Here is a 248517-nt window from a genome sequence, read left to right on the forward strand (position 1 = left end):
CCCATCACCCATTCACCCCGGAGGCTGGATGCCCAGGGTAGCTGGGGGCTTCTCCCTCCCTAAGAGAAGGTATTTGCCAAGCACTCAGCCCCGCCCGGCACGTTGGGGGCGCTTCAGGAACCGTCACGCAGCCATGGATCAACACCACGTGCACCGACCACCACAAGGCAGAGGGAACTAGCTCTGGGAAGACGGGCGGCGCGCGCACGCGCATCTAGGAGCGAGCTACGGTGGGGGGGGGGGGGGTGTAGTGCGTGTGACGAGACGCGCACGCTCATCTAGGAGCGCGCCACGCGGGGGGGAATTTCAGGAGCCTCTTCGATCAGACTCGCGCACGCGCACGCCCGTCCCCAGGGCGCGAGATGGGCGGAAGCCTGCGTCCAGGGACTCTGGATTCGGCTCCTGCTGATGACGCAGAGGACTTGTCCCGCCCCCTCCCCGCCCCGCCCCGCCCCCTCCGGGAGCCTGCGCTTTCTCCTGTCAGTCTGCCGGATCGGTCAGCTCGGTGGGGTCAGGCATCCTGCGCCCTCCTGCGCCCTCCTGCGCCCTCCTGCGCCCTCCTGCGCCCTCCTGCGCCCTCCTGCGCCCTCCTGCGCCCTCCTGCCATGGCCTCCAACCTCCCGATGCTGAGAGCCTCCCTGCCGCGCGTGTTCGTGGTGGGCGTGGGGATGACCAAGGTAACGGCCTGGGCTTGCGGATACGAGGCCGGCTCTGCCCGCGAGGAGCTCACCCACTCCCGGGAGACGCGGCTACGTCCGCGATAAACTGGGGCTAATTAGGGGGAAGGAAGGCTCCCGAATAAGAGGCATGGGCGAAGGCTTCCTGCAGGAGGTGGGAGTTTCCCCTGAAGGAAGCAGGAGGACGGAGGGCACTCCAGGCATGGGGCACAGCTGGGGAAAATGCTTGGAGTCTGGAGAGGGAGTGTTCCACGGAGGGAGTGAGGTGTAAGAAACCTGGTCAGACAGGAGGGACTTTGATTGCCGAGTAGAGATGCTGTGTCTGCCCCTGAGGACCATAGGGAGCCCCTAGAGTTTATTGGGGAGAAGGGGGAGGGGGCATGATCAGACGTGTGTGTAGGAGGGTGGATTGGTGGGGGGAGAGACCCTCCAGGAGTTATTGCCATAGAGAGGGCAACGTCAGAGGCGAAAAGGGGACATATTCTAGGCAACGAATTGGAAATGTTGGATGAGTAGGAGGAGTCAAGGGCAGGCATTTGTTGAGCACAAAGTCCGACAAAAACAATCTCCCTCTGTGTGAGTCTTCAGATCTGTTGGAGCCTGGTGTCAGCACAGGGTTGGTGCTCAAAAGATCCTTGTTAAGGAGAAAGTGGGAAACGTTATAAGGCCATAGGATTTAGATCTGAGACACTTTAGGATTATAGATTTAGAACCAGGGAGGTCCTTAGAGGGCATCTCATCCACCTCCCTTATTTTATAGATGAGGAGAAATGACGCGCTCAGGTCATACACACTGTAAGTAACACACACAGCCAGGCTTAAATTTGTAAGAAGAGAAAATGGAAACCACAACAAGCCAGACAAGCTCCAGCTGAGATTGGAATTCGGCTGTCACATCTCAGGACACTTTCCAATTTTATCCAAGTGACAGAGCTAGAGTTTCAACGCAGGTCTCCTGACATCAAACTCAGTGTCTTTCCTCTGTCCCCTTAAAAGGTGACATTTGGGGCCCAGAAGCCCTTGGGGGAGCAAGGTGGAATCCCAGAGCAAAAGGAATCCACCCTGTCAATGTAGTCTTGTGAAGTGAGCAAGTCGGCTAGCTCTGTTAGCTTTTCTGAGGGCAGTGGGAACTATGACAGAGCATTTTGTCAAATATTTCCCAATTACAATCTAATTGTTTTTGAGCTTGGGCTAACACTTAGGCCAGGGGATAGGAGCAGATGGCTTCCGGAGGCCCTTCCAGCTTGGAGATTGAGTGGCCTCTCAGGCCCCTTCCACCCCAAACGTTGTGCGATACTCATAAGATGTTCAATATTCAGGTGATTTCTCCACTGGGTTTCACTGTTGCATAAACGTCTAGTCCATTCCTGATGTGCCAGCTGTTTGTCACCTTCTGAATATAGTTCACAGAATCACAAGACTTGAAAGGGAGCCCAGTGCCCATCCAAGCTAGACCGGTCTGGTCCATCCTTGCAGAATTCCATTGAGGAAGGAACCCAAGACCCCAGAGCTGTCCCGTGCCACTTTTGGTTGGCTCTTATCTTTAGGAAGTTTTTCCTTCCTTCAAACCTAAATTTGTCTCATTGCTGTTTCTCATTCTCTCTGGGGCCATGCAGAATGGGGAGGGTCTCTCTTCCAGGTGACAGTCCTTGTGGTTCTTGAAAAAGCTGTTCTGTCTTCCTTGAAGCTCTTTTCTGGGTGGGCAGACTACTGTAACCTGCAGAGCTTTTATGGAAAACCATTTCCCCCCCACCCCCCATCTCCTACTTTGAATTTGTGAGGTTGATTTTTAGAGTCTGTGTGTGAGAGACTTCATATTTTTCTCATCTCAGTAGGCCTGGCCCAGTGTTCTGGCTTGTCACATCTCTGTGGATTCTGTCCTATACCTTATTAGTTATTCCTCCCAGCTTTTTTCATCTCCAGATTTGATACTTGATTTAAGGTGTTGCTAAAAATGTTAAACAGTTCAGGGACAAATGATTGACGTTGCCACTTAATAGCATAATGTAGTTCTCTTGTTTATCCCTTTATGTTTTTTCGAATGTTTCATTTTGCTTTGTCTGACAACTTGATTATAACTCTTACTTTTTTGGATTCACTTGATACATTGTAAATTTTTTTCCTGCATCCTCAGTTTTGTTTTGTGTAAGTCTGTTTTTAAATTTTATATCTTTTAAGCAACAGATTGTAAGGTTTTCTAATCCAACATGTTACTCTTTTTCTTTTACTGGATTGTTGAATCCATTCACATTTAAAGCTGTAAGAGTTGGGTTTATATTTTCTTCCATCTGTCTCTAATATTGAGGGGGTTTTTTTGAGTTATGATTTTTTCCTTCTGCTATAAACACATTATTATGTTTCTTTAGTTACTTTAATCTTTTTCTTAAAAGCCTTGTTCCCTTCCCTCCCCACCCCCCCACCTTTTTTGACTTTTTTCCCCCTCACTGCTGTACTCCAGATTGGGGAGCAGGGACCTTCCACTGCATGTCACCCCGCTCTGTGAAAGCAGGTTTTCCAGTTCTTCCAGGTGAGCTGGAGCTCGCATTGGTCAGGTCTCTTGTTACAAAACTTTTACTGATGCCCTTTGGTTTTACATCAGTCATTTCTAATTTGAAGCATCCCTTGTAACAAAGAAAACCACTCAGATAAAACCACTTGATACTGTGACTCCATCTAAACCTGTCTGTAGCATTCTGCCCTAGGAGTTCCTGTCTCCTCCATCTGAGGAGGGGGGTCTTTTATGATCTATTCTTTAGGACCAGTGTTGGTCTTCAATGACCTTTTATGCCCTTCAACTTACACTGATGTAGGCTTTGTGTGTTCTTTTGGCCCTTCATCCGTTTATACCCATAATCCTCTTTCTATCGCTGATCTTGCTTCTCCATTTCTTGCTGCACAGTCGTATTCCCTTGGGTTCATACGCCCGTTTTTTCAGCTACTTCTTCTTTAATGGACACTCCTTTGTTTCCATTTCTTTGCGACCAGAGGGAGCTCTGGATGAACACTTTGCATGTGTTTGACTTGTTTCTGTCTACCTTTTTTGGGGCATGTGCCTAACAGTGGGTTCACTTTCTCAGAGGACATGAACAGTTCAGTCACTTTTCTTTCATGGTTCCAAATTGAGGTCCTGACAAGCTGGGCCAATTCAGAGCTTTATGAACAGCAGAGTCACATTACTGGCTTTCCATCTTTGGCAGTTTTAGGGTGTGAGGTGAAGCCTCAGGTATAGAACTTCTCTACCATTAGTGATTTGGGGCATTTTTTCCTGTCTTCCTTTGTCTTGTGCTTTTTTTGAAAATGCTTTGTTCCTATCTTTCACCCACTTATCTGTTGAGGAATGGCACTGTGTATTTTTTGTACAAGCATGGTATAAGATGTTAAATATTAAATATTAAGTAAATTCTCTGTGCCCCATGGCCCTGCTCCACCAGTTTAGTGACACTCCAGAAAAAAGACATTGGGTTAGCCTGGCATGACCTGGTTTTGATGGAGCCCAGCTAGTGCTTTGTGATCGCTGCTTCCGGTTCTAGACAGACACCATCCTTTAGGGACCCATTAGAAAATTCTGCCAAGAATCAAAGTCAGTGCCACTGGCTTGTCATTTGCAACTGTTCTTTTTACTTTTTTGCAAAGTCAGCTTTTTCCCCTTCTCTAGTCCTTTGTCGCCTTCCTGGCTCCTGGCTCCTGGCTCCTTTCACCCCATGAGGGGTTTGGCCATCTCATCATCCGGGACTTTCAGCTTATAGCTCATCTTGGCCAGGTGGCTTGAATTCACTAAGGACAGCTAGGTCTGCCCTTCGTATCCCCTTATTTATATCCAGTCAGTCAGTTAACTGACTCGCATTTATTAATCACCTAGTGCCAACTCCCCATTAGCCATCTTTGTTATTGGTCGTGTTTGTCTTAGCTCAGCTCTGCACCTGTGCCCTTTGCCCCAGCAGCCATTATCTTCTGCCCAGTTAATGCATCCAACCCTGCAGCTGACCCCTGATACATACATATTGTCTCCTCCCATTACAAGGGGAGTGCCTTAAAAGCAGCCACCCTCCCACTTTCCTTAACACTTAATGCATGTTTTTTTATTTATTAATTTTGTTCTTTCCAGCCCAAAGGGTGGTAAATCATTCCAAGGCTAGTTCTTTATGGAACCAGGAATTAAGAAATCTGACCATCGGGCCTAACATGAATGTCTAACATGTGTCCACACATTTATTAAGTGCTCATCGTGTGACCAACATTGTACTGGGTGATGCAGGAAATACAGGGAATTGAGGGAATTGAGGAAGGACATGATACCTGCTCTTGAGCCTGCTGAGAGTCTCTTTGGGAGATAAGGTTATAGGCACATGAAGTCATGAAATAACTAGAAGAGGGTTCCACATGCTTTGGCAAGGGGTCCTCGAATTCCCAACCCAGGCCTTCTTCAGCAGCTTCACTTGGATGAGCCACTTGTGACCTATTATTTCTTTTTGCTCTAAAAGCACTTGATCATGCAGAGCTGGCTTTTCAGGGGCTGTGCCAGACATACTAGCATCATTCATTCATTCATTCATTCATTCATTCATTTGTTTATTCATTCAGTGAGCATTTATTAAGCACTTACTATGTGCTAGGCACTGCTTAAGGATACAAGAAGTAAAACCTGAAATAGTTCCTCGTTTCAAGGAGAAATACATTCTGTGAGGGGGCAACAAACAGTATGTATACAGCTAAATAAATACAATATATATCAAGTAATTTCAGAGGTAGGAAAGGGGCATTAATGCCAGGGGGAAATTGGGAAAAGGTTTGTGGAGGAACTAAGGCCTGAGCTGGCTTGGAAGGAGACAGTAGATTCTGAGCTTTGGAGGTGAGCAAGTGCACTTCAGGTCTGGAGGCCACAGAGAGGGGCTGACTTTGCTGGGCATGCCTATTTAACTAGAAAGAACTGCGTAGCTGCAGGTATGTAGTGTACGATCATCACAGTGAAATACTGTTTGTGAATCATTATTCACAAATCTTTTTAAAAATAAATTAAAATTTTCTCAATTAACAAGCATTTCTTTCTCCCCTTCACTCCCTTTCACCCCACTTTCAACATGTTAGTCTTTTGTGTATCCTCATACTACCTCCATGAACCAGGAGAAGGCAGGAGATGTCAGTTTTTTACTGTCACCCTTGGCAAAGCACTCCACTTGCCTGAGGTTGCATTTCCCCTTCTGTAATATAACTAGAAGTGGACTAAATGATTTCCTGAGGTTCCTTTCAACTCCAGATTCTGATTTTGTTTTGTTAATAGCTGACTACTATAAATAATCTTTAATCCATTGTAAAGATAAACAGATTGATGACCTTTCAGCCTGCCCCATCATCGGGCAGAGTCTCTCTTTCTGGAGGTGCCCTGTGGCCAAGGCTACCTGGTCTCATTTTCCACTTTGAAGATTTCTCTATCGGAACATGGGGTCTTTTTTTTCTCTTTTTTGAGGGAAGGTTTCTTTCTATTCCCCTGCAACCCCAACTTTGCACATTCTTATTTATTTTTCCTGCATTTAAAAACATTCTGAATTTTATAAATATCAACTAAAATGGACACTTTTGTATATGCAGTAGAACAGAAAATGGGGGTTGTATATGAAACTGCAAATCTCCAGCGTGTACTGTGGTTTTTTCTTTTTAAGTGTATAATAAGCAGATTACTTTTAAAATAATAACGTGGTTGGTATTTTTTGTTTTCACATTAACAGAATGTCTCCTAGTACCCTTTCTCTCTTCTGCAAGAGCTATCCCATATAGCAAACGGTATTTTTTTAAAAAGAGAGGAAAGGGAAGAAAAATTCACAAAACTAACCAAGACATCAACAAGACCTGAAAATATATGGGATAGTCTATCTCCATCTGTGGACCTTCTACCTCTACAAAGAAGCAGAGTCAGGGTGTCTTCCTAAATCACTTTTTTGGGGCCATGTTTGTGCTTTATAATTTTGTGGCATTACTTGTGCTGATCATTTTCCTCTTGTTTTTTCCAGTTTCAGAAGCCTGGGCTTCAGGACTCAGTGGACTACCCTGACCTGGCAAAAGAAGCAGGTAACCACCCGATAGAGAAATTGCCTCTCATCCTTCCTCATTTCTCGAGCAGACAATCCCGATTCACTGGGGCTGACGTGGCCTTGCAGTTGGCCCAGTGCGGCAGCACCACCAGGAGACAGCGTCTGGGACTCTGGGGAACAGGAGAGGTTGTTTCACTTGGGCTCAGGCTGTGCTTCCTACATTTTCTATAGCTGCACGATCATTACTTCACTGCCTGTGATCTCTGTTGTCTGCAGCTGGGTGGCCTAGTGTAGTGAATTGAAAATGGCACCTAATTTGTAACAGGAAATCAAGACTGACTGCCTGGTTTAATGAAGGCAATACTTGTGCTTTGCAGACAAGATTGGAAAACTGAGTTATGCTTAATAAACAGGAGCATTTTCAAATTCTAGAGAAGAATACCTTTTACATTGAGCTGTGCTTAATCTTTCTTGCTGTTGTGGACTGACTGACAGTGTGTCAGTGAGGGGAGACCCCAAAATATGACTGTTTATGGACTGAAGAAGCCCGAGTAGGAGTCAGGAAGGTTAGGCCAGGATCGGGGTACCCAGGACTTAGGAAACAGAAACTGGATAAGAAAAAAAGAATTAAGAAGAAGGTTAAGAAATGAAAATTTGAGAGCATCAGTGCAGTTCAGTAGGCTGGTTGTAGTGATGCTGGCAACCAAAGTGGAGGCTTAGCATTTCACTGCCCCATTGGGCATCTCTGTACGCCCATCTTTGGGCTCATCCGCAACCCAGGCAGGGAAGGCCAGACAGACTGTTCTCAGGACCCTCATGCAGAAAAGTCTTTCAGAACAAGTCCTGTGTACTGTGTTGTCTAGCTGGAAGAGCAGACCTTGGCTCCGGTTGCTTGGTGAGGTTAGCCCTCGGGGGTCCAAATGGGTGTTGCCCTTTTGTATCTAGGGCAGGGTCATTTTCCCTGGAGATTTTGTAGCTTTGCCTAATAGATGTCCCATTCCCTCCCTTGAGGATGCCCTGCTCTGGGGAGGGATTTACTGATTTTAGCTTCAGTCTTTCCTTCCTGGGTATGCGTGGCACTGCTCTCATTCCCCTTTCCCCCACTTCCCTCAAGATGTCACAGGGGTAAGGGCAGGTAGGTAGCAAAGTAGATTGAACACTGACCCTGGAGTAAGGAGGACCTGAGTTCAAATCTGATTTCAGACACTTAGTAGCTGTGTAACCCTGGGCAAATCAATTAACCCCAATTGCCTCAAAAAAAAAAAGAAAAAGAAAAAGGAAAAAGAAAGACTTCGGGAAGATTCAAATGCTTTCTCACCAAAAGGGGTACAGTTCACCCATTTGCCTGATTGAGGCTTCCAGACTTTGACCTGTGTCAAGGTCAGCCAGCTGCTGGTTTTCTCCTTCCCTGACTTAATTTAATTCCTTAATTATTTTATTTGATTGAAAACACATGTATGAAACCTGACTCTAAGAGACTGTGTGAGGGTATAGTTGCTGTTTAAACTTTGGAGAATGCTAGAACTTAATTCTTGACTCATCTAAAAAATGTTACATGTCAGTTGACAAAAGTTCTTTTGTTAAAATCCATTTTTTCCTTTCTGTAGGGCTGAAGGCCCTGGCTGATGCCCAGATCTCTTATTCGGAAGTGGAGCAGGCATGTGTTGGCTACGTGTATGGTGAGTTAGTGGAGCTGCACGCCCTTGTGGGGAGGGTCCAGAAGGCTTGTGTTCAGTTCCTGCTCAGGGCACTCACTGTAGCTTCGTGACCCTGGTTTGCAGAATTCCTCACCTTTGAACCACAATCACCTCATCTGTCAAATGGGAACAATAATGTTATCATCAAAAAATGAGCTGGAGCAGGAAATGTCACATCACTGCCGTGTCCACCAAAGAAACCCCAAATGGGGTCACGAAGACTCAGACACAACTGAGCAACAGGAACCTTGAGAAGAGCCTTTTGCAAACCCTAAAGTGCCGTATAAATGTCAGTTACTACTATTGTTGATATAACTATCTCTTATTACAAAGAAATAAGAGTTTTGGAAAATTCACCAATACATCACAAAAGTGTCCCACCTCCGTGCACTTCCATCCCTGCAGAGAAGCTGCAAATGAGTATTTCCTTTTCTCTTGCCTTGGTTAGAAGTCCTCATCTTTCTTGGTCTCTGGGGAATCTGTCCCTGTTGACTGCTCTCTCCCCCTGGGCTTTCTGCCTACTCTGTCTCCTGGTCCTCCTCTTACCTGTCTGACTCCTCCTCCTTAGCTATCAATGCCATGCCTCCTAACTGCGGATGTTCCTCAAGGCTCTAGTCTGGACCCTCTTCTCTTCCATGCGTTTAGTTCCCATCTCTATGCAGATAACTCCCACATCTCTTTATCCAGCCTTAGACTCTCTCCTGAGCTCCAGTCCAACATCACCAAATGCCTGTTGGACATTTCAAAGTAGATGCCTCATGTTGTTCAGTTGTTTCAGTTGTGAGTGACTCTTTCTGACCCCATTTTGGGTTTTTCTGGCAGAGATACTGAAGGAGTTTGCCATTTCCTTCTCTAGCTCATTTTACAAATGAGGAAACTGAGGCAAACAGAGTTCAGTGACTCGCTCAGGGTTACCCAGCTAGGAAATGTCTGAGGCTGGATTTGAACTCAGGAAGATGAGCCTTCCTGACTCCAGGACCAGTGCTCTTTTCACTATGGTTCCCCTAGATGCCTCATAGACATCTCATAATTCAACATGTCCCAAAAAGAACCATCTTTCCACTCCACTCCCCTTCTAAGCTTTCCTCCTGTTCTTGAGGATATCTCTGTCCTTCCAGTCTCCTGTAGTCCTTCCTCACGTCCAATCCGCTGTCATCTCTTGTGTCTGTCTTCTAGTATCACTCACCTCTGACCCTTATCTCTCAGCTGAGTTCAGGCCCTCATGAACGTCTTCCTAGACCAGAGTTGGCTGACTTTGGCCCAAGGGCCCCTGGCCTAGCCTGTTGTCATCCTCTGCTCCTTGGTTTCTCTGCCTCACAGCCTTCTCCTCTCCAGTCTCTCCTCCAAGTCAAGTCAACAAGTGTGTGTTAAATTCTGAGTATCAGTTGCCTAACCTTTTCCCTCTCCTAAATGCCAGTGGCTCCCTCTTGACTCTAGGATCAGAAATAAACTCCTTGCTTTGGGTTTTAAAGACCTTTGTGGCTTGGGCCCCACCTGCCTTGGAAGCCTCTCGCATCTTTCTTTCTTTCCTCTACTCTCTAGTCCAGCCAGCCTGACCTTGCTATCCCTCCCCCTCAGTGCTCCATCTCCATCTCCAGCCTCTGGCCCTTGGCCCCGTCTGGCCTCCAAGTCTGGGATGCATTCCTTCCCGGCTTCGACCTCCCACTTTCTACTCAAAGCTTTTCTTAATCACCTTGGCTCCCAGGTGAGCTACCTTGTGTATATTTTGTATTTGTTTGTTACCTGTGTACCCACTGTCTCCTCTAGCACAGTAGAAGCTCCTTGAGGGCAGGGACTGTTGCATTTTTATCCTTATATCCCTAGTAGTGCCTGGCTTACAGTAGGTATTTAATAAGTGCTTGTTGATTGATTGATTGGTGTCTGAGCTTAGCTAAGTGTGGAGAAATCTCATCACCAGCAAGTTGGCCAGTAGGTTATGAGTGCTCTGGCTGAGCCTTCCATGGATAATACAGAATTGCCCTCAGTCCTACGTGGACTCTTATGTATCTGCAGTGATGGTGGCAGTTCCAGAAAGTGGAGAGGATTCTAAGAATCACCTCAGTGCTGGATCATTTGATTAATGTCACCTTAACACATCTTGAGTGGGCGCCATGTGAGGAGATCTCAGTCGTGTCCATGTTGGCATCTTCAATATAAATGAAACCAGAAAATAGTAAGAATCTACAGTTAAATGGATGGAAGGCTTAAAAGTTCTCCTGAGACATGATTAATAGAGTTGGTGGAATTGATTTCCTCTCAAGTCAAAAGACAGAACCATTTCACAGGATATTTGACCATCTCACCTTACTGTGCTTGGGATGAAAAAGTCTGTTGTGAAGATGGAGGCAGCTCAGGGTCCAGCATCTGTGGCCGGAGCTGAAGAGATTAGAGAAATCCTACAAAGAGCTGGCTCAAACTGGCCTTTTTATTGTGAAGATGTGTGCACAAAGGTAGGGCAGGGAGAAAACTTGTTAGAAAATATTGTTTGAGATTAAGAAATGAAAGAGGCCAGAGATGGCTCAGAAGCCTCAGGCCCAAGTATCATTAAGCAGTTTCGTAAAGAGATTTGAAAGGCCTTAAACGTGGTAGGCACCAAATATCACAGAAAGTGAAAATGATTATTTCTGAACTGATGATCAGTTGAGTTTTTGTGTTGGCCCACTTCGGAATTAATCATGTGCTGTCAGACCACTGACTAGTCAAAGCAGAGATCACATTACATTAGAAAATTAAGGTAAGCGGAGAGATAATGGTCCAAGCATCAGCAGTTTTTAATTAGTCTATTAGTAACCAATAAGTTGGGTCTTTGGCCTCTCAACAACCAAAGATCCCGAGAGAGGGCTTCCTAACCTTCATATTGGTTTGGGATGTGCAGAGGTGGGAGGACAATCGGATTGGTTATGGGGTAGACAGCATTGTGGGGTTGGGGACAACATGATTGGTTACATCAAAGAAACAGGGCTAGTAACCACCACTCTCTGACAATTAAGGAATATTCATTGTTTCAAGGGACCCATCCTCATCTTATAGTCTTTGTGAGGGCATTAGAAGTACCAGACTTACTGTCTCCTTGGAAGAGACAAAAACTCCCCTAACTGAACAAGGACAGGAAAGGACAGACAGTAGATCTTGTAGAAGTATACCAGGTTGGCTTGTAGGCCTTCAAAGGTCAATAAACAGATGTCCTGGAATTTTGCAGGAGCAGAAGGTATGAGGGAAAACAAGTTTTCTCTTAATTATAACTTTAAACTAACTAAGGGAAAGTTAAATTCCTGAGTTTAACTCTAGGACAGAAACATGGCTTTAGGTAGTTACAGCATAAAGTCAGTATTGCAGAATCAATACAATAGAAATCAGTACGAATAGACACTTGATCTTTTCGGTCAAAATCAATACCAAATTAGAGGAAAAAATGAAAATGAGATCACCCTGCATGTAATAATAGTGCTAACCCAATTTGTTGATTCTAAATAATCTGTTTACTGGGAAACATGGACAACCAAGGGAAGGCTGTTGACTTAGATTATCATCAATTCCTAGAGAAGCTCAGCTGATGGAGAGCCGCTATCACAAACCCTGACCAAGTGGGGAGAGATGGCAGCCAGGGCAGCCCCAGTTTTAGAGCAAAAACTCATAGGGAAAACCTCGTGTCAGAGGATCATGTAGTTAATTTACCTTATAAAGACCCCATCCTTATCCCTGTTACCATCTAAAACAACCAAAAGTAGTGAATGGGAAAATGAGTGTGTGGCAAGGATGATGTGAGGCCTGAGGTCCTCCTCACAAGACATGCATTGGAGCTGGGAACAGCAGTGGACAGATGCTGAATGGAGCAGTTGTGCCGATATATTTGTAGACTTCCTGTTTCACTCACTGATGACAGAACCAGCACAGTTGGGCTCAGGACACGTTTGTTATACAAAGATGATGTGTGAATTTAATTTGGAAAGAGCAGCCAGACCTGACCCAGTGGATACAGGAGGGATTTGCATTGAGTAGCATACTTTGACAGCATTGAGGATTCAAACTATCTCAAACAGGGAAAGATACCAAAAAAAATGAGTGTGTCATTGTCAAAAAAGGCTAAGAAGAATATTTCCTGACCCATATACTGGTGAGAATGGTCTGTAGAGGAAAAGGGGATGGGTGTGCTTTCCAGAGAGTTTTCTGGGGTAGATTACAGCCGTGTGGTCACATGTGACTGGAAGGTGCAGAGACGTCAGCAGCATTTATGAAGTAGCCACTATGTTCCAGGCCTGGCTGCTCAGAGAGGCAGAAGACAGTCCCTGCCTTCATGGAGCTTACAGCCTGTGAGGCAAACAGCTAGGTACAAGTAAGGTCTATACAAGATAGGGTGGATATTGGGCTCAGAGGGAAGGCACTGAGGCTAAGGAGAACCGGAAAAATACCAGCTCCCACCCTGTTTATAAAAAAGAATTTAATTGAATAAACAAGGCACTTCCTAGACAGAGGCCAAGATCATATCAGATTCTTTGTTAAATGAGAACAGAGTGAGCCTCACATTCTGAGTGATAGGCAGGGCATAAAATAAGGCCACATCTACTCATCTATCTGTGCATGTCGTGGAGAACGTTCCTTAAAGAATCTAGAAGATGGATTCTCTATGCGTGATTCTGTTATGTCCAAGCTTCTCTTTCTGAGATGTTGCATTGATGGCATCCAGCTCAAGAACACTGCAGTGTCTCCTTGTGTTGATCCACATCCACTCAAAAAATAGAGGCTTTATCTGATGCATGTAGGAAAAACCAAATGATCGGCAGATTCCTATGGCCTAGATGGTGACATGGAGTTACAGGGGAAACCTGCTGAGTCAGCTCATTGGTACATGTATATTAAAGAGGTGCTTTAGAGGATTTAAATAAGTACAAGATAAAGGAAATATCTCTGTGCATTTAATCTATAGCTGTATTGTTTAAATTTTGATTTATAGCTCTTTAGTTATAGACAGCAAATGCCTTTGGTGAGTATAGGTGGCCCTATTTTACTCCTTGCTTAGTACTAAGAATCAGAAGGTGGCTCTGTTCTCCTTCATCAGACACTCAGTCTAGCCACATTTGCTTCTCTGAGCTTCAGCTTCTCTGTCTGTAAAAGAAGAGGAATGCATTCCCTGTCTCATAGGATTGTCAGGAAGAAAGTGAACTGCACAGTGTGTTTTACATGTGAGCTGTTCACCACCACTACTCTGACGATATATTCTAGTTTTGTTTTTGTACCCGTCTTGGTTTAGAGGGGAGCTGAGTTAAGGAAAGTGTTGCTCGGGAGGCATTTGGTTTGCCCTTGTGCACCTCCTGGTTCCTGTGGGATGCTGTTGCTTTTTAACCATTCCTTTCTGTCTACTCTCTTCCACACAGGGGAATCCACCTCTGGCCAGAGGGCCATCTACCATAGCTTGGGATTGACTGGAATTCCAATCTTCAATGTGAATAACAATTGTTCCACTGGCTCCACGGCTTTGTACATGGCAAGGCAGCTGATCCAGGGCGGTAAGATTCCCTGGGATTGGTGTTGGGCCTTCTCGGCATAGGGACTGCGAGCCCCTCCTGGGCCCAGGTGTGCTTTCTTGGTGTAATGCCTGTTGATCACTATGTATGTAAGTGCTGAGTTGGTCATTCTGTGATATGTATGAAGCAAAATTGCTAGAATCTCTTGTTGACAGAGAGAACTGAGTCCACAGCCCTCTGCAGAGAACCCATCCCGGTAGTGACAGCATTGACCAGCCCATTTCCCATAGTGACTGCAGGGGCTAAGGCCCGTTTGTGCGATACTGCAGAGGCTTTCCGGGAGCCCCTGCTTGGGGATGAGGCCCACCCACAGCTGTTCATCCAGCCTTTTCTCTAATACTTTACCTACAAAGAGCTCACTACCTTAGAAGAGGAAAATGAATAATGCAGCCTGTACTGGCTCTGGGCCCACCTGGTATCCTTTTCTCTCCCTTACCCTGAGGTTCCACCTGAGGACCACCTCCTCCAAGAAGCCTTTCTCCATGCTTTGTGGTCAGTCATGGCCTTCTCTTGGGCTCCACTTAGCACTTTGTGGGGCAGCTGTCTAATAAGCCACTTCATCATTGTATGTCCCTCCCCTCCCTTGGTGCAGATCACAATCCAACCATCCCATGTGGTCCTGAGCCCTTCTGTAAACCTTATACACACACGCACACACAGACACACACACACAGACATACACACACACCCTCACACACTCACACCCACCCACCCTCACACACCTACACATGCGCCGCCACTCCCCCCCCCCCCCAAGATGCTCCTCTAGCTAGGAACATTTTGTTGGTATTTCCTGGGCATGAAGGCAGCCCTTGCTCTTGCCCCTGACCAGCCAGCCTCCTTTTCTGCTCGTCCATTTCCTTGATGGTGCTGTATGTGTTATCTTCTCAGGCAGGTCGTTTTAGGTGCTCTGTGGGGGTAGTTTTGTACAGTGGATAAATGGCTGGACTTGAGCCAGGGAGATCTGGGCTCATATCTCAGCAGACACTTCTTGGCTCTGTGACCATGGACAGATCAGTTCACTTCTCTGACCCTCAGTTTCCTCATCTGTAGAAGTATGCTAGCCTGCCTCCTAGTGTTCTTGTGGTGATGTCTGGCAGGTGTTTGGAGCCCTTCTGAGTGCTGTGTCGTGCCAGTGAATGATGTGCTCACACCTCCAGGTCACCATTTGGGGCGTCTCCTGAGGGCCCTTTAGGCTGCCTGCAGTTTTGCACGGTTAGAGATCATTGTATCACTAAGTAATATCCGGTGTATGTGTTGTGTGTCTCATGATCCTTGCTACAATTTTGGGAGGTCAGGGCTTTTATCCCAGTTTTACAGATGAGGAAACTGAGGCTGAGAGGGTCAAAGTGACCCAGGGTCACTCAGATGGAAAGTGTCTGAGGCTGGTTTGGAACTCAGAGTATTTCTGATTCCTGGCCCAGCACTGTGTGCAATTTAATATCTGATTTCTTATCTCAGTGGGAGAATATTGGTATTAAAATGAAAACGTTGATGGCCTGGTAGTAGCCTGCTAGGTATACTCTGTACTTTATACAAGGTTTGTTTTCCTCCCATGATTAATGAACTTGAATTTTTTTAAAAAATATACTTCTGAGTATTTGGAGATGTTGCTCTAATAAATCCCTAACTTTTATTTTCAGGTTTGGCAAACTGTGTCTTGGCACTTGGCTTTGAGAAGATGGAAAAGGGCTCTCTTGGATCAAAAGTGAGTATCATGTGTTTTTCAGGTCTTTAAGGTATAAAGACTTACACACAACTTTATATATATCAAATATAATCTTTATAAGAAGAATGGTTAGCACTTTACTAGCATTTTATATGTTATCACCTTGTATATTTTATGATGTGAGGATTTACATAAGATTATAACAAAGGCTTGCCTATCAGCCAAAACACTATTTTGGTCCGTCAGAAAAATTCTGTGTGCCCAGGTTTCCTCACACACACACACACACACACACACACACACACACACACACACACACACACACACACACACACACTTTCTCTCTTATTAAGCACCTAAGCTGTCCAAGGAACTTTGATAGGACACAAAGACATGTGAAATAGCACCCTTCCAAAGGGCCTTACATTCTGCTGGGAGAATTCACCAGGCACACCAGTAAGGAGACACAAAGTATGTACATATTAATTCAAAGTAATTTCAAGAAGGGGAAAGGGGTAGAATGAGCTCCTTGTATGTTGGGATGATTTGAGCTGCCTGGTCTGTATCCTGAGTGTAGCACTTGGCCACCTGCAAGAGGCCCTGAAGGAGCACAGGCTGGGTGGCCTGCCTTTCAGATCAGCAAGGGACAGCTATGATCAGCTAACATGCCTGAGCACAGCATTCTAAGGACCCAAACAGGCTGCAGTTTGTTTTGTGTGGCCCATGAGTTAAGAACGGCTGGCAGTGGGCCAGAGCCAGCGCCTGGCCTGTAGTCTGCTGACCCCTGAGCTGGACTCTGGGCTGAGCCTAATGAGATGAGAGATGAAGGAGGGTTAGTGGCCTCTCCCAGGTTCTATGACATGTGCTCAGGGTTGTCTGGTGACCCCTCCCCCACCTGTCCTTGTGCACTTGGTTTTCTGGACTCAGAGATGGTAAGTTCTCTATTCTTATCCCAAATCTGATCCTTGTTAACCTGGCCACAACACTGTAGCTTGTGTGGCAGCCATGGCATGTCTTCATTGAGTTAGTTTTACAGTCTTCATCGCATTAGTTGTGCAGTCTGAAAATTATCTGTTGATGAGCAAATCATCTGGGCCTTCATCAAAGTCATTGAGAAAAATGATGAAGAAAGCAGGGTCAAGGGTCAAGGGTAGGCATTGTGTCAGAAGTCTCCTGCCAGGTTGGTTGGCATTGATTTTCTAATTACTATTCCTTAAATTCATTTGTGTGGACCTTTAAAAATCTACCTGTTATCACTTAGCCCACATCTCTCCGTCTTGTCTATTATAGTAACCTAAGAGATACTAAGATGCAGGTACAGCACTGTATGTCCATGGTATGCCCTGGGTCACCAGCCCAGGGACCCTGTTAGAAAGTAAATGAGTTGCCCCCCAAAGTCACGTTACTACTTCAGACATCGAAGTGTCTCTTCCTAATGGTTCACACATTATTTCTTTAATTTTCAGCCTAGAATTTTTTGAGGAATTGAAGTCCAGCACTTGTTTTGTTCAGTCCCATTTTCTAAGTGGGCCCGCCATTGCATCCGCTGTTTGCTTGGGTCCTCCAGGGCCTCCTTCTGGGTCTGGAGCTTGTCATCCCTTCCCACTTCCTGGAGGCTTGGCCCTTTTTGTGCCCCCACCCTAGTATTGCTTCTGTTTCTGGAGTTCCAGGATCAGTAGAGTGGATTCCAGCGATCATATATGCTTGTAATGTGTACAATCGCTTCATTTCCCTTTAAACAATTCCTTTTGAATAAGATTGGTAATAATAAAAGGAACGATCACTTGCAAACTGATATTTCTATAATTCTTGATAGCTCACCTTGCCCTCTGCCTTTGGTGTCTCAGCTGAACCTCACCCACGGCCTCCCTCTGAGCTGGGTCCTATAGGTATAGTTATCCCATCTTATAGGTGAGGGAATGGAGGCTGGGAAAGCTTAAGTGACTCACTCCTCCTTACCATATTCCATCAATTGATCACACGGCACAAGGTCCCAGTGGGATTTACTGCTTTGATTTCAGATTTCTAGTTTACCTTGTTTGTTCTGTCCATTGTTCATGGATGTTTAAGGCAATGAATGGGCTTGAACCTCTGTTCATCTCCTGAGAATTATTATTATCCACCACTAATCTACTCCCTATCAATACTTGTTATTTTTTGTGTTACCAATGGGCAGCCATCTTCCTCCTCCTCCTCATGCTTCTGCTTTAAGGTTTGCAAAGTGACTTAGAGAAATCATTTCACTTGACCTTCACAACAACCTTGAAAGGCTGGCGCTATTATTTATTATTAATAAGTTTAATATTAGCACCTTCCTCCTAGAGTTGTTGTGTAAGTATCGAATGAGATAGTAAATGTAAAATGCTTAGCATAGTGCCTAGCACATAGCAAATATTAGCTATTATTATTATTTTACAGATTAAGAAACTGAGGCAGGAAGAGGTGAAGTGTCTTGCCCAGGGTCACACCACTAGTACGTGTCTAAGACTGGATTTGAACTCAGGTCTTCCTGACTCCAGGCCCAGTTACTCTGTGTCTTGTGACATCCCCCAGCTGCCCCTCCTCAATTTAAAGGCCTCTCAATTGGATCTGCAGCTCACTAGGCTCCCTGCTCCAATGCATTCTACGCCTGCCCCAGGAGCCCACATGCCAGGACACCCGAAGTCTCTGCTATGTTAATTCAGAGTCATCTTTCAGGACCCAGCTTATGTATCCACCGAGAGTCTCCTACAGCTTCTCCCAGGGGGCTTCCTGGTTCATGGTGACCACTGCCTCTTCATGCCCTCCACATTTTTATATACAGCTCTGTGCTAACACTGTTGTCCATCTGCTTTTATCCTCTAGTCATTTCACATTTGTGATTCAGTTAATTCATTTCTTGAGCCCCTCGAGCCGGGGTGTCCTAGGGGAGATGGGCTGTCTACACACAGAGCGAGGTCTGTTGGTGTCAGATATTGGTCAGACTCTGGTCATGTTTGTCGTAGCTCCCCAACGAAGTCACGAGCTCCCTCAGGTTTGGGGTTTCTTCTGATTTGCTTATTACTGCCCTGGGAGTAATAAGCCCTGGAGAATGATCAGCTTCTGGCAAATGTGTAAACCACACCTGGGAAGCCTCTGGAGCGTTATTCTGCCCCAAGGCTGTAGCACAAAGGAATAATTTTTTAGAAAGTTGTATTCATGCTCCCCCTTCCAGCCTAGCCACTTACCTCCTGTGCCCAGAGAAAAATAATCAAAACTCAGCGGTCATGTCTGGCTACCCCCATAGCCTTCCTCCTCCAGTCTCTCACTCCTGGGCCAAGAAAAGCGTTTCATCTGTTCTCTAGGACCAAGAATGGTCATTGTTTGTAAATTGGGTCAGCTTCCATGGAGTGTTGTTTTCCTTTACATCGTTGTAAAAGGTGTGTGTCTGTTATACTCCTGGTCCTGCTTCCTTCACTTGTCACCAGTTTATACAAATTTTCTCAAGGAAATAATGTCTACCCTGTTAACTTGTTATGCCTGTCCCATTCATTTTGGTGCCTCTCAAGGTCTGAAGGATCAGAGCAGCTGAAAAATGGTGTGTGCAGTGACCAGTATGAGCTACTAGAGTTTCAGAAGGGCCCAATGGGTCTGAGAAGGACTTTACCTTAATGAAGATTCATCCTAGAACCCTGTAAGGCTTTGCCTTCTTTCCTGGAGACTCTCTCTTCATGGAGCTCCTCTCCTTTTGCTCTCACTTGTTCTGCGTGCCTCCCCCTTTCTCCCTCTTGGCCTTTGTCTGTCCTCTTTTCCTTCTGTTTCTGTTCTTTCTAAAGTTTCTTTCCTGACTGCATTCTTTCATTTGTTGGCCATGATGTGAGAAAAAATTATTGAATACAGCTTTATATTTTTTGTTTCTCTTTTTAAAAGCTGGTTATTCGAATGTTTGTGGTTGTGTCAGTGTAAGACCTTTTTTACTTCAGTGTGGAACTTGATATGGGTCATTATTAGTCTTTGATAGAAAAAAAGATTACCCCCCTTGGACTAAGCTGCCTTATCCTTATCTGTGTATTCTTCTCATGGCCAATTACGGAGATTTCATAAACTCTCTTAACACTTCCTAATTAGTGTTTATCATCTTTTTTGTTAATCTCTTCCTTGTATTCAGTTAGAATCTCTTCTACTGTAATTTCTTTTTGTTTCTACCATGCGGAATGATTATGATAAACATTTCCCATCAAGCTCCCTACCATATTTGAAGGGAATGAACTCATCTGCCTGAGCATTTCCTCAGCGTTCCCCATGGGCTGCTCTCCCTGGCACACAGTAGGCTCTTAGATTGATTGTCTGACTCACATTCGCTTGGGTACATCTCAAATTCATCACAGAGAAAACCGAACTCAGTTTTTCCCTTTGATCCTATCTTTCCTTTCTTTATCGAGGGAGCCAACGTCCTGTAGTCTTGAAGTCATCCCGGATCCTTCCCTCACTCTCACTCCTGTATCCAATCAGTTGCCTAGTGTTGCTTTTTTTCTTTTTCAAAAAATTTTTCTTTTCAGAACTTAAACATGAAAAGAGCATTTCCATAAAAGCAGAACAAGAAAGGGTCTACAATGAAACTCTTGCTTTTGTACTCTTTGCTTTTTAAAAAAAATATATCATTTGTACCATATATTTCTTTCAAAACTGTTCTGCCTACCCATGCTTCTTTCTGAATCTTGTTTTGTACTCTTTTGTACTCTTGTGACTTTCCCTGAAGACCCTCAATGACCCCTGTCTTTTAGCATCCCTATTGCCACCTGCCCTGCGATGGAAAACAAACAAACCCACACCAAAATCTCTCATAACAAGCAAAACAGATCCCCCAGGGCTGTGTCCCCAGACGCCTGCTTTCCATCCATCTAGAGCTTGTCTCCTCTGTGGCAGAAGGTGGAGAATACTTTCATCCTTGATGATCTCTACCCAAGATCAGAATTCTGTTGTTTCCTTCACAAGGTTTGTAATCTTCATGTCAGTTGTTCTGGCTCTGTTTACTTGACTGTGCATCACTTCACATTTCCCAGGATTCTCTGAATTTGTCTTGCGTTATTTCTTCTATTGCATTCAGATACCATCTTTGTTTGGCTGTTCCTTAGTGGGTGGTCCTTGGATTCGAGAGCTCTGCTTTTCTCTTTCTTTTTACTCCCCACCTCAGGATCAGGGCATTGTCCCTGGCATTTGCTCCCACCTTGTTTCCCTGTTGAGTTTGTTGTATTCCTGTACCACACTGTGTGTGTGTGTGTGTGTGTGTGTGTGTGTGTGTGTGTGTGTACACGTGTGTGTGTTTGTACATCTTTCTGGTACCTCCAGTTCTGAGAAATAGCAGATCGGGCTTCTTTGTTTCCGAGCTACTGTATTCCTTTCATCTTCCTTTTCTTTTCCTCTCTTGAAACCCTTAGAATAGAAGAGGACAGATCATATGCCTTGCACAGTTATGGGTAAGAGATAAATTCTTTACCAAAGAAGGAATACAGGCAATTACAAAAGATAGAATACATAATTTTGATTACATAAAATTGTGAAAAACTTTTGCATAAGCAAAACGAATGCCTCTAGGATGAGAAGAAACATGGACAAAGGGGAAAAAAGTCTTTGTATAAGATTTCTCACACAAAGTTTGATAGCCAAGGTCCATGATCTACCATCAGCAATAGATAAGGCCAAAAACTACTTACTCCCTAGCAGATAAGTGATCTAAGGAGATGTGCAACCCTGTTAGAAATGCAAAAGAAGCATTGCATGTGATTAACAGTGACAGTGCCCCAACTTGCTAATAATGGGTGTGCCAATCAAAACAGCCCAGAGTTTTCACAAACTCACACCCAACAGATTGACAAAGATGACAGAAGGTGGGACTAGTGGAGGTTGGGGTTGTGGGTGATGTGCATTCATGAAAATGCGTTAATGCCGGTACAGGGCTTAGCACAGTGCCAGACACTTAGTCAGTGTTTAATAAATGCTAGTTCCATTAATGAACTGGTAGAACTTTGAATTAGTGTGGTCATTCTGGAAAGCAGTTTAGAATTATGCCAATAAAATGGCTACAACAGCCATGCCATTTGACCTGAAGATGTCACTCTTCCATGTACTTTGCAGAGATCTCTGAGAAAGAGAAAGTCTCCATAGGCATCAAAGCATTTGCTGAACACTTCTTTTGTGGCCAAAAAGAACTAGAAACAAAGAAGATGTTTGTCCATCAATTGAGGATTGGCTAACCAAATTGTGTCACGTAAATATAATGGAATATTATTGGGTTGTTAGAAATGACAGATAGGATGAGTAGGAGGAAACATGGAAAGGTGTACATGAATCAACGAAAAAGAAAGAAAGCAGAGCCAAGAAAACAACATAGACAATGATGACAACAATGTGAAGGCAACTGAGGATAGATGCTGCCAAACTGCAAAGATCAGGCTTAGCTCCAGGGAAGAGATACAGGGAAGAATCTTTGACCCCTTTGGAAGGGGTGTGTGTGTGTCAGTGGGTATAGAGCACTGGAAATACTGTCACCTTATTTTGATATGTTGATCAATTTTGCTATTGTTTTCTCTTTTTGTTGTAAGGGATGGGTTTCCAGGAGAGGTGAAAGGGGGGAGGAAACGAAGATATGCAGGGATAATGCAGGGTAATTTGTAAGAAAAACAAACCCTCAGAACAGAGCCAATGCACTCCGAGGCCCTGTTTTTCTTATTTGATTCCCACGATACCCTTTGAAGACGTTGGGGTTTTCGGGAACACTTGATTCTTTCCCTCCCATTAAAGTGTAGATGATGTAGTGGGTACAGTGCCAGGCCTGAAGCCAGAAAGATTCATCTTCCTGAGTTCGAATTTGATCTCAGATACTTATTGGCTGGGTGACCCTGGGTGTCACTTGACTCTGTTTGCCTCAGTTTCCTCATCTGTAAAGTGAGCTGGAGAAGGAAATGGCAAACCCCTCCTGTATCTTTGCCAAAAAACCCCCAAAGGGGGTCGCAGAGAGTCGAGCATGACTGAGGTGACTGAACACCACTGGCACCGGGACATCATCATATAGTCCCTTCCAACTGCTCAAATCAATTTCTCTTTCTTGGTTACTCGTCTCCTGGATTTGCATGGCAAAGTTCCCACTTAGTTTCCTTACATCAGAAATGCTTGAAAGTTCTCTCTTCCCTTAAAGGTCCATTCCTCCATACTCCCCACCCTCCAGGAAGACGATGATGAGCTTTTCATGTTAAGGGTTTTGTTTTTTTTAAAGGTTAGGTCGACACCCTGTAGAGCACTTATTTGTATTTTCCCCCCAATGACATGTAAAAAAAATTTTCAACATTCATTTTTCAAATTGAGTTCCAGATTCTTTCCCTCCCTCCCCAACCCCCTTCATTGAGAAGGCAAGCAACTTGATATGGGTTATATATGTGTAGACATGCAAAACCTATTTCCATATTAGTCATGTTGTAAAAGAAAACAGACCAAAATAAAAACCCAAGAAAAATAAAATTAAAAAAGTATGCTTTGATCTATATTCAGACTCTATCAGTTCTTTCTCTGGGAATACATAACATTTGTCATCATAAGTCCTTCAGAGTTGTCTTGGATCATTCATTGTATTGCTGAGAATAGCCACATCATTCACAGTGATCATCTTACAGTATTGATGGTTCTCCTATTCCTACTCATTTCACTTTGCATCAGTTCATATAAGACTTTCCAGGTTTTTCTGAGAGCATCTAGCTCACAATAGTATTCTATCAAAAACTCGTATACCACAAATTGTTCAGCCATTCCCCAACTGACGGGCATCCCCTCAATGTCCAGTTCTTTGCCATCAGAAAAGAGCTTCTATACATATTTGGGAATAGTTCCAAATTGCTCTACATAATGGTTGAATTAGATCACAATTCCACCAACAGTGTATTAGTGTCTCAGTTTTTGCACATCTCCTCCAATATTTGTCATTCTCTTTTTCAGTCCTCTTAGCTAGTCTGATAGATGTGAGGTAGTACCTCAGAATTGTTGTAATTTACTTCTCTTCAATCAGTAGTGATTTGGAGCATTTTTTTCTTATGGCTATAGATAGCTTTGATTACTTCATCTGAAAACTTTATATTTTTGATCATGTATCAATTGGTGAATGGCTCGTATTTTTATAAATTCGACTCATTTCTCTATTTATTTGAGAGATGAGACCTTTATATCAGAGATACTTGCTTCAAAAAATTTTTGCAGTTATGATTGCTAACTGTATTTCCCACCATTCCATTTCCCTCATTTATTCTATTCTCTCTGTCTTCACCCTCTCCCTCTTCAAAAGTGGTTTGCTTCTGACTACTGCCTCTCCCAATCCACCCTCCCTTCTGTGAGCATCGCCCCTCCCTGCCCTGTCTTAATCTCTTCCCCTCCTACTTTCCTGTAGGGTAAGACAGATTTTTATGACCAATTGAGTATGTATGATATTCTCTCTTTGAGCCAATTCTGATGAGAGTAAGGTTCCAGTGTTCCCAGCTACCTCCCCCATCTTCCCATCCAGTGTAATAGCGCTTTTTTGCCTCTTTTATGTAAGATAAAATTTACCCCATTCTACCTCTCCCTTTCCCTTTCTCCCAATGCATTTCTCTTCCACCCCTTAATTTTATTTTTTAGATATCATCCCATCATATTCAACTCACACCTGTGCTTCTGTCTACATATACTCCTTCTAATTACCCTAATTATTAGAAAGTTCTTATGAGTTACAAGTATCATCTTCCCATGTAGGAATATAAACAGTTTGACCATGTTAAGCCCCTTATGATTTCTCTTTCCTGATTCCTTTTTATGATTCTTTTGAGTTTTGTATTTGGAAGATTTTCTATTCAGCCCTGGTCTTTTCATCAGGAATGCTTGAAAGTCCTCGATTTCATTGAATATCCATTTTCCCCCAGATTAATTATACTCAGTTTTACTGGGTAGGTGATTCTTATTTGTAATCCTAACTCCTTTGCCTTCTGGAAGATCATATTTCAAGCCCTCCTATCCTTTAACGTAGAAGCTGCTAAATCTTCTGTTGTCCTGACTGTGATTCCACAGTACTTGAATTGTTTCCTTCTGGCTGCTTGCAGTATTTTCTCGTTGACCTGGGAGCGCTGGAATTTGACTATAACATTTGTGGGAGTTTTCATTTTGGGATTGCTTTCAATAGGTGATCTGTGAATTCTTTCATTTTCTATTTTACCCTCTACTTCTAGAATATCAGGGCAATTTTCTTGGATTGTTTCTTGAAAGATGATGTCTAGACTCTTTTTTATCATGGCTTTTAGAAAGTCCCATAATTTTAAAATTATCTCTCCTGAATCTATTTTCCAGGTCAGTTGTTTTTCTAATGAGATACTTCACATTGTCTTCTGTTTTCTCATTCTTTTGGTTTTATTGTTTCTTGATGTCTCATAGAGTCATTAACTCCTACTTACTCAGTTCTAATTTTTAGTGAATTCTTTTCTTCAGTGAATTTTTGTGCCTCTTTATCCATTTGACCAGCTCTGCTTTTCAAGGCATTCTTTCCCTCAGTTTATTTGTGTACGTCTTTTACCATTTGGCCTATTTTGTTTTTTAAGGTATTACTTTCTTCAGTATTTTTTTTTGTGCCTCCTGTACCTTTTTTCATGATTTTCTTGTATCACTCTTATTTTTCTTTCCAGTTTTTCCCTTTCTCTCTGACTTGATTTTTAAAATCCTTTTTCAGTTCTCCCATGACCTGAGACCAATTCATATTTTTCTTTGAGATGTGGGAGTTTTGACTTTGCTGTTTTCTTCTGAGTGTGTGTTTTGATTTTCTTTATCACCATACTAACTTTCTATAGTCAGAATTTTTTTCTGTATGCTCATTTTTCCAGCCTCTTTCTTGATTTTTAGCTCTCTGCTGAAGTGGGGCTCTGCTTGTAGGGTGGTGGGCCCGCTGTCCCAGGCTTCAGGGGTTTTATGCAGCTATTTTCAGAGATAATTTTAGAGACCTATAACTTCTTAGTTCTCCCAAGGTATTTTGATCTAAGGAGAGGTGTTTCTTTCTGGGCCTGTGCTTTGGTCTCCCGGTGACCACAAGCACTCTTTTCTGATGAGGGGCCCCTTTCCACTGTAGCCACAAGCTCTGCTGTGCTGGTGCTCTTCCTTGCCCTGGGGCTGCCACCCAGGACTGTGGGCGAAGCAACACAGTTCTGCCTCAGTGCTAGCAAACAGACTGCTGTCATCTCCTTCCGACCAGTTGTTTGACCCTCTTACTGCCTGTGGACTGAGACTCCAGAAGCAGCCACTGCTGCTGCTGATTCAGTCACAACCAGGCCTGCTCCTGGTGTTCTGGGGCTGCGTCTGTCACTGCACAGCCTGCACTGGACTGTGTTCTCCTCTCACCCCAATCCTGTGGAGCTACCTTGGGCTGGAAAATTGTTTCACTGTGTGCTTTTGTGAGTCCTGCTCCTCCAGGATTTGTTTTAGAGCTTTATTGAAAGGTCTTTGGAGGGGTTTGGGGGAGAGCTCAGGCAAGTCACTGCCTTCTCTCCGCCATCTTGGCAGAGATTAAGGTTAAGTTTTTCTGGGTTGTAAGAATGTATCTTTTGCTTTTTGGGAATATTATATTCTAAGCTTTCCTCTCCTTTATAATAGGAGAAGGGAAGGGAATGAGCTTTTATTAAGTTCCTACTGTGGGCCCATCCCTGTGCTAAGGGCTTTACAATTCTTATTTGACCTGAGGCAGACAGCAGATAAGTGACTTGCCCAGGGTCACATATAATATATAGACTCTATCAGGTCAAATTTGAACTCAGGTCTTCCTGACTCAAGGCCCAGCGCTCTGTGCTCTGTGGAGTCCTCTACCATCCTTGCTAGTAGAAGCTACCAGGTCTTGTGTGATCCTTACTATAGTTCTGTGGCATATGAGCTCTTTTCTGACTGCTTGTTCAACCTCTCCTCAGGCATGAGAGCCCTGTATTTTGGCTGGGGCGTTACTGCGACTTTTCCTTTGGGTATTCTCTCAGAAGATGATCAGTGGATTCTTTCCAGCTTCACTTCGCTCTCTGGTTCTAATGGATGTGGGCAGTTTAAATCTGTGGTTCCTTGAAATCTAGCGTCCAAGCTTTCTTTTGTTTAATGATGGTCTAGGACGTCTAGCGACTCTTAAGTTATCTTTCCTAGAACTGCTTTCTAGGCCGGTTGTCTCTGAGAGCAGGTAGCCTCCATTCTCTTCTGTGTTTTCGATCTTTGGATTTTGCTCTTCTCTTTCATTTATTTATTTATTTATTTAACTTTTAACATTTATTTTCACAAAATTTTGGGTTCCAAATTTTCTCCCCTTTTCTCCCCTCCCCCCCCAAACACCAAGCATTCTAGTTGCCCCTGTGACCAATCTGCTCTCTCCTCTATCCTCCCTCTCTGCCCTTGTCTCCATCTTCTCTTTTGTCCTGTAGGGCCAGATAGCTTTCTATACCCCTTGACCTGTATTTCTTATTTCCCAGTGCTCTTCTCTTTCTTGCTGCTTCATGGAGGATTGGTTTCTGTTTGGTCTGTTCTCATTTCCGGGGAGTCTGGGTAATGTTTACATTTTCTCTTACAAGCTATTTCTTCTCCTTCCAGTTCTTTCCTCTGGTACTTGTTTTTAGTTTTGTCCCCTCTTGTTGAGTTTCTCATAGGGGTTCATGTAGGCCTCTTGTAAGGTCCATTTTTCCTCTGAGTCAGTCTCTACTTGCAGTTGTTGGGGCCTAATTTGCTCCTTCTCGATTGAACGTGGAGGCGTCCCTGGATCAAAAAGTATTCTTCAGAGTAGTTGATGGTCTCTGCAGCCTTAGTGCCTGTCCTGGGGCTTTGTACCAGGGCCAGGTTCTGGTCCCTGCTGCATTTGCCGGTGATATTTTCATCCTGCTCATGAGCCTTCCAGGATCTCTGATGTTTGGAGCCCTCCATCTTCTTTGCCTGTTTTTGGCATCTCAGGACAGAGTGTTAAGAACTTGGAAGTCATTGAGCTGAGGGTATTGCCACTGTTGTTCCCTGGGGGCTTCTGACAGCCCTGGGCCTTTCTTCCAGGGAGACCTTTACTTGTGCTTCCTCTGGTGATGGAGGCTTGCAGGCTCCCTGAGGCTCTGACTGGTCTGTGCTGGTGCTGGGAGGATGCTGGCTTGCTTGTCTGGGATGGTGCTATTACATTCCCCTCTCCTGTTGCCTGGGGGTTTCTGGCTGACTTTAGTGCAGTTTTGGGGTAGAAAAAGTCCAACGACTTGATCTGTTTCTGTCCCTTACTTACTTCCTTCTTTACTGTAGTTTCTCATTGAATTTTGTGATAATTGAGTCTGGAGAAAGCCTCTGGGGCTCTGCAGCCTTCATTCATTCAGGTGAGCGGCTTGGCTGCCCAAGGCCGGTGATTATTCTTTCACAAAGTCTTTCCCATCCATCTCCTTTTTACTCCCATAGCCACCCCCTGGTTCAGACCCTCATTCCTTCTTGCCCTGCTTTCAGGCCTCCCTCCTTTGTCCTTTAAGACCCTCCAGAGCCTGGCTTCCATGTGCCATTCCAGACTTTGCCCATAATCCTTCCTCCTGCCATGTCCTGCTGCACTGGCTCCCCTGTTGCTCTCCACCTGCCCAGACAGTCACTCCTTCCTGGAATGCCCTGCCCTCTCCTTCTCCTCCAGCCTGGGAACCCTTCACTTTCTTGTCTATCTTCCCTCCATGCCCCCAGTGACCTTGGATTTTCTTTATATTTCCTAGCAGTGTGTACAGGATTATAAATGTGGAACTCATGAGGGCCAGTCTCCTTGTTTTCTGGGTTAGGACACTGAAGTCATGAAGCTTAAGTGACTTGCCTGAGGTCATGTCCTCCTGACTCCAAATCCAGTGCTGTCTCCACTCTGCCATACCTTAGAATGTAAGGGCTTGGAAGTCATGAACTGCTTGGGTTTGTATCCTTAGCACCCAGCCTAGTGCCTTCCTCTTAGCAGCTGATCAATCACTGCTTATCAAATTGGACTGAATTTCTAGAGTGCATCTGCTGACTGAACTTAATTCTTCTCTTCCGGGACACTGGAGAGCAGGGGCATTTCTGCTGTCTCTGGTCCTCATTCCCTCATGGGCCATTTACTCATCACTGTCATTTCCCTATGCCCACAAGTCTGTACTCAACCATAACATGTTTTCCTTTCATACTCCATCATGAAGGAACCCTTTGGTCAGCTTCTTGAATTTTTGTTTCTCCCTCAGTACTTAGATCGGACCAATCCAATCGACAAACACATGGAGGTGCTGGTGAACAAGTATGGCCTGTCCTCATCTCCGGTAACAGCTCAGTTGTTTGGATGTGCCGGCAAAGAACACATGGAGAAATATGGTATCTTCCAAAGTGTTGTGTCAGCCTGATTGGGCAAGGCAGACTTGTGGGAGAACCCAGCCATTCAGGTCACTGCTATGCAGAACACAAAGGGGCTGGAGGAGGGCCAAGTGAAGCCTGAGCTATGGCCCCTGCTCTCAGAAAGTTCATAGGTTGTTGATCAGGTACTATGGGCAGGAAGGTGCACACAGGCCCCTTAGGACACTCTGTTAGTTCCCATGTGACTTGGAAGACCTCTTGTTCCAGCTTTCATGTTGTCCAGCTGGATGGGATTTACTTATATTATGTGGGGAGGCCACGTTAATCTAAAATGATATTAGAGTCTCAGCCCATGGAAGTTCCTATTGCCTTGTCTTTCTCCACTGGCCTTCTGTGTCTCTGTAGCAGCATTGTGGTGGCATTGGCCTGGGTTCTCACGGCAGAAGACAGGCCCTGGCATGTCCCCAACAGGCTGAACTGTTTCCAAGGGTTGTGTGTCTGTTATCTGATGAACAACCCAATTCAGCCTGGAGAGGCTTTGCTTTGGGGTGCCTCTCAAATGGTGAATGCCATAGCTGCAGCAGCTTTCCAAGGGGTGGAGGGTCTCTTGCTCCCTGTTGGCAGAGGGAATCATGGCTCTCTGAAAAATTGATGTTTACATACTGATGTCTAATTTAAGAAGTGTGGTATTATGTCTGCTGCAGTCCTCACATCCTTCCCTAATGACTTGAGAATGGTGGTGGCTCTAGATTCTTAAGGGCCAGTTTCCTGGAGAGCAGGCAAGCTCTAGCAAGTTCCTGAGCAGAGAGGACCTGACCACAGAGGGCATGAAGGTCCAGCCTTGTCCCCATTACCTGGGCTCAGCACCAGCAGCTCAGCCACTTGCAAAGGTTGTCTTCTAATTTGTGGAGGGTGGAGAGATCTTTGGCACATGGAAAGTCTTCTCTCTGGACAATCTACTTCCTTGTTTTTACTGTAAATATTTGGAGAGCATCTATTTTTGTTCAGCATTCGGAACAACTAAGTGGTGTAGATGTTGGAAAATCGATTTTTTTTTGGATTTTCAACTGTAGCTTGGTTGGTTAATCCTACCTAGTTTATTTTCTAGGATGTTTTATGAAGTTAAAAGAAAAAAAAGCTGAATCATTTATTGCCCTCCTTCCTTGTTGCCAATCTTATGCCCACTATCCAGATGAGGAAACTGAGACTCAGACAGTTGCAGTGATTTACTTGTTTTCATGTGGCTCATAGACTTAGGAGCCAGGACTTGAAGGAACTCTGGCATGCTGCTTCTCAGGGTGGCATTGTGGGGCAGAGTGTGATTTTAATATGAGACTGGAAAACATCTGGAAAGCAGAATGGGGCATGTCTCCATTGTTAGTACTGTTAAGTACTAACCTATTTGGGACACACACCCTATTTGGGAATGTTTTTGTTATTTCAGATTTTATGATATTTAAAACAAATGTCAAGAAAATGCTAAGATTGGAAACAAATTTTAGTTGGGATACTATTTCTCATTCCCATGAACTTTCACTGAGCCAGAGACTTTATCAGAATTTGTGGGTGTTATTTTAGAATCACCAAGAGCTCTTCATATGCCTAGCCAGTATATACAGAAGATTATTAATGTTTTTTAAACATTTTGAAAATGAGAAGATTGATAACAATTTCAAAGTTGAAGTACTGCACCCTCAATCACTTGACCTCTAAGAGTGGGATGTTCATGTCTTCTAGAGACAGATAATCATCCTGTTTCAGTTTGGGGAAGGTTCTTCCTTTCATTTAGCTGGTGAAATCTGTATCCTTAGAGTTTCCACCAATTGGGCCTAGTCCAATGTGTCCAGACTATGGCGTGGGGAGTCAGCAATTGTGTTCCCTCTTAGGCTTCCATTCTCTATACTAATTGTGTTTTTAGATCATTTAGGTATTTAGATCACTTTGGTCCAGGCAGACCCCTCAGTAGGCTGAATCTGAGTGCTGCCAATGAATGAGACTTGCATTGCTTTTTTCACTTGGTGTCCTAGTAGAAGTTGGAGCACCCTAGCGAGTGCTTTGTCCAGCTGCTGCTGCTGAGGGCTGTAACCAATCTTGTATAAGTGTCTTGAGTAAGAGAAAGAGGCAGGATATTCAGCAGGCCTTAAAGAATGATTGTAAATTAAGGAAGGCCAGAGGAGTATAGAAATTATTCCAGCCTCTCTGGAGGGTTTCTCGCAGCTCTTTACTGCCAGTGGACTCCTCTGCATTTTTGCCAGCTTATTAGTGAACCCAGGGAACCAGCTGAAATTAGCCCTTGGTTCAGATGAATAGACTGGTTTTTAGGTATCTTCACAGTTTTTCTGCTTACTAGTTGACTCAAGTTGGTAACTAGATTCCTGTTTAATTGCAAATAGATTTTTATGTGGTCGTCCAGTTCAATATGCCTTCCACGTAGGAAAGGAAATGTGGCATGATTGAATTCAGTAGAAGTTACCATTACCTTTTATTAATATTATGTAAATAAAGTGGTGGGAGACATTTATATACGTTTAACAGACATTTACTTTTTCCACAGGCACAAAAGTTGAACATTTTGCAAAAATTGCTTGGAAGAATCACAACCATTCAGTCAATAACCCGTAAGTACCCCAGAGATATGGCCGAATGAAAAATCCAAGAGTTCCTGCGATAGTGTACAAAGCTTTATTGCTCATAAGAAAGTGGACACCAGGGATCCAACTCATGTCCTCTGACTCTGAACCCAGGCCTCTTCTCACTCTACTCCACTGCCTCCCTTAGTCTTATCTGCTGAAGAAGACTAGCTGCCAGTAAGGTGGTTGCATCAGTGCTAGAGGGATCAGATGAAAGAGACCTGGGTTCAAGTCAAGTCAGCTAGCATTTATTAAGCACCTACTTCATGCCAGGCACTGAGCTAACCACTGCAGGTACAAAGAGAGGCAAAAGCCAGTCCCAGCACTTAAGGATCACACGGTCTGAAGAGGGAGACAACATCAGAACAAACAGGTGCTAACAAGACACATGCAGGGTGAATTGGAGATAATCAACAGAGAGAAGGCCCTAGTACACAGGGAACACAATGGAACCAACTGTTTGAATTGGACGCTCATTGAGGGAGACCCCATGGGCACCCTGGGCTGGGCAAAGTGTGGATGATGGAGCAAGTAGAGGCCACGGTGTGGTTCTCTGGGAGCTTGTAGGTTAGTTGGGAAGATAAGATTAACATCTTAAGTGATAAGATAACAATAAGACATTATAATTCACTATGAAGTCATACAGTGTCATGTTTAAAGAGAGACTGATGGGTTGGAGAGCCATAGGATGGACTGGAATTCATGTCATGTGAAGTCATGCTTGAAGGAAGTGCAACTATTGAGACTGGAAAAGGTGTGGCATGGTAGTTGTCTCCAGGCATTTGAACAGCTGTCTTGCAGTAGGAGTGGTCACACTGATTCTGTATAACTTCAGTGGTCAGAAATGGACTGATTGGTGTGAAGCCTCTCCCAGGCTCATTGGACATCATCTGTTCTCCTTCACGCACGCTCGATGCCAACTGAACAGGACGCCTTGTCGTTCCGAGCTCCCAGCCTTCTGTCTCACATTGCTCGGAATGCCCTTCACCATGCTAGCTCATGGACTCCCCAGCTTCCTTCAAGCCTCAGATCAGCTGATCCCCTTAGGTGCTTCTCCCTAGAATTTCTTTGTATATTTTTGTTTAATTGGCTGTGTGTGTACTTCTTGTGGAATGTAAGTTTGTGTCTTTGTATGGACAATGCTCAGCACGGTTCCTGGCACAGAGTTAGTTGGAAGCTGAATGTTGAATGAATGAATGGGTTAATGTGGGGAGAAGTCTGAGGCAGGAAACCCAAGGAGGCCACAACATAGAGAGGTGATGAGGATGGGCTCCATCTGGGTGGAGAGATGGGCAGTGGGGCAGAAGCTCAGATGCTCATCCTATAGCTCAGTGGCTCTTCATGCTGGTCATTTAACTGCTCTGCTGAGCCCAGCTGTGTGTGCAGTCTCGAGGGGCCATGGGGCACTCAGAAGGAGATGAGGCAGCGCTTCTGCACAGGTCGTTCCCTGCCCTTGGCCTGCCTCCTTCCCCTTTATGTTGACTGAATTCCTAACCGTCCTTTAAAGACCAACTCAAAGACCACCTCTTCCATGAAGGCTTCCTCACTTCCCATCAGTAAACTACGCTCCCCAGGACCTCCTCCAGAACTTTTACACCTTCCTGAGGTGCATTACAGTTATCTTCCTTGGGATCTTATCACCTTCCTGGCTTTCTGTGGACAAAAGCCCTATTATATTTGAATTTGGCCATCCCCTTTGGCCACACAACATTCAGAAGGCACGTAGTCAAATCAACAAGGAGCATTTATTAAGTGCTTGCTACATACAAAATGCCTAGGATATAAATAAAAACAAAAAGAATCCCTGCCCTCTGAGAGCTTACATTCTGTGTGAGGAAGACCACCCAGAAAGGGGAGTTGAAAAAGGAAGGAGAAGCTACTAATGAGGGGCATGCTCTCAAAGTCTGAGTCAGCCTGGAGCCAGGAGAGCAGCAAAGCCTGGCCTTCCTTAAGATGGAGGTTTTGGCAGGAACTCGGCTACAGGAAGAAGGAAGATGCCTCTGAGGCAGAGGGCTCCTCCAACCTGAGGAGGCAGTGGAGGCCTGGTGTTGGCATCCGCTGAGTCAGAAGTAGCACTTGGAGAGGTGCTTGTGACTGTGTTTGTCTCTCATTTCCAAAGAGGACCATGATGTCAGGAGATGATGACGTGACTTGCAGTTGACTTTTATTTGAGTGAGGGAGAGGAGGAGGAGGGAAGAGAAAGGAGGAGGGGAGGGGAGAGGAGGAGAAGAGGAGAGGAGGAGGAGGCCTTTTGCTTCATCTTCATCAGAGGTGACTCCTCCACACAGGCACAGAATCTGGTCCAAAGGGAACCCATTCATCCGGACTGGCTTTGGCGTTTGTTATCGCATTATTCTTTGAGAGGAAAATAAAGTATTTAAGAGCAACGATTTGTTTTTATTTCTGTTTTTCTTACTTTGAACAGTAACTTTGAGTAGTAAATCCTTTGCATCCAGGAAGATGCTCTGCTGAACTCTGGAGCTGTTTCCCAAAGACCTTTGTTCTTGTTGTAGTTGCTCCCTCCCTCCCTCCATTTCTCCCTCTTTCCCTCCCTCTCTCTGTCCCTCCCTCTCTTCCTCCCTCCCCTTTCCTACTTGGTAGTCCCCATCTCTCATGCTCCAGTAACTGGCCATTTTGTACCTAGGTATTCCCAGTTCCAGCAGAAGTACAACTTGGATGAAGTGATGAATTCTCGAAAAATCTTTGATTTTTTGACTGTCTTGCAGTGTTGGTAAGAACGATCATTCTGACGTTGTGTAGAATCTGTAACAGACTCTGTCCTGAGGACAGGCACCTCCTCCCCTCAGAGTACGCTCTGCTGAGGATCCCCCTGCCAGGAGCAGAAGGAAGCCTTCCTCTACTATCCTGCCATTGCTGCCTTTTCCTCCTTCTTCCCTGCAAACTATTAAGACACCTTGCTCTCCAAGTTTGCTTTCCTTTTTCTTAGTGCTCTGTTGAGTTTTCATGGCTTATGTCTAGCTGTGTAGCATTGGATTTTCTGTCTTTTAAAAGTTTTATCAATTCCTTCTGTTTTTACATCACAGTCATTTCTTGATATAACCCTCCCCATCCCAGCGCATCTAAGCAGGTCATCAGCCAAACCCTATCCTCTGCTGGGAGGAAGATGTTTCTTCATGTCTTCTCAGTGGCCAAGATTGGTTGTCAGAACCACAGCATTATTGGCTTTAATTTTTATGCCCTATATATGTTACTGTTAAATGTTCTCCCTCCCCTTGAACCTTCCCTTAGAACCACGGCCTCATTTACACAAAACTCAGAGACCAGCAGCCACACCTGCCTTCCTCTGACCTCATTCTCAACTGTGGTTCCCCTTCCCCCTATACAGAGAGGAGGGAGCTGTGTTTCAGCCTCAGCTCTCCTGGACTAGCTCAGGCTTCACCCTTAGTCAGAGCTCACCTGCTTTTCAGGGTACATTGTTCTGGGTCTACCCACTTCCTTGTTTGAAACTCCTTTGAGAGGAAACTGCAGTGTGGCTATCTGGTCTCTCACAATTGGGCTCTGGTGAATCCCCCCAGCTGCAGTCTATTCCAAGATTCTATGCCAGGGACAGGGAACCTGTGGCCTTGAGGCCACATATGGCCTTCTAGGTCCACAAATGTGGCCCTTTGACTGAATCTAGACGTCACAGAACAAATCCTGGCTCTCTAGGTCCTTGAGTGCAGCATTTTGGTTGCTTGTTCATAGAGCAAACCTATTGTGTGAAATTTAGATTCAGTCAAAGGGCTACACATGAGGGTCTTGAGGGCCACATGTGGCCTTGAGGCCACAGGTCCCCCTCCCTTGTCTAGGCTGTCCCTAGTGAGGTTCCTGGGAGGGGCTGGTGGTGATAGATGTAGGCCCTTCACAGCTCCAGGTGTGAATGTGTAACAGTCCTTGGCGGCTGCTCTTGGCCCCAAGGCAGTCACAGATACCTCCAGGACCTTTGTGGGGTGCTCATACCCCTCTATCAAAGGGACCTTTCTGGTGGAAGGTGCCTTCTCCATAGTTATCCCATGTAATGGGCAATAGGAACAGGATGGAGAAGTGAGGCTCACACCTCATAGTTGCTTCACAGAGGTTTCAGTTTCTGACATTTTACTAGAAATGTGAGTAACAGTATATCTGATTCAGGGCTCTCTTCTTTATTTTTCTCTGGGGCCCATCAGAAGTAGGAATAGGATAAGGGAGAGGAGGTGAGAGCTGGGACCTGCATTCTCTAGTCTGTAGATCCCACTTGGGAGGCACCAGGAATTGACTGGACCAGAGTAGGAATGGGCATTATTCCCTCTGTCCTAGGGTGAAACCCAAGGTCTAATCATGGTCTGTGAGGGAATGACGGATCTTTGCTTTTTCTCAGTCCCACTTCTGATGGTGCTGCTGCCGCGATTCTAGCGAGTGAGTCATTTGTAATCAAGCATAACCTGCAATCCCGAGCCGTGGAGATTGTGGCCCAAGAGATGGTGACAGACTTTACAAGCACCTTTGAAGAGGGCAGCATGATTAAAGTGGTACGTCTGACATTCTGCCTTTTCCTTTAATTCAATTTACAAATCACAGAGACTCTTTGGGTGGGAGGACCTTGGAGATCATCCTGCACCAACCACAATCTCTACCAGCTTTGGCTTGGAGGCCTCCAGGGAGGGTGGAACCCATTTCCCTCTCAGGCACCTCTGATGGTTGGGAAGTTGACATCCGTTCTGTCCAGTCTGACTTTTTCTGTCTGTTGTCTCTCTCCTACTCCTGTCGGCCCCCACCACCCATGGTTTTGATCTCTTTCCTCTGGGGCCAGGCAGAACAAGTGGGGCCTTCTGTCCCTTCACATTGTCACCCTTCAAATATTTGAAGGCAGCTTTTCTGTTCCCCCTTCGAGCTTCTTCTGGAGAAATACTCAGTGTTTCTTTTGTATTTACACATTTTGCATGTGTACACATTCTTTGTATCATCTGTCATTACACTCTTATTTTCTCTTATTATTCTGGTTATTAATTTAACATGCAGATCAGAAATGCTTGGTGGGCAGAGCGCTGGCCGTGGGCTTAGGGACCCTTCCTCTGGCATGTGCTGACTTTGTGACTCTGAGAAAGCCTCTGGCCTTCTCAAGGTCCAAGACAGCTCTGGAATATTGTCAGATCTAGGTGAATGACTAAAGTCCTTTGATGGAGAGGGTTTTAATACCAGGAGTTCCTTACACCAGCAGAATTGTAGACCTGGCCAGAAAAAAAATCCCCAATTAACCTACATGGTTATCCGCTTATTAGCCAAGCCCAGGGCTCCTGGGCAGTTAATGGGCAAATGCCCAGTTAAACAAGGATATTCTTCACTGAACTGGTTCGCTAGAGAAGATGCTGCTTAGATCTGGGCAGAAGTTAATTCAAGCATGTCCCCTGTGAGTTGTCCTTACCAACATGGTTTCATAATCACATTGTTAATCTTTTATAACCAAACACTGCCATAGAGGTGTAGAACTTGGCTGTGGCATCACTGGCCTCTGTGATATTTGGTTTAGGATCCTAATCTCTGGTGGTCACCAGTGAAGGGCAGGAGATGCCTGTATGTGGAAGGCAGAGATGATCAATTATTGGTTATTAGTGTATTATTCAGGAGCCCCAAGCTGTGTTTTAGAAGCTGTTTTCTAGTAGAGGCTTCCTAAAGGCTTGTCAGAGTCTAAAGAATAGTGCTGGGGCCTCTGCCTACAGACAGCTGTCTGTCTGTGGTGGGTGGGTGGGGGATGCCTCCCTGAAATCTGCCAGGACTTTAAGACTGCATGTGATGTGTTTGCCCAGCCTTAGGTGTGCAGGTTAACCAAGGGCCATATTTCTATAAATTTGTGCTGGAGCGACCTCATTTGGATGTTATTCATTTGTCTCCTTTTTGGCCTCAGGTCGGCTTTGACTTGACTAAAGAAGCAGCCAGAAAGTGCTATGAGAAGTCCGGTCTGGAGCCAAAGGATGTCAATGTAATCGAACTTCACGACTGTTTCTCTGTGAACGAGCTCATCACTTACGAAGCTTTGGGATTATGTGCTGAAGGTGCGAGCAGTGCCCACTGCCTCTGGGGGCTGTGTGCCCAGGGAAGGGAGGATGGGGAGAGCTTGTGCTTACGTAGTGCTGTGAAGTTTGCAGAGGGCAAAACAGATACCATCTCTTTTAAACTTCACAACAGCCCTGGGGGATCCGTGTTATTATTAACCATTTTACAGATGAGGAAACTGAGGTGGGTGGAAGTTAAGTGACTTGCCTAGGGTCACACAACTAGTAAGTGTCTTCTGTCTCTTTGGAGTAGTAGACAGGAAGCCCAGGACCTGCTGGGCCAGTTTGTAACAGGACCCTGGATTGGTGGCCGAGGGAGGGCTCTTCACCCTCCCTGAGGGCTGCTTCCTCTTCTGGAGTGAGGCTGCGTTTGTCTGGTTGCAGGCTGGGCTCGGATCTAGGCAGTGAATGGGTAATGCATTCCTAAGGCCTGTTTGAGCAGTAGGCCTTACATCCTGGGAGGAAAATGGGAAATCCAACAAATAAAGGAATCAAAATTATCCCCATCCCCTTTCTTTAGCAGGCAAGATTTTTTCCTGTTTTCCCCCTGAAGATCATTTGAAGGAACAGGAGATGCTTAGCTTGGAGAAGACTTGGGCTGGGGGAGGAGACATCATAACTGTCCTCATATACTTGAAGGACTGTGGGTATTCCACTGTCAGCTGTTGAGGAAGGAAGAAAGGAAGGAAGAAAGGAGGGAGGGAGGGAGAAAGGAAGGAAGGAAGTAAAGAAGGAAGGAAGGAAGGACGGATCACTGAATGTAGTAGGAAGAGGCAGATGTGCTCTGGGCCCCAAGGATGGAATTAGCTATCATTATTAAGCCCAAATACAGCCCTGAATTTCCTGGACCCCGGGGCCCAAAGGACAAGATATTGTTGGGTGATACCTTTATCCTCTCTGGGAAAGGCAAACATCATCATTTGCATGGAGGGGCAAGTTTTTGGGGGGAGAATTTATCCTGTGCTTGTATAACTAAAGGATATATAAGGGACAAATAATGACACTGTTACAGTTATGGTTTGGTGGAAAATAGAGAAGTCTCTCATATGATTCCTTTTTGTGTAACTGTTTATGTAGAATACAGAAAATAGTTGGAGATAAATAATGTGAGCTTAGATTTTGTCATTGTTATCTCTGCACCTTTGCCATTTCCTTCTGACTTCAAGGTAAACTCTTTCCTTGCTTCTGGCCTCCTAAGTTCCCTGTGCCCAGGGCACTGGTAGAAGTTACAGGTGCTGGGAGGGAGTGCTGGGAGCCCTCCCGGTGCCTGGAAGCAGTCCCACGGCATCAGCTTCTCCTCCTCCAGCTCCGAACACAAGTCTCAGAAGTCTCTGCACAAGGGCTTTCTTCCCCCTTCCAAATAATTTTTTTTTTGTTGCCTAGATTTCTTTCCCCTGTATCCCTCACTCTCCTTTCTCCTGGGGAGCCATCTTATTACAGAGAATTAGAAAAGAAAAGCAGAAGAGGAAAAACCATGAGTAAAACCAAAGGCCACTTTGAAACAGCTTGCCGTGAGCGGCAGCATTCTGCACCCGCAGGCCCTGCCCTTCTGCGAACAGCAAGGGCACTTTCTTCTCTTTCTTTCTCTTCATGGGTCTCAAGTTTGTTCTTGCCATTTTCACAGCATCTGATTTGGATTGTCTCATTGTGGTAGTGGTTCTTTCCACCTATATCGTTGCACCAGTTCATGCAATTCTTTCTGTCCCCCTGTCAGAATTGTTTTTAATTTGTATCGATATGAAATGTTTGCTTAAATAAATTTCCAACTGTGACAGCCATAACAGAGAAGCATCTCTGGTGTCAGCTTCAATTTGATTTTTGACCTTTATTTTTTAGGAAAGGCAGGGGAGCTGATTGATAGAGGAGACAATACTTACGGAGGGAAGTGGGTCATAAACCCCAGCGGCGGATTGATTTCCAAGGGCCATCCCCTTGGGGCTACAGGTAACTCCAATACAAATTTTATACTTATCAGTCTTGGGTTGTGCATTAAACGTGGTGGTTCTGGGCTTGGTCTGAAGGGAAATGTGTCTTCTCTGGGCTTGGATGGTGCTTCCAGAGCGAGGACTCCTCCCCTTCTTTGTGTTGTGGATCCTGAGCAGTCAGTCTGGGGGAGCCTGTGACCCCTTTTCAGAATAGCATTTGTAAATGCATCAGATAAAATCTGTAGGACTGCAAAGGAAACTAGTTATGTTGAAATACTGTTTTCCAGGTGCCCAGAGGCTCGCATCTGTGGGCCCCTGCGGTGGTCCTACCTAGCCCAGATGAAGACCCTGCCCTAGAATGGGTGCTCTCCTTCCCCCTCATTTCCCTCTGCCTGGTGTCGCCCCTTCCAGGCTACAGAAGAGGCTCTTTGCAGAGTCACAGACTGCATCCTTCTCTCTGAATCCAGTGGTTTCACCCACATCCTCCTGCCCCCCTTCTTTGTCTCCTGGACTCCTCTGCACTGTTTAGCCTCGTTGCCCCCTGGGCCTCCTCAATAGCCTCTCATTTCTTGGCTTCCATGGCACTGCACCCTCATGGTTCTTCTCCTGCCCTTCTAAGCACTCTTCTCCTATCCTGGGCTTTCAGTTTCTTCCTGGACTTTAAACATGGATTTCCACCAAGATTCTGGCCTCACTCCTTTTCTGTCAGTGCCTCTTTGCTTTGGGCCCTGTTAACCACTCCTCTAACTTCAGTGGCTGTCTCTATGCGGCAGACTCCCAGACTTTTCCATCCAGGGCTTCTGGTCCCACCCACCTGTTCTGACATGTCTTTCTTGGATTGTCCACTTGTGCCTCAAAGTCAGTGTAAGGAAGACAATCTGTAATATTTACCCCCAAATCACCCTGGGAACTTATGTGCCACCATACTTTGCAGAACCTGGACTCTTCTTACCGATCACCCCCAGAAGGTAAAGTACAGAAGTGATTAGGTGATTAGATCAACAAACATTGATTAAACCCTTACAGGTTTTGGTTAATTGTGCTGGGCACTGGTGATCCAAAGAAGCAATGAGGGGCATCTTCTGAACTTGGTTAGAGGAGTACATGGGAATCTCTGATTCATTTATGTTGTGATGAGTGTCTAGGAGAGGCTAAAACACTGTAGGAGCTTGAGGAAGAGGTTAATCACTTAAAGCTGCAGTCAAGGAAAGCTTCATAGGGGAGGTGGCATCAGAGTTGGGCCATGAGATTAGGGGAGAATTGGAACAGGTACAGGTGAGAAGAGAGACTGTGCCAGACTTAATCTGCATTCCTGGCTGGAAACAGGACTAGATAGAAATCATTTTTGCTAGATGAGAGCCTACTCTTTTATCAAGAGATAAGAAAGAGAATTCCCTTCATTCCTTGGTGTGGCTCATTCCAGTGCTTGAATCTTCACTGAGGGCTGTTTCTTCTGGGGTCTTTGGGTGAGTGTCTGGTGATGGTGGTGCTCGTTGAGGGAGACCATGGAGACCCTGATGGATTGAGCTGTCATCTGGAAGGGGACGACAGTTATTGGAAAGTCAATGTTTATTTGCCTTACGTTGGCAATTTGATCACATTTCAAGAACATCTGACCTGTGGCCGATGGTTGGAGTGCCATCCAAAACAGAATTTAGATTCCTGGAAGATGTCCTGGGCTGAAGACCTCCAAGGTGCTGTTCCACTGGCTGTTTGAATACCAAAGGGTAGTAGGATTCTGAGAGAATCGGAAAATGAAGCTCCTCAGGGCTTCCCAGCATGCTTCAGGAAGATAGGATGGTTGGGGGGAGTGGGGCCGAGGGTGGGCTCAGTGTAGGAACGAGGTCAGACCAGTTTGGTAGGAGCTAAACATTTCCATAGAATTAGCTTGCAAAATGTGCTGCTTGGATCCATGAGCTGTCCCTAGCTGCTGTAATACTGTCCATTTAGGGCAAATGGGCTTAAGCGCTTAAATTACGTATTTGCTGCTTAATGTCCAGTTTAAAACATGAATTTGGTTGTGTTTTTTGAATAAATGTTTGTTGAATTAAACTGGCCCATTTTACTTCTTTAGCTTAGAGAGAGTCAACAAACATTTATTAAATGTTTACTATTTGCCAGACCCTTTGTATGCAAAGAAAGGCAGAAACAATCTTTGCACCAAGGAGCTTACAGTAGAATGGAGGAGATCATTTGTAGGTGTCTCATCCATGCAGGATATGGCCTGAATTGATGGAAAGCTGTCTGAGTAGAATGGGACCAGGAAAAGAAATAGATATTTTTCTTTGAGTGAGAATTTTCTTCAATTTTGACCCCAGAAATGGAGAAGTCACAGTAAATCTGCTGATCTTTACGAATGTTCATGGAGTGGTTTTGGAATTGTTACTGACTTGGGGGTCTTTTCAAGGTTACTTAAAATCTTACTGTTTTTCAGTCCTTTCTGGCTATAAAGTGTTGTGGTCTCTGAGTTAGGATCAGGCTGCTATTTTTTGCCCCTGCTAGCTTAGTTTGTGACTTGTATTCTTTTGTTAACACCATTGAATTGTTGGTCTTTTTTTCTTGGGCCATACTTCTAAACTATCCAAGGCCAGATTCACTTTTAACCATTTGCCTCACTGTTATGTTTAATTCAACAGGCATTTGTAAAGCACCAAACAAGAGGGAGTGAGGGTATAACAGACCCTGGAAATTAGGCTTGCCATGGACACATACTGTCTATGTGACCCTTGGCAAGTCACTTAACTTCTCAGGGCACTGAGCAACTCGCTAAAAGTGGAGAGAGTTTCTACATCAGGAATCCACTATATGGGTAAAGTCATAGATGAATGGACAAGACACTGTCCATTGGACTGGGGATACTGAGTTTGAGAAAAGGTAGATCCTTCCCACTAGAGCTTCTAATGATGGTTCAGGTAATAAAGGAGGAGAGAAGAATCACAGACCCCCTTAGGAGCTGGGGGTGGTGGTGTGCAGTGAATCAGTGAGTGTAGGGAAAGGAAGATGTCATGACTCAGGTGGCCTTTGGGATAGGCCTTGAAGGAAGAGGAAGAAATGAAAAGAGATTGGTGACATTACCAAACCATTGAGGCAAGAGGGAGCAAGAAAGGAACGAACATGGAGAGTGGAGTAAAACTCCATCTGACTTGGGTGAAAAGGGCTAGAAAAAGATGATGGAGGGTGTTAAGTCTAGGCGAAGAAGTTTGTACCTTCTCCACTGGGCATTGGGGAGAGGTGTTTGATTAGAGGCAGGATGTGATTTTAGAAATATATTAGAAAGATTACCTGGGATCTGTTATAGAAGGGAGAGGTCAGAGGCAGCAAAACCAGTTAGGTAAGTAGGCTGGTGGATTTTAATTAGGGTGATTGCTGTAAGGGAGGATACAGAGAGAAGAGATGTGGAGATTCTGTGCTTAGCAGGACTAGATATCTGACTGAATGATGATGGCAGAGGGAGCAGTCAGAAGTGACTTCAGAGTTACCATTTTGGGTACTGGGAGGATGGTTTCACCATCAACAAAAATGCAGAATTTTAGGGCAGGAACTGGTGAGGGTTTTCTTTTCGGTGGGGGTGGGGTATAAAGTTAGTTTTAGTCATATTGAGTTTTAGGTACTGGGGAAGCTAGGGAGATATCTAGCCAATGGTAAGAAACAAGGTAGCCGAGCTTGTGTTGGAGATGAACTTCTAGGACAATTAAAACCTGTGAAGTCACAGGATAAGTCTGTGTTGGACTCTGGGCTAAGTGCTAGGGATACAAAGATAGAATCGCATGGGACGTCAGGGGTGGATATACTTGAGAGGTGTCATCCAGCCATTGAAATGGCTATGTTCAGTTGTGCCTCCTTGAATCCCTAGCTTTCTTCAAGACTCAAGTCACACTTGTTAGCTGTGTGACCCTGGGCAAGTCACTTCACCCTCTTTGCCTCAGTTTCATCATCTGTAAAATGAGCAGGAAATGGCAAACTATTCCAGTATCTCTGCCAAGAAAACCCCAGATGGGGTTATGAAAAGTCAGACAGAACTGAAAGGACTGAACAACAAAATGTTTCTTCTAGGTACTGGTAAATGTACATGTTACTGAATTCCAATGAAAGTTCCTTGAGGGCAGACATGGTTTCAGTTTGGCCTTTGGGTCCCTAATGGTCAGCACAGAGCGAGAGCTCAGGCAGGTCTTATTGGACTGATTTATTAAAGGAGAGTGAATAATTGTACCTGGATACAATCTTTTTTTAGGGATTTAGGATTAGATTTCGGGGAAGGGTGATAGATTTGGATTCGCCAAAGAATTATTTGATCGGAAAATCTTTAGGCTTGAGGCAATTCATTATTCAAACTCTTTGGATTATCCAGCAGTCTGCTAACATTTCTAAGGAATTCAACAGAAAGTCAATATTAATCCTGCTTATCTTTCTCGCAGAGAGTTACAGGCCTCACTCCTGAGTGTTGGGGTTTGTTGTCCACATTGGCTCCTGTCTCTTATCACACCTGGTTTTTCAGTTCCCCAATGCACTTTCGATGTAGTCTATGTTGTCCATATTTGAGTCTGATTGCCTCACTGGCCTGTTTGGTGTAGAACATAGAGTCCTTAGGGCTAGGGCAGTGTGCATTCTCCTGAGATACAACATTAACAAAAATAATAACTTGGATTTATATAGAGCTTCAAAACTTTCATGCTGCTTTCCTAGGAATGACTCTTTGAGGGAAGCAGTGTGTTATTGTCTCTTTTTACAAAGGAGGAAACGGAGGCAGAGAGTTGACTTCTTCACATATTAAGGGTCTGGTCACCTGACTGCAGCCCCAGAGTTTGGTGCCATGCTGCTGCTCATGTCCACAGATAGAGAAGTGTTCCATAGGAGTAAAGGAGAGACCAAAGATCTGCAGAAAAGTTTCAGGAAAGGTAGCACATAGAGGGTCAGGGAAGGCTTTTCAGAGGAGGCAGTATCTAAGCTAGCTTAGAAGGAAGGTAAGAATTCAGAAAGGCCAGGATGAGGAGGGGGAAATCCATTCCAGGAATGGAGGAAGCACCGGGGACCGCATGAAGTGAGGTTTGAGGAGCAGGCAGCATTGCCCAGTGCCAATGAGAGTACTGTGAACTGTGCCAGGGGCACAGTGGATCCTGTCCCTTTCTTGTTGTCTGGTTCCTCTTCTGTAAAATGGGATAATAAGAGCACCTGCCTCCCAAGGTTGTCACGAGGACCAAATGAAATCATATTTGTGAAGCATTTGCATAGTGTCTGGGCACACAGCAATGATGTGTAAATATTATGGTTAATTATATAGTATTAATGATTAACATTAATTTTTGCTATTAATATTTGCTATTATATTAATTTTAGCTATTATTATTATTTATAATATGTTCTTGTCCCTCCCATCAGCTCATTTCCTTTAGGAATTCTTCATTTTTGGTACTTGTATCCCCAGTGCCTACCACATAGGTGCTTAATAAATGCTTATGAATTGGTTGATTGATGTGAGAACTTGTGTTGACTTTTACCTTTGATCTGAAGAAGCCCCCTTAAGAGTTTTGGGGCTTGGCCTCCATGCCATGTCTGACTGCTGCTTTAAACTGGAAACAGGCTTCCTTATTTGACCCCCTTGAACAGAAAAGTTTCAAGAAGTAATTGAATAAAAGGGTTGGTTTCCCTGAAAGAGGGAACATGTTCCAGATGAAAGGTTCAGAGTGCACAGCTAAATGTTCAAGTTGAGCAACAGATGGATTACATTCAATTGAATGCCCTTAAAATACTTAGCACAATGTGGTTTGATCTCCTTAATGTGTCATGAAGCTTGGGAGTTAGCTTTTTCTTACACAATATATATTCAAGGTAGATGATTTTGGAATGGTGCCTTCGTGACCTTTGCATCTGATTTGATATCTTAAATAAATGGAAAGAAAAACACTTAAATGTGGTTAAAAATTGAGATTGGCCTTCAACTTATTTCTGTGGCTACCTTTAATATACTTTTGGGGTAAGGAAGATCAGATTTGGCCGAATTGGGGATATCTTTGTTAATGGAATAATAACTTTGCAGAATAAAAAAGTATTTTGGGTTAAAGTATTTTGGGGGCTAAATTAAAGTTGTGCATCTGCTTGAAATTAATTAATGTAATTGTAAACATAAATTCCTCTTGGAAATATCTGGGAGATCATTTTTTCTAGGTCTGGCCAGTCAAGTTACTTAGAAATAAATGTACAGGAGTAATATTACTGCTAAAAAGTTGACCCCTAAGTTACATAACACTTTTTACTCGGCTAAAAGCTAAGAGCAGGTGCTGATTAAGTCTGTAGAAATAGAAAACTGGCTAACTTGAAATCTAGTGAGCTTTCAGCATGTGACTTTTTGCAATGAATTTTCAATGAAAGGCTTTTTCTCATCAGCATCCTTGCAGTGAATTCCTGGGGAAGCAAGCTGAGTTTTGGTATTCGATCTCATTTTAATGTAAATGTTTGAAACAGATTTATTTCCTTTTGATGATATCACAGCATGTGGGTTGGAGGAGCTTTTCTCTCGAGGCCATCAAGGCCATTTGGTAGATGAACAAAAATCCCCTTTCAGAAATAGCCCAGAGCTCACCCGCCTTTGCTGGAGCCCTGGGTGGGAGGCAGGCTGTTTCACTCTGGGTCGTTTCCTGGTTAGGATGTCTTTCCTTGAATCTTTCTCCCCACTGTTCTTGCTTTGCCCACTGGTGCCAGGCAGAACAAGGGTCATCCTCTTTGCCTGTGATAGCCCTGCAAATGCCTGACAATACTCATCCTGTCCCCTGGTCTGCTCTTCAGGTAAATCAAACATCCTCAGCTACTTCTGTTGCTCCTTCTCTCCTGACCTTGGAGCCCTTCCATAGCTTCCTCACCATTCACTGGGTGTTGTCCATTATATTAATGTGTTTCCTAAAATATGTTGCCCAGAATGGAACCCAATGTTAGAATGATATGTTTGGGTCATAGATTTAGAGCTAGTAGAGACTTTAGAGGCAATATAACCCAATTCCTTACTTTTCTGGTACGGAAACAGCCAGAGAGATGATGTGCTGAGAGGTACCTAGGCTGTGTGTGGCAGAGCAGCCCTCCTAATTTGTTCTGATCAGTGCTACCTTCCTAAGCCTGCACCAGGTGTTTTCCATGCTTTAATAAAAATGTGTTTTGGCTGCCATGTCAGTGCTTACTCATACTGAGCTCATAGTCTTAGCCAGTCTCTCCAAGGCTCCCCTTTCTTATCTTTGTACCTCAGACTTTAAATCGATCCCTGTTGAATTTTGTCTTTTTAGATTCAGCCAGGGTACTTTGGCCTGTTGAGATCTTTTTAGACATAGACTCTGTTGTCTGTAAACTCCATCGGCTTTTCTTCTGTCTTCATCCAAGTTGTTGATGAAAAGTTAGATAGCACAGGGCCAAAAATAAGGTTGTGGGGCATTCAGTAGAGACTGACCTTAATGACGTCTCTTGGAATCTCGAATTTTAGCTAGTTTTGAGCCCACCATCATCTAGCCCCCACATTTTTCTCTTTGACTTTGTCAGGGGCTTTGCTCAAGTCTGGGTAAGCTGTATAAGGAGCATAACTCAGATCTCCAAGCCTAGTAACCCTGTCATAAAAGATGAGGGTAAATTGGCTTATCTTTGGTTGATTAAACTATATTAGCTCTTAGTGGTTATTACTGCCTTTTCTCCATGTTTACCAACCACATTTTAAATAATGCATTTTAGAGTGTTGTCATGAGGTGAAGTCAAGCTCCTTGGCCTGTAGTTAATATTTTAAAAAATAAACTCAGGAATGCACAAGGAAAGTTGATCTGCCAAAAAATTATGTTGTCCATTCCCAAACCAAATTTGGCTGCTATAGTGATTAACGTGTTGGACAACTGATGATCTGCTTGGATTTTCTGTGCCATCTAAAGGTTAAATCCCCTTCTACTCAGCCCCAAGCTATCTTGGTGAAGGACTGAACAGTAGAATGTTGGTAGAACCAAGGAGTCTGACTTTATGTTTTTATTACCCTAGTCCAGTCTTTCTTTGCCTTGTCAGGAATATTGCAGTCACTTCTGCACCTGTGAAGGCTGCTCTTTCCTCAAATACACCAGATGAAGCTTCCTAATTCACAGTTGTGGTCACATCACTGCCCTACTCCCAGATTTCTTCTTGTTCCTCCCTCCCTAAGAGCTGAATTCCCCAACTTGGGTATTCTAGATCTGAGGTTCTTAGCTCTAAGGTCTGTGGGTAACCTAAGAAGGGCTTCCCCAAACTGACTGCCCAAAGGGCTCAGGACACAAAAAAGCTAAAGGAACCCTACTCTAGATACAGCCTGGCTTTCCAGTCCTAATTCATAGTTCCTTCTTTCACCTCCTCTGCGTTCCAGCCAAACACACACCAACTTGTCTGTTCCCATATATGTCCCCCTCTCTCACCTTCCTCTGTGTCTTTGCCCATACCTACAGCATTCTTCACTTCAGCACCTGTGGATGAAGAAGCACTTACTAAGTAAGCACTTACTATGTGCTACGCCCTACCCCGAGCAACACTGTTCCTCTCTTTCAGGGCTTACATTCTAATGGGGAAGAGAGGAGGGAGGTGTGCATGGTTTGGGCATGGTTGGGAAAAAGCCTGGGCAGATCGGGTGAAATCTCACCTCTCAGAACCCGTGGTCCCAGGGCTGGGGGCTGACCTATCTCCCTCTGCTGAATTTCTGCCGTGGGTCAAATACTTTGTCCAGGAACCTTCCCAGACCTCCCTAGTCAGGAATGATTGTTCTTTGAACTCTTCTAGCGCTGTTCATGCTCTCTTATGAGCCTATCCCATTCTGCCTTGATTTATGTTTTGGGGCATTTTTTTCCTACTCCAGTATGTCCTAGTCATTTTCATATCCCCCATAACACCCTTGCACAGGCCTTTGAAGAGAGGTAGGTAGGTGCTCAGTAAATGTTTTTTTGAGTGAGTAAGTTTTTTTTTTGGACTGGCCCTGTGGTTTTCCTCAGTGTAGGGAGCCTCAGCTGAGGAACTTCCCCTACTAAGTCAGGGTGTTGTCTTCACCCCCGCTTTGCCCAGGGGCATGTGACCAGTTGGTATGAGGTCTGACTTGAACTCAAGTCTTTGGACTGTGAGGTTAACGCTTTATCCACTGTGCCATGCTTTGGAATGGATGTTGATAATAAGAAGGAAACTGAGCAGCGGAGTATAACGTTTTACAGTTTACCCTTTCTTTTCCATGAATTAGAGAATGGGATTCGATTGAGTCAAATGAAGGATCTTCTTCATTTCTAAGGATATCATCAGCATGTTTTGACAGCATTTCTCCTGCTCCCTTCCTCCCCCAAGCTTAGAGGAGAAAAGCTATTTCATGAGGGTGATTCTATAAGGAAATAAAAACAAAAGGCAACTTGTTATAAAAATGTTTTGTGATTTAGTAACTGGCTGTGGATTTCTTGGTAAGTGGATTTCTAAGGTCAGTTTTTGATTTCTGCTGTTCCCAGAGGGCAGAGCTTTGAAGGAAACTCTTGTTTACCCAGAAATCCTCTTGGAGAGCAGAGCCTGGGAAAGGTGGGAGGGAATAAGCAATAAAAAAGCTGAAGGAACTAGATTTCCCACCTGCTGTCAGCTTCTGTAAGAGTGAGAAAAATGACAAGTAAATAAAGGATTTATTGTTTAAATAAAAACAGCGTCCCAGATATAGCACAGGGTCCCTATGGACTTGGACTAATCTGCCTAGTCTGTGTTAAGAGCACTCTTTGATAATCTTCCACTGATAACTGATGAGATTGAGAGTGCATTATGATAATAACTGCATTATCAGGGACTGTATGTGTGCTGTGTTAGGCAATGAATCACTGCCACATCATCTGCCTTTGAGGAGTTCGACCATTGGAGCAGAGGTTAAGGTCATCACGAAGAGAAAAGGAAGGATAAAGACAGGAAGAAAACTGTGCAGTTACCGTAGTTCCAGTCTGACTTATTCAAATGAGCCATATTGGCAGAGAAATTGGGAGATAAGTAAAGGAAAGAGGATTCTGATCCTCACCATTTTCTGCATATTTCATAGGATCCTGGAGCCTTCCATAGACCTTGAAAGAAATTTAGAGCTCACCTAGGCCTTGTTTTAGAAATGAGGGAACTGAGGTCCAAAGAGGTGAATTAAGTCCTCCTCCTACTGAGTACTTGGTCCCTCAGTCTCAAGTCTCCTTGCTTTCAAACTGATCCTCCCAAATAGCCAAATGGAAAGTCCTAGGGCATGGATCTGACCACATCACTCCTCCACTTAGAGAGTAAGTGCTCCTACCTTCCTTCTCCAGTGGCTCTTAGCTTTCTCTGGGATAAGCTACAGGATCCTCTGGTTGGCATTTCAAGCCCTTCCTGTTCTGGCACCAGCCTATTTGCAGACTGATTTTTGTAGGAGGTGGCACTTGAACTGAGTTTTGAGGGCAGCTAAGGATTCTAAGAAGAAGAGGTGAAGAGGGAGTGCATTATAGGCATGGACACATCCAGTGCAAAGGCATGAGTCAGGTCAGGGAAAATATGCATGGGCACCAGTAAGCTGGCCAAATTTGGGCATCATGTTGATTCCACACTGTAGAGAGCAGAGGAGGAGTAATCTGGAATCCGTTTGGAAATAGGTTGGTTACCACTGCGTGGAGACTGGCCTGTAGTGGGGTAAGACTGGAGGCAGGCAGAATTGCCCCTCCTCCCCCCACTCCCTGCCCCCAGCAGCTAGTCCAGTTGGGAGGTGATGAAGCCCAACCCAGGGCACGGGGACAGTGCCAGGAAAGGAGGCAGAATGGAGAGATGCTGCAGGGGTGAAACTGACAAGAGATGGGGCAGGTGGAGGGAGGATGGTGAAATAGTTGGGGGTGGGGGTGAAAGTGACAAGAGGTGCTGTGGGGGGGAGGGGGGGAGGTGTGAAAGAGATGCAGCAGAGGTGAAACTGACGAGAGATGCGGCAGGTGGAGGGAGGATAGTGAAATAGTTGGGGGTGGGGGTGAAAGTGACAAGAGGTGCTGTGGGGGGGAGGGGGGAGGGGGAGGAGGTGTGAAATAGATGCTGCAGAGGCGAAATGGGCAGGCCTTGGCAACAGCTTGGTGGGGTGGTAACTGCTAGGTTGTGAGCCTGGGCTGGGCGGTAGATGGACAGTGATGCCCGGGGCCCTGGTGGCGACCCGAGGTTGCGCTGCCCCACGCCCCAGACCCAGACTAGAGCTCCTCTCGCTCTGAGAGTCGGCCTTCAAATAGGGTTGCCAGCATCTGCTCTCGCGCACGCGCTCCTCGATCGCGCCAGGCATGGCTAGTCGGGTCTGGCTGACGGCGCGCTCGGTCGCGCGTGCGCGCTCTGTGTCTCTGTGCTTGACTCGGCAGGCCTGGCGCAGTGCGCGGAGCTCTGCTGGCAGCTGCGCGGGGAGGCGGGCCCGCGGCAGGTTCCGGGGGCGAAGGTCGCGCTGCAGCACAACCTGGGCCTTGGCGGAGCCGTGGTCGTGACGCTCTACAGGATGGGCTTCCCCGACGACGCTTCGGTGGCCGGCAGGTGAGGCGGGGGGATGGGACGGGGCGGGGCGGGCCCCGCGGAGCGCCCCGCTCGGACTGAGGGGTCATCCCGGCCCCCAGACTCGTCTCGTGGGGCCGCCTCCTGCCGGCGTGCAGCCATGAAGCGCCTGCTGTGTACGAGGCCAGGTGGCCCGAGCGGAGCAGGCCCGGGACGCCAGGGCTTGGGAAGCGGTGGACCGGCCCGGCCGGCCTTAGAGCCGCGCTCGGTGAGGTCGCTGAAGGCCTGGGCCGGGTGTGGAGGCCGGGAGGGGGGCTGGCCGCTCCCCGATGGACGAGCGGGTCAAGGGCAGGAACGGCCGTTTTCAGACGCTCCTGGTGCCGATAGTTAGACAAATACGGATGAAAACGAACCCCCTCACGTGGGCCAAGGTGACGTGAAAGGAAGGGGACAGTGTTGTGAGATCGGGCATTAATTCGCGGCCGCCCCCTACCCCCTGTTGGGGAGAGCGGTTTGGAATGGTGCCCCCAAAGCCCAGTAATGCCATTGTTAAGTCTTGTTCCAAGGAGGTAAGGAAAGGACCAGAGGGATCTATGGCAGCTGTCTTGGGGAGGGCAAAGAACCGGAAATTGAGGGGCTGCTCAGCAGCTGGGGGATGGCCGAACAGGTTGTGTGTGGTGGTGATGGAATATCCTAGTGTCTAAGACTCGATGGAGACGTTTGTCCTTGGGCTTCCTTGGCAGAGATGCTGGGGCGGCTTGCCATTTCCTTCTCCAGCTCATTTTACAGATGAGGAAACTGAGGCAAACAGGGTCACACAGCTAGGAAGTGTCTGAGGCCGGATTACCTGGACTCTCCTCGGCTGGGTGCTCTGCCCACTGCACCCCTTAGCTGTTGGAGAAAGACTGATTTCAGAGACAGGCAGTGAGACTTGTGTGAACTGATGCCCAAGGAAGTGAGCAGAGCCAGGAGGACTGGTGTAGGATGGGGTTCAGAGACAGACCAGCTCTGAAAGGTTTAGGATGAAGCAGACTGCCTGCCTCCAGACCGAGGGGATTGTACTCAGACGGTTTTCTGGACAGGGCCTGTGCAGGGATTTGTTTGTGTTCCTTCCATCCTTAGTGGGGGAGGGGAGAGAGGTGAGGAGAGAAGGGGGATCTTCCTAAAAGAAAAGTCCTACTTGACAACCAGTTGGATACATGGCAGGTGAGAGGAAGTGAACGGTGGCAGAATGATACCAACGTTACCAACCTGGGTGATTGAAATATGATAGCATCTTCAAAAATGGGAGAGTGAGGAAGAGGAGGGGAGTGTTTGGAGGAAAGATGAGGGGTCCTGTTTTGTACCTGGGACTGTAGGATGTTAAGTTTGATATGCCTATGAGGCATTCATTTGGGAATGTCCAATAGGTACTTGGTGTTGTGTGTCTGGAGACAAGGAGACTGACTTGGACTAGATACCCAAATCTGGGAGGCATCTGTGTAGAGATTTTAATTGAACCCATGGGGACTGAGGAGATCACTAGGTATAATGAGGGAAGAGGAGAGTGCCCAGGACAAAGCCTTGGGGGATACTCACAGTTCGGGGCAGCTTGCTGGGGATATCCCAGTAAAGAAGGAATGGCAGACAGGCCAGAGGAGAGCAAGGAGAGAGTGCTCAGGAGGAAGGATGTGGTCAGCAGGGTCAGGAAGGATGAGAAAAGAATTTTTTTTTTAAAAGATCATTAATAAACTAAGGTCTTGTGGGAGTTATTGAAGGAGCCAGGGCTGGAACCCAGCTCTTCAACACGATGTTACTGCTTTCACCAGGCCATTGGCCTCATTTAGGTTCATTGTCCTCATTTAGGACCTCAACTTCTGTGTTAAACAAATACATTCTTACTGACTTTTTTTCTGATCTTACATCACCTAGATTTTCCTTCAGATCCAGTGAGCCATCTTTTATAACAAAGAATAACCTCAGCCTCTTAATACTAAAAGTGCTAGCACTTTTAGTTATTTGTCTGAAGGATCTTTTTTCCTAAAGGACATCCTGGCATTTTTACTTACAGGTAGCCCTGGTATTTGTAGCTCTTGTCTTCTTTTCAAGTCTAGGTGGAGTTACTTGGTTAGAAGTTGTTAGTCCAGAAGTTCTGCCTGTATAGCCTCATTAAGCAACACTGATTTTATCTGGTTGGAGTTATCTTTTAGAAGGTCTATGAGGCAGTTGCTTAGGATGTTGGCACATAGGAATGTTTAATGAAAGCTTGTTGATTTGAGTGTTAAGTAAACTGACTGAGATTCTGAGCTCACAGCTTGCTTCTCTCCAGGTCTCAGTTTTCTCCTCTGTGAAAGGGTGGAGGAGGAGCTTTGCCTAAAATGGCTTGAGGTCTCTTCCACCTCTAGGCCTTAGACCCTTAGCATCCTAAATCACTTTATCAGTAGATAAATGAGAACATTTTTTTCTTCCAGAAAAGCTTTCCTATGTAATGATGGGCAGGTAGACACACATGCAGAATACAGATGTCTTGTCCTAAGCTAACTAGTGTTTCATCCCATGTTGGTTGACCTAGTTTGAAGGGCAGTTTTCTTCTTTTCAATCCTGGCTATGTTCTCACTTGCCAGGTCAGACTGATTCCATCTTCTGCTAAAGCTTTCTTCCGTCCCTTACTGGCTGTGTGACCCATCCCAAGATATGCTAGTAGTCCTTCTGGCCTGACTTGCCCCTGAATGCCCCTCTTCCCATTGCCGTAGTTCATCCACTGCCTCTTCCTCCTCAAAGGCTTTCTTGATCACTTCCAGGTATCACATTTGCTCCCTTCTCTGAACCCCAAGTAATGCCTTGACCTATTTTTTGTCACTTATTTTAACCACTAAATTATGTGTTTTTATATCTTCAAATCCCCTAGAATACCTATGATAAGGCCTTCTTTAAAACATTCTCTGACTCCTTTATCCATTGCTTAGTCTGAATTAGTAAAGTTTTACTGTGATTAACTTCCAGTGGTGGTCTATTCTAAGTCAAAATTAAAAAGGCATAGGAGGTTAATAGGTTAATGTTCAGATCTGTTATGCATTCAGTAAAGTGCATAAAATATACATGCAAGATAGCCTGTTCTAACTCCTGCCCAGAACCTAGAAAATTTGGTTTAGACAAATTAACTGCCAATCTTAATGTACCAAGTTTTAGTTCATCCATTTCTATCAAGAGGGTTTTTTGTTGTTTGTGTATTTTTTTAGCTTTTTGTGTTTGTCGCTTTTCTAACTGCATTTTTCCAAGAGCAAGAACTAAGTGTTCTTCTTTGCATCCCACCATCCTGCCCAATAAATATTTTCTTCTCTTTCAGCAAATATTTATTGATTTGGCTTCTTATGAAACACGTTGGGCTAATTAGACCCAAGAGCTCTGACTGGAAATATTGGAAGGTTGACTGTCTGTCTAGTTTTCTGTGGCATGCTTCTTAGATTTGTTGCTTATCGTTTACAAATACAGATGTGATATGTAGGTGCTTGTTAAGGAGTGCCGCTAGACCACAAGCATGCATTATCATGGAGTGGAAAGTGCTGTACTTTTACAACTATAGAAAGAAGAATCCACTCATTAATACTTGAGTGGATTCATGATCTCACTGACAGATTGTCAATACCTCATCCATACCTGCTCATGCTGTATGATTCTTGTTCCATCATTGTGCTGTTGGCCTTCCTCCAGGTCTTTGACTGGACCACTCCCTTTCCCTAGTGTCCATTTCATTGATCACATCCCTTATTTTTAACTTGGCATCATTCTAGAGAGCTAGATTTTGAGGCAGGAAGACCTGGATTCAGACTCTGCTTCCAGTCTTGGGCAAGCCTCAGGCAACTACTAACTCCCAACTGTTGTACTCATGATAACTACTGACTTAGAGAAGCCCAAGGATCTGGGTTGTTGGAGCAAGTTCCTCCACATGTGAAAAAGTAGACCTTTGCTGAGATCATGGGTCCTTGAAATGAATTCCTTTCCCTACTTCTTGCTCACCATGTTGAATGTGAGTAGGTGATGATGTGTGGTGGCTTCTTTGCAAGAAGGTATAGTACAAACAATGCCATTAAAGAATTGGCAAGCCAGACCAAAGCAGCTGGGCCAGTCTCGTAGTGGGGCACTGATCGGCAGCCCAAGGGTCCACTAGTGTCCACCAAAATGGCACAGGATGAGAAGGACCTGGATAGGCCTGTGACCTGCACTAGTAGCAGTCCACAAGGATCATCTGAAGCCTTAAGGAGTTCAAAGTTCTCTGAGTATGAGAGAAATAATAGTTACTGTTTCAAAGTGAGTCTCTTAGCATGTTAAAGTGAGCCTTTCTAGTACTTGTCATTAGGCACATGCAAGCCTGATCATCACATCACTCCCTGCTCAGACCTTCAGTGGTTTCCCATTTCTCCTCATTCTGGAAGTGAGGTCCTTCTCTCCTCTGTCTCCAGGGTACTTTTCCAGCCTTATTTCATACCAGTCCTTTTCCTGGGGGCTGTATGTTATCCAGACTGAATTAGTAGCTGTTTGATTTTTTTTCCTGTCCTTGTAGGTTCTCTTTGCTTATGACATTTCCCATTCCTAGAATGACCTTTGTGTCCATCTCTGCCTCCTGACATCCTTCTCGTCCTTGAAGATCTTGTTTAAGTGCCACTGCCTCATAAATTTGTTTTCTTATTCCTGGAAGGTAGAAGTGATCCCCCCAGTCTCTCGTTCCACTTTGACCTGCTCTATACACTTTGCACATTATAATTTAATAGTTATTTATGTGCATGTCTTAGCCTCCTACTAGGTTATAAGTTCTTCAAGGTCAGGGTCTGATTATTTTTCACCTTTGTGTCCCCACTACCACAAAAATTCTACTTTGTAGCCTCCATGTGGTATGAAAGTGACTCTAGGTTCCTGAAAACTAATTAAAAACCTTGTCTTTTAAACTGGGAAGGCTTTGAATGTAAGTCTGGTGACAAGACTGTATCTACTGCTGGCCAAGGGAGTCACCCAGCTGGGTGGGAAAGGCTTGTCCACAGGTTGCATGTTGGGAGGTGAAGCTCTCAGCTACAGTATCCCTAGAAGGCCACCTGCTAAACTGAAAGTGACTGTAGTTTGAGTTGGTGGAGGCTGGAACTGGACTAATAAAGGAGATCCTGGAAATATTGGCTTGTGGTCCCTGAATTGACAAGGACACACTTGATTGACTGGTAATTTTAAGGTCAAATCGATACTTTCTGTTTGTGTATGACACACTATTCTGGGTCCCCTGTCACCTGAGAGGTGTAGAGAATTAGAGATCCCACTTGTAGAGAATTAGAGGTCGCACTCTGTTTATTGTTTGTTGTCTACAAAAAACCTTTTGATTTAATATAACAAAATGCAGCCTTCAAGGCAATCCATGTCTCTCATGTTGAGGACCTATAGTCTTCAGGAGCAGATGCTGCAACAGAGAAAACCTGGATGAACTTCTGCTTATATCAGATGAGGCAACACAGACTCCCCGAAGGCGAGGGTATTTGTGCCTGTCTTGGATTGAGCATGTCCAGCCCAGACTCCAGATGGGAGTGGGACTCCTCATCAGTGGTGAGGTCCTCCAGGCGCTGTGCTGCTGGAAGAGCTTTCCACTCGAGGCAGCCAGACAGTGACATACAGGTGAAACAGGGTGAGAATGGGCCAGGTTGTATGCAGGAGATTCCAGGGTGCTTTCAGTGACCCCAGACTTCTTCTTGAAACATCACCTCACTCCTTCCCCCCAAAAGAAGAAGATCCTTCCTTTGGAGCAGCCATGGGAGCCCTTTCTAGCCCTGGCAGGTAGCGGTTGCAGACCCAGGAAGGCCTCGCTCAAGTCTTCTCTCTGTCTTGACTCTGGGAAGGTCCCCAGGTAGCTCTCGGAGGCTGAGTTGTTGGAAAGGTGCCTGTCTGCACTGGCTGAAGGGATTCCTGACGAAGTACTCTCTTATGCTGATGAAGCCACAGGTCTGGTGAGAAAAAAATGACTTTGGATTTAGGAATATTGCCATCTCCAAAGAAGCCCCATGATGGGTGCAGACAGGCAGCAGTATGTTGGCATTTTTCATGGAAGAAGTAACCTAAGTTGATAACTAAGATGTGCCTAACTTGGAAAGGAGCTGCCCTGATTAGATAGTGATATGGAGGCATTAGAATAATAATTGCTAACATTTATATAGCATCTACTGTGTGCCAAGTGCTTTACAAATATTACCTCATTAGTCCTTACAATAACCCTGGGAGGCAGGAGCTGTGGTCCTCCTTTTACAGAGGAGGGAACTGAGGCAAACAACTCCTGGATTGTGACAGGACCTTGAGCAAGGTCCTTTAGGAATGTTGGGTGAACCTCCATATGGAGGCTTTCTTTGAGACTGTGGACAAGAGTCATATTGGATGAGCAAGAATCCCCCTGACCCCCAGTTGTGATGGGGGTGTGTGTGATAATTAAATTGGAAATCTTGGTGGCTGCTCTGTGTGCGGGGAGCCCAGCTTCTTTGTAGACTGTATGTGTCAGGGCTGGGTGTCTGATTAAGATACACCATTCTTCCGGTTCTCAGAAGCAAAGGAAGAATTCACACTCAGTGAATTGGATTAACTGGGGAATGATTTTTGGGTTGGCCTTTGGCAACCACTTAGTCATAGTCGGGGCACTGGTCACAGTGGAAAGGAATCTGTCTTTTATTTTCATTTGTCTCTTGTCTTGCACTTCTCTGGGTTTCTGTTGTTTGTGAGCGTATGACTTCGGTGGTGACTGCCACCAACCTCAGTGTAGAACCTTGCCCTCCGTAGATTGATCCTGGAGCAGCATAGATCAGAGGAAACTGGGAACAGGTGGAGTACTGTGAGCAGGGAGAGGATTAGATAAAAGTGCACCTTTAGTGCCCTCCTCCCTCTCACCCCAAAGAGAACAGTGTAGACTTGGTGGGCAGAACTGGAAGCCTTCAGCTTGTGCAAGCTTTAAGAATTGGATCCAATCATAAAGGCAGTAGAGTGATCTACTGTCTAAGGGAACCCTGAGGCAAATTATTTTATGTGAATGATTATATTCCATAGCTTAGCTTTTTAAAACACCGTAAAAATTGATACATTGATTTTACTTGTAAGTGGACCACATTTGAAATATGTGTCAGTAATACATAGGGTTAGGAATGCCATGATCAAGGCCTTTAAATATTGGAAAGGCTGTCATGGAAGTGAGATCAGCTTTATTCTGCCTGTCTCCAGAGTCAGGTACTGAGATAGGTACAGTGGGTGAAAGTTGCCCTATTCAACAGCTACTACCTAACAGTGGGTGGAATGGATGTGAGTTCCCAGCTGCTGAAAGTGTTCAGAGTTTGACTGTCAGCAGGATCTTGGGAGGGGTTGAACTGAATGACCTCTGACTTTCCATCTTTCCTACCTAGAGAGAGAGAATTTTCAAGTTATGATAAAGCCTTCGTAGGTTTGGACCTTTGACTTTTTTTTATCAGTGATAGAGATGATAGAACAGAAAGCCAGCTTATCAGATTCATAAATCATTCACATGGAAGCCATCTTAAGCAATATAAATTGAGCTTACTGAATAACTGAGGCCATGATACTGATGTGAGCTGCTGAGGACATGCAGAATCAGTTCACTGGTGTTGGTTTAGGAAGTGTTTCTTATGGGAGAGAACAAGGTTGCTGCAGTGAGCCAGCTTGCATTACCTTGGGAAAGTCACATCTTTCTCTGCCTCCACTTCCCCATCTCTACAAATGATCCTTAAGGTTCTTTCCAGCTGGAACATTCTGTAATTCTTGGTGGTCTTGGAGAAGAGGCAAAGTGGATCAGGATCATTGCCTTACTGGAAGGGACCTTGGAGGCACTTTCGTCCAACCTTGGCTTTTTAAAGATAAGGAAACAGGCCTGGAATGGGAGAGGAGTGTTGCAGCTCAGTCTTTGCCTCCAAATCCAGAAAAGGTCACAGGAAGGAGTAAAAGTTGAGAAGAGACTTAATTGTGGTTTTTAAACATTTCACATCATGACTGAAAGTTTTGGGGTTTTTTATTCTATTGAAGGAAATGAGCAGGGCTGAGCCGCTTGGGAGGCCTGCTGAGCAGCGTTCTTGCTTCTCAGAGGCGCTCAGCACTGCTCCTGCTGAATGGGAGGCCTGGGTGTCATGGAAGGAAACCAAAGCTACCAGCCAGTACTGCCTTAAGGCAGAAGGGGCTGCTTTGGTAGGGGCTTGAAGTCTGTGTAGATTCTGGCTTTGGAGCTCCCTTCTAGCCCTGAGAGTCTGGGGTCTGTGGGAGTTCCGCATAGCAAGATGATGCTGCCCCGGCATTTCTTCTGCTGGGTAGCCTGCAAGCGTCTCAAATTCAACATGGCCAGAATAGACCTTGGTCTGTTTCCCCCACCAACCCTCCTCTCTTCTGAGTTTTCCTGTTACTGAGGACATCAGCATCCATAGAGGCCCCCAGGTCCGCAGTGATGCCCAATCCAAACTCCACTTCACCCCATGTATCCAGTTGCCAACCCTTGCTCCTCCTCTCATGACATCTCTTTGATTCCTTCTCTCCACTCCTACCTCACTATCCCCGTTCAGATGGGAAGGGATGAAGGCCACCTGTTTGGGCTCTCTGCCTGACCTCTTTCCACTCCACTTTGTCCTATACTCAATTGATAAAGTGATTTTATTTTTTGCAATGCAATCGAGGTTAGTTGACTTGCTTAGGGTCACTTTCCCAAGTAAGTGTCAAGTGTCTGAGGCTGGATTTGAACTCAGGTACTACTGACTCCAGGGCCAGTCCTTTATTTGTCTACTGTACCACCTAGCAGCACCCCCAAAGTGCTTTTCTTAAAGTACAAATCAGACCGTCTATTGTGATCATAACTATAGAACTTCCATCTTTTACAGATGAGGCATGTAATGATAAGGGTCTGAGGCAGATATGTAGCTTTTGTTTTCCTTCACTTAGGATTCTAGTTCCAGGGTCCTCTGCATCCCATGATGCTCCCTCATGTGCCTTCAGTGGCTCCCCAAGCTTTTTTCCTGAAGTTAGCTTTTGCCCCCCAGTTATACTGCATGCAGATAGCACTCAAGTGCCCCTGGGAACACAAAGCCTTGCCTGGCCCCTGTCCTGATTGCTACTCTGCCTTCCCAACTGCCTCAGATCTCTTTATTTTGTGTTTTTCTGTGTGTACCTAGATGTGTACGCGTCTCCCTTGAAACCAGGGATTGTTTTGTTTTGGGGTCCCCATTGCCTAGCCCAATGGAGGAAGCCACTGGACAAACCTGGGACTTGTCAAAGCAGGATACTCTGGGGAGGAGAGAAATGAAAGCCCTCAATTTTTCTCCTTCCTGTGACCTTTTCTGGATTTGGAGGCAAAGACCCTGAGCTGCAACACTCCACTCCCACTCCAGGCCTGTTTCCTTATCTTTAAAAAGCCAAAGTTGGACGAAAGTGCCTCCAAGGTCCCTTCCAGTAAGGCAGTGATCCTGATCCACTTTTCCTCTTCTCCAAGACCACCAAGAATTACAGAATGTTCCAGCTGGAAGAAACTTAAGGATCATTTGTAGAGATGGGGAAGTGGAGGCAGAGAAAGATGTGACTTTCCCAAGGTAATGCAAGCTGGCTCACTGCAGCAACCTTGTTCTCTCCCATAAGAAATACTTCCTAAACCAACACCAGTGAACTGATTCTGCATGTCCTCAGCAGCTCACATCAGTATCATGGCCTCAGTTATTTAGTAAGGTCGGTTTATGTTGCTTAGGATGTTGGTACATAGGAATGTTTAATGAATGCTTGTCGATTTGAGTGTTAAATGAACTGACTGGTTTCTTTTCACTCTTCTAGAAGTTTTCAGATTGAAGCTTTTCCTACCAGTTCGGCATTTGATGGATTTAAGGCAAATCTTGTCTTTAAAGAGATTGAGAAGAAGCTTGAAGAGGTCAGTAATCTTTTTCTTCCTTTTCTAGAAGGATGTGTGGGTTAAGGGATAGGACCCAAGGCAAAAGAAAAGAGATCCATGATTCAGAAACGGTCATGAGATGGTTTGGATTGAAAATGATGGGAAGAGCCTTAGATATGGAGTTGGAGACCCTTGGGTCCAGTCCTCCTTTTGCTGCTTGTGTGATCAGGCTCTCAGTCACTCCTACCATCTCAGGGATTGCAGATGCTTTCCGTTTCTCAGTCTCTGGTTAATGAATGATTTTGGCAAAAGATATCTGATAAATGTCCAGGTATCTGGGTCTGTGTTCTGTAATGAAATCCAGTGGAATATGGCCAGTCATTCAGCAAGTATGAGTGCACTGCGTGGAATGGGGAGGGGCTAGCAAGCCCTGGGCCTTCTTCATTCTCTTTGCTTGTAAGAAATGACCAGGGTGTCATGCTAGCTGGTGGGGAACAGAGTTTGTTTTTTTTAAGAGCATAAATCAGTGCTGTGGAACAAGTTTTATATACATGGGTTTTATTGCCATTTTGGCTGAATGTATTAGTGTCTGAGGCCTATAGGCTATGTATAGAGCTTATTTTGGAAATATTCAAAATGTCAGTTCTTTCAGAACACACCCTTTTTTCCTAATGTGCATTTTAGTCTTGAATAAAATGTATCTGTTTTGCTTGTTTTTCTTCCATTACCACCTCTAAAGAAGCTTGAGTCCATTCTTTTTCTGTTACTTAGACAGCTGTCTGGCTGATTTATTTAACTTGACCTTTGGATGTATGTGGGAAAGCTTTTAGGCAAAAGAATCAGGGAACTCTGTCCCTTCTCTTCTTTTTTTCTCAGTTTGTGATATTTTTTAGTAGGATCATCCTCGGCCACACTGAAGATATCTGAAATACAGAGATTAGCCAGTCTGGTCACCCTCATTCTCTAGGGGAGGAGCCCAGGGGCTGAAAGAACTTCCCCAAGGCCAGAGTTATTTTAAATTCCTGTAATTAAAAATAAAAAAAGTTTTTGTAACTCAATTTGTAAGTGAATTGAAACAAAATTGGAAAAAGATTTTAAAAATTTAGAACATGAGAAATGTTGTGCTGTGACTATAGTGAAAATGTATTTAATAGGAATGCATGTGTAGGTCCTATATAGAATCATATGCCATCTTGGGGAGGGAGCAGGGAGGTGTGGAGTAGGTAGGGGAAAAAAATATATAAGTTTTATGGTAGTGATTGTAGAACACTAAAAATAAATAAAATTTTAAAAAAACTAAAAAAAAAAGAAATGCCATACTGAATCAGTCCAGGGGGCCTTTAAGCCCAGTATCGTGGGTTCTCCTGCTGTTGTTTTTACGGGAGAATTATGTTTTTCACGGAATCACAAGTTCCCAGGGCCTGTAGATGCCAGCTGGTCTAAGCTGTCATTCCCCTTCCTGACAGTTGGTCATCAGCCTCCTGGTGAAGATGTCCTTCAGTCATGAGGACCCTGCTGTCTCTCAAGGCAACCTATCGCACTTTGAGGTGGTTTTCTGATTGTTAGGAAGTCTTTGCTTCTGGTTTTCCCTTCTCTTTTGCCTAGTTTTTACCAAGGGACCAAGCAGAACTATCTAGCCCTTTGTTCACCTTACAGGTTTTCAGAGACTTTGAGGATGACTCTCCCCTCCTCACTCATGCTTCTCTTCCCCAAGCTGAAGGGCCCCTTTCCCTCAGCTACTTCTCATGTGGCTTGGGCTCTGAGCCTTCCATGAAGCTTTAAACTGAACTTCCTTAATTTCCTCAAGAAAATTGAGGTTCATTCAAGAGCCTCTGTTTGGAGGCAAAATCAAGTTACTCTAAAATTCTCGTGTTCTGCTTTCTTTCTGTCGTGACTGAGGAGTGAATCCTATCCGGAGAGACATCAGATGGGAGGTTTTGTGAGACTGTCCTCAGTGCCAACTGGGAGGTACAGGGAGCTCTGTTGTGACTTGACCATCCCCCTGGTGCCCGCCTGGTGCTTTCAAGGGCTCTGGAGTTGGAGGGCAGGAGAGCAACGCTGCCTCCTTCAAGGGCTCTCTGGAGGAAAGAACTTTAAGGTGCCTTGGCAATTTAACTTGTTAATAATAAGCATAGTGTCCCTAATGCTTATCTGGGAGTTGTAGAGATAGCACAGTGTGGCAGAGAGATGGTGCCTTTGATGCTTGCTGGCCTTGTGAGCCAGGATGAGTGACGTCCTGTCTCTTGCTCAGACTGTTCTGCTCTCCGGGGGGCGTTATTTGAAGAGTAGGGGAGGGCTTGCGTTTCTCCCCTCCCCAGAATATCCCATTTTGACAGGTCCCAGGTCTGTCCAGTGGCTTTCTCCATTGCGCTTTTGCCTTGCAGTAGACTCCTCTCGAGGTGCTGGGTCTTTGCTTTGCTCCTGTAGTTCTTGGGCTCAAGTCTCAGCCCATAGACCTTTCCCACTTGTATTTTCTTCTTTCCACAATTGTCAGTTTTTTGAATAATTCCCTGATCCTCCTGTTAGCAGGAGAAAGTGAAAATCCTGGGACCTTTTGTAAATGAACACTTATTGTGAAATAGCACAGAAAACTCTAGAAGAGATTTTCTTTCCCCTTTTGTCCTTGTTGGCACAACCCTCTATAACTCTGCTTGGAATTTGGTCTTGCATCTTTTTACTGATTCAGTGTGTGGGGCAATCCATTGGTGTGGGAGCCTGGCTGCTCTTTGGCATGTGGGAGGAGGCCTCGAGATGGGACTGGGGGTTTTCTTTCTGCTCCCCACGCTTTCTTTTCTCTGTTCTCCTTTTCTTCCTACTCAGCCACCCTCCAGTGTAATGCTGTTCAGTCATCCAGGGCTGTGGTGTTGGGAGAGGCCTGACCAACAGTTAGGACATGTCTTGTAGGTCCACCTTGAGCAAGAGGCAATCTGGAATGTGTCCCCTGGAATTTCTGCCCGTTGGTTCTGGTTCTATCTGTGGGGTCTAAGCACAAGAGTGAGAATGTGAACTGTGCTTTAAGGCAGACTTATGTCCCAGTTGGCTCACTGGGATGGGTGGGACAGTTTATGAGTGTGAGAGGATCCTGGCCGTGCCTGGAAGGGGCCTTAGAGGAGGCCTGTGCCTTGGTGCATGAGGAGGAGGCACAGGCTGGGCTTCCTTGGGCCAAGACAGCTTCAGGTGCAGCCTAGGTAGTGCCTTGTTGGCAGTGGTTCGAGTCCCACCTGAAGTATTTTCTCCAGGTTTTCCCAGTTACTGAGCCCTTTGAGGCCCAAGGGGCTGGACTTGTTTGAGCTTTGTTTTCTTGGTACTCCCCCCACACACACCCCCAGGGCTTGTTGAGCTGGTGCTCATTGGGAGCTTTGCCACAGCTTGCCCTGCCCCCCCTCCAGACCTTATCATCTGGCAGAGGGGGCTGGGTTCAGCTCATTCCAGTGTGGAGGCCAGTCCACCCTTTGTTTGGTTTTTATTATTGATACAAAACTCTGTTCAGTCAGAAAGGTCTCCTTTTGGCCCAAATACTTCCCTCACTGGCTTCCTGTGGCTTTGGCAGCAGCTGCTCCGTGAGCTCCCCTGGGGAACGGTCCCCAAAGAGCCTGTGGGACTTATGAAAAACCATCCATCAAAATAAATGACCCTTGACTCTGATCTTTCTTCCTCACTTACAGGAAGGAGAACAGTATGTGAAGAAAATTGGTGGTGTTTTTGCCTTCAAGGTGAAAGACGGCCCTGGCGGGAAAGAAGCCACCTGGGTAGTAGACGTGAAAAATGGCAAAGGCTCGGTAGCCATTAATTCAGGTGGGTCACGCTGCAGCTGCGCTCCCACTATGTGCTGGGGTGAGCTTGGGAGGGCAGGGCCAGCCCTCATTCATCCATTTGGAACATCAGGCTCCAGAGTCTCGCCCAGAAAGATGCTTACACACAGTCACGGAGAACACTGATGAATGAGCAGAATTCACTGTCTCTTCACTGTGGCCCTGGAGGGTGAGGCCAGGATGCAAGGATCAGACCAAGGCCTAGACCTGAATTCTCCTCCCATCTCTGCCACCTTTGGGGCAGGGCCACCCTTCCCCTCTGCTTCCTTCTCTGTTGTGCAAGGGGCATGGTAAGCTCTGCCATTGTTGTCCTCTGGACCCCTAGGAAGATTCATTTGGCAAGCTTTGATGTTCCTGACTCCGAGCTTAGACCCTGTAGGTGGAAGTCAAGACAAGATGATGTATTTGAAAGGACCTTAGAGTCTCTTGGGGAAACAGCTTGTAAAAAAGCAAGTTCCAGGTAGAGGCACTTGGAACTTGGGGGAATAAGGAAAGCCCTTGGTAAGGGAGGTGGCCCTTGAGCTGAGACTGGAAGGGTATGGAAGGTTCTCTCAAGGAGGGCTAAGGAGGAGAGGGCATCCCAGCTAATGCAAAGTCTGGGAGATGGGAGTCATCTGTGCAGAACAGCAAGTACACCAACATGGTGGGAATTTAGAAGGCATGGAGGACAGGTGCAGTGAGCCTCAAGAAGTAGGAACAGAAGAATTTACTCCTGAACACAGCAGGGGGCCCTGGGAGCTGGTAAGGTCAAGAATTGTGCTCCTAGGATGTGCTGTTGGCAGCTCTGTGGAAGATGGGGGGGAGGGCAGCTCTTGTGGCAGGCCAGGTGAGAGGAAAGGAGGCTTACATAGCCAGAGACCCAGAGAAGCCGTGCAGGTAAGAGTTGACAGTGACGGTGCCAGGCCTGATTCCTGGTCATGGTCACCAGCATGCCAGAGTGGGCCTCTACTTTCCCTTTTCCCTAAAACACTTCAATCTTCTGCTGGCTGTTGCTGCCTGAGGGATCTTAGGAAGGAATAATTCTGAGTGTCGGGCATCAGGGGAAGGCTAATGAAGATGGGGAAGGTAATGTCCATTTATGCACTGTAGAGCAGATGACTGACACAATAGTGCCCTCCCTGTCTGTCTGTCTCTCACAGCACACACTCACATGTTGAGTCATTTTGGTCATGTTTGACTTTTCATGACCCCACTTGGGTTTTCTTGGCAAAGATACTGGAGGGGTTTGCCTTTTCTTTCTTCAGATCATTTTACAAATGAAGAAGCTGAGGCAAACAGTGTTCAGTGTCTTTTCCAGGGTCACCCAGCTCTAAGTGTCTAGAGCTGGGAATCTTCCTGATTCCACACCTGGCGCTCTGTGCACTGTGGCACCACCTAGCTCCCAACAAACTCACGTACATTTTTAGCATCTAAAGGCTTACAAAACAATTCCCTCACCACAGCCCTGAGTTAAGCGTAATCATCTTCCTTTTACAAGTTTAAAAATTAAGGTCTGAAGGTGTTAAGTAAGCTTCTCATGATCCTTTGATCAGTAAGTGTCCAAGCAAGAGACTGACTCTGGGTCTCCTGGGGTTCAATACTTATTATGTGCAGAGAACACCGCCTGGTCTTTCAAAATGTTGGCATCTAACTGGAACAAACACTTGAGGACTCACCCAACTGTATAAGTGTGATACAGTTTCTTTTTTTTAGGCCTTTTTTCCCTGAGTTCCAGGAAAGATGTCTCCTCAGGTTTTTCCTTCTTACTTCCTGTTCATGCAGCTATTTACCTAGAGTGCCTACCATGTGGAACTATGATGGGTATGATATAGGGGGTAGGAGAGAGTTCAAACAGCAATAGTCCACTACAAGAACTTATTATCTAATAAGGGAGGTGATGCCTAAATGGATGTGCCCAGGGGTAACCATAGCTAACTCTACTACAATGGCAAGGTGTGATGTGTGATAGGAGAACCAGAATGCTCTGGGAATTCAGGGGAGGGAAGAGACCAGTTCTGCTTGTAGGGAGCCAGGGCAGGGAGAATGGGGAAGACCTATTTGAATTGGATCTTGAAAAAGAGGAAGGCTTTCACCTGGAGATGGGAGATGGTACAGGTATGGCAGGGGGGATGTTCCAACTGAGAGGACCTGATGAGTAAAAGACATAGAATTGTCTGAGTACTGGGCACATTCTGGGAATTATGAGTTCTCAGCCTGATTGGAATATAGAGTACATTGAGGCTAATATAGTTGGATATGAAACTAGAAAGTTAGGTTCAGCCTGGTTTACAGACAGCCTCAAATACTGGGCCAAAGAGTTCAGACTTGGTTCGCCCATCTTTAGGGATTGATTTAGTCACTGATGGTGTCTGAGCAGGGTTGTGCTTCGGGAGATTCGTGTTGGGTAAGACAGACTGGAATGAAAAGAGAAACCAGGAGAAGTTGGGAACGCTAGTGGAGGTAAGAAGCAGCAATGGCAGCACTAGGGTGTGTACAGTAGGAAGGAAGATGGGAGGTGATGCAGAGATTGAATAATATTTAAAAGAATATTTTTGTATGAGTTCAAATTCATGGAGCCCTAGAATCTGAGTTGAAAGGAACTACAGAGGTCTAAACCACACCTGAACAAGACACTTTTGTTTGTGGTTGATACTGTACTGATTGTTTCAGTCCCCAGAACATAATAAGGCCTTCTTAATAAGGTCCATGATGATTCCAAAAAGATTGCCCTGACAGTTCACATAGGAAAAACTAAATGGATGAAAAATGCCCATTCTCTAGAGTAGTGTTGTCAAAATGAAATGGAAAAGGGGCCGCTAAACTGCATGAAGATCCCTGCAGCCAAATGGTGACTTAGATATTAACATCTGTGTTTTAGTGTGTTTTTATTCATTTTGTTCAATATTTCCCAGTTACATTTTAATGTGGTTCTGGGGCACTTGGAAGTGTCATCCCACTGGGGTGATACATTAGGATGTTTTGGGATGGAGACTACAGGTAGACAGTGAACTGGACCCAGAATCAGAGAAGAGGAAAGGTTGCTGGGGTGCACATTGCTTTTAATATCCCCAAGAGATTTTCTGGTGCAAAGGCCCATCTTTTTAACACAAATCGTCTCTGAGTGGTGCTCTGTGGTTGTGAGGTAATGATTGAACCCTTGAGAGCCTCACAGGAGTGAGTATGGAGGGAGCTGAGGAAGGAGATGGAAGGAGAGTGGTCACAGGAGCAGCAGAGGAGCAGGCTGGGGCAGGTGCTTTGGCTAAGAAGGAGTCATTGATAGAGGAGGAGATGAGAAGATCACTCTCATAAGAGCATCTTGATCAGGGTCTGGTCTGAATGTAGAGCCTCAGGGATGGAGGCTTTGGAGGGGGGCCAGGGGGAAGGGGGCGGATTCGAGGCCTTTGACAGAGCTGGTGTAGAAAGCACTAATGGCTGCTGCAGGGTGGTCTGGCCTTCCACATCTCTTGTGTTTCTCCAGGACAGTGGAGTTGGGGGAATGTGTTTTTTAGGGGATGTATTTCCAGGCAGATGGGAAGGAATCACTAGAAAAGGAGAGAATAAAAAAGCCAGAAATGGAGGCGATGAGTGGTGACTGGCGAAGATGGGAGGGGAGAGAGAGCAGAGGGGACAAGGCAGACAAGCATTTCAGTGTAGAGGAGAGGGAGCTGGCATCTTCTCAGTGAACCAGGAGGTGGTACCGCCTGAGAGGGAGCAAGGCAGGGGGCACAGAGTATGCTTACAGCAGCGGCAGTAACTGGCAGTTCAGTGAACGTCCTGCCTGGCGCTCTGAATTGGATGCAGTATGTGCATCCCCTTCTCTTACACATGAGTGGACGGAAACTGATCAGGCTTTGCATGTCACTGAGCCCCATCTCTGGGAAGAGGAGAGGGAGAGGGAGAGGGGGAAGGGGAAAGAGAGGCACACTACCCCTGTGGGTAACCGAGTTAAGTTATGCCAGATACAAATGGGAAACAACAGAAGTTTCTGTTTTTGTGGCGCCTTGCCTTTTTAAAGCACTTTGGCCTGTGATATTTCATTTCATTCTCTAAAGGCTTTGGTAATAGTTGGAAGGGCCAATGTTACTCCCTTTTGACAGATGAAGAAACTAAGTCTCAAATCTCTGAGATGCCTCAGGGGTGCCCAGAGCTCCACCCTCCTCCTACTTAAGAAAAAATTAACCATGAGAATTTTTGCTTGTGGAAAGATATGGAAGTGCTTTAATGTTGCCCGGGCCACTGGTATTGGTTTCAGGCCTTCTTGTCAGGGTGCCCCCTCCAGGACAAAGTTTTCTCCCCGCTAGGGAAAGATAATCTGCTGAAACCAACACTTGCTGGCCCTGGGATCACACTAGAAATCTCCATGTGTGCGTGAGGAGCTCGGGGGCATGCCCACTCCTTTTACATGGCCAACAAGTGGCCATTTGTTAGAGAGCTGCAGCATTGTTAGCATGTCCTAACTTGAACTGATACTGGAGAGGTGGTTTCTGTTCTAAACCTTTTGAGTGGTATTAAGGGATTATTTATTCATGGCTTTCTACTTCTCAGACTCTGCGCTGTGGGGCAGGGGATTTGTTAGCATAACTTAGATGTCTTTCACTCTGTCAGACAGGCCTTCCATCCCTTCTCTCCATCTTCCGAGAATCCCTGTCTCACTTTCCCATCCAGTCTGCACCGATGGCCCATCCATCCCCAGAAAGCCTTTCACAATGACACATGTAGAATTCCTAAATGAGTTTTTGAGTGGCCCTGAGTGTCCCGGGAGGTCTTTCAGGGATCAGCCACTGTGTGCACTCTAGCTCAGGGGCAGGGATGTCATGGGCCAGGGTGACTCCAGGAGCTTTCCCCCTTTAGTTGGCCAGGAGGCCCTGTGCCCTGCCTCCTTCTGGACCAGGGCTGGCCATGCCAGCCAGAGGGCAGCTCCCTGTCTCATGTTGCCCCTGTTGTGGTCAGCATTGTGGGCCACTCTCCCCACATGAGCGCATATCGGTCTTGCTGTATCTCTGTCACTGCTGATGGGTCATCACAGTCTCACGTCTGCAGCTGCTCCCCAGTTTTTGGACACCCACTTTATTAACAGTTTTTTGCTACTACAGAAAATGCTGCTGTGAATACTTTGATATGTGTGGGACTTTCCTCTCTCCCTTGTCATGAGATCACTCTGTCAGAAGGGCATGAACAGGAGTTCCACCTCACCGAGGGCTTGGCCAGTAGTGCCTGGGGCTGCTTGAACCCCTCCGGCGTACCGTGTTTCTCTTCCTTGCCGATTTTCAGGATAGGGCATAATGGAAGCTCAGGGAACATTTCTCTTCTTTGTGACTTGGAGCACTTTTTCCTGTAGGTGTTTGTAGAGTGTTTGTTCTGATGCTTTGACCACTTCTATTGGGAATGGACTCTGAGCTAGCTGTGTTCGTGTCCTTCCCTGTTGGCCTGGACTGTCAGGCTTCTGTGGGACAGAGAAGTCGAAAAGGATTTTCTCTCCCCACTTCCTCTTCTAGCTACGTTGATGTTGTTTGGGCTGGTGACTTGGTGAGAGCTCTGGCTCCCAAACCTGCGATAGAACTTGTCCAAGAAACCCGTGCTGACTTTCCTCCTTTCTTCCCACTCCTGTGTCTATTTCAGACAAGAAGGCCGACTGCACGTTTACCATGGCTGACACTGACTTACTGGATTTAATGACTGGCAAGATGAATCCTCAGTCGGTAAGCGCTGTAGACAAAGCGATTAAAAATGCAGGCCTCCCTGACTCCTCAACAACTGCCCTCACATTGGCACACCTCACTTACCCCTCCATTTCACAGATGAGGAAACTGAGGGCCCAGGAAGGGAAATAATTCTTATGGAAGGTGACAAGGCCTGAGAGTTGGAAGTTGGGATGTGAGCCCATGTCCTTGACTCTTCTGCTCTGTGTGTGAAGATGTAAAAACTTATCAGAGCTTTCTCTTACTTGTGAGTTTCATGGACTCAATGTCACTTGATGTAAATAATGGCAGTGGCCATAGTAGTGACCGACATGGCAGTAAAGCTCTAAAGTTTGCTGAGTGACTCGCACAGATTACCTCCTTTGGTCCTCCCAGCAACCCTGGGGAAAGTAGGTCCTCTCCTTATTATCTGTGTTTTACAGGTGAGGAAACTGGGGCACAGAGAAACTGAGTGACTTGCCCAGGATCACACAGCTAGGAAGTGTCAGAGGCTGGATTTGAACTCATGAAGAAGAGTCTTCCTGATTCCAAATCAAGTGTTCTACTCACTGCACCACCAAGTTGCCTCCACTATATTACTGCTTTATTAGAGCTTTGAGACATCTTTCAGTTTAAACTAAAATGTTCACATTCCCACAGCCTGATTTGTTTTAGGCCTTGGACCAGTGTGCCATAGGGGGTGCGGGGGGTGATGACTGAAAGAGTATTGGACTTGGAATTTGGAGACCTGGGTCCAGCACTTAGTAGCTATGTCAGTGTGGGCAAATAACTATCTCCCAGAAACCTCGGTTTTATCATCTGTAGAATGGGCATAATATTCTTTTCATTGCCAGCTCAGAGGGTTGAGTGGCAGAGAAAACATGGAGCTCTCTGCTGGTGGCCTGAGACAGATCTTCAGGGGGAGAAGGGGTCACCTGTCTCTCCTCCCAAAGCAGCCGAGAGTGAGGGGGCAGCTCCAATCATTGTGGGCATTCTCCTGGCTTGAGCCCACGTCATCCTTTGTCACCTTCTTCCCACGGGTGCTCTCCTTGCCCATGCCTGGCGGCGGCTGTCCAATCCCTTTGATCTTTGACGGGCAGAATGTACCCATTTTCTTCATCTGTTGCCATCCTCATTTCCCTTCTCTTAGTTTCCTCTTTTTGTCTCTTTCTGTTCAAGCAGCTGGTGAGTTTTTGGCGTCATGACCAAATGATTGCGCATCAGTGCCAGCGACAGATTCCTCTTTGGTGCTTTGCAACTGAGAGTCCCCCAAAGTCACATTCCCACAACCCAGCCACACCTTAGCCATGGCGGGGAGGGGGTCAGGGTCCACCAGTGCAAGCCCTGCGGGGTACCTCAGGGCCTGACCTATACCCAGCCTTGCAGCCGGAATATCCTCCCTCCATCTGGCTGCATGGGCAGCAATTGTGGGGGCGCTGCTCCTTTCCTTTGACTGCTTAGTATTAAGTTCACATCGGGCCCTAGACGTTTACTGGCTATGAAAGTGATCTAACTTCTGCCTGCCTCAGTTTCTTCATCTGCAAAATAGAGGTAATAATGGCACCTGTCTCTCAAGCAAGGTGGTTATAAGGCCCCAAGGATACAACGTATGTGAAGTGCTCTGCAAACCTTAAGGTTCTATAGAAATGCAGATGGTTGTTATTATAGATGGAAAAGGCAGGTGCCTCTGTTACGTGTTCGTGGATTTCCACTGGCACAGCGGAAAACACAAAATGCGGTGGAAAATTAATTGGTTGGAATTATTTAACTCTTTGGTTCCAGTTCAAACAAGGGAATGTTTTTCTGCTGCCAACAGAAAACTCCCATAAAGAATCCCTGGAACTAGACTTGTGACATGCAGCATTTGGAGCCAGGGTGTCAGGGGTCAGATCCTGGCCCTGGCATGCACTAACTGTGTGACTTTGATCAAGTCATTTGACTTCTGAGAGGGTTAGACTAAATGATTATCAAGGACTTTTGGATTCCTGCTGCAGAGCAGTTTGGCCTGGTCAGGGGAGGGCCAGTTACAGACTCAGAGAGACCACAGTTTGAGTCTTGCTCAAATCTTGACCTGTGTGCTGATTCTGTGGCACTGGGCGGGTCTCTCAGGTACCAGGCAGAACTGGGCTGCCTCCATGGAGGGCCTCTAGCCATGCAGCTGAAAGACTGTCTAGAAAAAACCAGCCCCTGATTTTGCAGCTATGGGGAAATCTTAGAGAGGTTCTTGGTCATGCCAGCCTAATATCCAGCTTTCATACAGTTCAGCCTAATTTGGGAAGCATTGTTCTAAGCGCAGACTTGTTCATGAGGGAGGTGGTTTCAATGTGTGTCCCATCAGTGTGCTATTTTTAAGAAGACATATTAAATAAATTGTACTCTGAAGCCCCTAACCTTTAAATCTTTGAGCAGGAGGCTGTGTTCCATATAGAAAGGAAACATTTACTTTGTCCAGACAGAGGAAAAAAGGAATTAGTCATCCTTCCCAGGCAGCCCAGAGAAAGCCAGAGTTCTTTACATTCTCAAGTATGATGCATACAGAGGCTGTACCTTTTTTATTTCCTTGCTGAAAAAGTGGAGACTGCCTGGCACTTTTCATCCAAACATTTCTGAGTTTAAGAGAATCAAAGCATCAAAAACATCTAACGTGTTGTGTTCCCAGTTCTGCCATTTCTCCTGAGTTTTCCTGGGATTTTATTACATGATAAATTTAGTAGTTGTTAAAATGGCTTCCCAGTACAGATTGGGTTGACTTTTCCTCACAGAGCCAAGCAGTAACAGGAGTGCCCCTGAATTGGCAGGCCGCCCTCTGTGGGGAGAAGTCCTTTGTCAGGCAGCCCCAGAGTTGGGTGATATTTAATACACTCTGTGCTGCCTTCCAGGGCTTATGAATATATTCTGGTTGGCACTTTCTAAAAAGAAAAACTATAGTAAACTTAATGCTATACACCAAGCCCCTGTGCAGTAATTTAAAGAAAATTTAAGGCCAAGGTGCTCTGCCAAATATTGCAGTTTTGAGTCCTCTTTGTGGGGCATCCAGCAGGAACTGGTTTCCAAGAAAAGGGTGGTGGGGAAAAGTTGTCTTGCCTGCTTGTCAGGACAAGAGGAGAACAGACACGCTGCATCACAGAGTTTGGAGGACCCAACCAGAGCATATGAGCACTGGCTTGGAGAAGGCCTGGCTGACCTTGGCCAAGGATCTTTCAGACCTCCCTTTTCTCATCTGTGAAGTGAGGGTTTTAGTTAGGCTACTTTGAACTCTTTTTAAAGCCTCTTGTTCTGTGTTTGTCCAATACCTGCCAGTGATGGTTAGTGGAAGCACTCTTTGGAGTTAGAAGACTCAAGTCCAACCCAGGCCTTCTTATTTACTCTTTGTGCATGTGTGTGCATGTGTGTGCGTGTGTGTGTGTGTGTGTGTGTGTGTGTGTGTGACACAGACAGAGACAGACTTTGGGTAAGTCCCATCATCTCCTGGCCTTCAGTTTCCTCATCTGTATATGTAGACCTTATGTCTATGAAACCTGCTTTTTGAGTTTTAAATTATATAGGAATACCTGACATTTATATAGTTTTTAAGGTTTGCAAAGCCCTTCACATGTGTTCTCCCTTTTACTTCTTAGATCAGTTGTAAGCACTGCAGATATTATTTCTGTTAGAGATGAGAAAACTGTCTCCAAGCGGGGTGAGGTGGCTTGCCCTGGCTCATTCCTACAACTGCTGCCTAAGTTCATTGTGCTAACCACTAGGCCTGACTTCTCCTCAGTACATGGAAAGTCTGTTTGCATGTTCATCAATGTCCTCCTTGTACTCAACCCTGGGCTCAAAGGTCATACTGATGGAACCCAAGCTCTGAAAAGCCTTTGAGTTTGGACCCGATGGTGGACAAGGTGCCTCTTAGCCAGGCTCTGTCCAGCATAGCTTAATGTAGAGAAGCCCCTCATCTTGGGGGCTGCCTGGGAAAGCATTCTTCAGCCCCCATAGCTCCTGAAGACTGTCTAAGAAGATAGAAAAGGATGGCGCTCTGCATTGGTAGAGATTGTGCTCTCCCAAGGAAATGAGAATCCTCCTCCAGGTCTTGAAGCATGCTGCTGCCCACAAGGCAGAGTGGCCCTTGTTTTTTATGTTGAGCTGAGTCTGCCCCTTGCTCCTGCTTCTGTCCTGAGACCCAGACAGAGAGGCTCAACCTCCTCTTCACACAGTCCTCCATGTCCTGAAGACACACTTATCCTGCTCTCTCTCCATCTTTCTCCCCTAGGCTAACTACCCATAGGCCTTTCAGAGGAGTCTTGTGTCATATAACTTTCCTTGTCACCCTTTGGACACACCCCAGGAGTCTTATGGTTGCTCGGAAAGTCTGTGGCTTTTGAGGATTTTGGTTCCCCTTGAAGTTTTGTAAATGAAAGAAATTGAGCGTGCTCCCCATTAGCTGAGCCCAGGGTTTGAAAGCTTTCAGATGGCCTGAGAACAACGCAAAGTAACACTTTTTTCCTCTGCTCTTGCAGGCTTTCTTTCAAGGCAAATTGAAGATTACTGGTAATATGGGTCTGGCCATGAAGTTACAGAGCCTCCAACTTCAGCCTGGCAAAGCGAAACTCTGAACACCTTGGAGTCGACTTCTGCAGAATATCAAAATTCTGTGTACATACGTGGATATAGTGCGGGGTGTGTGCATGTGCATGCACGCATGCACAGACATGCGTACATGCACACATGTGCCCACACACATACATGTGTGTCTGTGTCCTTCCCACCTGAAGCTAGCCAGAAATGGCTTGGCAGGGCATCATTGGCCTTGGCTTTCTGAAGCTCTGCATTAACAGAGCTCGACAATACTTCTGTGGCCTTGCTGAATCACATAAAACTGCATTGAAAAGTTAATGGGGTAATTATAGTCTGGGTTAGATTGGGCAAAATCCAAGGACTCAGTAAACAAAAGATCTCATGTTGCTTATAAAATGCATTTAAGGATCATTCTGCTGAGATTTCAATTTTAGTTTTCCTTGGGAGAACTGGATGAAGCAAAATACCACCAGCCGGGCGGCGACCGGTGTTGTGCACTTGAATGTCTCATCTATTTTCCCTAATATTTTTAAGAACGCTGCAAATGAACTTGAAATTTTAAAAAAGAACTTAATTCTTTGTTTTCGTGTAACTGAAAGAGCAGCAAGAGGTGACACTTGCGTCACCTCTCTTAAAATCAAACCCTTTCATGAGGAGGGAGGTTTTCTTTTTGAAAATCAGTGCGTTCGATTCTTGAACTGACCATTATTTACAATTAGGCGGGCAACCAAAGCGCTTTGAGAGGCGCAGTATTTATCGGATTGACTTCATTCAGCAGACTTTTCATTTATTCCTTCCTCAACTTTACTATTTCACGTATGTTTCATTACTTAACCTGGTTTCATTTTTCTGCTGTGTGAATGTTAATTATGCAACATTTCTTTTTAACTTTCTTGTAATTTACTAAAATGGGATAAATAATGACTGATCAAAGATTTAATAGAAAATAAATTTGCTTTTTTCCTGTTTTCCTTTGTTTTTATTCTTCTTGTGTGCTTGAGATTCTTTTGGACACTGCGAAAGGAAACAGCTGTGACAAAGGCAGAGTTTGAGTGTAGTGTGTTTTGTGTGTTACTCCAGTCCACTGAGGCTTTGCATGTCACTGTAATGTGTCCTTGGGGCAGCACAGTGGTGCAGCAGACAGAGTGCAAGGCCTGGATTCAGGAAGGCTCCTCTTTGTGAGTTCAAATCTGGCCTCAAACACTTCCTGGTTGTGTGAGCCTGGGCAAGTCACTTCACTCTGCCTCAGTTTCTTCACCTGTAAAATGAACCAGAGAAGGAAATGGCAAACCACTTCAGTATCATTGCCAAGAAAATTGTGAATGGGGTCATGAAGAGTTGGACAGGACTGAAACGACTGAAAAACAGAAATTCAACTTAACATCTTAAAAAAAAACCCATGGGCTGTGGAGAGCAGAATTTTTCAGCATGAAAAGGAAGTCTTAAATGGTGCTCATACTGCTGTGTGTTGTGCCCTACCTGGCTGCCAACTCACCTCTCCCTTCAGCTCTGAAGGGTCCAGCTCTCCTCCAACTTGGAGCCAAGTGCTCTGGAAGTGGCCACTCAGAGGATGGGTCTGAGGCCTCTGCTGTTTTTTGGGGGGAGGGGCTTTTCTCCTCTCCATTGTTCCAGGTTGGCATATTTTAGCTGCTCCAGCCTCCCCTTAGGTGTGCTTTCTCCCTGTTGAGGTCATTGATATGTCCCATTTCACTTTAGGTATCTCCTCCACTTGTAGTAGCTTCCCAGCAAGCTTCTGAGCCACCTTGTATTTCTTTCACATACATCCAACCACCTCCAGACTATACATTTAAGGAATGCTGGGTAAAGGATTCCTTCTGTTTCCCTGATGCTGTTCTACCTCCTCACAGCTGGGGACTCGGGGACATCAGAATCCACTGTAAGAGTGGGGAGAAGCAATAAAATTAAAAAAAAAAAAAAGAGTACACCAGAAAAATAAAAGTGCAAAGAACCAAGATGGAAGGGAGATGGAATGTTTTATATATGGAGAAGCAAGTAAACCAAGCATAAAGTAAATTTTATGGCTACACCAAAAAAAAAAAAAAAAGAGTGGGGAGAAGCCCCTTTGAATAAGAATAAAACAGGGGGCTGCCCCTCTGCTGGGGATCAGGGTGTGTGTGTTCATCCTTCATTTACCTCCAGAGGTTGCTGTGAGGATCAAATGAGATATTTGTAAAAGCCTTTAACACAGTGCATGGTACACAGGTGTTTAATAAATGCATGTTTTCTTCTCTCCTTTTTACTTGCAGAAGACTGTGCCAGGGCCCAGAAGAGATACTATTGTTAAAAAAAGACACAGTCTCATTTGATCCTCACAGCAACCTCTGGAGGTAAATTCCATTATTATTATCCCCATTTTACAGATGCAGAAACTAAGGCAGGATGAAGTTAAAAGACTTGCCCAAGGTCAGTGTCTGAGAGCAGATTTGAACTCAGGTCTTTCTGACTCCAGATCCAGAACTCTGTCCACTGTACCCCTGAGCTGCTGCTAATTACCTGTTGGAAATAGGGTACACATTTGAATTAGACACAGCCTACACTCTTTTAAGTAGTTATGGATCTCAGTTAAGACCTCTGCACCAGACTGGCCCTTGCCATCAGCACAGTGTGACCCTAAAAGCCCCTGGAGAATAGCCCCATCCACAGAGAATCCCTTACAAAAGATGTTTTTGATGGGGACAGAGACTTTCAGAGAGCACATTCCCATTTCTGCCTCTTTTGAAAGTAGAAACAGTCGTTGGACAAAGCAATCTCCCAGTATTTTGGATGGTTTCATTAAATGCCAGGGGAAACCCCTTGCTGGAAGACAGCTATGGGGGACAGGCTTTGCTTTCCTGAGGCAAAGGCTTCATTAGGGTTAACAGACAACATTGTGGGAGCTTGGATTCTCTGCACCTCTTAGATGTGTCTCAATAAAAATGTGATCTTCAATAGAAAATGACCAGAGCTTGTCTGTTCTCGTCTGTTTTGACAGATTCCCTCAAGTGCACGTTTAAGTGATTTCTTATCAAAATTGGGTAGAGAAAGGAAAGTGAGCAGCTGAATGGGCCAGCCATTTATGGGATTCTTTCCACTGTCCTCTTTGGATGAGCACGTGTTTGGTCCCCCTACTTGCAGGTACTTTGGGCATCTGTCCTTCATGGCATCCTCCTCCTCTCTGTGGGCTTGGTCTAGACTAGCTGCTGACCTCAAGTGGGTTTTCTTCATGGCTGTTTCCCCTCCCTCATTTATAGCACATCAAGGCTTCTAATTGTAAAGTCAAATGGGATCACACCACTATCCTCGATGATAAAGAGGTGGTTGCCCTTTTGGATGGAAGGGTGGTAATGAATAATAAATATACATGGAAAGACAGATTGAAGCCAGGTTGTGAAGGACTTTAAATGCCAAAGAGAAGAATTTGTATTTGATCCCAATGGTAAAAGGAAGGCACTGGAGCTCACTCAGGAGTGAAGTGATTATCAGACCTGCTTCTGCGGAGTATGGTTTTGGAAGCTCTGTGATCTCATCAGATTCAGGTGATTCTCAGATCTGCTTACCCAGCCCTAAACTCTTCCTTGGCCTACAGTTTCACAGCTGAATGTCCAGTAGACACCTTAAACTCACCGTGTCCAAAACTGCAGTTATTCTGTTGAAGGCACCACTGTATCATCCGGTCGTGTAGGCTTACAACCTAGATATATCATCCTCCATTTTTCACTTGCACCCTCTCTAGCAATTCAATTGACAAATCTTGTTTCTATCAACATGACATCCCTCTTATGTGCCCCCTTCTTTCCTCTGACAGCACCCCACCAACCCCCCTCCACAGGCCCCCATCCTCTCACACCTGGACTATTGCAGCAGCTGCTGGTGGTTTTGCCTGCCTCAGTCTCTCCCCTCCACTCTAGCCTCTGTTCAACTGCCAGACTAACCATCCTAACGTACATCCCTCCTGTTCAATAAAAACCTTAAAGCTTTTGACGCTTTGGCCTCTTCCTGCTTTTCCAACCGTTAATCTTGTCCCTTAATCCCCACCATGCACTCTGACCCCCTTGGCTTGGAACACCTAGAACCCAGCACTCAGTCTCCTAACTTGACACGTACAAGGTGAATTAAAGAGGGAGGAATTTGGAGGCAAGGAGCCTGGTCTTCGGCCTATTATAATATTCCAGACAAAAGTGGTTGGAGTCAAGTAAGTACAGTAAAGGGGGGACCTAGATGAGAGATGTTGTGAAGGTGGAATTGCTAAGACTTGGCAAATGATTGGATGTGAGGAGGTGACAGAGTGAAGGACTGAGGACCCCAGGGCTTCAGAGAAGCTGGTGAGGAGGACGGTCATGTCCTTAACAGAAAAAAGGTCCCCAGGGAAAGGAATGGGTGTGGGCAAAAAGGGAACGGGTTCTGTTCTAGACGTGCCATGTTATTGAAGATGAGCATTTATTGTTAATCCTTTTAAGTTCCAATCACAGCTAGTTTCAGAGTGAAGGTCAGTTCAAATTTGTGTTGACTGCCTTGTTTCTTATAGATTACACCTGACCGAATAGATTTTAATAGTTTTGACAAGCCTGTGTGACCTTGGGGAAGTTATTCAGATGTCTGGGCCTCTGTATTCTTATCCCTCTAAGGGGGAGGGAAGGGTTCTGTGGTACCTGTCATGTGCCAGACACCGTGTACTATGCACTTTACCCATTTTATTTCATTTGATTCTTACAGTACCCTGGGAGGTCAGAGGTGTTATAGAAAATCGAGGCAAACAGAGGCCACATGACTTGCCCAGGATCACAGCTGGCTAGTTGTCTGAGGCTGGATGGGAACTCATGTCTTCTTGACTCTGGACCCAATATTCCATCCACAGGGCAACAGCTATCTCTATCTCTAATGAACCTTTTGGCTCTAAATCCCACGATCATCCATCCTGTAAAAGGAGATGTCAGTTTGACTTCTGAAAAGTTTGAGTTTCAAAGATCTCCCAGATAGCAAAGGCATTATTTGAAAATAATGCTAGCTTCCTTGAGGGGCATGCTTTCTTTTCATAAATATTAATAAAAGTCATGAAATCATTAAAGAAAAGAAAAGAAGATCAACCTGGTGGAACCATTGCATGAGTAACATGGCAGGTTGATTCTCTGAGGCACCTCTGGTCACATTTGGGAAAAGTGAGCTATAATGCACTTGACATTAACTAGAGCTGAAAGACTTATGTGCTATCAGGAAGCAAATTTTTTACTAGCAGGATCTGGCCAAATATTAGGGATTCTTCTTAATAGTAAGTTCAGTTCTTATAGGGCTTCTCAGAGTCCACTGAGCATGCCCATCATTTATCTCTGTCTTAATATGACAGCATATAAAATAGATCCTTGGTTCACTGTAAATACAGAAAATCTTGGTCCAGCATTATATATGGAATGTGATTCCATTTGGCAGTAAAGTTGTTCTGAACCACAGTCTTATTTAGCAGGACTTTTTGGAGCAGTTTGTTGATTTGAGAAGGACTGAGATTGATAGGAATCTTAGCAGGACTGAATATGCAGTCCCTTTGCTCCTGATGCCTCACGAGGGTTTAGATTCCAGGTAGGAGAGGGTCACTGCCTGGAGCCAGGCTCAGTTAAGCTCTACCATTCAGAGCCTGAGTCTTTTATTGATTCACATTTTTATGCAAAGTAGGGGGAGAATGAGCTCCTGCAATAACATCTGATCTTAGGACGTTAGTATCTTTCCCTGTATACCATACTCCTTTTCAAGCCTTTGCTTTATTGCCAGTGGACAAAGGCATACACATTGAACTGACCGGATTTCTCTGAACTGTTGTTTCTGGATTCTTTTGCTGATGCTTGAAGGCTAGTGTTTTTACATGACTGTTAGAAGGAGGAGCCTTCCTCAGGACGGACGGACCCCTTCTTTGCTGAGTTACGGCCACCTCTGTTCGTGCACAGATTGATAGAAGATCATACAAGGAAGCGATAATCAAAGAGATGAGTTAACTTGAGGAAGCAGAAACCTTCTGCTTGGCAAAGTGATAACTAAGGGCAGGGCATGATATCAGTTCACAAATATTTGAGAGCTGGAAACACCAAAAAGGGAGAGGAATTATTTTGCCTGGTTACTAGGAGGAATGGGAGGAAATACAGGAAAAAGAAACTTGAGCCTAAACATCAGAGGGAACTTCCCAAGAGTGAGAACTAGTGAGCTGTGGGTCAGGTCCAGAGTTGTGCTCACTAGGAGACTCAGACCCAGGTGGGTTTGGGGGCGGCAAAAATGGAATGTGATTTATTCACAGGGAGACATTGATCCCTGGCAGAGGTGACCTCAGGGTCCTATTTATGAAAATTCTTATAATAGTTCAGCATAGAGTAGTAGAAAAAAAACCTGGATTGTAGAGTCTGCGTACTTGGGTCCAAGTCCAGACATTTAGTAGCCTTGTGACCTTAAGCAAGTCACTCTACCCCACCCCTGTCTCAATCTCACTTTGTTCATTAGTACAGCGGGGATAGGCAGCTAGGTGGCACAGTGGAGAAAGAGCCAAACCTCACACTTATTTAGCTGTGTGATCCTGGGCAAGTCACTTAACCCTGTTTGCCTCAGTTTGCCCATCTGTAAAATGAGCTAGAGAAGGAAATGGCAAACGACCCCAGTATCTTTGTCAAGAAAACTCCAAATGGGTTCACAGAGAGTTGGACAAGACTGAACAACAGTGGGGAGAATGATGCTTGTACTCCCTACCTCAGGTGAATTGTGAAGAAAATATGTTCAAAGTCATAAAGCCTTCAGTTCGGTCTCCACACTGCTGCCAGACTGCCTGATGGTATCACTCCCTGCTTGGCAAAACTCACTGGTTCCCTAATGCCATTAAGATCAATTACAGATGCCTCAGTTTCTCATTTAAAATTCTTCACAACCTGATTCCAAACTCTTATTATACATCCGCCCCTCCCCCCCCCATGAAGACTTTGGTGTGGCCAAACTGAGCTAGCTATTACTCAAAATGACCATCAGCAAGCATTGATTTAGTGCCTTCTGGATACCAGGCCCAGTGCTAAGCCATGGAGATACAAGGAAAGGCAAAAACATTGTCCCTGCCTCAAGGAGCTCACATTTGAATGGCCCTGAACAGCATTCCAACAGCTCTACACATTCAAGACCTAGTGTAAATGGGAGAGAAGGCTCTCGATAGGGGGCTAGGGGCAGGGATGAGGAGCAGAGGGGCCTCAAAAGACCTTTGGCCAAAGGTAGGCTTAGAAGCCAGGAGCTCCGGCCTCTTACTTCCCTCCAAGCCTTCAGCTGGAAGTGCTTCCCCTTCCCTCATACCAAACCGCCCCGTATTTATTCTAGTGTGCTTTGCATGGAGTTGTTTCTGTGCCGGTTACTTCCCCTGATAGAATGTGAGTTTCCAGGAGTATGGGCAGTGACTTTTTCAGTTTTGTTTTTTATTCCCAGATCAGCCCTGGACCCACAGGAGGAGCATTTAATAGACTTGGTAACTGCTCCGTAGAAACATAAGCTGCTGCTAATGTTTGGGTGCTTTTTATCTAAGCCTTTGGTCCTTGGAAGATGCACCTTCTCTGCCGTGAATTCACTGTTCCCCAGGAACGCGAGGTTCATCCTAACAATGGCCTCTGGAAAGCCCAGACATACCACAGGAAAGCAAGTTACCCTGCCATGTCTGGGCATGGGACGTTTTCGTGGAGGACCCAGGCCCACAGTTGACACAAAAGGCTGCCTGCAGTTGGCCCCTAGACCTTGCACTGTCCAGAGGGGACAATCTATGCGCATAAGCAGATAAGGACTAAAGTTTTGACGTCGCTGGTCAGCTCAGCACCTTCTTGGGTCACCTAACTAGTAGATGTCTTAGTTGGGGCTTGAGTCCGGCTTCCTGACCGAAAGGGCAGGACTCTGAAAAGAAATTTGGGAGTTGGGGAAAGCACTAACAACTGGGGGGAGAAGAGGAAGCATCAGAATTGGTGCTTGAGTTGAACCTTGGAGGGAGCTAGGGATCCCTAAAGGTAGAGGGGGGTGAGGAGGGAGAGCATTCTCTAGGTAAAGGGGGCTGGAACAAGATTGAGAGAGACTCTTAAACATAAGCCCATTTCTCTCTTTAGGTTTGGGGAGATGGGATTGGGAGGGAGGTGAAATCTCTCGAGATGATTGTTCTCTATTTCTTGACTGTGAATAATTTGTTTTGATGACTGCCCATGTTGGGGATTTCCCGCTTTTTGAAATAGATCACTTTTCCTTCTTAGGAGAGAAAACCAAAAGAAGGAGAGGAAATGAAGGGACAAAGACTTCTTCATATCGATGAGGGTACAGCACCACCAATGACTTAGTGCCAGAGAGATGATTTAGCTTAAGATGGATTTCACAAGTGACTTTTGTCTTAAATTTGCAAAAGCCATGCAACCTTTCAGATGGTTGTTTTGTATTTAATTACTTCAAAAGATTTGTGATTCCAGCGATGCGAGTATATCCCCTTCACCAGTACAGATGGCTACCCCTCCAAAATCTTAGTAGGCTGGGACATGACTTGCTGTGGTTTAAAAAAAAATGCCAGTCTCTTGAACCTCTGGGGCTAAGCCTTTTTGAGTTTGTCTGCTCTACCACCAAGGAAAGCAAATTGTTCGCAGAGCCAAGTACTTTTACAACCTGAACTCTGGAATAGATAGATGAGAGATACTCAACCAGAATTGATTTCTCCCTTACCTGATTTTAATATTTTAGAAGTTACCTAAGACCCGTATGGTCTAATTTGTTAAGTGTTTACTGAGTATGTCTTAACATGCACTTGTTATAAGTGACTTGTGGACAGGGAGTGTTACTGATGTTTATGACTGTGTCTTAGGACTTGATGAAAGTTTGTGAAACTAAATGACAATCTTTTTACCCTTTATGATTAACTTATGATTTATTAAGAATTGACAGTGTGGATCACTTCACTATTGTCATCAACACGCATTAATGAGTGTCTCTTATGTCCTTATCCCTCCTTCCATTCCCCGACAGAATCTTGGACCAACCTTCAATGGAGCAGACCTGGCAGCTCGATGTTCTCTGGCCCTCACCCGAACCCTTTTCAGCCACTACCCCAACCCTTCCTCACTAGGAAGACACTTGATCTGGGCCTCCAAAGGCACATGGGCCCTCTCCTGATGCCTGGCTGAGTGCCATTGTTGAGGGGAGAGCAAAATCTCTCTGCCTCTCCTCGGGGCCTCAGCAGAGGGGATCACTTCCTTTTTGTAGGTGAAGAAAGAGCAACTTCTCTGAGATCCCATAGGTTTAGTGGCGAGCTGGGATCATACTGTGGTTCTTTAACCCAGAGTATCCCAGCTCAGGAGCTGGAAGGAACCTACTAGGCTGTTTGCTCCAACTCGTTCCCATGGATGAGAAAAGGGAGGCCCAGAGAAGGGAGAAGTTTGCTTGGTTCCAGAGCTAGTAAGTGTTGGAGATGGGAATGGATCCTGGGTCCTGGGACTGAGGCAGTGCCCTTTCCAGGATTGCCCCTTCCTGCCCCTACTGTCTCTTAGGATTGTCCCACGCTGCCACAAAGGCCAGGGGAGTCCCAATTAGTCAGTGGCATATTGGCATCACTAAGTCACCAGACATTTGCCCTGGCTGTGCCTCATGCCTGGAATTCTCTTCCTCCTGGCTTCCTTCAAGTCTCAGTTGAAATTCACTTTCTGCAAGGAATCTTTCCAAGTCCTTCTTAATCTTAGTGCCTCCCCTCTGAGAGAATCCCCAGTTTATCCTGTTTATAGCTTGTCTGTATCTGGTGTTTTGCATAGACTAGGAATTCCTTGAGGGCAGACACTGTTTGTCCATCTTACCTTTCTTTGTATCTCCTGAGCTTAGCACAGTGCTTGGCACATAGTAGGTGCTTAATAAAAGTCAGTTGACTGACTGACTCATCTGCCCCCCACCATCCTCTCCAGCACAGCCTCTTTGGCCAAGGGCATTACAGCCTGTGGAATCATGCTCTCCAAGGCTCAGATACCCCTCAGGAGACAGCCCAGATGTTGTTATGTTACCTGCAGAGGTGGGTGGGATGCACAGGAGGGGTCTCCAGATAGCATCTAGCCCTTCCCACACTGGGACACTTCTGGCTCTTACCTGGCCCCTGTCGAAAGACCTGTGAGCCTAGCCCTCTGCTCCAGATCAGCTTAGCAAGGAGGAACATGGATGCAGTAGCCACCTCTCCCCCACTCCTGTTCCCCCTCCCCCTCCAGGAGCAGTGAGTTTGGTGCATTGTCTCGGTTTGTCCTGATGATGAAGCCTGAACCACCTCTGTGTTCATCATACATGTGTAACTCAGGCCAAAACGCAAAATGTTGCTTCAGCTGTTAGCAGTTAATACTAGTTTGCTTGGAAATATTCTTGGCTCATGGACTCAATATGGCACTGTTCAGAGAGAGGATTTACTTCTCCTCTGTCTTGTGATTGGGGTAAGCAGGCACTTCCCCCCATTCCCTGCCCAATTTACTGTCCTCCAAAGGGCTGGGGGACTAGGCGGGCAGGGAGAAGAGGAAAGGGGGCATGATGGGGTGGGGTAAAAGGTAGTTTCCAGGAAAATTCAGTCTTGGCCCCATTCTGTAAGCAAGGTCTCCAGATCTTCCTCAGGCTGGGGATAAATGGAAGGAGGCTAAGGGGATGACCTAGTGTTCCTTTGCCCCCTGACTTTTCACTGGGACTGCTTTGGTAAAATTCTCAAAGGACTGAAACAAGTAATATTTGTATTGGTAAATGGGGCAGAAGTTCCTTCTGTGGGAGGTTGCGAGGCTGCCCGTTTCTGAGGGGTGCAGGAGCAGTCAGTTGTGGGTTGGAATGGAAGGGCCTCTTCCAGTTGGAAAGGCTGGGATTCTGGTTTCTTTCAAAGAACTCGCTTTCATTCTTGGAGTATATTTTTTCTCAGCCGGGGCATGCTCTCCTGAATAAAATGCTTATTACTTAAATACTTGTAGAATTTTAACTTAAGGGAGAGGGGGCTTCGGGGGCACAGCAGGGAAGCCCCTATCGCCAGTCCTCTGGGGATGAGGGAGGGGGCCAGAACCAGAGCGTCCCATCCCTGCCTCTCTCCTGCCCCCCCCCCCCCCCCCCTACTCCAGGATTTCCTGCGGTTTGCTGTGGGGCCAAGCCAGGCAGCAGGGGGACAGAGAGGGGTCGGTCCTACGGTTCTGAATCACCAGGAAAGGGAACGGGCCAAAGAGGAGGAGGAGGAGGCGGGAGAAAAACCCAATCACTTCGCACACTGGCTTTTAGGAACCTGCGCCTGTGTCCAGAGGAGGAAGCCGTCCAGCAGCTGCATGCCTAGGCGGCCGGGGGGGAGGGGGGTGAGGAGAACCCGACAACAAAACTTGTGTTGACGAAGCTCGAGCCTTGAGTTGAATGGAAGGAGACAGTGTCCAAGGAGCCCAGCGCAGAGCCCCGGGAGACTCGTAGCGAGCGGCCGACGCCGCAGGTAGGTACGAGCCGGCGATCCTGGAGGGGGGATCGGAGATCGGGAAGGGGGCGGCGGCGGGGGATCTCCCTCCAGCCCCGCCAGCTGCGGCTGGGAGAAGGGGGGAGAAGGGGGAAAGCCAGGCTGCTTCCTCTCCCACCTTGTCTCGGATTGGGCTGGGGCAGGGGAGTGGGGTGCAGCTCCACGGCACACTCGATCAGCCCCACTCCGCCTCACCCTACCCTGTCCGGATAGGGCTGGGGTCCCCGCCTCAGGCTCTTGGGCTCCGCTCCCTCCCCACCCCACCCCACCCCACCCCCCCAGACTCAGACTAGGCTTGGAAAATTCCCGTCGCGGCTTCCCTGCAGCAAAGGGGCAGAGGGGCTGGCTCCTCCGCCCGGAGGGAGGCAAGTCCCTCACCCCTGTCCGCCAGCTCCCTGCCCCTCCTCCCTTGGTGCACATCTGGAAAGGATCGGCTCAGAGGGAGGATTGGGGCTGAGAGCTGCTCAAGGGACCTGGCGGGCCAGACAGACACCTTTGCGGGGGGCCCGGGGGCGGTTGAGGCTCGCTTCGCTCCTTCTCCAACCTTGTCCTCGTAGCCCGACCCCGGCCCCGGGCGCGCACTGACATTCGAGGGCGCAGCCACTAGCAACCTCTAAGGAAGGGCTCTTGCTCCAGCCTGCCGTCCCAAGGCAGCCGGGCTCTCCCGCTGCCCGTGGGCAGACAGATGTTGGCGGAGAGGAGATAGAGAGAAGGGGGCAGGGGGTTAATGAGGCTGATTGGATTGGACCGTAAACCCCGTGTGCAGTCTGTTTGGAGTGTGTCAGAGATGAAATCGGGTGGAAAGAGCTCGAAGACTGACGGCTAGCCCTGGCACACTCGCTCTTTCTAGTGTGTGTGTGTGTGTGTGTGTGTGTGTGTGTGTGTGTGTGTGTGTGTGTGTGTGTGTGTGTGTGTGTGTGTAACTGTGGGCAAATCAGAGGGTCACAGGATACTAGGTCTAGAGCCGGAAGGAACCTCAGAGGAAACTGAGGTCCGAGAGAAAACATCTGTCTTTCCCAGAGTCCCGCAGCTAGTAAGTGGAAGAACTGAGATTTGAACCTGGCATTCTCCAACGATCCATTGATCTTTCTACTACATGTACTACACTGCCTATTCACTTCTCCTGGCCTCACTTTCCTCATCTGTAAAATGGGTCCTTCTAAGACTTGTAAGTCTTACTGTGCTCTAGAAATGTGCATTATTTTATTCTCTCCCCCAAGGTCCCCCCCACCCCCGACTTTTGTCTTTGTCTTACCGCCTATTTCTGAGTCATAGCATCTCATCTAGGTGACTCCTTACCTGAGCAGAAATCCATTCTGCAACATCCCCAAAAGTTCATCCAGTCTCCCCTTGAATACCTGTGGGGATGAGGAGCTCACTGCCTTTGGAGGCATCCCATTCCCCTTTTGGACAGCCTCTATAACATATAAGTTTATTTCACTCTGGCAAAATCTGCTTCTCAGTAACTTCCTTCCCCATCTCTGCCAGAAGTGGAGGTGAGTGAGCTCATTCCTGTACCTCCCACCTCCCTCAGTTACTTTGTATTCACTTGAATATATTTTGTATTTATTGATATGCTGTACAGAGCTCTCCTGATGGGATGAAAGCTCCTGTCTTTGTATGCCTAGAACCTGCACACTCCTGACCCTTGCTTGTTGTTTAGCCATGTCTGACCCTGTGATCCCATTTGGGGTTTTCTTGACAAAGATACTGGAGTGGTTTGTCATTTCCTTCATCAGCTCATTTTGCAGATGAGGAAACTGAGGCAAACAGGGTGAAGTGACTTGCCCAGGGTCACATGACTAGTTAGTGTCTGAGGCCAGATTTGAACTTAGGAAGATGAGACAGTCCGACTCCAGGCCTGGTACCCTGTCCACAAGCCACCTACCTGCACTGTCTGACCCTTGTGTGGTAGGCATTTAAAAATGCTTATGGTTGACGACCCCTGTGAGGCAGACCATATCTGTTCCTTTCTAGAAGAAGGGGAGGCTCTTTTTCTGGCTCAGCTGATATCTGAGCTCCATTAGAAGCAAATGACTGGTGAAAACCTCTCTTTTGGCCACTTACCCAGAGTCACAGAATTGGGGAGTTATCAAGGTCAGCCACCCCTTAGAGAGTGTGACTTTCAACAATTGGATTTAATTTTACAAATGAGGAAACTGAGTCTCAGAATGGGTTCCAGTCACCCACAGCCTCCCAGATGTTCACTTGCCATGTCTGTGTGTGTCCCATGGGAATGCTTGATGTAACAGATGGCTCCCTCAGGTTGTCCTCCCAGATCCTGTGCAAGCTGAGGCGGGTCCCAGAGAAGTCCGGCTACTTTAGCTCGGCTTAGGTGCCCCGGAGCCCTCCTCAGCCTTTCCCCAAGCGTTAACTCTGCCTTTTGCTCTCATACTCCAAGTCCTAAGGACCCTCAGAGACCAAGAGGTCAGAAAGCTAAAAGTAACCATTAATAGGTAGCATTTATTTATACAGCACTTTCAGGTTTTCAGAATGCTTTCACAAATATGTCCTTTGATCCTCCCAGTTATCCCAGAAGGTAGACGCTATTATTATCCCCATCTTCCTAAGGCAGATAGAAGGTGTCTAGGCTCGAATAGTAGTTAAGTGCCCAAGGCAGGGTTTGCACTCATGTCTTCCTGACTGGAGCCCTACCATTCTATCTGCTGCACCACCTAGCTGCCTCTTTTCTGTTAAAAGAACATGTACATTTTCACAGGAACCTTTTGGAGACAATGCTCCAGCCTTTGCTATGGGAGGATTGTTGAGCCTTCATGGAACCCTCAAGAGTTCCACGAGCCAGCCCATTGCACTTCCCCTCACCCCCACTTAAGCAGATTTTATTTTTTCTAATTACATGCTGCAATTGTTAGGAAGTTTTTCCTTCCGTCAAGCCTGAATTTGCCTGTCTGAAGTATCTAAGCTGATAGAGCTTGGGACTGTGAGTCAGAAAGAAAGGAGTTCAAATCTGCCTCAGATACTTCCTAGCTGTGTGACCTTGGGCAAGTCATTTAGGTGCTGTTTGCCTCAGTTTTCCCATCTGTAAAATGGGGTTAATAATAACAACACCTACCTTCTATTGTTGTGAGGATCAAATGAGGCCATATTTGTCAAGAGTTTGACAAACCTTAAAGTGTGACATAAATGCAAACTATTATTATCACCCTCCTTGTGCTCTGGGCCAAGTCCAGTCTTCTGCTTCATGGCCTTTCAGACAATTGAGGACCAGCATCAGTCTTGTAACAGGAAGGGAAGGGCATTGTAAGAGCAGTGTATGCGACGACCCCTGATGTTCACAGAAGGATCCCTGAGGGCCCATTGACTTAGGGTTAAAATGAAATGGGATTTCTGTTTTACTGTCTTTTTATTTATTTTGTTCAATATTTCCCAGGTGTTGGAGTGTGGGTGTCTTTGAGACCCCAGATGTAAATGATAGGGACTGTCATGAAGGGACACAAGAACATCAGAGCCCATTGGAGATGGAAGGACCTTGGAAATGGCCTGAAGACAGTGTGGCCTAGTGCAAAGGATTCTGGACCTTAGGGCAGGGACCTGGGTTCATATCTCAGCATTGTCACTTGCTGACCTTGTGATCTTGGGCAACCTTCCTGTGACTAGTCAATGAAGACCTTGACTTTGGATGGTCCCTTCAAGCTCTTTTTAGCTTCAAAGCCTGTGATTTTTATGGACCCCTTTATTTTATAGGAGATAAAGCTATATATAGGTATATACAAAGGGAGGCATTGTGGTAAAGAGCCTGGAAAGGATGCTGTGCTTGGGGCCAGGGTGTTTGGCATTGGAGCCTGGCTTGTGATCTTCAGGTGGTCCCTCAGTTTTTCAGTGTTTCAGTTTCCTCATTTGTGTAGGGCAGGAGTTGGACAGGACCAGATGATCTCTAAGGGTCCCCTGGCTCTGAACCTGTGAGGAATGTTTGCTGCCACTACGGACTTATTAGTCCTTTCTGTTCCCAAGTTAAGCAGAGGGCTTTTCATCAAACATGATCATGGCCAAAAGCAGGCTCCCTTAAATTCCACGTGTTGGATCAGATGCAGGCAATGAATATCCACCAAGGTTCTGTTTCCTCCACCAGTAAGAAATGCATCTGGATGTTCAATAAGGACTGGGCCCCCAAGACAAATGAATGAAATGAATGAATGAATGAAAGTCTAGAGGACAGTGGAGTAGAAGCAGAATGACTGAGGAAGGGACGTTTGAATAGAATGACAGAGGCAGTGAGCTGGTCTGTGAGTGGGTGATTAACATGCCCTTCCCAGAAGCAATGGCTGTTTTCCAGTCCTATGCCCAGAGCAGGAGGTAAAAAGTGGGATCCTGGGTAGCAGGACAGATGGCCATATGACCTCACATCCCTCTGTACCATCCATTCTTGACACTCACTAGAGTTATTTTCACTCCCTGACTCAGTGGCTTCCAGTGGTTCCCTATCATCTCTGAGATCAAATAGAAATTCTTCTGTTTAGCTCTTTAAGTCTTTCAGAACCTGGTCCTGACTTTTCCCCAGCCTCCCTGGACATTCATTACTCCTCTAGCTCACTGCTGTCCAGCTCAATTGGTCTGCTCCATGCCTGGGACTCCCCACATGCAAGGCTTCATCTCCTGCATGGACCTTTGGGTCAAGCACACTTGAATTGCCTGGAATGCCCTTCCTTCTTCCCTCTACCTCATAGAACCCCTATTTCTCCAAGAACTACCATCTACAAGGACTACCTCCTTCATGAAGGCTTTCCCAATCCCCTCAGCTCCTAACTCCCTCTGAAGTATGTGTAATTATTTTCTATTCTGTATTTACTTATATCAGGGTGGTAGTTTATTTTTCCTTTCTTAATCACTTTCTTAATCTGACAGCTGGATCAAATCAACCAAGGATATAAATGAGGTACAAGCAATCAATTTGAGAGGAGTGACAGCACACAAGAAATGGCTTGTCATTGGCTGTCATTGGCCCCGCTCCTCTGTAGGACCCAGAAAGCTGATGGAGCGGCCTGGACTCCAGTAGCCCTGGCTGAGGTCAGTGGTGAATGGATTCCTGCGAGAGCAATGCCCTGGGGGGAGGGACAAAGGAGTTTCTGAGCCTCTGAAGGGGAGTTCCCATCAACCTCAGCAGCTGCAGGGGGCCAGGATTGCCTGGCCTAGAAACAGAGACACTGAGGTCCGACTCGACACACTAAGGAAAATGCAGTAGCTTCCAGACTCTATGAGATTCTGCCTTTGGAGAACAGTTCTTAGCTGGACTCGCTGGTCTGGGAGCATTGTTATTATCACAACTTCCCTTACGTAAATATCCACTCTTTCCTCCCTCCTTCCCCCAGCCCTGACATCCCCTGTTCTAAGGCCCCTCTCAGCTCTGACATTCCCTTTTCTAAGCTCCTTCTCAGCTCTGACATTCCCTCTTCTAAGCTCCTTCTCAGCTCTGACATCCCCTGTTCTAAGCTCCCACCCCAGCTCCAAAGACACTTTCTATTCTGAGGTTCCTGACCTTCTCACCCTCTCATCTCCTCTGACCCCAGAATCACGGTTCACATCACATACAAGTCTATTGTTCACAGATGCCACATGGTCCTTGTTATTCTCTATTATTTGCTTCATCTGTTGTTGTTTCTTTAGTTGGAGGTGGGTGGGCCACCCAGGAGACTTAGGGCTGGTGTAAAAACTGGGGATCAGAAACTGGACCTGTAAGGACACTGGGCAATACTGGAATCAAATGGTCTGAGCAAGGAGAGAAGCTCTTGAGGAAACCCCCCAACGTCTGGAATGTCAGAGCTGGCAGGTAGCTTAGAGGTCATTGAGTCCTAACTCCTTATCCTATAGATGGAGAAAATGCAGCCCCCGTAGGAGAGATGATTTTCTAGGAGCCTCTGTGGTCCCTGGCAGGCAGGACCCAAGCCTCAGGCTGGATCTAGAATCTCAAGCTGGAGGGAGAATCTCAGGCTGGAGCCAGAACCTCAGACTGGATCCAGAACCTCAGGCTGGATCTTGTGTAAGGCCCTCTCAGCCCAGGCGAATCCTGTTCTTTGCACTGAGGGTCTCCCAGGGAGCAGGGCCTACTGTTGATGCTCCGGATTAATAACAGAGCCTAGGCCTGGAATGAAGAACACATGGAACCTTAGATTGGAAGCTTCTTGAGGGCAGGGACTGTTTCGTTTGTTGGTCTTGTCCTGGCATCTCTAAGCCTTGCAGGGTGCATTGCACAAAGCTGGACCCTAGGTTCATTGAAGTGACTTAATTGGGGAAGACCCCAAAGCTGTTTAGGAGCACTGGCCTCAAGAAAGAGTTGAGGAGCTCTGGGTTTTGGGGAGCCCTCATTGCCTGCACATGGTTGGGGCATGGCACTTTTTGGGCTTCCATTTTCCCATTTGTAAAATGGGGTCAGTAAGACCTGTCGCCTTGTTTCTGCCTCCCTGGGTGACTGAGGCAGGTGGGGATCCTGTGTGCCTTTGCTCCCCACCCCCAGCCCCTGAGCACTACTGATATAGGGAAGAGGGCTGGGACTCCCCAAGAATAGACCGAGACAGACATTCCTCACTTCCTTTGACCAGGGTGGGAGGAATGTTGCATAAAGAGTTTTTTCTTAATGTTAGCCAAGTATTTTACAAAATCTTTTGCTATATAATAGCAGCCTGGGGGCACGATACCTGCTTAATCCTTGGTTTTATGCACAGATAATATTGATGGAGTCGCAAGTAGAAGGGCACTGGGGTCACAGGGCCTGGATTCAAATCTCACTCCAGAGGCTTTTTACTTGAGTGACTTTGGGCAAATCCCTTTCCCAAGGCAAATCCCATTTCCTTCTATGTAAAATGACAGATTTAGACTAAACAGCCTTTGAGGTCCCTTTCAGTTCCACATCTGTGACCTGGGATGGGAATCATTATATTTCTGTGGACAAGATAAAATGATGAGAGGCAGGCAGGCAGGCAGACAGACAGACAGACAGTTGTGTGTATTCAGACCTGACTGGAGGAAGGACTCCAGGGTAGCTTGTCATGGTCCATGCCATCCAGGGAGGACGTTGTTGAGGCAGAACCTCAGGCATCTGGGCTTGGCCTGGAGCTGGTAAACATTTTTATCAACGCCTTAGATCGATGCAGACATACTGGGCAGGCCCATCCAGTTTGCAGATGATGCAGAGATAGGAGGGGGGGAGCCACCATGCTTGGTGACAGAATGCAGAAAGATTTTTACAGGCTATAACAAGGATGGAATTTAATAGGAAGAAATGTAAACTCTCTGACACTAGCGTTCAAAGCTGTCTCACAGATACAAGCTGGAAGGGGCTAGCCTGAATGGCGGCCTGCAAGCTTGGTGTGAGTCAACAGTATGGTTTGGCAGCACAGAGAAGCCAGAGAGATCTCGAGCTGCTTGGGGAGAGGAAAGAAAGGAGCTGTGGCCCCTCTGTCCTCTGCCCTGCTCTGCCCTAGCCTGGCTGGAGATTCCGCTCCATGCTGGGACCCCCATCTGAAGGAGGTTGTCAAAGATGCTCGAGATGGAGACCTCTCTGTCCTCATCCAGTCACCCCATGAGCTCTTTGTACCTACACTGCATTTTGTCTCAAGCCAGTGGGTCTTTGCTCATGTCTCAAATGTACTGCTTCCTTCCAGGTGTCCCCTTCCTTCTACTCATGGACCTTCCTGACCTCCCCCCTACGCTGCCCCACCCCATTGTCTAGTGTGCTCTCTTCCTCTGGATGCCACTTTGTGTGTGGATGTATGGGGTACCACAGTGAGTATGTGTCTTGGTATGCCCAACGTCTTTTGCATAGGGACAGGGATGGGAGGACCAGTGATTTCATTAGTATGGAGTCACAGGTCCCCCAACTTTTTGGTCTCAGGATCCCTTTCCATTCTTAAAAATTGAATACCCCCAAAGAATTTTTATGTGGATTATGTTTGCTAATGTTGAACATATTAGAAATTAAGATGTCAGCATTATTATGGAAATAGTTTTTACCTCAAAGACCTGAAAGGGACCCCCAGGGGCTCCTGGACTACATTTTTAGAAGCCTTGGTGGTGAGTAAACCACCAACAAAGGCCAGTGCTTTCTCTGCCCGAGCACTGGGAAGTGAGGCCAGGATGTGTCAGAGGCAGGTAGGTCTGACATCTGCCTGGTGGAGTAAAGTACCACCACAGGCAGGCACCAAAGGATTTGCAGGGCTATCTTGCCTGTCTTGCAGAAGAATGTTCAAGCTTATTCTGCTTGGTCCCCAAGGGCAGAACCAGGAGTAGGGGGAGGGGGAGCTTTAAAGAGGGTGTCACTTTAGGCTAGATGCCAGAAGAAACCTCCTAACAAATGGAGCTGGGCACAGGTAAAATGACTGCGCAGGCATGAGGAATGGGTTTGCCCTCACTAGGGGTTTTTAAGACCAGACTGGATGCTGTCCAATTGGGTGTGTAGTAGGAGGGCTGTGCAGACACCTCCCAGTGCCTCGCTGAAGGGCTGATGTCTTGTGATTCTGGGGTGAGGGGCTCACCACTGGGATGGCCTTTCTGTTCTCTGTGGGGGGGAGCTTTGTTAAGCTGCTCTCAGTTATTCCTGGGTCTTGCTGGGGCAATGGATGCTGTCTTCAAAGAGCTTATCAAGGTGAAATTCCAGACTTGCATTTGGCCGGGGAATGGAACCAGGATCAGTGCAGGACAGGTATGTGGAGGTGGGTCACCCAACTCATGCCAGGGAAGGGGCCATGTCTCCTGCATGCCTCCCCTGGGCCTGGGAGCCATCCTAGCAGGTTTGACCCCATGAGAAAGGACTTTAGTACAGAGTTGCTAGCAGACTATATGCTTCTGAGGACCAGCCTAGCCCAGCATGGAGGACACCCCATAGATTGGCTCCTTCCTTCAGGATGGATCATTTGGGCTGCTGGGTGGTGCAGTGAATAGACTACTGCGGTCGGAAACCGAAGTTTCAATCCTGCCTCAGACACTGACTCACTGCATAAGTCTGGCCATAGCTTGTATGCACATCATTGGTTGTGTGTTGGCTTTTCCATCCAAACGTGAACTCCTGGGGGGAAGGCCTGTGTTTTTGCCTTTCCTTGTATTCCCAGGGCAATTCCTGGCACATGGTAAGCCTTTAATAAATGCTTGTTGACGTATACTCTCAGCCTCAGTTTTTTTATCTGTAAAATGGGAGTAACAATGGCGCCTCCTTCAAAGACTCCTGAAGACCCAACGAGATAAAAGATGCAACATGTTCTGCCAGCCTTAAAATGATATATAAATGCGAGTTCTTCGTATTGCTAGGACAGCTAGGAGTGCTCTGCCTGGAGTCAGGACTCATCTTCCTGAGTTTGAATCCCACCTCAGACACTTACTTGACCTTGGGCAAATCATTTAACCCTGTTTGCCTCAGTTTACTCATCTGTAAAATGAGCTAGAGAAGAAAATGGCAAATAACTCTAGTATCTTTTCCAAGAAGACCCCTGAATGGGGTCATGACTGAAACAGCTGAACATTATTATTACAATGTGACTGGCATGTAGTGACTAATAAAAGTTTATTGACCATTGTTATGGGAACCCATGGCTGGAATGGATTACCTTGGGAGGTGATAAGGGCACCATTACTTGAAGTGTTAGCAGAAACTAAAGAACCCCCTTATCTTGGATGTTGTAGAAGGAAATTCCTATCTAGGAAGAAAGCTGGACTCCCCTGCATGGTCTGTTGGGGATAGCTCCAGGCCCAGCATCAAAGCCTCTGGACTTGAATTCTAGCTCTGTTATTTGCTAGCTGGATGTCTTTGAGTGGGTTATTGCCCCTCTTGGGATGAAGGAATTCCTTGTATATCTCCCTGTAGGAAGAGGGGCTTAAGCTAGATGTTAAAGTCTATATAGTATGATCCAATTTCCCTGAAAACTTGGTTAACAATCAATCAATATGCATTTATTAAGCACCTACGATGTGCCATAAAATAAGAAAAAGTTAAATTCTACTCCCATGATTTCACATTCTAATGAAGAAGACAACATTATGTATGTACAAATATGTGTATATATATATATATATATATATATATATACACATATATAAAATAAAAAGAAGAAAAAATAACAGGTGCTTAGAATCTTAATTCCCCCCTCCACCTTTGAGTCTCAGGTTCCTCATCTGTAAAATGAGGATAGTTATTTCACCTACCTAGCTTATGGTGGCCTATCTTCCACACATTATGGGAAAAGTGCCTTGCAGACCTTCTAGTGCTGTGGAAAGATGAGTTTGCTCCAGTAAGCAGAGTGTTCTGAGACCCCAAGGAATGAGAGCCAAACCCTGAGAAGCTGGAATTATTTTTTTCATTTTTTAAAACTGTCAGCTTAATAGTTAAGGAAATAAGTGGTCAGATCCTAACTTGATCCTTAGCCTTTAACCAGGCAGAATCAACCAACATCAGAAACGCAAAGAACAATGTTGGGAGAACCACGAATTGGTCTAGAACTTGGATCTGCTAGGTGCTGTTGCCCTAGGTATTGTAAGCAGATCTTATGCCAATTTTATAGGCAACTGAAGCTCTGAATGGTTAAATGACTTGCTCCCAGTTATAAGGTTGAGTGAACAACAAGAACTTGCTGATTATGTACTTTCTGTGTGCTAAGTGTTGGGCTATAAATATGTAAAAAAGGAGAGATGATACCCTCAAGGGGCTAACATTCTGAGAGGGGATGACAGGGCATCTGGAGGAGGGAGGACCAGGGAAGCAAATTTTGCTCTGGTGATGGGGAAAGGCAGGGTAAGTGGTCAGTGGCAGGCAGATGGTGAGCTGGTTTGAGTGACAGGGGGATGGATGGACTGTAGCTAGAGAGGGCTGAGATGTCCAAGAGTGCATACACTCGGTCAGTACCCAGCTGGGTTGGGCCCTAGGGGGAGAACTCCAAGGAAGAACAGACAAACTTCTCTGAGACTTGGATCCTGGAATGCCTGTGTATGGAGGCCGGGGCCTCAGATCCAGCAGGGAGGGAGAGAGGGAGGTCAGGGAGAGAGAGGGTGCTAGCTGTATGGTGAGATGGTTTCAGTGGATAGGGGCATGGGATAGGAAACTGAAGCTAGTGCCTGAGGCAGGAAAATGCTTCTGTCTCTCTCTAGGCTGCCTTTGTTGGAAGCTGGACATTTTGATGGAGAAGGTGGAGGGAGGTCACTTGGGATTATGGGGCACAGGTGAGCGAGCAGCAGTCCAAGGAGCCTGGGAGGGCACCTAGGAAGGTAGAGGGGGCACAGAAGAGGGAGTGGGAGAATGCCAAAGGGAGAAGTCTCCAACTCTGGTTTTCCAAGGGCTGGTATCATCAAAGTGAAATGTGAAAGCACAGACCTAGGGATGAGAATGCGGGGGTAGGTGAGTGTGTGTGTAGGGGGCTGAGGCCTTCCCAGAATCGGAGTGGGTGAAAACTAAAAGGCGTCAGTGGTCCCCTCGCCTCTCTGAATCCATCCTTTCCTCTGGGCTTCAGTCTACTCCCATAATCCGCCATTTTGGTATTCCCTAAGCCCAGATCTGGTGATATGAGTGTGGTCATAGCTTGTATGCTGCTCAGGAAACTCCATCTCCTGTGGGTTCAAACCTAAACTTCTCTGCTTAGCATGGGGAAGCCAGTCATAGCTTGGCTTCAGCCATCTTTCCAGCCTCATTATACATTCATCTCCTTCACACACTTACAATGAAATCTAGTCAAAGTGTCTTTAACAGGCTGTCTTCTGTACCTGAAATGCTTTGCTCCCTTGCCTCCTTGTATCCCTTCAAGACCCAACTCAGATCCCACCTGCAACTGGGGGCCTTTCCCTTGCTTCCCCTTTGAAAATGGTCTCTTCTCTCTTCTGTACATATCTTCTATGTTCCTGTTCCTTTAAGTGTCTCCCCCGTAGACTGGTGGGGACTGTTTTTGCCTTTCGTTGTATCCCCAGTGGTTGCCTGGTACACAATAGGTGCTTAATAAATGCTTGGTGACTGACTGGGCCAGAGGGGGCTTGCTTCTCTGCCTCCCCCCCCCCCCCCCCGCCCCCGCCCCGCCCCACTGGAGGGATTATTCTGCCTGCTGCCAGTAGCTGACAGAGAGGAATGACAACCCTTGGTTGTCTGAGTTCTGAAATGTTTGGAAAAGGAGATCATGGCCTCCGTGGGAAACTTTGTCACCCCTCCCCCAAATATTGCCTTTATAAGGAGAAAAAAAGATCTGCATCCTCTTTGGGAGAATGTGTGGCCCAGCTCCCAACCCCAAAGCTTTCTATAGACCCAGCGTAGCTCAAGCTGGTCCCTTGGGACTCCCAGCCATTGCGCGCCAGCGTGTGGTTACACCCTTTGTTCTCCCTAGGAGAGCCAAGAGCAGGACCCCACAGGGAGGGGGGCTCTCACGGAAGCTGAAGAGGGAGTTGGTAGAGGGCTCAAGTTCCTTGAACTCACCCCTCAAGGCCTATTTGTCCCGGCAGCTGCCCAGTCTGTCTTGACCCCCAGTTTTTCTCCTTAGCCACAGGCTTCACCATCTTCATCTCCACACCTTCTGCCCATCCATATTAACTATATGTTCACATAGACACATCTAGATGATACCTGGAGAGTGAGGCATAGGCAGAAATAGACTCCTATACCCAGACTTACCCTCCGCTTCCTCACCAATCCTCCCCCCACTCATGTAAAATTCCATTCAGTTCCACAGAGAACCTGACGGGTGCAGACTCAGACACCATTGACGAGAGTTTTTATGCCCCTTTTACAAATAAGGAAACTGAGACTGAAAGAGAGGACCCTGGGGTCACAAGTGTCAGAAGCAGGGTTTGAACACAGACCTTTCTGATGACATATCCAGCACGGTGACTCCAGAGAAGCCTTGGGGGAAAGTTGCCAAGAGGCGAGTTTATAGTGGTCTTCTTTAGAATGGGTGACACCTAGGAATGTCAGGGGCTGTTTCAGGTGGTGATGGACTCTCGATTGGTGGGGTGGGGATGGGGGAAGAGGGGTTGGATTGGGTGGCTTCTGAGATCCCCCCAGCTCTGCGGACTGGGTCTGGAGTCGGAGGCCAGGGACCAGCACCTTTTCCAGCCCTCGCACCTCTCCCTTAGTCGTCCTCATGGAGCCTTTCCTTCCTTTTCAGAGGCAATGGTCCCAAGCAGGACATTCCTGCTGGTGCTCTGGGCATGGACCTGGGGGCCCCACGGCACTCATGGTCAGACCGACGAAGACAACGAATTTCTGGAGGATCCCATTCTTTTTCTGAGGCCAGAGCCGGGGCAGGGGAGCCTGGACTGCCCCCGAGAATGTGTGTGCACACAAGAGGGTGTGGTGGACTGTGGAGGCATTGACCTTCGGGAGTTCCCAGGGGACCTCCCTGAGTACACCAATCACCTGTCCTTGCAGGTAAGAGCCAGGCGCCTCAGTCACACAACTCTCCAGGTCTCCAGGAGAGATCTTGAACTGTAGCAAGCTTTTAAAATCCTGAAGCACCTTGCAAATGTCACTTATTCTATTCCTTTGGACTTAGTCCAAATCGGAGAATTTGTCAATGTAGGGAATTTCTAGTGTGGAAAGCCCCTTCACAGCTGCTAATCATCAATTCACCTACAATGAATATTCAGAGTTTGACCTGGGGAGAGACAAGGTGATTTTCCAGGGGTCACACAGCTAACATGTCTGAGGTAGGGCTTCAAGCCAGTTCTTACTGACTCCAGGATTGATCCTCTGTCTGTTCTCACTCTCCTTATCAGAGACCAAATGGGAAATGAAGACAGAGTGTTGCATTTGCAGGCAGCTTAGGTAGGTTCAAAACCCACCCTTTTCTACCTGTATAATCTTGATCAAGTCAACAGACATTTATTAAGCACCTACTATGTGCCAAGCACCTACTATGTGCCAAGAACTGTGCTAAGTGCTGGGCATACAGAGACAGACAAGAGGACAGTCTCTGTTCTCAAGGAGCTCACATTCTAAGGAGGGAGACGACATGTAAACAACTACATCTTCTTAACCTCCTTGGACCTCAGTCTTTTCTGTAAGAATAGGGATCTAGTCTAGATAATCTATAAGGCAAGAGCTTTCTGGTGCCATGGACCCTTTTGGCAGTTTGGGGAAGCTTTGTCAGAGCCCTGTTTTTAAAGGTATAAAATACCTAAGTTACAAAGGAAACCTATTATATTGAAATATTTTTTTTTTTACCATCCAAATTAATTGACCCCCTGAAATCTATCCCTAAGATTAAGGGTGCCCTCTAAGAGACTTCCCAGCTTTACATTTATGAACTGAAGATCATATATGATATATATATATATAATATATAGTTAGAGATATTATGTAAGAATGGCTGACAGTCGTAAGATGCTTTAAAAACAAGTTTTCAAAGAGTACTCCTGGCTGTTGTGCATGTACTCTGCTCTCCCCATAAGCTGCATGTTCTCCATTCCCTAACTTCGTCAGCCCCATGCCATCCTGTCCTGGTTTCTTTGCTAAAGCACTTGACTATATCTGGACTTCCCTGTATCTGGTCTCCCTGCCCCCCTTCACCTGAAGAAATATGCCCCATCCTTCCATGTCCTCCCCTCTAAGAAACGTTCCTGGTCCCACTTCTTGCCCATCATCCTTTTTCTCCTAGGACCTCTCTGAAACTCTCTTCCTGATGACATGCAATGTCAGGTAACTGCCTGTTCTCCTGCCAGACTCTGCTGTTTTGTCTCCTCCTTCCTTGGTTGCCCCAGCTGGATGCAATCTTCCCCTTGTTGTGATTTGCAGTTGACTCCACTCTGCCTATCCCACGACACTTTAATTAGTCAGCCAGTGGTCTAGATAAACACCTCCCATCTATAAAGAGCTTGCTTTGCCACCAGCTCTAGGTGGCAAGTCCAGGTGGCTGGGGGATATTGGTACCCTCACCAATAATAAAGACACGGAGGAGATAATTGAGAGGATTTGAGAGAAAGATAATAAGTTCAATTTTGGACATGGTGAATTTGAGGTGCCTATGGAATATTCAGTTAGAAAAGTCCAAGAGATAGTTGGTGATATGAGACTGGTACTTAGGAGAGAGATTAGGGCTAGATAAATGTAGATCTGGGAGTTGATGACCTGTTTAGACATAATCACTGAACCCATGGAAGCTGAGGAGATCACTGGATGAGAGAATATGGAGGGAGAAGGAAAAAGCACTCAGGGTGGAGACTTTGGGGGATGCTTGTGGTTAGTGGGTGTGACTTAGAGGAAGGAGCAGCAAAGGACATTGAGAAGGAGCAGTCAAACAGAGACAAGGCAGTGTCAGGAAAACAGAGAGAGGAGAAAGTGTGGAGAAGAGAGCGAGCACCAGTGTCAGAGGCTACAGAGAGGTCAAGAAAGATGAGGATGGAGGGAAGGCCATTAGATTTAACAATTGAGAGATCACTGGTGATTTGTAAACCTTAAAGTGCCATAGAAACGCTAGCTATTCCTTTGGGTTTCAGTTTCCCCATCTGTAAAATGATGGACGTGGACGAGGTGCTCTCCAAGGTCTGGCTCGAAGTCCTGTGATTCCACGAATGTAAAATGTTAGGTCACAGAATTTTGAAGCTTCAAAGGTTCTTAAGAATTTCCCAAATTGCATGTGAATCATAATTCTGTTAGAAAATGCCAATTCTGAGGACAAATATATGGTCCTATATGGATGCATAGGAATGTATATGTCTAAGTATATGTATGTATAAGTGTATGTATATAGGGGTATATGTAGGTATACATGTATATATATTTGTGTGTATATGTCTATGTATGCATGTAAGTATATATATATGTGTGTGTGTTTGTACATATCTATATAAAATACATATGTCTATATATAAATATACCCCACCATAGCGAGGCAGGGAGGAAGGTGGAAAAAGAACAGCAGAAAACAAAAGAAAACTTACAAGAAAGTGTAAAAAAAAAAAAGATGAACAGCTCTCAACACAATGTACAGTATGTATTATATAGGTATTCTTGAAATGGAAATTTATTGCTTATATTTTGAATCCTCTCTTACATTCTGTTGTGTGCATGGCAATGCCTTTTTTTCTTTTCTTATTTTGTATTTAAGTCTCAATATTTAAGTTTATATGTTTCTTTTTTCTCATTGTGTGTTTAAGTTTTAGTACTTAAGTCTAAAATTTTAAAAAAAAGAAAATGCCAGTCCCAGTGCTATTTTCCCTTCTAAAATATTAAATGTAATATTTCTATTCTTCTGTCTGGCACATAGTAGGTGTTTAATAAATGCTAAATGATTGATTCCTATCGAAAATACTTATTCAGTGTAACATTTTGGGGTGTTTAAATTATAATTTATAATTCATATATCATTTCTTGTTATTTCTAATTTCTATTTTTCTGTTTTGACATTTGCTTAACCTCTATCCCTTTATGTGGGAGAAGTAGGTAGAAGATTCATAGTCCAGAGGAGTTGGAAGGCATCTCCTTCCCTGAAAGATCCCCCAGCCTCCCAACCATGAACCCGGCAAGTGGTCACATGACCTCTGCTTGACAGTCTGGGGGGTGGGGCGGAGGGAAACAGCCCTTTCCGTTTTGCGACAGCTCAAATTCTTAGGAGGTTTTTCTGATAAACCTAAGTTCCTCTATATTTTCAATGTCTCCCTTTGCTCTCAGTTTGCCTTTTGAGGCTAAACAGAACAGATCTTACCCCTCTCTATAAAAAACCCATGAGACAGTTAGAGCTGGGCATCACCTGCCCCTTGAGTCTTCTCCAGGCTCACCAGGCCCAGGTCCTTGAAGTGATTCTCCTGCATCAAGGACTTAAGACCCCTCTTCGTTCTGTTCACCTTCCTCTGGACATTCTCCAGCTTATACTGGGCACCCAAAGCTTGGCACTAAAAACTCAATGCCATCCTCTAGAAGCACTCTGGCCAAAGAGGAGTTCAGAGGGACCATCCTCTTCTTCTTCCTGGAAGCATGGACCCCCCTCTCCCTTAATGCTGCTGCCTCAGAGCCTATTAGAACTTATCAGCTTTTCTGACTGTCCTATCACATGACTGACTCATAACAAGCTTGTAGTTTAGTAAAACCCAATATCTTTTCCAGACAAACTGTTGCCTAACTCTGCTTCCCCTATCTTGTACTTGTGAAATTGGTCATTTGAATCCAAGTGTAAAACTATATTTATCCCTACTGAATTTCTTTTGAAAAATTCAACCCAATGTTCTAGACTATTTTGGCATTTGATAAGCCTTCTATCTCTGTCTCATTGATAAAAATATGAAACAGTCCAGCGCCAAGCACAGAGCCCTGGGGCCTCTCCACTGACACATTGACATTGTAGCATTGATGACCTCTCTTTGACTGAGGTCATCCATCTGGGTCTAAATCCCTCTAACCATATTATTGCCTAGGCCACACAGCTCCATCTTTTATACAAGAAGAGTATGAGCTGCTTTATCAAATGCTTCACTCAAATCTAGGTAAACCAAATCCATAGCATTCCCTTCGTCTGCTAGTCCTGTCCAAAAAGGAAGTGAGGTTAGTCTGGCGTGACCTGTTCTTGATGAAACTAGGCTGGCCCTTGGTCACCCCTGTTTCCTTTTCTAGATGCTCACTAATCATCACTTTAATAATTCATTCTAGCATTTTCCAGGGACTTAAGTCAAACTCAGTGGACTACAGTTTGACTTGATCAACTGGAGAGGGGCAAATGTCCCAATTATCATGAAAGGGAAAGCCATTTCATCCTCCAGTTCTTTGAGACCCTGTTGATAATGTGCATCTGGGCCACATGACCTTTGAATTCATCAGAGGCCACTCGCTGCTTCCCACTCTCTCCTAACTTATTTTGGGCATCAACTCCTGGTTTGTCATTTTGGTTCTGTCATTTTCCATGTAGAGGACCTTCTGTCTGGCAGAGGAAAAAATAAGAAATTAGGAGTTGAGGGGCATTGCAGTTTCTTTGGGGTCAGTTGTCATTATCCCATATATCCCAAGCATTGGCAGTCCATTCCCAGAGCCTCTTCTTTCCTTCAGGAGCATTTTAGATCCCCATTTTGGGTTGTAGTTAGCTTTCCTTGACATCTTCCACTCATTCTGAGCTTTATCACACCTGACTGTTCTTATAGTAATAAAAATGCTGGTGTGTTCATCTTCATCTACATATCCCATCAGTTGTCAAGGTTTTTTTTAAAATAATTTTTATTTCAGGGTCACATTCTCACCCTCCTCTTTCCCTCCACCTCCCCCCCAGCCATTGAGAAAGCACGAAAAAGAGAACCCCTGTTACAAACATGTACAGCGAGGTTCCAATTAGTGCAGGCATTGAGTCCCATGAAGTGGTGGCATGTATTCAAATTCATACTATTCAAAATTATAATTAGGTAAAATTGGTAATTATTCTAGCCTAATGGAAATATGCCATGCAGATTCAAATAATGTGACCACTTCAGCGGATTCTTTATTTGCACTCATCATAAACTGTTTAGTCAAGCAGAACAAATTCCCACATTGGCCATGCCTCCCCCCACCCCTACCCCCAGGGCTTTGCACTTGGAAACTATCAGGAGGGAGGACAGTGTGGTTCATCTTTAGTCTTCTAGAACTGTAGTTGGTCATTGTGTATACACTGGAGCAGAGAAGAAGCTCCCTGAGTGCAGGGCAGGGGTTGCTTTACTTTACCTTGGTATCCTCAGCTCCTCACACAAAACCAGTACACAGTAAGTGCTTCTTCAGTGCTTGCTGCCTTATTGCACCTCAGTTATCTGCCCTTGGTTCTATCTTCTGTATGTGTCTTTTTAAGTAGAAATTGGTTGCTGAGTTCTGTGGACATCCACGTCACCTTAGACAACCCCTGACTTTCCTTTCTCTTCTGAATCATTACCCTTTGTGCTTCTGGAATCTCCTTCTTGGGTGTCTGTGGTCCATGGCATCCTGCCTTTCCTTCCTCCAGACTCTGCCCCCAGGGTGGAGCAGTCCTTGGGGGTTTGTCAGACTATGCCTAAAGTGCTGGGAGGGGGTGATTCTAATCTGCCATTGCCACACAGCAACCAGTGCCTACTTGTTATCTAGAATTCAACCCAGAAGGGAATTTCTTCTGTCGGTTCTGCCACCTTTGAAGGACAAAATAATCATTAATGCAGAAGTTCTGGGCTGCTGTGCTTTTTTTGGGATGGGGGGTGAGGAGGGGAAGACAGACACAGAAAGAAGAAGGAAGTGGAAGGGAGACGACAGAAAAAGAAACAAAGGGAAAAAGAAAGATGGGGAAGGAGGAGGGGGGAGAGAAAGAAAGAAGGAAGGAAGGAAGGAAGGAAGGAAGGAAGGAAGGAAGGGAGGGAGGGAGGGAGGGAAGGAGAGAGTGAGTGAAAGAGAAGAGAAAAGAGAAGAGAAGCAGAGAGGAGAGGAGAGAAAAAGTGAGAAGAGGCTGGGTAGCTGGGTCCCCACCATTGTTGTACGATGCCTCTACCTGAGCCAGGCTGCTGATCTGTTTCCTCAGCATCTCCTCTGTTTGGTCTCTGTGTCCAGGGTACTCTCTGGGATGCCCTGATGATTACAGCATCTGTTTCTCTGCCAGCTCCCCCCCACCCCCACCCCGGGCACTTCAATACCACCAATGGTTCCTGTCAATGTATTTCAAGCCCCCAAATCCCGTTATTGAGTTGGTGTAGGGAAATACTGGCCTAGTCTAGCTCTGTCATTTTACTGAGGAGAGAAATTGAGGCTCAGAGAGGGGAAAGCCTTGGAGATCTTCATTCCATTGTAGTCTAATCTTACCCATTTCCCCTCCTACAGAATAACCAGTTGGAGAAAATCTATCCTGATGAGCTTTCACGACTCCACAGGCTAGAGACCCTCAACCTTCAGAATAACCGTCTGACGTCCCGAGGTGAGGTAGCCCTGGGCAGGGTGAGGATGAGGGAGACCTACAGGAAGTGTGGGATGGGGGACATTGAAGGAATCAGGGTGTGAGCCTTGGTTGGGGGGGAGGTCCTTGCCTGTGGCTAGCCCTGGGTGTTTGGGAATGTCTACATCAGCCCAGAGCAAGGGAGGGCTGGTCCTCCAGGGTTAAGAGGATGCTAGTCACTCAGCAGGTGTGAGTATGAAATCTCCTTTGGAGATTCCTAATGTGCATCTTCTCCCTCCAGCCCTGAGAAGGGTAGGGCCAGAGGACAAAGGAAGAGGTAGAGTTCTGAATGTCAGAATGAGAGGCTCCTCGGAATCATCCAAGCTGGGCTGGAATCTCTCTAGTGAGGGGGAGCTTACTACCTCCCAGGGCACACTATCCTGCTCTTAGATAGTTCTCGCATGGACTTGAACTCTGCCCCTTCTTCTTTTCTGCCCCCCTACCTCCTCTCCCCAAGCTAAACATGCCCAGGCCACTATGATGAAGACTTCCTCCCTACTCCAGGATCTACTAGCTGTGTGACTCCGAGCAGATCTTTTTGCCTCTATGGGCCCATTTTCTCATCTGTAAAACTGGTAGAATAATATTTGCAGTACTTTACCTCAGAGGGCATTGTAGACAGAGATTCTGGAAATGCTTCAAGTACTTTAGGAATGTGAATTGTTGTTATTATACAAGTGGTCAGAAAGAAACTCAACTGGTCTTGGAGAGGAAAGAAAGATGATGGGGTGGGGGGTTGTGTGCTAGATTGGAGAGCTGCCTGGGAGCTTTCTGTGCTCTGGGACTAAGGAACAGCTGGGGAGTCATGAGGAGTCAGGACATTTAGGGGGACTCAGATGCAGGGAGCAGAACTGGTGTACCATCAATCAGGCTGGCCTCATATGTTATGGGTGAAGAGAGTGGAGGGAGAGAGGCCAGGAAACCTGGGGACTTTGGGTCCTCGCCTTGTCCTGTGTGTAGGGCTTTCCCTCAGTATCCTTGGGGGTGCTTGGGGGAGCTGGGACTTATCCAAGGTTATAGCCAGTGACTTAATGGCTGAGCCAGGCTAGCTAGCTAGCTAGCTAGAGCATTTATTAAGTTCTTATGGTTGCATGGCACTGGGCCAAATGCTGGTGACAGAAACGTAAGAAGTGAGGCAATCTTTGCACTTAAGGATTTTACTTTGTTAAAAATACCTTGAATTAACAAGAATTTATTTCTCTGTCTTTTCACTAGAAAAAAAGATAAACAAAACCTTGGAAACAAATATTTCTAGTCGAGCAGAACAGATGCCTACTTTGCCCAAGTCCAGGGATGTGGTAGCAATCCCCTAAGATTGCTTATGGTAGCAATCTTAAAGGCATCAGTTCCATCTGCATCTCCTATCATCACCCTGGTCCTCAGGGTTGGTCACTGTGTCAACCAGAACTTCGAAGGCTTTCACAGTGTTGTTGTTATAGTATAACTTGTTCTCTGGTTCTGCTCCTTTCACCCTGTAAGAGCTCACATAAGTCTTCTCAGGTTTCTCTGAAACCATCCTCCAATTGATGGGCACTCCCTCAGTGTCCAGGTCTTTGGCCCTCCAAAAAGGAGCTTCTATAGATATTTTTGTACAGATGGGTCCTTTTCCTCTTTCTTTGGGGTGTGGGCCTAGCAGTGGGATTGATGGGCAAAGGGAGTTCCAAGTTGTTTTTTAGAATGTCTGGGTCAGTTCACGGAGCTTAGATGCTAATGGGGAGACAAAAGCGGGTCAACTAGCATGGTGATCAGAGAGCAGGAATCTTGATGTGGAGATGGCCTGAAAGCTGGAAGCTTGGACCATGGCAAGACAATGGAGAAAATTCACCTATCAGAGGCTTGGGTGGTTCATGGGATAGAGTCAGGTGGGGATGATAGGTCTAGTGGAGGTGCCATGGTTCAGAGATGGTTTGACAGTGATTTGAACCCAGATCTTGTGATCCCTAGATCAGAACTCTCACCAGGCTGCCTCTGGTTCTAATCCTTCTAAGAGTTGGTGAGACTGAAAATAGCAGGAGATAACCATACTGGAAAGCTTGAGTGGGATCGGAGTGGAGGGCCCTAAATGCTTGGCTAACACCCTAGGGGGCATTGTGTTTGACTCTCTGGCCCTGAGCATTCTCCTCTGTCCAAGGTACTGACCTGCTTTCATTGATTCATTTGAAGGGCTCCCAGAGGAAGCTTTTAAGCAGCTGACAAACCTGAATTACCTGTATCTGGCTAACAATAAGGTAGGTTGGGGATGTGATCTGGGTGAGGGGGGCGGCAGGAGTGAGGAGAAGCTGCCTGGCTCGTGCAGATTCTCAGACTACCTGATTTCGTTCCAGGCCAGAAGGCTTGGAGAGAGGGCCCACAGAGTGTGTGTCCAAGAGCTCCTCCCTGAGCAGACAGCAGAAAGAACCGTCAAGATATCTGAGTTAGAATCTAGTCCTTCATTAACCTGAAGGTGCTGGGAGGGGCTGCCAGAGCTCACCTTTCCCCAGCTGGTTGGAAAAAATAGTTTCTTCCCTCAAGGTTAAGGTTGGAAGAGGTGACCTCCGAGCTCCTTTAAAATCTGAGTCTATTTTGGAGGGAATTCTGTGAAGGACCCTTACCAGCGGCATGATGCACCCATCATGGGAGCCTTCCCTCTGTCACTTTTTAGTAGAGGGGGTAGAAAAGCATAAATGGCCTATGTCCCTGGGGCTCTACCCAAAGTGTGACATCTTGAATGGATCTTCATGGAGAGTGGGGGATGAGGGGGGACAAGTCCTAGTCACTTTCTGGGCCTCAGTTCTTCCTCTGTAAAATGGGAAGGACCTGGGATCTTGAAGGTCCCCTCTCCCTCTGACAGACTGTGTTCTGTGCTCCTTCCATATTTGCGAGGAACCATCTCTCTGCAGATTTCTGGCCCAGCACTGTCCCTGAAGGCCCTTCTTTGGCCTTTTGGGATCTCAGGGACACAGGTGTAGCCTCCCTTCTCCCTGAATCATGGTCCTTCTTTCTTTTCTGGTCATACCTGCCTCTGAGGCCATCAAATCACACTCATATATGTGCGTATTTACACACACATCCCATTAGACTGTGAACTTGAGGGCAGAGATCACCTTTTGCCTTTCATTGTGTCCCCAGCCCTGACACCGAACAGGCACTAAATAGATATTTATTAATTGATTGAGAATTCTGGAAGCAAAAGAACCTTAAAGAAAATTATGTAAAGTCACATGGTTCAGGTTAATGGTGGAAGGGGGTGGGGCCAATGAAGGCTGGAGTCCACAGGGGAGGTCCAAGGACAAGGCAGGGGTTGGGAGCAGTGGGGGCAATGAACCTGGATGTGTGGGGATGGTTTGAGAGAGGATCTGTCTTCCCTAGAGCCTGATACAAAACTCAGGAACTCAAGGGTCATGAAGTTGTTTCATTGAGAAGTGAAGGTCAAATCAATCCACTCCTCAGAAGGGAAGCCAAGAACTTTCAAAGGAGTAGGCTTAGAAATCAATTCCTCCCTGTCCAGCCCTGGGAAGGCATTTCAGAGTCAACTAGCATCCACATCCTTCTCTGATGCTAAGTGGGAAGTTGTCCAGCTAATGTCCTGTTGCCAGCGTGATTGGGAGAAGGCTGGGTGCCACTGTTGGCCTGTCTGTTTTTGACCCATCCATCTTCTCATCCATCTAGTTGTCTGTCCTTTCATCTACATGTCCACTTAATTGGCCTGTTTCATTGTCTTTCTATTTGTCTGCTTATCAACTTGTTTCTGTGTCTCTTAGACACCACCATCTGTCCATCCATCATCACTCATCTCTGTCTTTGTCTGATCTTCTCCCCACACCCCACCCCAATCTGGCTCCCTTTCCAGCTAACTCTGGCTCCAAGGTTCCTGCCGAGTGCCTTGGTCAGTGCTGACTTTGCTGCCAACTTCCTCACCAAGATCTACGGGCTCACCTTCGGCCAGAAGCCAAACTTGAGGTCAGAGGTCAGAGTGAAGCAGGGTTGTGGCAGTGATGGTGGGTGCAGTGGGTTGATTGGATTGGTAAGCACCTTATGTATAGCATGATGGGGCAATGGTGGGTAGGGGTGTAACTCATAGGAGTCCTGGGCTGGATCCACCTCTATTTTATGGAAGTGTGTGGCTTAGCGTGGCATTTGGCACATAATAAGTGCTTAGTAATGCTTGTTGAATGACTGACCAATTGACCAATTGTTTTTCAGCCTGATGGGTCAGGGGAGGGAGAGAGGGAAGGGGGTGAAGTATGCTTGTTGTTTTTTCCCTTGGGGAAAATATGAAACAGTAGAGAGCTAGCATGACAAGTTAAGAGAGTTAATTCTCTCCCCTGCCTCACTGTGTGACCCTAGACCAATCACTTCCACTTTTTGTGCCTCAGTTTTACTCATAAGATCTTAGATTTAAAACTAGAAATCAAGGCTCAGGGAGGTCCGACAATTCATCCAAGGTCACCCATGAGTCAGTGGCAGAGCCTGACAGATAGTCTTTCCACTAACCTATTGCCTCTTCCAAGATGGCGGATTGGGGGAGATGTTGGCTCTCTTTTGGAGGTGAGCCAAGTCTCCAAGAGGCCAGTCCTGAGCAGGGGTTCTGTGGGGGTCAGGCCCCTGCTGTCCTCTTCCTTTCTCCCTCTGGGAAAGCACAAATAGAATGTTCCATCCTTAATATGACTATGCTGGATGCTTGTTGGCTGAGCGCTGCTCCCCCAGGGTCCCTGATCCATCCCTGCTCAGTACCAGAGGGGTGAAGAGCCCTTGGGTTCCAATTCCTATACTCTTAGCTTGGGCCTTGGATACATCCCTTTCCTGCCTCTGCTGTGGGCCTCCCTGAGGATGATCTTCAATAATTCCCATGTCTGCCGTCATGATGCCCCTAGGAAGGAGGTGCTGCTGCAAGGGGGCCAAGGAGGGGAGGTCAACAGCTTGAGAACCGGAGGGACTAACCCTATGGAATTTCCTGTACCTCCTTCATATCTCAGCTCACAAAGCTGATCCTGAGGCACCTGGCAGGGCCCAGAGGCAGAAGGGGATCAGCCTGTCTGCAGATGGGACTGTCTGAGGGCAGAGCACAGCTTCTGGGATTCTGGACTTAACGACTATGTGAATTTAACTGCCTGCCCACCTCTGGCCCTTCTAGTATTGACAGGTAGCCCAAGAGCATGGACCTGAAGCAGAGGTCCAAACCCCCAGCTTCTCTTCACTGAATTCAAAAGCCAAGGAGACTGGCTTCTTAGCTTGCCCACTTTTGCACTCAATAAAAATGCTTTGGTTTTTTAAAGGAATTTCCTAAATCATTTTGACTGTTCATATTCAGTTTTGGAAGAAGGCCTTTTTCTGTGTATGTCTCTGTTTCTGTCTGTGTCTCTGTTTTTCCTACACACTTGTGCTCTCACCTATTCATACCCATTTACTCACCCTCACCCTCAGTCATTTTCAGACTTACTTCCCACCAACTTTGACCTTTATCCTCACACCTTGACATTTGTCCACTCACACTCAAATTCACATGCAGTCAGACATAATTTGGACTCACACACACTTACACACACATACACACATGCATGCATACATAGTCACCCTGCCCAAACCTAAAGTGATAAATCAGCAGTCACTCTGCATAGACTCATTCTCTATCAGCTTCTGTGCCTGGTTATCAGTGCGGCATAGCAGGGAGAGCCTTCAACTGGGAGACAGACAGCCTGGGTCTTAGGGAAGCCACCATGCCCTTCTGGGCCTCAGTTTCCTCATCTGTAAAACAAGGGAGTTGGCCCCTCCCAGCTGTAACACTTAGTGATCTTGGGCCTTTCCTATTCAGCCTAACCTTTAGGTAACAGAGAATTGAAGAGTATTACGGCTTGGCACCTTGGGCCTAGGCTATGGGTGGTGTGCCCAAGACAACATTTATAAAGTGCTTTGCATATAGTAGGCCCTTCATAAATGCTTGTTCCTTATACCCATCTCTCCTGCCAAGGATCGTTTAAGCCTAGTTAAGTATGGAGAAGCTTATGTCTGGAAGCTGGGAGGGTGGCATCGGTGCTGGGAGAGGGAGAGAAAAGGAAAGGGGAGGAGCACCCCACCCCACCCACACTGAAGGGACTCCAGCTCTCTTAAAGAAGCAAAGCCTAAATGTCCACACACACACATGCATGCACACATGGATGTACATATTTTATATGTGTATTTGGATTTGTGTGGCTGTGTGAGTCAATGGACTTGGCTTCTCCCTGTGACAATACTTCAGGGTTCTGACCTTTCAGTAGGGTGGGGATCCCATCCTACCCAAAGAAGGTAGAATGATGGCATGTCAGAGATGTCAGGGACCTTGGGGCATCTCATCATGTCTTAACTGAGCAGCAATTCCCAAAATCCATCCTTGATGAGTGGGCCTCACCCTCCAGGAAGGGAGAACCTTCCTCTCCCCTCCCCTATAGTCCATTCTATTTAGGAAGAGCTCAGACTGACTGAAAAAACATATCATTAACATATGTATCATTGAGCCACACCTACACACACGCCTCCCCTCCTTTTCCCTCCACACACAATAGTCTTTGGACATTCATTCAGTACATTTATCTATTCATTGTGTTCAGTCCATTCATTCATTCATTCATTCATTCATTCATTCATTCATTCACACATACAACCCTTTGGTTAATAAAGGCCATGAATCCAAATCTGTACTCATTTATACTGCAGGGGAGATAGGGAAAGGACATGGTCCACCCTAGATGACCTCCCAGCTGCCCCAGATGAGCAGAGTCATGCAAGATGGAGAGCCCACCCTAACACATAGAGTAGGGCTGACCTGGTGGGAGCAGAAGGAGGAGGAGGGCTGGGATCTTTAGAGTTGTGTTATTGGGTGAGAGGGCCATGGGTGGGCTGGGAATAAATTCTGTGTTTGGGGGAGTCAGAGCTGTTGGCCAGGCCCTCCCTCAGTGCATGGTCCCTCACTCCCCCAGGTCGGTCTACCTTCACAATAACAAGCTAGCTGATGCTGGACTCCCAGACAACATGTTCAATGGCTCCCACAATGTGGAGATCCTCATCATGTCCAGCAACTTCCTGAAATATGTGCCCAAGAACCTGCCCCGGGCCTTGTACAAGCTGCACCTGAAGGTGAGGGAGCCTGGGAGTGGCCCAGCTCTGGGGAGAGGGTTGCACCTGCTTACTGTGAAGGGCAAAGGGTGGTAGAGAGCTCTGGGAGGCCTTCCTGGAGGAGATGGTGGCAGAAGGCTTCTGAGGGATGGGAGAGGAGGAGGAGAGGGTTAGAGAGGGGAGAGCTCTCTGTGGGTAGCTTCAGCTTTTTAGTGAAATATGAGACAAGGTCAGATGGGAGAAGGGGAGACCTGGGAGATTGGAGAGGGGATGGAAAGGTGCTGAAGGGCTGCTTTAGTGAATGGAATAGAAAGTTAATTAGGGAGGTGTAAAAGTATTGGGTCAATACAGGCCCAGTTAATTAAGGGGCCTTGTGGGCCATTACCACCTTCACTCAGTGGCATGTGAGTAGGAGTGAAGGCAGTAGATGGTAGGAGTGACCCAAGGCTGAGTCTCAGTAGGCCACAGAGAAGAGGATAGTGTCCATTAAGACTGGTTCTTCAAGGGTTCAAGAGGAGATGGATAAAGGAGGGGAAAGTAAGCCAGTGCAGGTCTGATGGCCTAGGAAGGATCTGAAGTGTCAGAGGATTAGAGTGCGTGGTGTGGATGGAGAACAGGGTCTGGGGTTATAGGGTGGAGGGAGAGGTACAATGACAACAGATTGCAGAGTTCATGAACATTGAGGCTCTGCCTTTGGGGGTGATGATAAGACTCAGAGCATGATGCATGTCTGCATAACTGACTGGGGATGAAGAGAGGGTCATGGCAAATGATCAGGCTGAGGAACTGTGAGATCAGAGTGATTGAGAGGGTGTCATTGTGTAGGCTGAAGTCCCCCAGGATGAGGGCAGGACTGTAAGCCAGGCACTGAGCTCATTGAGGAAAGAAAGGCAGTGTCCTGGAGGTCTAGAGACAAGGACTACCGGCATCTGGATTGGGTGGTCAATGTGGATTGAGTGAACCTGGAAGGAGGAGAGACTACTGAGGGATGGAAGTGGCCTCATCCTCATCCCATTTGTTGAGGAAGGAGGAAGGAGAGATAGGGAAGCCAGTGCTGGAAATGGAGGCCAGGATGCTGCATGGTTGGAAAGGAGCCAGGTCTCAGTGAGAACCAGAAGATAAAAGAATGTACTTTTTTCTCGAAGAGGACTATCAAGATGATGACATGACTTGCATTTGACTTTGATTTGAGTGAGGGAGGGCTGTGCAAGGTCACCAACCTCACTTTCTTCTCCTGAGTCATCTGGGTCCAGCGGCCTGATATTGCAATGTGAGATCCTGGCCTTATCAGGCTAAGGTCTTATCACACCCTCAGTTTGAGTGAGATACACCCATTCAATGAATAGGTTTCTTTAAGTAGTTACTCAAGGGATGGCCCCTTTAATTAAAAAAAAAAAACAAACAAACTGGGAGGGAGGAAGACCCTCAGGGTTCCTGGGCAAAAGAGAAACAATTACTAGTTAGTATCAAGAAAAGGAAAGGGTTAAGATGAAGGGAAGTGGTTAATCTTGGAACAGGCAGTCTAGAATTCCCCAATGTTGGGTGACAGAAAGCCTGACCCTCTTGCCCCTTTCCTTCCCATCCCCAAGGCTCCTGGGGTTCTTGAGGTCCCCCAGAACCAAGCCTTCCCCTCATGCTGCCTTCCTGCCCTCTCTCCTCCTCAGAATAACAAATTGGAGAAGATCCCCCCGGGAGCCTTCAGCGAACTCACCAGCCTTCGGGAGCTCTACCTACAGAATAATTACCTGACCAACGAAGGAATGGACAACGAGACCTTCTGGTGAGACTCCTACTTGGGTCACAGGGTCAGAGTTTTAGAACTGGGAGGGTCCTGAGGAGCCCTGGAGGTCAAACCTCTGCTTTTACAGATGAGGAAACTGAGGTCTAGAGCTAGGAAGGCATTTTCCCAGAGTTAGAAGGGTAGTAAGTGACTGAGCTGGGATTTGAACCCAGGTTTTTCCAACTCTAGTTCATCTTTCTATCTACTACACCACCCTCAGTGTCTCATCCACCTCCAACTCCAAGATTGGCCAGGCTCGTTCTCTCGACCCCCAAGCCTGGCTTCTTTTCTCCCCTCCAGGCCTGATGAGCCCCCTTTCTTGGGAATGCCCATGGTTAAGGAAAGAGCCGTGAGCTTGAAAGCTGAAGAGTAGGGTCCTTAGGAAGCTGCTGTCCCTCTCCAGGCACATTCCCATCACCCTCCACGCTTTACAAATGGGGCTGCCCATCAGGTGAGCTAATGTCTGGGCACCACTTGGCAAGGGTTTCAGCCCTATAGGAAAGTGAGCTGCTATGGTGAGTGTTGTTTACCAAACACTTTCTGCATAATCCATGTGGGAGGTAGGTAGGGTAAATATTATTATCTGAGGCTCAGAGGTGGCCTGACTTACCCGGCTCACACAGCTCATGGGTATCTCTTCCAAGCCCCCATTTGTCAGGGACTCTCATTTCTCTGGCCTGCCCTGCATGCCAGAGTCACCATAGAGTCAGCTGGATGTGAGTCAAGGGCAAGAGAGGTGTTTGCCAGGCCAGCTGACCAGTCTGCTTGCCACCCTCAGATGTCAGGTCAGGTCTGAATCACAGACATGTGGTGGTTTCTACCAAGATTAACAAAAGTACAGTTAGCAGGAATTTATTAAGCACCTTCTAAAGTTGGGGAATCCAAGGACAAAAGTAAAACGGACCTTTCCCTCAAGGAGTTTCTATTCCACTGGGAGGGATGGCATTGCACATGGATAGGTGTATGCCAGACCCATGTAGAACAGCTGTGAGGGAACCCTGGAGAGGAAGGTGAGCAGCCGGGGGACCAGACAAAGTCTCCTGCAGAAAGGTGGTTTTGAGCTGAGTTGGGAAGGAAATCAGGGATTCTAAGAGATGGAGATGAGGAGGGCAAACTTTCCAGGCGTAGCACAGAGGTAGAAGATAGTGGGTGAGATCCAGGGGAGAGCAGGGTGCACATTGAGTCTGTGTGTGGGATGAGCAGCTGTCAGGGGAATGGCAGAGAACAGGGGGCATTAGCAGCATCACTGAGGTTAGGCTTGGTGAGCGGCTGCCTCTTATGCAGGTCTGGGTAAAGGCCCAGGCTGGACAGCAGCCACCCTACATGCTCTCCAGAACACCCTTTAAAGATCTGATAAGGGCTGGGACCAACAAATGCTAACTTACCGCATCCAGAAGAAGCCATGGGGGTGAGTGTTGCAGCCCTGAAACCAAAGGAAACATTTAAATGTGAAAAACCTAACAAGTACATAGGCAAACTCAGAGTTGGGGAGAAGAAAGGGGTTTTTTTGACCCACCTCCTCATCATGGCTTTAGACTGGATCAAGATGTTGATCTGGAGACCTGGGTTCTAGTCCTGGCTCTGTGAGCCTAGGCAAGGGACTTAATCTTTTTGAAACTCAATTCATCCACCTGTAAAATGGGGAGAGTAATTTTGGCACTCCACACCTCCTAGAGCTCTTGGAGGAAGGTGCTTGTTAAACTTTAAGCTGCTGTCGGAGATAATGCATTCTCTTGTTCTCTCCCTTTATGATCTGGAAGAAACCTATAGAAGGCCTAGCCCATCACATAAGGAGCTCTGGTCCAGCTGGGTACACAAGTTTCTCCCCAAGATGCTATTTCCAGCCAGTCCTCCAAGGCCCAGAGTCAGGTGTGAGCTGTGGTGATACAGATTCAGCCCTTGGAATGGGGATTCAAGGCCTGGCTGTCCTATGCCACATGTGACCCTGGGCAACATCTTTTCCTTATTTATAAAATGGAAACCATGGTCTAATCCTCAGACTCTTGTACAATATATGATGCTGTAGAAGTGTGAGCTATTGTGATGATGATACTGGAGGAAAAGGAGAAATCTGCCATCCCCAGCCTCATGCCCCTTGCCCCAGCTGGAGGGAGTGTAGTCAGTATTTTTCTGAAGGCCTGGGGCAGGTGCCAAGTCCTTGGCCTGCTGCTGACCTCTGGTTCTTGTGCTGGAGAACTGGGGCCAGACCTTGTCAGGCCACGATGGGGCTCCCAGCCAAAAGACTCCCAGACGTTTCCAGTAACTCCCCTGTCCTCAGAGAAGTTGGCTGCAGGCAGGGCTTGGTTTCTTGAACTTAGGAGAATTCTGGACTCTGTTGGCCCCTGGGGTGAGGAGGGGAGGAGGAGGCACGTGGACTGAACACAATCTTTTTGGAGGAAAGAGGGACGAGGTGGAAGATTGGGGTAGTGATGAGAGTTGAGAGGTGGAGTAAGGATAGCCGGCCTGCAGTGGCAGAGCAGAGGGAGATGTTAGGGGGCCCTTGGAAGACCTGGGATGGAGTCCTATCGCTGACACTTCCTGGCTGTGGGACTGGGGGCTTGAGTTCATCTCCTCTTCTATAAAGCAGGGATGATAATTCTGAGACCACTTTCCTCCTGGGGTTTAGTTTTATTCAACAAACATTAAAGGTGCAGAGATGAGACATGGCCTGTGGAGACCAATCTGATAGTAACCTAGCATATATTAAGGGAGGATATGAAGGAAACATGGAAACTTAGGCTGGAGCTAGATGGTGGATGCCTTTAAATGCCAGGCCAAAGAGCTGGTATTTTAACCCATAGGCAGTAGGGAGCTATTCAGGATTTTTGAGCTGGGGAGTGACGTGGCCAAGCCTGGACTTCAGATATACCACTTTGTCAGCTTCGTGGAAGATGGATCAGATGGGAAAGACGGGAGGCAGAAGGACCAATTAAGGCCAATTATTTCAGTAGGCTAGGTGTGAGGTGAGAAGAGCTTTGAAATGGGGTGGAGACTGAGTGAGTAAAGAGGAGTAGGGAGAAATGGAGAGAGATTGTGGAAGTGAATGGACAAAACTTGTCTAGACCCGAGAAGTGAGGGTCAGTGACATGGATACTTGCCTTGTCTTGAGGGAGAGAAAGAAGCCGGAGATTAGCGTTTGTGACTCCTGAAAAGATAGTGATGCCCTACAGAAGAATAGGAGAGTTTGAGTAAGGGGTGGGTTTGGGGGGAGGAGAACAATTTGGTTTTGGCCACTTTGATTCAGTCCTGGATGCCAGTCGCAGCACATCGGGCTAGAGCTGTCCAGCAGGCAGCTGGTGAAACTGGGCTTCAGCTCAGGACAGAAGACAGGGGCTGGAGGTCATCTCGGGTCATCTGTGCAGAGATCATTGAACCCATTTGAGATGACGAGTTAAATAGCTAACCTTGGTAACAGAAGTGTAAGGATAAGGGTAGGGACTGCGCTTATGGTTTCACTGATACTCAGAAGGTTTCTTTACCAATGAAAGTCACCTTCTTTGCAATGTAGAGAGTTACCTAGAGTACTGAGAGATGAAGGATCTTGCCCAGTGAAGTCAGAAGAGCCAGACCTTCCTGGCTCTTTATCCATAGACTGTATAGGAGTTAATGTTGCTGCTTTATTAGAATTTGGGTTTCAGCTACGATGATGGGCCTCAGTCTTGCCCTTCCCTTCCCTCTCCAGGAAACTTTCCAGCCTCGAGTACCTCGATCTGTCCAGCAACAACCTGTCTGAGATCCCTGCAGGCCTGCCGCGTAATATTGTGCTACTGCACCTGGAGAAGAATGCCATCCGTACGGTGGGCCCTGATGTGCTGACCCAGATCCGGAATCTGGAGTACCTGCTGCTTCACAGCAATAAACTGAAGGCCAAAGGCATCCACCCCCTGGCCTTCCAGGGCCTGAAGAAGCTTCACACGGTGCACCTGTACAACAATGTCCTGGAGCGAGTGCCCAGTGGGCTCCCCCGCCGGGTCAAGACCCTCATGATTCTCCACAACCAGATCTCCGGGATCGGTCGCAATGACTTCGCCACCACCTACTTCCTGGAGGAGCTCAATCTTAGCTACAACAAGATCACAAGCCCCCAGATCCATCGGGATGCCTTCCGAAAGCTTCGGTTGCTCAAGTCGCTGGAGCTGTCGGGAAACCTCCTGCAGACGCTGCCCCTGGGCCTCCCCAAGAACGTGCAGGTGCTCAAGCTGAAGAGCAATTACCTGGGAGCCATCGCCCGAGGGGCCCTGGCAGGCATGGTCCAACTACGAGAGCTGTACCTCACCAACAATAGACTCAGGAGCCGGGCTGTGACCCCACGCACCTGGGCTGACCTCAGCAGCCTCCAGGTAGGGCCTGGTGTCAGCTGCCCGCCAACCCTGCAGCCTGGGCACTGCCGAGGGCTGGGCAGGGGCCTGTGGGTGCTCAGGGGATGGGTGGAGGAGCCCAGGACATCATCTGACCAACCAGTCTCTTCCAGGTCGGAAGAGTGAGGCCCAGAGATCTGTGACTTTCCAAGAGCACACAGATAATAATTGACCAAACTGAGATCAGAAACCTTTGGACTCCAGTTTATAACCTGGGGTTTATTAGAATACATGAGGGGATGGGGAGGTCTGGGCCATGTCCCCTCAACCAGCACCATCTAATTACCCACCTCCTTCACTTGCAACTTCCTAACATGTGCTTATCCTGTAAAATCCAGCCTACACACTTTAATTATGAAGAGATTAGGTACATTAGGCACACCATGTGCACGATATTATACAGATATGGGGAATGGGGTTAGCAGGGTTAGCAGACAGGAAGCTCTGGGTTCAAGTGCCACCTGTGATACATACTAACATACCCACATGTGGGGGTGGGGGGGCAAGTCACCTGACCTCCATGCCCAAGGCAGCTCTCTGAGGTTACCCATTAAAGAGGATCTTCTGAGCTGCTTTGGTGGAGGGAATTTGCACATATTAGTAAAGAAGGAAAGAGACAGACACGAGTTCAAATCCTGCCTCAGACTCCAGTGAGATGTGTGACCTCACTCAGCCTCAGTACCATCATCAGTAAAATGGGGATAATAGCACGCTCAGAATGGGGGGGATAAAGTGAGATAACATAGAAATGGCTTTGCAAACCTTGAAGTGCTGTAGAAATATTAGCCATTATTGTGTTGTCATCACAACTTGCCATCGACCTGGCCATGTCTGTCTGTGACCTGGGAAGGACTTTTAGAAAGGCAGGGCCCCGGGATGGGCTTGGAGGCACTGCCCTCATCAATGAGGTCCCAGGCCCCCTGGCATAGTGGAAGAGATAGGCAGGCTGAGAGGGCCAGTCCTCATCTCCTCTGATGCTCTGCGTTGGCCTCCCTAAGGTCAGTGTGAATGGAGCATGGGTTCTTCTGAGTCTGACAAAGCTGGAAAATCATTTGTGTATGGTGCTAGTGATAGCCTGCCCTCAGAAGGTGCACAGGATACCTGCTAAGCCATCAGTTACTAACACTTTGGTGTAGATTCATCAGAAGCTTTCTAGCTGGGTGACCTCAGGTAAGTCACTTCCCTTGTCTGGGCTTCCCTTGCCCCCTCTGTGAAATGAGGGCCTCATGCCAGGAGTTCAGCTCTGTGGTATGACTTGTATTGTTTGCCTGGACAACAGAAGGCCCAAGAAGGTCTTGATCCCTGAGCTTAAGGATCAGCTCAGAGGAAATGGGGCCCAGGGCAGGAAGGAGACCAGCCGAGCCTGCCCACCAGGGGCTTCCTTTCTCTTTACCTCGGAAAAATCATTGGGGTGCACGTTTCTAGAGCATTTCCCCATCGACAAAGCTCTTTGTTTTACAACGAGCCCAGGAGACATGCAGTAGGAGGGTGACAGGTCCCCAAGTTGTACATGAGAATGCAGAAACCCACAGGGTTTGCCCTCATCCACAGTGTCCCAGGATAGGGCAGCACCACATCAGAATCCAGATTTTCTGACTCCCAAGTCATCATGGTTCCTCTTAACCACGCAGCTTCTGCTCAACCTGGAGAGTGGGGGGAGTTCTTGGATCCTGTCCACATTCTGTCCCTGTGACCTCAGGTGACAGGCTCATTGAGAGCTCAGCCTCGGGATTTGATTTCCCTGGTGTCCATCTGAGAAGCAGGCTGGTACAGTAAGTAGGGAATGGACCCTGAAATAAATTCTTGGTTCTGCTGCTCAGGTGACTCAGGGTGACTTTTCCTCCTCTCTGGGACTCAGTTTCCAAATCTGTGAAACAAGACCATTGGACAGGTTGATGTATCTGTAAGATTCCCACCGCCTCCAAAACCAGGATTCCTATGGGACGGGCCTGAGCTTTCATCAGTGTTTTCATGCCACTGCTGGATCATGATGCTTCCTCTCCCAAGGCAGGTCAGCATTTGCCTGGCACCTTAAAGGTTTAGAGAGATGTCCAGAGCATGGAGAGGTTGACCTTTTGGCTAGGGTCATATGGCTAGGATGGGTCAGAGGACTAGAGCCCAGATCTTCCTGGCTTTGAGAACACCACACTGCCTTTAGCCTTCCAGTCCTCTGACCACTTGGAAACAAGCATGGCCCCATTTCTCAGCTAAGTCTTTGGGCCGCTGGCGGGGAGAGTCCATGGGCCAGAGAAGAGGGGCTATCTCAGAGGCAGACCACCAGGAATGAGACCTGTCCCCTCAGTGAGACCAGTCCCAAAGGGGCCCTTGGGAGGGTCCGGGCTTGCCCTCCAGGCAGAGGCTGGGCAGCCACTTGGTGGGATTGTGGCAATGGGGCTTCCTTTGGGCTCTGGGATAGACTAGGTGGATGGCTGCTCTGATGAGTCTATGAACCAGACAGGTTTTTGAATGGTGAGAGCTGGCATCTATGTAGCCCTTTAAGGTTTGCAAAATACTTTACAGACGTTTGTGTTTGATCCTTACAACAACCTTGGCAGGTAGGTGCTGTTATAATCCTCATTTTACAGATGGGGAAACTGAGGCACAAAGAGGTTTTTTTTGGTTTTGTTTGTTTATTTATTTTTTTTTGGCTTTTTTACATAACTACTAAGTGTCTGTGCTGGGATTTGAACTCAGGTCGTCCTGACTCCAGGCCACTAGAGCACCACCTGACTTCCTCATTTGGGACATCAGTCTTCCCGTTTGACAGTTCTTATAGAAAGCTGGGGTCCCCTTGGAAGGGTCACCCTGACCGCCATCTAATGGAATTTGAACCAGGACCTTCCTTCTTTCTTTTCTCCATCTTCCATTGCTTCTGTTTCCTCCAACTCAAGTGCAGGGGGGATTCACTGTGTCCTCCAGAGCCCCTGTGCCTCACTCCACTCCTGCGATTCTGCTGTCCTTAGATTTCCTTGGGTCCTTCCCTGTACTGAGTTTGAGAGATACAAAGAAAAGCCAAAACACAGCCCGTGCCCCCGAGGAGTGGGCACTGGGGAACCTGAGGGGGAGGCAGTAAGTTAGAGACAAGAGATGATGAAGAGCACCCCCAGGGGGGAAGGCACCCGAGGTCACAGGGACACAGTGTGGACAGGACCCAAGAGCTCCCACTCTTGCCAGGCTGAGCAGAAGCTGAGTGGTCAAGAAGAACCATGCTGGCTTGGGAGACAGAAAAGTTGGATTCTGGTGTGGTGCTGCCCTATCCTGGAGCATGTTGGAGTGAATTGAATTCATTCACCCAATAAGCATCAATGAGGAAGAGCCCTTAGAGGTTGCTTGGTCCAAGTCAATTGTTTGTTACTGATGGGAAAAAGGAGGGAAATGTCCAGGGTCTCTAAGTCTCCTGCATCCAGGGCTCTTCCCATGACTGTATCTGCCAAGAGTCAGCCCCCTGCCCTGAATGCTGCTGAATTGTCCTCTCCCCTCTGGCCAGGGGTGGGAGGCAGAGATATGGCTGCCTCCTGGAATACCTGATAAGGATCGGGAGGTTGGAGGCCATCAGCAGTTCCATCATCTGGCTGGAGGGATTGGGCTCCAGAGCACAATCTCTAGTGTGCTTGCCAGAGCAGCTGAGGGGGACCCAGGCCAGGGAAGGATTTAGTAATCCAGCTGGCCCCAGCTTTTCCTTCCTCTCCCAATTTCCACTCTTGGGGGTGAGGGGACAGGCAAGGCTGACCCTTGAGCACCTTGGTGCAGGCTGGAGTAGTCACTGTTCTGCGGCCACCTCCTGACCACTTCTGCTAGCTTGCCCTGAGCTACATGGGAAGCAGGGGAAGGGGGAAAGGGGAGTCTCCTTTTGGAATCTAAGCTTCTTGAGGTCAGAGTGCCTGATTTTTATTTTCATTTCTGAACCCCCAGTGCCTCTCCCTGTACGTGGCATAGAATAGGAACTTCATAAATGCTTGTTGATTGATTGGTTGGTGGACAACCTGTAGTGTATACAGCGTCCAGAGAAGGTGGACAGGGTAAGGTCAGACTAGAGACCCCATCAGCATTGTGCAGTGGAAAGAATGTTGGTTCTCAAGTTAAAAAACCTGAGTTAAAATCTTGTCTGCTGATACTACCTATGTGGCCTTAGACACAGGGCCTCAGTTTCCTCCTCTGTAAAATGAAAGGATTGGAATATGAGCCCACACAGAGCTTTACCACAATCCTTTGAGGGAAACAGTATAAATGCTATTTCCATTTTACAACTGACAAAACTGTCTCAGAGAGATGCTCAAGGTCATACACTGAGTGAGTCTCAGTCCGGATTTGAATCCAGGCCTTTCCAGACCCCAGGTTCAGCACTCACTGGGCTCCCCAACAGCCTCTTGGTAAAGGTAAGGGGGGTGTGTTAGAAAGAGTTTATTGAGGTTTTAGCAAAGCACTTGACAAATTCTCTCCTGCTCCTCTAGTGGAAAAGGTAAGGAGACGCAGGCCAGGTCCCAAAGTGTATTCCTTCATGGCTCAATGTCAGCTTGCAAAGAAGTCTCTAGTGGAGTGCCCCAGTGCTCTGTACTGCTACCTAACATTTTTTATTGATGACTTATCTATGAGGCAGGAGAATGGGTGCAGTTTCTTCCTGCCCATGTGGCCTTGGATATGTCCCTTCCTTCTCTGAACCTCACTTTTCTTACAAAGGAGGGTGCAAGCTTGTGACCCTGTGATTCTCTAGGATGGAGCCAGGATTCAGTTCAATTCAGCAAGCATTAATTAATCTTCTACTATGTGCCAGACACTGTTAGGTGTTGGAGCTTACAACCACTGAAGAAATGAAACCCCTCCTAAGGAAGGTTCTGTTCTCGGGGGAAAGCATCACATCCTTAGAAGTGCTTAGTAGTTAAGTTTTGGTTGGTTGATACAGACGAATTTAGTTGTTTTGGTTGGTTGATACAGACTAATTTGGGGGCACTCAGAATTGGTGGGATCAGGCTGACCTTCCCATAGATCCTAGTGCTCGCACAACCTTCTAAGGAACCCTGAGGCAGAGACGGGAGGGACAGCTGGGGTGTAGCAGAGATGGGCAAAGGACCATTGTCAGAGACCGTCAGCATTGCACAGTGGAAAGAATGTTGGTTCTCAAGTTAAAGGACCTGAGTTAAAATCTTGCCTGCTGATACTACCTATGTGGCCTTAGACAAGGGGCCTCAGTTTCCTCCTCTGTAAAATGAAAGGATTGGAATATGAGCCCACACAGAGCTTTACCACAATCCTTTGAGGGGCTGGCATGGCTAAACCAGCGAGTGTGCAAAGGAGAGTCATATACAACAAGTGTGCAAACTCTGGCTGGAGCCACACTGTGCAGGAGTTTGTGTTTGATCCTATGGGCAGTAAGGAGCTGCTGGTCTGCTTGAGCAGTGGAGTGACCTGGTCAGATGTGGGCTTGAGGAACATCATTTGGTGGTTGTGGAGACAGCACGTTAGAACAGGGAGAGGTTGGTGTCAGGGAGGCCAGTCAGAGGCTTAGGTCAATTCAGTTGAACTCCAATTGTTGGAGTGTCTGCTGTGTGCCTAGCCCTGTGCTGGATTTGGGGGCCAGCTGGTGGGAGGGGCATTACAGGAGGATATGATTCATGTCCTCAGGGAACTTAACACTTTAACAGAGGAGACCAGATCCTGGCTCGAGAAATAAGAGGAACTCAATACACCCCAATCTCTCCCCCATTTTCTGTTTCTTTGCTCATGATATCTTCAGTGCCTGGAATCAGTTGTGCCCACTCTAGCTTCCATCTCCATCTGCTGAAGCCTTCTCCTTTCAAGACCTAACTCAGATGACTCCTCTGTCAGGAAGCTTTCCTGGACATGCTCTTTACTTTCCCAACTTTTCTTGTAGTAATTTGCCCAGACCGTCCCCTAGCCCCTCATATCAGAGTTATTTGAGTAGTTGTCTCCCCCTGCAAACCCTCTCTCATCAGGCAGATCAGTGGAGTAGTGACTAAAATTCTGGGGTTGGAATTGGGAAGATGAGTGTTCAAATCCCAGCTCCGACACTGACTAGCTGCAGGATCCAGGGTAGTGTCCACATCTGTAAAAGAGAGGCTTGGACCAGATAACCCTTCAACTCTAAAGACTCCAAATCTATGACCTTGTGATCCTTGCACCTAGCTGGCAATCACTGAACCTTTGTTGAATTGAAGTGACTGAATGAAGGTCATGAAGACCTAGGTCTCCTCACTCCCAGCTGGACACTCCAGGCTTGGCTCTCACACTTGTAGCCATGTGATCTGGGGAAGCCTTTGGGTGGGAGATCGCTTCCTCTTCTGTAAAATGGGACCATAACTTGTGTACTGCTGTGTAACAGAATATCCAGCCCTATCTCTTAAGAGCTAATGTGGTGAATCAATCTGTGGGGCAGAGGAGGGGGGGGAGATCTGGAGGCTCAGGATGGTGCTCCAGCTCCCACCCCATTCTTGACTCTTCTCCAAATCTAGAGGAATTAAATTCTGCTCCCTCTCCTCTTAACTCCTTCCTGTCTATCTCCCCATCTCCCCACACCCCCTTCAGCTGCTCAACATGGCCGGGAACCAGCTCACAGAGATCCCAGAGGGGCTGCCTGAGTCTCTGGAGTACCTCTACCTACAGAACAACAAGATTAGCACCGTGTCTGAAAATGCCTTTGAGTCGACCCCCAATCTCAAGGGGATCTTTCTCAGGTAGGAGGCTGGATGGGGCCCCCAGGATCCAGGGCCAGGACATCCCAGGGAAGCTTGGGTTTCCTCTGAGTGCTTCTCCTTGTACCCATTCCTCAGCGCCCCCTTCCTTACCCCCCCCCCCCACATCCCAGGCAGGGTTTTCTTGGTTCAAATCATTTAGCACAGACCATTGGAATGTAGACTGTTGGAGTGGACAGGACCTTAGAATATACAATTAGAACATAAGATGTCAGAGTTGGAAGAGAACTGGGAGATTCTTGAACTCAGCTTCCCCATCTTACAGGAGAAGAAATGGAGCCTTTGTCTGCCCAGGGTGGCACAATGGCTTAGCTTCAGAGCCAAGATTAGAACAAGTCTTTATTGAGGACCTACTGGGTGCCCAGTTATGCACTGGAATTGTGCAAGAAACAGAAAATGGAGCCTCAGTCTCCAGGGAACTGAAGGATCTTCAGGTTGTCAGGCTTGTTAGTGGGCTGGGTTTTTTTGGTCTTACTCCAGAACTGGAAAGGGACCTCAGAGAACCCCTGGTCCAATCCATGTTTGAGCAAGAGTTTCCACCTTGAATAACTCCAGCGAGGGTTAGCCAGCCTCTTCTCCCCAACAACCTCAGTACCTGATGAGTCAGCTCTTTTTACTGTTGGACAGCTCAGTGCTAGCGTGTTGTCTCTTGATTTAAAATCTGCCTCTGTAGCTTCTGCCCCTCAAACCTGGTTCAGTTCTCTAAATGGTGACTCTTTGGATATTTGAAGACAGCCATAATATCTATACCAAGACTTTTCTTTTCTAAGCTAAACACCCTCATTTCTTTCACTTGAGCCTCTTTTGACATGGTCTTGAGTCCTCTCACCATACTTGACACCCTCTCCTATCAGAGTTCTATCTTTTCAAGATTTTTTTCTAAAATCTTTGTCCAAAATGAAATACAGTGCTCCGTATCTGAATTCCTTCCTCTGAATTCTTTGAAATCTATTCTCCCCAGATCTCGGGTGTGCATGACCATAGACAATACTCTGGCTTGTCTCCCTCCACCCCCCATACCTATCATAAAGATTCCTATTCTTTTCACTTCCAGGACTCACATTTTCTTTCCTCCCTCTGGCTAGGTGGTCTGTAGTCTACCCTTCTCACAATATTGTCTCAGTTTCCCTCTCCATTTACCTTTGCCCAAGTGTTCCCCATCATCCTTCCTCATTCCAGATTTTGGATTTTTTCACATGGTATATTTTCGTGATATACTGCTTTGCCCCTTTGGTTCAGTCTCTTTGTTTTAAATAGGAAATTTCATATTTCCATGCCTCTGCAGCTCAGTATACTGGAGGAGTTCTCCATCTGGGGTGAAGGAGGTCCATGGACAGATTTCAGGTGAACTTGGATGGGAAAATGACATCTTTATTTCAATAGAATTGATTTCCTTTGTAAGCTTATGGCTTTTGTTTTGTGCATTTAAAAACAGCCTTCTGAGAAGGGATCCTTACAGCCCAAGGGGTCCTCGACACAAAAAAGGGAGAGTTCCTGGTAGAGTAGATAGAGGGCTAACCTTGGCATCAGCTTCAGGGTTACTTCTGACACATATTGGCTGTATGACTGTGGACAATGAGGAAGTTAGGGGTCATAGTGGCTTGGGTGCTGGACTTGGAATCAAGAAAACTTGAATTTAAATCTCACCTTAGACACTTACCAACTGTGTGATTTGGGGCAAGTCACTTAACCTCTCTGTGCCTCAGTTTCCTCATCTGTTAAATGAGGAAACTGGATTCAACCTCTGAGGTCCTTTCCAGGCCTGAATCTAGGATGCCATGATGCTTTAAGTTGCGAACAGTTCCCCCTTTGCATCAGCAACTCCCATCAGAGCTCTCTCTGTCATCACAAACAGGACTTGAATGGAAGAACCACCATATCAGCACTTCCTGCTGCTACATTTTCCTCCTGTGTCAGACCTGAACTGTTGGAGTCCTGAAGGCCAATCTTTGCATTGAATGTTGATGATCTGTACGTCAGTGGGCATTCTGGCCATGAGGATTGGACAGATAGTACTAACCCTCTCGCCCTCTTCTTGGACAGTGTCTTCTCCAAGGATGTCTTTCCTCCTGCATCCTACTCCCTGTGGTTTCTGGCTTGGCAGATGTATGTGGTCTGTGTCCTCCTTCTCCCTCCACATCCACTTCAGGTCAGAGCCACAAGTCTTTTGGCAAATATAGCTTCGCTGGCCTTTTTTAAGTGCCCAGCATCCCTGGCCAAGAACATGGCATTCTTTGACTGAAGTCATGGCCCAGTTTTAGACCCCTGAATGATAGTCTCTCAGCACAGGGAGAAAGCTCAGCAGCAGCTAGGCTGACCTATCCCTGAAGAATTCCTAGAGCCACAAACCCAATGGACGGCCATGCAGCCTTCTTCTCTTCAGGATGTTGGGCAAGGCAGCCCTTCCCACACTTGCAGAGCTCTGAGCAAAGCACAGCTTCCCTTTGCCTCTCCTTCTTCTGGCCTCTGTGCCAGTCACATCCAAGTCAAGCTCTTTTATCCAGGACAGTCTTTCAGGTGCTTAAAACCAGGCGTCCTGTTCCCTCCAGCTTCGTCTTTAGACTAAACACTCCCAGTCCCTTCAGGTGATCCCTGTGTGGCAGCTCTTCATTACCCTGACGGCCACCTTTGTAATGTCTTTGTCTCGTCAGTCAACTCTTCTAAAACATGGCTGCCCAAAGTGAAAAGAGCCCTCTAGACGTCATCTGACCTTCTTATCACTCGATGGCTTTAGACACCACTCCTCTCTTACTAAATGCAGGCTGTGATTGGATTAGCCTTTTTTTCCTTTTACTATTTTGTAACACTCATGTTGAACTTGTGGTCCACCTAAACCCCCAGATCATCTTCAGATGAACTACTGTTCAGCCAAGTCTCATACTTCTGTATAAGATATACTTGCTTGTATGTATATATACCTATATAATATTTGCGAAATGGATTGTTAAACCCACTTAAACTTTTTTATAACCATATGCTGATATATTATTATTATGTATGGCTGGCACTGTGCTAAGTACTTTATAATAATTTTCTTGTTTGATCCTCATAATAGCCCTGGGAGGTAGGGGCTCTTATTATCTCCATTTTACAGTTAAGGAAACAGGCAGGCAGAGTTCAGTGATTGCCCAGGGTCACAGCACTAGTAAGTATCTGAGGCTGGATTTGAACTCAGGGCTTCCTGACTCCAAGGTCAGCTCTCTGTGAACTCTACCATCTTGCCCCTCAAGCCTTTGCATTTATCCCAATTGAATTTCATCTTCTTGGTTTTGTGCAGGTTTAATAAGCTGGCTGTGGGTGCTGTGAGGGAAAGCACGTTCAAAAGGCTGATGCACCTGCAGGTGCTGGACATTGAGGGGAACTTTGAGCTCAGTGAGAGCTCCAAGAACCGCGGGCGCCCAGAAGAGGAGGAAGAGGAGGAAGAGGAGGAGGAAGGAGAGGAGGAAGAAGAAGAGGAGGAAATGAGATAGCCACTTGAGCCAGACTGGCCCAGGTAGGGCTGGGATTCCTAGGTGTGAAGGGTTATCCCAGACAGAGCCCCTCCCCACCACCCCTTGGGCAGTGGATTCTTGTCTCCTTTGGGCATCTGCTTCTCTAATGTACCCCAGTCCAGAAATTCCTCTCTAACTCTAGCCTACTCCTCTCATCCTGGAATCCAATAGTCTCAAGCCTGTTCCTGCCAGGGCCAGAGATCAAGGCCAGATTCTGCTGGAACATTGGGGTGGCAGATGGGGGCTTAGCGGAAACCAGGGCTTGTGGCATTTGGGAAGTTGGAGCATGGAGGAAGCCCTTGATACAATGTATTTCTGTGTGGCATTGTAATTGGTTGGGTGTTACTTTATGACCATGAAGGTGTGTGGCTATGTGATGGGTTGCTTCATGGCCTTTAAAGACCAATCCGAGAGAAAGAATGTGATTAATCTGAGTCTGATGCATATTATTTGTTTGAGGACAAACTGGAGAGGAGGCTCACTACTAGGTTACTGCAAAGTGTAATTTTGCATGACATCAGCTCTTAGTGGGGGGAGGTGTCTCTGAAGTCAGAGAGGGGCCATGATAAAGAGGGATGATGGGAGGTGTGAGCCCAGCCAGCCTGACAAGGTGACTTGGTGTCTGCTTGTGTCTCCTACAGGACAGCGGATGGAAAGTGAAGCCTCATTCTGTGTCTGCATATTTAAACCCCTGTGCTTCCTCCCACTCAGACACACCAGCACAGCCCTACACAAACTATGCACCCACATAGTCAGCTTCTCTCTCTCTGTCTCTGGCTGTGTATCTGTCTCTGTCTTTCCCTCTCTCTCTGTTTCTCTCTGTCTCTGTCTCTCTATGTCTATGTCTGTCTGTTTGTCTGTCTGTCTGTCTTTCTTTCTCTCTCTCTCTCTCTTTCTCTCTCACACACACACATACACACACACACATATATTCATAGCCACACTTAAGCAGTCATCCCTTTATCCTGCCTCAGCCCCCCAGCCACACCTGCAATCTCATGGACAGTCACAGATCAGCCCCCAAGCACACAGACACACATTCAGCACTAGTCCCACAAATGTAGAGAGCAATGCAGCTCCTTGCTCCTGGGTGGGGAGAGCCTTCCTTTCCATTTCCAGACCCCGCTAGTGAGGGTCCAGGGTCTCTAAAGCTCTGTTGTCTTGTCCTCCACAAAAGCTGGCTTTTGTTCCTTCCCCCCGCTGTGAGCAGGACCCTTGTGGGAAGGTCCTTCACCATCTTCTCCCCTCTCCCCACCACCTCCCTCCACCTTCAAGGATCCTGGGCCCACCAAGTACAGGCCAGAGTAGCAATGTTTTCATCCTTTATTTAACCCGCCTTCTCTCCAAAGTGATGCATATGTCCCAATGGGGTTTCAGAGGATTTAGAGACAGGCAGATAAGGCTGCATAACTTGCCTGAGCTCATACAGCTGGAATCTTCTGAGCTCTAATCCCGTGGCGGTTTTTAGTGGCTACAGATTTCTCCAGCCCCTCAAGACCTGGTCAGGGGTCTATTGGATCTTTGACCAGTGGCTGAAGTTGTCTCGTGTTCCAGTGGGGGGTTAGGCTTGAAGTTACAGCTGCTTTGTTGTGGGGGAGGAGGGGACTTGAGGTGGTGGCTGATCTGGGCACCTGGGGGAAATAGAGGCGGGCATTGCCTCAACATGGTTTGTCCTCACCCTTTGGAAAGTTTCTTTTATTTCCATCAGGTTTGGGGGTGGATTTTTTCATGTTTTGTTTTATTTTGTTTTTAAAGAAAGAAAAAAAATTCAGTTTTTGTGCCTTGTTAAAGAAAAAATAATATAAAAAGCATATTCCTTCTCTTTTGGCCATGGGTGCCTGCATGTGTATGTGTTTTTTTCCCTTTCTTTCTGGGTTCCTGTTCCCTTGGTCCCCTCTCCCTGGAATGATGACTGCTTTCACATACTGGAAGGTTGGATACTTAGCAAAGTGCTTGGCACACAGTAGGTGCTTGTTGACTAGCTGGGCTAAAACTGGTAAGAAGAGGACTGTTAGGTGCTGTCTACTTGGCTTCAGAAACTCCACATTGGGAGGGATGTAAGGTTGGTCAAAGGGGTCAGAAAGTAGAGAAAAAGATCTCTGGACTCTTGACTGAGCACAAGCCCAGAATGAGTGACCAGTAGAACATAGAAACACAAAGAGTCAGTGGGATGTTCAACTGTGGGAAGAGCAAAAGCCTGGAGTCCAGGGCGGGGGTCAGGGTTCTCTTGTTGGCCCTTAGACAGTGATAAGGGGGAGACAGAGGCCTGAGCACTCCCCTGCTGCTACCACTGCCATCTCTCTGCAGCCCAGAGATGGATTAGTGATATCCTAGAACTTCTGAGCTCGGAGAGACCTTGGGACATGCCACCTATGATACCAGTGCCTCAAGGCCCCTTAGAGCACAGACTGTCAGGGCTAGACAGGGTCTAGCTAGACCACCTAGTCCAGCCCTCTCTTTTTACAAATGAAGAAGCTGGAACCCCAGACCACACAGCTAGTCAGCCAGGAGAGGCATGACACGCCTGAAGGACTAATGCTCCAATTCTTAAAAAAAGTGTGCATGTGTGGGGTGTGTGTGGGGGGGGAGTGGTGGGGTGGGTGTGGGTGTGTGAAGATAATGAGATCTGCAAAACATAGGCCAATAGTCATGACTTCAATTCCCAGGAAAATTCTAGAATGCATTATTAAAGAGGCAGTGAGCATCTAGAACGGTTTTCACAGTGATTACAAAGAGCTCATCAAGAGCAGAACTCACTCCAGTCTAACCTTATTTCTTTTTTTGACAGTTACAAAGCTCTCTACATCAGGAAAGTGAGGTAGATGCCATTTAACCACCAGGTGGTGCTGCTGGCCACTAACCTGATCCAGGTCCCACTAAGAATCAGGTTCACCTTGAGTCTGTGTGCTCACCTAACACCAAAATAATCTCTAGGAAGGGGTTCAATCCTTTAGGATCCTCGGAGAGCCAGCCACCCTTCCACTTTCAACTCCATCTCTTTCTGGTTGACCTTGGGTATTGGTCTAAAGTCTAAAAGGTATGGTTAGGGTGAATTATCCAATCAGATTAGCCCTAAACCCATCCCACTTGGATCCCCTATTCTACCTGAACCTGTTCTGTGTCACTAATGGCGCCCCACACAGATAGGCCAGGCTGTATTGAACGGGACTTGTTTTTGTTTTTTTTTTTAAACTCAGGGACAGATTCAGCAAAAGGAGCATAATTGGAAATAGATTTAAACAGCTACACCTTCCCCAGGCCTGGGCAGTCTTTAAACAGCTTGTCACTGTTCATCCTTCGTTTTCATCAAAGGGTGATAGCCCCTTTATAGATATGCTAACAACCCAGTCATTGAGGGGCACAGTTAAATTGTCTGGCCTCATTTTTTGCTTTCCCTCCCCCGACCCCACCCAGCATTGACCCAAGGAGGTTCATACAATAAAACACTTCCAAATACTAATTCATTCGTGTCTTCCAGAGGGTCGCAGGAAGTTGAGATATGGTGGAGAGGAGGCCCCAGTAGTTTTGCCTCTATGAGCCTTTGTACTCACAATTCTGTTACATTGCGTGATCTCTAATCCTCTCCCCAATTGCCTCCTGGCTCTCTATGAACTGGCTGGGCTGCAGAGGACTTCAGTTCCTCTTCCTGGTGGAGCCTTGGGGTGTGATCAAGGACAGGCCAACATGAAGCCTCAAATGTCGTCTTACCTTCTCTGTCCCTCTGACCTTCCCTACCTTTTAGTGTTCCAATTCTGCCTGACTGAGAATGACAGTATGTCACGGGCCTCTCAGCGTCTTCCAATCAGCTTGACCTCTTCCTCCTCCCCCACCCTGACCCCAAGGGTCACAGTAAGATGTCGCAACTGAACATCTTGAAAACTGTTGGCTAGAACCTCTCTTGCTGTCCTTATGGAAAATATGAAGAGATCAGGACCACACCTAATCCAGATAAACAAGCCAGGTTGTTTGGATGGTCACAACTACAGCTTAGTCCCCAAGGATTTGATGTCATCTTGGAAGGGGGTCACCACTGGAGAGCCAAGGGATCTGGTGTGTTTGATATCTTTTTTTTTAATCAAAGTTCTGGATAAAGGAATTGATGATGTGCTCATCACATTTGAAACAGAAGGGTTTGCTAATATATTCAGTGACACTATCAGAATCCAAAATGATCTTGACAAAGTTGAGCTAAATTTTAAAAAGACAAAATATAGTAGTTGGATAAATGTCTTACCATCGAGTTACGTAAAATTCACTTCCTAAGTTAAGGTACTGGAAGCCTGGTTGAACAGCAGTTTGAAAAAAAATTGGGGGTTTTAGCCAGTTCACAGAGAGCCAGGAGGCAATTCACGTTAGAGGTTACCCCTTCCCCCCCCACTCCACCATGACAGAATTGTGAGTAGAAAGGTTCACAGGAGCAAAACAACTGGGGCCTTCTTCCTTAGGAAACCCCAACTTACTTTGATCCTCTGCTACTTGGAAGCCAAAATCCCTAATACAGTCTTGGGCTACATTAAGTGTGTGGAGGGGGTTGGGGCATAGCTACCAGGAATAAGAAGACGCTAGTCCCGCTGTCTTCCACTTTGGTCAGCCCAGACCATCATCTGGCTTAGTACTACATTAAAGTAAGGATATTGGACAGTTTTTGTTGTTGCTCTGTTGTGTCTGCCTCTTCATGACTCCATTTGGGGATTTCTTGGCAAAGGTACAGGAATGGTTTGCCATTTCCTTCTCCAGCTCATTTTACAGATGAGGAAAATGAGGCAAACTGGGTGAAGTGACTTGCCCAGGGTCACACAGCTACTAATGCCAGATTTCAATTCAGGAAGATGAGTCTTCCTGACTTAACACTGATGCTCCATGCACTATGGCACCAACTGGTTGCCCATTGGAAATCTGGTGGGCATCTGAATGCCCAGGAGCATCGGTTGAAGGTGAAGTTTATGTTGGAGAGAAGGCTAGGAGGGGTCACTGCCCGAGAGCTGTCTTTAAGTATCTGGTGCTTCACTGTGTGGGAAAGGGGTTAGCTTTGTCCCATATCGGCTTGGCCCCAGAGGAGAGAGCTAGGAGCAGCACATGCCAGGCACTAGGATAGGACGGAGTGGCAGTCTGATGCAGCTTGCTTCCTTCTTGTGTCTCTGCCTTCCTGTTAGGTTCACATTGTTTTAACTTTTCAGATTGTAGTTTTTCAAGATTAGCAATCATGCAACTTTACGGGGTGCGATTTTGTGCTAGAGGGCAATTTGTTGGTTTTGAAATTGCTGAGCTCACAACTGCCCTGTAGCCCACTCCCTTCACTCTATGAGATTCTTATCCTAGCTCACTGTTCCTTCTTGGTGCCTGCCCAAGATTTACCTCGCGCGTTGTGAGGCTGGTGACCTTTGGAGTAATGATCTCATTGAAGAGGCATCATCACCGTATGGGGCTCAATATAGCACAAAGTCACCCACAGAGGGGCATTTGGGGGACCTCACCCTCTGGACACTGTGTGGGATGTTCTTCATCTCAGTGGGGGCCCCCTTCAGGGAGCATTTAGCTAGCTGCTTTGGGCTTCCGTTGATCACAATCTCAGGGCTTTCATTTAGTGAGAAATCTTTCCTAAGAGACCTCTCCCCACTTTTTTGGAGGAGCACATTCAAGGCTGCCTCTTTTTCTTCCAAGCCAAGTGCTTTTGTCATCCTTTCATCCCTAAACAATAAACAGCACGATTCTCTGTAACTTTTTCTCACTCTTGTGGATTGTAAAGATGGGATCTGCCAGAGGGAGCTGTATGGTGAAGCCTGCCCATTTCTGTCTCACATCTCATCAGGGACATTCTCCACAAGAATATAGATCATTCTCATTTTTTCCAGCTTAACATAAGAAAAAAAATTATATGACAAGGGCTCTCCTGCAATGACTCTGAAGCAGCGGGTTCCCTTCCCTAGTGACAGTGCCATGGCCAAAGGCCAGGGTAGACTTGGAAGGAGCTCACTCAGAACAGAAGCTTGAGCTATGGTGGAGCCCCAGCCCTTGAGCTGCCTCACAGAGCAAGGGGGAGATTGAAAGAAACTGAGCATGGTGCCTGCTACTGGAAAGGAGGAGGAGTATCCTGCCTTGGTGAGTCAAGGTTCCATGGCAGAGCAGAGTTGAGATGTAGGCATGGCCCTACCAGAAGCCAGCCAAGGGAGCCATGTCTAGGTGTCCATGCTTTCCTCCCCCAGGTATCTTGGGTGCCCCAGCTACAACTTCTGACCTGACAAGACTATCAGCAAAGCACTATCATTACAGACTCACCCTGTGGCCACCCAAGTCCCAGTGACAGACAATTTCTGTTGTCTGAGGACCAGACCAACTCAGTCTGAAGACAGTAACTCCAAGTTGGCTAAAGAGGGATGGAGTTGTTGGTTACAGCCTTTCTCTAAGGTTTTCTAATAAGCCCTGGAGAAGTTGTGGTCAGGATCAGGCGAGAGAGTACCCACCCCAGAGAAATCAGTTGGTTAAGGATCAATAGACATTGGCCTATCCTACTAACCTGTCAGCACTTCCTAAGAGTCCATTGGGTTTCTCACCATTTTGAACAAGAACACCCAGGGCTGGCTGGAGGAGCACTCAACCACTGGCCCTTCCACATTCTGAGCTATTCACTACAGCCCAGTCTGGTAGTATTAAGAATTGACCCAGCATACTCCACACAATGATTCTGAAAGGGATGCAGCCATTTTTGGTGGACTGCAGACCAGCCTGGGTAAGCAATGGGATGTGAATCCCTCAACCTCCCTGTGCCTCAGTTCTTTCCTCTGTAAAATAAGGGGATCAGATTAGATGACCTCTGAGTCCTTCTAGCTCTGGGTAAATGATCCTTTGGAAAGTGCTTTATAAAAAGCTAATTAATGTGAACCTGGGCCACCTGGTGAGGGACCAAGCTTCCAGGAAAAAGAAGGTGACGGTCTTCTTGTCCTCTCCTCTCGAGCATTGGGTTCAGTTCTGGGTGCCATGGTTTAAAAAAAGCATCAGTAAGCTGTAAGTCTCCAGAGAAGGTGAGCAATATGGCAGAGAGTCTTGGCTCTGTGTCCTGTGAGTATGAATGGAAGGAAATGGGGGGCAGGTTAGCTTGGAGAAGACTGGGGGGGAATGAGAACTGTCCTCAAGTATCCAAAGAACTGTCAGATAGAGAAGGTTCTGGCCCCAGAGGGCAGAACCCGGAGTCATGAGAGGAGGAGGAAGATGGAAAGGGACCTGTTGATGGTTGGGTTCAGGAGAGCCATCCCAACAAGGAGAGCTGTCCCAAAGCAGAACAGGCTCCCCCAAGAGGCAGTGGGCTCCCCTTCACTGGAGGCCTTCAGGCAGAGGCTGGACCACCCCTTGAAAGGTGTATGACGGTAGGGATTCCTTTCATGTATGGACTGGATTTGATGGATGCTGAGGGCATCCATTCAAATATTTCTTAGGAATAGTGAACTTTGCCCAGCAGTTTATCCCAAGGTGCTCAAGGCCAGTGGAGAAGGGGGAGGTCCCACGAGGCGGGGTTGGAGCAGATATTGCCCAGACAGTTCCATGGTGAGGCTGCTACTACAGTCTTCTGACTTCCTGTGTCTTATGAAAATAGACTAGGGGTGTACCTGAAAATGTTTAACAACCAGCTTTCCAAAAATGCACAAACCAATTTTAAGTTTAATCTGCAGTATTAGCATTTTTGCCATGTGCTATCAGCTGCCAGAGAGAGAGGTGACTGAGGCATTTTTCCTCCCAGACATAGCTGATGTGGGAATTTGTTTTGCTCCACTATACAGTGGTACAGTAGATACAGCACTGATCCTGGAAGACCTGAGTTCAAATCCAACCTTAGACTCTTACTGGCCGTATGATCCTAGGCTGCTAAACACTCTTTCTGCCTCAGTCTCCCTGACTGTAAAATGGGGATGACAGCACTCACCTCCTAGGGTTGTGAAGATTAAGGGAAAAAATATTTGTAAAATGCTTAGCACCTAGTAGGTGCTTAATAAAGGTTCATTTTAAAATAAAGATTTTGTTTTTCTTGTTTTCTCATGGTGAGGGGGCATCAGAGAGAGATGAGGAGAGAATTCAGAGCTGAAAATATGATAAAATTGAATTAAAAAATTCTTTTCATCATTTCTTTCAACAAGACAACAAATGCCCTCCCTGATGTAGAGAAGTAGAGAAGTTTAACAACGGACTCTCCAACCAGTTCAAGCTTTCACCAGGACTGTCCTTTGCACAGTGTCTAGCAGGTGCTTAATAAATTCTTATTGCCTGACTCCAAAGCTAGCTCTCTACCCACCACCCAGGCTGCTGCTGCTGCTAATGACGGTTCCTCCTCCTACCCTTCTCCTCCTTGTCCACCTCCTACCTCCTACCCTCCCGATCCCTGCCTTCCCTTCAAGTTCAAACAGCCAGACTTTTCCCCAAGCTTCAGGTTTATTATAAATACACTCCCACAAAAATCAGGAGCAGTTTTGTCCTTGTCCTCCCAACGCAAAAGTCCATCCCCACCTTCTCCTTTAATCCCAGGACGGGATGTGGGGCTCAGGAGCCAAGAAATCTCCCGTTGATGTCGGGAGAGACAAAAAGGCTGCTGGGCTGGTATTTGGAGGCCCCACTTTCAGAGGTCCTGAGAGTCAGTCTGTACCCAGGCCTCCCAATTAGGGAGCCCCTGCCAGAGCTGGTGGCCTCTCACCTGCCAGCTAGGGAGAGTCCTTACGGAATGCCTTTGGGGTTGAACAAGTCACCACAGTAGAAGGTCCTGGAGCCCCAGCTCTGGATCTGAAGGCCATTGCTCCTCCCAGTTTTCTCTCCCCTGGCCCTGAGGGAACCCCCAATTTCTGGTGGGGAGCTACTTTGGCTGTGGCCAGGGGCCCTGATAAAGCTTCCTGCAAAGAGTGGCTTAGGGGCCAGGGTGTCTAGTCACAGACGTCTGAGATGGGCAGCCCCAGGGAAAAGAGGTAGGTGTTCCTTTACAAAGATAATGCCTCCAAGCCAACTGAACCACAGAGCTAGGCTAACTCCGACTACCTCCCAATGCAGAGAGAGCAGGGACTTTCCTGGGGCATGGGACCTCCTCCCATCATTGACTGCCAGGGCTTGGGCAATCTTCACAACCCTGAGTCCAAGAAGAGGCCCCTAGAAGCCTCCCTCAGCCTTCCCATGGCATTGGGGTGTGTTGGCCGGAAAGGCTGCCTAGACATTGGTCTCCAGCTCGTTGATCTCGATGGTGCAGTGATCGGTGCTGGCCACGGGCTGAGCTGGTTCATCGTCTTGTTCCACTTGCACAGGGACATGGTGAGAGAGAAGGGCTGTGTCCAGGGCTGGCCCATGGGCCCCTGTCATGCTCTTCACACAGCCATTTCTCTGCGATGCCACAATCTCTTCCAAGCTTACAGGCTTGGTGTCGCAGAGTGGTGGCTTCTGGCCCTGAAAATACAGAACGGGTATTGGGAGGCAATGAGCCTCGGTGGTAGCAGCAAGAGAGATTGAGATTAGACCCCAGAAGGATGAGGCTTGTTCAGCCTGACTTTAAAGGACAGAAGAAGGGGCAGTGGGAGGTTACAGGGAGCCAGCACAAGGAAGGGGAGCTGTCCAGCCATGATAGAATGGTGGCCTTGGTAGGGTAGGTAGTGAGCTTCCCCTAGCATGGAAAGGATGACTTCCTCCCATGGAGGGTGAAGGCTGGATTACCCTCTGTCAGGATGTTATGGGGGAGGGGATCTTAGTCAGGTACGGATCTCCCAATTAGGGAGAACACACATCTTTGAGGAGCTGAGAGAGTGGTAGGAAAAGCTCCAGTTGGGAGTGGACGCTTGGGTCCCAGTCCTTGTTCTACTTCTAATGCACCACATGACCTTGGACAAGTCACTTCTGCTCTCTTAGGGCCTCAGTTTTCTCATTTGTAGAAACAATAGTATCCACCTGCCCACAGGGTGGTTGAGAGGATCACATGAAATGGGGCCCATTACAAAACTCTGTAATCCATTACAGAATTCCAGCTGGTCAGAGTGGGGACAGAGTGGGGGCACCTGGACCAACCCCCTCTCTTTCTAGAAGATACAAGATGAGAGGTCATCTTGCCTCAGTCTGAAGGGTTCCAGTGACAGGGAGCTCACTCCCCATTAAATCACTTTTGGGGGTTGCTCAAGAAAGTTTTTCCTTTCCTCTTTTCTCCACTCTGATTCTTGAATTTCCATATATCTTGTAAAGCCTAACACCCTCCATAAAGCTTTCCCTGATCTTGAACGCCAGAGAAAGAAATGGCAAAGCACTCCGTTATCTTTGCCAAGAAAACCCCAAATGGGGTCATAGAGAGTCGGACATGGCTGAATAATGACTGGACAATAAAGCCCTCTAATGCACGTGTCATTTCCTTTGTCCTGGAGCTTTGTTCCATCTTGTCTGATCCACGAGGACAGAGACACTCTCTTAGCCAAATGTGGTGTCTCTGCCCACAGCCAGCACATCTGGAATTCCATAAACTGTTCCTTAAATTTGTCATTAAACGATCACCACCCCTTGCTCTTATGTAGTATTTTAAACTTTTGAGCTATTCTCAGCGACTCAATGATCCAAGACAATCCCCAAGGCCTCATGATGAAGCATATATACCATCCGCCTCCAGAGAAAGAGCTGATATAGACGGAACACAGACTGAAGTATGCTATTTTGCACTTTCATTTTTTCTTTTACTTGAGTCTTGTACAAAATGACTAATATGGAAATGTTTTATATAACTGCACACGCATAACCTCTATCCGGTTGCTTAACTACCTCAGGGAGGGGAGAGGAGAGGGAGGAAGAGATAGCATTTGAAACTCAGAACTTTAAATAAAAGTGCTAAAAAATTTTTTAAAAAAAGAGAGTGAAAGGAAATCCTTTTCTGATGCATCATCTCCTCTGAGCCCAAACCGAGGCTATGTGGCTGCTAAATCTGTACATTCCCAAGAACAGAGGCTCAAAGAAAAGTGATTTGCTCAAGGTCACACAGCAAGGTAGGAACAGAGTCAGCGTCTCAGTGCTGTACTCTGACCACTACCCCACACTGCCTTTTACAGAATTATTATTATTTTTTTTAAGAACAAGAAAGGAGTTTTGGTATCATTGAGTCTAACCCACTGGACTTACAGATGAGGGGACAGAGAGCCAGACTTGATGGCATTTGATGGGACAGCCAGGCTTGGGTTCAGGTAAAGGATGGAAGTGAAGAGGTTTGAGTCTCATTCTTACCTCTGTGCCTACATCTCGGGCAAAATCCTTCCGGCAGATGTGAGCTATGATCCCAGCAGCCAGTGCGTCACCCAGAACATTGATCATGGTCCGGAAGCGGTCTCTGATAAGCCAAACCAGGGACTTCAGAACCAGGGGCCAGAGCCCCTGATCCTTAGTCATGCAGTCCATCAGCAGGGTTCTATCCCTAAGTAACTTGGTCCTTCTCTGAGCCTAATGGTACCTTTGCTCTCTGGGCTAAAATGGTTTGCTAAGCTAATGAACAAAGTAGGCAATATGGTGGGTGTGGGGGAGGAGAGTGCTGAGCATGCTGGGTCAAGCACTTTAGAAGCACCTTTGGCTGACAACAATGTGCTAATCACATACTACCTGCTCTTTAAAGCAGGTTGGATAGTATGTCCATTAGACAAAGCTTTGTGAGCTTTTATGTTTAAAGTAGTCTCTCGGACCTTCAGACACAGAGATGACCCTTTGGGGGTCAAGAGGACATTCCCAGAACCCAGTAAAATACCTTGCAGGAAACTGTGTAATCCTCCTATGGGTAAATTCGGCACCAGGCAGAGCAAAGGCCAAGGGGCAGAGGTCCCAGTCTGTACCCCAATGCAGTCCCCATGGGGACTCCCCTTACCCCCTCCCCAGCAAGCAGGTGACTCACAGGGCCCAGTCAACGGCAATGATGAGTGTGATGTCATCAGTGGGCAGCCCCACAGAGGTAAGCACGATGACCATGGTGACAAGACCTGCCTGTGGGATCCCAGCTGCTCCGATGCTGGCCGCTGTGGCTGTGATGCTGAAGGAGGGAGAAGGAACAGAAGGCTGAGGCATGTCAGAAGACCCACCTATTGGGGTCCCCCAAGAACGGGAAAGAAAGGCTGAGGGCGTTGTAGAGGACTTGGCCAGAGCTGCCCATATGACACAAAGTCATCACCCAACCTTCTGGGGTTCTCTGGGTGAAGGCCTCAGGGAGCTCTCAGCAGAGCCTAAAGCACAAGACACCCCAGGGACGCTCGAGGAGAGTCACCCAAGTGGCTAGGATGAGGATGATAGCAATAACAATTAATGACAATAATAATGATTGCTATAATGACATCCTAATAGTATTATTGAACTACAAGAGGCAGTGATTTTAGCCACCTGTTCAAGGAAGAGTCCCTAGAACCTTTGCTATGAAGGAGTAATAGCAGGATAGAGACTCATCTCAGGGTCAGATTTTTCTGCACTCCATCAAACTAAGAAAATAATCACGATAACAATAATGGCCCTTATTTCTATAATACTTTAAGGTTTATCAATCACCTGGTTCTGGGATACAGGAAATAGATTATCGACCCTCTTTTATAGGATCTGAAACTGAGGCTCAGAGAAATGACTTGTCTGTGACCACAGCTAGCAAGAGACAACAGAAAAAATAATGGCTGTGAGTTCAGGGGCCTGGGGTTCAAATGCTGCTTCCTATGTGGGTAGCTCTTCTAGCCTCTCTGAGCCTCAGTTTCTTCATCTGCAAATGAAAGACTTGAACTAACTGGTCTATTGGGTCCCCTCTAGCTCTACAGCTAGGCTCCTATGATGTGTGAAGATAGGACAAGACTAGACCCAGGGATCTCAGAAACTGAGACATGAGAAGGTTCAACAATTTGCCTGTGGTCATAAAACTGTGTAATGTAAGCTTCAGGTCTGCAAGCACCAGCTCCACTGCTCTCCACTACACCAAGCTGTCATGAGAACTTGGAGAAGAGAGAACCCACATGTCAGGTGTCCCATAGATGGGAGGCTGAGCACCAGGTTTGTCTTTGCTACTAACCATTAGTGTACTCTTGGGGAAGTCTGGGCTTCTTGATCTATGGAATGATCAAGTTGGACTGGATAGAAGCTAAGCTCTCTCTCTTCTCTAAAATTCTGTTCTAAGGCCCCTCCCAGTTCTGACTTTTCCTATTCTAAGTTTCCTCCCAGCTGTAACATTCATTGTTCTAAGCTCCCTCCCAGCCCTAACATTCCCTATTTGAAGGTCTCTTCCAGTTTTAAGATTCCTATTCTAAGGTTCCTTCTTTTCTTCAAGGTGACTATTCAAAAGTCCCTTCCAGTGTTACCATTCTATTTCCTAACATCTTTCAGTTGAATTTTAGACTTTAAGATAGTTTCTAGTTTGGACTTTCTTAGTCTACGGCCTCTTCTGGCTTTAACCCCCTCAGCTCTATGTTCTACAATTCTCTTTCTAGGGTCCCTTTCAGCATCTCTACCGTTGTGTGGCTTCATAGTTTGCCATGGTGGGTGGTGGGAGGGACTTTGACCTGGTTTTTCCCTCCTTCCCTCCCCCTCCTTTCCTTGCTCCTTGAGTACAGGGCAGGGGGTTGGCACCTGATGGTGATGATCTGACCAAAATCCAGCTCATAGTTGTTGACTTGGGCGATGAAGATGGCTGCCACAGCTTCGTAGAGGGCAGTGCCATCCATGTTGATGGTAGCGCCCACGGGGAGCACGAAGCGGGCAATGCGTCGGTCGATATGGTTGTTTTCCAGCAGGCACTTGAAGGTGATGGGCAGAGTGGCTGAGCTGTGGGAAGGGAGGCGGCTTCAAGTCCTTCTCCCTGGCCCCCCAGGAGCTCACTGCTCCCAGGCATTGCCAAGTTCTGTGACTGTACAGTCTATAGACTGTAAGGTGACCTGGGAAGGTGAGCTCCCTAGGTGTCTGAACCAAACTGACCTTTGTCCTTTCTGACACTCCCTTCCTTATTGTTTGCATAGATCTTGAATGTATATAGTTGTTGGTCTGATCCCTCTCCCATTAGAATTGGATCTCCTTAGGGCAAGAGCCGTGCATTTGTCCCCATTGTTTGCCACAGTGCCAGGCACACAGTAGGTGCTTGCTAAATGCCTGTGGATTGACTCCCTAACTTTCCTCCCTTCCCCTTTAGACCCATGGGACACGTGCTGCTGAGGAAGTAGGATCATCCACAAGTGAGGCCATGTGTGAGCATGGTGGATCATGGGCGTGCTCACAAAACCTCAGAGATGGAAGACACCTCCCAGGCCACTGGCCAGTAAGTCCCAATCGAAACTGAATAGGGATCCCCATAACAGTGTACTACACCAGCATTCCTTCGGCTTTCTCATGCACACCTTCCATCATGGGGAGCTCACTACTCCCCAGGTCCTTCCATTCTCCTTGGGGCTATCTTTCCTTGTTGGGAAGTCTTTCTTCATAGTATGCTTAAAGCTGCCTCCCAGTACCTGTTCTTCTTCCCCCACTTCCATTGCTCTTGGTCCTGTTCTCTGGAACCATGCGGAACAAGGCCCATCCCTTCTCCACAAAACAAATACTTAAGAGAAGGTTACCATGTCATGCCCCTTCTCCCCACCCCACCCCCAAGTCCTCTCTTCTCCAGGCTAAACATTGCTAGTTTGTTCAACCCATCCTATGACATGAACTTAAGATCCTTTAGCGTTTTGGTTTCCCTCCTCTGGTCACTCTCCAGTTTAGGAATGTCCTTAAACTGAGGGTGGGGTCCAGAACTAAACACAAGACTTCTGATGAGGTCTAATGAAGGCTGAATCCACTGGCATAATCCCCTCCCTATTCCTGGAAGCTCTGCCCCTCTTCACCCAGCCCAAGAATGCTATAGAGTTCTGGGCTGCCATCTTGCCCTGCTGACTCCTACTAAGCTTGTGGTCCATTAAAACTCTCAGATCTTGTTCAGAATAATTGCCATCTAACCACTCCTCACTCACACTGTTCTTGAAGTTGTTTGTGAAGTTGATTCTTTGAACCCAGGTCTATGGTCTGGCTCCAGGAAGATCTTCTCAGGCCAGATGACAGACATGGGGTCAACGTATTTGTTTTCCTTCTAAGATTCCCTCCCCCCAGTAACATTCTATATTCTAAACTCCCTCTCAGTTCTAACATCTCCTGTTCCCTGTTCTAAGGCCCTCCTAGCTCTGACATTCCCTGTTCTAAGCTCCCTTCCAGCTCTGATATTTTCTGTTCTAGGGTCCATTCTACCCCCCTCCCCCAGATGTGCTATTCTCTGAGTCCAGGAGTCTAGGTTTGGAGCCACAGGCCAAGGGTGGTGGTTGCTATGGTCACAAGAGCAGCCTTTAACCAGCCCCAGATGCCTGGGTCTAATGAGGCCAGGACATTAGCCAAGGGCCCAGCTCCTTTGGAGATGACTTCTTCTGCAAACACAGAGCCGCCCCAATCTCTCAGCAGCACTCCAATCAGGAGAAGCCCCTCCCATACTCTCCCTCTCGCTCCCCTTCCAGCTCTATCTTGTGACTTGGAACCAGAGGATTTTGGGTCCAGTCTCGCTCACAGCATATGAGCTGTGTGTCCTTGGCAAATTAGGCTCCTCATAAAATTGGGCAAGAAGAGCTTCAGCGTTAAGACTTGAAGGTTTTGTGAAGCCGAGGCTCGACTTTGTCACTCTGTGGTAGTAGGACATTATGGTTCTAAGTAAGATTCAGTGGGCCTGGGATTCTAAGAACCTCACATGCTTGGAACCCTAAACTCCAACAGTGTGTGAAGCCTACGATTCTACCTGGAAGATGTGGCCAAAGCGATGAGCAAGGCTTGGAGGATGCCCCGGATGAAGACGATGGGGTTCTTCTTGGTGATGACAAAATACAGCATGGGGAGGATGAGAAGTCCGTGCACCACCAGGCCACACACCACAGTGACAGCATAGAAGCCAAGCTTCTTCCCAATGGCTGTGGGGTCATCCATCTCCAAGATCTTTCCAGCAATGAGGAACACGATGCCAAAGGGAAAATACCTATGAGAGCATGGCAGGCACTTCTCATTACCAGTCTTTGACAGCCCTGCCCAAGCACCACCTCCCAGGGCAACCTTCTTTGATCACCCCTGGCCCACTGAGGCTTTAAGAGAACTTGGACAGCCCTGCCTGTTTGAGCATATCCCCAGTGGGCACCAATCAGAAAAGATCTTGGGTTACTGATTTTTCTTTTACTGTACAGGAGACATAGACTGATAAAGTTGGGAGGGAACCTTAGAATGTGGAATGTCAAAGCTTGGAGAAGCCTTAGAACAAAGAGTGTCAGAGCTGGGGGAGATTTAGAACAAAATATAACATAGACCCTGGGAGAAAGGCATTACACATACTATTAATTCCAAATTACTAATGAAGAAACTGAAGCACAAAACCCATGGTCCCATTCATAAAGGATCAGAAGCAGGACTTGAACTTTGGTAGTCATGTGGCAGAATGGCTATAGAGGCCTGGACCTAGAGTCAAGAAGACCCAAGTTCAGATCCTGACTCAGTTACTCACTAACTGTGTGATCCTAGACAGGTCATTTAACTTCTTCTAACCTCATTTTCCACATTTTCAAAATGGGGATGAGAACAGTACATATCTCTCAGGGATATTATGTGAATCAAGTGGTATAATATTTGTAAAACACTTTGTGAACCTCAAATATCTATAGAAATTTTGATGGTTATGGTGATAGTGAAGGATGATGACGGTGGTGGTCCTGAAGATGATGGTGGTGATGAAGGTGATGAAGGTGATGGTGGTGAAGCTATCTCTCTTGACCACATGTCCTGTGCTCTGTCCACTTTCACGTTTCCCCTCCTGACATTCATTCATTCAATGTGTGACTGAACAAGTCACCTCCTCTCTCTGAACCTCTTTAAGATGGGGGTGATAATCCCTGCACTCCTTCCATTACAGGGTTATTGTGAGGAAAGCATTTTTCAGACTGTAAAGTGACCTAGGGAGTCGAGCTCTTCTGAGTGTGCGTGACTCCAGTCCCAGCACACTTACCACACAGCTACAGCCACGATCTTCATAACAGACTCATTTAGGCACTGGCAGAAGCTGACCAGGGGAGCTCCGCTGTCTCCCATGCGACCCAGCATGATCCCTGCAGTGGACACAGGCATCCATGGATGCAGAAATATAACACACACACAAACACTAATAACAATTTTTAGCTCGTATTGGATTGATGAGTTTCAAACCACTGACTACCTCCTGGGGCAGCCCATCCCCCTCTGGAATAGTTCTCCTTATTAGGATGTCCTTGATATCCCTGAATGGCCCTCTCTATAATTTCCCCTCAAAAGCTCCTGGTCCTGCCCTCTAAGGTCAAGTAGAATGAAGCTAACCTCTCTTCCACATGACATCCCTTCACCTTTTTGAAGACTGGAAGCTTGTCCTGTCTTCCTACAACTGGGGACTTCTGTTTTTAAGAATGAAAAACCAGATACCATCAAAAATATGAAGATACTTCTACTGCCCTGGATTTTATCTAACTTAGTAATATCCCTTCTAAACTGGGGTGCTCAGAACTGAGCTCAGTACTCCACATGGGGTCTGACCAGCTTGGAGGCCAGCGAGATCATCCCCTTCCTTGTCTTGAATGTCTTGTTACAGCTGCACCTTTGACCCATGTTTCAATCTCTCTAGGGACTCACATCTGAAGGGCCCCCTCACTCACATCTCTATCCCCTGCACCAACTCACTGACTTAAACCACAGCATTACTTCTCTGTCCAAAGGCCATGATCCACATAGACCAGTTTTCTGATTATGATGGCCAATTACCAAGCCAACAGATGATAAGCATTTATTAAGTGCTATGCACCAGGTATTCCCTTCTTCCTTTAAAGGACAACTCTGAGTACCTATGAGTCATCTTCTTTTTTGGGGGGGAGGGAGTATTTAAATTTAAACTCTTTTTATTAATTTCTTTTGTTTTTTATATCACCTTATTTCCAATTACATCCTTCCCTCCTCTTCCATCTAGAGAGCCATGCCTTGTCATAAAAAATTTATAAAATGCAAAAAAGGTTTGAAGTAGTTTAGCAAAATGAACCAACAAGTCAACCAAGTCTCACTGTATTTACAATGATCCACACACATGATCTGAAGGGAGATATATTTTCCTCTCTTTTTTCAAGGTCAAGTCTAATTACACAGTGCTCAGCTTGGGTTTTGTGGTTCTTTCCATTTGCGTTGTTGCAATCACTGGATATATTGTTTTCCTGGTTTTGCCTATTTCATTTTTCACCAGTTCAAAAATCTTCCCATGCTTCTCTTCATGGTCATCGTTTCTTACGATGCTTTAATTTTGCTTTACATTCATCTTCCACAATCTGATTAGACATTTCTTAATTGATGGGCACTTCTTTTGCTTCCATGCTTTTCTACGAAAAAGTGCGACTATAAATACTGTGACCTCTATGGGGGCTTTTCTTTTTGTTATTGGTCTTCTTGGGATCTATGCTGTGCTGTGGAATCTGTGGTTCAGAGGTTGTGGGTGTTTTAATTGCCCTCTTCACAGCCTCTTCCAAGCTGCTTTCCACAACTGGACCAATTCATTGATCCTCCAACAGTATATTAATGTGTCTGTCTTTCCAAAACCCCTCTCATAGTGATTATTCTTCACTTTTGTCCTTTTTGCCAATTATCTGGGTGTGAGGTAAATTTCAGGGTTGTTTTGATTTATACTTCTTGTAATAGTAATTTGGAGAAATCTTTCCTATGGATGTTTATAGTTAGTGATTCTGCTTTTGAAAACTATTTATTCATATCTTTTGTCCCCTTACTTACTCATTAAGGAATGATTCTTGTTCTTATGTTTTTATTTGATCTCCTATATTCCTTGGCAGTCGGTCTCTTATCAGAGATATTTTTGTAAAGACATTCCTAGTGACAACTTCTCTTATTATCCTAGTTGTGTTGATTTTGTCCATGCAAAAGCTTTTTAATTTCATGAAATCAAAACTTTTTTTTGTGAAAATGCCTTTTTTTCCTTTTTTTAAGTTAAGAATTTTCGAGTCAAAGCTATGAAAGGTCCTTAATGTGATTATCCTTTTTTGTGTGATTTTTAATAATCAGAAAACACATCCATTTTCTGTTTGTTGTGGTATGTGATATAAGATGTTGGTCTAAATTTAATTTCAGTCAAACTACTTTCTGATTTTCTCAGCAATTCTTGTCAAATAGGGAGCTCTTCTCCAAGTAATTAATATTCTCAGGTTTACTGAGCATTGAGTTATTGAAGTCAGTTGTTTCTGATTCCTTTTCCAGTCTGTTCAATTCACCTGCTTTTCTGGTGTTTTGGGTTGTTTTTTTTTTTTTAAATCAGTGCCAAGAAAGTTTTGATAATTACTGCTTTCTTGTACAATTTGATGTCTGGTAGTGTTATTTCTCCTTCATTTCTACTTTTTAAATTATTGAGACTCTAGGATTCTAGACCTTTTATTTCTTTAAATGAATCTTGGTATTATCTTGTCTAATCTTATCAAATATATCTTTGGTAGTTTGATATATACATATATATATAGCACTAAATCTATAAATTAGTTGAAGTATTAAAATTTGTGCTGTATTGGCATGCACAGTCACCATCACTCTCTATCCTTCCAGTTATTTAAATTGTTTTTTACTTCTCTGAAGAGTTGCCTTGGAAGATTGATTCCTAGATATTTTATGCCTTTTGTAGCTATTTTCACTGGGACTTCCTTTCTGTTGTTTTCTTCTGGATTTTCTGATTTATTTATGCACAAACTATTAGTTGCATGAGTTTATTTTTTTATCTTGAAATTTTACTGAAGTACTTACTCATTCTAATTATTTTTTTTGCTGATTTTCTGGGGTTTTATAAAGACACTCTCATGCTCTCAGCCAATTAGGATAATTTTTGTCTTCTGTTTGTCTATGTTTATACTTTTAATTGCTCTTATTTCATTGTTATTGCTAGAATTTTTAGAATTATGTCAAATACCAGTGGGGAAAGGGGACATGTTTACTTTTACTCCTTTTTCTAATGGGAAAGTCTAGTGTCTCCTCATTGCAGATAACAATGGATTTGGGGTTTAGATGTTTATTTTTTTATCATATCAAAATGGCTCCTCTATTCCTATGTTTTGTGGGATTTTTAGCATACATGAGTGTTATACTTTGTCAAAGACTTTCTCTGCATCATTGATATAACTATAAATCCTTTACAAGTTACTTGGGCCATATCAACTGCATCCCAGTATAAAAATAGGTGTCTACTCCTATCCCAACTAATCACTGAAGGCCCAACCAACCAACCAATTGAACCAATCAACCAACCAATCAAAAGTAAAGGAGGCATGCATAAGTTCTTAATTAACTTGAAAGAATCAAAAGGGCTTTGGGTCACTGGATAAAATAAGTATGGTGCAAGGAAATATCTTATGATTGCTTGAATAGAAATAGTAATATCCTGCAGGGCTATGGATAAAACAAAAAGTAAGTTCAGAATGACACATTCTAGTAGCAATCCGTTTGGGTGTTTGTTGAATCCAAAGGTGAAGACTTCTAAGAGAAAATTGCCCTTTTGGGGGGATGGTGTTGAAGAGAGAGTTTTTTCTTTTTCTCTCCTTGACCCTCCCTGCACTGACCCGGTAAACTTGAAAAATCTGACTTCCCATCAGCATCAGTAAGCATTTTCATGCAGCAGTGGCTAATGGCAGCATCTGCCTCAGGAACTGAGAGAAATGCCAAAGAAAAACTTGCTACATCCAGGAAAGATACCATTAGGACTACACAAGGGCATTGATCCTTGGAGCCCAGGAAAGAGTGAAACCTAAAGAGAGTTTCATGAAGATTCCACAAAGAGAGAAAAGAACTCCTAGTAACCAGGAGTGCTGAGTTTATGCTTTGGCTACATGTGCTTTCTAAGCTTGAGCCCATTCTCCCCAGGACCTTTTGTATGCAAGGGGAGAATATATGTTTGGTTTGGGGAAATACGTCTTTAATTGCTCTTGCTCTATCTGCTTAGTAAATGCACTTACTAAAAGTTAATCAATTCTGACAGGTAACCATTGGGGAGCACACTAGTGGGGGCTTGTGGGCAACTGTTCTAGAAATTCTGATTCCATTCATTACCACAAGAACACTGAGGGAAAATTTTGGTGTCTACTACTTTCTGGGGACCTGGCCTGCCAATTCAAGGGGGAGTAAAGGAATTAGCACTGAAGGGGGTGCTACCCTTGGGACATGGAGGAACTGGTGTAAGCTATTTCTGAACCACTGTTAATTATTTTTGAAATATTATGTCAACTGGGAACTGTGATAAAAGACTGGATAAGGACAAATTTTCTGATTTTCTGAAAAGATCAGGGAAAAGATGGTATTTTCTCAAACTAAAAGTCTGTAAGTTGGGTCCAAGCATTCCCACTGTTCTGTTGCTCCCTTGGTCCCCTTCCATCTCTGGAGTCCTGTAGTTCCTCCTCTCCTGGGGATACATGTACTTCCCTAGAGGGTCCATGGGGCCAGGTGGCCTTATCTGAAAGGCTTCACTCCTATTCATCCAGATCTATACCTCTTTGGGTGGCTCCTCCAGTCCACCCTTCATCCCCAACTTTGAATATCAGCTCCTCACAAGAAGGAATTATTTTCATTCTATGCACAACTGCAGAATGCCTAGCATACAGTAGTTGCTTAAAATGCTTGCTGATTGGTTGGTTGATCCAGCCCCATCCCACCTTTTAAAATCCAAATTCAAAGGCAGGACGGTCTATTAACATCATCAGCAAAGAGATGACAGAGGTCAATTCAGTGAAGCCCAGGACTTGTCAAGGACACCTGTCATTGATAGAAAGAAGGCTTCATCTTTGTTAACTTGGTTTGTAAAAGTTAACCTTATCGGAGGAATTCTACTATCCCTCCTGAAGGAGATTAGAGGGATTTTTTAAATTCAATTTTGTTTTGCTTCCCTATTTTTTGATTAAAATAATAAAAGCAATAAGAGAATCCTTGACCATATGCATAGTCAAACAAAACAAATTTCTTCATTGACTGTGCCCAATAATGTATGCCTCATTTTGCACCCTGAATTCATCACCGCTCTGTCAGAAGGAGGGGAGTGTGTTTCATTAGCAATCCTTCAGAATCATGGCTGGTCATTTCATCAATCAGGGATTTAGGTATTTTTTTTTTAAATTATGTCCTTCAAATTAGTTTTCCTTTACATTATTTTCATCATTCTGTAAATTCCCTCCCAGTTCTACCACTTCATTTTGCATCAATTCATACAAGTCTTCCCAGGTTTTTCTGAAACCATCCCCTTCATCTCTTCTTGTGGCACAATAAAATTCCATCACAGTCATATACCATAACTTGTTTGTTCTCCAATTGATGAGCATGCCCTCAGTTTCCAATTCTTTGCCATAAATGTTTTTGCACCTATGTGTTCTTTTCCTCTTTTTTTATATGAGAGGGATTTAAGAAAGTTTTACCTGAATTTTCTTAAGAATAGCCTCTAGCCTCTACACACAGAATGTAAGATCTGGGTGGGACCTCAGAACATAGACTGTCAGAGCAGAGAATGTTAGAACAGAAAATGTTAGAAGTGGGAAGGCCATCATCAAAGCTCTAGTCCAATCCCTTCATTCTACAGATGATAATTCTACAGATGAGGAAAAGGAGGCTTAGGGAGGAGAAGCAATTTTTTCAAGGTCATACTGCCAGTTGGACACAGTGCAGATCTCCTTTCTCCTAGCTAGGTGCACTTATAGTAGGTTCAGTGTAGCTGGGTTTGTTTTCGCTCTCCCCTGATCATACCTCCAAGAGATAAAGACCCCAGGGAAAGGTGACTTTGAACCCAAGTGGTGGACACCTACCCATGGTGGCTGAGAAGATGACGATCCCCAGCACATTCATGCCATCACTGGTGCTCGGCTCTGACTTATACACCACCTCAGGGGGAGGTGTGAGGTCCAGGGCGAAGTTCTGCATCTGGGATCCATTTTCCTCCTGGACTCCGTAGATGAGGATCCTCTGAGGGGTAGCCTCTGATGCCATGGCCTTGTTGGACTTGACCATTGGGGTGGTCTTGGTGCGGTACTGTTGGATAACATCCCCATTCCCACCATGTCCCAGAAGAGCAGTCAGGGTAGAAGCAAGGGGAAGGTCAGACAATTGTTACTTGTAGTGTTATGCACACAGTAGGCACTTAATAAATGTTTGTGTCACTGAATGATTATTACTCCATATAGTTATTATAATAATGATAAACATTATTACAATATTAATAATAATAAAAGAGGCAGCATGGAATGGTGATTAGGAAGCTGAGCCTTGGAGCCCAGAGAGACCTGCTTTCAAATCTTGTGTCTGACACCTTCTGGTTGTGTGACCCCAGGCAAGTCAGTTGACTCATCAGTGCCCCAGACAACTCCCTAAGACTGAGAGCTGCAGAGCAGGTGCTGATTTGAATTGATGAGGGGAAGTTTCCTCAATGAGAGTTTTCTATACCAATAAAATCATGAGTTGAGCTAAAAAAAGGGATATGATAATTATTAATCACAGTATGTGCATACTATTAGACAATTAAGACATTCTTAGAGTTATCATAGTGTAGTGGATAGAGAGCTAGCTTTAGAGTCAGGAAGACCTGCATTCAAATCCCACCTTACTGGTCATGTGACCCCAATCAAATCCCTTTACCTCTCTGACTCAGTTTCTTCATCTCTAAAATGAGAGGGTTGGACTCAGTGGCCACTAATTTCCCTTCCAGTTCCACATGAATGATTAATGTAGACTTTTTAATCAATACTTAATGATAGTAATTAATAATAAAAGTGACACATTAATGAATATAATTACTTATTATATATAGTCCCTTACATTTCTCTGATCCCATTTGGCCTGTTGGTTTCAACGTGATGGAGATCATTATTCCCACTAGAGAAGCAAGGGAACTGAATCCCAGAGAAGGTAGTGACTTTTCCAGGATCCCACAACATCCCCCAAAGGGGATCATTCACCCCCTATAGAACACTTCCAGTGAGGGGGAGCTTGAGCCCAAATGGGAAGCTTGTTCTGGTTTTGGACATCTTGAATTTTTAGGATGCTCTGGGTGATGCTGGTCAGAGGTTCCCCCCACCCCCGTAACTCCCCATTTGTTCCTCCTTAATCCCCACACTGTTATTCCCCCTTCCTCATTCTATCTGTTCCCTATTTTCTTTGACAGCCGTTTGGAAATAGAGGACGGCAGACTTCTGTTCTCCCCCTTATTCATCTCCAGTTCCTCTGACTGATCCTCATGCTCTCCAGGTTCTGCTCACTCTCCTGTAGAGGGACCGCAGGTCATCAGTGTCCCTTCAAGAACCTGGGACCGAGACTTGCAGACATCACTCTGGATGTGAACTGACCAAGGAGGAGGGTGGCAGGACTGACTTTTCCCTTGTTGTAGATGTTGGGCAAGTCAAGATCTTATTATCTTTACTAGCTGTTGAATCACACTTTCTAATTTGGTTCAATTTAATTCAACACATATTTATTAGATGTCTAATGTTTTCCAGCTCTGTCCTAAGTGCTGGGGATGTGAAGATACAAACAAAGTACTTTTGGTGGATATTGAACTTGAGGTCCATGAAGAACACCAGCTCTATCAGAAAGCCAGTTTGGGAAGCAGAAGGTAGAGCCTTGAGCAGATGGAATTCTTTTGGTGGGGAGTGAGTCAGTGAGGAAGGAGAAATTCTGGAGCATTGGGCCTTGGATAATCAAGTGACCATACCAGGGAATCATGCACATTTCTTGGTGGGGGGGATGGGGATGGGGTGGGTGATGCACAGTGGGAAAGGGTCTCATGGAAGGAGAGGTGTGGGTATTATGTGTAAATGTGGACCCTTTCCCAGTCTGGCCAAATTTGGTCCTGTAAGATTGACCTCCTGGGTTGCCTCCTCCCATCCCATCCCATCCCATTACATCCCATCCCATCCCATCCCATCCCATCCCATCCCATCCCATCCCATCCCATCCCAACACTAATTCACTCACCTGTTTGAAGGTGGCTTCAACTAGGTTTGCTGGAAACATATTTCTGGAAAGAGAAGGAAATAAAAGGAGGTAAGCCAGGTAAGATGTTATGCTTAGACCTTGGCCCCAAAACCACATCCCCTCCCTGACACTGAAGACTTTTGTGGGATCATGGCCCCTACTGGACTATAAGCTCCTCTAGTCTCACAGGATCTTAGGTTTCGATCTGGGAGGGACTCAAGAGGCCATCTAGCCTGACTCATTTTAGGCCAGAGAACTGTGTGACCCCAAGGTCACACAGGTAGTAAGTGGTCCTCCCTCCACACATCTGTTTGGTGACCCCTCAAGCCTTCCTAGATTCCCCCAGCTTAGAAAGACCTCTCCATAGCTCAGTACTCCCAAATCATTCTGATAAGGAGTCTCTTTTGTTCCCATGTCTCCTCCCACCTTGTAGCAGACTTAGGAGTCTCTAAGTCAGATTTCCCCCACTCCCACACAATATAAACTCCTTGAAAGCTGGGATTGCATTAATAAGCTCTTGATGTATGCTTGTTGAACTTAAATAAGTTGAATGGTGAAGAGTTACATCCATGTAAGGTAGTCAGGAAGACCTGAGTTCAGATGCTAAGCAAGTCACTTAACCATTGTTTGCCTCAGTTTCCTTATCTGTAAAATGCAGACAATAATAGCACCCACTTCCAGAATATAATGAAATAATGTGTAAAGTGCTTTATGAGACTGAGTTTTATATAAATGATGACTATCATCATCATCATTGTTGTCATTAACCCATATTTGAAAAAGCCCATCTTTTGGTGCTAACATCTTATTGGTTCTGCTGGGAGTCACAACAGTATTATTTGCTGTAGCAAGGGACATAGGTGACTATGTGATGCCAGCATGGATTCCAATGGAACAAATGCTGGTCCCAGAAAAGCTGTCCTAATGTACGGTGAAAGGGGATGGGGAGAAGGATGAAAAGAGAGAGGAGAAAGGGAAGGAGTGGGAGAGGGAGAGAGAGAGAGGCACAGAGAAAAGAAGATGAAGAGAAACAAGAAGAGGAAGAAGAAGAAGAGGAAGAGGAAGAAAGAGGAGGAGGATGGGAAGGAGAGGAAGGAGAAGAAGAGGAAGAGGAAGAAAGGAGGAGGATGGGAAGGAGAGGAAGGAGAAGAAGAAGGAAGAGGAGGAGGAGAAGGAGAAGGAGAAGAAGAAAGAGAAGAAGAAGGAGAAGGAGGAGGAGGAAGAGGAGGAAGCAAGGGAAGTGAAAGGTCCCTTGGACCACTTCCTGCCAGGATCAGCGGACTTGGATGTGTCCATTTTCCTCTTGCTGAGACCTCCTCTTGGCTGCTGATGCAGTGTTGGAATGTTTCCTGGCCCTGGCTCAGACCTGGCTCATGGGACCAGTGAGGGCCAGATCCTTCCAGACCCTAGCAGACCTCAAGCAGGGTCCAGCCTCCCTCCAACAGCAGTGTTTTCCAGATCCTGAACATGCCTCATCACTATGGTGATGGAGAAGTTGTTATCCCAATGCTTCCAACTTCTATTCCCTAGCTTGACCTCTGGGCTGGAGCTGGGCCATGGGGCTGGGCTCTGGACCTTCTCTTATCTTCCCTGGGGGTGGGGGGGAGGTGAAGCAGTGGGCCTGGGGCCACAGGGGTTTGACTTGGCTGGGCTTATGCAGTTTGAGTTAGTATTTCTTTCTCATATCACAAGTTTACTATTTTAAGTAAAGTGCATTTGTTTTCCCAGTGGTGTGATGTCATATCACTAATATTAAAACTGCCCAGTCTTTTTGAGGGGAGGATGGAGCTAAGAACAGGGACTGAGCCAAGGTAGATCATACGGACCCTGTTCTCCAAACAGGCTCTTAGGAAATAGCAGGAAGGCAGTGGGGAGCAGGAAAGAGAGTGGCCCCTGTGTGACCTCTTCAGAGAATCAGATGAGCATCAGAATGGAGATTCAGAGCTAGAAAGGACCTTGGAGGTCACCAACTCCACTCCCATACTTTTTTTTTTTTGAGAAAATTGAGGGTCAGAGAGATAAGATTATTTGTCCAGGGTCACAAATCAATAGGTAAATATTTATTAAGCAACTATACTGTGCTAGGTTAATAAGTATCCCAGGCAGGATTTGAACTCAGGTCTTTCAGACTCCAAATCCAGTACTCTATCCACAGCTCCACACTGTTACACATATCATTTCAGAAAGGCCCCAAGGGTCAGGCCCACTTTATATGACTCATGAGTAGTTCAGGGCCTTGTCTCCAGGCACACAACTGGTTCAGAGCTGGGTCTAGAACCCAGATCTGATTCCAAATCTTGATCCTATTCCAAGATACCAAAGCCTTGCTTGGAACTACTCAGGCACCAGAAACCAGTGTGCCAGCTCATGCCTATTTCTTATCACCGTGGGGATGACTGAGAATGGCTAAGTCCATTCAGGGCACTTCGAATCCTGAATTCCCAAGTCAGCGAGGGTCCAGATGGGGATTCAGGCATCTCCTTCTCACAACCAGGGCTTCCTGAACAAAGACAGCCTTGTTTAGCTCTCATAACTGGAAGGGGTGGGATAGTCCCCATAGAAACATTGCCGGCAGCTGGGACAGGACTCCCACCTTGCCTCCGGAGAGATGCACTCATTACGTGCATGTTTCAGAAGGTGAGTCATGAGCAAGAGGCTCCCAGACGGCTCTCAGGAACATTCTCTGCTCCTGGTGCCAATTTCTAAGACTCTTTCTTGGCATGCCTAAATGCCTCTTGTACAAAGAAACTGCTCTTGGAGGTAGGGAGGTGTCCTCACAACCAAACCCCACAGACCACCCAGTGACAAAGCCAAGTGTTCACAGTGAAGAACATGCTAGATCCCCATCTTTTATCCTGCTTAAAGCTTTGGAGTGTTGTACTCCTCTTTGGATGTCACATTTTAGGAAGGTCAGTGACCCTCTGGGGAGCATCCTGAGGCAGGAAGCCAGCTCAGAGGGGAGATTAGAGACCAGTCTGTCCTAGCTGGGAATTGCACAGAATTCTAGAATTTTAGAATTCACTGAATTCTGGAATCTCAGACTTGTAAGGGGCCTCAGCAGGCAAGCCTGAACAAGAATGCCCTCTTCCATGTTGCCTGGTGAATGACTCTGCTTGATGAGGTGATAAACCCACTACTTCCCAAAGAAAACCAACTTTTCCCCCCAGAGAACAAAATACCTACATCAAACCAAAACCTGCCTCTCTGCAATCCCCTACCCCCATCCCTAGGTCCTAGGTTTGCCCCTTGGGTTCAAGGAAAACAAATCCTTCCTTTTGTCAACCTTGCAGATGTTTAGAGATGACTATCACCTCCCACCTTCCCAGCCTCCCCTGCTACAAACTAGTATTCCCTGTTCTTACAACGGCTTTTTATATGGCGTCATGGTTGCCTTATATGGTTGTCTTCCTTGGCATGCTTTCCAGCTTATTGATGTCGTTACTAAAAAGTGGTGCCCAAGAACTGAGCATGATAGTCCACATGGGGTCTGACCAGAACACAGTTCAGAAAGATTGCTTATTTCTAGAAGCTGCGCTTCCCTTAATGACATCAGAGATCCCAGTAGCTGTGCCACTGGATGGCTGACACAGTACAATCCACTAGTCCCTCTTTCCTAGATGTTCCTCAGACAAGCCGCTGTCAGAACATGCCTCCCCCAATCCTGCACTAGTGGCATTGATTTTTGAGCCCCAATATAAGACTTTTTGTTTATCTTAAATTTCATCTTCTTAGATTCAACCCAAATGCTCTAGCCTGTCAGAATGTTTTTGAAGACTGACTCTGTCATCCAGTGTGTTAACAAACTCTCTCAGCTTTGTGTCTTCCATCTGCAAATTTGGCAAGCCTGCCATGTTTGTCTTTGTCCAAGTCACTAAGAAAAATGTTAACCAGCACAGGGCCAAACATAGACCTCTGGGACATGCCATTGGAGACCTCTTGCCATGTTGGCAATAGGCTATTGGCACCTACTCTTTGGGTTTGGCCATTTGACCAAGTACAAATCCATCCAATTATATTCTCATCTAGACTTCCTTTGTCCATCTTCTCCACAAGAATAATGTGAGACTCTTTAATGCTTCGCTGAAATCTAGGCATGCCATATCTGCAGCATTCCTTTGAATTACACATTTGACAATCCTGTCCCCAAAGGAAATAAGATTGCTGTGCTATGACCTGTCCTTGGTGAAGCCAGGCAGGCACTTGGGAATCACTGCTTTCTTTTCTAGATGTTCATCAACTATGTCTTGCTCAATCCTTTTGCGAATTCTACCTGGAACTGAAGCCAAGCTCACTAACCTAGAGTTTTGAAGGCTCCTTTCACTTTATTGGAAGCTGGGACTTTCCAGTCTGGTGGCACTACTTCCCACTCTCTTTCAAAGATCACTGACAGCATCTCAGGCTCTGATGGGCCAGCTTTTTCAGGCTTGAGGATGTCATTCACAAGGGCCAGGTGGCTTGATTTCATCTAGGGAAGTCTGGGTTCCCTTCCTGAATCCTTATTTATCTTGGGCACCAATTCCTGGCTAGTAATTTTTTGTCCTGCCTTTCTTCTTGTCAGAAAAGTAAGAAGCAAACTAAGAATCAAGCAGTTCTGTCTTTCCTCCTCTATCAATTGTCATTATCTCATCTATGCCAGACAAAGCTCTTAGTTCTTTCTTAAACCTCTTCTTTTCCCCCAATCTAGCTGAAAAAGCCAAAAGCCCCCCTTTTTTTGGGTCCTTACCTTCACTCTCCAAGTGGGTTTCCCTTACAGGCAAAGACTAGATGACTGCTTGCCAGTTATTTCATAAAAGTAGACTATTTTATGTTATGAGTTAAACTAGAAAGCTGCTGAGTGAGGAAGGAAGGAAGGAAGGAAGGAAGGAAGGAAGGAAGGAAGGAGGGAAGGAAGGAAGACATTTTCCTACTGGTCCAGTCTCTGATAACATGACCAAAGAAGGGAAGTATAGTAGCCCCTTCAGACTCCCTCCCTTCATCCCTTTGCTGCCTTTTGGTATAGGCACAAGTGTTTTTCTGCTCAAAGTTCTAAGCCTAGCATTCTCCACCAGTTGACTGGACTACTGCTAGACTGGCCACCCTACAAAATTCTTCTGCTATTTAAAATCTAAAGGAGTGTGGTTGGCTTGCTTGGCTAGTCAATTGCACTACCATGTAGTTGGTACTTTGGGACTAAGATCAGGAAAGAGCATGGAGCTGGATATGGGAGTCATCAATGTAGAGATGGTAATTAAACCCATGGGAGTCGATGAGATCACTGAGAGAGAATGCAGAAAGAGAAGAGAACCCAGAAGACAGCCTTAGGGAATACCTAGAGTTAGGGGGCATGCAGGGGATGATGATACAGAACGAAGAGTCAGTACTCAGTATCCCAGAGAGGAGGGGCTACCCAGGAGGAGACGGTGGTCAACAGTGTCTAATATAGCAAAGAGATCAAGAAAATGACAGACTTTTAACAGGAGCCATAGAGGAAACCCTAACCTGCTAACAGACCTTTATTCTAAAATAAAAATGTGGACTACATGAAGGAAATGGAATTTTGGCAGCATGGGGAACTCTTGGTGTAGGAACAACTTCTTTCATCGAGGCAGGACATAGATTGCCACCCCTCTCTAACTGTTCTGGCTTTCCTTCTTCCCTGGAATGCTCTTCCTCTTCACCTTCACCTTCTGGCTTCCTTCAAGTCTCAGTCAAAATCCCACTCCTACAGAAGGTCTTTCTAAGTTCCATCCTTCCTCACTGCTAGGGTTTTCCCTCTAAGATTGCCTTCCATCATACTCTTGGATATATTTGTTTATTTTCATATTGGGCAGCTAGGTGGTACAGTAGACTGAGCGCCAAGTCCAGGGTCAGGAAGACCTGAGTTCAAACCCAGCCTCAGACACTTACTAGCTGTATGACTCTGGGCAAGTCACTTCACCCTGTTTGTCTCAATGTCCTCATCTATGAAATGAGCTGGAGAAGGAAATGGTAAACCTTTCCAGTATCTCTGCCAAGAAAACCCCAAATGGGGTCATAGAGAATCAGACATCACTGGAAATAACTGAACAACATTTTCATGTCATTGACCCCATTAGAACTCCTCCAAGAGGGGGACAATATTTTTGCTTTTTTTTTTGCATCCTCAGTGCCTAGCACAGTGCCTGGCATGCCATAGGTGCCTAATCAATACTTGTTGACTGAACGACTGAATATAGGAGTTAGAGAGCTGCACTTGGGAGTCAGAAAGGCTTGATTGAAAAGTCTTGGTGACTCCTTGGACATAGGGCTTGAGTAAGGTGAAAGATGACTCCAAAATTGGAAGACTAGAAGGATGATGGTGTTCTTAGTGGGCATAGGGACTTGAGTTGGGGAGGAGTATTAAGATGAGCTCCAAGCAGAAGGTAGCCCTTATGCTGAGTCTTGAAGGGAACTGGGGATTCCAGAAGGTAGAGATGAGAAGGGAGATCATTCCAGGCATGGGTCATAGATCTAGAGACCTCAGAATCTCTCCAGTTCAACCCCTCTCATTTTACAGATTAAGAAACTGAGGCCCAGGGGGATTAAGGGGTCTAACAAGGTTTACGTAACTATGAAGTGTCTGAGGTAAGATTCGGACTCAGGTTTTCCTGACTCCAATCCAGACTCTGCCTTAGAACAAAGAAGAAAATGAAATAGCACAGACATGGGAGATGGCATCTTCCTTTACAGCAAGCAGATCAGACTTCCTAGGCCATCCAGTGCATTAAAAGCCAAGTAGAGCCTTTTATAAGGAATATAAAGTGCTTTGAAGACTTCTAACTGCTTTATAAATGTCAGTTATATGTGAGTATCTGCTCTAAACCTGTGATTTCATTACTGTAAAGAGTTTGGTGTCCAAATCTATCCCTGGATACGTATCAGCGTCTCACCTGTCATTTATCATCGTAGCTGCCCAGGGCCCTGGGAGCAGAAGAGACTTTTCGGCATCGCTAATGTAGAATGTGTCAACAGCAGGGTTTGAGCCCCGTTCTTTTTGACTCCAGAACATATCACCCTGGTTTTCATGATTCAGGAGGAAAAAGCTGGATTTGCAACTGGAAGACATTGGTTCACATACTGGTTCTGTCAATTACAACCCACGTGACCTTGAAAGAGAAGCTTAAGCTCTTCAGCCTTTGGTTTGCTCATCTATAAAATGAAAGGATTGAACCAGATCACCTAACTTCTCAGTGAACACGAACTACCTAAAGAAACAGAGGAAAGAAGCCCTTCGCCCTGAGGGCCATTAGATTGCCCCCAGACTTAAATTGAGATTATTATATATACAAAACATAGATGCTGTGTATTCATGAATATATAAACAATACAGACATAAAATATAAATACGTATCTGTGTTGTGCATATGTATACATATATACACATACATGTACATACACATATACACACAGACTTATCTATATCTGTCTTTATGTTTATGTGTGTGTGTGCCTGTATACTGTCTGTATAGGGCGTCCCAAAAGTCTGCTTGTTTTAAGCTTAGTAAACCCTCCCCATCCTCACAATACATCTTCTCTGAGAAGTTATACATCTCTCCTTGCATATTGTATTTACCATACTTTCCCTTGAATGTCACATACAACTTACTTCTCATGGAATACCATTTCATACTATTGTGGGATAACTATTAAGTCATCCAAAAGAGCTATGGTTTCCCCTCTCCCGTCCCATTGCCCCATCCAGATTTTCAGAGACTGTGTTTAATCTAAACTTTTCGTGCCTTCTGGATGCTGCACAGGATCCTCACTAGCTACCTGACACTGGGCAAGTTGAGCCTCAGTTTCTAATCTTGGAAATGGAGATCATAATAGAAGCTGTTGTTGTAAGACTCAAATGAGAAAGCGCATGAAAAGACTCAGGAAACCTCAGCATGCTAGTTAATGGTCAGTTCTTTTCATTAGATTAAATCCCGGGGAGTAGTTTGAGGCACAGAGAAATTAAATAAATGCATATTATCTAGCAATCAATTAACAAGCGTTAATGAACTAATTAATGCATATTGACTTATTGTTGGGAGCCTCCTATTTGTGAAACTGTGCTCTCTGGGGGAACACTGACATCCAGGTCCTTATCAGCCCTTGCCTGGGCTCTTGCAAGTCTCCAAATTGGTCTCCTTGCCTCAAATCTCTTCTTTCTTCAAACCAGTCTCCACTGAGCTGCCAGAGCGATTCTCCTGAAGTACAGGTCTGATCTTGTCACCATTGACTCAATACATTTCCTTGATGACATCCTTTATTATGGTTCTTTATTTCTTATTTTAAAAAAATCTTTTTAAAATTTCTAACTTAAAACACACACAAAATCATTTTCATACACACATCAGAATACAAAAAGAGATTTTATATGAAACAGTGAATTTCTATTTTCATACTTCTTGCTTTAAAGAAAAAAGTATGCATATGTATATGTAATGAATTCTAGCCGCTCCTTCCAAAGCTCTCCTAATATTTTAATGGTTCTGTTAAAAATAAAATATTGCTAAACTCCTTCTGCCGCTCCTTTCCCTCCCCCTGAGATAAGAAAACTTCAAGTGATAGAAAGGAAAAAACTTCCTTGTAACATATAAACAGTCAAGCAAAACCGATCCACCCAGTGGCCATATCCAAAAATGTGTCTCTGCACCTTGTCCCCATCAATCACCTCCTCATAAGGAAGTGGGTAACAGGCTTATTTCTCCCTTGAGACATGGTCAGTCATGACTTTGATCAGAGTTCTTAAGTCTCTCACGAGTGTATTTCTTTACAATGTTGTCTTTAAATAAATTGTTCCCTTACTTCTGCTGACTTCATATTACCCAGGATTTTCTGAAATTATCTTTTATTGTTTTTTATGGTGCAATAATATTCCATCATATTCATAGTCATCATTGGTTCAGTTTTTCCCTAATTTTCTAAGAAGCAGATCCTTGGATTCTAGTTCTTTCCTTTCTCCGCCTCCCCCTTTTTACTCTCTCCTTCAGGAACTTTCTCTTGTTTGTGACTTTCCCTTTCCCAGTCTTATCCTCTCTTTACTTCTCCTTTGTCTAATCCCTATTTGTTTACCTGTTGATTTTGATGTGCCTAGGTGTGTTTAAGGCTTCTTTGTTCATCTTAGATAAGGAAGATTCACCTGAAAGAGCTTTAGGGGCCTCAGAGCCTCCGAACTTCGGTCGATAGGTATGAGTGATGTAGGTTCCTGCCCTCTACCACTCCTTGGAGCTTCCAACATCCCCACTCTGGAATTTTCTAACCATGCTAAGACTATCTCAGGAGACTCACTACTCTGACTGCTTCCAGGCACAGAGCCTTGAAGACTAAACGTGACTCATCCCTGGTATTACTGGTGCCCAGTTTGTTTGGGTTGAAGATCCTTTTCCTATTTCTCTCAGGCCTCTGGCTGACTTTTCCTGCAATTCTGAGGCAGTAGTTTCTCATCGGATTTCTTGGTTATTATTCAGTCCAGTGAGAACTTTGAGTTTTTGCTGGAGTTGGTATGGGAGTCAACCAGGTGGCCATCTTGGTAGGAAGGCGATGACTCTCTTTCCTGATGCCTCCTTTCTACTAGGTTCAGCCTAGTACATCACCCCTGCCCTCCTGGTGATCCTTATTTTCAGTTTTTCAGCATTAGTGTGTAGCATTCCACATTCTAGTTTTTCAGCGTTACTGTGCAGCGTTCCACGTTCCTGTTCTTCAGTGGAGCCCTTCATCACCAGCACATCCACACAACCTCCAGCCTGAACCTCTCTTCTCATACTCAACTTGTAAAAAACTGTTGAGCTCATCCTAGACTGCTATAATCACTTTGTTCCTTTTCTCACCACAGTTCTTTCATTTTTATTTCCCTGCTTCTATCCTTCCCTTTGCCATACATCCATCTTCCATGCAGCTGCCTCACTCAGGCACAGGTCTATTAATTTTCTTTGCATTTATATATCCGTATTGTTGTGTCCCCAATGGAACATAAACTCCTTGAGGGCAGGGGCTATGCTGTATTATGGTCTATGGATGCCCAGTTCTTAGCATGGAGCCTCACTCATTGGGGGTGTTTAAATGATTGCTAAGGTTGGAGGTGTTTGAACCTGGAGGCTTATTGAGGGGTGATGGTGGCAACATGGTGAGACCTACGCTTTAGGTAAACCATTTTGGCATCTGAGTAGACGATGGAATCAAGTAGGTAAAGGTTGCATGTAGAGAAACCATTTAGAAGGTTCTGTCTGGTACATGCCAGAGATTATAAGGATCTGAATGAGGGTGTTGGATGTATAAGTATAGAGAAGGGACTGGATATGAAAGGTGTATTGAAGGAAGAAATGATAACATTTGGCAATGGATTGACTATAGGAGTGAGGAATTAGGGATGGTACCTACGTGGTGAACCTTATGAATTGGGAGTATGGTCATGCCCTGGACAGTAATAGAGAAATTCAGAGGAGGGGAAGATTCTTAGGGGAAGGGTAATGAGTTCTATTTTGGAACTTGCTGAGTTCATGATACCTACAGGGTTCAAGATGTCCAGTCTGAGATCTCCAACAGTCAGTTGGTGATGTAGCCTTGGAGTTTAGGAGGGAGGTTAGGTGATGTCTAGTACTTTTTCTTGGACACATAACTCTTATTCAGAGAAGTGTACATTAAAAACTCAGTCATTACTTAATCTCTCTGGTGTTTTAATGAGGTAGGGATGGGGAGGAGAGAGAAGGATGGAGTGAGGGAGTTCAGTTCTCTTCCTATGAACCAGCCTGGTGTCTTGAGTCTTAACATCTTGAGTCTTAACAAATTCCCAGAGTCCTCTGCTGATAATTGAGAAATGAATTCATCCTTTGGCGGTTCTTCTGGGACATGATCTGGTTGTGTTTTCTTGGATCACGTATTCAAAGGAGCATTGACAGCTCCCAGACTCAAAACCTCAGAATCTTCTTGGCCTCATCCATTGGCCCCACTTTGTCTCAGTCATCAAGCCCTGCTGATTTTTTAAAGTTCTATCTTTTGGCATCCTTCCCTCCTTTTCATTCCCACTACCCTTCTTGATCCTGGGCCATGCTCCCATCACATCAAATCTAGGTGATTACAACAACCTCCTGGTTGGTCCTCCTGTCTCTGGGCTCTTCTTTCCCTCCAATTATCAGCCATTGGACATACAGTCAAATTTTCCTTTACCTCTATTTACCACAAAACTTTCCTGCTCACATACCTTTCATGGCCTTCTATTTCTTATAGCTTGGCATTCGAGGATCTCAACAATCTGGGTTTGACCCTACTTACCCAACTTGATCTTCCTTCATATATTCTTGGCTCTCTATGATCATTCTCATCTCTTACCTCTACTTATCTCTTTTCCTGAACTCAGGAAAGATATTTGGCTTGGTAGCCAGAGTAAGTGGAATCAAACCCAGAATCTGCTTTGTACACTAATGTCTTTGGCAAGTCATTGAACTCTCCTGGGACTCAGTTCCATGATGGGATTAGACCAGATGATTTCAAAGGACCTTTGCTGCATTACCCTCTGATGGCTTTCTTCCTTCAAGGCTCAGCTTAGAGACCAGGTTCTCCATGATTCATCTTTACCTCTGTACTTTTGCACACACTATCCTCTATCCTTTAAATGCAACCCTTCCCCATCTGGGCCTCTTAGAATCTTTAACTTCCTTCGAGCCTTAAGTGTCATCTTCCCTGGGAAGCCTTCATTAGTTATTTCTTAGTTATTACTAAGATTTCATTGGTATTACTTTCTCCCTTCTCAATTTACCTTTTATTTATTTGACTGTACACATGTTGTATCCACCCAGTAAAAGAAAGATCCTCAAGGACAGGAACTGTTTCCCTTTTGTTGTTGTAACACTTGGTTATAACAATAAGTCTAGGGGGCAACTCAATGGACCTTCAAGTTCACTTGGTACCTCTTCTTTGGATTTAAGGGGCTTATTTTGGAGGAAGAGTTCACCAGTTCTTTTTTTTTGGGGGGGGGGGTTACTGAATACTTTTATTCTGCACATAGAAGCCACTAAGGATTTGGCCTCTGGGCTCGTCGGGCTATATCACAAGTACATGGCTCCACACATCAACACCAGGGTTGGCGGTGAGAACAGGTCAATCTATCCCAGTCACAAGATGATAAAGGGTCTTCTGACAGAGAGCCAGACGATCAGGTAGTCTCCAGTATAAGACAATTCTAATGAAGCAGTGAGAACATCACAGAAAAGTTGAAGGGAGAGGTTGAAGTTAAGCAGCAGAGGCCCCTGCCCCCAAAACAAGACTGTTCTAGTATTGACGCTGCCCATTCTTAGGACAGGAGCAGACTTCTATAGAGGTGACTGGCGCCTGTGAGCTCTTAGGCCTCCTAGCCACAGAGCTTACTTGGCCCAAGGGTTTCTGAAGTTCCTTCCAGCAAATTTAGACTTGCTGCCCAGCTCTTCCTCAATTCTGAGAAGCTGGTTATACTTGGCCAAACGCTCAGATCAGCAAGGGGCACCAGTCTTGATCAGCCCAGTACAGAGACCCACCATCAGGTCTGCAATGAAGGTATCTTCAGTCTCCCCAGAATGATGGGAAACCATTACTCCCCACCCATTGGATTGGGCCAGCTTGCACGCCTGGAGAGATTCAGTCACGGAGCCAGTCTGGTTCACTTTGAGTAGGAGGCAATTGCAGGCCTTCTCATTCACAGTCTTTTCAATTTGCTTGGGATTGGTCACTGTGAGATCATCTCCTACCACCTGGATGCCGTCAGTAACAGTGAAATTTTTCCAAACTTTGCAATCATCCTGGTCAAAGGGATCTTCAATAGACACCACTGGATAATCCTTGATGAAGCTCTTGTAGAGGTCCCCAAGCTCTGAGTTCAGTTCTAATCACTCTGAGCCCCTAGTTAGGAAGATTTACAACATGGAGGCAGAGTTTGGGCTCTCTGCTTAACTCTACAATTATACCTATCTTTAGTTAATCCTTGGTATCTGTGGTTAAGGTAAAATTCAGTTTAATGGAAATGTTTGGGTGACTAAATAGCAAATAATATTGTAATGTCTGTGGATAGACAGCCATTGCAGTGTGTGTGTGTGTCTGTGTGTCTGTGTGTCTGTGTGTCTGTCTATCTGTCTGTGGCAGGGAGAATTTGGAAAAGAGCTGACTTTTTCTTGGGATTTCCCTCATCCTCAGTCTTCTGCTCTGGAAAGGCTGTAGAGTCAATGAGTGTCCTCAGTATGTCCCTTCTCTACCACAGCTCAGTCTTTCCTCTGTTTTGTGCTTTCTTGAATTTCTTGAATCTGGAGACCTTAGAATCTTTTGCCTCTGATTCTGAGCTAGTTTATCTTTATTCTACAAGTTGCTTAGGGATGAACCAGTGTCTCGCTCAATGACTCTGAATGATTAAAGGAGGTGTACGGTGTCTGTTTGCTTATTCAGTCATTTCAGCCATGTCTGACTCTTTGAGACCGCATCTGAGGTTTTCTTGGCAAAGATGCTGGATTGATTTGCCATCTCCTTCTGTTCATTCTCATTTCTGATTGTTCAATTCAATCAAAAAGTGTTATGTAGTCTAGTCACCAGAACCAAATGGAGTTGGTTTCAGCCATCTTTGTAGCCTCAACAACAAAGCAGAAACATCTTGGACTCTAAGCTGGTGTTTACTATATGCTGATTGAATGAAATTGGAGCTGTCCTGTCTCCTCCAATCTTCCTGGAGCAATTTGTCTGTCCTTCCTATGCTGCATCACTCACTTTCATTTACTTATCTGTAGTATCCCATAAGGAGAATGGAAATTCCTTGGTGGTGGTAGAAAGGACACTGGCTCTGGAATCAGAAGATGTGAGTTGAAATCCTCCTTTGGGTACTTAGACAAGTTACCTCTGCTCACCTGGTCTCAGTGACTTCATCTGTAAAATGAATCCTATGATTATATGGTTTTTACTTTTGTATTTCCAGAATCTCACTTGCTCTTGATAGAGAACAGCTTTAATGAGTTGAATTGAAATTAATGCCTTGATTCTATAATAACACTTCTGCCTCCCTCCCTCTCTCCAGGTCCTCTCTGCCCTTCAAGACCCAGACCAAACTTAACCTCCTCCAAGGGAACTTCCCTGACCCTCTCAGTCTGAAGTAATTCTTCCCTCCTTTGGGACCTTACAGCCCTAATTGCCTGAGTACACATTAGGCCTTTTGTCATAACTCTCTTGCCTTGTACTTTTAGCAAGTGCTTCAAAGACTAGACTAGAAAGTGAAAGATTGTCATAAATTCAAACTTACTGTTCCTTTTCTACTTCTTTGCTAATATTTCACCCCCCTGGGCTATGAAGCTTCTTATCCAAATTCCCATTGACTTAGCACACACACAAACCATCCATTTTGAGAAGCATTCACTGCTAAATAAATGGTAGGAGAAAATGAGCAAGAGAAATTGCCAGTTCTTTCCCTTTAAAAACTTAGGAACCCAAGAATTGCACAAATTCAACATAATAATTCCAATTTTAATAGTGTTTTTAAGATCTAAAAAGCACTTTCCTTTCAACAACTCCAGGAAAAAGGTGTTGCAAGTTCCACAGTTTACAAATAGAGAAACTGAGTATTGGCACTTAGCCTGGCAATAATAAACATTAATGAATTCTGCTTAGTTGGTTAATTTTTACCCGGAATCAGAGTTGATGGGAATATCATGTACCCCGTCCTTGTTTTGGAGGTAACTCTCCTAGTCTCCACAATCTTTCAAATATCTCACAGCGGCCATTCTTTTTTAAGCACCCAAGGATAAAGTTCTGTTGGGCCAGGTGACTTGAACTCTTCAAGGGCAGCTAAAAGCTTTCTTACTGTCTCTTTATTTCTCTTGGGTCTTAACTCGCTATTAGCCATTTTGGGGTTGTTGTTCTGTCCTTTCAGGCACTGAAGTAATTATCTTTGGCAAAGACAACAGCAGTAAAATCCCCCAAAACCAAAAAACCCAAGCACCACCACCACAACAAAAATGATATTCAGTCTTTGTAGGAAGATCTCCACTGATGGGAATCTCACTACCTCCCATAGGAGAGGATGAGTGAATGGGAAGTAGACCTTCACATGGCCAACATTTGTAGGAGAAACTCTACCATGTCCCTGGACATTCTTATCCCTGCTACCCCCACTGCCAACCCCAAACCCTTGCCAGTGCCCATCTTTACTCTGTGCCCAAGGAATGGGAAAAGGGCTACTTAATCACCCAACTTTCCAAAATAAATGGCCTCTGGGTTGAGAACAACCATGGAAATATCCTCAAACCAAAAGGATCAATTTTCACTGAGTTAGAAGCAACCATAGCCAGAGAATATACTTGGAATGCTGGACTCTCCCACAGTCCCCAACCGACATTGAGAATCCCAGAGTCAGGGATCTTGGCCACAAAATCTTAGAATAGAATCTGTCATCCCTCTCCGAGGGCAGGGTTCTCCTCAACCCCATGTGGCATCTATGACAAGAAATAGACCACCTCTTTGAGAATGCTGACAGGGAACTCATTTCCCTGGGAAGCAACTCATTCTCCTTTCCAGAAAACTCTGCTCGCTCAATGTCTTCCTTATACTAACCAAAGACTTCAATGGGTCTATGAACTCACTGATGTGAATATTCAAACAAAGCCAATTACAATGCACCCAGGCCTCCCCATCCAAAATGACTATGTCTTACCTTAATCTTCCCACAGCAGGGGGGAGGGGGGCAGAGACAATATACTGTGATCCTTTTTTTTTTTCTTGACATTGGGAGGGTAACATTGGGAGCAGAGTTGCTGATCATCTGAGGGTTAGCCCTTGCCCTTGGGACATGACTAATCCACCATTTTCCCCCTCATCCTCATTCTTTATTCCAATTCTTTTTCATAATTCCCTATTTGTCACATGTTCATACCCACCATGAGCCTCTCAATTGCCCTTTGAGCAATACTCAGCATCAAGTCTTTGGAACTATAGTGTTCCATGAATCACAACCATGTAGTGACACCATTAGAATTATGGTATTAAAAAGAGATCTTCATATGAGCCTGTATTCCTCTTCCTGCTTAGTTATGGAGCCAATCTCTTATCCATTTATACACACTCTCTCTATATCTCTGTGTCTTTGTATCTCTGTGTCTGTCTTTCTTTCTCTCTGATGGGTTCCATAAATTATTCATCTAACTGACTAATAGGAATTCCTCATCCATTTGATTATTCTTATATAGATGGTTACTCCAAACTCTTTTGACTAGTTATAAATCTTTTCCAGGATGCTCTAAAGTATTTTATGTCTGGATATAATTAGCCCAATGTCATCCACAAACAGGAGCATATACAAGACTTCACCACTCACAAGAAATTCCCCTTCAACATGGATTTTGTACCATGTTTCTGTTGGGGGTGTAAGCTCAGTTTCACGTGGACAGTCTCGGGCAGGTAAAAGTGAGGACTTCTAAACCTTAGAGTTCTCATGAGGCCCCCCAGGGAATAGCTGGGAATTGAGGCGTGAGACACAGGCTATCTCATGCACCTCCGCCTCTTCTTCGTGGGATACGTGCTGGGGAGAGCATCCCACCCTTGAGATTGGCCCAGGGTCTGAGCACACCTGTTGTTGACTAAGCTAAGGTCTGAGAGCACGCCCGGTATTCACGTGCAAACTATGCAGCGGGAGAGCTTAAGTAGGGTCAGGAAAGCCTGAAGGCACTCTTTGCACTGGAGGGCCTTTAGAGGGTAGAGGGTCCCTCCCCTCTCCCACTCCCATTCTCTTGCTGTACGATCTTTGCCTCTTTGGGAGGAGGAGGATTCCTTTCTCCTGAGGAAGAATTCACCCTGCACATGTAACCAAGACCCTGAATAAAGCCTAACCCTTGTTCGACTCTGGAAAGTCTCTTCTCTCAATACGTTTATCCGATTTGGCCAACCAAAGACCTGGACGACAGGTAAGGTAAGACTCAGGTAGCCCTTCAGCCTCTAGGCCGGACATGTTTCCTTTATGACAGTGGTGAATACCTTTGGGACATATATGTCTCCATGTTTTACAACTCATCACATATATATCTCTCTGTCTCTCTCTGTTTCTCTCTCTCTGCCTCTCTCTCTCCTTCCTTCTCTCCCTCCGTCTCAATACATATACATATTTGCCTTTCTTGATATTAAAAATCACGTGAGAGCTGAACAAGATTAATCCTACTGTTATGTCTTTCAAAAAATTTTGCATTATTTAGATGAATGGGTGGAGATACTACATTGGAAGACAGCCTTTAAATCAGCATTTTGCTCTACTAAATCAAAATTTTTTGAAATAGTAAATAAATAATAGCGACAATGGAATCTTGTATTTGATGATAAATATGTGGTTCACTTTGGAATGTCATTTAAGAAAATCTATCTGTTCCCAACTAATATCCCTATCACAGAAGACCTCAATGCATATATATGTACATATTACAACACATAATTTTTCTGAGCTCTATATCCCATAACATTTAATGAAGTAGGAAAGTAGGTATACAGTTAAGTAATTGTTGATGTTCTTTTGGTTTCCCTTAAGGGAAATTAAGAAGTTCTGAGATCCTTTTTCATGCCTTCAGTATTTTCCCTTTCTTTGGATATCATGCTCAATTTCTCAATGCTTTTACAGTTGTGTCACCTCCAGCACAGGTCCCCTTTAAATATACTTGGTCTAATCCATTGGCTTTTATTCTCTTTAGTCCCATTTCTCCCCAAGTACTTCAACGACTGTGATGTTAGAACTCAAGCATGGTGCCTCTACTTTCCTTGATGCTGAATAGAGTTTGTCATAAAAATCTTGCCTGATCTTTTCTCTCTTTCATCATTTTGTTGTTTTCTTTCCAGGCTCAACCTTAAATACATTCGGAATGATTCTGTTTAGTTCAGAGCCCATCAAGACAAGCTCTCTTGTCAAGTTTTTTAAAACTGGGTTTTACCCTTCAGTACTTCTCTCTGTTTTAGGAGGCAATGCTATTCATAAACTACCATCATTCTTCCCTGCAAGACATTACAAATGAGATTATGTTCAAAATGATCTTGTCCTTGGCAACTAATCTCTACTTGGCAAGTATGCCAAGCTACTAAAATGCTTTTTTGGGCTCTTTTAGTTTCCCTATGGCAAATGATTTATATTGGTCAAACTTTAATCAATCAGGTATTTATATTAAGTGCCTGCTATATTCTAGTCAGCTAAAATAAACATTTGTTAAGCACCTACTAAATGTCAGGCAAAGTGTAAGCACTAAACTAGGTGCTGGAGATACAAGCATTTATTAGGTGCCCAATATGTGAGGCATTGTTAGGTGCTGGACAAAAGGGTACACAGAGATAATTATGAAACAGCCCCTGCCCTTGAGAAGCTTATATTTTTTTAGCTTATAGAACATTTATACCTACAAATTTATACAAAATTCAAAGAAAATGCCTGATAATTTTAGGGTTGGAAGAGGCACTCTGGGGTCGACCACAGATTCTTGGAGTATCCATTTCAGCTTGTTAGATTATGCCTAGTGGTAAATGTAGTCCATCAAGACCCTTCTGGATTCAGATTCATCATCCAGGGGGTTAGGTCTCCCTCTCTACCTCGTGCCGTCTGTAGATCTGATGATCAACCTGTCATCTATGCCTTTGTCTAAATCTCTGCTAAAAATGTTAAGCAGCTCAAGGAGAAGACGTTCGTTCGTTCATTTAGGATGAACATGAAATAGCTCTCTCCATCAGTGATGGTCCTCCCCACCTCCAACAGCACCTCTCAGGGTACGGAATCATGTTCCTCTCTCATGATTTCTCACTGTTTCTTGTATGGACATCTTAGTTCCCTCTTGCCACATGCCATGTGAGATGGGAGGGTGTCTAATCTAAATTCTGTGCCTCCCTCAGTACCCTCAAGTGTTGGAAGAGTTGACATGGGATTTGGGCCCAGTTCTGTGGTTAGTTGTGTTTATGTCTGATTTTGTGCCACACACACACACACACACACATACACACACACACACACACACGACTATGGGCTCTGAGAACAGTTTGACTTGGAGTACTGGGAGATGAGTCTAAATCTCCTTTTGAGTTAGGATAATGAGAGGTTCATTTTGGAGCCTGGGTGGGTCTATGTGGAGACAGGCTCAGAAATACATTTCACCAACTACAAAGTATCGCAGCAGATTGGGTACATAGTAGGCGTTATACAAATGCTTTTCCTTCTGCCACCTTCCAAACTCCCTTTCAGAGCTCTCGTCCTATGATCTGTCAAGTACACAAGAGTGGCTATCATCTTCCCTGAGCCTTCACCTCTCCAGATTGCACATTCCCAGCTCTTTCCAACAGTCCTCATATGACATGGACTGAAGACCCTTCACCATGCTGATTGCCTTCCTCTGGACATGCTCTTGTTTACCAACATCCTTCCTAAAATGTGTGGCCCAGACTCCAGGTGCGGTCTGAAGGGGACAGAGAATAGTGTGACCACAAGCTCCTTATTCCTGGAGGCTCTGCCCCTCCTAATGCTTTTAGTGGTTATTCAGGCATCTCCCTCTACTGGCCCACCTCAGTCCCTCCCCCACTGGCAGACCTCTTCCTGCCTCATCCTTCTCAAGCCCCAAAGCCCCCTTGGCTCTCATTCTCCCCTCATCTTTGCTTTCAGTCAAGGCTTCACTTACAGCACCTTAAGGAGCCCACAGCTTCCAAGGAACCCATTATCCCAGCATGCTGCTGGAGAGCCTGTGGTCAGTGGCAGGGGATTGGCAGGGGAAGAGTACTGACCTTGGTATTGGAAGTTCTGACAAAGAATCTCCTCTTTAACACCAATTAACTATGTGGCCTTTGGTCTGGGCCTCAGATTTGTGGTTTTTTTGCAAAATGAGGACCCCAGACCTACAACTGGAAGACTAAAGACTATCTAGTTCAATCCCCTCATTTTACATGTGGAGAAACTGAGGAAAGTGAAGAGATTAGGAGAGTCAGGATTTGAACCCAGGACCTCTGACTCCAGAGTCAGTATTCATGCTATTTTGCAGTCTTTTCCTCACAGGACTATGGAAAGGAAAGTGCTTTGTGTATAGAATTGTAAAGTTGGGAGGGATCTTAGGGGCATCTAATCCAACCTATGCCTGGAAGAGACTCCTATCTACACTACACCCAACAAGTATTCATCCAGCCTTTGTTTGAAGACCTCTAGTAGGGAAAAACATTCTCCACTTTCCAGGGTAGACCCTTCCAGTCTGGGTCAGTTCATTGTGAGGATGTTTTCCTAGACATGGAGCCTATGCAGGCAGGACAAGGCCAATGGGTCCTCTACCACAGAGCATCTTATTGTTTAACAACAGAGAACATTTCACTCCTAAGTCCTCTTCTCCAGCTGACCATCCCCAGTTTCTTCAGCTTATCCTTGAAGAGTATTGTCCCCAGGCCCTTTATGAATCTGCTTTCTCTGCTCTGGATGCTCTTCAGATCATCAATGCCCTTCCTAAATTGTGGTACCCAGAAAAGGACACAGTCCCCCAGGATGGAGCACAATGGGGCAAATGACTTCCTCTAGATCCCCTGAAACCAAAGATCACATTCCAAGATTTGTTGGTGGTATACACTCAGACTTCAGACTTAGAGCAGGGACCTAAAGGAACCCATCCCCTTGAAAAAGGAATAAAGATAAAAATGAGATATGTGCTTATTAATTAAAAAACTCCAAACTGATATACTTAAATAATAATAGCTTGATGCAAAAAAACAAACAGGAAATGGATAAAGGAGTAGACAACACAGATCATGACCCTTTTGTAACAAAGTGTAATGGATGTAAATCAATAGCCACAGCAAGGAGATCCACATGGGATTGTTCTACTTGTACGTATGCTTGAACAGAGACAATGTTCTGGGTCCAGAATTGAACAGGATGAAGTGAGCAGACTGACTTGCCTTTGAAAAGCTGCACAGTTCTATTAATGACCTCTAGCCTCCCCTTTAAAGAAAATTCTACACTAGTCAGACTGGTACATCTGCCAAGGATTGGGCATCACAGTATCCTAGACCTACCAACTTTCTGGCTAGCTATGTGGGTAGATGTCTTCTGCCGATGATCCAGGTAAGAATCTCCCTTTGCCTTTTGAAATCTATTCTGGGAGGAGAGGCAGGGGCTATTTTGTACGCCAAGTGCCTTGCACTTTTTTTTAACCAGACCTGAGACTTCATTATTTTTAATTTCATCACCATCATCATCATCATCATCATCATCATCATCATCGTCATCATCATCATCATCGTCATCATCATCATCATCATCACTCTCATCATCATCATCATCATCATCATCACCATCATCATCATCATCATCACCATCATCATCATCATCGTCGTCATCGTCATCATCATCATCATCATCACCATCATCATCGTCATCATCATCATCATCGTCATCATCATCACCATCATCGTCATCGTCATCATCACCATCATCATCATCATCATCGTCATCATCGTCATCATCATCATCATCGTCATCATCACCATCATCATCATCATCATCACCATCATCATCATCATCGTCGTCATCGTCATCATCATCATCATCATCACCATCATCATCGTCGTCATCATCATCATCATCATCATCATCGTCATCATCATCATCATCACCATCATCATCATCATCGTCATCATCGTCATCATCATCATCATCATCACCATCATCATCGTCGTCATCATCATCATCATCATCATCATCGTCATCATCATCATCATCGTCATCATCATCATCATCATCGTCATCATCATCACCATCATCATCATCATCATCATCGTCATCATATTCTTATTATCATAAGAGCACCAAGTAAGAAGCTTCCTCTCCCATCAGCTTCTATTCTTCAATCTCTAGTCTCAGAAAGTTTCCTGAGTTCTTATCTAACTAAGGAGCTAAATGATTTGCCCAAACTTGAACCTAGGTCATGCTGGCTCCAAAGCTAGCTCTCTGTCCAGGAGCCAGACTACCCACTACCCACCGCCAACAATCTGAGCATTCAGAAAATATCTCGACTTGTATCATGCAGAAGAAAATTCACAAATGCAGAGAGCTGCAGGGATGTCCTGTCTTCCCTGTCCATCTGTCTACTTTCTTCCAGGGCTCTGAATGGTTCTGAGCGATTCTCCTGCCTCCTGGATCATGTCAGACTCCTCCAGGGAAGGCATCCTGTCTTACTCACTCAGGAATCAATCAAATCTTGCTTATTGGTTTAGATTCCAAAGCTGCTCATGGATTATTGGCTGGTTGATGATCTTTTTGGGGGGGTTATCCATGTCAATATCCCTCCAGGGGCCCAGGTACCTGAGAAGTGACTTATTATCCTTTGGTGATTTCCTTGGGAAGATATTAGAGCAAGGCCCCCTCTCCCTTTTTAAAGCCATGAACAAACTACCCTGTTGGGTGGTGAGAAGCAGTCCCCTCTTGGGAGCCAGACTAAGAATGGCACTGGTGGAGGATGAAAGAGAAATGAAATTACCTGATTAGGTCCAGCAGGGCATCAGCTGAGCTCATGATGGGCTTCCAGCTCTGGCCAGTGGTTTCCTTCTGAGCCGCACCACCAGGGTGGATGATGGTAACCATGATGATGCCCACGATGACAGCGACAAAGGTGGTCCAGAGGTAGTAGGCCACCGTGAGGATTCCCAAGCGGCTGGAGGTCTTGGCATCCAGGGATGCAAGGCCTGACATCAGGCTGGGAGAGAAAGGACAGAGCATCAGAGCTGTTCATCAGTCACTCAATCAACAAGCATTTATTGAGCACCAACTGTATAGGGAGCATTTTGCTGGGTACTGAAGAAACAAAGTCAAAAGTGACATTCTCTTCTCATAAAGAATTTACATTCTGTTGGGGAAAACAAATGTGCACATAAAAGAATACGTAAAACATTAATAGAATTAATTCATGGAAACTGATGACTGGAGGTCCTGGAAAAAGCCACATGTGGAAAAAGAGGTGACACCTGGGCTGCATTTTCAGAGAAACAAGGGATGTGAAAAGGCAGAGGTGAAGTGGAAAGGCATTCTAGTCATGGGGAGTCTGTGCAAAAGTATGGAGGCTAGAGATGGCAACTCTGCATAGAAATCATAGAACCTTAGAACAACATGGAACTTTTGAACAACAGCCCCTTAGAACCATACAGAATCCTAGAACTTTGACATGCTAGAACCATAGAACCCAGCATGCATAAAACATTCAACATTTAGAAGTTTAAAGACATCTAACCAGTAGTGTGCTGAAATCAGATCTTACCAGCTAGTGAGAGCCAATTGTTAAACTTGTTAAATTGGAAATTGGCAAATTGTTAAATTGGAAGTTGGCAAATGCTATAGATCAGGGTTTGATTTATTGTCTTGTTGATCATCTAGACTTAATGGAGAAAATCTAATGCTCTTTAAACTTAACCAGCCACATGTGGTAGGGAGTGGGATGCATTATTATGTCCATTTCGCCTTCCTACTCTACCTTCAATCTCTCATGCTCCAAGGCTGCAGCCTTCCCCTCCATCCAGCTTTCTACCCTGGGATCCCAGGTTTCTGATTGGTGAGCATTCACCATTTCTAGCAAAGGGCTCCAACCCATCACCTCTTCTCCACACCTCAAGCACCCTTCCCTTTCTCTTCTTCACCTCCCACCCCATTTCTTACTCTAGCTCTGGGAACAACATCAATTCAGCACCACCAAAGCACCCTTTCTGTTTGCCACTCCCCTATATATATTGTCTTCTATTAGAGTGGAAACTTCTTGAGGGTTTATCCTTCAGCATCTAATTCCTGGTCAGACCACAGCTGGGGCATAATGTTCAATTATGGGGGACATAGTTTAGGAGGGAGAGTAATAAAATGAGTGGCAGTGACTTTAGACAGTCACTTTCTTTCTCTCTGTTGTGGAGAGGGAAAGTATAATGACTTGGGAGTCAGGAGACTTGGGTTCTAGTCCTGACTTGTACAAAGTTACTTTGTGCTCTTGTCCATTCTTATCCTCAGTTTTCTACTTTGTAACATTAGCAAGCTGGACTAAATGGTCTCCAGTGTCCTTCCCAGCTCTGGATTCCATGACCCTATGATCCTACCTACCTTTAGTTCCTAACCCTCTCTTGAAGTAGAATAGTCTTCCTAGAAAGGTGGTGAGTTTCTCATCACTCAAGGTCTTCAGATGGCTCTGGGACAGCCTCTTTCAAGCAGTGTCATAGAGGGAATTCCTCTTCTGGGACAGACGCTTGCCAAGATCTTTTCTAATTCAAACACTCTGTAGGCTACAACCATTGTCTTTAAATGTCTTAACAGCCATTATAGGCAAGAGGGAATAGATTGATTCCATCTGGCTCCAGGGTTAGACTAGGTGGTCCTATTCAGTGCTGAGACATTATGTTCTCGTCTCTTGTAACCTCTTCAAGGTTTCTAATATATTTATTTTGGAAGCAACCTGGGTGTTGCTGTCAAAAGGCAGGAGTTGCCACCTTGGTTCTGACCATTCCCAACCTTGGGTAAGTTACTGCTCCTCAGATTCTAGCTCTGTTAAATGAGAGGATTGGTCTAGGAGATCCCTTCCAACTCTGGGTCAACAACCCTGTAATTTCCAAGGCCCCTCCTGACGCTGGTCTGTAGTCCTTTTAAGCTCACCCCACACCATTATTACTGTTGGGTAGGGGTGCCACCCTGTGGCCAGCATAGGCTTGTACTGCCTTCAAGGCCATCGTTATACCTGGGCTACCTAGGGGAGATACTCCCCAGGAAAGCCACATCATATATTCCCAGAAGCCTCTAGGAAAATCCGCACTGCCCTTTCCTAGAGGTGGGGGTCGAGGGTGGGGAAGTAAGTCCCTGGACCCCTGGCCTTGAACCCAGGCCTTTTGCTGGCACAATGTAGATTAGAAATACTTCATGAGCATAGAAACATCCCACACTGGAAGGAAATCAATTCATAGAATGTCCTAATTGGAATGGACCTTTGAAGTCATCTAGTCCAACCACCATCTTTTGAAAATGAGAAAAGTGAGTTCCAAAGAGAAGTGACTTGTTCAAGGTCACAAAGGAAGTTCTTGGGTCTGGACCTCAGATCTCTGAACTGAAACAACATAAATTCTGAAATCCAGCATTCTCCCCAGTGTCCTGCATGGTCTCTCTCCTAATTAATCTTTGGTCTTTATGGTGGATTTAGGGGACTAAAAAGAAGGGTTGCTCCTGGTGAGGAGACCCAGCCAGATTGATTAACTTGGGGGAGGGCAGCATTTGATCTTTGCTGAGCCAAAGAGATTTCTCCCCTCCCCCTCCCAGACTCAGGGTGGAAAAGTCCACCCTAGAGATAAAGCAAGCCTTTGGTGGCTTTTCAGCCATATTTGATAATAACTCATCTCTCCTCCTTCTTGGCCTCCTTCTTCAAGATTCATGGGAAAGGCTGATGGTCTTCTCTGCATGGGGTTCTGGACTCATTGGGAGGGGCAAAGTACAGGAGCGACAGAAGATGCAGCCTCTGCCTTCACAGGCCTCACAGCTGAGGAAGGGACTTAGAGACCTCCTAGTGCAACAGCCCCATTTTACAAATGAGGAAACTGAGGTCCATGATTTTATGAGGGGATAGAGCTGTGAAATAAACTGCCATGTCCTCAGAATGGTACAATGAGGGAAAAGAATCCTTGAATTTGGAGTCAGAGTGTTTGGGTTTGAATCACAGCTCCACTATTTACTGTCTAGGTAACCGTGGGCTAGTCACCTAATTTCTCCAGGCCTCAATTTCCTCATCTGTAAAATGAGGATGTTGGACCAACTGGCTTCTCAGGATCAGTACAGCTTTAAATATATCAAAAAAGAGGAAAAGACTCAAAAGAATTTATAGCACTTCTTTTAATTGTTGCAAAGGATGAGAATCTGAAGGGGTGCTCATCAATTGGGGAATGTCTGAACAAGGTATGGCATATGAATGTGATGGAATACTATTACTGTGCCATAAGAAATGATGAAAGACAGCTAGGTGGCACAGTGGATAGAGTGCTGGGCATGGAGTCAGGAAGATCTGAGTTCAAATCTGGCCTCAGACACTTACTAGTTGTGTGACCCTGGGCAAATTACTTAACTCTGTTTGCCTCGGTTTCCCCATATATAAAATGAGCTGGGGAAGAAAATGACAAAGTACTTCAGTATCCTTGCCAAGAAAACCCCAAATGGGGTTACAGAGAGTTGGACACAACTGAAACAACATTAGCAACAACAACAAAAGATATGAGGAGGGGGATGGTTTCGGAAAAACCTGGAAAAGTTGTATGAACTGATGCAGTATAAAGTGAGCAGAACCAACCAAATGATAAAGCCAGACAACTTGGAAAGACTTAAGGTCCCTGATGAAGGCAAGGACAATGGATGAGGAAGCTGTATGGGTAATGACACTAGCAGCTGCTGCGGAGGTGTAAGACCAATAGCACCAGCACACAGGAGGGCTGCTCACACAGGTTCTTGATCTGCTTTTTAAAGGAAAGACAGCTTCCAAGGGGTTAATAACCATACTTTAATCCAACAGACAGGGTTCCAATTGTCTAAACACAGTAATTTACATCACCAGACCAGGGAACACCAACATCTGGGTTCACAAAGCTGGGGGGCGAGGAGGAACCCTTAACAATGGCTACTCAGAGTCTTGTCTGGCCAAATCACAAAGAAACATTCTTTCCATGAGTGAGCCCCAGAACAAAATACCAACCACCCAGAATATATAACAAAGACTCAGCCTCTTATTGGCTGAAAAGCTTGAAAGCCTACGTGCTTAGTGTCTAATTGGCTCAGCACCTTCCAGGGCTCTATGTGACCCAGAATGTATCTCAGCTGTGAAATGAGTCAGAGTTCAAAGTAGCAAGACATCAATAATTGAAATACCTGTGTACCTGTATAAGCAGGCCACGTTCCAAGGGAGAAAAGGATTACATGTGGTCACACAGGCTTATTAATGGATAGGGAAGATCTTATATTCCATTATCCCTACAGAAGCCTGCCACCCAACCCCTGACAGAGAGGGGAAAGATGCGGAATGCATCCTGAGACACGTTGGACATGATCAGTGTAGGAATTTGTTTTGCTCAACTATGAGTATTTGTTACGAGCATTTGATTTTTCTTCTTCAATGAGGAGGTGGGGGGAGAAGAGAGAGGGAGAACAAATAAATGCTTGTTAACTGAAATATGATTTAAAAAGAACCTCAAACTTCGACCAACATGTAAGTACTAGCCATGTGTAAAGTCGCTATCCTCTGAATACTCTCCAGTTTACCATTATCCTTCCTAAAATATGGCAGACAGCACGAAACATGACATTCTAGATGTGTCTAAATAGAACAGAGGGGTGATCACCTCCTTAGTCTGTGCCTCTCTGCTACTGGAATCATTTATTTTTACTGCTATGTTACACTGTGATCTTATATTCAAGCTTGCTGTCCACTGAAATCCCTAGATCTTTTTCATTTTATCTTGTACTTGCTTTATTTATTATTAAAATTTATTTATTTATTTATTTATTTTAAAAACTCAAACTTTAACATTTGTTTCCATAAATTTTATTTTCTACCTTGCAGATTTAGCCCAATCTTCTAAACTGCTGAGTGTTTTTTGGACATTGGTTCTATCATACAATGTTTGCTATTCCCTTTCAGTTTTGTGTCATCTGAAATTTCAAAAACATTTTACATATGCTTTGATCTACTCAACTGATGAAAATGCTAAACAGCACAGATCTAAGGACTCATCCATAGGGCACTCTACTGAAGACCACCTTTAGAGTTGACATTGGACGCCTGATTATCCTTTGAGTCAAGCCATTGAGTCATAGCTAAATTAGCTGATTCATCTGTTTTTGATGAAATGGGCTGACCTTCTATGAGTACTTTCTCTTTATAGAAATTCCTCAACTACTCCTTTATGGAGCCTAAGATTTTGCCAGGAATCAAAATCAAACTTGCTGGCCTAATACTTGAAGACTTTACCCTTTACCTTCTCTAGAAAGCAGTGTCCTTTTCAAACCTTCAGACTTTTTCCTATTCTCTGCAGATTTTCAAAGATCCCTAATGATGGTTTATCAATCCCATACACCAGTTCTTTCATGACCCAAGCACAGATTTCAACAGGGCTTGGGGAACTGGACTCATCTAGGACAACCAGGTATTCCCATTACTATCCTATTTATCTTAGCTTTCCATCCTACATGACCTGCTTTTCTTTTGTTTTTTAATGTCCACGGAAAGAGAGAGACAGAGACAGAGAGACAGAGACAGACAGACATAGAGACAGAGACAGAGAGAGTTCCAGAAGATGACTAGATAATTAGAGCTTCTCATCACCTGCATCACAACTCTGCCTTAGTCTTGTGATATATTTACCAAACTCATCTATTTCTTTTCTCTCCAAGTGTCCAAAGGACACGCTAATGATACTATCACTCACATTTCTACTTCAATTGATCTTTACCCATGTCCCTACTATCAGGTCTGTCTCATTCTATTTCTTAGATTTTGTCACCTGACCATATCTTCTAAATGGACAATGTCACTCTGCCTCTCCCCCTTTTGCCTGTTCTGTTCCCATAAGGTGGGCCAATCCAGAGCCATATTTCAGCTATCAGATCATCTTACCAAGTCTCCATTATACTCATGAAACCCAAATTGACTTTTGGCTTTAGGATCTCCAGTACCCCTAGTTTGAGCATTTATGTATAAATATGTAAGACCGTGAATTTGTATAGAATCATGGGATTATAATTCTAGAAATGGAAAAGACCTCAGAGGTCATATACTCTAACCCATTCATTCTATATAAGAGGAAACTGAGACTTAAGAAGGGTGAGTGACTCATCCAAGGTCACACAGATAAAAAGTATCAGTGGGAGTGGGGTGACTGACCCCTTAGATTTTGTCTCTTATGAATTTCTTGCCCCCTTCACTGCTCCTCTTTGTGGTATCCAGTTGGGTAAGTCTGTACACAGGCTGTTTTCTTTCTCTCCATACCTTTTCAGTTTAACCTTCTTTTGATTAACTTCGTAAGACTCTAGGGAGATAAATTTGTACCAGTCCACTTTATAAGACTAGAAAATTCAATAACAAAATTCATATGGAGGAATAAAAGGTCAAGAGTATTAAGAGTAATAATGAAAAAAGTCTGAAGGAAGTGATCCATTAGTACCATATCTTTTACCATACTACAAAATGGTGATCAAAACAAAAATAATTTGTTACTGATTAAAAAAGAGGTCAATCAGCAGAATAGAACAGATAACAAAAAGAAGTGAGTAAGTATAGTAGCTTAATGTTTGATAAAACCTAAGGACTCCAATTCCTGGAAGAAGGACTTACTATTTAACAAAAATTTATGAGGAAACTAGAGAGTGGTCTGGCAGAAATTCCATTTAAACCATACTCTCACACCATATACTAAAATAAGCTCTAAATGTGTATATAACCTAGATATAAAAGGTTACATCATAAACAAATTAGAAGAGGAAGAAGGAAATTACCTTTCTGATCCATGGATAAGGGAAAGACTTCATGACTACACACAACAGAGAGGATCACATACGATAAAATGGATAATCTTTACATGAAATTTTAAAAATATATATAATTGAAGCAAGTTTCACTGATAAAAGAACATCCAAGATAGTGAATTGTTTCAAATGCATGAAAGTAAGAGCCATTTGCCAATAGATAACTGGTCAAAGGATATGACAAGTGCATTTTTCAAAGGAATAAATCCAATTTATCAGCAACCATATAAAAATGTTCTAATTCACTAATAATTAGAAAAATGACAATTAAAATAGCACCAATGTTCCACTTCAAACCTATCAGATTGGGGGCAGCTAAGTGGCACAGTGAGTAGAGTACTGGCCCTGGAATCAGGAGGACCTGAGTTCAAATCCAGCCTCAGACACGTGATACTTGCTAGCTGTGTAACCTTGGGCAAGTCACCTAGCCCCAACTGCCTTGCCTTCCCTTCAAAAACAAAACAAACCTATCAGATTGGCAAAGTTGATAAAAAGAAAAAACAAATTCTGGAGGGAAGGGGACTGCAGGCACTCTAATGTACTGTTTGTGTGGCTATGAATTGGTCCAGTCATTCTGGAAAACAATTTAGAACTATGCCCAAGAAGTTACTAAAATTAACCCAATAGTATCACAACTATGTCTTAACCCCTAAAGAAATCAAAGGAAAAGGGTCTATGTGCAAAACTATTTCTAGCAGCTCTTTTCATAATAATCCCAAATGGTAAACTAAGGGTGTCCTCTTTTGGGGAATGCCTATAAAAGTAATGGAGTATGAAAGTAATGGAGTATCACTGAACCACAAGAAATGATGAAATGGATGAATTCAGAGAAAATTAGGAAGATCTTTATGAACAGATGCAGAGTGAAGTGAACAGAACCATGAGAAAAATTTATACAATGATAGATAGCAACATTATAGAGAAAAATGACATCAAAAAACTTTAGAACTCTGACCAACACAACGATAAACTACAAGTCTAAAAAAATGAAGATGAAACATACCACTTGTCTCCTGCCAAAGGAGGTGATAAACTTAAAACACAGTCAGAGAAATACACTTTCAGACATGGCCGATGTGGGAATGTGTTTTGTCTCCATCTGCAGCTATATATACGTATACATACATATGTATATATAAACATATGTATGTACATACATATATGGTTTTATTTTTTGAGTTTGTTTTTATTCGTTCAACTGTGGGGGAGAAATATAAGAGGGGATGATTTAAAAAACTAAAACAAAAAAGAATATTTGTTATGACACACCACATTTGTTCTTAAAATAGTTTATTGCTGTGCAGTGGTATTGATCAGAATTAAAGTTTCAAAACTGAACTACAGTGCCAAAAAGAATGGTGAAAATACATCACATTTAGGGTCTTGTCACTAAAAAAAGTAATTCAACATACTGTCTTGATGTGTAGTACTGTTATCAAAATCACTGCTGTTGGGAATGAAAGCGAGTATTTAATGAAAAAATGTTTTAAGAGCACAGGATTAAAATTTGTATTTTAAATTGTTGTATTGCTAAGACACATCTATTATATAAGGAAAGAAAAAGAAACAGAAACACTCATTCCATTCCCCTATCATAGCCAGGAGTCTCCATTTTAAGCTATGGTCCAGACATCTGAATCTTATTGAGATACCATCTTTCTTAAGCAGCTCTTCGTTTTCCAAATCTGTCTTTCTCTTTTGAGGCCTTTGACTTCAAGCCAGAACTGTGATAAAAATACCCCCTGGCCCCCTATGAGACCTTAGTTTGAAATCCAGCTCAGCTCAGGTGAAAGAACACTGGGTTTGGAACTGGAAGATCCAGGCTTGAAGTCCAGTGTTGATGCTTCCCTCCTGTGTAACCTTGGACAAATCACTTTCCTTCATCTGTAAAATGGGAGGGTTGGATTTGATGTCTCTGAGGTCCATGATTTTAAATACAGTCTCCAGAATTTCATCATTACAATGATTATTTGTTGTTGTCATTTCAGTCATGTCTCTTTGTGACATCATTTTGGGGTTTTTTTTTGGCAGATTATGGAGTGGTATGCCATTTCTATATCCAGCTCATTTTACAGATGAAAAAACTGAGGCAAAGTTAAGTGACTTGTCCAAGGGTCACATAGCTAGTAAGTGTCTGAGGCCAGATTTGAACTCCAGGCCCAGTGCTCTATTGCATTGCACCACCTGGCTGCCCCCATCATAATGATATCCAGGACTTCATTAAGAGAAATGCAGAGTGAGGGACATGATACCCATTCCTCTCCCTCTCTCCATCTGGAGTACCATGTTCAGTTCTGGGCACCTCTTCTTAAGAAAGATGTCTTGATAAACTGGCAGTCCTTGAGTTCATAGCCAGTAAGGATTGTTTGAAGGAACAGGGATGTTTAGTCTGAAGAAGATTGGAGGCTGGGAGAGGAGAGCCCCAGAGGGCAGAACTGGGGGCAATGAATGAGTATTCCAAATAAACAAATTGAAGTTTGATATTAGGTAGGAAATGCTTCCTGAGCGATCTCAAAGTGAAATGGGGCACCTTGGAGCATAGTGAGTTCTCTCTCCTGTCAGGTGTTCAGGAAGAGGTCAGATAGGCATGTTCTGTCCTCCTAGGGACTAGGCTAGAGCTCTCAGATCCCTGCCAGCTTAGAGAGTCTCTGAGGCTCCATTTTCGAGCTTTTAAAACCTTTCCAACTCATCACTAAACGCCGAGGGTACTCAGTCCAAGCTTGCTGGCAGCCAGATGGTTGCAGGGAGTGTGCTGGCATAGCTTATCCTCCCCACCACCCCATTCAGACCCCCTAGCTCTGCTGTGTGTCTGGGCCTTGACAGATGTGGCTGTTGTCCTGTGCCTGGGCAGGGCAGCCCACATGCTCCATCCCCATGGGTTTCAGCCTTCCACTCCAGGGAGGGTCTTGTAAGCTAAGCCCTAGCTAGGCTAATTGTGGTCAGACTACCCTGCTGCTGCCTGGGCTGGGAGGTGGCTGGCCAGGACCATTCATTCATCATATAATGTCTCTAATGAGATTATTCCTGGAGCGGACAAATGGAGATGAATTCAAGCTGGGAGGAGAAATCCCTCCCATAATAATGGAATCACAGAATGTCCGAAATGAAAGGGACCTCAGGGCCTAGAACATAGCAAATGGTGCCGGAGATGGAGGAGGCCTGGGAACAGAGGATGCCCCAAAGTGGAAGGCCTCCCCCTCACTGGTGGGGGTGGGGAGGAGAATTTGTCTCACAATTTCTCTGGGAGGTGGGAGCTGCTAGTATAATTATCCCCATTGTACAGGAGAGGAAATTGAGTGTCTGAGAGAGATCAAAGGATCGTAGATTCAGAATTTGAAGGGAACTTAGAGGCCATGGGGGGACCCATTCCCTCATTTACAGATGGGGAAACTGAGGCAGACAACGGTGAAGGATTTGCCCAGGGTCACACAGTTAGTGTCTGATGTGGATTTGGACTCAGATCATCATGACTCCAGGTCCAACCCTTTATCCACAGCACCCCCTGGAGGAAGGGCCTTGTGCTTAGATGGCTAGTGGGTGTCCCAGCTGGGATCCACACTCAAGTCTATCCAGGGCACCACCGCCTTCCAGCCTCTCAGGGCTGAAAAAGACAAGAGAATATGGTGAAAATCAAGACACGGGGGAACTGGGAGTTTTTGACTGTTCTGAGTCTCGCATAACCCGGGCCCTTCTTACACCCTTCTCATCCCTGTCCCCCTACCTACAATGCTCTCTGTTCTCTCCTCCCCCATCTCCAAACTTTCCTGACTCCCTTCAAGACTCACCTCAAATCCCACCTTCCATGGGAGGCCTTTTGTATTCCCCTCCCCCATCCAGAACCCTCCCCTTCCCGATGACTTTCCACTCCATAGGTATCTTGCATGGACATAGCTCTTCACACATGTTGTCTCTCCCATTACAGTGTGAGACCTTGAGGGAACTTTTCTTTGTATTCAAAATGTTCACCCCAGTGCTCAGAACACAAGTATGTGTGTGTTCATCCTTCGTTGCCAAAGAAGACCATGCCATCAGAGAAATGATGACATGACTTGCACTTGACTTTGTTTTGAGTGAGAGAGGGCTGTGCAGGTCACCAGCCTCACTTCTCCAAAGCCATCTGAATCCACTGACCAGATATTCATCAGGATGACTGGAGGTGACCCAGGATGAGGCAACTGGGGTTAAGTGACTTGCCTAAAGTCACACAGCTAATAAGTGTCAAGTGTCTGAGGTAAGATTTGAACTCATGTCCTCCTGACTTCTGCACTGGTGCTCTATCCATTGCACCACCTGGCTGCCCCACACAAGTAACAGCTTAATCAAAGTTTGTCAATTGATTGATCGATTGATTGGGGACAAACTTGGCTTGCTTCCTAGATAATCCCGGTTTTGGACATTCTCATTTTCTGGGTAGGGCCATTTGAGGTAGGCTGGGGTGCTCATGGAAGAGAGCTTCTCTGGGGCCCTCTGGCCATAAACAGGAGATTGAAGATGGGTGTTCCTCCTTCCTGGAGGCTGAGATGCTGCTCCAAGTCTCAGCTTGGGGGATGGGGAGATACTGCTGAGCAGAGGGGAGGCCAGGAAGTGGGCCTCTTCTGGGAGCTGGGCTCTCCCCCAGAAGCCATCTGGATATTGCTTTGAAACAGAGGGATTATGGCTCAAATTGTCCAGGGGATTAAAGGGATTAGAGGTGCATTAATCCCACTGGAGAAGAAAGGATGGCTAAATAGGGCTACCCTCCCAGAAACAGCCGACTTTCCATCTGTTGATTGCTTGGGCAAGAGGGAAGAGCCCTGGTTAAATGGGATCAATATAGTGGGGGTGGGGAGTGCGGAGACATGATGATAATGAGGAAGATGTGCAAAATCACTGTCTGTGCAGACCAGGCAGAGGCAAAACTAGCATGGGGCCTAAAGGACTTTGCTTCAGGACGTTGAAGTCTGATCAGGCAGCGGAGGGGCACCTGCCTCTGCTTGGGATCCACTGCTGGCATCTGGCACAGCCAACCTGGAGGTTTGGCCAATTATCAGTCAATCAAGCATTTATTAAATTCCTACTATTCCAGCACTGTTCCGGGAGCTGCAAAACAAAATAGAATGAAGCAATCCCTACTCTGGAGGAATGTACATTCAAAAGGTCCTATGACTGTGGCACTCTTTCCCCCAATCTAAGTCTCTCTGAGGGGAGTAGCTACCTCCCACACCTCCAGCTTCCACAACTAATTTTGTCTCATGGGTCACCGGTAGGATGCAAGAGTTGTCCCCATCACAGTCTCCCAAAGCAGAAGTGACAGTTCTGGCTCAGACAAGAATACTTCTACACTTCAAGAACCCAAAGCAACATCTGTCCACGGGTGTAGATCTCTCTTCCAGTGTAGATAGAGACCCCTCTGGGACTTACGAGATGGTCTTTGCCAGTCTTTCAACTAAAAATTCAGCCAACAGCCTCCTTACTCAGTAGCCGTGGTGGTGCTGAACCTCCCTCCCTACACTCACAGAGTCTGGGCTTACAATAAGCCATCTGTCTTGCACTGGATTCAAACCTAGGCTTTTCCCACTTGGGAGGACCCCTCAGAGCATGGAATCCTTTGCCACAGTCATCAAGTGCTTGGAGCTGCCACTACACCGAGGGGAGTGAGCAGGGTAGAAAATCATTGGAGGAGGAAGTTGGTAGCTAGATCTGGGATTGGACAGATCTGGGGAATCCTGGCTTGGAAATTCTCTCCCTCAGTCCATATCAGCCATTCATTCCTCAATAAGACCATTAGAATTCAAGTTTTTGAGAAGGTGGTTGCTTCATTCTGTCGCCTGGGGCCCAGAAGTACAGCAGCATCCCGCTGAACCTTCTCTCCTTCCAATCTGAACAATGTTCCCGGGTCCTCTCACTGATAGTATGGCATGGACCCAAGACCCTCCACTGTCCCGATGCCCTAGTAATATTAGAGCTGGGATTGGAACTCAGGTCCTCTGTTCCACCCTCACTCTTCCTTTCCCTGGCCACTAATTCATTGTTGGTGGAGCTGTGAGCTGATCCAACCATTCTGGAGAGCGATTTAGAACTATGCCCGAAGGGCTACAAAAATGTACATACCCTTTGACCCAGCAATATTGCTTCTAGGACTGTATACCCAAGAGATCATAAAAATGGGAAAGGGTCCCACATGTACAAAAATATTTATAGCAGCTCTCTTTGTAGTTGCCAAAAACTGGAAATCAAGCGGATGCCCATCAATTTGGGAATGGCTGAACAAGTTGTGGTAAATGAATGTAATGGAATACTATTGAGCTATAAGAAATGATGAACAGAAAGACCTCAGAGAGGCCTGGAAAGATTTATATGATCTGATGCTGAGCGAAAGGAGCAGAACCAGGAGAACTTTGTGCACAGCAACAACCACAGTGTGTGAGGAATTTTTCTGGTAGACTTAGAACTTCATTGCAAGGCAAGAACTTAAAAAATTCCCAATGGTCTTTTAAGGCAAAATGTCTTCCATATCCAGAGAAAGAACTATGGAATTCAATCGCAGAATGAAGTAGATCATTTTCTTTTGTATTACGTTTTGGTTTGTTATATGATTTCTCCCATTCATTTTAATCCTTCTATACAACCTGACTATGGTGAAAATGTATTTAATAGGAATGTATGTGTATGCTGTCTCAGGGAAGGAGGAGGGAGGTGGGGGGGAGAGAGGAGGAGGGAGGGGAAAAAATCTAAGTTATATGGTAGTGACTGTAGAACACTGAAAATAAATAATAAAAAAAAAGATAACCAAGGGAAAAAAAGATGTAGCCCTGGCAACCATCTTCTGTCTCAAACCTTTCTTGATCCTTTCAACGCTGAGACCCTTCCTCCTCCTTTCCGCCTCCAACTCCTTTGTCTTTAACTACTTTCAATCTATTTATATTTGCAGCTTTCTATTTATTCCATGTGTATTTTTACATGTACATATCTCCTCCACCAGAATGTCAGCTCCTGGGAGTAAGGATTGTTTCATTTTTTACACCCATTACAGAGCCTGACACATAGTAGATGCTTAATAAATACTTGTTGGGTTGATTGATCTAAGATTGTCATCCTTTCTACTGCACCATATTGCTTCCTGTTCTTCACTCCACCCCCACCTGGAGGAGGAGGGAAAGTAACTGGTAAGACCCCAGGGTGGGAGAGGGTCCCAGTGGAGGTTGCTTCTCCCCCTCTTGCCTTCTCCCTCCAAGCCCTCCCCTCCAGTACCTACTTACATCCTCCTGTATTGAATCCTGCTTCCTTTAACTGTGTGATCTAAGGCAAGTCATTCCTCCCCCACCATGCCTCAGTTTCCCGCTAGATCCCATAAGGTGGCTGTACTGCGTGAATCTTTGGGCAGAACCATGGCACTAACTCCCATTTTTCTAGGATGTTGAGATCCATCAGAGCTTTTCTCACCACAGTCTGGGAGGCAGAGAGTACAAGGAGGAGATACCCCATTTTACAGAGGAAGAAACTGAAGCTTCCCTGACACCCTCACTCCCACCCTGATGGTGGGGCTTCCCTAGAGACAGATCCCAATCTGTGAGATAAGGAGTAGGAGAGCCAGCCAGGAGGCAAGACCTGAGGAGGGGAGATGAGTTTTACCACTAGCAGATGGCCCAGGAGATGCCATGACCTATTTCTTTCCCAGGAGATGGTTTGGGGTTTGCTTGGTGGTCCAGGAGGTTAGTGCACACATGCCACGTTAGCACTGGCTCGTTGGGGCTCCCAGATGGTTTCTCCTCCATCCCACCCTCAGCTCCACCAAAGAGATGGAACTGTTTGCTGATAAATGCAGTCTCCTTGTGTGGGCTGGCCAGTACCCCAAAGCAGAGAATTAGCACAAGGTACTGAGAGGGGGCTAGGTCTGTGGTCAGAGGAGATACCATAGAACATCTCATGGAGTTCACTGTCTAGTGGGAGGTAAGTGGTAAAATAGAATGTTTGACTTAGAGGCGGGACAATCTGAGTTCAAATTAAGCATCTACAAAGCAAGCTATATACAGGATAAAGAGGAAGTAATTAAAAGAGGGAAAGCCTTGGAATTTAGAGAGGTTAGGGGAGGGTGTGAAATAGAAGCAATAACAGCGCAGACATCCTAGAATGGTTGTGAGGATCAAATGTTTACAAATTTGCAAACCTTAAAGCGCTAGGTAAAATGCTCATTATTACTGCTATTACCAGCTGACAGAAATCCATGGGCAAACATGGCAAGGGTATCAGGAGGTTCAAACACAGCCCTTTAGGAGATCCAGGGTGGAGGAGAGGAGGAAGATGATTAGCTACCAGGAGGATTTTGGGCAAGGGATGGACTGGTTAGCTGAGGGAAGTTTCTTCAGACCTGGAGGTTCTGGGACTCAGAGGTTCATGGACTAGGTGACTTTCCTTCCAATTCACAGATATTCAGGTTTCCTGAACACCGTCCCCTCGAGGGATCATAGGCTCATAGACTTAGACTCTACCTAGATGCCATCTACCTTCCCCCAACCCCCTTACAAATGAAGAAATTAGCTGTGGGATCATGAGACCCTTCTCTGAGCCTCAGTTTCCTCAACTTCAAAATGGACATCATGAGACTTGTATCAGCTACTCCATCTTTCTTTGTATCTCTAGCACTTAGCATGGTGCCTGGCACACAGTAGGTGTTTAATAAATGCTTGCTGACTGGTTTATTGACGGGACAAAAGTGTCCAGAGGCTACAAATTAGATCTAGCTACAAATTAGATTAGCTATAAAGAAGATTAGCAACCATCTAATCCAACCTCTCATTTTACAGAAAAGGAAACTGAGGCTCAGGGAAGTAAAGTGAAGTAAACCCTGAGGTCACACCTGAGTTGGTGGCAGAGAGGATTCAAACCCACAGTCCTCTGACCCCAAATACAGTTTTTGATCCTCCTACCCCTTCTGCACCAATTGAGCCTGAGTGTTTGCAGTGTTGAGGAAAGACCTTTGAGTTGAAGTGACCTGGCCTCTGGCCTCAGCTCAGTCTCAAACTGGCTCTAACATTACCAGATTTTATCTGGCCCTTCTCTCCAGGAGCTCACAATCCTCCAGAGGACCGAGGAGCCAGCTCTGCACATAGTAAACACTCAAACACCAGGCATTTGTAAAGTACCTACTATGTCCTGGGGGTACAAAGAAAAAACAGACAGAAGTTGGTCAAGTACACTTAGCACAGTACCTGGCATATAGTAGGCACTTAATAAATATTGATTGATTGAGGCTGGGATGGATTAAGTGACTTGCTCAGGGTCACACAGCTAGTAAGGAACTGAGGCTTAATTTGAACTCAGATCTTCCTGACTCTAAGTCAGGCATTCTACTTACCGTTACCATTACCACTTAGCTCCCATGAGACAGTGAACTCCATGAGGACAGGAACTGTTTTATTTCTGTCTTGTATTGTCAGTTCATATCACAGTCCTTGGTACACAGTAGGTACTTAAGAAGTGCTTATTAATTGATTTGTAATAGGCATTCAAGAATTGTCTGATATATTGGGATTTGCAGTTTAGAGGCACAATCATTACCTCTGTCCTGAGAGTGATTTGGACTCTCATGAGCTCTGAGCCTGAAGAAGGATTTGAGTCACAGCTGAGAGTTTGAGAAGGCAAGACAGAGAGGATCAGGGTCTACATGGGAGAGATACGGTGCCCAGCCCTGCATGGGACTTAATAAATAAAGCTTGAGAAGTATTAGGGGTACTAGGCAACAGGAAACTGAAAGGGGGCTGAGCTGGGACTAAGGAGGGACAGAAGAGGAGCTATCCAGACCCTGCAGGTACCTTGGAACAGGTACAAAGGACTCAGGCTAGAGCCATGGGTTGTATTCACTTCTTTAAAGATTGAAAGAATTTCCAAAAACTCTCCTCTTCCCCTTTAATTTCTTAATAGAATCATTCAGATCCTTGCCACTTTGTAATACAATTTGCAGTGGAACAGATTAGGTACATAGTATACAGAAGTCTAAGGTAAGAACTTATTATTTGATTTTAAAAAAACTGACAGGGAGAAAAGCATTCTGGCAGAAACTAGGAATAAATCAATGTCTCTTACTATATATCAAGATAAATTCCAAATGAGTACATGACATACATAAAGGGTAAAATATATAATAAAAAAATTAGAGGTGCAAAGAAGAAATCACTTTCAGATCTGTGGGTAGGGGAAGAGTTAATGACCCAACAAGTGATTGAAAGGATCACACAAGATAAAATGGACAATCTAAATTACATAAAATGAAGGTTCTGCATAAACAAAGTCCATGAAGCTAAAATTAGAAGGAAAGCAGATAACTGAGCGAAAATAATCTTCACAATAAGTTTCTTTGATAAAGGTCTCATTTCCAAGACATATAAGGGACTGATTTAAACTTATAAGAATAAGAGTCAATTTCCAATTGATAAGTTGATTAAATGACATGAATAGCTAGTTTTCGAAGAAAAAAATCCAAGCTATCAGAAACCATGTGAACAAACTGCTCCAAATCATTAATAATGAGAAATTCAAATTAAAGCAACTCTGAAATCCTACTTCACACCCATAAGATTAGCAAGGCTGACAAAAAAGGAAAATGACAAATGTTGGAGGAGTTGTAGGAAAATTGGTATATTAATATACTATTGATGGGTCTGTGAACTGGTCCAGCCATTCTGGAAACCAATTTGGAACTTTGCCCAAAAAGTCATTAAACTGCATCATATCCTTTTTCCTTTCAATGTCACTGCAAGACCTATATCCCAAATAAATCAAAGTGAGAACCCCCCCAAAATGTATAAAAATATTTCTAGCCACTGTTTTAGTAGTAGCCAAAAATACCCAAATGCTTACCCAAACCCCAAAACTAGGAAATAAGGAGGTGCCCATCAACTGGGGATTGGCCAAACAAGTTATAGCATATGACTGCAATAAAATTCTATTATGCCATAAGAAATGGTGAAAGACATAGTCCCAGTGAAACCTGGGAAGACTTGATAAACTGACATAGAGTGGAACAAGGTTACGATAACATTGTTGTAAAAACAAACAATTCTTAAAGACTTTTTAATCAATGAAATGATCAATTATGATTCCAGAGAATGACAGAGATGACAAAATGTATTGTCCACCCCTTGACAGATGGATTCAAGATGCTGTTTGACACATGTTTTTTGGACATGCCCAGTGTGGGAATTTGTGTTGCTTAGCTATGCACACTTGTTACAAGGATTTTGTTTTCCTTTCCTTTTCTTTTAATGGTGGAGGAAAATGAAGATGGAGAGAAAATAGATTTTTGTTCATTGAAAAAATAATATTTAATTAAAAATTAACTGGAGTGCTTTGGACAAAGTCCATTGTCCCAAATTCTACATAGTTCTTCAGTGCCTTGAGGAGGTTAAAGCATAGTCCCTTTCCAATGCCTTCCCTAGTAAAGATTCTTAGGAAAATCCATGTGGCACAATTCACAAATGACCAGGAACTAGCAGTCTTCCATACTTCCAAATAGATGGTGATACAACTTGATAAAAAGATGTCATTTTACCAAATCCTCACATGTTATTGTCTTGGGGCTTACAAGTCTTCCTCAACCCAACGACAATTAAAAAAGAAAAAGGGAAAGAAAACCTAACTTCCCATTTCAGAAGGAAAGTCTGGCTCCTTCAGAGCTCCTAGAATATATGTGGTGCTCTTCCCCAAGGGATTAGTCATCCATTCACCATTAGCTGAGAAAGCAGACTCTTCTAGGTGAAATTATTCCAAATTTATTTAAAATATAAGACAATCTGTCTGGAAATCTGGATACAAATTTTCTAAAAGTCCCTCTGCACACAGGATGCACCAGAATGTCTCCAGGGATCCTAGGTCACACATAAGGCATTCCCACTGCAGGCAAAAACTTTGATCTAGGTCCCTGAGCCACAAGACACCCCAAATTTTCTTCAGAGAATTCCTACCAGTGCATGGGGCAATCCAAGTGGAGTTCTTGATTCACCCTTACTAGTACAAGCAGGTTAACACAAATAGAGAATACATTTAGAATAACCCCAAAGAGATGTGAGGTTCCCAAAATGAATTAGGCATTTAGTGCTCATTTATTTGGGGCTTCTAAGTCAACAGCCAAACTTCATACAGTAGACCTGCATCCCATAAGAATCTTAGACAAGCTATCTTGATGAATGTCATGAATAAGGCAAATAGTCTGGGTCTGCTTAAAAAGGAAAAAGGAAAAAAAGAATATTTCTGAATCATCATAGAGTCAACAAGCTCTTTGTCTTTATTGTCAGGGACACACTGCTCTCTTGAAACTCTTACCATAAATGGTACCAGATGGAATAAAGAAATTGCAGATAAATGGAAGAAAAGCTTGCAAGTTCTCCATGGAGAAGCAAAGAAAGGATTTGGCAGAGTTGGTTTCATGGAGTTCAAAGGCAGCATAATGCCCTTTTGAGTATTTGAGTATGGACCAGGGGTATAGATAGGAAAAGGAAGTGATGCTACCCTCACGGAGTTTCCTTTCTACTCGGGAGAGGGAGCCTATGCAGATGATGACATCTTAATCAAATCCTGAGGTCAAATCCTGGATCCACTCACCACCTTTCTTTCTTAGATGTTTGTCTTGTCTCTTCAATTAGATTGGAAATCTTTGAGAAGAGGGACCAAGTCTTATATTTTTCTTTTTTTTCCTTTCCCTTTCTTTTCCTTCCTTCCTTCCTTCCTTCCTTTCTTTTTCTTTCCTTCTTTCTTTTTCTCTCCTTCTTTCCTTCCTTCTTTCCTTCTTCTCTTCTTTCTTCCTTCCTTCCTTCCTTCCTTCCTTCCTTCCTTCCTTCCTCCCTTCCTTTCTTTCTCTTTCTCTCTCTCTCTCTCTTCCTTTCTTTCTTTCTTTCTTTCTTTCTTTCTTTCTTTCTTTCTTTCTTTCTTTCTTTCTTTCTTTCTTTCTTTCTTTCTTTCTTTCTTTCTTTCTTTCTTTCTTTCTTTCTTTCTTTCTTTCTTTCTTTCTTTCCCCAGAGTCATATAGCTACTAAGTGTCTGAAACCAGATATGAGCTCAGGTCTTCCTGACTCCATGACCAGTGTTCTATTCACTGAACCACCACTTCTCCTCTTATAGTTCTTTGTATTACCCATAGTGCCTAATATGATGAAGTAGGTGCTCAATAAATGATGGAAAGATAAGATGGTGTTAGATTGTCAGATGAATATCAAACAGAGGAGTTTAACATTGGGAACATTTGGGATGATTGATCATTTTCTATTTTTGATTATAATCATCTGTGAATAATGACAACATTCACTGTATTTAAAGATTTGCAAAACAATTTTTCCCAATCACCCTGATGAGGCAATTGTCGCATGTGCTATTATTATCCCTATTTTTACAGATGAGGAAACTGAGACTCAGTTTGTGATTAGTCCAGGATCACATAGCCCATGAGGAAAACAAGAATCCAGCTCAGGGGCCTTGACTCTGTTTCCAGCATTCTGTCCCTCAGGCTGCACTGAATTTTATACCCTTCTCCACCCCCATATCCCAAGCTTGGGATTGCTTCAGGGTGTCCTAAAAATCTCAGTGCCATCTTAGAGTATTGTAGCTTTAAACTATTAAAGCTTCAGGATATCCTGATTAAAAGCAAAGATCCCAATTTCTTTATCTTTGCATCCCGCCATCCCTGTCAAGCTCAGTGACTGTCTCATAACATAATAGGTGCTTAGTCAGTATTCATTAAAAGTCTGTTTCGATTAGAGAACAGCTAAACAAAGCATGGTCCATGAATGTAAGGGAACAATGCTGCACCGCAAGAAATGGTGAATATGAAGAATACAGACAGAAGCATGAGAAGACTTACATGAACCGATCCAAAGGGAAATCTACAGACCCAGTGAAACGACAGCAATGACTACAATAATGTAAAGAGAAAGAATCCTAACAATGACACAATGCTATGAAATGAAAATGAACAATGACCCCAAAGAAGAGACGTTAGAATTCACCTCCCTCTCTTCTTTTAGAGGGTGGAGGTGGGGTGGGGGATGGAGCACTGGGTTGTGGAACACTGCATGGAATATTAAACTTGATTAATGTGCTGGTTAGTTTTGCTGAACTTTAAAAAAATTCTTTGTTATAAGAGATGGTTCTCTGAGAGGGGATATGGGAAGACATATGGGAAATGAATGGGATATTAAAACAAAGGATATCAATGAAAAAAATGCTTAAGTCTGTTTACTGAGTGGTCCAACTCCCCTAGCACCAGTCAAGTTTCCATCTCACCCCAGAGACGTTATCTAGAATGATTGCTTCCTCAACCCCGACTCCCACACTTGATGAGTCAGCCAGCAGCTGCCTAAACAGCAAGGCCAAAGGAAAGATTTCAGGGATTCCCAAGGGAGCTGTTGGGCCAGGACAAGTTCTGAGTCTCTTTGTCAGAAGATTCAATAGCAAAGTCCAGCACCACAACGTGATGAATAAGATGCAAAACCTGATGTTTTATAATAACAGCAGATCCTGTCTCTAAAAGTTTGCTTAAGATTATAAAGGGCTCCTTTTTTCTCAACAGAGTTTAATTGCTATTACAAGGTCCAGAGACAAATTCACTTGTAAGGTGGAAGGGAGACAGAAACCCCCAAGGGTGTTGCTCAATAGATTTGATCACTGCTGATCCCAGGTAGACCACAAGTCACTGTCAACCTGGTTGTCCTGTCTCTACCTCTCAATAACCCTGTGAGTTATATGGGGCAAGTAATATTATATCCATTTTCCAAATAAGGAAGCTGGGACACCTGTGCTATGTAAAGCCTTACAGGGCATGATTGATTCTCCTCAACCAACTGGAAGACATTTCCTCTGTGGTCTCATCTCCTTTCAATTCAATGCCTATGGTCATATGGCTAGTAAGTCTTACAGCCAGAACTTGAACCCAGATTCTCTTGCATCAATAATTCAATTCAACAAGCATTTTTAAGCACCTACTGTTTGCCATGCACCATGCAATTAAGATACAAATCCAAAAATCAAATAGCCCCTGCCTGCAAAGAGTTTCCATTTTACTGGGGAAATAACATATATAGAGAGAGACAAGGATGCACAAAATAAATATAGCATGAGTGTGTAGCTCTCCCCTTGGGCTCACTCTCCCAACTCCCACTAGCAATGTCAAGTTTGGGTCCCTGAAATAGACTGAACTGTCTCTAATCAGGGTTCTAAGAGTTACTCTAGGGAGGACATTTTAGTACTAGCACTCATGAGCCCCCACCAGTGTGCTCCCCTTTGATGAGCATTTAATTAGCCAGAGTTAATCAGCTTTTAAAAACAGGTATTTACTGAGATGATATAGTAAAAACAATTGATTCAAAAAAATTCTCTCAAAAGTCTTAGACTTATTCTCTCAAAAACTTATACAGAATTCAGGGAATTTGGGCTCAAGTTTAGAGAGCACATGGGGTTGGATGGATGTCCTTTTTTCCCCTGGAAGTCCTCATGAAGTTCCTCCACTCCAGGTTGGTCTAGCTCTATGTTGTGCTTTAAAAGTCAGTGTTCTGGTATGGCTCTTCCTCAGAAGCTGCTGTCAGCCATTGATGCTCTGGGGGCACTGCTATGACATCTTCCAGTCCAAATAGGCCAAGTCTAACCCTTCAAAATTCAAAAAGTCATTCTCTGGTCTAGATGGAAGTGGAAGGGAGCATGTGTGTGAGAAGGAGACAGAGACTCTCTCCCTCTTTTCTCTAGAGATTCTCTCTCAGACTAACTGAATATTGGAATTCTGGATTCCAAGCTGACTTACTGTTCTCCCCTCTCTGCAATGCCTCACAGGACATGACTGATTCTCTTTGATCAACTGGACGACATTTTCTGTGTGGTCTCATCTCCTTTCATTTAATGACCGAAGAACTTTACTCACAAAATGACTAAGAGGTTCGTACCAAGCTTGTACCTTTGATCGATTCTGAAACTTTATTAATGAGGCCTCTCACCTGAAAAAAGTATTGGGATGTAGAGTACCTTCTTAGTTACATTCTTTGGGGTTGGGATTATGAGACATCTCTCTCACAAATGCTGACTCCTTGGAGGAGGAGTTAGCAAAGGCTTCTGGTGGGAGGTGGTGACTGAGATGTGCTTTGAAGGAAATGGGGTGGGCAAAAACAAAGGACATTCCTAGCCTGAGCTTGGTCTGTGAGAAGGCTCTGAGGTGGAAGACAGAATTTCATGTATGGGCAGCACTAGTAACTTGACTGATGTAATTAGAACATAGCATGTGTGTGTGGGAGTATGGAAAGCTAGTTGGGAACCAGACTGTGAGGGGCTGAATGGGGGAGTTTATATTTTATCTCAGAGGCAGTTAGGGGTCACTGAAGATTTTTTGAGCAGGTAAGTGACATGGTCAGATCACATTTTAGTTATATCAGTTTGGTGGCTGAGTGAAGGATGGATTAGAGTGGGAGGGACTGAATGTGGGGAGACCATTTGGGAGGTTAATGAACAGTCCAGGTGAGAGGTGATTAAAACTTGCACCGAGCAGTGACTACGGGAGTGGAATAAAAGGAAACAGCTGACTGGCTCTTGGAATCCTGAGTTCCAAATTTGCTGGTCCTGCCTTCATACACACCTCTCTTCCTCACAAGGAAGGACAGATTCTCTTCCACCATCTGGAAGACATTTTTCATGAGACACATCAAAGAGGTAGAATCAATACGACTTGACAACTGATTAGATCTTTGGACCAAGGAACAGGAAAGAATCTGAGCGATCTGAAGGTTGGCACTTTTAATACAGAGGAAAATGAGGCAAAGTGGGTTTCAGAGGAAAGACCCTGAATTTTGTTTTAGACATGATGAATCTGAGGCGTTTATGGGTCATTTAGATGGAGACATCCAATGGAGAACTGGATGTGGGGCAGAGTCTGACACCTAGGAGGCGATTCACAAATGCTTGTTGGCTGACTGGAGTTTAAGACAGAGGTGGGATGTGCTGAAAGTCATCTGCTTAAAGATAAAGCTGAGTCCAAGGGAGCTGATGAGGAAGGAGATAGGCAGAGACAGAGTTCAAGAGGAGGAGAAAAAGAGGAAGGGGGGAACTGTTCAGGTCTGGGGGGCAGCCCAGCAAAAGCGGCAGGGCCTGGCTGAAAACCCAAGAGCAGTCAGAAAGAGAAAGAACTGAGAGAGGAGAGTGACAGCAGGCCTGGGCTCCATCCATTCCAGAATCTGTGTCTTTTCCCTATCACTCAATCCTCCTCCCCCGCCTCCCCAACCATTCACCATGGCGTCTCAGGGGCCCCCCCAGACCGGGGTAGCGTCCTCTGAGTAAACAGCAGTCCTTCTCCACCCCCACCCTCATCCTCTGCCCTGGATCAAGCGTGGTTGCAGTGAGGGGACAACTCCATCCCACCAGCGTGAAGACTTCAGAGGGAGGGTGGAGATGGGGAGTGCAGGAAGGGGTGAGTTTCTTCACCCAAACATCCTGATTCTAGGAAAAGTGGATTTTGAAAGCTTAGGAGAGAAAGAAAGGAACAAAGATACACACGACTCTTGGCACAGAAAGTAGGTTCGCCAAACATTCTGATGAGTTCAGCACAAGCTGAATCAGAAACACATGGACCCAGTTTTCTTGAGAACATGGGCCCAGGAGAGGGGAGGTGGGGGGAGAGCAGTGGAGAGGACACTTGGCAAGGAGAGGAGGATCAGAGGGCTACAGGTCCCAGTCTGGTTCCAGATGTTGGAGGCAGTCTGTGGGAGCCACCCCTGGCTTCCCCTTCATTCTCTTCTGGGGATTTGTAAAAACAAGACCGGCAGTGGGAGTTGGGGGTTCCCAACGCCTGAGATGAATGTCAGAGACTGGGAGAATCTCAGAGCTGGAAGGGGGTGGCAGAAAGCCTCTCAGTGGGTCAGACAATCCTCCAGCTAGAGCAGCAAGTGACTCCAGATGCCTTCAAGGGCAACTCTCTCATTTTACAGATGGGGAAACTGAGGCCCAGGGAGGTGACATGATTTGCCTAAAGTCACACAGTTAGTGAGTTATCTAGTGCAATTTAATTCAATAAGCATTTATTAAGTTAATAATATGTGGATATGAAGTAAAAAACGAAACAGCCCCTGCTCTCGAGGAGCTAATGTTCAACTGGGATGGAGAGAGGGGACCACGACGTGTATCTCTGAAGTGCAGACAGAGTAATTTCAAGAAAGAGAGGGATAATACCTGGGACGATGAAGAAAAACCTGTTAAAGCTTGCAGCTGTGCAGCCCCACACATAGAACATGGGATTAGTCCAAGGCCCAGAGATGGGCAGTGACCTGTCCAGGGTCACACAGAAAATTATTTGCAAAGCCAGGCCCTGAAGGGTCCCTCCTCACTGTGTACCCTTGCTGACTCTGGGTGTAGCTACAGAAGATGAACCTGAGAATCACTTCTAGGAGTCATTTAGCTCTAGGACTCTGGGGGGGAATGAAAGCAGGGAGTTACAAGTCCTGGAAAGTGTCCTGGTGTTAGAGGTAGAGGAACAAGGTTCAAATGTCTTCTAATATCTCAGAGTTCACATTCCAGTGCTCCCTCCTCCTTACTGCATGTGTAACCTTGGACAGGTCATTTCCCCATCCCATTCCTCATTCCCCAGCCTGTTTCTTCAGCCAAGAAAGAAGGAAGTTATACTGGATCAGGGGCTGGTTCTTGACCTGGTCTTTGTGGGTTAATTTCAGAGTGTTTGTGAACTTGGATGGAAAAAAAATGACATCTTCATTTTTACCTACTTCTAACTGAAATTTAGCATTCCTTTCAATTATGGGTAGATAGCCAAACAAGAGCTGATTAATGGCCATACCCAAAGAGGGAAGCAGCTAGGTGGTTCAGTGGACAGAGTGCCAAATCTAGAATCAGGAAGACATCTTCCTAAATTCAAATCTAGCCCCAGACACTTGCTAGCTATGTGACCCTGGCCAAGTCACTTAACTCTGTTTGCCTCAGTTTCCTTAACTGTAAAATGAGCTAGAAAAGGAAATGACAAACCACTGCAGTATCTTCATCAGCAAAACCCCCAATGGGTTTACAAAGAGTTGGGCATGACTGAAAAATGACTAAACAACAACAACAAAGAGAAATCATGAATGGTTTGATGTAAGTTTACCAGGACATTTCCAGTGGAATGTCCCAGCGATCTATACTTAGTCCTGTCAGATTTCATATTTTTTAACTTGGATAAAGGCTCAAGTAGTAGTATTAGGAAGAGGAGGCCAAGGAGGAGGGAAGAGGAGGAAGGGAGGGAGAGGAGGAGGGGGAGGAGAGGGAATAATAGCTAGAACTTACAAAGTGCTTCAGGGTTTGCAAAGCCCTTTTCATAAATCATATCATTTAATTCTCACAACTCTGGGAAGTAGTTGTTTTTTCAATCTCCACTTTACAAATGAGGAAACTGAGGCAAACAGATTCAGATAGTTCAGAAATGCATGAGGTAGGATTTGAACTCAGGTCTTCCGGACTCCACATGTAGCACTTGACCCCCTGTACCATCTTCTAGATAGCATGCTTGTCGTATTTACAAATAATATAAAGCTGAATAAGAACGGATGCATTGGTACCCTAACAGGTCTTTCCCTGGTCCAGTCTATCCTGACAATTTCTTAAGCACCTTGCCACTGCCCAACCTTTTCTCCTGGTCTTCTGTTCTAATCCCTCCAACATGCCCTCTGTACTGGAGGCAATCTTTGTACCCTGAATATATGTCTAAGCTGGTATCAAACCATTCATGACTTCTCTTTGAGTCTAGTCATTCAACAAGCTCTTAGTGCACCCAAATGGACTATCAGCTTGTCTTCTCACCGCCTTATCCATAAGCAAAGGCTTGGCAAAATCTGGGCAAATTATAACCACAGCATTCCCACTAGCCATGAGTCTGGTGTTTTTAGTAAGCCTGTCCTCAGTCCCTTAACCCTAATGCCCTCTTCACTAGTTCATGAGGTCATGAAATCATAGGTTTACAGTTGAAAAGCTTCCTCAAGTCTGAAGTGGCTCCAAGCCCCTTTTATAAAGGGGACTTATGCATGTGCTTTGTGATAACATTGTTACTTGCAATGACCTTTGCATTCAGTGTCAGTCAATAAACATTTATTAAGCGCCAGTTCTGAGTCAGGCAGCGTGCTAAATGCTAGGGACACAAAGAAAGGTCTGACAATCTCTGCTCTGGAAGATGGGAAGATCGCAATCTGATGGGGTGGGGGGAGAGAATGCTCATCACAAGGGTGTGGTGAGTCCTACAGCTGGGGTAAGAAATGACCTTAGAGAGTATGAATTACAGAGTTGGATTCCTCTTACAGAAGGATGAGTTTGGGGAAATTACGAAATTCAGGAGATCAGCCAGGTGGAAAATGATGACCACTCTTAGTGGTTAAGCTTTTATTAAGCTACTCTCATGTAGAGAGTCACATGAGCAGTGCTAAGGGAGGCACCAGTGTGAAATAATATGTAATCCTTGCCCTCATGGAGATCATAATGTAACTGACATTCACAGCATAACACGTATGAAAATAGCTATAATATAAAATGGTGGATAAGTGAGAGGCAAACAAAATGATGTGGTAATCTGAGAAGAAAAAAGGTCATTTGAACTGGGACCTCAAAGGATAGGGAGGATGTCAATGGCTGTAGAGTTAGCATAACAATCTAGACATAGGGAACAGCCTGAGCAAAGGCAAGGAGGTAAGAGAGTATAGGATGCAGACAGGGGGGAGTAAATCATTCACTTTAACTGGAGCAGAGAAGACTGAGATAAGGATGGAAAGGTATTTGCTAGAAGAAGGAATAAAGGAGGGGACAAAGGCAAGCTATATTGTGAAAGTAGAGTCAGAAAGCATTGACAACTGACTGGATGCCTTTGTAGGAGGAAATCAACCCATTCATTAATCAGGAAGCTTATACCAACTGCCTACTGTGTGCTAGAGACAGTGAATACTCAAAGACAAAACCAAAGCAATCCTTGCCCTCAGGGAGCTTATGCTAACAGAGAAAGCACATGTATGTTTATGCACACACAAAATTAAATGTACATTTGTAAATATATATCAAACACATTCAAAATCAGATCAAGATACCTTTGGGGAGGGAAGAGAAATTATCAAATTTTGTACCAATATTTCATAGTATAGAACAAAGAACACTAGACTCAGACAGAAAATCTCTGAGCTTAAATCCTGTCCTAGCTACTTACTCGCATAAGGGTCATAGGTAAATCATATTGCCTCCAGGAGCTTTTGTTTCCACTAGCAGTAAAATGGGAATATTTCCTAACCTGATAGGACAGCTCAATTCTACATTTGTGTGAGAGTGGACTCCATTGATTATTCTACTCCTTTAAAATTGATTTTGTTAGATTCAGTTAATCAGAACCAAGTGTGAACAGGACCTGTACACCTCCTCAAATCAATCAAAGTCATAGTGTGAGAGATGTAGTTATGCTGTAAGAAATTTGTATGCAGCTGTTGCTCAGTCACTTTTCAGTTGTGCCTGACTTTTCATGACTCCTCTTGGGTTTTTTTTGGCAAAGATACTGGCATGGTTTGCCATTTCCTTCTCTAGCTCATTTTACAGTTGAGGAAACTGAGATAAACAGGGATAAGTGACTTGTTGAGAGTCACAGCTAGAAGAAGCTAATTTAAAACTGGAGTGATTCTCAGAGAAGACTCTGGAAACAGAGAGATTGGAGTAAACTTGGAGCAAGGGTAAGATCCAACATATCTCTGAGGGGCAAGGTTATAGCAAATAGGGAGATATTGAGGAGAGTCCTCAGCTCTATAGGCACCTCAAAGTAGATCTTGGCTGAAAGAAATCCTGAGAAAAGATCAGTTTTTCCCTGCTTTTCCCTCCAGATGCTATCTGTCCACAGACGTTACAACATAATCTTCAGTTTCATTACCCAAACATTTCCAGAAAAGTGAATTTTGCCTCATCCACAAAAAAAGCCAAGGGTTAACTAGAAATAGATAGAATTACTGTTGTTTGTCCTTTGTTTTGAAAAGGGCCAATGACATCACAGGTGATGTCTTGACTTTCTCATGGATTGGATTTAAGTGAGGCAGAGTTATACAGTCATCTGCCTCACTCTCCCTTCCAGAATCTTCCAGTGGCATGACAAAAGTCGTGATGACTCATGATGGCCCAGAATGCAGTGGATGACCTTGGCATTTTCGATGTCTGACCAAGCTGCAAGTGCTCCACAGTGCCTGCTTCAGCCACTTTCATGGTCATTGGAGCAAATTGTTCGCATCCACCCATTGCACCAGAGGAAGTCTTCACAAGCTTGGGGTAAACATCCCTCTAATTCAGTTACTCTCAATTTCATTTAGCCAGAATTGTACAGTAAGGTAGCAAGCTTAGCCTCTGTCTAAGTGTTAGGAATTTGTCTAATTAGGGGCTTAAAGCAACTGTGAACTTATAATTTTTCACCTAAAATGAATTCCATAAAGATGAAGAGGAGGGACCCAAGTGGATCTTTGGGGCTTTAAATTTAAAATGTGCTAATTATCATAACTGTTTTATTTATTAAGTATCTGCTATTAAAGTTTCTCATTTCTCTAGTTCAATCCAAAGTTGTAGACAATGAAATATTAATTATCCTGATTTTATGGGGAAACTGAGACTCATAAAGTGGAATTGACTTGTCCAGGGTCACACAGAGGACAAGTCACACAGAGCCAAGCCTCAGATTCAGTTTATCTGAATAAAATACCAGAGTCCTTTCTACTGCACCCCATGACCTCCTCCTAAGCCTCAGGAAATCCCCCTCTAAGCAAAACCATTCCTCAGGGAAAGTGTCATAGGGGTTCAGGTAGAAATGGTGAGAGAGGCTGGAAGCCAAAAGCAGGGAGGGAAGGAAACTTTGGTCAGGGAGGTCACCTCAGGAAAGAAATCATTTTTATGGAGCTCTAGAGTTTACAAACCACTGTATTCATAGGGACCCTGTGAGGCAGGGAATGTAAATATTATTATTCCTTTTTTCAGATGAAGAAACTCATACGATAAGGCTCATAGGGTTATGGGATCATTCAAGGTCACAGGCTTAGTGAATGTCAGAGCTGGGATTGGAGGCCTGGTCCTCTTGACACACATATATTTATTTGTATTAAGTTATCTCCTGCTCTCTGGTCCAGAGCTCTTTCCACACATCACAAGTTCCAGATGTCCCTGGAACATCCCTAGAACCTTAAGCACATGCTATAGATGACAGTTTTCCCATCAAGAGAGAACAAGAGAGTGGGAGGGACCAGCAAAGATGGCAGAGGAAGGGGAAACTGTACAGTTCAGCTTTCCCTAGTAACTACTCCAGCAAAGACCTAGGAAAAGCATCAGAGTTGTGATTGGGAAATGAAAAGAAAAAAATCACGAGTTATTTTTCTAGCCCAGGTCAGCAAAGGCAGACAGAAGTCTGTGGACACTGTAGAAGAGGTCTATTTTGGGAGGTTCCCCATGCAGTGCCTTCTGCACTGGTACTAAACTGGAGTCTGTGGCTGTGTATGATCAATCAATCAACAAACATAATTTTATTAAGTGCCAGGCGTTGAGCTAAGTCCTGGGGATACAAAAAAGAGGCGAAGACAGATCCCATCCTCAAGGAGTTTACAATTTAAAGGGAGAGAAAACATGGACAAAAACATGTCCCAGATCCAACAGAGACAGGTCTGATAATGTGAAAGGGGTAGAAGAGTAGCCAACTGGCAGCTCTGTTGTTTGTACCATTGTCTGAGTTGAACATCCAGTGAAGACCTGCACCTAAGAGTGACTGTCTAGGGCAAGGAATGGCTGTGGACTTGAGATAGGAACAGAGTCAAACAGCTACTGGGAGGCTCTGACCTCTGAGTGGGGTCTTGTATTCAGCCCAGTCTGAGTTCTGCAGCTAAGGCAGGGAGCTCAGACCAAGGATAAGCCCCAGTTCTGTCACTCTGAACCTACCAAGCCTTCCAACTGTCTAGGAGTGGCTAATGCCTGCAGCAGTCTACTGGAACTCCAATGAGGGGTAAACCTACAGTTATGTTGCTCAGACTCAAACGAGGGTCAAGAGCTTGCAAAGCTCAGCCCAAGTGGCCAGCAGCCAAATTTTGCCCTAGATCAGACTGCTCTGAGTGCACTGAAAGTTTGAAGTTTGAAGCCTCAGCTGCCTCTAATGTCCTTGAAAAATAGAATTCACTACCCAACAAAAATAGCAGCAAAACCCCACAGAATACAAATCAGAACTGAATAAGGTCCAGATGCTCCCACCAGAAGTGTTTAGAGCCTGGCCCTAACATGAAATCCTATTTGGGGAAATAAGGCTGAAACAATGAGTAAAACGAAGAAACAAAAAAGATGACCACTATCAAGTTATTACAGTGCCAGAAATACCCAAAATAGAAACCCATAAGAAGGAATTATTCAAAACATCTACAAGAAAAGTCTAAAAAATATCACTTTGATAATGATCAATTAGAACTTAAAGGAATTTTTTTAAGTCTTAAAATTACTTTCTAGATGAAATTAGACCACTAGAAGGAATAGTTATAAAAACATGAGATCTTTGAAGGAGAGACTTGGAAGGAGGATTGACAGTTTGGAATAATAAAAATTCTTACCCAAGCAACAGACTCCTTGAAAATTAGAATGGACTAAACAGAAGTGAATTGCCATTTGTGTCTTTCTCTCCAACTCATCATCCATGAGACAACAAGAAATATCTCCATTAAGCTGTCAAATTATTCTTCCTAAAGTACAAGTCTGACTATCTCACTATCCAATGAACTCCAATGCCTACCTATCTCCTCCAAGATCAAACATAAAACCCTCTGTTTCACCTTCAAAGCCCTTCAAAACCTGCCATCTTCCTACCTTTCCTTTCTTCTTACACATCACTCAACCCAACTCACCCCAACTTCTGTAATTCATCAACATTGGCCTCCTTGCTAGTTCTCATACAGGACCCTCTCTCTCCTGACTGTGGACATTTTCATTTACTATCCCTTATGTCTGAAATTCCCTCCCTCCTCTTCTCCACTCTTTGCCTTCCTGGTTTCCTTCAAGTCCCAGCTAAGATCTCACCTTAAAAGAAGGCATTTTCATTTTCCCTTAATGTTAGTGTCTTGATCTGGAAATTATTTCTAATATATCTTGTACAGGGTGACCCAAAAAAATTTTAGTGTAGTTTTAGGCCTTAAAAGCTCAAAGCTGCACTAAAACATTCGGAATATCTTATTTATATCTATTTTGTGTTGTCTCCCTCATTACACTATGAGGGTTTGGGTTTTTGTTTTTTTAGAGCAAGGGCTGTCTTTTGCCTTTCTTTGTATCAACAGTGCTTAGCAGAGTATCTGACACATAGTAGGCACTTAATAAATGCTTTTTCACTGACTACCTGAGATGATACAAGTTCCCCTCTGAACCTTAATGTCATCACGGGTCATAAAGGGAGTTCAATAATACCTGGGAATGGTTTTGTTTTACTATGTTTTAATTATATTAAAAGAGGAAAGAAAAGGAAGGGGAAAAGAAATACATTAATGGAGAAAGGGGAAGGAAGTGTTCAGGGAGTTTATTGTCTCATATAATTGGGATGAATAGGTACAAGATAATATAAATGGGGAAGAAGAGATGGAGGTAGCAAGGGAAATAACTGAATCTGGTAGAGAAGGGTAGAATTTTCATACAGAGTTGAGTGTAGAAATATACTTGACTCAATAGGGAAACAGGAGGAAATGAGCAGAAAGGAGAGAGGAGAAGGAAGAATGGGAAATAAGGGGGAAGACAGATTGGGGAGAGATTAGTCATAAGCAAAGCAAACTCTAACCTTGGAGGATGGATTGTGAAGAGGGATTTAAAAGGAAAGAAAAAAAAGGGAAACCTCTAATTAAAGTCTGGGCAAGGGAAAAAGAAAAGGAGCTGGGGATTAGAAGCAAATTGCATGGAACATCCAACACTGGTGCTTAAGCACATTCCTCTCTACCATCTTCTTTGTTAAGAGGGAGGGAACAAGAAAAGGAAACAGTACAATAACATGAATTGGAGAGAAATACACAACTAACAATCATTTTTGTGAATGTTAGTAGGAGAAACTAAGAAAATGGAAGAAAATAGCAGGTTAGATTACAAAACAGAATCCAACAATATGTTGTTTATAAGAAACACACTTGAAATTTAAGAATTTACACAGTTTAAGTTACAGGAGAGGGCAGAATCTATTATGGTTCCTCTGAACTAAAAAAGGCAAGGATAGCAAACATGATCTCAGATAAGGCAACAGCCCAATAATTGTTTAAATAAAAGAAATAAACAAAGAAATTACATTGTGTTGAAAGGTAGTATAGACATTGAATGAAATATCGATACTTAACATATATGCACCCAATGACATAGAATTTCAATACGTAAAAGAAAAACTAACTGAGTTGCATGGAGAAATGTACAATAAAACTATAATAGAGGAGAACTCCAATGTACCTCTTTCAGATATAGACAAATGTAACAAAAAAGAAAATTAAGGACTAGAATAACATTTTTTATAAAGTTAGATATTGATTGAGAATTGAAAGGACTCTATTATTTCTCAACTGTCTATTGTCTCTTTACAAACATTAACCATGAATTAGGGCATTAAAAACCTCAAAAAGCACTTACAGAAAAGCAAAAATATTAAATTCATCTTTTACCAACTACAGTGCAATAAAATTATATTGAATAAAAGCCCAATGGAGAAAGAAGTAAAAAGTAAATAGAGACTAAGTGACTTAATCCTAAATAGATAGATAAAAAGAACAAATCATAAAAACAATAAATAATTTTATTAAAAATGACAACAATGAGACAATACAGCAAAAAAATTTAGATGAAAATTCCTTAGAGGAAAATGTATATCTCTAAATACTTGTTTCAACACAAGAGAGGAAAAACAGATCAAGAAATTGGGCAACCAACTTAAAAAACTAGAAAACCAACAATTTTTTAAAAACCATTTAAACACCAAAACATAAATTCTGAAAATCAAAGAGGAAATTAGAAAAATATGCAAACAAAAAACTTCCTTTGGTTTAATAGATAAAATAAGGTTGTTGTTTTTTAAAAAAAATACAACAAAATAGATGAGCCATTATATAATTTGATTGAAGAAACAAGAGCAATGGAAACCAGACAACCACAGACTCTCCTCAGCATACACACACACACACACACACACACACACACACACACACACACACCGTATACATACTTTATACCAAACATTGACAAACATCTTGGTAGTCACTCACCTTGAAACAACAAGGGGCAGTATCAGCATCTTCAGCATCCTCATCAGCAGCTCTCCAGGGAATTGGAAGTAACTAATTTCCTGGAAGCACAAAAAGAAATATGGATTTCTAGCAGGCCCTCACTCACTTGTGTTAACCTAATGCTCTTATACTTATCACAATCTTTTCATGGGAAAAAGGCTTCTCTAGAGGCTTCATGGGAAGTGAGAAAAGGTCTAAGCCTTGAGGTCAGGGTTCCTGGGTTCTCATCCCTGTTCTGCTGTGTGACCTTCAGCAAAACACTCCCTTCTGAGATTTCTTTTCCTCACCCATTAAAAAATGGGAGATTAGAAAAGATAGTCCTTTAAAGTTGTTTCCAACTGTTTGATTCATCCCTGTTCCCAGGGCTGGACCATGATGACCTTAAAAGGTCATCTGATCTAACTTCATTCTTTAGGTAAGGAAACAGACCGGGAATTCCCCAAGACCACCCAGCTGGGTAACCCTGGAGCTAAGACTACACCTTGGTACTATCCAACCCTTTCAACTATTTTACAGATGGGGAAACTGAGTACCAGAGAGAGAAACTGACTTCACCAAAGTCAAAAAATGACAGCGGCAGAACTGAGACCAGAATTGAGGTCTTCTAATTCCTAGCCTCATTTTTTTTCTAGCACACCATGAGAAAATAGCAAGTTAAAATAAAAACAAGTTGTATCCAAACATTGCTTTACAAGGCACTTTATAACTTTTTTTTTTCCATTTAGGCTTTTTAACCATCCTGTGAGGCAGAAGTACAAGTAAGTTCATCCACATCTTACAGATGGGGGAATTAAGGCTCTTAAAGGAGAAGTCATGACTTTCACAGAATGCCAGAACTGGAAGAAGACTTAGAATATAATGGAGATGATGGAAAACAAAAGGGAGTATATAGCCTAGTGCTTGGAGAGCTGACATCAGAGTTCAGGAAGAGCTGGGTTCAGGACCTGCCTTTGACCTATAATAGTTATATAAGACTGTCTCAGGAAATTCTGTAAGATGATAAATTGAAGAGAGAGTGCCAATCTGCATTGGTGGAGGGACCTTCCTCACCAGGAATTCCTTATGCTAGTGAAATCACAGTTCTAGTTCTATGCTTGTGCCCTTTTTACAGAAGAGAAAACCGAGGGTCAGAGAAGTCATTGCTGGCCAGCATCAGGGGCTGAATTCAGATCTGAAGGGCAAGGGTCATCTATTCTAACTGTTCTGTCTCACATGAGCCCACAAACTCGGGCTCAGTAGGTGGCCTCGGGCCAGCACTCTGGGTCAGTAAGGGTCAGAGCTGGGAGGGGTGAGCTCCTGGGACCGCCCCGGGCTGTTTCCGACCTTGCATGCCTTCCCCATTGCACACCAGAGCATTTAGGGAAGCAGAGGTTCAGGGCTTCAGTCACTGGCTGAGACTTCAGACAGCCCCTGGGGGATTCTATTTCAAAGGGAGACACTGAACTCCCCATCTTCAGCCAAGAGCTTGTTCTAACGTCCACATCCTTCCTGTTATCTCTCTGGCTTGGGAACTGCAGGCTGATCCAAACAGATGGAGAGGGATGCTTGGATAGAAGGGCCCCCCAGACTGGGCCAGGAACACACAGGAATTCCAAAGTTGTTCTCAAGTTAAGCCCTAGCACAAGGAAATGTTCGGTCCTGTGTTAATTCAGGGGAAGAAATGGCCCCCAGCTTGCGACGGCCAGCTCCTTCCTTGCTGCCCAGGGTCTGGGGAGAGGGCCCTAGACGTGGAGTAGGGGGCCAAAGGGATCTCAGATACCATGGAGTCCATGCTACAGACAAGACAACTGAAGCCTCTAGAAGGGAAGTGACCTGAAACAAGGACCTCAACTATCAGCTTGGTGGTGCCATAGTGCATAGAGAGCTAGACTTAGAATCAGAAAGACCTGAGTTCAAATCCTGTCTAGGCATTTACTACCTATGTGATCCTGGGCAAGTCACTTCACCCTGTTTGCCTCAATTTCTTCATCTGTAAAATGGCAAATTTCTCTAGTGTCTTTGCTAAGAAAATTCCAAATGGGGTCACAAAGAGTCAGACGTGACTGAAATGCCTGGACAACAGGAACAGGGATAGTGAAGGGCTCTCAAGTCCAGGACAGATCAAAGGAACTGGGAATGTCTGTCATGGAGAAGAGAAGGGCTCAGGGCACTGAAGGGAGCAGGTGAAGTCTGACTAGCTCCCAATTCCTGGAAGGTATTTCTCTTAATGGTCTCCAAGTCAAAGGAATGAATATCTAATAGTAGAGACTGTTTTTGCACCAGTGAGAAAGATATTAAGGGAAAGAGAAACCCTGAAATCACCCTCCTTGGCTTGCTGTCTCTGTTGTCATATGGTCTCTGGGCCTCTGCATCAAACAGTCTGGTTCCCTAAGGAGTTCTAGGTATCACAAAACCTGTTGCTACTTGACTTCACATCCAGCCTCTGATGCTCCTGAGATTTGTTCCCTCAGGGAAGTCATTTGGGGAAGTCAGTCTCTCTGACTCTCTGTTTTTTTCCTCTGTAAAGTGGTTTGCCTCCCACACAAAGCTCTTAGGAAGATAGGGCTTCGTACCAGAGATACAGGAGTAATCATCATTGGAAAAGGAAGTGGGAGAGACAGAGGAGAGATGGCAGGAGGACACAGAGACAGAGGCAGAGACAGAGACAGAGACATAGGAGAGATGGCAGGAGGAGACAGAGACAGAGGCAGAGATGGAGACAGAGACAGAGGCAGAGACAGAGACAGAGGAGAGATGGCAGGAGGAGACAGAGACAGAGGTAGAAACAGAGACAGAGACAGAGGAGAGATGGCAGGAGGAGACAGAGACACAGGCAGAGATGGAGACAGAGACAGAGGAGAGATGGCAGGAGGAGACAGAGACAGAGGTAGAGACAGACAGAGGAGAGATGGCAGGAGGAGACAGAGACAGAGGTAGAGACAGAGACAGAGGAGAGATGGCAGGAAGAGACAGACACAGAGGTAGAAACAGAGACAGAGACAGAGGAGAGATGGCAGGAGGAGACAGAGACACAGGCAGAGGTGGAGACAGAGACAGAGGAGAGATGGCAGGAGGAGACAGAGACAGAGGCAGAGATGGAGACAGAGATAGAGGCAGAGACAGAGACAGAGGAGAGATGGCAGGAGGAGACAGAGACAGAGGAGAGATGGCAGGAGGAGACAGAGACAGAGGTAGAGACAGACAGAGGAGAGATGGCAGGAGGAGACAGAGACAGAGACAGAGGAGAGATGGCAGGAAGAGACAGAGACAGAGGTAGAGACAGAGACAGAGGAGAGATGGCAAGAGGTGACAGAGACAGAGGCAGAGACAGGGACAGAGGAGAGATGGCAGGAAGAGACAGACACAGAGGCAGAGACAGGGACAGAGGAGAGATGGCAGGAGGAGACAGAGACAGAAACAGAGACAGAGACAGAGAGACATAGCTGGAGTGCCACAGATTCCTATAATTTTTAGGGAGACCTTTCATGCACTGGATTTATGGGAGGAACAGGACCAGATTGTCCCAGGATGGGAAGGCCAGTATGGATTAAGATCTTTACCCATGGAGGGCATGAAATCCCGCTGACTCTGGAGTCAGAAGAGACCTGGGTTCCGATCCTATCTCTGACGTAGGAACAGCATGACCCTGGGAAAGCAACTTCCTCAGTTTCCTCATCTGCCAAATGGGGACACCAGCCCCAGACCCACTGCCCACACCAGCAGGCCATTCGGATTCAATAAGAGAAGGGACAGGGCCATCTCTTGTTACCATGGAAGTGTTATTAGGAACATTATTATCACCTTCACTATTCAATTTGATTCGATTCAACCAATATTTCTTGAGCACCTACTGTGTGCCAGGCACTGTACTGACAACTGAGGACAAGGCTGTCCCGGAGCTTACATTTGGAGGGGCAGGGAGGGTCCCCACAAGCATCCAGACGGGCACATAATCGATAACGTGAGGACTCGGAGAGTTTGACCCACTGAGAGTGGGGGAAGAACAATCTTGAGCTCCAGGTGGCACGTGAGCCATGTCTGGAAGGAGCCTGAGGATTCTACAAGTTGAGGGGGGAGGTAGGAGAGCACCTCAGGTCAGCTAGATGGGGGATGGGAGGCACAGCCTGGGCCAAGGCTCTGAGGGACTGACCTGGGGTGAGAGGTGTTGGGTCCTCAGGAAGAAGCCCAGGAGGCAGCCTATGATGACAGAGAGCACTGACAGGATGAGCAGCCCATTCCTCCGGCACACATCCTTCACCCGAGCCAACAGAGCATCCAAAGCCATGGTGCCCTCTGCCCTGGAGGCAGGGTCCTGGCGTGAGATCAGCCTCCCATGGAGCCACCCTCCTGATCCGGACTCCCCAGGCCGTCTGGGGTCTGGGAAGAACAACTCTGAGCTCCCAGCCCTGGCTGCTTAGCCTGTGAGGTCACCCTTCCCCCCCACAGCCAGGCCCCACGAGGGCTCCCTCCAGCATTATTACTGCTCCAAATGAATGCCCGCAATCCTATTATCAACTACATCATTAAGAGCCTGGGAGCAGCTTAGGGAGCCCTGGGAAATTAGAGTAAAGCACGGAAGGGTGCCAGAAGCATTGGCCAGGAGGGATGGGGGCAGGGGATAGGAGCTGATGACCCCCAGCTCCCTTCCGGCTCTCACATTCCAGGAATCCATGATGCAAAACCAGTCCCCTCTGGTTTGAGGATGGTGCCAATTTCAACAGGACCCATGCATGACAAGGGGCAGCCAACTTGGGTTCAGATTCCATTTCTACTGTGCACCTCTGGCCAATCGGGCTAAATGGTTACTAAGCATCCTTCTGGTTCTAGCATTCCATCATTCTGTGATCACATAATCATAGTACTAATAATTATGACAATGGTAATAAGGTCAATGTGGCCGCCCCCCCCCCCAGTGTTTCATAAAGCTGAGCTCGGGGGTCCTACCAAGCTGGAACCAGGGACAGACTGGGTGTCATGAGAGAGCTCCAAAGCCATAATGCTCTAAGCTCAGGCTGAAGGCAGGAGTCGGGCTAACATCCACAACCACGGACAGCAGCCCACTAATGAATGAATTCAGCCTTTTTGCTGTAATTCTCATCTCAAAGATAATTGTTTATTTGTTTAACTAAAGCCTTCTGGTTGGAACAGAGGGAAAAGTTATGTAAGTCTGACTTCCTGGTGGGACGTGCAAGATTTCAGAAAATCAGACATTCTTGGGAAGTGAGAACAACCTTCGTTTACCAAGGGACTATAATCAAAGAATATTTTTTAAACCAATGGGTAAGCCTTCTTTTTTTATGTAGAAAGAAATTTGTTGTTGTTCAGTCATGTCCAATGCTTTGTGACCCCATTTGAGGTTTTCTTGACAAAGATATTGGAGGGGCTTGTCATTTCCTTCTCCAGCTCATTTTATAGATGGGGAAACTGAGGCAAGCAAGGTTAAATGACTCACCCAAGGTTACACAGCTAGTAAGTATCTGAGGATAGATTTGAACACAGAAAAATGAATCTTCTTCACTCTAGGTCAGGTGCTCTGTGCACTATGGCATCACCTAGCGACCACAAAAAGAAATACATTTTCTTAATTAACAAATTTTGGTACAGTGGAAGAAGTGAGTGTTAGATTTGGAATCAGAAGGTACAAGTCAAATCTTGATTCTGCCTCCTACCACATGTGTGACTTTTGGGGAACTGACTCATTTCTCTGTAAAATGGGGGTAGAGGGATTGGACTCAGTGATCTCTCGGGACCCTTCCAACTCTACGATCCCCAAGATGTCACTGGAATGTTCCTGCTTGAATCTCCTTTCCTACTGTCCAGAGGCTCACAGGTGTGGTGCCTTATTCTTCCAATGAAACCTAATACATTTCTTATGTAGCATCACCTGACTCCATCCAATGGCTCAAAATCATTCCACTTCCCCAAATGACTAAAGACATATTTAAGCCTAGCTTGTGCCTTTGATAGACTGATTCAAAGAGGCAGGGATTCTCACTCCCTGTAAGTATCAGGTCTAGAGAATCCAATTCAATTCAATAGACGTTTATTAAATATCTACTGTGTGCCAGTCACTGGGGACGCACATCTTAAAGAGAAAGACAATGCCTTTTCGCAAGGAACTTCTAATCTAACGGGGAGACAACAACAATTAAAAAACAGATAGAAAGTAGCTGCAATGATGTAAATGAAAGCAACACAGTAAAGCAGAAGTCAGCAGATTGTCATTGCTCATCTGGACGACTTACTGCCAGTTACTGAAATGAAACACTAGGTTTTTGCCTTGGCTGGGGCTTGAGGTCTTGGAGTGTGGACTCATAGAATAGGTAGATACGCAGCTCGTCTTTGAAATTAATGTGCATACGTGTGATTAAATGCTTTTCTAAAATAATGAGCTTAGCAGATGGGATTCAATGAAGGCACAGCTTAAATGGACAGAATGAGAGTGGTTAACAGAATGGGGAGACTGGCCAAAGAGTCCCACAGACAGACACCCTGCCACACATCGCCTCAGACACAGACCTGAGAAATGGGCACCACTCGCTCAGGGGCAGAGTTAAGGGGTAATAGACAACTGTCACTCTTGAGAAATTGAGGGAATAGACTGATCCTCCAAGAATCCCTGGTGTTAGGGAGGTGATCGTGATGGCAATATTTTTTTTCTTGTGTTGCAACATCCTTGATTTCTGTTTCCAAGAAAAAGGCAGAACAGACTTTGAAATCCTGGGTCTGGTTTCCAAATTAAAGTATGACACCTCCCATGGCAGACAACACCCAGTTCATGTAAAGAAAGCTATATGATAACTATAATGGTCAAGCTTGGCCCCAAAGAAAAGTGAAAAGATTGACCTCCATCCACTCTTTGAAGGAGCGGGGGACTACAGATGTGGAACATGTCCTATCTTCTCAGATGTAGCTGACGTGTAACTGTTGCTGAAGTGCCTCCCCTCCCTCCTGTCCCTTTATTTTTCATTCTCTGCTGCAAAGGATGATTCTCTGAGTAAGGGAAGAAGGGAGGAAAAACATACACAAAAATAAAGACCAAATCAAAACATAATGTAGCTGACTGTGACGGACCTTGGCAAGCAGAGAGAAGTGTGTAGAGTTCAGTGGATTCCAAAGGATGCATTTTCTCTTCATTGAGCCTCAGTTTCCTCAAACAGGCTTGATAATGTCTATTCTATCAAGTCCCTCCAAATGTTGGTGCTCCCCACCCCAAAGTAACTTTGTGTATGCTGTACTTATTTTGTATTTACCCATCTTTGCCCACACTGTCATCCCTCTGCCTTGCCTCCCCTGCCCCCCACCCCAAAGTAGACTATAAGCTTCCTGAGATTAGGGACTGTTTCACTTGTGTCTTTGTGTCCTCAGTGCCTAGGAGGGCAACTAATGGTTTTTTTAAGTGCTTGTAGAATTAAATTAAAATTAAATTAAGTGAGGGGCAGCTTAGTGGCACAGTGGATAGAGCACCAACCCTGGAGTGAAGAGGACCTGAGTTCAACTAATGCATTGTTGGTGGAGTTGTGAACTGATCCAACCATTCTGGAGAACAATTTGGAACTATGGTCAAAGGGTTATAAAACTGTGCATATTCTTTGATCCAGCAATACCACTTCTAGGTCTATATTCCAAAGAGATCATAAAAATGGGAAAAGGACCCACATATACAAAAATATTTATAGTAGCTCTTTTTGTGGTGGCCATGAACTGGAGATTGAGGGGATGCCCATCAACTGGGGAATGGCTGAACAAACTGTGGTACATGAATGTGATATAATTGTGCTTTAAGAAATGATGAGTAAGCGGACTTCAGAAAAACCTGGAAAGACTTACAAGAACTGATGTTGAGGGAGGTGACAGTAACAGCAACATTGTACAACGATTGACTTTGATAAACTTAGCTCTTCTCAGCATTGCAAGGATCTAAGACGATTCCAAAGGACTCATGATGAAAAAAATGCCATCCACATCCAGAAAGAGAAGTATGGAGTCTGCATGCAGATGGAAGCAGACTACTTGCTCTTTCTCCTTTTTTGTTTTGTTTTGTTTCTCCTTTCTCATGGTTCCTCCCATTGGTTCTAATTCTTTCTTATAACATGACTAATGTATTTTAAAAAAGGATCTGAGTTCCAGCTTTAGACATGTACTAGCAGTGCAAACCTGGGCAAGTCACTTAACCCCAATTGCCTCCTTTCCCCTGCCCAATTAAATTAAGTGATCTTAGCTAGTAGAACTATACAAAGGACCTATGAAGGAAAGAGCCTTGCTGTGTGGCTTTTAAATTGGGTTTTATAAGGCAAATATTGTCTTTTATGAAAATTGGGGGTGACGGGTGAAATTTTTCTGTTTTCTGGGTGATGGGAAAATGAGATAGTGTATATTGCTATCTTTCTATTTCTCTCTCCACTTCCATCTTTGGCATTTTCAGTAGAGGAAAGGATTGAGGATCTAGCTTGTTCCCAGATTACATAAGAGTGCAGGCATAATACCCCCATGTCACACATGTCATGCAATCAAATTCAAAGTTCTTGAGAGTGTCCTTATAGGTTTCTTCTGACCACCATTTGATCGATTGCCCCATGTCAGTTTTGCCCCAGGTACTAAGGAAGGGGGTCAGGTCTCTCCCAGTCAGGGACTTACAGCTGTTCAAGTGTTATGAAAAAACTTTATGGGGCCTAAGTACCCATCTTGACATGATCTGAGCAGGCATCCTCTGTGGACTGTTTGTACAAGAGATTTCACTGAATTCCACAGTGTTCCTAAACACACACAATGGTACACTTTTAGTTCTCTTTAATTTTTGGTGACCTCCTCCCATCCCACAGGGCCCTGTTCAGTCCAACCAAAGAACAGGCTGAACTTTAATAAAGTGTAGCCATTGTATGCTGGAGCAGACCTGGCTAGCTCTGGAGGCCTGGGAAAAAGGGAAGCCCCAGGGAAAACGTGATATAGATGGGAAAAACCTGAGATAATCAACAGAGGGAAAGCACTAGTATTAAGGGGAAAGTAGGATAAGCTTCCTGGAGAAGGCAGAATTTTAACTTGAAGAAAGCCAGGGAAGCCAGGAAGTGGAAATGAGGAGGGAGAGCATGCCAGGCATGGAGGAGAGCCAAGGTTGCTAAGCTCTGAGGCTACAAAGGGAGGCGAAAGCCAGTCCTTGCCCGGGAGGAGCTTACAGTCAAATGGGGGAGACAACCTGCAAACAAATACATATGAAGCAAGTTATATACAGAATAAACAGGAAATAATTACTGGACAGAAGGCACTGGAATGAAGAGGGGTTGGGGAAGGCTTCCTGCAGAAGGTAGGACTTTAGTTGGGACTTAGAGGAAGCCATTCGTAGATCACAGGACCCAGAAGGAAAGGGAGGAAAGGATCAGGGTTTGGGGGTTCTAAAAGACAAATTAGAAATTTTACATTTGCTCCTGGAGGTTACAGGGAACTATTGAAGTTTATTAAATAGGGAGATGACCTAGACAAGGGCTTTAGTAAGATTAATCTGATGGCTGCATGGAGGAAGGATTGGAGTCTGGAAAGACCTAAAGTGGGCAGATGAACCAGCAGGTTATTTCAATTGGATGAAAGTGAGGGGATGGGGGGCGGTTACTGGAGGGGTGGCAGTGTCAGACCAGAGAAAGGGGCATATTGAAGAGATGGTATGAAGGTAGAGATGGCACTTGGCAACTTGGAGGAAAGAGCCTGGGCTGGAGCAAAGCAACTGGTAGAACTGGTGATGGAGGATCTGGTGCTTGAGAGGCCAGGAAGCTCTCTCAGGCAAACCCAGGAAAGGAAAGTGTCAATGGCCTTCATAACCTTTCTCATATACGCTCCCTTCTCTCCTTAGACACTGCCTTCATCACCTCCCATGTAATGGCTGCTGGGGCAGACTAGGGGTGGGGTGGGTGGGTGGGCATCTGCCTGCCTCAAGACTCTCCTCACTCCAGTCCAGCCTCCATTCAGCCACCAAAGAGATTTTCCTAAATTGCCAATCTTTCTATGTTCTCCCTCTCATTCCCCATAAACTTTAGTGGCTTCTTATTGCCTCCAGGATAAAAAAATACAACCCTATTTGGTATTTAAAGCCCTGCATAACCTGATCCCTACCTATCCACCCAATCTTCTCATAATTTGCAATCCAAGGCCCTTTGTTGTTGATCACGCACAACAGCTCCTGTCTCCAGGCCTTTGCCTCCAATGCTTTCCCTCCTCATCTCTGTCTCCTGGTTTCCTTGGCTTTCTTCAGGTCCCAGCTAAAATCCCACCTTCTGCAGGAAGCCTTTCCTGATCCCCCATAATGCTACTGCCTTCCCTCTGCCGATTATTTCAAATTTATCTTCTAGATGGTGGGTTTGTACATAGTTGTTTGCATGTTGTTCCCCCCATTAGAATGTGAGCTTCCTGAGGGCAGGGATTGTATCTGCCGTTCTTTGCAAACCCATAACTTAGCACAGTGCCTAGGCCTAGGAGGAGCTCAATAAAGGCGTGGTAAGTTGGTTCACTTCCCAGCACTATCATATACTACTTACGTGACCCTGGACAAATCACTTAAATTCTCTATGGATTCTAAGATCCCTTCTGTTTCTAAATCTGTGCACTCCTATGGACTAGCCCATATTTCTCCATCTTGTCCACAAGAATCTGAAAGACTTTGGTAAATGCTCTGCTTAAATCCAAGTATACCTTAGTCATAGCATTTCCCTGATGCAACAATCTGGTGACAAGGCTAAAAAAAACAACCAAATTCTATTAGTCAGGCATAAAAAACCCACATCTGTATTTGAAAAATTGGGATAAAGGGAGGTCTGAGCTGTGGCAGAGATGGGAAATACCGAGCAGAATCACTGGCTCCATAGATTTCTCAGAGACAAGAACCTGGACTGAGGGAAGTCTCCAAAAGGTCAACTCTTTCCCCAGTCGACCCCATTCCAGTGCTCGTCACTAAGCACAGACACCCAAATTTCAGAATTTCGCCTCAACTACAAAAATGCCACAGAGACTGACATCAAAGTAGAGAACCCAACCTCTGCCTAGGTATCAGGAATCTTTCCTGGCTGGGGGCTTGGGGCCGTTGTGAATGAATTCAGAACTTTTTTTTATCTAAAATAAACTCCCTAAAGTCAAAGAGGGAGAAATTATGGTGACCTTAGTGACTATTACATTACTTCTAGGCTTAAGATGAGCTAATTATTATAACAGGATGAGCATTCTCTTTCCAAGTCCTTATGATAAGGCCAATTTAATAATTAATATTCAAGCATTTTGCCAGAAATTCAAATAAAATTCATCCTTCCTATAGAATCTAATGCATGGGTTCTTAATATAAGGTCTATGAACTTAAAAAATTTTATAGCTGTATTTCACTATTACTGGTTTTCTTTTCCATGTTATATATTTTACGTTATGTATTTTTTTATTACTTTATGCATTTAAAAACATTATTATCAGGAGAGTTAAGAAACTGGCTGCCACAGAAGGATAAGGCACACACAAAAAGGTTTGGAAGGAGAAGAATCTAATTTCTTATACTTTCTGAAAACTGATCCCACATTTGCCCACCTCCAGCCCTGAGACGGCTCTCCTTCCCCCTGAGATTTTCCAAAGAGCACGGACAACTGTGCTATATTGGAAAGTACTCTGGCCCTGGAGACAGGACACAGGTTCAAAACTCCACATTCAGACATTTCCCAGCTGTGTGACCCTGGGATCACAGGACTCTTTGATCCCATTTCCTCATCTGTGACATAAAGAACTACGTGAGTTGATAGAAATTGCAGACAGGCAGATTCTGCTCAATAGGCCGAAACACTGATTAACCAACAGAGCTGTCTCAAAGACAGAAAGACTGCTTCCGGAGGGGAGACTGCCCCATCACTGGAGGGTTTCAGAGAGAGAGGTTGGATGTCTATTTGTGGAGAATGTTAAGAGAATTCTTGCCCATCTATGAGTGAGACTACAGGTGTCCTCTGTTATTGTGATCCTTTCCTTCAGCCACCCTCCAGGCCCACTCCCACTTCCCTCTGTTTCCTGGACGACTTTGGGATTTGTTCCATCACCACCTGCCATTTCTGGCTCTTCAACACTCCACTCCTGCGAACGGAAGCTGGGATCAACAAACAGCTGGTGTCCCAGGCCAGGAAACTTTCCGGATACAACTTTGAGGCTGCTCCTTCTCTCTGGGGCCTATGAAATGATGCCTTTTGGGGGAATCCAAGTTCTCAATGACCTCAAATTTCAGGTGTTAGGTACCCAGGGGAGCTCAGGAAAGCAAAACATAAGAAAAAAATACAATCCTGGCCTCAAGCCTTACACTTCTGGGAAAGGGGGATTGGAAAAGTCAGAAGAGGATAAAGTAGATTTATCTAGGGCCAGCCATGATCTGGAACTTTGTAGGTGAGATGGGGGGAAACATAGGTCTGGGGAAATACTCTAAGTCTTCCAAGAGAGGAGATCTGCATTCTAATTCTGGTTCTGCTGTGTGACCTGGGAAAGTGACTTAGGCTCTCTGTTCCCTGCCCCTGGTATGCTCCATCCCTGACCTCTATTCTGAAGTCCGTCTCCAAGTGCCTGTAGGCCATCTCCACTTTGATGTCTCATCAGATCCTCAAAAGGTGGCTTTATTATTCCTAAACCTTCTCCTTTTCATTTTCTGTTTCCCTAATACCTTCATTTATCCAGCATCTTGGCTTTGTAATCCTAGGATTATTAGCAATGCTGCCCTACCCCTCACCTCTTGAATTCAGTCAGTTGTGAGGTCCTGTGGATTCTAGTCAGCCAGTCAGTCAGCAGGTATTTATTATGGCTAAGGGCCAGGAATGGGGACACCAAGAAAAAATTTAAAAATATGATTCTTGCCCTCAAGGAGCTTATGTTGTGTTGGAGAAGGTAACTTGAAAATAACTAGATAGATACAATGCTACATGGAAGGTCATCTCAGAGGGAAGGCACTAGCAGATGGCGGCGGGGGTGGGCTGTGGGGGGTGGGATAGGACCAGGAAAGGCTTCCTACAGAAGGTGAGATTTGAGTGAGACTTCAAGGAAATCAGGAGACAGAGGTGAGGAGGGAGAGCATACCAGGCATGGAGCACAGACATTGCAAAGGCATGGAGACAGGAGATGGATGTATTGCATGAGAAAGAGCAAAAAGGCCAGTGTCACTGGATCGTAGAGTACACAGAAGGGAGGGAGTAAAGTATAAGTGGACCAGCAAAGTATACAAGTCATGAAGGACCACCAGAATTAATAAAGTAAGGTTGGATATGAGCAGTAGGAAGTTCACTTTGACATCTAAGTGGAAGAGGGATAAGAGTAAGGAGATACTTGACAACAAGAAGGTTATTGCATCAGTCCATATGTGAGGTGATGAGGTCTATAACCAGGATGGGAACCGTGTGAGTAGAGAGAAGGGGGCATATACAGGTAATATCATAGAGATATAAATGACTAAAACTCTGTTCCTCTCCCTACTATGCTCACTTTCCCAAGAGTCACTCAAATAACAACCCAGGATGATCCCCTTCTTCTATCTCCTACCCTCATGGCTATCAAGTCAAGTTCCAGGCTCCCCTGTCATCCTGCTCACTGGCTTACTTCACTTGCATATCTTAGTGCCTCAGCTGTGGTCCCCCTCCTGCTGCTGATGTCCCCTCTAGAGATCCTCATTGTCATCTGTATTTCTTGGGATAAAATGCTTTTAAGGATAAGGAATAAATAGCAATTAAGTAAATAAAATAACAGATGTGATTAGGTTGTCCTAACGATAAACTAGAGCTACCGTGGTTATTTTGTAAACTACAGAAATGTGGCCAGCCCAACATCCCTCCCTATCTCTCCTGCAGATCAGCCCTCTGGCTATCATAACAAAGCAGGACAAGGTGCTATGCTAGGATTTTGGAGAAGGGAAGGACTTTGGAACAGAGGAGGTCATAATGTCGCTGAAAAGGGTCTTAGAGGTCGTCTGGTGCAGAGCCCTCATTTTACAGTCAAGGGGCAGGAGGCCCAGAATGGGAAAGAGGCTTGTGGTAAAAACTTATTGCTACGCTTCAAAGATTCATGATGCTCCTAGTGTGTCTAGGCCCTCCTCGGATGCCAATTTGACCCTTCCTTGCCTTATTGATCCTCTTTATGGGTTAATGTGGTCAGTGGCCAATCTGGTCATGTGCCTCTCTGGATCTGGGGATCTGGCTAGGCTGTAGGTGGTACACAGCACATGTGCGTGCGCACAAACACACACTTATACACACGCAAGCCCTCATTTTTAAAAACAAAACAAAACCTGTAAGGAAAATCAATAGGTGCAGTGGTCTCATCCAATGGTGTATGCCTCATTCCACGACTGTAATCTTTCACTTTTCTGCTGAGAGGAGAGAGATGCATTTCACCATTAATTCTCCTCAGCCCAGCCCTGCCCTGATCCTCTGACTTTGCTTAATTTCTTATATGGTTGTGCTGCTTGCCCCAGGGCCCCAAACTGCCAGTTATAGCTGCGACCCTCAGGGCAAGTGATTTGTCCAGTTACAGATCCTGAAAACAACTGGTCAAGGTTTGGACTTTCAGCCATGCTCTCTTTCCCCCTAATGACTCACATTATATACCAAGGAAGCTGGTGGTATAGTGGATAGAGCACGAGACTTGAAGTCAGGAAGACCTGCGTTCAGATTCAGCCTCAGGATACTTGAGCTGTGTGACCCTGGGCAAGTCACTTCACCAGTTTGCTTCAGTTTCTTCATCTGTAAAATGGAGAAAATAACAGCACCTGCCTCCAAGAGTTATGAAGATCAGATGCCTGGAACATGTTGTTGTTGTGTGTGACTCTTACTGACTCCAAGGACCATAGCATGACAACACTGTTCATGGGGTCTTCTTGGCAGAGATACTGAAGGGGTTTGCCATTTCCTTTTCCAGCTCATTTTACAGATGAGGAAACTGAGGCAGACAGGGTGAAGTGACTTGTCCAGGGTCACACAGCTCGTAACTCTCTGAGGCTGGATTTGAACTCAGATCTTTCTGACTCTAGATCCAGGGCTCTACTGTGCCGCCCAGGTGCCTTATAGTAGGGGCTATGTAAATATTAGTTATCATTTTTATTACTTTAAGAGTGCTAGACTGTGAGCCACTCCTCCAGGCCTGGCAGCAGCCCTTCTGCTGCACAGATCATTCCCTCGTTTATCATTCCACAAATAGTCCCTGCTGAGTGCCAAGCCCTGTTCTCTGGGAAGGGGCATCTATGGCACGTCTCTCCCTCTCTCTGGGGCTCAGTTTCCCCATCTGCAAAAGGAGAAGAGAGGACCAGGGGAGCTGCCAGTTCCCAAAGTCTACAGACCCATGTCTAGCTCTATGATTTCTTGGGTCAGGAGGGAGGAGCCCACCAGAGTTGTCTTGTCCTCAAAGATGGAAACAGCTGGGCTCTGACGCTTCAGAAAAGACAAAAACAAACAGAAAACAAGCCCCTCAGCCAAGCAAGACTGAGCCTGGAAAGAATGTCGAGAATGAAATTTAGCTGAGTTGTTTAGAGTTTGGCACCAGTGAAGTCACAGTCGTGGGTATGATTCCCTTGTGGCCCAAGGAGCTTGGCTGTGTTCCTCAGCTGTAACTGGGAGATGCTGGAGGAAGGGGAACCAATAACACTGTATTGTAGTGGTCCAGGAGAGAGGCACATAGGTGGTGCCAAAGTGCACAGAGTGCCAGACCTAGAGTCAGGAGGACCTGAGTTCAAACTGGGCAAATCACTTCACCCTGTTTGTCTCAGTTTTCTTATCTGCAAAATGAGCTGGAGAAAGAAATGGCCAACCCCTCCACTATCTCTGCCAAGAGAACCGCAAATGGGTCATAAAGAGTTGGACATGGCTGAAATGACTGGACAACCATCTTTATATAAGGATCCCTCTGGACTTCAAAATGCAATGTTATGTCTGGCTTATTGTATTTTGCTTATTTTGTTAATGATTGCCCAGATATTTCTGAGGGGTTGATACCTCTGCTGAGCTATACTGCCCTAAGCACAAACATGTCCACGTAGAGGAAAGGGTCTTGGCTTCAGAGTCAAAGAACCTGCCTTGGAATCCTCGTTCTGACAAGCATGTGGGACCTTGGCCAAGCCAGGCTCCTTCTCTGCCGGGTGAGGAGAGGACCTCCAAAGAGTCCCTTCCTGCTCCAAGTCTATAGTCTGAGGCACTCGATGAGGGGGATCATCAGGAGGCATCCTTCACCCCCTCAGCTCCCAGGATCCAGGTTCTTGTCACCATCAGTGGGTAGAAACATCCATTTCCCAAGTGAATGGAACTTCCAGGTGAAGTGATTTTTCCTCTGGGGAGAGCTGGCAAACATGAAGAGCCTCTCTTTGATTCTGACAGGATAAAATAAAAAAAAATAATTCAATCATAGACGGTGAAGTCTAAGAGTGGATTGGGAAGAAAGAAAAAAAGAGCTGAATTAAGTGAGAAAATTCAGGGGAAATATTAAGCTAAATGGCCCACTTCCATTCAGTTCATCTCCTGGTGCTGCGGATTGCACAAGCAGAAGTGCACAGGGAGCTTTGTCTCTGCTTCATTGGAATAAGGGCATTTTCCAGGCCGGTTTGCTCCCAGGCACAGACCTATAAGTGACTTCCATGTCACAGCATGCAGACATGGAAGGAAACAGAGGTTTCACCTCATTCAACTCCAACATTTTACATGTAAAGAAGCCAGCTGTAGGATTAGGGTTAGGGTGACTTGCTCACAGCCCCAGCTAGGTGGGAGCAGGAGGATCTGGACCTTTCACACCCCAGATAGGTCTCATGATAAAAGACACTTGGGGAAATGAGGAGGTTAGTACGCTCAAGAGACTGGGATGGATTCTGAAACATTAACCTTCTTCTATAGAGATGGGGCATGGGCAGGTAGGCCCCAACCCCCATTTGCTGCCTTCCCCAAGAAGGTTCCAGAAGCTGGTGTCAGTTGGCTGGGCAGCTGACCATAGGCAACTGGCAACGGTGGGGTGTGGCGAGAATTGTGAGGCCCGAGCTCCCAAGGTCGCTCATGGGGGCTCCTGGCCCCCCAGTCTGAAGGACAGTAGACCTGTGAGGGATGTCAGTGAACGTGGATCTTCAAGGTGACATTGTTTCCTAGGAGAATGGATTTCAAGGGGTCACAAACATCTCTGTGGGCCAGTGTCTCAGGTCTGTGAGTGAGCTAATGGTTCTTATTTTCTCTTTTCTTTTTAATTCGTGCTAAATTTCAAGCTCTCCTGACTTTCTTTGGCCAGATGTGCCTGCCTGTTCTTTGCAGGGGATAGATTTCTGTTTCTTTTAAACAGAAAATCTCATACAAACTATATCTTTAGTGAGGACAATTCTGGAGATGTTCACAGTCTCAGGACGGGCCTTGGTGTGGACAGAGGTAAATCACAAATGGCGCTTACCTGCAAGGGATGTATTCATGGATACTCACCCTTAACATGGAGAGGGCTTGCAATATGTTTCAGTGAAAGGAAGACAAACACCCCCAAAATCCCAGCTCTCGTTGTGAGACCATGAAAGGAACACAGGTCCAGGTGTCCAAGGATCTGAGTTCAGATGCTTCATCTTGTGATGGCGGGCAAGTGTCCTCACCTGTATTTACCTTTGTTTCCTCATCTATAAAATGGGGATAATGATACCACCAATTTCCCAGGGTTTCCATGAGGATAAAATGACATACTTGTGAAGCACTTTGCAAACCTTAAAGGCCTGTATAAATGGCCTGTTATTATTGTGATGATTAAAATGACTAGGGCCCTGCGGTCTCTCCCAACTATAGATCTATGATCCAATGAATTTAAGCTACTTAACCTCAGTTTTCTAATCTGTAAAAAGGAGAGAATTAGACTAAAGGGACTCTGGTTCCCATTCAGCTTTAGAGCCAGGATGCTTGAAGCATATGTAACACTATGCTTGGTCTTCTGGGGATGTGTAAATCACGGACGAGGGAATGGGATCATAGAGTCAGGTGCTTCACTGAAGGAGACGAAAAAGGAGGAGGAAAGCTTGACCCTGGGCTCTGCCAGGCTGTGGGAGGGGATCAGGGCCTCTCCATTCTCTGTGCTTGATGTCAGGAAAGACTTCTTAACATGAGCTGCCAGGTTAAGTAGTGAGCTTCCTGTCATGCAGAGAATTGTTTGCCACTAGTTGGGGATGTCAGCAGAGGAGATTCTCAGGATTACAGATCTAAGCTGGAAGGGACCTTAGAGTCTGATTCCTTCATTTTACCAGTGAGGAGGGGAATTGATTTACCCAAGGTCACACAGTGGGTAATCATCAGGGTGGGATTTGAACCCAGTCCTCAAGCAGTATACTCCCAGATGGTCTCTGGAGGGCCTTCCAGTGACTCTGAAAACTTAGTTCGTGCCCTTAGGGCACTAATTAGGAAAATAATAAGTAAAATAATAACAGCTAGCATTTTCAAGTTTGCAAAGAGCTTTACAAATATGACGTCACTTGATCTTCACAACAACTTTGGGAAGGAAGGGCTATTATTATCCCCATTTGACAGATGAGGAAACAGCAAGGTGAAGTCACTTGCTACACTAGTCACAGTAAGCTAGTAAGAAGCTGGATTTGAATTCAGGACTTCTTGGCTCCAGGTCCAGCTCTCTCTCCACTGGGCCATCTAACAACATAAAATTGTATTTAGAAGTCAAACTAGTCATCCAAACAAAACATATTATAGGAATTGAGCAGAGAAAGGGAGAATCCAATCTTTGCTTTACAGATGAGAAAACTGGAGAGAGACACAGAGAGACAGGCAGAAACAGAGACAGAGAGAGACAGACACACAGAGAGAGACAGAGACAGAGAGAGAACTGTCTCAAAGAACAAATTGACTTCAGTCCAGCTCTAGAAACGAGACCCAAAAAACGGACAAACATTTTATCATGTGCTCACACCAAAGCCATGAAGACAACAATGGACCACCCCCTCCCCTCAAGGGGCTTCCATGTTGGGGGGATAGGAGGTGGGACTGGAGGACTGGAAGAGAGCAACCCATATGCTACCTAAGCAAAAGCTGTGATGATCCACCTGGGGGTGAAGGAGAGGGAGGCCCCAGCAGCTGCTCTGTCTCTTTGGACCCCAGCAGGGCACTGAGCCAGATGGAGCTGCAGCACAGTCAGAACAGATCTTCTGAGAAGCTGAGGGAAATCCTTGTACATGAAGCCACCTTGAAGGAACTTGGTCAAACAGAAGGGGATGGAGGCGAAGCCAGCCCTTTCTAAGTGAAGACGCTTATGCCAGTCCAAGGGGGACCACGGCAGTGCCCTGCAGCTTTCTGATCGCCCACCAGTCCTTTTCTGGGGTGGGCACTTTCCTTCTTGGAGTAGAAGATGTTTTGATGCTTTCTGGAGGCCAAAAATCACTCACAGGTGCCTCTCCATAAGGCCAGGCACCCTTGTCCCACTGAACCTGAGGGGAAATGTGTTTGGGGGGACAGCATTAAGCAAGCACCCTCACCCCATCTTTACTCCAATACAATTCTTGGGGGTGGAAACCAAGCTTCTTAATCAGATGTAACTAGAGGCCCTCTGCTGCAGAAGCTAAGTAATTAGGGAGGGGTTGCCAAGCTTCCAGGGCCCATGGCTCTGTGCCTGGCACTAGCCCCTGGGCAGGGGGCTGCCAAGAGAGTCTTAAGGAAGCTTATAACCTGCCAGAGGGGCACTTTGAGGTGTTCAGTTCCCTCCAGGGACCTTCGAGCCTTCAGAACTCGTCCATTAAAGCACACAGAATACCTACATCACAGCATTGTGGACACCATGCACTATCAGGAAAGCCTGCCCAGGTAAGAATATATTCAGTTAAGGGTATGGCCAGGTAAGAGCCTGCCCTGAGAAGTGGCTCCCTAGGTAAACTCCTTCCCAGGTAAATGCTTGTCCAAGTAAGCTCCTGCTCAGACGAACTCCTACCTAACCACACAAGTTCTTGGCCTGGTGAGCAGAGCCTGTCTGGATAAGTACCTGCCTAGGTAAGCTCCTGACCAGGTAATCACCTTCTCAACTAAGACTCTAATCCAGTAAACTCCTTGTCAGACTCATGGCCAGGTAAAATTCTGCCAAGGTAAGTGCCCATTCCAGGTAAGAACATTCCCAGATAAATGCTGACCTAGGTAAGTTCTTGCCAACTAAATGCCTATCTAAGTAAGCTCCTGTCCAGGTAAATACCTGCCCACTTAGGCTCTTGGTCACATAAGGGCCTGCCCAGAAAACATCTGATTAACAAAAGCCTGACCAGATCAGCCCCAACTGGGTCAGCTCCTGTCTGGGTATGCTCTTGTCCAGGTCGTCCTCTGTCCAAGTAAGAGCCTATGACACTGCAGCAGTACAGGCAGGTCTGGAAGCATTCAGGATAATCCCTGGCTGCTTCTGGCTTGCGTTCCCAGTTTCCAAAGCTCTTTTTCCAACATAACCACATTTGTTCATTGTAAACTTGTGAGATAGGGCCTTGTAAGTGTTGGTAAGTATCGGTATCTTCATTTCACAAATGGGAAATTAAGGCTCAGACAGCCCCTTAGAAAAAATGTTCCCCATACGCTATAATCTCATGAGCTTATTACCATAATCAAGGGCAGTAGGGATGACGACTTGAACTCGGGGTGGAGGCAGAAGGAGGGAAGAGTAGAGGGTCGGTGTGAGAGGCAGAGGCAGAATCAACACAACTTGGCAACCAACTGATTGAGAAAAGGGAAAAGAAAGGGAAGTCTGAGTGAGGGGAAGACAATGGTGCCTTCAGCAGCCATACCAATGGAGATAGGGAAATAGCAGCCCTCCCAGCTAGCCTCCTTGTCTCTCATCTCTCAAGTCCAGTCGAGTTGACAAGAATTAAGTGCCTACTACATGCCAGGCATTATGCTAAATGGAGCATGGGGATAAAATCCATCTTTGTCACAGGGCTAGGTGTAGGGAGGAAAATGTCTAACTCCATTTTGGACATGGCGCACTGGAGAGGCCAATGGGACATTGAGGGGGCCACATCCAGCAGGTAACTGGCCATGTAGGGGCCTGGGACTTGGGAAAGAAACAATAGCTGGACATACATATGTAAAAACCTCTGTGTAGAGTGGATAAAGGAAGCCATGGGAGTCAATTAGACTATCCCAAGATGGCCTTAAAAAATAGATCTTGTTCATGGTGTCTTGTTATACATTCGCTTTAGAAACCATAATCAACAACCATGTATTGAGCACCTAGAGGCAATAAGGTGGGGTAGTGGATAGTGTGGCACTGAGGATCAAGACAGATCTAAGTTCAAATCCTGTTTCAGACATAGCCGCTTTGTGACCCCAGGCAAGTCACAACTTCTCATTGCCTTAGTTTCCTTAACTGAAAAAAAAAGGATGAGAATAACACCTACTTCCCAAGGTTGCTGTGAGGATAAAATGAAATAATGCCCATCAAGCCTTTCGCAAACCTTAAAGCATTATCAGCATGTCATCTATTATGTGTTGAACCCCTCTAGGCTCTGAGGCACAGCATTCTAGTGGGAGAGGCAACCCATGTATACACAGATTCGAATCCACTTTTTCTTTTCCCTTTCAGGCTACCTATTCCTGATCTGGTAGACTCGGTGAGAAGATACCTCAATGCCCAAAAGCCCATTTTAGATGATGATCAATTCAGGTACAGATTGGTCAACAGGAAATCTCCTGACCCAAGTCAGTTGGGGAATCCATGTTTGGATTCACAACCATCCTCATGTCCTATTCTCTGAGGCTTATGGAAACTGGGGTGGGGTAGGGCATGTGGGAGAGGGGTATGGCAGGGAGCTGCCCTCCAGTAAGCCTCTGGCTCTTGAACCTCACCCTCCACAAGGATATCAAGTCAACTCATCAGTGATGACATCTTTGAGACTAGCCCAGGGTGGGAAACTGCCCCAAGGCCATGTGTGGCCTTCTAGGTCCTTGGGTGTGGTTTTTTGACTGAATCCAGACTTCACAGAACAAAGAAGTCTGGATTCAGTCAAAGGGCTGAACTTGAGGACCTAGAAAGAGCCACATGTGGCCTTGAGACAATAGGCTCCTTACCCCTGGGCCAATCATTCAACTAGCTCCAAATCCATCTAGTTCCTATATCTCCATGTTGACAATTACAATGGCATGAAAGACGTGGTCAGATCTTGTATTTCAACTCTCTCTGAGCCAATTTCGTTCTGTTCTTTCCACTCTAAAGGTAATTCTTGTCATAGAAACAAGGAAACAGAATATTGAGTATGTTCAGGATTTCTGACTTTATTTTTATCATCATCCAATCCCAGGGGATCTTGGATACCTCTGCCTTGAGTCTCTTCTCTATCATAGGAGAAAACTCCCCAAACATAAGCAAACCAAATACACAGACCCTGTTTGTTATCTCTTGCATTCTTTGCCAGTCTTGCGCCATCTTGAACTGAACAGGACCAGGAAAGCCATCCTTGGCTCTCCTATTCTGTCTGCATGAAGTTAAAAATCCAAGTCAATGAGATCACTCTGTGTCCACTTGGATCTCCCTAAACAACTCTTCCCCATTCTCTTCATCCAAATGGATTCTTTTTGGTTTTCAGAATTTTGATCTTGAGAACTTCCCATCCCCTCTTAGGCCTACCCTTCTTAAGGGATTTCAGTCTATGGGATCCTGCTCATGCTTCTCCCCAAGCCTAGGGACCTACACACATACCAGTCTACACTCAAATTGCCTTTCCTCCACTGTCACAAAGGCTAAGATGGACTGGCCACTTGCTCCTAAGCTTCCTATCATGTTGACTTTAGTAACCAGGTTCTTCCCATTGGTGAAAATCAGGTCCAGAAGAGTGAGACCCTTGTGGTTTCCTCCTCTTCTTTCTCCTCCAAAAAGATGAAATTATTGGTAAGTCACGCCATGATGTGATCAGCTGCTGTGCTTTGAGGAGAGAGAAAACAGGGTAACTGACACCCACTTCCATTTCCCAAACTCTTCATCTCCTTCTGCCTTCTGTGAAAGTGATAACAGGGCTATTTCCACAACATCCTTTCTGGCTGGACCTTCCCCCACGGGCTCCCCAGTGTGCTGCCTTCTCTGGTTCTTCTATTTGCTCACACAGGTCTCTCTTGCTAACTCACAATGCTTGTTCCACCTACAACATCTGCTTCTCCTTTCTGGCCCTTTGGAAAGAGGTGGGCCCTTCCAGAGCCTTCCATTCCACAGGGTTCCATGATGCCTTCTTGCATTAGGAGGCACCTCGCTTGTTACTCATATGGTGTAGAAGACATCGGAAGGCATGGATTTTACTATGGCTCCTTTGTCAACTTTGACCTTTTGCTTATCCCTGGACATTTCACCCGCTGTTCTGCATTAGAACTGGTCTGTATGGGAGCCAGCTTGGCAGGGGTACAGAAGCCCTTTTCTCCCTTCCCCTTCCTTCGTCAGTTTAAAGAAATTAGATTAGATGAATAAGACTCCAGACAAACACACACACACAAATAGATACACATGTGTGCATGTATGCACATACCTGTATTTATACATATAGTATGTTTCCACATATGTATGTATATATGCATGTATGAGCATGTATATGGGTATACACACACATATGGATAAGTGGGGGCAGCTAGGTGGTGCAGAGCATAGAGTGCTGGGTCTAGGGTCAGGAAGACTCTTCTTCCTAAGTTCAAATCTGGCCTCAGACACTTACAAGCTGTGTGACCCTGGGCAAGTCACTCTACCCTATTTTCTTCAGTTTCCTTATCTGTGAAATGAACTGGAGAAGGAAATGGCAAACCACTCTAACATCTCTGCCAAGAAAACCCCAAATGGGGTCACGAAGAGTTGGACATGACTTTAATGACTGAACAACAACAGGTATATATGTGTTTTGTGGTTCATCAGTCATTTCATTCATATTATATATATATACATATATGATATTTATGTATATTATATATGTAATTTTTAAAACTAGACCTTCTTAGATATACTCCTTTCATTGCCAAGAAGTTATATTCCAATATTTTAAGCAATAGTCCAGAAATTCAAATCATATTCTCAGATACAATCTTATTAACCAGCTGTTAGCTTCCCCCAAGTGTCCACTCTTCCAAAGCCTTTATATTCGGTTGGTAGCCTTGATGTAAACACCACCTGTACCCCTAAGTTTTTCAATTTCTTACCTAGTTTCATCATAATTCTTAGCAATGCTTTCTAAATTTCTTCTGGCAAAATTTTATTTTAAAATTTCATTTAAGTTTTTCATTTGACAAAAATCTGTTTTCTATCCTCACCTTACCCTCATTTAGAAAAGAAAATAAACAAAACCCTTGTAAGAAATCCACATAACAAAGCGAAACAAATTCCTACATTGGTCATGTCCCATTCTGGAGCAAGTCCATCCCCTCTCTGTTAGGAGGGAGGCAGACACCTCATTATCAGTCCTCTGACGTTATGGGTGGTCATCGTGTTACTCAATATTCTTAAGTCTTTCAAAGTTGTATTGTTGTTACTGTGTGAATCGTCATCCTGGTCCTGCTCACATCAAATTGCATTAGCTTATACAATTTTTCCCACTTACGTTTTTAATCCATCCCTTTTGTCATTTCATACAGCAAAGTAGTATTTCATTCTAAATTCTATTTATATGCCACAATTTGTTCCGCCATTTTCCAGCTGATATTTCAATTTTGTTGGCATTACAAAAAAGAGCTGCTATTTTTTTTGTACCCTTTTGTCTCTTTTGGGAGTAGAGACCTACTAGTGGTACTGCTGGATCAAAGGGTAGGCGTAGTTTGGGAACTTTCTAAGCACATTCCAAATTGCTTTCCAGAATGACTAGGCCAGGTTACATAACAGTGCGTTAACGTGCCTGTTTGCCCACAGCCCCTCCAACATTTACAATTTTCCTTTTTTGTCAACTTCACCAATCTAATGGGTACGAAGCCAAATCTCAGAGCTGTTTTATTGTGCATTTTCATTATAAATTTGGAGCCTTTTATCATATAACTAATGAAAGCATGGGTTCCTTCCTTAGATAACTCCAATAGCATCAATTGTTCACATGCGAGTTACCCCAAGTGGGGAGTATGTCAGGTTAGACAATGTCATTGGAGATTTGCCAGAACATCCCAGAGACACACCCCTAAAACAACAATAAATCTTTCTTTTTTTATTGACTTCATTTATAACATATATTTATTTCTAATAGTTGTTTATATCTATTAATAGAATTTATTTGTAAGACTGTCTTTAACTTTATAAAGTAAAAGTCTGCAAGGAAACCTCCTCTGAGATAGCAAAGGGCAATTGTCACACTGGTTTAAAATGCTACGTTGCTGAGTTTCCCTGGGTTTTATATAGTGGTACGAGGCCTTCAAAAACTTCATAAAGTAATGTGTTAAAATTTATACTCTTAGTCAGGAAACTCCTAAATTCTGTAGTCTATGTAAAATAAAGTATCAGAGTCAGACTGGGTCAGTCAGCTAACTAGCAGTTCTTAAATACTATGTTCCCTCAAATGGTGCTAAGCACTATGGGTAAAAAGGAAGTCCGTGCCCTCATGGAGCTCATAGTCTAATGGGGGAGACCACATGCAGACAGCTATGCACAAACAAGCTATAGACAAGACTGGGTAAATATTTTCATGAGATATTCCACAAAGACTATGACAGTCGATCTTCCCATGGCTCACCTCTGCTGGCCACAAAGCAACCTCAGTGCCCCCTCACCAGGGAGCTCCCCATCACTACTTAGCCCTTCTTCTGCACTGCTCTTCTAATGATTCTCTCTCTCTCTCTCTCTCTGTCTTTGTCTCTGTCTGTCTCTCTGTATCTCTCTGTGTCTCTCTATCTGTATCTGTCTCTCTGTGTCTCTGTCTCTCTCTGTGTCTCTTTTTCTCTATTTCTCTCTCTCCGTCTCTGTCAGCCTCTCTGTCTCTGTGTGTGTGTGTCTCTCTATCTGTATGTGTCTCTCTGGTTCTCTGTGTGTCTGTCTTCTCTCTCTTTTTCTCTATTTCTCTCTCTCTGTCTCTGTCTCTCTCTCTCTTGTGAATAACATACATCATAGAGTGTGAGCAGCTACTTCCTCTTCTGATGGTCCAGCAGCCCTCTCTTCAGGAAGAACCTTGTATGTAGGACATAGGTCCTTCTTCCAGCCCCACACACATGAGAAAACAGAGGAGTTGCCATTTGCCCAAAGTCATAGAGCTCCTGAGACTAGGTCAGGTGCCTCCCATTCTAGGCTGGTGATCTTTCCTCCTCCCTTTTTCCCAGCAGAGGAGTGTCTTCTCCTCAGTTTCCCATTTCATCTTTTGCTGTGTAGAAGCAGCTTTGCCTGCAATGGTTGTAACTCTCTGTTCTCTCTTCTTAGGAAAACAGAACTCCTGAGTCATTCTTTTAAATATGGTATTGGAAAAGACCTGCATGAAGAGCTGGTGGCCCTGGATGAACTCCATCAGGATACCAGCTACATTTCAGGTAAAAAGAGAGACAGAGGAGAGTGTCCAAGGTCCAGAGGTCACCCCAGCTAGTTACAGATAAGGAAACTGAGACTGGGGGTGGGGGAAGTGATTTGTTCAAATAAGAAGTTGTTGACTCAGTGACTTCCAGTTCTGGAAATTCCCTTGTTGCCAACATGGTGAGACTCAAGGCCTCAGATTTATTTTGTATAAACAATAGGATGGAATATTTGATCTCTAAAGCTCATTCTGGCTCTTAAGACCTTGACTCAGAATACGCGTCCATGGTCAGATACAAACACCCTATTGGGTGCTTGTTCTTAACTGTTTTTCTTGCCTCTGGACTAGACCACGGTTGGCCTCATCCCAAGGACTAGCACAGGGCATGAGTTCTCCCTGTGCACTCTAGGACAGGCATTGGTATTCAGGATAGTTATATTTTTCCATCGCTTCTTTAAGAATGATATAAATTGGAATATTTATCAACTCTACGAAGGCAGGGACCTGTCTATCTTATCTAACTCTTGATGCATAATACAACCAGCCCTTTAAAAATTTTCTTTTGAATTGAACCGGATGAAATTGTTGGAATTGATCACTTATCAAGAATTCTTTTTTTAAAATTTTTCTTCTTTTTAGCCATGTGGATTGATGCATTTTTAGCTCTTCGGGATTCTATAGCTTTCCATAGTAATGCAGCTCTCGCCTTCCAAGCAGATCCAAACCCTGAGCAGAATGACCAGCTCACCCGTGCGACCAACCTGACCATATCAGCAATTCGGTTCCTGAAGACCTTCAGGGCTGGATACCTTGAGCCAGAGGTCATGCACCTGTACCCAGAAAAGACCGACAATGAACAATTTAAGAAACTCATTCAGTTCATATCTCCAGATATTGTGTGTACTGCGGCCTCCTTGGTCAGCGCCTATCCTCTGGATATGTCTCAATTCTACAGGCTTTTTAATACAACCCGCATTCCCCTAAACAAGAAGGATGACTTGGTCACCAATGAAAGTGGGATGCACATTTTGGTGCTACGAAATGGGAATTTTTATGTTTTTAATGTTCTGGATGGTGATGGAAATATTGTGAAGGCCTCAGAAATCCATGCCCACCTGAAATACATTCTTTCAAATGAAAGTCCCACCCCTGAATTCCCCGTGGGATACCTGACCAGTGAAAACAGAAACACCTGGGCCAAGTTGCGGAATGAGCTGTTGCATAATGGTAATGAGGAGGCCATGAGTCTTGTGGAAACAGCCATCTTCAGCCTGTGTCTAGATGACTTTTCGGTTACAGATACTGACCAGTTAGTTCAGACCCTCCACCATGGGGAGGGGATGAACCGCTGGTTTGACAAGTCTTTCAACTTGATCATCACCAAGGATGGGTCTGCGGGCATCAACCTGGAGACCTCTTGGGGGGATGGTGTGGCCGTGATCCGTTTCATGAATGAGGTCTTTAAAGACAGCACCCAGGAGCCTCTGGTCACGCCTCACTCTCAAGTTGCCAATGTGGACTCCTCTCACATGGTGAGGAAGCTAGACTTCCACCTGAATGACACTTTAAAAGAGGGCATTTCTGAAGCCAAGGAAAACTTTGAAGCTATGAGGAAGTCCTTGACTTTTCAGTGTTTCCGTTTTGAGAAAGGAGGGAAGGCCTTCCTCAAGAGGCAGAAGGTGAGCCCCGATGCCATGATCCAGCTGTCTTTCCAGATGGCTTTCCTTTCCCTGTACGGGCAGACAGTACCCACGTATGAGGCCTGCAGCACCGGGACTTTCAAGCATGGCCGCACAGAGATTATCCGGCCTGCCTCTGTTTACACCAAGAGATGCTCTGAGGCTTTCATAAGGGAGGCTTTCCGATACAAAGTGAGGGACCTTCGGAATATGCTGTCTGACTGCTCAGAATACCACATCCGACTGATCCGAGAAGCCGCCATGGGTGAGTAGGAATGTTGGTGTAGATTAGGTTCTTCCTGAGGACTCTTTCTAGAGGAAAGACAACCCAATTTTTACAGATTCAAGCAGCAATACAAAGCATTTTATAGATGAGAGACATTTTTACCTTTCATTGGGGGCCCCCTCCTATGCCTCATGGAGACACAGAGATGATCCTGTCTTCCTGAAGGCTAAGAGAGTGCAAGAACACCACAGACCTGCCAAGCTAGAAAGACCTGGGGATGAGCTGAGTGTCTGTCACAGAATCATAGACTGCCGACCTTAAGCTGGAAGGGACCTCAGGCATTGTTGAGGATGAGGGCCAGCCACTTCACCAAGTCATCTCTAGATCCCAGACCCAGAGCAGACTGTGCTGCCAACTTGCTGTGTATGACCTTCAGCTAATCATTGCTTCTCTGAGCTCCATGCTCTGCAAGGCCCCCAGTGTCCCTCACATTGTAGAACTAGTGTGTGTGGTGCTGTGGGGGGGGGGGGGGGAGGGAGTGTGTGACTCAGTGGTCTTTGAGGTTCCTCAAAGTCAGTCAACTAACATATATGAGCCAGGTACTAAGCTAAGTGCTTACAGCCCTAATATTCTATGCTCTGGGTTATAGGGTTTCTTCTAGCTCTGACATCCCCTGTCCTCAGGATCCTCCCAGCTCTGACATTCCCTGTTCTATAGCGTGTTTTTAAAATGTTTTAAAATTTACCCTTCTAGCTTTGAAATCCCAGGATCCTGAAGACTAGTCCCTGGGGCCATCCTTTTGTAGAGAGTTGTCATCAGTTCCCCAGGAGCCACAGCCTCCCTGATGCCATCTTGTTCTTTCCCTGCCACAGGGTACCTTATGAGCCATAACCACCACCTTTGTCTGTTCCCCAGGTCAGGGATTCGATAGGCACTTGTTTGCCCTGCGGTTCTTGGCAGCATCGAAGACAGGCCCCATGATTCCCGACTTCTTCCAGGATCCTGCATATTCTTATCTCAATGAAAATATCCTTTTGACAAACACATTGAGCAGCCCCTTGGTGGCCAACATTGCTTTTGCACCAGTGGTGTCAGACGGCATTGCGGTTGGGTATTCAGTTCACCAAGATTACCTGAAATTCACAGTCTCCTCCCACTGTGGCAGAAATGTTGGCGAGTTCAATCAGGGAGTGACAAAGTGCTTGGAAAATATTTTCAGTGTTCTAGAAGGCAGACCCATTCATAGCTAAGGAAGGCCCATAAAACAACTGGGTAAGGATAAGTCAGAAGACTCAACAGCCGGGCTTGGAACCAGCATTAATTAAAGGCCAATTGTTTGCTTTGTTCTAGGCCTTCCACTTTTTCCCCAGAGAGTCTGAAAATGGAGGGAGAAAAAGGAGGATCTCCCTCTAGAGCTAAATGACCAATCCTACACCCATCATCCATTCACTCACATGTTGGTGCTCAGCTGTGCCATCCTCCAAATATATTCCTAATAAGGGAAGCAACTTCTTGCTCTGCCATGCTTCCATTCATAAGTGTGTCTTTGTTACCCTTCTGAGAGTCTCATAGATGGCTTTGCCACCAACATAAGGGAGAACCATGTGGCTACAGCTCTTAAGAGTGTACACCAGCCCTGGATATCAGAAATGATTTTTACAAGCAGCTACCAGAGTAAACAAGTTCTCCCTGTTTGGAGGGTTGTTGTACTAGATAAGAGGAAGAAGGGGAGGATAACATAGGACAGCCCTTTTTTCCTGAGGTAACTGACCAAGACTGAGTGGCACTGTTTGAATGACATTGTTTGGGCCTTATCCAGTGGCTATGGCTATGGGGCTTGGGTCAAGAACATTACTCTTCTCTCTTGACTGTGCCACTTACAAGTCTCTTAACTATATGTCCTTGAAGAAAAAAGTTGGGTCATGTTAATAGAGCTTGGCCACACCTTTCGAATGTAGCTTATTAGTCCTGAGAAATTTCGAGTGACTTTCCAAGTCGCTTTCACAAGTAGTCAAAGGGAGCCCCCTCTGAATGGAAGCTTGAATGGATTTTTCCCCCAAGAGACACAGTAACAAAATATTCTGGTCTAGTAAAGCATCCAGAACATAAGGAATGCCTTGTAAGTGCTGATTTTACAAGAATCTTTCATGGCTGTGTTTTAAAAGTTTCTGCATCACTGAGATTTAAAGACAAAGAAACAAAAACTCCTAACCTACCATTTGCTGCATGTGAATCTTGTCTCCTTTGGGAGTGAGGACTTCTGTGTTCTGGACACTTGACAGGCACCTAGTAAAGGTGGGAGTGGTTATTGACTATATTGGCTGCCTCCCCTTAGGATTTTAGAAAAATTTGAGTCTAAGCAGGATTCACTTAATAGTTGAAATGTGATTCCTTCTGTTAATTATTTTTCTCCATGTTTTAGAGGAAAGTTTGAATTTGAATAAGAATTCTTCTTTGAGTCAAACATGAAGTCTCTTGTCTTTTCTCTGGGGATTTTTACTTTGATGGACATTGAATATTTACTATTAGTATGGGAATACATGGAGGGGCTGCAATCATCTACAGATCATAGGTACCTAGCATTCCTGGAGTCCAGTCACACCTGTCCTGGCTCAGGTAACATAATCCTTAAGCATTTGAAATTCTTGAAATCCCAAAGAAATGATTTCCCAGAACTCTATTCCCAGACACAATAAAAGGAATAGATAAATCCCACAAATGTAAAATAAAAATCACTGTCCCCCAAGTCATACTCATCAGGTTAAGGTATTTTAGGTGAAGACCAGGTGAAGCTGATCTTTAGTGCCTTTCCTTAATCCCCATAGGCCCACCTTTCTACCTCCATCTCCCCTTGGCACACCTGTACTCCTGCTCTCTTCTCCATTCTCCAAGATTTACTCTGCTTCCATCAAAATCTAATGGATTTTACATAAACATTGAATTCCTGAACAATTCATTCACACTGTAAGCTGTTCCACTCCTTTGTACCTGACAACTAGGGGAAAGGGGGCTACAGTTTGAATATAGCATCAGGGTGAGTCTTTTCTGGTCTGTGTCATCGAAAAGGGGGTTTCTCAGTGAGGTCTGAACTATAAAACTGGGGTGCCATTGTCCAACGGGCCAAGTCTGGGGGATGGTCACAGTGTTGCATGTGGGAGAATAAAGGCCCAAATAGCCAGTGGAAAGCTTGTAATGGCTTCACTCTGGCATTTCTAGCATGAAAGAAAACTCTGTCCTTGAAACTGAGACATAAGCCTGCCGAACATTTCTGATTCATTTAAATTATTCCAACTAGACATTTTTTTCTATTTAAAAGTCCAGAGCTTTAGAAATTTCTCTAACATAAGCCAATCTGGAGTTCACAATTTATAGAGTTTCTGGACAATAAACAAAATTTCACAATAAGATGCTCTCATGGTTAAAAATCCCAGGTGAAAGCTTAGTTAACTTTTCCTTCATCAAACAATAATCTTTCAGTTTGGGGCATACCCTAGAGAAGCACTTTTCTAAAACCCTTCCCACCAGTTTCTTCAACTGCTCCAAGGATTTTTGTTTCCAGGTGGTCAAAAATGACCTTAAGAGATACTTTCATTAAACTGAAAAAAAATCAGACTTCTTCCTTCTCTTAGTCTGATCATCATCTTTATGGTAATGGGGAAGGTGACCCTGCTCTTAAGAACTTAAACACTGCTCTTAGATATATTCCTGTTTTTTAAAAAATCTAGAAAACATAGGAATAAACAGATATTTAATATGATAAGTAATATCTAAACCAAGAGCCAGTAGTATATGTAAATGGGGTTAAAACTAGAGGACTTTCTGGTAAGATGGGGGCAAACAAGGATGTCCAATATCACTAACTGATATAATGCTCAAAATGTTAGTTCTAGTAATAAGACAAGAAAAAGAAATTAAGGGAATAATCATAGGTAAAAAAAGGAAAGACCATTACTGCTTTTTAAAGATGATATGATGGTTTACTCAGAGAACCCTAGAGAGTCAACTCAAAATTTAATTGAAATAATGACAAAATTGAAATAAAATTAAAATTGAAAATCAAAATAAACCCACATAATTTATGTATATAAACAACACTACACAGTGGGGAAAGAGAAAAATTCCAGTTAAAATACTAAATATATAAAATACTTGGTAGCCTACCTTTCAACATAGGCAGGAACTACATGAATATAACTATAATTTTACATAAAATTAAATAATTGGGAAAATATTAATTGCTCATGGGTCAGCTAAGCCAATATAATAAAAATGATACAAGTACCCAAATTAACTTACAATGTCATGCCAATCAGATCATGAAAGGAATACATTACAAAGCAAGAAAAAAATGATAATAAATTTTATCTGCAGAACCCAAAGGTCAAGAATTTCAAGGGAAGTCAGTGGAAAAAAGTGAGAAGGGGACCTAGTAATACCAGAACTCAGACCATACTACAAACATGTAATCATCAAAGTAATTTGGTATGGTTAAGAAACAGTTTAATCAGTGGCATAGATTAAAGACAAAATATCTAGAAGGAAATGAACAGAATCACCTAGTGTTTGATAAACCCAAGATGCTAGCTACTAGGATAAGAGCAAAGCAAAACTGCTAAGAACACCAGAAACTTATCTGGCAGAAAATTAAGTCTAGACAAACATCTTGCACCATGTATCAAGGTAAGTTCCAAATGGATATATGACTTACAAGGATAAAGGGTGATGTTATGAACAGAGAGGCAAGAAAGAAATTACCTTCCAGATCTATGGATAGGAGAAGAGTTCAAGAACAAACAAGGGATAGAAGGGATCGCAGATGGTAAGCAAGACAATTTTACATAAATAATTACATGGTATATAAAAGTTTTTGCACACAAAAAATGCAGCTAAAATTAGAAGGGAAATATTACTGGAGGAAAATCTTTGTGGTAGATTTCATTTTCAAGATGTTTAAGAAACAAACATTCAAATGTAAAAAAGGTATCAAAGGATATGAGGAGGCTCTTTAAGGAAGAAATCTGGGAGGAATATAATAAAATTAATAACAGTATAACATAATTAATATAATTTAATATAATACATATAACATCATATAATGTATGTATATATGAAAAAATGGTCCAAATCATAAATTATTAGAGAAATGTAAATTGAAGCAACTCTGGGGTTCTTCGTTTTACCCATTAGATTGGCAAAGTTGAGGAAAAGGGAATATTACAAATGTTGGAGGGCTTGTGGGAAAACAGGCACATTAATACACTGTTGGTAGAACTACAAACTGGTCTGACATTTACTCCGTAGACGTAGCAAGAACAAACGTACATTTTCCCTTGACACCTTGGGGGCACAATCCCTTCTATGCCTCTGTGATCTCTGGGTATAGGGTATTAGGCTTATACTTCCTACAGAGCATTGGTCCTGCGTAGTTCATATCCAGAGGCAGAATCACTATCAGTTTCTGCCAAGCTTAGGACTCTTGATCCTCAGGGTATTGATGCTGAGCTGTCTATACAACCTAGCCTTGAATCCTGGACTGATGAATCTCCATGGTTTCTGCTCCTGGCTCAGATCAGAGGCTCCACTCATCCAGTGACAGGTCCCCAGGAACCATGAGGATGAGAAAGACCAAGAGGAGGAGGAGGTTGTGAAGGTGATTTCTCATGAAACTGGCTTAAAATATATATATATATGTAACATGTGTGTATATGTGTATATATGTGTGTATGTGTCTATACACATACATACATACATGTGTGTATACATATATATTATAAAGAAGTACTACTAGTAACCAGTAACTGAATCACATGCCAACTTTCTTAACAAAGAGCCCGACACATGGTTAAGTACTTACGTACTTTCTTATCTTTAAAACAAAATTATCAGAAAAATCTACCCACATATTCATACTCAATCAACAAACATAGCTCGACCATCACTGATATGCCAGGCATTGTGCTGAACGCTGAAGTTATATTATATTCTTGAGGAAAATATGTGAAGGGAACAGTCAAGTTTTCTTAATGATTTTCTTCAACATAACATTGTCTTTACCGTTGCATAATTGACTGAAAGATAGATGTAGAGAATTAAAATCCCACTGGATTAGTTGTGTATAGATTATAAAATGGAATTTGCTTTTCTGTGAATGATGATGATGATGATGATGATGATGATGAAGAAGAAAAACATTACATAAGCACTGTGCTAAACACAGCACAAACATCGCATTTGAATGAATGGAAGAGCCATGAGTGCAAAGCACTGAGCTAAAGGGTATACAGATAGAAAAGTGAGATCGTCTCTGAGCTCAAGGAGCTCATGTTCTCATAAGGAATAAGTGCTTGTTAAGCATCTTCCATGGACCAGGTCCTCACTAAATCTTTCCAAACATTATTTCATTTGATCCTCACAGAGACCCTTGGAGAGAGGAGCATTTTGGTTGAGAACATCATGGGGAATTTGAGTGGAAAGCATAAGCGGGTGGACTGAAGCACCTTCCCCAAAGGTGGTATCCTTGGTTTGAGAACTGAACTTGGTTGGGCATTCTGGGATATGTAGTTCACAGGGACAAGCATTGCATCACAGCTCTGAGGGATTCTGGGGCTTCTTGGAAAAGAGTCTGCAAGGGAGAACAGTAGGAGAAAAGGGCCACATGAACTCTTGGGGAGAGGGAGTATCCTTAGACCCTTCCCAGGATTTAACAAGCTGAGCTAGAAAGGGAATCGGCAGCTGAGGGGTGATGGGTGATTAAAGAGAGAAGAGAGCTGAGCTGCAGGAGAGAGAAATCAGAAGGCCACTGAATTCCTGCAAGTTTCCATCTCCATCCCAATGAATGACACCAAAGGCCCAGACATCTTGAGTCAATCAAAAGTAAACCAGGTGTGAAAGTCCTTAACCAGATTGAAAGGATCCTAAGGATAGGGATCCTATCACTGTTCTCTGAAGAGGGCCTGGGCATCAGGAAGGTGATGCTGTGACATTCCAGTGAACTGGATTTAAGTGAGGGAGGGTCTGTTCAAAGTCAGGACTCAAAGCCATCTTCTGACACTGGGATCAGAGACATACTTCCTAGAACTTTCTGGTTGGGTGACCTTAAACAAGTCATGTAACACCTCTAGGCCTCGGTTTCTTTATCTGCAAAATGGGAAGAATCAGACTAGATGGCCTTTGAAGTCTCTTCCAGTTCAGAATCCTGCATCCTACGATCCCATGCTTTCTATGGGCAAAATTCCATGTTTCCATCACATGATTATCATGTGGAAATGAATTTTCTGATGTGGTTTCTTTGCCCAGGATCCCACAGTCAAGAAGGGTCAGGCTTTCAATGGGAACCCAGAGCTTCCAACTTCAGTCCAAGGTCTTTCCACCACCCCACGCTGCCTTCCCATGCATGTCATTGGCAGAAGTCCACATTTGCCTTGTGCAATGGATTTTCTTGTGTGTTTTATGGAAATCTGTCTCATTCCTTCCCAGTTACACCATGTCTTCTTCATCTGGTGTCCATTCCCCCACAAGATAATGGAGGTTTAGGTTCCAGAGGAAATCTCTTTCAGGCTTCCTTCACTGGATTTTTCAAAGCTATTCCCTGGTCCCACTTGGCTCAGTAGTGTACCCTTTATTTACCACATCTTGAGCAAGATATCTTTTCTTTGTCCCCCACAGAGCAAATCTCATAAACTTAATAAAAAGTGGAAAAAAGCCTTTGTCTGCATGAAGGGAGGTACAGTGTCTAGGATAAGCAAGGTGACAATCCCACTGCCAGACCAGCCATAGAAGGGGGGAGTTTGAGTCTGGGTGCCACACTTTGGAAAGGACACTGATAAGCTGGCAGGTAGCCAGAGGAGGGCAGCCAGAATGTTGAGGGAATGAGGGGCCATGCTACTTATGGGTGGGGGATGGGCATGGTTGAGTCAGTGAAGAGAAGATTCAGAAAGAAACTGAGCTCTGCCTTAAGTGAACAGAAAGGTTGCTCCATGGGAAAGGAAGTCTCCTGGTTCTAGGTGGCACCACAGGCAATGGCTGGAAGGTACAAAAGGGTTAATCTAAGCTCAATGCGAGGAAATATTTCCAGTGACTAGAATTAGTCCAAAGTAGAACAGCTTACCTCAAGAAAAAGGGAGATCTTTCTCACTGGAGGTCTTCAAGGAGAGAGGCTGGAGAATGTTCTAGTGAAGATCCTTGTCCAGGTCTTGGTTAAGTAGATAATTCTTATGGCCACTCTGAGCTCTGACATTCCCTGTTCTAGGTCCCTCCCAGCTCTAACCTTCTGTGTTCTAGATCTTGGCTAGCTCTGAGATTCCCTGTTCTAAGTCCCCTCCCAGCTCTGACATTCCCTATCAGTCTGGTGGTCTGCATATATTATATTATATTATATTATATTATATTATATTATATTATATTATATTATATTATATTATATTATATTATATTATATTATATTATATTATATTACATTATATTATATTATATTATATTACATTATAGTATATTATAGTATATCATATTATATTATATTATATTACATTATATTATATTATATTATATCACATTATATTATATTATATTACATTATATCATATTATATTATATTATATCATATTATATTATATTACATTATATCATATTATATTATATTATATTATATTATATTATATTATATTACATTACATTATATTATATTATATCATATTATATTATATTACATTACATTATATTATATTATATCATATTATATTACATTATATTATGTTATATCACATTATATCATATTATAATATATTATAGTATATTATATTATAGTATATTATAGTATATCATATTATATTATATTATGTTATATTATATTATATCATATTATATTATATTATGTTATATTATATTATATTATATCATATTATATTATATTATATTATATTACATTACATTATATTATATTATATCATATTATATCATATTATATTATATCATATCATATCATATCATATTACATTGCATTACATTATATTATATTA

The 248517-nt window shown here is 45.0% G+C and overlaps 4 protein-coding genes across 13 annotated transcripts; 3 read left to right on the plus strand and 1 right to left on the minus strand.

Annotated features, from left to right (window-relative positions):
* The first annotated feature begins 347 nt into the window (after positions 1 to 347).
* Positions 348 to 75784, plus strand: SCP2 (sterol carrier protein 2). Of its 3 annotated transcripts, XM_072649490.1 has the most exons (17): positions 394 to 518; positions 569 to 677; positions 6683 to 6740; positions 8311 to 8382; positions 13773 to 13904; positions 15566 to 15630; positions 28782 to 28908; positions 31442 to 31505; positions 34162 to 34248; positions 35875 to 36025; positions 37399 to 37546; positions 39383 to 39490; positions 50808 to 50973; positions 60736 to 60829; positions 64456 to 64585; positions 70201 to 70280; positions 74759 to 75784. In XM_072649490.1, exons 1-17 carry the CDS (start codon positions 409 to 411, stop codon positions 74852 to 74854), a joined length of 1797 nt encoding a protein of 598 aa, XP_072505591.1. In that variant the 5' UTR covers positions 394 to 408; the 3' UTR covers positions 74855 to 75784. The 3 variants fall into 3 exon arrangements, with proteins under 3 accessions (XP_072505590.1, XP_072505591.1, XP_072505592.1); XM_072649489.1 differs by having other exon boundaries at positions 348 to 677; XM_072649491.1 differs by lacking the exons at positions 394 to 518; positions 569 to 677; positions 6683 to 6740; ... (7 more) ...; positions 37399 to 37546; positions 39383 to 39490 and adding an exon at positions 40937 to 41165.
* Positions 75785 to 85951: 10167 nt separating this feature from the next.
* On the plus strand, positions 85952 to 131323 carry PODN (podocan). 5 transcript variants are annotated; one of them, XM_072649484.1, is made up of 13 exons: positions 86051 to 86259; positions 91144 to 91305; positions 93897 to 94017; positions 99360 to 99622; positions 105983 to 106076; positions 108258 to 108322; positions 109924 to 110033; positions 113030 to 113186; positions 114830 to 114945; positions 118628 to 119285; positions 125844 to 125992; positions 129288 to 129503; positions 130143 to 131323. In XM_072649484.1, the coding sequence occupies exons 2-12, from the start codon at positions 91216 to 91218 to the stop codon at positions 129478 to 129480; spliced, it is 2016 nt and encodes a 671-aa protein (XP_072505585.1). In that variant the 5' UTR covers positions 86051 to 86259; positions 91144 to 91215; the 3' UTR covers positions 129481 to 129503; positions 130143 to 131323. The 5 variants fall into 5 exon arrangements, with proteins under 5 accessions (XP_072505586.1, XP_072505585.1, XP_072505589.1 ...); XM_072649488.1 differs by lacking the exon at positions 91144 to 91305 and having other exon boundaries at positions 86062 to 86259; positions 93897 to 94021; XM_072649485.1 differs by lacking the exons at positions 91144 to 91305; positions 93897 to 94017 and having other exon boundaries at positions 85952 to 86259.
* A 6578-nt stretch (positions 131324 to 137901) lies between these two features.
* SLC1A7 (solute carrier family 1 member 7) lies at positions 137902 to 215948 on the minus strand. 2 transcript variants are annotated; one of them, XM_072649493.1, is made up of 12 exons: positions 215858 to 215948; positions 215351 to 215498; positions 211201 to 211280; positions 176937 to 177152; positions 154492 to 154534; positions 152331 to 152553; positions 146495 to 146594; positions 145247 to 145480; positions 143071 to 143265; positions 141371 to 141505; positions 140716 to 140818; positions 137902 to 138912 (listed from the first exon to the last, which is right to left on the minus strand). In XM_072649493.1, the coding sequence occupies exons 1-12, from the start codon at positions 215926 to 215928 to the stop codon at positions 138679 to 138681; spliced, it is 1782 nt and encodes a 593-aa protein (XP_072505594.1). In that variant the 5' UTR covers positions 215929 to 215948; the 3' UTR covers positions 137902 to 138678. The 2 variants fall into 2 exon arrangements, with proteins under 2 accessions (XP_072505594.1, XP_072505595.1); XM_072649494.1 differs by lacking the exons at positions 176937 to 177152; positions 211201 to 211280; positions 215351 to 215498; positions 215858 to 215948 and adding an exon at positions 161379 to 161633.
* Positions 215949 to 228119: 12171 nt separating this feature from the next.
* On the plus strand, positions 228120 to 241967 carry LOC140530158 (carnitine O-palmitoyltransferase 2, mitochondrial-like). 3 transcript variants are annotated; one of them, XM_072649496.1, is made up of 6 exons: positions 228120 to 228352; positions 230286 to 230984; positions 232738 to 232818; positions 237511 to 237617; positions 238238 to 239542; positions 240419 to 241967. In XM_072649496.1, the coding sequence occupies exons 2-6, from the start codon at positions 230782 to 230784 to the stop codon at positions 240751 to 240753; spliced, it is 2031 nt and encodes a 676-aa protein (XP_072505597.1). In that variant the 5' UTR covers positions 228120 to 228352; positions 230286 to 230781; the 3' UTR covers positions 240754 to 241967. The 3 variants fall into 3 exon arrangements, with proteins under 3 accessions (XP_072505597.1, XP_072505596.1, XP_072505598.1); XM_072649495.1 differs by having other exon boundaries at positions 230289 to 230984; XM_072649497.1 differs by lacking the exon at positions 230286 to 230984 and having other exon boundaries at positions 228121 to 228352.
* Positions 241968 to 248517: the final 6550 nt, after the last annotated feature.

The sequence above is a fragment of the Notamacropus eugenii genome, chromosome 2, assembly GCF_028372415.1.
Source record: "Notamacropus eugenii isolate mMacEug1 chromosome 2, mMacEug1.pri_v2, whole genome shotgun sequence".
Classification (NCBI taxonomy): Eukaryota; Metazoa; Chordata; class Mammalia; order Diprotodontia; family Macropodidae; genus Notamacropus; species Notamacropus eugenii.

What these genes read in the sequence shown, in the direction of transcription:
- SLC1A7 (XM_072649493.1), bottom strand. Translation starts at nt 215,928, where the DNA reads ATGGGTCCTGTTGAAATTGGCACCATCCTCAAACCAGAGGGGACTGGT. An exon ending in CTGCCCCTTGTTGTTTCAAG is followed by an intron (nt 177,153 to 211,200) that starts GTGAGTGACTAC and finishes TTTCTCTCCCAG; the next exon opens with CCTGATGTCAGGCCTTGCAT. An exon ending in GCTTTGGCCACATCTTCCAG is followed by an intron (nt 143,266 to 145,246) that starts GTAGAATCGTAG and finishes CCCTTCCCACAG; the next exon opens with CTCAGCCACTCTGCCCATCA.
- PODN (XM_072649484.1), top strand. Translation starts at nt 91,216, where the DNA reads ATGGCTTGTCATTGGCTGTCATTGGCCCCGCTCCTCTGTAGGACCCAG. An exon ending in CTCCAGTAGCCCTGGCTGAG is followed by an intron (nt 91,306 to 93,896) that starts GTCAGTGGTGAA and finishes GCTTCCTTCCAG; the next exon opens with GTGTCCCCTTCCTTCTACTC. An exon ending in TGGATGTATGGGGTACCACA is followed by an intron (nt 94,018 to 99,359) that starts GTGAGTATGTGT and finishes CTTCCTTTTCAG; the next exon opens with AGGCAATGGTCCCAAGCAGG.
- SCP2 (XM_072649489.1), top strand. Translation starts at nt 363, where the DNA reads ATGGGCGGAAGCCTGCGTCCAGGGACTCTGGATTCGGCTCCTGCTGAT. An exon ending in CCATCCCCTTGGGGCTACAG is followed by an intron (nt 39,491 to 50,807) that starts GTAACTCCAATA and finishes TTGACTCGGCAG; the next exon opens with GCCTGGCGCAGTGCGCGGAG. An exon ending in GCAAGATGAATCCTCAGTCG is followed by an intron (nt 70,281 to 74,758) that starts GTAAGCGCTGTA and finishes CTGCTCTTGCAG; the next exon opens with GCTTTCTTTCAAGGCAAATT.
- LOC140530158 (XM_072649496.1), top strand. Translation starts at nt 230,782, where the DNA reads ATGGCTCTGTGCCTGGCACTAGCCCCTGGGCAGGGGGCTGCCAAGAGA. An exon ending in GGATACCAGCTACATTTCAG is followed by an intron (nt 237,618 to 238,237) that starts GTAAAAAGAGAG and finishes TCTTCTTTTTAG; the next exon opens with CCATGTGGATTGATGCATTT. An exon ending in GATCCGAGAAGCCGCCATGG is followed by an intron (nt 239,543 to 240,418) that starts GTGAGTAGGAAT and finishes TCTGTTCCCCAG; the next exon opens with GTCAGGGATTCGATAGGCAC.